Raw genomic sequence first — 247,721 nt, forward strand, 5'->3', positions numbered from 1 at the left:
ATACAACACCCAAGAGCGCCAAGGCTAGGAAAAATTGCATATTGTGAACAGGAGAGCAATTCGTGCATTAACTTTAGTTTCCTCATGCTATGAGATATTTAAACAAATAGCAAGCTTCGAGTATCTGAGTAATCCTGCAGTATTGGTAAATACTTAAGAAAATCTTTTCACTGATGCAGAAAAACCCGGAGTTTTTTAAAAATTAAATATGCATTTTTCTTTACGTATACGTTGTGGCTCATTAATTCCTCTCCTTACTTGCAGACCATAACAGGGATGACATTTTGATTATCAGATGCTGCCTTGTGACAAGAAATTGCAAATTCTCCCCCAAATGCATTACTCTGTGGTGCAGAAAGGCTGAGAGAGCTGAGACTGAAGAGGAATTGCAGAAATTACTCACCTTGAACATTTCAGTGCGACACTGGAATGCTCATGATGAAGGGATATATTGAATATTCCTGGGGGAAAAAAGTTTAGAATGGGGTTATTCTTCATAACTTACATCATCTCACATATTTCTTTTGCTTATTCTGCACAAGCCATGATTTCACCATTGCTACCTGGGTATAAGGAACATAGAGATATTTTTCCCAGACTAATTAATTGAATTTTAATTTTTATACTGAAATTTTCTGAGTTACTCATGGGGTTTTCCTGATGGGATTTAGTCATGTAGTTCCTGTTAAATTACAAGGTAAGTCCCCAAAGTCACTGGATGAATTTCAGAACCCCAGACTTGACTCTCTAACGTCAATAATGACTTCACTCAATTGCACACATCAGTTCCCCATACAGAGTGTATTTTTCTTACCTGGAAAAGGCAAATCAGATTTACTTTCCTCTATGGGCTGAATTGTAGGTGGTGGATTTGCCTCACAAGATATGACACGGCACATTGGAAAAGTGTGAACGTTGAAAGCAGTAAACAGAAGAAACTGAACAGGCTGCTGGGTTTTGGTCTTGGACATGCGTTCCCCATTCCTAAAGCCATACTGGTGCAGAAATCAAGAAGCAATTGTATGCTGTTAAAGTGAAAACATGTTTATAGCGTCTGTTTGTAGGATTTTATATGAGAAGACTTGGCCAATATGAGTAGCAACTTTTTTCAGTAGGTGAATCCAGTCACCCCAGTGGGTTCCCTTTAGTGCTGTATGAGAAGGTTAATGCAGCTTACAGAAACTCCAAATGCTTTATTAGACCCTTGCTTTGGGGAGAGGTGGGATTTTGTTTATAGTTAGCCATTGCTATAACAGACTAGGATATGCTTCCAACATTGTAACATATTTTTCTTGGATAAACTAAAGTGGCTTTTCTCAGGAAAAAATAGGCAGCAGAGCTTTCATTGACTAAAAATGCACATAATCCATTGAAGTACATTCCTATATAATTTTTTCTTTTTTTAAACTGTGGGTAAAGTCAGACAAAAGCACAATTAATATAAGTAAAGCTGTATTTATCTCCATGTAGAGGTGGAGGTATTTTCAGTGCTCACGATCTGTTTCAATGACAGTTGTTAAATTCAGACCACCATTCAGGTTGTATTCATATATTCATGCAGATCAAGACAATTTGGAGTAAATGCCATTTCCAGGCTGTTTGTTGCTTCTGTTAGAGAGTTCAACACCAGCTCAGTGATACCCCTTACTACCTTTTCTTACATGAATAGTCCCAACTGGTCTCACTGGATTGGTTGCAAGTGGCATGGGACAAAACCCCCAAGTATTTCTGGCATTGCACACCTGGCCCCATCTCTACAAAGGTCAACAGGACTTCGACACATCTCTGATACATACACGGGCAAAACTCAAACCAGGTTAATTTGTATTGTATTTGTACATTTTATTGATGTTGATACGACTAAAGGTGAATTAAAATTTGAAGAGGGATTTCCATGAATGGAATGTGCTTAATTGGTTCACAAGGAGGGGAGGAGAAACGCAACTAGAAAACCTAGAGAAGAAAATGAAAAAAAAAAAAAAATAATAAAGAAGAAAAGAAAATGAGAAAAAAATACCAAAAATCCAGTATAATGACGTCAAATGAAAACTGACTATATTAAACACCAAAATGCTAAACTCCTCACTTTGTTCATATAAAAAGTAGAGCTGAATGGGGAAAAATAATAAAAAGGTAAACCAGCATTTTTCTTTTTACATGGTTTTGCTACTCACTGTGAGAACTCGCTATCAGTCTATCTATATTTATTGATTTCATTCAAAGAGCAAAAATCTCACAGATTATGGGCAATATTATTGCATTAATACAGTCTTTTTGGGTTGGGTGTCTTAATTTATTACAATACAAAGCAATTCATTCTGCTTTATTAATGAAAGTAATTTATAGAAGCAGTGCCTAAACCTGGTCTCAGAAATTGGAGAGAATATTCTCTTTGGCTTCAACGCAGGAGGAAAAAAAGCCTTTGCAATGTTGTGCATCTGAGGAGCATAGATATTTCTGGAAAACCTTTTATTTCTCTATACAATGGGGTAAATTGAGAACACAAAGGATATGTTCAAGTTTAAATGAAAAACCAGTAGGGAAATATCAAATCAGTTGTCTAACTAGTGGATAGTATTTCTTCTAAACAATCAGTAAGCAGAATAAATGGAATAAGAACCGAATAACATAAAGTCTGCACAGAAGAGAACAGTATAACAGCATCATACAGTATTGAAGATATACTTTGCAAAGCAGCTCTGTGGGGAAATAAATGTAGGCTGAATTAAGCCAATGAAAGGTTGACTGAATACAAAGTACTGATTCTTTTATGCTGTTATGGACTAAGGAAAGTGTGTTCCAAACCCTCCTCTCTGTCTGTTTACATACATGCATTGCATCTTGAGTGCATTATACCAGAGGTGTCAGCTCTCCTGGAGTGGAATGGGACAAGCCTCACTTGGGGAAAACCTCTGTCACGGTGTTTTGTACCAGGAAATGCGACCATCCTGTGATTTGTCGGTGGCTCACATCTTTGAGTGAAAATCCTAACAAACACACCAAATTCAAGGGAGGGAAACACGGGATGTCTAAGCCTGGACTAAGAGCCCAGGATGTGTGCGTTGCACTGAGCATAGGCTAGTCTCTTCTGAACCTACCTGCTGTTGCAACAACTGATGGGAAAACTGATGGTTCTTCTATCTTTGTTCCTTTGTTGTAGTTTGGTAAATCTGTTAGTCTTGACTCTTTTCACCGTTGGCATGAATTCCAGAGGAAATACTTTTTTTTAATGCCGGACTGTTCCCTACAGCTGTCCATCGTGGTTGGTCTATCTGGGCTGTGAAATGGCTTCAACATCTCAGGAGAAACATTTCAGACTTCAAGGGCTTGACTAGAATGGAACTGGAGGGAATGAGCACCATGGTGGCAAACTTAACCAAACAACTAAAGAAGGTCTTTCCTTTGACCAACGCTACTTATCCAATAACAAACCAAACCAGTTTCACTACATTACTTGCTTGTTGCCTGAATTTTGATGCGGGGGAAAAAAGTTGCTTTCCAACATTGTGGAATTACAATAACTTGATATATTCCCCTCACCAGAATGTCATATATTCTCTCATCCTGCAATTAATCTTGTAAAAGAGCAAACAATGACATAGAATTAATCAACCACTGTGACAAAAAGATTGTGATGGAAAGATGAACCCAGCTAAAATTAATTTTTTGAGCGACAGCTTGAAGCTTAAACAAGTGGAAAACATGGTGCAAATTGTACCTAGCTTCAAGAAAGGGATTTTAATGAGAAGTGCAACTGCAGAGTAATACTAATCAGTTATAAAAACATGATCCACCTTGGACCACTGAGTGAATATCCTCCCCGTTCCTACTTTTTCCCTTCTTTTGTACAACACACCGGAGGGAAGGAAAGACTGTACTGCATCGATCACGCAGAGCAAGCCGCAGGGGTGAAGTGATGGTGCATTTGAGGGAGCCGTTGGGCGGATTTGTGCTCATGTGCAAACGACTGAGGCAATGTCCTTTGGCAAAGGCTGCGTGATTGCCCAAAATAAAAAGAGACTGAACTTTCCATGTGCGCTCTCTTCCTTACTGGACGTAAGATAAATAGAAAGTGTCCTGTGAGCTACCTTTACCTCTGCTGCACGCTGACAGCTGTCAGGTAAGGAGAGAAACCTTGGGAAGGATCGTGCGGGCATCATTCTGCAGCTGCAGACAGGACAGGCGTCAGGGAAATCACAGGAATGTCAGCTGGTGTTCAGACCCTTAAGCCTTACTTTCTGGCTGTAATACAGCAGATCTTATATTTAGGGATGTTCAGCTTCACATGTTTTGTTTCTCTGGGTTTTTTGTTGTTGTTGTTGTTGTGAGTTTTTTTTTTAGAGCTGAGAAATCTTCTGCGTTCCTTATTTCCTTAAAGCTTCAGAGAAAATCAGGTAACCTTTCCCCAAAAATGCATGATTTCCTGTATTGCCAGGGTTAGTCTGATTAGTCCTCCCACACCTTACTGGCTGAAGGGAAATTAACTCTCCCTTGTTGTAGCTGAATTTTGTCTTGAATAACAAAAGGGGTGAGTAGATCCCAGCTGTTTCTCATGTTCTGCTCAACTATTGTTTAGCTGTCCTTGCCTCTGCTCGTACTTACAGAGTAACTGAAATACTGTTGATTTCATGTAATGAAACAGTATCCTTTTTTTTTTTTTTTTTTTTTTTTTTTTTCCCCAAGTGTTTTAAAAATATTACTGTAGGGTTTTTTTCCTTCCAAAGTTTAAGAGCTTGACTGACATGTTCAAGGATGCAGTTTTGTTCAAGGTAACTTCCTAACTTTTCCTTCTTTGAGGTTCAAGAGGCTGCTTCACTTGAAGTTCCTTTGTTGCTTCAGTTTTTTACAAGTGCAAAGCTAGTAAATATGGAGTTGGAGTGATGTAGTGATTCTCTTGCTTTTCCAACCTGTTTCAGGATTTGCAAAATCTCACTTTTAAACAACAAAACTTCCTAGCAGCAAGCTGTCTTCTTTATCTAAGTTTTGTGTTTGTTAGATTTATTCCTTGAAAGAATACTTGAAAAAAGTACAATGAAACAGAATAGTTTTAAAACTCTGTAGGAATAATGAAGTACTCTGCTGTGATAAAATAAGATTGATTGGCTCAGAGAAGGCTTGCTGTATGTCTCACTGTCTCAGATGGAAGGGGCATCTTCAGCTGGATAATGATTAGGCATTTTTCTGTGATTCCATAGAACAGAAAAAAATGTACTAAAAATGGACCTCTATATGGAGGTGAAGATAAACGCCTGAGATGTGCATGAGATACATATTAGCAGTGAATATATTGAATCTTAGCCTCCTGTTTTTCCTTCCTGTTCCAAGTCCTAAGGACTCTAAAACTGGAGATAATTTAGTGGATAACAAAACAAAATGTGACATATGGAGTGAGAGGGCTGGCTCCCATGCAACACCATACCGAAGCTAGTGAGCTTTTACTGACTTCAAAAGAGGTCCCTCTTGGGTACTGTTAGCGGAACAGGGTTTGTAATCAGCTCTGTGCATCTGCAGCGTACTCCCTTCACTTCTCGACATATTCTTGCTTCCACTGCATCTTTGAGACCTTTTTTGAGTGATGTTTCATACTTATAATTAAGTGACAAAATCTATCCCTTACCCACGTAAGGTGAGATGAGCCATTACAAAATAATATCTAAACAAATGTGTCATCATCATTGGGCTATATTCAGCTTCTGATTCTTAAATCCAGGAATTTGGGAGAAAATGAGATACAGCTAATCAATGTCCTCCTCCCTTCCCTCCCAAATGTGAGTTTCCCTATTTTAATAAATGTCACTGTAATCATATGGAAAAAATGTTTGTCAAAACAACACATATACTATGGCTGTGCAGCATGTAATGATATATAATTTTCTTTCTCTCTCTGGGAGTTGTTATTGTTTCCCTTCAAGACTCCTTTATTCCAGGCTAGTTGATTCCAATTACTTCAGATGCTCACTGAAAGTCATGTTTGCTACACCTACAGTCATTCAGCCTTTCCATTTTAATTTTAAAGAATTGTGAGAGATGAAACGATAAGTTGCAATCAACTGACTTGTACTCCTGGTTAAAGCTGGGTAAAATGGAATGGTTACTTCTTGTGTCTGCCAAGGAATATTCCAGCTGACACACCTGAACATGTGGTTATTCTTTTTCTACACTGGCATATTCCTGCCTTGTCTCTGTCACAGAAATCTTGTATCTTTTGCTGTTCTCTGTTCATGTACTGAAACTCTGAGAAGAGCATGATCTCAGCCTAACATACCTCAGTGTGTTTATGTTTTGCAAGAATTAACATCCTTTTTTCCTCATTTTCACTCTTATTTTGGTTTTATGTATATTTTGTTAACATTCTTACTTTATTTGTACTGCTTAGACTATGACAGCATAAGAAAAGCATTTTGGTAAAACACGGCAGCCCTCTTATTTTAATTGAGTGTAACTGCAGAAAAATACACTCAATTGGATGCAACTCTCTATAAACAAGGCTACCTCTAGACTATCTGGCCATAAATAATCTGGTCTGTGAGCTGCAGTAGATCATCCTTCCCCCCCATGTCTCTCCCAGGTGGAACATCTGCAGCTAAGCCCACCACACTGTGCACCAAGGTTGAACAGGAACAAAGCTGGGAGAAAACTGAACTTTTCAGGCTCTGTAATACATTGTGAATCATATGTCAGGAGAGCCGCAGAAAGGAGTAAGGCCAGTGAGACCAAAATGGAGAGATTTATGAAGTTAAAACCATAGTGAGGATGGGTTATAAAGCTTTCAGTTAAAAAAAACCCCAAAACAACCAAAATCCAACAAACCACCACCACCCCACCACCACCCCCCCCCCCCAAAAAAAAACCAAAAAAACCCAAAACAAACCAACCACAAACCACCAAAAAAACCCCAAAACAAAACCAAACAGCAGAAATAATTTATGTAACTTCTGGAATGGAGAATAAATATTAGGGTAACTAAAATTTGAGTTCAATTTCTACATTCAAGCTTCTCTCTGGTTTGTAAAATCACTTTACAGCACAAAAGAGCAACAGTTGTGATTATAATTTTTCTGTGACTGTAGGTTCCACCTGCTGTATTGATTTATCTGTCTCTTCCTTCTACTGGGTTCTGCTCCCATGATTTTATCTTTTTTTAATAAAAAGATGTCATCGATTAAAAATTCTTATCTTTGCTGATTATTTCTGCAAACACCTCTCAGAATTATATTCCAGGTTTACTTTGGGGCTGTTTCAGGTTTACTTTGAAGCTGTAGTTTTTCAGACCTTTCTAGAACTCATCAATAGCCAGATGGAAGGATGTATGTGGTGCCTGGGCTCACAGCTCAGGGCAGCCATTGTAGACCTGTCCTGTTCTTCTGAAAACTCTGAGTGTTACCCCGTGTCTCAGGAATGACTGCCATCACTCAGACAATCCTCACAGTGCTGGCTCTGCTAGCACCCTTGCCAGCAAGCAGCTGTAGGAAAGGATGATCAGTACAAGATGACCAACCGACTTTGGAGAAAAATGTTAAATCGAAGTTGACTGTCCATAATCCACAAAACCTCAGGACAACGTGCAGCTGTAGAAGCCCTGTCACTCCAGCAGTGTCGGTATTTTGGAAGGAAGGAGAGAGAAAGGACTGGAAGACCCCAGAGGAGTCTGAGAAACATCTGCTGCTCCTGTCCCTTGTGGCACTGGCATATGGACCCTCATGAGTACTGGATTTTCTGGTCTGCTTTTCAACACGTATTTTAGACCTCTGGGGGTCTCCGTGCTCCGATATGCTGCAGACACCCAGCTGTGCATGTCTTCTGTAACAGATGTGCTCTCCAGATGTCCCTGGGACTTAAATAGAAGTGTATGTGGAATGACAGCCAGCTACGCTCAGCTCCAGAGGAAGAGGGTGATAAAAAGGCGGCAATGCTCCAGGACCTTGCCCTGGTGTTGGCTTCAACTCATTGTTCTCCTCCTGTCATTGAAGCAGACTGGAAGGTTCTGTGCTGACAAAGGAGAGGCTTTTCCCCACAGTGTCCATGAGAGCATAAGCACGTCCTGTTCTGCTCACCACCAAGCTATGCTAGTCCAAGTACTGTAGACTTTGAATCTAACAGCCAGTTATAGTCTGACAGGACAGTGGTTGAGTACAACATGATTCTTCAGTCGTTTCTGGTTTCCCCTCAGAATTAATTTTTGAGGTAGATTTTCTGGAGGTTAATTATATATGGAACCAAAAGAAAAATCCAAGGTAGTTTTACTTCCTAAAATGAAGAAATTCCGTGACAAGCCTTCTGTTGAAATCTGTTGTGAAGCCAGGCAAACATGCATTTATTAGTAAAAAGCAAACACAGCTTGTGTGCAGTCAGTGAAGGGTCAACAAACCAGTTAAGCAGCTCCCCAGGCAGAATCTTGTAGATCCTTTATTTTGTGTGTAACTGTGAGTATGCAGCTGCTGCACTGCACCCAAATTCTTCCTGAAGCGACTTTTAAAGAATCCCTTGTCCAGCCTATTAGTATTAATGCCTCCTGGCCAAGTGTCTTCGGTGTATTTTTTCACCTATTTTCTGTCTCCTTTGCTCAGTACTTCTCCACCCACCCTAATCTGGTAGAGTATGGTCATGTCTTTTGCACATAGAATATAAATGTTTTGAGGATGAGAGCAGTGGAGTAGAGGAACCAGAACTGATCATTAATGGCATTCCTAGTTGTTGTCTTTCAAATGCCTTACCTCTGTTTAATTAAGAGTTTTATCTCGCTGCCCTTTTTCGCATCTGTATTATTGCTGAGATTGATATGACTACTGATATCAGTAAGGACTAAAAAAAATCATCCTTAATATTTTTTAGGAGTTCATTTTAGTGTTGCTGGAGGTCTGTACTGTGTAGCTGTAGAATCGTGCTGTGTTGCTGGCTGAATATTTAAAGTGTTTGGTGGGGTTTGGAGATTTTGGGTAACACTTATTGCCTCTTCATTGGACAATATGTTCATAGTTGGTGGACGATGCTGCAGAATAATTAAAAAAAAAACAACAAACAAACAAAGCCAACTGGCATATGTTCTTCCTGTCAAGGCAGGGAACTTAATCATGCATCATTTTTCTACATCTGTCTTGAGATCGTAGGTGCTGGTGCTTTTGAGTCGTTAGATATTTTGCTCTGTGTGGACTTCAGTAATTAGCTGAGTATGAAAGTATCCTTTGGCAAAAAGAATATGAAGTTAATACATCACTTACATTTTGGCAACACCTCATTTTGAGAACTTAACTGATTTTTATGTGTGTTCTGGCCTTCATATTAGGGGTGAGGAGCGGAAAATTTCTCATGTGTCTAGAAATTTTTCTTGGTCTTAGACCAACAAAATTCCTATATATGTATCCTGAATGAATAAGGCAGTGTTCAAGAAATAATAAATGGTAATCTCAAGCATATCTTAATTTTTGTTGTCCTTTTTTGTGTTCCTCTAACTTCTTTTTTCATAAGAACAAGTAAACTTGATTGTATTAGAATAATAGAAAAAAGATAAGAAAAAAACCCACCACACAATCCACACAGCTTGCACTCCTAGAATTCAGAATGTCAGCACTACAAACAAACTGAGGATAGATGAAGCAAGGAGCTGGGTGATTTTTTTTATTTTTTTTTTTTTAGGATGTAATTTCATGTGAGATGACCTACTTTCCTGCTGTGTCTAAATGCATCAATAGTTAAAACAAAAATACAAATGAAGAAAATATGATTCTATCCCAGAAATCATTTAGTGGAGTCACTTTGACTTCTGTTTGCTGCTTTATTTTTCATTGTTGCAAGTCCCCATGAGCCAATCTGGCCACTCCTTCTGCTGGACCGTTTTTCATGTCAGTCATCCGCTAACAGTAGCGGACTCCCATTTTAAACAGTGGGTCTTTTGTTATCAGAAATCAACTTTATCTTCACAACAGTTATCTTTTAAATTGCCATCATGGAAAGGATGGAGGGAAGAAGGTTTATTTTCCAATTTTTTCTCCAAGAGCTTGCCTTTTATGCACAAAGCCTCTGGAAGGAGAGGCATCGTTAACGCAGCATCAAAGAATCCAAAGAAAGAATAACCTTTTCTCAAAGCAGGGGTGGCTATTTAATGAACAATTCGCTTAATTTTTAGCCACCTTCTCCTTTCAGATGAAAAGCAATAGAAATACATGTCAAAGAAACCAATCATGGCAAAATCTCTGTCCAATAGGCAGAGTCTAATAGAAAGAGATGATAGTACAAAGGACTGGAAAAAGCAGCTCTTTCTTTTTCTCTCTTTTGTTGCGAGCACAAAGACAAGTGCATGGCAATCAGATGATTTTAATGAACAATCCAGTTGTTTGGCCTGGATGGTATAATTCCAGATGCAATCTATAGAAGCTGTTTGAATATGAACTGGTTCCTTTCTAAATTCTCACTCATCTGGCAGGAGCATACTGCTAGCTGTCAAGGCAGCCCTATTGCGGTGGATCTGTCTTCTCTAGAGGGTGCAGGCAAACATGTGTGAGAGAGCAGTTGCAAGAAAAAAAAAAAAAAAAAAAGGTTTTGAATGCTTTTTCATCCACACACTTTGTAGGGGTTCAGTTTTATAACAGTGTGCAGGTTTTGAGCGAGAAGTTCCATCTGCACTGAATATAACATCTGTGGTGATTATAAAAATCCCTAGGCTTTGGGAGCTAAAAATTCTACTGTGTGCAATCAAAATCATACACGAATATGAAGGCATAATGTGATCTTTTTTGTTTCACTTATTAGTTTGTTTGGGGAATGTCTGTGTGGCAGGCGCGATGTAGAAGTGGGAGACAGAAGACCACTGGTAGGAGTAATCGAGCATGATGATACAAAGAGATTAAACTGATAAGTACACAGAAAATCTTCAGTATTCAGTGAAACTATCTGCTAGAAAGATGGTTGGAGATGTCATGTGGAAAGCTGTTTTTATCAAACACATTAAAAGATCTCTTAAAATTGCAGGCAAGTTTTGAGCAAGTCAGGATTGGTGGACAGCGTTTGATGCTAATCGTTGTCCTCTTTCCCCTCACTTCTCATTACCACCATCTTTTTGATGATGCAATTGAAAAATCAGGCCTCAAGATTATTGATTTTTTCCCCAAGAGTAGCTGCCTTTCTCTCCTTTCCATCTCTTCAAAATCCAAACAAGCATATGCAAAACCTGAACATTATATTTATGTAATCTATTCATTATTTTCTCAAAGGCAAAGTATGAAAAATAACTCTCTGTATGTAGAGAAGTTGAGAGGACTTCAGTGTGTGAAGAACATCTATATTGTTGACAGTAATTATAATGTTCCTTTTTTCTCCCTAATGCTTCTATTACTTGTATTATTACTTCTTTTCTTATTAAATGAATTATGTCCCTGGAGCTTGTGAAGAGATTCAGATCTACTAACTTGACCTGGGAAGGTGAAGCAAAAATCTTGTTCATCACTTAAAACAGCTCACAGTGAAGTATGGAAATAATAACTAGTTGGAAAATCAAAGTGATTTCTATGGTTAGTATATTGTGTGTACCTTTGACTGCAACCACTAAGGGCCTATCTTGGACTCTAATGAGAAATTTGTGGTTGTATTCCTAAATCGAAAAGATTAAATGTAGGCAATAGAGGTTGTCTGGATGATTGTGCTTAATTCTCATCTACTGAAAACGCCCGATTTTCCGCACTCGGTTTCAGTAATTTCTTACTGAAGGAGCCTTTCTCTGCTGGACCTTCACATGAAGAGCACTCTAAACTTTTTAAGGTGTTGGGCTTCTCACTCTCACAGCTGACTCTATTGGCTTTGGAAAAAGCTGGCGTCTTTGCGTGTTCGTGTACTCTGTGACTATGATGTGCTGGCTTAGTTCTACAGCCTGGACCTGGTGGTGACAAGAACATCCTATGAGGTTACAGAAATGGGAAATCCTAGGAGGTTCTAGGAAGGGACTCCTAGGATATTGTTGTTAAAGGAAGTTCAGCTTTTTATTACTATTATTTTTGGGGGGAATACCTGTTTGCCTGTCTCTTTTCAATCAGGGTTCTTGTTTGACTCTTTTCTTCACTGTGAATCTTAAACATAGCATAATCCATCAAACGTGGATTTCAGTTCTCTGCCTCTAAAGATACACCCTCAAATTTCCAGCTGGTGAACTCTAGGGATCGACGTGGGACATTTTTTTGATATAGTAATCAGAAGTAATTAAAAAACAAGAGCAAAGAATAAAGCCACAACAAAACCTAGAATTAAAATACGTATTTTATCCATTTTATCTAGCCTTCTTATCAACATGACAATGCTTTGTCTAATTTGAAATTTTAATTGTGTACTATAGGTAAAGGATCAAAAGAAACTGTATGTGCATGACAGCATAGCTTTGCAGATGATGCACGACCTGCATTTCCCAGATGTGTGTAGTGCCGGGCTGACAAAGCAGCTCACGAATTCAAGATGAGCTCCTTGTATAAGAGCAATCCTTGTCCCTCAGCTCTAAACTAGACCACGTTCTCCCACCCTCCATCTCTTTTATTCTCACCCTAAGCAAATGCATTTTGTTTTTTGATTATAGAATCCAGACATATTTAATATTTTTTTTTCCAATTTATTTTATATTTTTCATATCCTGTTTCTGTAGTCCTCAGTTAAGAAAACCCTGCATTAAAGATTTTTGGTCCCTTTCCTAATGAGAGCAACAAAAGTCTATTCACTTGGCCTACTATGAACTTGCCTGGCTTTTAGGAAGGGGAAGAACTCCTAAAATCCAAAGCCATACTGATCAGTTGAGCTGAAAAAGACAACATCTGCTGACAAATGTTATAGTCTAAGCATATGAGTGCTGGATATGATGGATGCTGACAGATAGATTAGAGTAAACAAGGTAATCGGAAGATATTTGTCAGCATGATAGCGGCTGATCTTCGTATGCCAATAGGCATGACTCCTATCAAGACTTCTTAAAAGCCTTATGAGAGGAAAAAAGGGGGGGGGTGGGGGGGGTGGTGAGGATAAACAATGAGGTGATCTAGCAGATTTGGGGGGAGTTAGGTAAGGAAGAAGGATAATTAGCAAGCCGGTGATGTGTCTTTTAAAATTTGACACACAGATGATGGAGGGAGCGGTTGTGGATATTTTAGAGCTGTGTTAACTGCTCGGTGTTGGATGGGTCAGCTGGTCTGTGAAGGACCGTCAAAAAGGTAGACAATCAGCTCATGCTATCAGAGTTCGAAGCGATGAAGACAATATAACGTGAAAATATAGATGTCACAGCCACCAGTTTGTACAAGGAGAACAGTCTGTGCAGCAGAATTCGGAATAAACAAAAAAAAATTTGTAATTAAGACATGAAAATTTGAAAAAAACCTTTTAGCCTCAGGAAAGCTAGTAAAAGCTTTATTTTTTGGAAAACCTTTATTTTTGGAGATAAGATGCATAAAAATCTTTGACCTAGAAGGAGAATTGAAGGTATTACCTGGGAAGTAGGGCTGGATGGAGCTGTTGTCCACAGTGATAGGAAAAATGGAAGATTTGGGAAGATCATGGAAACTTCTGGTTTAAGCTATACCGGAGTTGAAACAGTGGATAAATAACATCAGGGGAAGAATCCATAAAGGACACATTGAGGTTTTATGAAAACAGCAATTAACTAGTTTAATTTCCCCATTCTTGGGTATTGGATCAACTTTTTTGCCTCCCACCGTGCTAGTTTGAATGCAGAGTCTGCTGCCTTGTTTCATGATCAGGAAAATATATTTCTAGTCACTGTTTTAGGAACATAACCTAAAAGCTATTTTAAACTTCTGTTATTTTTAATTTGCAGAAGCTGACTTTGGTTTGTGTACATAAAACGCAAATGTGGATAGCTCCTATTTTCTTGTTCTTTCATTCTCCCATTCTCCTCTCTTTTTCAATTCCATTGTCCTCTCTCTCCCTACTTTTACTTATGCAGAAGATTTTGCAAAGCTATTCAAACTATCTAGGACATATAACGCTATCGCCTACAAGCCATTCCAATGATATGTCTCTCTTTTAATGTAAAATAATGTGTGTGTGTTTGTCCCAAAAAAACCCCACCAGGCTGTGCAGAAAGGATCTCATGGTGTGAGAGAAGTGATGAGAAATGGATAGTAATCTTTTCACAGCTTTTTTTTTTTTTTTTTTTTTTTTTTTTTCTTTCACAGCGAACTCTGCCTCCAGCTTAGAAAGAGTTTTTGTGTCTACCTGAGCACACAGTGAGGTCTGCAAGGGGAGATCTGAAGTGCTTCTTGCTGAAGACTCATGCCATGCATTTCAGAAAGTTCAGTAGCTGAAAGCTTTGGTGTCCTTGGAAGGACCAGCTCAGTTAGCTAATGTGAAGATTATGTGTAAAGTTTGACTTTATTGCTATCTTTGCCAGGGTTGGATTGTGACTTGGAGAGCGTCTCTTTGTCCTCGTAGCCAAGCACCAAAAATACTTCAAGTAATATGTTGTACTAATACAATAATTATTCCTTAAAGAGAGAGAGATGTGTGTGATATCTTCAACATTCAGAAACACATTTAAGGGTGGGGGCTACATACTGCTGTGGCATTCTTACAATTGTCATATAGAGATGTTCTTCTAACATAAATGTTTATAAAATAATTTGGATGAGTCAGTCTTATGTTTATCTCACAGGGACTTGGACTTTTATTTTTTGGATCTGGACGCTGTCATTCAGCAATATAATTTTATAGTGTGGGTTTCTATTTCTATTTCAAGCCAGTTTTAATTTCCTTCTTGGCTATATTTAAAGGGAATCTATTACTACAGTCCATTTCCCCAGAGTAACTTGATGGATATAGCTTTTGTAACATTGCATAAATTAGAAATATTTTCTCTTTATTACTTAGTGTAGCTGTTCCATTTATTAACTTAGGTTGGAGAGAAAAAAAAAATTGGATCTGATTCTTTCACTTGCAAGTAATTTACTGTGAGTTGTTTTGCTTTATTGGATTCAGAGTTAGCTTCCAATATGGCAAGGGAAAGAATTAACGATTTAAGGAGAAACGGGTATTTTGGCATTGCATAAATATATTTATGTTTTTGCTTGGCTCTTAATTTCAGCTTTAGCTCTTGCTGTTGTATGACAACTAGAACAGTCTTGACAGAATTTCTCCTGTATTAGAGGTCTTGGAAGGGGTAAAGGAATGATGGTGTATTTTTAAATCGTAAAGGTTCCCTAAAAAGGGTAATCAGGCTAGTCTTTACTAATAAAAATACAAGCAGTACCTGCATCCAGATCTCTGAGGTCATCTGAGACACTTTGAGAGAATTTAAGACATCCCTTGTGCCTTTGCTAACTGATTCCCAGTTCTATAGCTGGGACATAGACCTGTGCTTTACATTTAGTCAGCTAACTTTGCTCAGGGGCCAAGTCCTTCTCAAAATAAGAGCAATAATACTGATATTGTTTACCTAATAATAAGATTTTTAAATATCTGGATGTCTACGTGGTCTTGTTTCTCCCTCCCTGCCTGGAGTCCCAGCAGTGGGCTGGCAGAGGTGAACAGCAGCAGCTCTTGTCTTTCATCCTTCTACCAGGATTTCCATCAGACCTTGGCTCTTCCACGCACAACTGCTCCCCCTGAGCACTTTGCAGGATGTTTTTCTGAGCCAAATACTGAGGACAGATACTTGAAACAGGATCCTCTGGATTACCAAGGTCTGGAGTCACAAATTTTCCACAGGCTTAGCCAAGCGCATTGCTTTGGCCAAAGTCCTTGGGCTCCTGTTCCCAAAGAGGTTCCCCTCTTGCCACGTTACGAGGACATGGGCAGGTGTGTGGTGCCAGCTCTACAGGGCACCATCACTGCCCCCAGCCCAAAGAGGAGCGGGGCTCCAGGCTCCTCTGCTCTCTAGTGCTGCAGCTTCCTTGGACAGCAGATCGTGTTTATGGGAGACACAAACCCTGCTGCCACCTGCTTCTTCAACTTTCTTGCAGTGATGGACCTTGAGCTGAAGTCAAGAGGGGTTTGTTGCTGACTCGACTAGAGCTTGGACCTACTCTCTTCTGATGGAGTCAAGGTATAGCTGACTGGACCATGTTAGCAAGTTTAAGTCTTTTTCTTTTTGGAAAAACTGGTGCAAGAGTGGTTAACTTCCAGTTTGGGAGCAGTGAGTTGCAAAGTCAAGCAGCATGTTTAGTAAATGACTTAAGACAGTGCCATTTTCTGTGCAAGCCCTATAATCCAGCCTGGTATCAGAGAGGAACCTCTGAACAAGGTCACTGTCTCCTTTCATATACAGGTTGAATAGTAATTAAGCCAGAAATATTAAAAAAAAAAAAAAAAAAGGAAAACAAAGTCTTCTCTCAGGTTGAGTGATTGGGAGTGGAGCCCCAGAAGGGTGTTTCTGTTGCTGGCTGTGTCAGTGTGTCTCTGGGATGTTGGGAGGAGTGAGGAAACGTCTGTGCCTGGGGAGGCTGAAGTGAGATTGCAGGAACAGCTTCATTAAACTCTTTTGTGTGTCTGTCTTTAAATATAGTTTTTCTGTATGCAATTTCCTATATTGGTTTATAATAAGGAACAGTTTTCATGTCTGCCTCACTACAAACTCCTCCATCTATCAGTGACTCATCTGGCAGTGCAGCACAAAGAATCAGCCTGGATTAAATATGCTTTCGTATATGGAGCTAACAGAGATTTGCCAATGTGTGAAACTTTACCATCACAAGAGGGTTGGGTTTTTTTTTCTCTTTTCTTTGGCTGCCACTGGCTTACATTATCATTCCTAATCTTTTAAGACTCAGAAAAAAAAACTAAAGAAGAAAATTAAAGCTTTTTTTCTTAGTGTAAGAGAAATGAAGAAAATGTCACTGTTTTTTTCAATTACTGTCGCATAACCTGTTCCGACGTGAGTGCTGGCTTTTCCTGCTCTCTGTAAACAACACGAACTGCACTCATAGTTAGTTTGATTCATTTCCATAGCCCCATTTGTGGCTGTTATCTGTCTCACAAGGAAAAGCCATCAATTCTGACACTGTTTAATTTACTTTTATTGGACTATAATAGTAGAAATGGATGTGTTATGTGTGGATTTGTTTGTGCAGAAAATCAATCTTTTCTACACTTTTAATAAATAGGAATGGTTGTCCAATACTTCTCATTTTATTGTTGCCTCTCTCAGGCTCAGTCAGGCTTCCTTTCAAATTAGTTGAATTTTGCTATCTATCTCAAGGCGACACGTAAGAATGAAAGCCCCTTGATTTTTTTTTTTTTTTTTTTCTTAAGGACAACTATGTGAGTATCAGCTATGTACCTAGCACAGAAACCACAATCCTATAGATAATTTCTTATACAAATAAAATCCTATTGTGTATATCTGATGGCCATGAAAATCAAACCCCTGCTGCTAGAACATTTCACAGTTCATTTTTCAACTTAAAATAATACACTTGGGGTGTATGAATTCTTGCTCCTTAAGTATTATTAAATTGTCTCCTTAAAACGTCTTTCCACTGATGGCCAGGTTAAGATACACATAAATAATAGCGACCGATCAGTAAATAATATTATTAAAGTAGAAAGTACCTGATCGCTCTGCAAACAAACCTTTTAAACTTCCTGCTAAGTGACAGTAATTATAGAGCATGTCTTGCAGAATCTCACCCATTGCATACAGGGTACTAAAAAGTGTCCTGTTGTATCAGATGTGGACATTTCTATTTGCAAGGGGCTGGCTGGCCCTCGGATCTATTCTAATGAAAGCCTGACCAGAAAATCTAAGTTGCGAAGTGCTCAGTGCAATTAAAAGGAAAAAAAAATAATGTGTTCAGAGGCCATAAACGTTTGTCCTTTTTATTCTGTAGCTCCTCTGTAAAGGATAACCAAGGATACACAGTGACTTTCTCGAAACTTTGTTTTAGCGCAGGGAACACCTCTGGTTTTTGATTGTAACTTATTTCAGTTATTGCTGCAGCGTGAGGATCCTGCAGTCCATGGCAGTGTACCTCTGGCAGGCATTAAACGCCACTCTTACAGACTCTGAATCTACAGGCTGCTTTTCTTGGTGTATTTATTTCCATGACTAGATCGACACATGCCAGACACTGTGGTTGGGGCATTCTCCTGCTGTCACTGAACAGAGAAACGAATATGCCTTATGCTTTGCAGAAAACGCGTGGGAGGCAAGAATAGCATAAATGACACATCAGGTCTATTAAAGCAGAGGCTGACGTCGGTGGCAAACTGTAGTTCAATCCTGTCAGGGAGAAGCTATGTAAATTACTATGTCAGACGTTGGTCCCTCTTGCTATGCTGAGAAGTCCTGTGGATCATTAATTTTGGGCTAAGATTGATTCAGCAGGAATCAGGCTGCTTGATCTCTAATATCCTCAGAGAGCCCCCCCAGTGATCAGGAAAGCACCATAACGAATGTGTAGGTTTGTGACATGGTGTCATCTTCTCTCCGCAATCCAACCAGAGCCTGATGGATCTCAGCTCACAGAGGAGGGGTCAACGGGGAAGCTGTGAGAAAACCTTCCTAAATCCTACACTTCTTACGGAGAAGCACTGATTTTGTGATGACTTCCCTTGGAAAGTTTCTCGAAGCAAGGACATGCGGCTAAAAATTGCCTTCAATAGTCCACTTAAAGTGTGAGAGATTCAGACGCTTGGGGTTGTATTTGTGACCTCATGGACTGCTGGCCCTCATCCCTTCCCTCAGCAGCCCACCCAAATGCCAATGCACCCTGGCATGGGTCTAACAGGAGATTCACCTCCCCTTTCACGCTCCTCAGAAGCTCACCAGGACTGTGTTTGGAGCTGCGGTATGTACAGAGCAAGGAGCCAGGGACAATGAATGGGAAATGACCCCATCATTTGTGCAAAACCCAGGGAGATTCCTGGACTCCTTTCTATCATGTTACTCACTAAAAATTTCCCTTACACAAGAAAAGTTTTAATAAGGTAACTTTTGAAGTCTGTGAGAGAAATAACACTAGAAAAAGTATGGTATTCAAGCCTTCCTAAAGCTTTAGATATGTTACCTGATATTAACTCAGTAAAACATCACTGTACCAAAAAAAAAACCAACAACCCAAAGCAACAAAAACCCCTTAGTTTAGAAATAGCTAAGGCCTTTTTTTTTTTTTTTTTCTTTTTTTTTTTTTTTTTTTAAATGGCATAAAACTGCAGCAGAGCGTTCTTTTGAATGTTCCCATTGCCCTGGTGGTGCTCAACATGATGGGGAAATTGTTTGAAAGGAAATGAAATGCTAATTATACCTAAAAATGGCAGCGTCTGTTCCATCTGCATAACCTAACTTGTATGGCTGTCAATAAAATGTCAAACCTCCAAATAGACAAGTCTAGTATTTATGAAAATAAACTTGCCTTAAAAATTGTAAAGAGGGAAAAACTCTTTTAGTTCTGAGCAGTAATTTTATCTTGGAGCAGCGGATCCATTTGCTGGGAACCAGGAGAGCTGTCGGGCAGGCAGTGCTTAAATAAGATTGGGAAGGGAAAAACTTTGTTAGTCAGTAAGGAGCGTGTGTTGCGCTGAAAATGGTTACAGACTTGTCTAACTTCATCTTATATAATGGGTGTTGTCAATTATAGGTAATCCTCGGTAATTAATTATTGATCTCATTTGCTGCTTATATATGGCAGCAGCAGGAAAAAACCTGTCCCCATGAAGCTGGTCCTGCTCAGTTTATCATTTTAAAAGGCACAATCCGTTTGACTAGCACTCCTTTTGTGTTGGTAGGTTCGATGCAACTCCCTGTGAGTCAGCTGAACCTCTTCAGCTGTAAATGTAGGTCACCTGGCTGCCATGGACTATGTTCCTTATCCATAAAAGCACAAATCCCCACATGCAACTTCACAACGTGCAGCATTCGTCTGTCTTGTAAGAAAGCTCATTTTGCTGGAGCAGAGAGCGGTCTAGCTGCTCCTGTGGTATTACCAGTCCTTTTTATATCTGTCCCGGACCACCTGTGTTACCAGCCCTGCTGTGACACAGCTACTGTTAATGTTCTGTGGGGTGTGACACGGCCGTGACATCGCCAGGGCTAGTGCCCGTCATTAGTCATCACTGTGACGTGGCTGTTATCTTTTGCCATCCAAAAGAGGAGAAACAATTAAATAACACCCCCCCCCCCCCCCCAAACACTAACTCCTAAAAAATAAAAAAGCCCAAACATACAAAAAGAAGAAAAACTCATCAACTGGTAGTGCTGGGGAGGGAAATTAAGTGACTATGGTGACAGTTTAAACAACAGCAGCTCAGCAAAGGTTAAAAGAGAATTAAAAGCAGCAGGTCCTACCCACCGCCCTGTTTTAAAGATGTGTGTGCAACTCGCTGTTGAGATTTGCAGGTTTGAAGACTGAATTCTGGAAGGAAAATGCTTGCCGAGTTGACTGAAGGTAATATTTTACACCTTTGGAAATAAAGACACATTCAATGCCGAACCTTCATCCACGAGTGGTTGGTAATGCATGAGGAAATGGTTTTTTACTGGGAGGGTAACTGAGCATGGGCACAGGTTGCCCAGAGAGGTTGTGGAGTCTCCATCCTCGGAGATATTGAAGCGCCGTCTGGGACACGGTCCTGGGCAACTGGCTTAAGGTGGCCCTGCTTGAGTAGGGCATTGGACCGCCAATTGACCTCCAGAGGTCCCTGCCAACCTCAACCAGTCTTTTATTCTGTGAATTCCAACTGTGTGACCTAAAATGAACATAGCAATCCTCATAAAAATTGATTTCATTAATTGCATTGTTGATGTGACTAGTCTCTCTTGGGTTTATGTCTTGCCTCACTTTTTGTTGAGCCAAGAAATTCCTTTGCTTTTTTATCTAGGCTGGTGCTGAACTATTTATGTAAGATTTCTGCCCTGAGCTGCCCCAGGGTTTTCAAACCTGAAGCCAGCTCATTTCTGTCCTCACTGTAACCCTGCCCGACTCGCACATTTGTGACTGCCTCCAGAGCAGACCATGGGATAGCACGTCCTAGAAAAAATCCTCTTGTCGCTGTAATCACAGTTTAAGATTAATCAGAATTTCATATTCTTTCCAATCTCCTCATGTTTTGAAAAGGGATATTATAAAATGGACCTTTGGTTTTGCTGTTGAGTTTTTTGCCTTTTGGTTCCAAGCACCATTAAGAAGCCTCCTGCAGTTTTGCCTCATCTCCCTGTGTAGATACTGTTGTGGGTTTATAGGAACCATTGTGTCCCTCTATGATTGACACACTTTTGAAATGATTAGGAAACTGCTGACTATATTTTTTCCTTTAAAACACTTTGGTTTTTTCCCTTCAGAAATCCATTGACTCGCATGCAACACTCTAAATCCCTCTTTTAATAGGCATGCTGCTTTTTCTTTTATCAGATAGCTACTTCACCTTCTTCAGAATACCCATGCTTCAATATGAAAAAGCAAAATTCATTTGGAGCGTTCGCTTGCTCCTGTGTATAGACTCCTTGCGTAGCTTCTCCCAACCTCTTTGCTCTTTTCCAGTCATTTTGCATGGACAGACGTTCACCAGCAGCACTTGAGTTCAAAACAAAATAAGCTCTAGGAGGGAACAGTTTTCTTTTTCTTAGGCAACACATAATTATCCACTCCTCATTTCATGTGAAATTTGTTTTCCCATTAGGCTTACAAGGGGCTGCAGCTGTATCTTTCCCTTCAGTCTCCCCAAAATACTCCAGTGTTGGATTTGCTTTCTGGTCATTTAAGCAAAGCAATTTAAAGCAAAAAATCACCAAGCTGCCATATCTGGAAACTGCATTTCTATATTTATCTACCTACACAGGGACGGTTAGTCTACCAGCATAAACTCTCTTTTTTTACTTACTACAGTTGAAGAGCTGGTTCCATACCCAACACAGCAGGTACTGAAGTACATTGATTTTGGCCTCGGGAAGTAACAAGGTTGTAGTAGTGATGTTTCAGATTCCTCTTGCTACATAACAAGATGAAGTATGCAGACAAGCTGCTAGGGAGGGTGTGTGTTTGCTCAGGATTTCTGCTTAAAGACAGGAACTGGCTTTGCAAGTACCTTTACACTAACAGACTCAAATTTAATGCAACAAGGATTTTGCCCGTGCTGCAAAAACATTTCCCTTCGAATCCTGTTTATTTTTGATTTTGACATACTGAAACAATCTTATAATCTCCGCATTTTTATAAGGAAAGATTATTCTTTGTTATTTCTTTCTGCAACCTAAACAGAATGGTTTGAAAGACTGAACAAAAGCATGAAATCTTCCTTGTTTCATTCAGTATTCAAATTGAGGAGAGGTGAAAGATTCTCGCCCTTCTCATAGTTAAAGCAGCAGGCTGGAGAAGCAGTTAGCATGTTCATGGTTTAGGTAAAAATATTCCCTCTTCCTGAAATGGAACCATTTTGAAAAGGTGGTGTATTTCTTTAATGTGAGCCTCAGCAGTACCCTCAGTGCTCCCTTCTAAAGCTTTCCACAGAAGCCTGTTAGGAGAGGGAGTGTTAGACTCTAACGATGGTTAGCCCATTCTAAACTAAGCATGAAAAAAAGACATTTAAAAAATTGCACTGGTCAGAAATGTGAATCAAAATACATAAATCTGTCTCCAGTTACCAACTCAGCACCTTTATTTATGAAAAATAAAGATGGACTGGAAAGTTTCAGGAGGAAAAAACCCATCATTCACACTATCTTGGGGTGCCATGGATAATCATCCTCAAGGGAAGCCCTGCAGACTCATTGGTCTTTCTATCTACTGGGTTTAGGTTTATTTTAGACCTTTGGTCATATCTTGGTGTCGCTGAGCCACAGATACTGCTAGACAGTGGTATGTACTGCAATATATGGACAAACCTACACGTTACCCCTTGAGTATTCTCTTAAAATTCTGTACTGGGGGAGGAAATAATGTTAGATTTCCATCAGAACTTCAAAAAAGAATGATTTCTCTCCTCTCCCATTATCACCTTGATAAATCTCTTTAAGATGCATCTTCTTGCCCTTCCAAGTTTCTCAGACGAACAGTACAAGACAAATGGCTTTCATGAATCCTCTCTTATTGACAGGACTGTCTGTGTTTTGAGGAGATAAGGTCTTTTTATCTGGCTTTCAAAATGGTGTGGGCTGAATGCATACAGCAAAAATGTATGGAATATTCTTTTTCTACTGCTTTAAGATGCACATATACAAACAAATAAAACTAATCAGAGAAAAATTATATACTTTAATGCTATAGTTGAGAGTCTTGACCACAGACTTTGTCTTAATACCGTAAAACCTCTCCTAAAGACTGGGATGGGATGAGTCCCAGTTTCCTCATCCAAATTACACCCCTGACAAAATCAGCCTTTTTACAGTGCTGTTGCTGACATGGTTGACATTGTTTTCCAAAAGATGATTCAGTCCAGGTCCGTGAGGATGTCTCCAAGAGCAAGGCAAACAGGTCCATTTTGTTTCCTCCAGAAAACACTGGCTCCTGTTTGCACACTGGCTGTGCCATGGTGTGCTAAAGTGAAAGCTGTGTTATACCATCAGGTTTAATCTGTGTCACCCACATAATGCTCAGGTGTTTTGTGTTTATGAGATGATACAAAAAAAATTAATCTGGCTTCTTTTGAAACTTTACTGATTCTCAGGGACTTTGTCACAAAGCTTCTACTTATTTCAGAGAAAGCACAAACAAGCCTTGTAGAGATCAGGAGAATCTGACCTGCCTGTTTGCTGAAATGATCATTGGAAAGAGGATTTCCATTTAATGATCTTTATTCCAGTCACCACCATGAAACAATAATTATAGATAAAACATCAGCAACCCTGTGTTATTCATTAAGCAAAGCAAACCCACAGTCCATTGCTAACCTCAAGTGCTGAATCCACGGTAATTAGATTTCGGTAATTTTTTCAGTAAATACTTTTGCACAGCAGAGATCTATCCAGGCAGTTGCTTTGCAAAATACTGATTTGCCACTGGTGGGGATAAAGGGAGAGTTAGAATTAGGTTTCCTGCGGTTAGGTTTCCTGAGGTTAGAGTTAGGTTTTCCTGCTCACACACTTAGTTGGGTCTCATTTTTCTAGAACTGAGACAGCAATTTTTCTGGCTCAGCTTGAAAGAGGAACTTAAAAGTGATGGGTGATTGACTGTTGGCTTTAACAAGAAGGATTGAAAGCAGTTTGGGGTTTAAAGTTCAGTATCAGGACACAGAAAGAGTTAGGGTGAGGTTGTGATTATTATATTTCAGGGAAAGGCTTCTAAACTGATCTAAAGTTTTGGAACAAAAGCCAAGGCAAAAAGGAGCTGTCAGGCTTGATTTGGGGTGAGGAGACAATAGGATGGGTAGATTGAATTATCTTGTGCTTTTTTTGAAAGAAATTTGGAAATGATCTAAACCTTCTAAATATTGGGTCCTGAAGTTATGGAAGATGAGAGGCATGTCTACCTGTGGTGAATAAATTTGTTTCTGATATTAGACAGTTCTTAACTCTCCAAAGTCAGGAACATTTTGCTGGATGGCTGCATGCAGGACCATCATCTTGTGGCGAGTGTTCAGGCTGAGAATCGTCTGTCAGGGGTCTAGATAATTTATAAGTAGTAGCTTGAGTTTCTAGAAGTGGGATTTGTCCTTTCAGACTCAAATGTCTATAACTATATCTGAAATCATTGTCTACATTAATTTCTTGTCAGGAAGATTATAGGTATGCTGAGAACAGATTTGAGCCATCTAAGCAAAACACATCTCCCCTGTTGACAGCAAAGAGAGACTCTATGTCCAGCTCAGATTGTCATTACATCCTCTGCTCTGTAAAACCCTGAAGTTAGGTAAGATGAATCCCGCCCCTACAAGGCATGGAAAGGAGGCAGAGACTTGTTCCGGCAGCAAGCTTCTCATGCAGAAAGAAGTGGTGGAAAAGCAAAGGTCAGGCTGAGCTGTGAGGGATCAATGGAAGCTCCTCTCACAGGGTAGAAAAGACAGAAGGAAGGATAACCTGCTGCAGGTGAATGATTGCTGGGTAATTCCTGGAGGATCTCAATTAATGGAGTTGCAGCTTAATTAAGCCTCATCATTCATTGCTTGTCTTGATTGCTTGTCTTGAACAGTAAATAGAGGAGGGAGGCAAACAGTACAAACTCTACCAGGTAAGTGGCCATTTCACATCTATGAGCACGAACTGTGAAGTAAGGTGATCAACAGAGGGGTCAGGCTGGGGAGGAAAGCAGGATTCTTACCATGGCTGTTGTCCCCAAGGAAGAGGAATGGGCTGGTCAGGAGAGCATTTGTTTGTAAGCACAAAGGAAAGACCCCAAACCTGCTTAAAATGTGATCTGAAGGTTTTTGTAAGGAATGCACCGCATAAGGATGCTCCCAGACTAGCATACGGCGGCAGGCTTGGGTAGAGCACTGTGAGTACGGAGTACGAGCATCACTATAAATTTCACTCATTGGGCTCGTTGCTGTAATTTGGGGAGAAATTAAAACCTGCAGTCTAATGAGAAGGCTCATATATAGTGAAAATACAGTAGGTTAGAGGAGCATGAACCAAACTGGCTAAAAGCAAAGACAAATTTTAAGAACTGCCATTTCAAAAGTTTGCCCTGGAAAACCAATGCATACATTGGCAGACAATCATCTCTCTGACCTATGTCTGAGTAAAAGCAATCTTCTGTCATATATTCTGCTCTTACCACACATGCATCCATCTGCTAACCCACTTGTGTAGTTCTGGCACTGTTTGAAGAATAAATAGGACATCTGATCTCTGAGTCCAAGCTGAACAGCGTAAGAAAGGAAAATAAGTAGGGACACAGAGAACCTGCTTTTCACCACTGTTTCAATGGTCACATTTTTTTTTTTTCCCCCAAATAAATGTCTAGTTAAAAAAGAAGAAAATGTTCTGTCTATGTCCTTTAGATGGTACCATCCCTTTCCAAAGGTCAGGGAAGGCGACATGTAGCAGAGATACTGAGTAAGCACAGATGTGTTCTGGGAGGAATTACTGTTCTGGGCTCAGTGTGTAATATTTTATATTGCCTTATACTTGGCATGAAATACACTTTAGCAATGATGTTTGAAAAAATATTTTAATGTGATAGCCAATCCTTCTTTTGCCAAAATATTTGCATATTTTTTACTTATCAACAATGGAGACAAAGTTACTCAAAGCTCAGTCACCTCATGCAAGATTCTTAAATGTCACACTTGATTATTGCATAGATTAAAAAATCAGAGTATAAGCATGAAATATTTCTCATATCAGTTAGGTTCACAAAAGATAAGACGTGAAATCCAGAACGTGAAAGGCCAGGGAGATTTCCAAGTCTTTCAGCATTGTTTGAAAGGTATGTAATGCTTTTAGAATTTTCTTGTGATAATATAGCATGAATGGTCTGTCTCTATTGTTCATAAATCTGATTTTCTTGCATCCTTCCTTGCAAAATAAGAGCATGCCAAGTATAACTTTAAGTGAATTACAACCGTACTTGACATGGGAGAATGAAAGACCTATTTTCCTCGACTCTCAAAGGTGACAGCGTTGACATTTTGTTTTTATCATGAAACAAAGCATGAAGTTTCAAGGATGCTCAAATGCGGCTGTCTTTAAAATAAAGTGCATTTCAAAGGCTCTGAGGGGGTCATTCAAAAAGCTCATTTTCCAGAATAGTAAACAGCAAGAAATATGTCCTCTAGGCACATGAAGAAAACAGAGTACATCGGGGGTACTTTAATGCAATGGAATAGAAACTTATTTGAAGTCAATTGGCATGCACACTGATTTACTGCAGTGCATGCCCTGGCCTAGCAGTATTACTTGGATTACATTGGTCCCCTGTTGAACTGATGTTGAAGAAATTTGCACAGTATTTAACCCCTTAATCCCCAGGTTGCTAAATAGTTGCTAAGAAGCTCTTTTGTTTTTGATTTGCTTGGGTACCAAGCAAGAACCTCAGTCATAATACCAACGTGTAGCTGATCATGAATTTTTAGAATTGTATATTCCTGCATAGAGGTGTACAACATAGTTTCTGAACTGTCATGTTATGGTAGAGTTAAAGAACTCCCTGTGCTGAATCTGACGCTTCCCATCTCTGACAGCATCCTGTGACATACTGGGATATGTTCTTCAAGTTCATTCTGCACATCGCCTGTGCTGAATCCATGATGAAACCATGAATGAGGAGAGAGAGGTAGAGACGGTAATATCCATACCGCAGGGCATGGCATTGCTGGGCGCAGTCCTGCTTTGCAATGGAGAGGGGAAATGATGCTCTGATTAAGGTTGCAACTTCTTAATCCAAATATCAAAACTCATTGTGAGCTTAAAACTCCTATCTCTGAGCTCACTTCATTTAGCCAGGACTGCATTGGGAGTGATAAGAGAGGTCTTATAAAATTTAAGTATTAGTGTGCAGTACAAAAGGTGATGTGAAGGATGAAGAACTCTGTTCCTTGCTTGAGTTTCTCTTATACAAGACTGAGGAAGCAAAGCCAGTAGCCAAACTAGAAATAGGTGCTCAAGAAAGGCAAGTTTCAACCAGAGAGCTGATGTGAATTTATAATCTAGTATTTCACTTACAGCGTATAAAAGAATTTAACATTGGAAGCCAGGTATCATGTATCTAATACTGATAACTATTTAAATTAATCTCCAGATTAATGTTTATGTAATACCTTCGTTGTTTGGATGTTTTTCAGACAGATATGAGGTTACCCCAGACAAATAAACTTGTCCTTGGAAGAAAAATAATCTTTGCTGAATTAGGAAATACACCCAGAAAGATATCTATCGATGTCAAATGTCTCTCAGGCTGATTTTTTTAATCACTGAAAGTAAGGACTTTGTTGGGCACATCTGACGTTCATAGTCTAGCTGTCACAACATGAATATTCTTTAATAAAGTATTTCAGCAGGCCTAGCAATTGTCTGTTTTCTGCAAACAGTTTCTGACCATTGACAAAAGAAGATGCCTGAACGTTTACCCTTTAAAGGATAACCGTTGCACGAAACAAATCCTCAGCCTTTGAGTCATTCCAAATGCATTTCAACATACCTGATTCTTTCCTCGCACTGCCACATTTTACTGAAGTGTTTCAGATGTTTTGAATTCGGTTTTCCACAAAACACTGAGATCCTCAGCCTCCCTCTCACCACCACCTCGATACACTCACGGATGAAGGTTTTCAGAAGGAAACACCGTTCACTGCAATAACAACACAGATTAATCTGAATTTTCTCGAGTTTTGGAATATATTTGATTCACTCAGTTTGTCCTGGGATCTGTGACACATTCTGCCCTCAATACCACATATAGACTAAAAATTCCTTTTTTAGCACAAATGGACTACAAATTCCTTCTTTTTTTTTTTTTTTTTTTTTTTTGTTAGCAAGCTGGTAGTGTGGGGGACAAAGCAAACTGCCCTCTTTGTAGTGAGGATACCTGCAGGACTTGGAGCCCTCCCCCAAATTTCCCTTTTGTATTAACCAAGAGCAGGAGATTTCCCAGCTTTCCTGGGGTTCAACCACAGGCAGGTTCCACTTCAGCATGTAAGTTTACTACTATTATGTTCATTTTATACAAGTATCAAATTGGGGGACACTTTAAAATACTGTTGAGAGCTGGGGTTTTTGAGATTCTAGTACACCAGTCACATTTCATAGCACAACAATAGCTTCTTTTTAGCAAAATCTATATTAATGTTAAGTCACACACACAAAAAAAGATTATTTTTGTTTGTTTGTTTTGAGCTACAAAAGCTGAGAAGGAGGCCAGTGAGAAACTCTAACTGCTGGGGGAGGCTGATGAAGGTACTGCAGGCTGGTGATGTTTTTCTTGTCTCCTCTTCTCACACCATTCATGTGTGAACTTGACAAAGCCAGTGTGGAAGGACTTTGGCAGAGTCTCATCAGAAGGGCTGTGTTCTTTCATATTTTCTTTCTTCATTGTTTCTTCTGTGCTGAAAATGCAGAATAAGACTAGGGATCCACAAATCTAAGCTGTATGCTGAACATAATACAATGTTATATGCAATAGCCTTTCTTTTGTGGATTTTATTTTAAGGAAAGAATAATTATTAGAGATTAAAGCGTTTGGGATGGAAGATCAAAGACAGAAGGAACGAATTAAATAAATACAGTGCCTGGAACCTGTTGACTTCATTCAACATGCTGTGGACAAGGAATTTATTAGTGGTTTTGTGAAGTGAGCTGGCATCTTTGCTAATTTTTTCTTTTGTTCAATCAATGAGCAGATACATTATGTCAAACACTTCAGAAAATGCATGGGATTACTCCAGGCTAAATTTGGTGCACTTAAATCTTTCTGTCATCAGCTTTCAGTGGTGGATCTGCTTACCCGAGATCTGAATCTCTTTACCTCCTTCTGTTGATTCTAGAGGCTGTTGAGGGAGACTTTAGTCTGTATGAAATTGTTAGTTATTGCAGGAGGGGTTTCTTTCCTATAAAGAGATTGATCTTCCATCGGCACTGTCACTGTCTTAAAGCCAAAAAATTCCATTGAGCAGCCTTGCTCTCACATACTGCTGATCACACTGTGACGTTTCCAAGAGTAACTGCTCTTGACTGGTTACTGACAGTCCTGGAGAAGTTTTTAACAACTTTCTTGTTTCTGAAATATCTTAAATGGCTATTTCTGATTTTTTTTTTTTTTTTTTTTTAGATTAAAAGCTTTCTAAGTACTGCCAGAAAGTTCACCTTCAGCGAGCTTGCTTTAGCTGATAACTCTGAGAGCACTGGCATCACATCAGCATCCATAAGCGGATGTGCTGTAGACAGGCTTGGTCTGGTGATAACACTGTTTACAATAATGCTCCAGAGAGGAAGAAAGGCCAAAACAAGTCAGATTCAGAAAAATTTTTCAGATGTTGTCTTTCAGGCCCAGGACATAGCAGTCTGTTTGTCCTAAAGCATCCTTCTAACTACAAAGTTCACAGCATTTGTGCTAAAACGTACCGCCATAGCTGTCACTGATAGAGTCTGAACCCTCTGTGTTTGTAAGTACTGAAGTGAAAAATTAATGGAACCCCTGATTTCAAGGGCTAAGTCTTTCATTTTGCAGATTGGGGTATTACCTAAGGTTCTTCTGAATTATGGCAGGATTGAATGAAGCAGATCATCTGTCCTACATTGTGTACAGTTTCCGCACAAGCACAAAGGCTTAGGTGGAAAAAATCTTTTTCTAGACCAACACAGTTAATCTTGGTTCTGTATCTTGGCCTCTTCTAATGCTTGAAGAAATTAAAAAACTATCCCAAAGTGCTGTCTGATTTCCCCTGTGACAGGGAGAAATTGTCAAGTGTAGGTGTCTGGGCTCTTGGGACCTTGCTGCTGCACAAGACACTCATCAAAACCACACTGGCCATAAGGAGGACTTGTGTCCTCTTGCTCTTTGCCCTTGGTGATTGTGCCCATGGTAGTTTAGGGCTACTTACTCTACAGCACTAAGCTACTCTAAATTATCCCGGATGAAAAGTGAGTGAGGAGAAAAATGGCTTCGATATCATGCCTGTTTAACCTCTGATTGTTTCGATACCTACAGGATAAGCAGTTGCACAACTGAGGGCTTGGACTGTCACTGGTAGAGTTTGTGTTCACCCCCTAAGAGGCATCCAAAGTATTTGAAAGGGCTAGGAAGAGTGGCTATTTCTGGGGGCTGAAAAGTCAAAGAACATTTTTGTGCTCAAAATTCGAACCAGAACTGAAAACTTAGTGTTGACAAAACATTTTTCATGGAGTGGCCATTTCTTTAAAAAGTGTTCAAGCGTTTGTTTTAAAAACATATGATGGCATTGGTATTTTGCATTTTTCCACTTTAAAATGATGTCATATTTACAGATTACACCCCAGAATCATATAGTGAAAGTAGGTATAAGGTATCTCACTATCATAGAAGCAAAAATGTCTCTTTTGACCTATACTTAAAAGCATGTAAAAAAAATCAGTTATGAATTTGTAATTCTCTATTTTTGTTTCGCAAGAAAAAATTTCTGAAAAGAGAATTTCCCATTATGTTCTGATTCTTACATGGAATATCTAGTTTTATTTTATGTCTTTTTCCTCCTCTCGAATGTTCACTCTATAGAGATTTTTTTACTCCAGACAACAAAAAGCATAGTACTTTTCAGGCCTTTTATTTCAGCTGTTTATGGTGTGCATTGATTCTCATGGAAATGAAATAGAAGTAAGTCTTATGTGGTTTTTCTGTATGTACAATGTTTTAGGGAATAGCCTTATCAATGATCTTCTCCATAGGAATACTTGTAAAATAAAAATATGGGGAAAAAAAATCGCATGATTGCTGTGAATTCTCTCTATAGTAATCACACAATTGTATGCAGTTTTGTACTTTGTGAAGGTCTTTTCCCATAGGTAGTTCTTCATTTCACAGAGTAGAGGAAGATTTGGCAGTAACAGATGTAAAAGTTCTTGCCTATGCAATTAGAATAAAATCCTTTTTCCTTGAAATCATGCCAATTTACAACACTGTGAACAGAGGAACAAAAAAATGAACAGAATGCTAAAAAAAAAAAAAAAAAAAGAGAACATCTGAGAGGGAAATAAACTAATGAAACACATAATTAACTGTACCTGGACACAAAATAAATATTCATTTTTTATATTGGAGACAGATATTATCCTGTTGCCCCTCAGTTTCTGTATCTTTCTTCCTCAGGAATAACACCAGATTTGTTCTGTTAAATGATACTTCTGGAGGGAGTAATGTTTAATTGAGATACAAGTAATTCAGGACACATCAGTAGGAATGGACATCTCTGTGAGAGCAAGACATATGTTCTGACTTTTAAATGCAATTAGAGTGGGTTCTAGAAAGAGAAGGTATCATGGGAAAAAATGGCCATGGGGTTTGTAACCAAATGTATTTGGGAAGCGTGCAGGAAGTGTTGCATAAAATTTGATTCGAAAAGACAACAGAGGGAAGGGATTCAGAAGGGAAATGGGAAGAGCTCAAGGCTAAATTAATATATGCCTAAGTGTAAGAGCGGCCATCTGGCAACTCATCCCTAACCTGTACTCTCAGGAGAAAGGAAGCAATGGTTTAGATGCAGAAAAGATGAGCAAATATTCTCAACCATCTACAAAAATAATAAAGAAAATTAGAAAGGCTCTAGAAAGCTTTGGTAAAGTTTGGGAAGAAGCAATGAAGCTGGAGGAGAACAGAAAGGCTATTGTAAAGGGTAAGGGTGTTTGTAAGCATGCGGCCTTTCACAGAAATCTTTGACAAAACTGCAGGACCACCTCTCCAGCTGTTACTGTGTGAAAAGAAAATAAGGAAAAGGTGTACAGTGCTGTTTCCAGACCCTGATGTGATCCTGAACCGCAGAATCACCAGGAATTCAGAGTGTAAAGAGCTGGTGCCAACACCGAGGACATCTCTTCCTCGTATCTGCGGTAGTCGCACGAGTGTGTGTGTGTGACTTTGGACATGAGCTCAGAGTGGCACCGGGAATGAGGGCGGGTTCTGAAAGTTAAGCATCCATTGTTGTGCTGAATGACAATCTAAGCAAATACAGAGAAATCTTTTTTTTTTTTTTTTTTTGAAGGGGGGGGGCTAAAATAATGTCTGAGGCTTGCAAAGGTTCAGGATTGTACTGTTTGGTGGGAAACAGCAGCAAACACTTAAATATGTGCACATGTACTTCTATAAGCAGCAAAGAATATACCGCTGGTAATGTCTCACACAGGGAATGAAGGACAGTCACACTGCTCTTAAAATGAACATCAGAAAATACGAGTGCAACGCTTTCTGCAGCCATACCTACCAAGAGATGTATAGAAATATCACTGTCTATGATATGAATGACCTTGACAAAACCTAGTCATAACTTTTAGAAGGAAATAAGTCTGTAATATAAGAAGGGCACAGATTATATTTATTAAAAAAAAAGAAATAGAATTTCTATCTTTCCAGTTTAAATTTCCCTAGCTTTTAACTTGTAAATAAATTCTTTCCCCATATTTATAACTTTATAATGGGAATGAGGTTCTATAAGAAATTAAACACATTTATTTGTATTCCAGAGTTTCTACTGATTCAAATGTTAACTGTCAGATTTATTAACAGAATACTTCTTCTTTTTTTGACATGTAAGGATCATTTATTTTTAATGGGAAAAAATTGCACCAGATCTGATTATCATATAAATTGTTCTTGAAATAAAATGGGTTAAAAGAAGTAGGCACTTGTCAAACCAATCCCATTGCTGGTAGTTTCTTTAATTAACCCATCACTTTGGTTCCTCTGATGCTTCTCTTAACTGAGGGATATCACTTACTTCTGTTAAAATTTATCTTTGTTGGGGGTAGATAGCTGCTAGTCTTAGTAAAGTTACCCTGAAGTAGTTAGGTCAGTAAAGAAAGTAGTTAAAAGAGCAAAAAGTGTCACTGAAGTGAATAAAAGCATCTTAAAGATAATGGTTCCCAGCTAGACAGAAAGTGAGTAATCAAAATGTATTCTGCCTCTTTTCTAATATGAGGACACTTTGGCATTTACTTTTTTTTTTTTTTTTTTTCATATGGAAGGATGTTAGCTGAGATTGTACACCCAACAGGGTTACTATTCATAGATACCCTTGTAAGCTGCCAGTCATCACAACCAATAGCTCCAGAGAATGGAAAATTCATGAGATGGTAAAAGTAATATAAAGATGTAAAGCAATATTTTGCCTTTCCTCTCTGGGTCAAAGCTGGTTCAGGTGGGTCCCATTCCAGAAATAATTAGAAATATATGCGATATGTGTTGCATTATCTTCTTGAATTTTTAAAGCTAGGCCTATGTGTGAATATCTAGCTATAAATAGTAGGATGTTGGTTCTACGTGGGCTTGGTAGGAAACGATCTCATGCTTTTAGTTGCCCACATCTTTCAGAAGTTATAAGCACTCGTTGGTTTCAGCCCTTCCTCCTTCCCCATCTTTCTTGCGTTGGCTTTGCCAAAAGCACAGCAGAACTCTGCTGCTTTTCCCCTGATCCTTGGGTTGTCATTTCAGGTCTGGGCAACAGGAGCGGGGAGCAGTGCAAAAAGGGGAAAAAAGATGGAACCCTACCAAGCCCGCATGGACTGTTAATGCTTTTGCTTTATTGTTTATATTTTAGCTGAGACAGTGAGTTTGAAAAGTTGGTGCTTGACACACGTGTGTGTTTGAAGGATCAAGTCTAGGTTATCAGTGACTAAATGAAACAGTAGCCTCTGGACAAGATGGTTTTGTCATAAAAAAAATGTTTATCAACTGAAGCAAAAACTTTTCTGACAAATCATTGCTGAACTTCCACTTGTGCTCTGGTTTGTTCTGGCTGTGACAGCAGTTAATTGGTTTGAACAGTGGAAATAATTAAGAGACAACAGAGAGGACTCTGCTGAGTAACTGGAGAATTAACTACTCTGAAAATGAATCAGAAGTTTAATGCCATGATTTCTGAGTCGTCTTGCTTCACTTCATTTAAGCTTTTCACCCCAAAAAAATATCTTTCTTTAGTCTTTTTTGGTGTCCTACGGACAACTGTCGGAAACATCAGACCTGTGCAAACAAAAGTAGAACTTTACATTCATTCAGTTTTCTCATGCAATTTTCTTTCTGCAGTATGTCTGGGAATACAATAATATTTGAGGATAAAGAATACTGAGCTCAATAAGAACTCAAAAGCTTTCAAAACTACAAACCTTGAGAGGAACTGGAAGTCTCCATATTTAATTCGTTCAGTGTCATGCCATAACTATACAATTCCATGACTACTAAAATTTCCTAATTGTTTCCATATTTTTGTTCCTGCAGTGAAATATGTGCTTGCTTGGTTTTGGTAGGATGCAACATTTCTTATGTGGTTTGTTTAGTTTTAAAGAAAAGGGTGAGATGAAGCAAATATATATATATTTATATTTATTTCAAACATATACTTGATTCTTTCATACAAGAGTTGTTCTTGCCTCCAGTGGGGTAAAGATATTTCTGGTACAGCGTACAACAATGTAAATAGTTGGTGATGTGCAAGGACAAAAAAAAAAAAAAAAATCAACCAAGTTTTCTGTAATTCTTTAGTCGATAAGACTTTAGTCAGAGGAGTTTTGTGTAATATTAGAAATAGATTTCTCAGCACACTCTTTTCATGTGAAACTGTTGCAATAGCAAAATGCAAAGCTAATCAAGATGAAAGGCAACTTGTAGAAGTTCAGAACCTTGTAATAAATGCCTTTTAAGAGATCCAGATGTAAGATTTCTTGGTTCTGTAGCTGTGGGTTTCCATTGATTCTGAGATGTGCCTTACCAGAAATCTACAACCGTAGTTTGAATATTTTTAATGTGCATTGATAATAACAGACTACAGACTTTCTCAGTCACTTTCTTCCCTCCCACTTTTTTGCTTCACATGTGTTAATCTGACATAATTAATTGCAGTTGGGAGTGCTGTCAGTATTTTATCAGCTGCAGATTTATGGAGTGGGTAAGCTGTTGATTATTAAGCTTATTAAAAAGGTCCTCCTGATAACTCTGAGTGTTAAACTTTGCTAGGGCATGAGAATCTTTTTTTAGAAAAAAAAAAAAAAAAAAAAAGTCCATGAAAATGTAAGTGGTGAATTTTTTCCAGTGGAGTTAGAACTAAGAAGGATCAGGAGATATAACCTGCAGCAGTACAGACACATGGAGCAGTAATGCAGTACATTGATTCCATATATGGGGTTTTAGGTTTTGTGTTTTGTTTTTTTTTTGCATTGTGGTTTGCTTTTGTTTGTTTGTTTGTGGTTTTGGATTTTTTGTTGTTGTTGTTTTTTTTTGTTTGTTTGTTTGTTTTTTCCCCCCAGGATATATATGGGAGAAAGATTACTTGCATTTAGTCAAAACAATCACATATTCAACCCTAAAATGAACATTTTTTCAGATAAGCTGACAATACTGTCTATGAATAAAATAAATGAAAAAAATGCTGGTCTTCTCTAGTCTTCAATTCTTATCTACCCAATTAAAAAAAAAAAAAAAAAAAAGAGCTTTTGCAAGTATTCCCAAGCCTTAGAAAGGAAATGTAAATAAATATTTTTAGTGCATGAACCTGTAAACATATTTGATTCTTAATTAGTTTGTTATGGTGACAGGTAAGTATTGAACAGCAGAAAGGAAAACTCTGAAGGGAGAAGGGCCAGACAAATACCAAGATACCTGAAGAGCTATTTTTTTTGGTTGAGAGAAAAAGTTGTCTAAAAGCAAAAGACAGGGGTTACTCTTACCCCTAAGCAGAGCTTTGTGTCTGTGCAGGATTACATCATTTCAAGTTTATTCAAACAGCATAAGTGAGTATATAGCTGTGGAACCTCTTTTTTTTTTTTTTTCTTTTTTTTTTTTCTTCTTAATTTCATAGGATGTCTTTCCCTCAGAATGTTCTTCTCCCTCAAGCCTGGTAACATCCACGTCCTTCTCATAAGTTTTACCCATCTGGACCCTCCTGATTTTTTTATTGAACTCCAAGAAGCCAAAGATGAAGGCAAGAACAAAACAGTCAGAGGGCAGGAGATATCGGCACAGGAAGGGAGTGTCAAAACAGAGTGCGGTGAATCAGTCAGAGGTTAATACACTCTCCCCCTTATTTGAGCCATAAAACCTCTTAGTAGGAAAAGACTCACCCTCCTCACCACTGTGACTACAGCTCAGGCTGGTGAAGGTAACAGCTGCCTGGGGATGTGGGATGGAAGCTCTGCACCAGCTGTCATAAGGGTTTCTGAAAGGCATGGTCTGGGATGCTCTTACACTGCTGCTACAGAAGCCTCACCAAGCTCTCAAGGGGTCCCTGCTAAAACGGTCAGTGCCTGTGCCCAGCATTTCCCTCAGGTGTTTCCATTCAATTAACGTCTTAAACCGAGTTGATTATACAGATTTGAGACTGAAATTTGGTGAAAAATCTCTTAATCAGTGCCCTCACTTCACCCAGTGCTGTGAGGGGGTGGGAGAGGGAGAACTTGGGGGCAAATCAGCATCCTGCCATCCTCTCGCCGGTGCTGCTCCAAGAGCCCTGCGCTGCCTCCCACCGCCATCTCTCCAAGCAGAGGGTTTCCTCCAGGCTTAAACTCCCGGAGACACGCCAGGTGAGGCGGGCTGGCGTTCTTTGTAATTGTAAAGGGGTGCGTGATGAGGTGGGGATCCCCGCGTCCAGGTAAGGAGGAGCGAGTGGGCAGGGGAGTTGCACGGGTAGGGAAGGACAGGGAAGGTCATGGGCTTGGAGACCCCTGTATGGTTGGAGCTGTGTGGCTGTATCCTGGGGGGTCCCGGGAAGAACAGCTGCTCTTACCGCTCGGGAAAGAGCACAGAAGGGTGCCCCGGCGCTCCCGGGTGCAGTCTGAAGTTGCTGTCCTGGCGGATCTCCTCTGCCAAGCAAGAGAGGGGATTGATTGCATCGACCCATTATTTTGCATGTTGCTTTCTTTTCCCCCCGCTCTACCCCGCCACACATACATACACATCCCACCTCGGCCACCCCCTACGAGACAAAATCTCCCAGGGAAGACAGAAAACGATCTCAACCTGGGGACGACTAACGGAGAGAAGCGGCACTGACCACTCCCAGCGGAGGGGCGGCACAGCCGGATGAGGCGTGTGAGGGGGAGAGCCCCCGACGGAGCCCCCCGCCCCGCTGGGCAGCCTGCAGGCAGCCCTGCCCTCTCCGGGAAGGCTCTCTCGCCACGCCTGCTCTGGGGCAGCCCTTGGGAGGGGGCAGGGGGACTCGCCCAGCTCCGGCCGAGAAGGGGGCGCGCCGAAAAAAAAAAAACAACAACAAAACCCAAACCAAAAAACCACACAAAACCCCTCAAATCCACACCTACAGGAGGAACAACGGCGTGGGAAGAGGGGGAGGGAAGACGGGGAGGACAACGCAACTCACATGCCAACCTCGCAGCCGGCTCTGCCTCCAGGAAGCGAATCCCCGGCGCTCCCGGGGAGCTCTGCCCCGGCGGCGCCGCGGGGATAAGGATGAGACGCCGCCTCGACCGCGCCGGCGGCTGCAGCAGCGCGGACAGCGCCCGCCCCGTCCGGCCGCGCTGAGCGACGCTCCGGCACCGCGGACAGCGACGCTCCAGCACCGCGGACAGCGACGCTCCAGCACCGCGGACAGCGGGCGCGCCATGGGCGGCCGCACCCGCGCAGCGCCGCGCAGCGCCCCGCGCCTCTAGAGTGAAGCGGACCCGGCCCCGACGCGCACATGTAAGCTGCTGCCCCTGCGGGGAGCGGCGGGCAGGCGCGGGGCGCTGCCTCTTCCAGAGCCGACTCGCCTTTCCGCCCCGCTGCCCGGTGCCGGGGCTCTGATGTCCGTCCCTAGTTGCGCACCGGGAAGTTTTGTTGGGGTTAGATGCGTCTCGGCACGACTCGGTCTCCTACAAGCCTGAGTACGGGCTGGCGTGAGCGAGGTGGGTGGCTGCGTGGGAAATTGGTTTGGCTTTCTGCCCTTGGAATCTGTGCAAACGTGCTCGGGCTCAGCGCACCTCGAAGGGCTTGTTGTTTGTTACCGGCCACATGGTTCGGAGCCACGCTGTTGTCTTCTCTTGTAGCTGGGTGAATTTTTGAAGGGTTTGTTTTTCTCGGCCAAGGCAAGGTGAGGAACAATGAGAGGTGTAAATACGTGACGCTGTATCATGCCTGTTGCAGCTTGCTGGGTCTAATGGTTATCAGGAGTCTTTCTGTGCACGCTTTTTCTTGTCTTGAGATAACTGTGAACTGAACAATGAAAAGGGTGCAGCAACAGGGGAAAAATTAAATACAGCTAGAACCGAGATTGCTAGTTCTTTTCAGAGCTTTTTCAATAGAACTGTCTGTTGAATATCAGCATTACACTGCCCCCTGCTTGCACAGTTAGTAATATTTTTCATTGCTCTCGTCAGTAGTAAAAATTTATGAATGAACAGGTATTCCTCTGTTGTGTTCTCGGTATGGTCAGAGCCTGAGTTTTGAAGTGCTTCAGCAGTGGGGATTAATTATTCCTAGTTTCCAAAGCCAGATCAAAGCAAAAAATAATAATAATAAAAAGGTAGGACTCATTCTTGTCATGACTGTTCATTTGGTGGCCAGATATGTTAATGACAATGGGAGAGAATGTAAAAATAGTCTTCATTTTGGTAGGTCTGTGTCACGTGTGTTCTGTGATACCTTTGTAATCATCAGTCATCTTCACAACTGTATTAAGAGGGAGGGAGGGAGGGAGGGAGGGAGGGAGGGAGGGAGGGAGGGAGGGAGGGAGGAAGGAAGGAAGGAAGGAAGGAAGGAAGGAAGGAAGGAAGGAAGGAAGGAAGGAAGGAAGGAAGGAAGGAAACCTCAGTATGTATATTCTAACACGAGAAGAAACTGAATACAAGAAGCAAGGTGCTTATTTTATGGTCTCTAGCACTGTAAAAGTCTTGTTTTGGTGCATAATGTTGCTTTGGAATGGGAAAGAAAATACTAATGCTTAGTTTATAAGAAGGGGGAGGGTGAGACAACTGAGAAGCAGTGGATGGATTTTTCTGAAAGATAGCTGATAGAAAGCCAAATTCTGTTTCTTTTTTTTTTTTTTTTCAAACCACAAGGCAGAGTTTGCTCTTTCCTAACAGACATCAGGAAGGACATGAAAATGCAGATGCTGGTAAAGATTTGGTGGTCTGTCCTCAATGTTCCTGGGTTATTGGCCTCAGACCTTATGCTTCATGACAAGAAGACAATGGGAGCATTAGTGTGGATCATTCATCAGCATCCCTTAATGTCATGAGAGGCCTGCTCTGTCCTCCTGAATGCATCCTGTGCTGCCATTTCTTAAAGGGGTTTGAAAAAAAGTGTGGTTTTGCTGACTGCACCTGGACTTCCACAGGGAGAGAAGCTTCTTTTCAAAGTCTAACCTTGAAATATCATTTTCTTTTATCTATATGAGCAGTGGGAATGGTGGGGAGGGGATATTTCTTCATGCAACTGCTCTGTAGGGCTACTCTGCAAGTGAATGAATAGCCTGAATTGAGATTTAAAAGTCTATTAATTGTCCCTAGGTATGTACCTAACTTTTCATGTAGGAGAATCACCATGTTGCTAACAGTATTGAATTAGTGTTTTGGACATCCCAAAATTAAAGGAAATAGCACTTAAGCATTTCAAAGCTTAGAAGACTTTAGAATAAGCTGCTGTTAACCAAAAGCAACCACCCCAAATGATACTGAGTCTGTATACATAGTAAGTCAGTAATATGTGAAAAAGGATGCTTAAAACTTTTGCCTTAAGGGTAAATCTTGATTTAAGGCAAGATTTAGAAAGCTATTTAAGATCTCGGAGAAAAAGAGTATCAGAGAGCTCTGGTAATGTATGTCTGCACAGCATCTGGAACACCAGAGTAACCTATTGCACAGAGGATAATAAATGTGTGCAGTTCTGTTTGGTCTGTGCTCCTAATTTGAAGTCTGGAGTCTGCTTCAAAATATGTTGTGCTTTTTTTTTTTTTTACTAAAATATGCAACATCCTACCGTTTTTGCTCTGAGCAATTTGACTTACTCTTTTAAATGAATTCATTTCTGTACCAATTGGTGTCTGCTTGTAGAATTTAATTTCCTTAATTTTTGTTCATGTTTATAGCATGTCTTGGATGATCAGGTTTTCTAGGTAGAAGCAAGGGTTAATAGGGAAAATGGTCCATTTGATGTATAAGAGCTGTGTCAAATCCAAAGAGGCCTCAGGGAGTCTGCAGCCTTCATGTGCCCTGATCCTTTTTAGAAATATTGATGTAAGTAGAAAGAAAAATAATAAGTAAAGTGTCAATCTGACAGTTTCTGAGGCTCTGCAGGAACCAAGGGTAATGCTTTCAAAATGGCCTTCAGAAACTGAAATTTCCTTTTCAACAAGACAGAGTCAATGTCTCATCAAAGTCTACTCTGATGGTGGCTTTACCCAACATGGGGCATAGTAACGGTTACATATCCTGAGTTTCTTCTGTAGTTTCTGGTCAAAGGGGGCCATTGAAAGGGCACAGGGAGGCTCCTGCCAGCCTCTCTCCACTAAGTGAAAGCAAACCCAAAGTGTAGTCAGAGTTCCTGAAGCTGCCTTTTCAAATGCCCTTCTCAGTTTTTAGGCTTTAAGACAAGTAACGGTTGACATCACCTGAGAATTCCAGAATTGTCACAGTACCTAATACTCATTGATTTCAACGCCTATTCAGACTTCAGATGTTTTTAAACTCAAGCAGGTACTATTCGGCCTGTCCTACTTGCTTCTGAAGTTCTGGTTCAAAGCCTTGTCTAAAAACTCCAATTTAGCCTCTTAAAGTATTTAGCCTTTGAATATTTTCTCCGAGCCTTAGCTCTAGGTGGTAGCCCTGCCCCTCCGCAGGTCTTTGTGTGGGACTAGTGAGGCAGCAGAAGGTCCTGCGTGGTGTAGTCCGGAGCTCTGGGGAAAGGAGGATCAAGGAGAAAGGATATTTGTTGGGGTAAGCTGAATAAGAAGCAGCCCAGCTTTCTTCCTATATCCACCTTGTTCTCCACATCTGGCACTCAGACCAGTTAAGAGGGTGGGGTTGCAAAAAGGGAGAGCTCCAGCTTCAGCAGTGGTTTCAGTGACACCACACTAAGAACAAATTTAATGTTACACCGTGTTCCCTTTTCAGACGTTGAATGTCTCAGCACCCAGTACTGCCAGTGCAAGTTGCAAGGACCTACTCTTAGCCACTTTAATTAGAAAGTGAGATGGTCCCAGAGGAAGATTTGTTAAGAGTTAAATCACCTTTCAGAAATTGCTGTTCCTCTCCACTCACCACAGGAGTTCAGACATCTCACGGCTCCCTCAGCTCCGTAAAGCTGGATGCGCTTTGCTGCAAACAGTACTTAGGCCCTGAAATTTTTGGTTTTCTTTTCCGAGACCGTTTTCTTTCCAACCACACTGCACACATTGGCACTCTTTCCTAGAAAAATACAATATTTAATTGCAGTGCCTGATGAGTTTGATCATTAGCCGTCTCAATAAAATATGCAAATCCAGAGTAATTTCAATGCAAAGCACCTTTAAACGAAAATGGTAAAATAAATGCAATCAAGTTACGGTTACTTTTTTTAAGAGGGCACATTACACAAGCTCAGTAAATATGATTAGTTCTAAACCTGCCTGCACAGAGGTGAAAAGCAGGATGGAAAAAGGCGCTGAGCACAGTCATGCCATTACAGTTCCCAAGATGATCAGCTACTGCATATATTACTCTTTGCACTACCACTTCTCTATCATGATTCAGTGCTCAGGTCAAACATAATTATAACTTTCTTTTCAGAACAGGAGTTGATAGCTGAGCATTTCTTGTCAAATTATTCAAAGTTAAAAGTGTAATTTTTTATTCATTTCTTGTTCTCGATAAAGATGATAAAGTGAGATAGCTGAGATATTGATCTTCTAAGCTCATGAGTAAGACTGGGGGTCATAATTCATCTGAGGTGAAGCCTTCTGAATTATGGTGCTCTTTCCCTTACCTGTGGGGAGTGGAGATGAGCCCTGTGCCGTAAGGACATCCCTGCAGAACGTTTATTGCAAGATAACTGTTGTACAGTAATTATCTTTTTGGAGAGCACGTTTGCTTTCCTGTTTCCTCTTTTTCTGATGCAATTTCTGTTGTTAGAAACAGTATGAAACCAGTGCTCTCTCTGAATTGAAGAAAGTGAAATGAAGGTCGGGTTTTTTGGCATGTTATTACATATGCAACAAACCGGTGTGAATTAGCTCTAGGCCAAACGCTAACCTCCTTTCTCAGGCAAAAATGTTAGAATTGGGCAAATGGTAATTTTTTTATATAGTTTTATGTTCGCTTTAGGTGTGATTATAAGGTTATCCGTCCCAGCTATCTGGATTCTCCTTTAGAGGTAATAACGTACCAGGAGAAAACCATTTTTTCTAAGAAAAAAAGAACAAAGTCTCAAGAATTATACTTGGACATCAGGCAAAATATCTAATACCTTTCTCACTGCTGGAAATGATCCATATTTCTTCATTGCTTCCAGTACTGACCATTAAATATAACGACAAATACAAGGTTGCCAAATATCTTACCACACATGGTTTCTGAACATCAGAAAAGCCCAGTGGAATTCCTTCAGATTGAAACAGCTATTGCAATTAACTGCCCTAAAATATTTAGGCATGTGCCATCCTGCAGCACTCACGGGTCATCACTGAGCAGCTACAGGAGCTGGATTGGTTTCCACTTGATCCCAGCAACAGTTGCTTAAGTCATTACTATCTCATCCTTCCAAGTCGCTTAACATTTTAAGAGATTTAATGTAACATCCAGGAAGTCCCAAGACTGCAAATGTGTAAAGTGCTTTCTGATACTCTAAGTCCCCATTTAACAAAGTCACAGTTCAGAAGTGTTTCTCTGTATGTATTAGTCCTTACTTGAACTCAGTAAGACTTCAGTGCAGGTTTAAAACTGAAATCCTGCCCTGAATAGCCAAGGACATGAGCTCCAGTTTAGATAAGCACTTCTGCATGTGGTTAAATGCTTCATTTTAAGCACATGTTAGTCTTCTTGGCATCACTGGGACTGCTCCTGAGATGAAAGCTAACCGCTGGGGACATTGTGCCTGTGCGTGCGCATACTAGTTTGCAAAATTTGGATTCCACTGAAATCAACAGAACTTGTACTGTTGACTTCAAACGGGCCCCAGTTTTACCCCAGGCATTTTGCTGCTTTAGAGACCTCTGTCTCCCTGTCAGTGTTAGATTCGTTAGATAGGTTTGTTGGGTTTTTTTGTTGGTTTTTGTTTTGTTTTGTTTTGTTTTTATGTTATTGTTTTCTCTTCTAGAAAACTTCATGCAATCTTGGGAATTAATTTACTTCACGATGTCTCCTTCATTATTCGTACAGCCCTCATCTCTGTATACTTCTTCAACCACACTGGAAAGGATTACTTTTAAGATTCATATAATACTTTAGCTCTCAGTGGAGCAAAGGATGATATGTTCCATTTCTTCCGGCTTTTATTAAGTTGTTATACTGATGCATCAAAGCTTAGGGGGAGAGTTTCTTAATTATGAACCTCTCTTTCAACCGTATATGGTCACAAAATTGTTTTCTTAGGATGTGTTTAAATTTTAATGTAGCTGCTAAAAATTTGCTGTACAATTTGTTTGAAACTTTTCAGTCCTAACTTTCTGTTCTGGATCAGTAAAAGAGCGATGAATTAAAATGATAGATGCATATGTGTATGTTAGTTCCATAAGAACAGCTACCTGGAGAATTTCTGTGTCCTGGCACTTTAAGTATTTTGTGTTTCTGATACCCTTTATTCCCCTGAGTTTTTGCTTGATTCCATTATTATTTTCTTACAAAATATTGACGGTGATGTATCTACTCCACTTTGTCTCCGGGCACCTTTTCCTCTCACCATTCACGACAGTACTTTCAAACTCCAGTCGTATTTTTTCAGAGCAATACATGAACTTTTCATAGACTGAAGGTCAAAACTGACTTGGGGAACAGATGGAACATGGAAGGATGAACCTTTGCCACCCACTGAGCATTAACACCTGCTTATTTGTTACATCTGCCCACTGCAGATAAAGAGGCTCTTGAAAATTTTACCCAAGTGGTTTAGGACTTGCTATTGGACTGAGTGCAAATGCCTTTTGTCAAAGAGGTGGGTTTTTTACCTTTTCACTCAGGCTGCACATTCTGTGGGCTTAGGATGGCAATTAACTTCCCATGCTTAGATTCTAAAAGAGAGACTATCATCTTGTTGAGATGCTACTGCAATAAATTTTTAAAAGAAGAGAGACAGTGAGATGGCACTTAACGCAAAGTGTCGATGTTTTAAAAACACTGATAGGTTTAGGATTTCAGTTCATTTCATACAACAGTATGTTTACTCCCCCTTGAGCGCAGCTGCACACAGCATAGTTTTCTTTGGGGGTTCCAGAGAAGGTAGAATAAGAATAGTTTGTCTTCATCCCACCAACTCCAAGTGAAGGCATTTCAGCCAGTTAATTGGTGGGGAAACTAATGACCCTTTCTGATCTGCCCCCAGTTTGTGATCAGATACCTGCGTTCCTGTCTTTCTGCAGTAGTTCTCTGAAAGATGCTTACTGGGGAGTGATGCGATGTTAAATCAGGAGTTACTCCTGTGTTTTTCAAGACTGGCCCCTGGATTTGGGTACTGGTATTTAAAGTAGCTGCCAACTGTATTTCAGTGAGAAAATTAGATATTCATTAAACTGCTTTAGATCAGGAAACAGAAAAAAGGTATTATGCAGCGTGAAAAAAAGCGGTGAATGAATAGGTGGTTTGCTTGTACCAGGTGAATCATAGCAGAATATGCAATATATTTCTTTTTTTTTTTTACTGTGTGTTTAAAATTAGAAGTGTGTTTTTTAACTTTATGGAACATAGTTTATTGGCCTGATTCAAGGTCTATTGACAGGGGGAGTCCTGCTAACTTTCTTTAGGGCTCATGCTCTCAGGGATAAAACCCAAGAAGAGTAATTCAGAGAAATATTATGTGTGCATGTCATTCCTAAACGCTGTGCAATGAAGTTCTAAGTAATGTGTTCATATTTTTTTTTTTTTCTATTTCTCAAATTCAGAATGTTCTCTCTATCCTTGTTGAAATCGAAGGGTGTACGAGTCAGAAGAGAACCTGTGTGTTGTTCAGAGACTAATCTTTATTCCACATGTATCCTAAAAGATTTTTAACTGGCCCAGAACACAAAAAGCTAGCAAGACCTGATCATAATGAGACGTTTCCAACCTTATTTCAGGTTATGTGAAATTATCCCCTCCGAGAATTTAACCAACCTTCTTTTCCGGTTTTCTGCAGGCTGAGAAACAGCAATTACAAAACCATGCATCGAAGGCACACAACCCTTCGGGAGAAGGGCCGGAGGCAGGCCATCCGGGGCCCAGCCTACATGTTCAACGAGAAAGGCACCAGCCTGACTGCAGAAGAGGAACGCTTTCTCGATTCTGCAGAATATGGCAACATTCCTGTTGTGCGAAAAATGCTGGAGGAATCCAAAACCTTGAACTTTAATTGTGTTGATTATATGGGACAAAACGCCCTTCAGTTAGCTGTAGGGAACGAGCATCTGGAAGTGACAGAGCTCCTTCTCAAAAAGGAGAATCTCGCTCGAGTTGGAGATGCACTTTTATTAGCCATCAGTAAAGGATACGTGCGCATTGTAGAAGCAATATTGAACCATCCAGCCTTTGCACAAGGACAGCGTCTCACACTCAGCCCTCTTGAGCAGGAACTGAGAGATGATGATTTTTACGCTTATGATGAAGATGGAACTCGGTTTTCCCATGACATTACCCCGATCATACTTGCTGCCCACTGCCAGGAGTATGAAATTGTTCACATCTTACTTCTAAAAGGCGCGCGGATTGAAAGGCCACATGACTATTTCTGCAAGTGCAATGAATGTATTGAGAAGCAGAGGAAAGATTCCTTTAGTCACTCTCGATCGAGAATGAATGCCTACAAAGGATTAGCCAGTGCTGCTTATTTGTCTCTTTCCAGTGAAGACCCTGTCCTTACTGCTTTAGAGCTAAGCAATGAATTGGCCAGGCTAGCCAACATTGAAACTGAATTTAAGGTAATACACCCACATGCCTCTTTCCTTGGGCTGAATGTGTTCAGGGTACTGCACATTTTACATGTTTGATCAAGTCTTGGTTTATATTTGAGGGGGTGGGGGAGGAAACAGAAGCTACAGAAACTGCCAGATGTGATAACTACACATACATTCAGATCAGTGCTATTGCCAGTTAATAAATATTTGGAACTGATTATTGCATATCATAGTAAAGACATCCTTACCTGGAGTTTTTATGTCGCACACTGTGATTGCTTAGAATCTCTAGTTTGCAGGAGGAATAAAAAATAGATTATCACAAAAATGTAGACTCATTTTTTGTAAGAAAGGTAAGTCTTTTTAACTGAACAATCTATTTTAGAGGCAGATCTCTAGAGATTGGTTTAATGGCTTAGGAATCCAGTACATCTAGTTCTGTTACAAGGATAAAAGGTATAAATTAAGCATTTCTGGTTCTCTCTAAAATAATTTAAATTGCATTGCATCTTAATGGTTTGGTACTGCATCCGTATATGATGAATTTCATGAAAAAGAAGGAGAGAAATGATCAAGAGATTGTTAAGAAGTTTATCATTATGCCAAACATAACAGTGGAACTTGCAGAACTCTCTTACAAGTTATTCAAGATTTCCATTATCATAATGAGTTTGTAAATGTCCAATGTCATTTGCATTATTTCTCTAAGTCATTTACATGACATAAATAGCATTGTCTCCCTTTCTAAAATAAATTAGTCATGAAAAAACTCATTTTCAGTGGCTCAGTCATCACCATAAGACTGTTTTCTGACATGACTATTGTGTAGCTACAATCATGATCAGCAACACTTGGGGTAATAAAATCTATGTTGTGAGTAAACTGGGGTAGGATGCCTGCTAGGAATCCATTATTTTTAATTTAGAAAACTATTCAAGTGTTCAAGCATCCATTTCAGGATTTGTATCTATATGCTCTCCAATTTAAAAGTGAGAAGAAAGCGCGTTCTCAGGCTGCTGCCTTTGGAACTCTGCAGTAAGTCTCTAACAGGAAAAAAATACCCAAACCACTGAGCTCTTTTGGCAATAAAATTAGGGCAAAATCTTGCCAACTCTTTTTACCCATGTGAATCAGAATTGCAAGGACACAATAATTTGAAAGGGAGTTTTTACCTCCATGGCATTCATTCCTAATGAAACAACCTCACTGGGTTCAGCGAACCTGGCTGCCTGAGTGAGGGTTACTCCAGCGTGAAAGTGCTGTGGGCTCACACCCACAGTTAACAACATTAATATCTCATTAATATTCTAGCTGCTTTTCAGTAGAAAAAAATATATATTGTGTGGAGCATGAGCAGCCTCAGTATTGCATGCTTGTCAGTTCTGATAAGTGTCTTGCTGCAGAAAAGTAAATCTATTTCTACCAGAATCCCTCCTTTTGTTCATAGAGCTGCCAACATGGTCTAGACTGGCACTGGCAGGTACATGAATCCTCCAGGAGCGAACAAGAAATCAAATGTTAAATAGTCTCGTGGTGGTTAGATCTCCCCAGTGTTGGCAAACGGATGCGAGTAAATCGATATCGGAAAAAAAAACATTAGAAACCCTTTGCCAAATCACCATATTTCCAGAGAGCCTTTCCAATTCCACTGCCTTATTGGAAGGTTCTGTGCAAATCACATCTACGTCAGTTAGTGAAGTACCTCAGAAGTACCTGTACCGCTAGTTTACTTCGAAGTGTCACATTCCTTTAGTGTATGAATTCTTCTAGAAATAAGAAACTACTAGAGATAAGAAACTAAGATTATAATGTATTATCTCTGTAGAAAAAAATCAGATATATGTATTTATGCAAAAATATTTATTCTTATTGGCATAATCAGTGTGATGTGGAATAGGGCATTAATAAAACAGTAGGGTTTTTTTCACAGAACATGATATTTTGAGAATTCATTTCTAGACAAGAACACGGTTGCTGAAAATGTATTTAAGAAGCCCACAAATGATGAAAAATTTTTAAATCAGCCAAGATCCAGAGGACTTTTTTTTGTACCTAAAATAATACTTTCCTTCATTTTTAAATTTTTATTGCTAAAGTTCTGTAATTACAATTGGTGCTCAACAGATTTATAAAATTATCACTTGGGATTATTTCAGAATAGATAGTTATTTGCAATCTTAACAATGCAGTTTTCAGGAGGTAGAAAAAGTCCTTGAAATGGAAGGACATGAGTAAGGTTTTAATAATGTAAGTGAACAAATAGTAATTAAGTTACCTCTGAAGAAACTCCTGGCATAAGGTAATTAAAATATAAATGCAGTGCTTCTCACCTGCTGCTTGCTGCCCTGAATCTCTTATGTAACAGCAGCAGTCAGCACATGAAGGCTGAGGAGCCAGTACGTGCGCTATGTTTTTAGAGAACATTAATTTTTTTTTAGGTGAATTGCCTCTTTGTACAGATACAAAAGGTGAAACAAAACAGCCACGTGAACCACTTCAAAGGACAAAAGTTGCATTAGCTGTGGTTGGCCACAGTTTGAGAGAGACTCCAGTGAAGTTTGCTAGGTGAAAAGAATTTTATCCATTCTTTTTTACAGTGGCAGAAGCCGAATAAGTTGTTCTCACCCTAAATTGTTAAGACTCAGTCATACGCTGCAGTTCTTATGAAATGTCTTTGCATAAGCATTGCACATCACAGAGCAGTACGGTACTGTCGTTAAGTTGAAAATGGGACTCTGGACATATGCTGGATCACACTGCTGGCCTTCAGCAGCCTTTCTGTTGACCAATCAATAGGTGTTTAATAGAAAGAGTAGATGTTCTGGCTATCAGTCTGGAGTGGATATACTGCCCTACTGAACTCCTTTCTTGCTGTGTTGGTTTTGGCTCAAAAGCAAGGTAAGACAGTCAGCTACTGTGTGGCTTCCTTCATGCTGAAGAGAATAATAACCTTGGAGACTTGGAGCTGGAAGAAAGAGGGAAGTTGTTAGAGCAATCAATGACAACGATTTTACTGAAGCAGATATTCTATTGGGGTAAATCACTGCTTTTTCACTGGAGCTTAGATGAGGCCGTAGAAGATGAGGATCTGTCTCAGTATTTAGAAAAAATGTACAGTTTGGATCAATGTTGTCATGCCGTTATTTCAAACAAATGTCAGTTTTGCAACGCTTATTGAAGAACAGTCAAAAAAAAAAGTAGAATAATATTACATCCACATAGAAGTAATTTTGTTTTTTTCCCTTAAATGCTGTAGTGTCAAAATCTTGCAAAAAGTTTTCTTATTAATGGAAGAAAGCCAACTGCTTTGAGAGATGTAGTTCATAAGTCTAGAAATAAGTAATTCCTCTTCCCCAAGATAAGATGAAAAATATTGAATTGATTGTTTCTACCGAAAATACTAGCAATACGATTGCATTAAATGTCCTGGCAATTAGCCTAGAAATGCGGGGGGTAAGAAACCCCTCAGGGGTGGAGTCTTTCAGTTTCAGAAAAGAAAGATGTAAATGTCAGCGTCACTGTATATGTTTGCAGGTGTGTATCCAGTGATACTCTTCCATAGCGGAGGCAGCCCAAGTTGGAAAAAAAACAACCTTAATTCAGTGCTTTGTCATTTTTGTATATCCCATTTGAAAGGTCAGAATGAAGACCAGTGCATGACTTTCTCATTCTGTCCAGTCTTCATTTTGTGTTTAAAAAAGACAAAAAAAAATCAACATCCACTGGAGCAAGGGCAATACAGAGTGGGGGCCTGATTTAATCTGCTGGATTAGGCCCTTGGTTTGTATTGCCCTTGGAAAGAGAGAGGAAGACAGGGGAGCCTTCCTCCCTGGGCGGACTAGAGGGCTCCTAGTGACCATGCTTCTGCAGACTGTAGGCACAGTTGGGTGGGAAACTGAGGGGTTTAATTAAATCAAAAATCCAAAGTAAAAATTAAAACAGAAATATAGGATAATGTGCTTTGTAGTTTTCCATGACGGGTGGAAAACAGCCATTAGGCCAGTGATTAAAATATGAAGCTGTTTTGAGGGCGAAAGTATGTAATGCCAGCCTAACATCTAGGATCCATTCTGGTTCACAGAGGGAGGAAGGCTCCCCTCTTTCCCTCCCTTTTACTCAAACTGAAAAAAAAAAAAACCTGTGCACACTCCCATTTATTTCAAAATTGGCAGACCCTGGGCCTGAGTCATAAAGCAAATAATCCTTCTCTCATCTACCAGTGTTTTCTGTTTGTTTTGCTCATGTAAGTAAGCTTGATGCCCCTTTCAGTATGAATAGCCGAGACAGGATTTGTCCATGTGAGCAAGTCATCACCCACGAGCCAGGCTGGTGAGAATTGCTCTCCTCTTTGGTCCAGAGAAATCGATCTTCCCCGCGTCACCTTGGTGTGAAGCCATATGCAGATATCTTCACAGTTACCAGCTGTCCACAGCTGGGTGACTCATTTCTAAGACTGGAATATTAAAAGCAGAGTCAACAGAATAATATTTATATGTCCATTGAACCCCTTGGGATATTGTATTTCTAGCAAACACTCTTCAGGAAATGCCCTTGCAACTGTCCTTAACAGCAGTATTAGGCTTAATATTACTGTCCACATCCTGGAAAAAATGGGTAAAACATGGAATAATAGCTCTGTTTACTTTTTTTTAAAGCTGTGAACGTGCGCTCCTGTTTCTGGTGAGATCCCACTCTGCACCCAGGTCTGTTCTACAGCCTTGCACACTCTCAAATTAGACTACATGCTTGTGTACGTCAGGAAAAGTCTTTGTGATGAAGACAATCCACCGATTCATTCCCTTTAGCAACCCAGACAAATTAAATTATAGAATGGCAAAGGAGCTTATGAAAAGATCTCACCAACCAGAAGTGGTAAATAACATCTCTGCTCCTGTTGATTAAAATGTTACTGAAGGTATGATCAAAACGACCATCTGGAAGACATATGGTCTTTGTTTACCTCTCCTACCACCATCATCGGTTCATTACCTGTCCTACCAACATCATCAGTTCATTTACTACAGCATAACACATTTTGTTTCTAAATTATATGTCTCTTGCTGTAACTTTTCTTTTAACTGTTGCCATTTCTCTAAAAAAAAAAAAAAAACAACCCAAACTCGGGATGCAAAAGCAGACCCTAGCTGTGAGCCTGCTCTTGCCTGCAGGTGAGCATCACGCCCGGGCTCAGCTGGCTGCTGTGCTCTTTGTGGGGAGCGAGGGCTTGTGTGGCAGCAAGTCAAGTGTGTAGGTGCCCACAGAGATGTGCCTGCTAGGAACTGCTTGTTGTTTCGTTGGGGCTGCGGTAATGTAAAACAGCTGAGGCTCAGATTTCTAAATTCTCGTGATGTTAAAAGAATGGCAAAACAGCCACGGAGACTTGTCTCTGTTAGGGATGATCTGGCGTTCCTGCAGCGCAGCTCTTGCTCCAGTAAGTCAACCCACCTTTTTCCTACCTCGGTAGAAATTGTTAACTTCGCAGGATGTGCTTGGCCTAAGCGTCTTAAGAGAAATGACCTTGGAAATTTTCTCAGTGTTTCTGGCTTTATCTTTACAAATGAGAAATTAGCACCAGATCCTGCACTTTGAGGATGACACTACTGGAAAGCAAGGCACTGACATACCCGATTATATCTTGCTGAGTAGCTGCAGCTTTTTAGGGTTTGTGGCTCTCACATTGAAGAGGACCTCCTAACCTTTTAATTTCTCAGGCCATCTGCAAATCATGGGCATTGCTGAGGATAAATATATCAGAGGTGGTAAACAGCTTCCTTTCCCCATATTGATTGCTCAACTCAGTGAAATTTGACTCAATGGAAGAAGTCAGAATCTTCAAATACAAAGTAGAGGGGGTTATCTTAAAATTTGTAAGAAAATAAGATGGTAATAAATCATAAGAAAATAAGATGGTAATAAATATTAAAAAGAAATAAGGTATAAAAATTATGTGAAGGCCTAAGGAAACTTGGAAAGAAGAGCCGACTACAAAAGTCAAATTCTGTGGCCCTGATGGGGAAACATTTTAGCATGAAAAATATCTGCTGCATGGAGTTACAAAAATCATTATCAGACTATTGCTTTTTGAGATGAGTGACTAAAAAGAAAGGGCAGAAAACATTGGGAAGCAAAATAGTAGGAAGGGGAAATATTTTGTGAGAAGGGAGGATAGCAGTGGAGTGGGAAAAATCTTGAAAACCATCAGGCTGTAACCAGTAAGACTGCACTGAGAAACTGTTTCCTCCCCAAACTGAACAAACTCTTGGGCTTGCTTACTCTCAGGACTGACTGATTGGAGATAGTTGCTGAAATTCTTCTCCCATTAAAAAAAGCAATTGTCATGGGAGCCTTCCTAATTATCCTTATGAACACTCTTGTAAATCAATCGCTTCATTTTTCCGCTCTGACCCATTCTTCCTTGAGTGATCCTTTTATCCCTTCGTAATCTCTCGCCTCAACTACTCTCTAGCTGACATCTTGCTTCTGATATGTTTGGGAAGACCTTTTGTGACTCATATTTATTATTTCAGCAAGATGTTCTTGGAGGCTTTAGTGGTTTTATTTGGCCTTTCTTTAGACTTTCATTTAATTTTCCAGAATTTCTGTTCTTTTTTTTTTTTTTTTTTTTTTCCTTCCAGGCAAGACTTGCATTTTATAAAGAGATGTCTTTTTACTTGTGTAACTTCTTTTTTTCCCTGCTGTTTCACTTTGCTGGGTGTTCGGAAGAAAAGACAGAAGGGAACTTAAGAAATCTGGCCTGGTAGGGAGAATATATTCTCTTCCTTTTACTACTGTTTTATTTTTCTCCTGCACAAGTATCATCAGTCTTATCTAGTTCCTGGTTTGAAAATTAAGCATCACCATTACAAACACTTCCGAGCACATGAACGGTTGCCATTCCCAAGTGCTTGTCTCTCACACCAGGGCGTGTACACAGCTGTGAAGCAATGGCTATTTCTCCTCCTGGGAGTTTTCTGACAACAGCTCCAAAGAGCAGCCTCCCTCTTCCCATTACACCCCTTCCCTCTGCTCCCTCTTCTGACTCTCACTGCTGAATTTCCAATGGAGAGAGCAGGCCCTAGGTTATTTGGCTTTATCCCACGTTAAGACCTGATGACACTGGACTTTGCGACTGGGCCGGAACATCCCTTTCAGATTATTTTTGTTTCAGTTTATGTGCGAACTAGCTTGTTCTCTGCTTCTCCTTGTGGCTCTATGCTCCTTCACTACCCTCAGCTTCTCTAAGGGAGATCCCTGCTGTCTTTGAAACCCTCTTGATATTCAGAGTCAAAAGGGTGACACTTTTTGATTTATTTTTTTTACCTAAATATTCATAATATCTGAGAAAGAACAAAAATGTATACATTGCTAAATGCATTTACACTTCTAGTGTGCAGTCAAAGGTGTTGTGCACTTCTGTAGAAATGATGAAAACTGAGATTTCTCAAGAAATGCCAGTAACCTATAACCTTTTCTTCAAGTTTTTTGGCTATGAACTTTTCCAGGTCAGTCTTTAACGAGAAAATTATTTTTTTCTTAGAGGTGGGGTCAGGGTTGTGGTTTGGTGGTTTTTACCCTTCAAAAAGAACTGTTCGTTCTTTCTTTTCCTTTCTTACCTAAAAGTCAGTTTTCTCTACTGCCTTGCAAACCTGTGTGTTTAGAATCTATGATTCCTTTTTTCAATTTTCACTTGTGCAAAGCAAATTCATAAGCAGTTACAAGCAATTACCCACCTCATAATGCAGGAAAGAATCAAGTCCCAGTAAAGCAGGAAAACAAATTTCCTATTATTAAAATTTTAACTTATTGTTGGAACAAATTAGGTATTAAAATAAGAGAGGAAATTAAAAATGATCATGGAAACAGCCTGGGAGAGGGAGAATATATTTAAGCCTTGTAGTGAAATTTGTGTTTGGATCACTGAGTGGGACTCTCTCTGTACATGAGGAACCCATTCTCTCTGCTGTTCTGTTTCAGAGACAAATCCACTAATAATAGATGCTACGTTGAGTTTGTCCTGAGAGATAAATTAATTAATTGCGAATATATTTTGCATGGATGAATAGCAGAGACTGTGGAAAATGGATGTAGAAAACCCTACTGACCTTAAAAAACCACCAAATTTCTGTCTCTTGTATTGTTCTCTTTAAATATTTATAAATTAAGAAATATCCTCTATATTTTGAGAGCTGTTATTGTAAGTGCTCTTTCTATGCCTGTTCTGTGATTAAATAATTTTCTGCCTGGCACATTGCCCAAGCAAAATGGTTTTAAAATGTTGCATGAGAAGAAAATCTCCAAAGCTTTTCAGAGTGGTTTAGAACCGATGCCAAAGCTGTGATGCCTGGAGCTGTCTTGAAAAAAAAAAAAACAAACCCAAAAAACATTTGTATCTGCGAATGTGAAGGTATGTTAGCATCTGTCTGTCTATTCACAGCAGAGCAGAGTAGTAGATGTTATGATTCATAGTGAAGGGTATAACTCAGCCATCTACAACCCACACCTGCACCTGGAAAAAATAAGACCATTATTCATGAAAGTTGTAACTCTAGCGACAGTGCTAGCCGCTGAGCGGTCACATGAAATTGGATCCTGGTCATTGCCTACAAGGTCATTTAACCTACTTTATGGATGATTGAGTGACACTGTTGTTAAAATCTCCCAGGTAACTTTGGTCAAAAAAAAAAAAAAGAAGAAAACCTATTTAAAAGTTGACAAAATACTTTCTGCAGGAAAATGTTCTCTTTATTTTCCCCAAGGAACAAGACCATGTCTCTGTTTTCAAAGAGTGCAGGGGGAAAAAAGATCCTTTCAATACATCAAATCAGAGACAATGAGTCAGTGTAAGGATATTTAACATTTTAATTAATGTCTCAAGAGTTTTGGTCCCCTCAGAAAGTTGTTTGGAGGAAAATTTTGGCATTTGGAGATGATGAGACAGAAGCAACCCTGGAAATATTTGAATCTCCCAGAGAGTAAGTACAGCTGGGATACTTTTGTTTCCTGTGATGTTACTGCGAGTGAGACTTTTAGCAGTGCCAATTTGCACACCATCAGTGCAATGTTTATTACCCTTTACAGCTCCTTGGGAAGTAATTTCTAATCCTACTCAGTTAAGGATGAGCAGCATTGCAACTGCAGGACTTACAGCTTATTGTTTCCAGTTTGATCGCACATAACAGCCCTAATACTAGAGTGGGGTTTCAGTTTAGGTGAGCAAAAAACATGGTCGTAAAAATATAAAATAAAATGGAATCCCCTTATAATCATTAATGGGAGACAACAGATGGATTCACAGGCTGGGGTGGAAGGGGAGAGAAATGGAAACAATTCACATAGCGCAGCAGCACAGCAGCTGCCTCGCCACTATCAAGCTTTTCAGAAGCATTTTCTTGTAGATAAGTTTTAAGCCAAACAATGTGACGTTTTACCAGGTAGAGCATTAAGTGCAAAATCTGGAACCGGTTGGAATTGAGCATATTTCAGTTGCTTTAAGGTTATTTTGCTCCTGGGATTTCAGTGTTCCCTTACAACCAAGCAGTCCATCCTCCATCGTGAGTGCATTTCTGTCAAGTTGAAAAATCCCTATCAGTGGACCTGAAGGGCAGGAGCTGATAAGAGTGGTGGGCAGAGTTAACTCCCTTACACATAAATAACCCTGGCAGGAATCTGGAGCAAAAAAGGGGAAAACCCTGCAACATTAATGTGTTTATTCCTCCCCTGCCAGAAATGTCTGACATTAAATTCCTGAATCTGAAGCACGGGGGCTGTCAGTGTTCTTTCTCTCTGCATAAATGAATTTTCTTCTTCTTCCTGCTGTAGTGATTATATTGAGTCCAGTTTTTCCACGTAGCTCTTGAACCCTGGGTATGATGAGGAATTTAGAAATTAATTTTTGTTATGTAAGGTGACTTTTATAAAGCATTCTGAACTGCCAAGGCTTAGTAGCAACCAATTTTACTGAGCCATGATTTTCAGTAAATATATTTGTGTGTTTGCCATCTTGCGTAACTTGGAGCATATTGAATATATTCAAAAGAAATGGTCTTAGAGTTGAGAGATCTCCTTTTCATCCTTCTTGAACCTGAACTTTTGATAGCGAATACAGGGTTAGAGTGATTTCCCTCCGATACAGTCAGTCTCTGAATATTTTGTCGTCAAGGTGAAGCATAATAAAGCTTGTAACATGTTAATCAGGAATGTAAAGTGTTTTGACTAAATAGAGAGGAAAAAACCAACAGACATTTTGAGATAATTTGGTGCGTGTGGAGGGGATTTGTATGAAGGCAAGGTTAAATACAGAGTTCTATTAAGTTAAAGTTACGGTGATATAAAAGCAAGTGAAATAAGGTTAAATTAATACAGTGCCCATGCATGCTGTGGAGTCATGTACACCACATATAGCTGAGTAAAGGACAATAGGTAGCTGATGTGAAGATTTAAGTGGCATTTAACTGGCTTTCGGGAGGTTTTGTAGCACATGTGATGCTGTGATACTTGTTCCTCACTCTCTTTCTGCTTCTCAGAGACAAGGAGTTAAGAAAATTGTTTGGTGGTAAAGATGACTTTGATTTTAGGAATGAAGATGATTTGCTGCATTGTGAGTCTTTTGTATGCAAGCACTACTCTTGGACAGCTTTTTGAGAACAGATGCTTAGGATGACTCTAACAAATATAATGACTGTCACAAACCCAGCCGACAGGCAACAAATAGTTTTGTAACACTTTCAAAATTTAATTAAACATAAAAAAATTCAGCTTACCATGATGTTATCAATTTCACATTTTGTATTTTATAACAGCTTTAACATGGGAGAAAAGCCCCAGTTGTTGGCAAAATCATGGTTTATTTGACCATCATATCATCTTCAGTTTTGTTGAAGCCATGGTTTCATCCTCACCTTTCGAAAGTACAGTGAAACTGGAGGACTAACCGGCGGGTCTGATCCGAGGGGGACCACTGCTCATGGATTCCTCTCTTTATACAAATGAGGAATAACGGATCTCATCTTGGATTAAGAGACCCATCACAGCAAACTAATCAAGCAGCGGCTGTATGGGGAGGTAGGGTTTATGCTCTACCACCACCTTTCCCAACGACCTGCGCTATCCCACAGAAATTTATCTTTGTTTCTCCAATTCCTAAGCAATAAAGGGGAGACAAACTCCTCCATGCCATGGTGCCAGGGGACTTTCTGGCCGTGCAGGCAGATGGAGGCTGCAGGGGCAGAGCTGAACAGCCCGGGGCTGCGCTCAGCCACGGCCCTTGCTGCCGCTCCGGAGAGGAGCGGCTCGTGATTCTCTGCCAGGTTTGCTGCCAGCTGCTAGTAGCACTGTGATAAATAGGGGGAATGATTTGGCCACTTGCCTGTGTTTAGTTAACAGTGACAGAGTGTTTTCCTTTCTTACCCGCTGAGTGTGCAAGACAAAATGAATCCTGGTATTCAGAACTGGTGCACCTACACGATGGGAGCCCAGAGTGGGCTCCTGCCACCTGCAGCCAGATGGTCTGAGAGGAAAGACATGTTGGCCCTTTCCATCCCAGTCACAGGATCCTCTCTGGAGAATACAAAGCTTGTGTGACTTTGAGCTTGCCCTTCCTAGCACACTCACCACGCACCTTGGAGAGTTTTTTTCAGAGCACTTACTGATAAAAAATCGCAGAGTAATAAAATTACCCTTCCTCTTCCCCTCGGCAATAAATGGTACCATGAGAAGGTAAACTCTAGGGCGCCAAAGATGAAAACCTTTTTCAGAAAGATGAAATCAAATTATTGGTGAGGAAAACAGACAGAAAGTGATGCTCTCCCTATTGCAATATCACTCCCATACGATATTGGTACGCTTTGTGTTTAATTAGTAACGCCAAATGCCCAAGCATTCAGCTAATACCAGTACTGGGTTTTAGGGAATAGTTAGAGGCTGAGCAGTTTATTATGAGCAAGATGACTGGTTTCCAAAGACTGCTGCTCATTATTCATGTTGGGCAAGGATATCTACTGGAACTACAAATGAGCATAATTAAGACTATTGCTCTGAATAGAATAATAATACTAGATCAGCAGATGGGAGAATGGAGTCAGGTACGTTTATCCAAGGCACCGTAGGGAATTAATATCGCATTAATGAGTTTAAATGAAGTAACACATTCTGAGGATCTCAAGTCCAACATTAAAGAGGATGCAGATGAAAGTGATTTACTTTATCCCTCATTGTGTTGTTAATTGTTGTTATTGTAGATAATTATAATGAACTCATCCTCACTGCATCTAGGCAGAATATCCACTGGATTGTGGGTAAACAGGAATGGTATACAAACAATTTTACATTGCCACAAAACGGTGCTAGGTACTTTAGTGTCTGTGGGGTTTTGGCATTTACGTGATCAAAAGTGGCAAATTCCTGGAATATAATCTGTTGTAGGGAACTTGACACCACTGCAGTGGGGAAATTGCTCATTGCCAAGGGTGTTATTTCATTGTCACTATCCAAGCCCCAGGATTTGGATGGAAAAATGTAGTTATACACTTCTTATATTCATATTTCTGCTTAAGAAAGTGCTGCAACATCACTTCTAAGTCTGCTCTTCTTAGAGAGAGGACGATGTCCATATGGCCAAGAGTGCTCTGTGCCAGGACTCTGCAGCTGGGATCATATTTTTCCGAAGTGCGCAGTTGCTGCTTAGGTGCTGTGGGGACCAGAATTACATCCACTCTGATGCTAGCGACTAGTTTTCCAAGGAGCTGTTGCTGCTGGACATTGGGAACTGTGGTAGCTGGCTGTCTGAGATCCGGAAGGCATATGGTTATTTTAGTTATCGATATAAGTTGCATATGGCTCTCAGTTAAGCCAGCATTCAACTGCAGGCTGGATCTGGAAGGAGTTTTTCTCCTGATATGCAGGTGTAGTTTGTAGCCAAAATTTCCAGGAGAGATGGGACTCATAGCAACTTTGAGCATATAAATGTGTTCCTTAAGCAAGCTCAGAGTGCCAAATTTAGCTCAGCTTAGAGGATAAACATAGCTGTGTTAAGCAAACAATCGCTTTAAATTTAAATCCATTATTTTCTCCCTTTTTTTCCCATCTGGTTTTCAGGAAATGTAAGGGTTTCAAGCAGCTGAGCTGAAAAGAGCCACACAATTGAAGGAGAGTGGCTAATGCATTTAGCACAAGGAAACTATCCAGTCTCATATTGTATAGGAAATGTGGATCTTCCCCAGTGGAGCTTGTAACAGATGGGTCAGGAATGTAATAAACATGGGAAAATGCCAGAGAGAAAAAGTATGGATGACATGTGAAATGAGGAGCTGGGCCCAGAGGTAACTTCTGTGCTTTGATACGTGGATCACATCAGAGCTGCAGATTAGCTGCCCATCATCTCGTAAGTGCTCTGTTGAAAACAGAATAGGTGGCAAGAAGAAGCAGTGAACCCCAACACTGCATTGGACTCTTGCCCTTGTGAAATGCATCTGGGGCTACAAAAGGAATTTTTTTCTGCATGACAATAAAAGTAAAGTGGAGTTAAATGTTATCGCAAGAGGCGTTTGCATTTTTGAAAGGAAGAAAAGCTGTTTGTCAATGCTCTGTACCCACACAAGGAGCAAGCAAATATTTGAAAATAATAGAGAGGGATTTGGGGTCTTGCACCGCATCATCATGAGCTTGATTTTACTGCTGAAGTTAGCAGATCCTAAATTCTTCTTCACCAGGAGAACTAGCAGAGTATTCTTTTGAAATGGGTAGTTAGTGTTTAGAAAAGAGGAGCTGTTGACAGAACACAGGGAGACAGACCCTCTCCTTCACTGGAAGTGTGCATTTTGCATGCCAAAGCATTTAGTTAATACCTCTGTCCCCTTTATCTGACATCCAGGGACTTGATATTTTATCTTCCAAAAACAGGTGTTTCAGCATAAAAATTCAAATGAGCTTGGGAAAATCTGCAAGAAGGTAAAAAACCCCACCTTTTAATTAGCTGAGGAATGAAAAGCATGTGGCTTATTTGTGACATGGGTTTGAAAACCAGCTGAGATGATATGAAAGAGAAGCACATCAAACATCAAATGCCATCTTACCTTGAAAAGCTGCTATGCTAACCCTGAGATTTTAAATACTCTAATTTTTAAAAAATTAGTCAACCGACATAATTTCTGTTCTAAGTATATTTAAATATCTTCAGAGACTTGGAATAGGGTGTTAGTTCTCCACTGAATAGCACTGATGTTTCTGCACACATGCGCGCTACAGAGATACTCAGTAATGGTACTTGTCAGGAAGAAGGTGACATTGTGGGAGATGGAGGTGTTCTTGTAGCAACTTCTTAAACACATATTAAAAAAAAAAAAAAAAGACTGTACTCTATGTACTGTATTCAGGGTGAGAACTTTAAGTCAAGTGATCCACTCATTTTGGTGCAGAGAGAGTTCACACGTACAGGAAACTTATAAGTTTCAAATAGGAAAAAGTACAATATAAGCAATAAAAGTTGAGAGTGGACAGATCCTGAAATTTCTTATGCTAAGGACTCTAAAACTTTGGCTAAAGAGTCAGGAACTGTGTTCAATCTCGGTCCTTAGCTTTCTTCTAAGATTATGTGAATGGATTCCTGGTTTTGCTTCCTCAAGTAATCCATCCATTAATTTTAGATTAAAAAACCCCAACAAATACATTTTAAAGAATTGTTTCAAAGGGATATCAAAGTGAAGTATTTTGCGTTTTCCAATGTTTTTTTTATTGATGGAAAGTGCTTGCAAAATTTATTCATTGGTTTTGGTCCCACAGAAGCTGTGTTTATCACAAAGCCAAACAAATTCCCAGAAACAATTATCAGTAGAGTTGGTAGATACATAACAGCTAGAGCGCAAGAGTAGAAACAAAATAGGGAGGTGCAAACCTATCCCTTCTGTTGGTTTTGTCAGTTCCCACTTTAAAGCTCTTGGAAGGTTATTGTTGAAGGTTACACATATGCCTGGACCGTTAAGGATGCTGCAAAAGCACAGTAACAGATTCTAAGAGAATTTCTAACTCCACCACAGAAACCATGAACACCATTTTGGCTAGCTTCTTCAAGGATCTGATACATCTCTCAGACAATAGGTATAAGGTGAAATCCAAAGGTAGTGGCTTGATTGGTTTCTTACTGCCCTGTCCCCTTGTTGAAGGGATATGCTGTCTCCGAGATCAGCTTCTGCAGTGCGTATGAACAGATGAATTGCAGCTAGAAAACCTAACCCATTGAGGAGAAAATAGAGCCACCAAAACAAATTTCTTATGGTAAATCAGTCAATGCAACTGCCATTTAAATCCTTGTAGTGATGCAAGGGATGTTATTTTCATGCCTCGTTGGAAGCCACACAATTTTTTGTCCTCAGTCAAAGCAGACTGTTGTTTTCTGGGTTTCTTTGGCTAAAAGTAATGCCAACACAGAGAGCACTGTCTGTTTTGTCCTTGGGCTCTTCTATTGGACACATCTATTCGTGTCTCCTGACGCTCCCACACGGCATTTAAAATCACCCTTTGCCTGGCGGCGCTGCCCCTCTGCTGCACCGTGCTGCAGCCTGGCACTCTTCAGAGAGCAAACAGTTGCCGTGTTTCTCTTGGCTTCATTCAGAAAAGTCCAAATTGCTTGGAAAGCAACAGAGATACACTTTTGAAATGTCAAACTCTTGTATTTGAACAGATTGCTTATTATATTATGCTCACTGGGGGTGAAGAAGTCAAGGTCTGGATCATTGGAAAAAATGAACGAGGGGCATCTGTTGCTACTTCCAGACATACTTAACAACGTGCACCTAAGTAGTGAAATCTTTTAAATGAGCACTTGGCTTTATTTTCAGAGACACGCCCGCTGAATATGACACAGTACACCCCAAGCTCCAAAAAATCATTGATGTGATGTTCTGCCACTTAAGAAGCGAGAACATAAAACAACTTGATGTTGTACTTTCTGGAAAATTAACTGTACAGCCTTTGTGTAGTCTGCGCATGTAGGCGTTTAGTCTGGAAACAATAGAAATGCACTCGGCTGTGTCAGCAGTTATGTGCATAGTCAACGGGGCTCTTTGGAAGGGACGCTCAGCGTACTTCAGAGCATAACGTGGTTACATGAGCAGAATCAGTGCAGGGCCCTTTCTTAGCGTCTCCTCTCAGCGCCTTCTCTCCCACAGGCCTTCTTTCATTCCTAAACATATGGCCAGTCACAGGCAGTGTAAATACCCAGAAGGAAATTTGTCCAACAGCTTCTAAGCTGGCTTGTACATATTTCATGCGATATCTAATTGGTAAATATTAATAAGCATTTTGAATATTTGACATGATGGTTTATTTTAAAAATTTGTTTCAAATCTAGCATGTAATATTACTGGCTTTCTCTCCCCCACCTTTCTCTCATCTTTGTTTTCCTTCTAGAAGTGTTTTTACTTGAGGGAGTTTTCTGTTCATGTTTACAGAATTCTTTTTCTTTTCTGATGTTTCTTCTCAAAATGTTAATCTAAGCAATGCAATATTTCTTTCCATGATATACGCGTATGTATGTATGATGTGTATTAAACACAAAGAGCCAAGAGCTTTAAGGAAACATAGAGAGGCTCTGTGCAATGTGCCTACAGCTCTCAATTACACAGCAAATTTAATGTTATGCAGAAAAGCCAGATTTACTGCCGAGTACACAGCTCCTGCGTGGCTCACAGACAGGGCTTGGGTTCAGCGAGTATGTGCCCTGCAGTTAATCTGTGAACACACTGGGAGTATGCGGAGGCTTTCTAGTGCCGCGATCCCCCAGTCACAGGTGGTGGGCGTTCATGTCCGTTAGGTCTGGAAGTCTTGGATTTGTGTGGGAACCCTCAAATTGTCTTTAACCAAGTAGTAAGTGATAGGACAAGAGGGAATGGCCTCAAATTGCACCAGGGAAGGTTTAGACTGGCTCTGAGGAAGGATTTCTTTGCAGAACAGGTTGTTGGGCGTTGGAATGGGCTGCTCAGGGCAGGGGGGGAGTCCCCATCCCTGGAGGGGTTTAAGAGTGGGGTTGACCCAGCGCTGAGGGATCTGGTGGAGTTGGGAGCGGTCAATGCTGGGTTAATGGTTGGACTGGATGATCTTCAAGGTCTTTTCCAACCGAGATGATTCTGTGAAAGTCCAGTGGAGAAGGTTTATAAGACAGACACTATACAATGGACAGATCCCTTGAGAATTGATGGCTTTAATATATAGCTATCATCCTGCATTTGCTCCCCTTTTCCTCATTTTATTTGGAGGGGTGGAGGGGGGGTGGTGGTAAGTGTATTTATAAGCATTAGGTTGCACTTTTTTTCTAGAAAAAAGTCTGTGGATTAAATTGTTATGAGCCAGATACGCGGTTATGTATTCAAAGGGAAACTCATCTATGATCAGAAGTCTCAGCCTGAAGTTTTATTATAGGCTAGCAGAACAATTAGTTGTATACAGGATATCAGTGAAGACTGTGCAACTTGGAATTATGTCTGCTTAGAATATCTATTAATGGGTTGTGGTTCCTGTCCTGCTCTTTATGGATATTATTTGGAAGCAATTATTAGAGTGAATTTAATTAAATGTCCTAAATGGTGACATATGGAGCGATTTTCATGAATGGTGCAGTGGTACAGGTTGTTCTGTATTTGTGTGCTGTGTACTGCCCTGTGGGTCTCCATTTCCAGTAACAACTGTGCAGTGACTAACCTACAATGATTACCACCAAAAACACCCCTGCAGGTTGTCGGATAAACTCATCCCGCTTCAAAATTCCCGAAGCCTGAAAGAAGATTGCTTCAGTGCTTCCCTGAAACAAAGCTTGCAAGAGTTTCATCAGCATCAGCAGGACTTAAACATAAACCCAAGTGTGTTCCTGAATCTGGGACTGGGAAGGTAGTTTGTAATTGCGTATAAAATTGTTGGATCCTCTGAGTTTCTGAACCACTGGCCTCGCTCCAGTTTCTGGTGAAAGCTCATCTGCACTGAGGGGTTCAGCAAATCGCAGACCCACTCACTATATGTTGCAGCATCGAGGCCGGACACCTCTATGTGCTGTCCAAGATGCACCTGCAGTGCTGGCGGCTCAGAGGTGGGCTCCCAGGGATGAGGTTCCTTTTCAATCCTTGTCTGTGATTGCTTTTCAAATATCACTTTTTTTTTTTTTTTTTTTCATTAACTAGCCAAGATAGGTTGCTGGTCTTATTTTTTCTCATTTCACTTAACTTTTTACTCAGACTGCATCCCGCTGACCTCAAACAGCTCTTTTCTGAAGAAATCTGGGTGGTTTTGAACAGATGTGGAGACATGACAGAGTTCATTTAGAACATAATCAACAGATAATAATAGGGTACTCAGAGACATTGCAGTGAATGACAAGTACCATCAGCCTTTTCAAAACAGCTAAATTAGACATTTTTAACTCCACATGCACAACAGTGTTAGAAGAAGCAGGAAATGACTAATTTGGAATCCTTTTATTATGTTCTAGTTTTTAAAAAATTATATTGTAACGTTCTCAAGCATTATCCTGATCCTTCTCTGCTCTCGCTGTCTCCATAGGAAATAAAATACTGTTCCATTTGAAGGAGACTGGCTGTCTCGTGCACTTAGTTGTATCCTTCATCTTCCTCCCTGAAGCTTCACAGCGTTCATCTTGTCAGGATGAGGCCCCGGTTTCCCTCATGTGTTATTTGCAGTTTTCCTTGCTGTAAAGATCCATCTGTTTTATGAAACTCATAATCCTCAGACCTCTATAGTGTGGTAGCTAATAGGAGTAGGAAGGTTTGGGTTATTGTCTTCGCCGATGTGTGTTTTCACAACTCTGCCGAGAGGACTGAGCTGGATTTTGTGTCTCCAGCTGTAAGTTTGTTGTTGCGGTGGGAGGGAGGACACCCACTTGCAGCTCACCTCCTGGCCAGGCTTGCAATCACGACGGATCCCCCCCCCCCCCGAAACGTGTTTAGACTGGGAGGGCCATGAAGTGCCAGGTTTGGGGGTCAACCCTGGCTGGCAGAGGCAGTGGTGAAATGGGGACTGGCCCTTTGCGCCCCAAGGCACAGCGGCTGCCTGTCGCTGTCTCCTGGCAGAGTCACCGGGAGTCCTCAGGGCTCTGATCTCCAAAAAACCTTGGTGCAACAAAAACTAACTGGAAATGCATCCTGGTTCCATCTTCCCCTCTTCCTCCTGACTCTTCCACCCTTCACTAACCCTTGCCCTGGAGCTGCAGCCTTCTGTCCCACCGCTGTCACAGCACCCCTTTGTGCAGGGCGTGCAGGATCTCGGATGCTTCCAAAGGGCTGAAATAAGGGCAGTTTAACCAGCACTGGCACGCGCACCAACACAACTTGCACACAGCTTGGAAACCTCCTTGGCTTCCTCGAGCTTTTCACTGTGCGTCACGACGCGCAATTCAGTATTTTATATGCGGGTAGGTAATTTCTGCTTGCATCATCCAAGCGACGCTACTCAAGGCAGCGTCGGGAGAAGCTTGGCTGTCAGTCTCCAGTTAATCTCAGTTTCTAGTAAAGATACAGCCAGTAACCTGGGCTTGCAAAGGGAAAAGCACTGACACGAGGAGAGTAGCTGAGTGGTTCTGTTCTCACCCTCAGACTGAACAGGATTTTCTGTGCTGACCGTGAGCATTAAAGAAGCCAGAACAAAGGTGACAAGTGCTTTTGTAAAAGGGATCATCAGAAGACACAGCAGGTTCAGTGATCATTGAGGTTTGTCTTAACACGTGAGCAAAGTCACTTGAGAGCAGTAAACTGCTCTCCTGCCTGGCTGTAGATTAGCTGAAAGGGAATTTTTTTTAATATATTTTTTAAAATTTTTTTAAAATTATATTTTAAATTTTTATTTTTTTTATTTTTAAAATTTTTAAATTTAAAAAATTTTCAAATTTTGAATTTTTATATTTTAATTTTATTTTTTATTTAATTTAATTTTTAAAAATATTTTTCAATTTAAAAAACCAAAATATTTTATTATTTTTGTATTTTATTATTTTTCTTTATATAGCCTGTATCTTGGGTAGGTTGCGTTGCTGTTTGTGTCTTCTTAAAAATTAGAGAAAATAATTTTGAACAGAAAAAAATCATTCATAATCTCTGCAAATGTACAGAACCAGTAAAAACATTAGGCTTGGGGATGTGAATAAAGCTGGGTCTTGATAGAGTTTGCCAGCTGGGAGCCTGCCATTTACAGTTGCTTTAGAAGCACTTTCCTACCTGCTAACTAAACTGCGTTCCTTAAAGAAAGCAGAAAAGGAAAAATAATCTGAGCTAATACAGACTAGTTGTTCACATGATGTGGAATGGTGATGAGAATTACCTAAAATGTGCTGGCTAAGAGATTAGCTTGTGAACTTTGCAAACAGTACGTAGAGAATGGTATTAAAGCTTTGCAGAGTTCTTACCCTTGGTGTTTGTGTTGTTTGGGTTTTTTTGTGGTTGTTTTTTTTTTTTTTTTTTTAAATTATGTGTCTTCATTACCTGTGGCAGCTAGATATTTCGTTCCCAGCCTACATCTATTTTCAGATCTATCTATATTTGCTGTCCTTCACAATTCCTGTAGTTACTTCCAGACTGATTATTTTTGTTTGGGCATCTATTCTCTCGATGAACAGACAAGCACAAGCTTTTTATTTATTGAAATTCATCTTTGTACGGTGAAGATTAAAGCACAGAATTGATTAGAGAAGCACAGAATTGATTAGAGAGGAGAGCTTTGAACCCGTAAAGTACAATCTGTCTTTCATTTACATTTCAGGCCTTACTTCACCCCATATTTGATAACATTCACTCTACAAACCCTGTAAATACTGAGATAATAGATTTAGATGCAAATGTAGAATCATTTTCTGCCTGAACCTTGAGGAAATCTTAAATCTTAATGCACCAAATTAGCACATCTATGGACGTCTTGATGCCCCAGTTTCTGCAATGGGGCATGCACCTGCCCTACCAGAGATAAAGAGCTGCTTGTTGTTATGTCCCCTTTTAATGAAGATTTGAAGTTCTCGCTGCTCTCCATTTATGAACATCCCAATTAGAACATGTGGTCTGATTACGGCACTCAAGGAGGAAAAGGGAAGTCCAATTTCAACCTTTTTGACAGATAAAAGGATGTAAATGTGTAAGTTCCACCTTGCAGAATGTCTCACGCAGGCTGTTCCCCATCTCTCCTCCTCAGCCTCTTCTCCTAAACACCCATCAGAAATGGCATCTTCCCATTTCTGCAAGAATGCTTTAATTCCAGCCCTGAAGGACTTTCTGGTTCCCTAAGACTATTGAATTTTTCTGTGCCGAGTGAAACAGCTCCTCAGAGCCTTCAGCATACAGGGCAGGATAGTAAGAAAAGCTGAGATGGACACACACACACACAGACACACATTAGAAGAAACCTCAAACCTATTACAAAGTCATTAAACCAACTTTTTTTTTTTAAAAAAAATAATCATTATCAAGAGCATCTCAGTTCTGAAGGGGAAAAATTGTCCAAGGAAATTCAGCCATCCCTAACATCCTATTTTAGACTGTGCTGTTCTATCTAGTTAATGAATGTTTGCATCGTGCTTTGAGATCTTTGCCTAAGAAGGACAGCTCATATGGTGCTATGTGTAATGGTTAGAATTAATAATTTAGAAAACATAGGAATACAAAGCCAGGTTACTCTTACCATTTCATCAAAGACAGGTTTAACTATGTTCTTTTTTTGGCTGCTGGCTTAATTAGATAAGCTGCTGAATTTAATTAACTCATCAAACCCAATTTGAAAAGATCTCTCAAGTCAGTAAGAGCTTGTCTTATGCTTATTATTTCTGTTTGTTGCATTGAGTCTTTAATATCACCATTTTATCAGGATATTAATGATAGCCTTAATTGCGTTCTAATTTACTCAGATGATGGCATTTTCTTCATCTTTTAAGTGTCAGTGTGTGAAAATCAATCACAATTTAATTTAAGGCATTGAAATTGCTCTTCTAGCCCTCTAACGAGTCAGCTACGTACTATCTCTTTCCCCATAAGTGTAATTTGGGTTTGCAAGGTGAAATTATTTCATAGGAAATCATGTTGAGTTTCTGAAGTCCCATTTCCTGAAGAAGTGTTATGACAAAAATGATCCTCTAGATGATCTTCCGAGACTGTTTAACTAAATTGTTAGGTAATAAATTTGAAAGTAGTATTACAGCTGTATTAATTTATTTGAACACATGTGTATATGATGCTCCAGCTTGTTGTACCAGGCTGAAACTCCTTGAAAGTTACTTAAAGAAAGAATTACTACCAAATAATCTAAATTGTAAAATTTGCTGTAAATTCTAACCCATTAGCAGGACTTTTGTTCCGCCATCTTTTCACATTCGTAGAAGATATGCCACACAGAGAAGAGAGATCAAGCGATTGCTTAAAATCAAAATTTCCCTATAAATTCTTTAATTGTTGTTCTGTAAAGCATGCTGTATTGTAATGTAAACTCTGCTGCTGATAGAAGCATTTCTAATTAAGTCTGGAGGAGTTCATGTATATTTGTGAAAAGCCAGAGACGCTACATCTGGGGTGAAATCAAGTGCTTTCTTACTATTCCAAACAGTAGTTTTGCAGAAGTAACCTTGCTCACAATTTCTCTCTCTTGCTTTTGTTGTTTGTTCATTTGAGGCATGCTTTCAAGTGCACAATTAAATAACTAGTTTTTCCCTGTTTTCCATCAGAACGACTACAGGAAGCTCTCTATGCAATGCAAGGACTTTGTCGTGGGGGTGCTGGACCTGTGCAGAGACACCGAAGAAGTAGAGGCTATTCTGAACGGAGATGTGAACATACATTTGTGCCCTGAGCACCACCGGCCGAGTCTGAGCAGGATTAAACTTGCTATTAAATACGAGGTCAAAAAGGTAAGTTATTTCTTTGGGTCTCTGGTGAACGCGTCTTCATGTCTAAATCACGCTTCCTTGATGTCACCTGAAAAATAATAAATGAAAGATAGATTTCAGTGGGACCATGACTGTCCCTAAAAATGTCTTCGTTTATGGTTTATGTTTTCTCAGCTATTGTAATATGGAGAAGGTTATTTGCAAAGGGCATATTACAGCAGCTATGGCATTTATTTAAAGTGATAGAGATGGACGTATAGACTGCCCGAGGGCCTGATCGTGGCGCACAGTGCTTCTTGGGCAGGTCATGACTATGAATCTCTGAAGACTTCATCAGACTTTACCATACCAAACTGAGGCACTTCCTCCCTTGTCTGAGATTTACATGAAGGTAAGGGATGAACCCAGCAGATGCTGTGGCATCTTTGGCCACAGATTATTAAATTAGAGAATTTAGTCCAGCTCCTCCCCATTCCCAAACCATCTGTGTTTGCTTCAAACTAGATCTTTCTGCTTCGACGGAGGTAACAGCTGGATGCTGCAGCCTGAATGAGGTCAGCAGACCAAGCCTCTTGTCTCACCTGTCTGCTCTCTAATGCTCCCTGACCACCTCTGATGCACATCTCATGTTGGTTAACCTCCTAAACCACTTGCAACCATCAAAAACATTACCTTTTCTGTAATGTCACATAAGAACGTATACAAAAAGTAACAAATTTATCATAATCAAGACCCTTTACTGCAGTGTGGTGGAAAGTGGAATTCAAATTTAAAAAAAAAAAAAAAGTTTTGCAATTTTTATTCAGAATTAAGTCAAAACCTCAAAAAAGAATTTTTAATTAACTTGGAATTTGGGTTGGTTTTTTTTTTTTAAAAAAAGCATGTAAAAGTAGATAAACATTGCTAAACAGTGATAGATTCCCAGCTTCCACTCTCCTAAAGCTCCAGATCCATATTCTAAGAGTTCAGATTTCCCCAAATCTGCAAAACAGAGGGAAGATATATATCTTAGGGAGAAAACGTGAAGACTGAGTGACTTTTAGAAGAACTTTAAACAAACATTCAGCTTCACGGAAGTATGTTGCATGAATGGAAAATTTGATTCTGGCAAATCCTAGGCCTGGGTGGTCCCAATTAATTGCTCCTACAATATGCATTGATGGAAACTGGGCTCCTGCTACAGGACTTGAAGAGCGTTCCAAATTTTCAGGCTAACATCTGCTCTCTCTTTCCCCTCCCAAACCCACCACCTGCTTCAGTTTGCCTCTTAACTGTGCTACTGTGCTGGCTAGAGAAGGTCTTTTCCTGTCATGAAAGCCATTAATTAAGCGGAATCTTACAACTCTTATTTGAAATGAATTGCTTTCATGCAGGAGCACATAATATGGAGCCAAATATTTCCTCCTAGGATGTTGTGTCTCTGCATTGTTCTATCACCAAATCTGAGCATAACAGCTCACTCTTAGATGCCTTTGAACAAGCTGGGTCAGGTTTAGTTACTGAAGCTGTTGTTTTGATAATAGGAGGCCAAACTTGGTGCTCCTTCAGAAAATGAACTAATCTAAAAGACACTGAAAGCACCTCATCAAGGTCATCCCCAGTGACCCATGGTCTGAGAACTGTCATGAAGTTGGTCAAAACCTTTACGGTGTAGGAAGTCTTCTGTGCTATTTTGCTTGTTTAGTCTTCTAAATATTTGTATCATCCTTTAGCTACTAAGACCATTAGCTGGAGCTAAATTGCTGTTAGTTATTGTGGTGCTTTGAGCACATTCATCCTAGTTTAGCCAAAGGAAAATTTCCTCCTTTTCTTACATTGTATATATGTGTGCCTTTTCATAATGCATGAACACTGACCTAAAGCATCTGCGGTGGGTCATATACAGTTGATCATCTTCTGTATAAATATCTGCCTACGCCCAGGAAAGCTGAGCATCTTTTCTGGATCACAGTAACTTGTTGCTCACTGATAATAACTGTTAAACTAATTACAGAACATAAACATGAACATTTGTCAACCTCATGTTGACTCTCAGGTTAGCACTTCTCAGAATATTTTTTTCAGTAGGCAGTGTATGTCTATGTGTAAGATGAGCATTTAACTGCTAACTCGAAAGTGAGATAGTTCCATTTGTGGGAGGCAGAGACACATTCAGATAAATGGCTTTCGTTATTGGCAGTGACTTATGATAATAGGCCGATATTTATCACACTTGCTGAACAAAGAGATTATGTTGTGGTAAGAGAGTAATGATTTCTTTAAGAGGCAATACATTTCAGGTACAAGTTTTTTATCCATCTGAGAAATATTTAGGCTTTTGTATACAAAACCTGTGCTTTGAAATCCATTTTCATTTTAAGAAAATCCTGTGATAGAGAGGGGTGAGATGGAGGGTGAATTATTATACATATTTAATAAACCAATTCTGGGACAGATTCTGTAAATCTGAAGTCCCTTTTTCAAAGCTAATGCAATGACTCATAGGTGTGAGATTGCATGTGGCCCTGCAAGTGTGAAAGGCAGATGGAGGCAGGCGCACCCAGCGACTTCCCACCCACAGCCCTTGGTGCTGCCTGGCCAGGCCAAGTCCGGGTGCTGAGACGTGGGTGCCTGTAACTCACCCAGACACAGTCCCAGGGACATGGAGACTGTTCCAGTTTTTTAACTGCACTCTGGGACTGGAATGACACAGAAATAGTTGTGTTTGCCATTTTTTTTTCGTCCTGGAAGTTTAGTTGGCATGGTAGGCATACTGAGGGGGCTACAACTGTGCCTGCCACCTCTGCTCCCTGCCTCTTACATTAATATCAGCATTCAGATGGTCAGTTTTACATTCTTCAGCTCAACAAGCTCTAGGTAAGCCAGAGAAATAAAGATGTTCTTACTTAAAGAGCTCCTAAAATATTTTATATTTGTTCTGTCCCATGAACAGCATGAAGAAACTTAGACAAGATGACTTCAGAAAAGGCTGAGAAAATAAAATAAATGAGGTGTTAGTTGTTATGGTTTTTTTAAAGAAAATAATTTAGTATCCAAACTAAATGTTTGCATCCACATCTGAAATTATAAGACATATTTGATGTTTTAAAAATCGATTTCTTCCATTAGCTTCTTAATTCACGTGTCCACATTAGTACTCTAAGTGCCTACAGTAGGCTTTCTTTGATGAAAATTTGCAGAGAATAATTGATATTGAAAATTATTCTTTAATACCCATTATTTTACTTTTACAGGTGCTGATGCAGTCTGCATTTTATCACACTTATATTTCCAGAGTCTGGGAAAGATGTCAAGGGCTCCCACCCTCAGGCAGGAGAGCAATTGTATCTGTAGAGCTTCATCAGGCTGTTGCACAAACTTATAAAGTCTTCCTTGTCCTTTCAAATTCCTTTGTTACTTCATCACCCTCATACAGTGCAGTCACCACAGCCAGAATCGTAATTTTTTTTTTTAACAGTTGCAGCTGGTCTACCAGCTTGTGGCACCTCCTGCCCAGCTCACAGCCCTCACGGAGTTGTCATCCCCTCTCAGAATGTCCACAGAAGCCAGAAGGAGGCAGAGAGAGCAGAATTCTGAAACTGAGAGTCATCTCATGGCGTTTCATGGATTTAAATTGACTTTGCCGTCTTTTGTCTTTTTTTCCCTTTGTGCCCATCTGAAAATTTTAGGGATGCAATTGATGCTACATATACAGTGTAAATTTTAAGTCCTACTTTTGGTTCCAACACGCTGTCTTCCTGATCTTGAATTCAGCAACTGTGTTCCCCAATAGGTTGCACTTGGCTGGAAGCCGAGGCTTCACCTCCCTTGTGTGTAGAGCGCACATCACGCCTGCACAGCAGGGACCTCAGCCATCAGCCTTGTGGTAGCTTTTAGCCCAAAACGCTGTGCTTCTGTGCTTCTCTTTTTGAAGGGCAAAACCCTGCTTAAAAACCCTCAAGTCTGGGGTCAACCTGTCCTTGAGCTCAATGTTCACAGACCTGTTCACGGATCACGTTCTGTTGGTGCAGGAAAACCTTGTATGCACATCAGAGTTAAAAAGGAGACTGAAACCTTCTTACATCCTTTATTCAGTAAACCTGCAGCTGGAACCTACAACAGGTTTTTGTCCACGCCCTAAATAGTTTTTCTCTGCACTTTTTCCTTTGTGCTTCCCATTAGAGTTCCCTGTTACTTCGCCCCTTTGCTACTCAAAAAACCCCCATTCTCTGTTCAACCAAAAGGACACAATTTTTTTATCATTATCTTTTTTTCCTAATTTACAAAAATCTGAGATGAATCTTGGAAAATTGTTCAAGACAGCATCAAAAGTTCCAGTCTTCACTTGTCTGTCTCTTTTTCTTTTCCCCCCCCCCCCCCCCCCCCCCCCTTTTTTTTTTCTGCAAAGCATGCTACTAGCACATTCGAGATGCTGGCAAGAAAACAAGTTTAAGGCTCTAATATAATTGAAGGGTTTATATAGAAGCTTATTGAAGAATTAAGAAACTCTGCTTGAACATGTTTCAGAGCAAGGAGAAGGCTAAAATTACAGCAGTTTGTGAAGTGGTCTTTAAAAACGCTGTATTACTCTAATTCTCCACCCTTCCTGAAAGAACTAAATAATCACTCTGTACTGCAGGATTCTTGGAAAACTGCACTCAAATGTCCTCCCTTCACGTTTTCCAGGGCAATTTCTCCCTTCAAATTAACTGACTTAATGATTCATGATTTCTTGAAAATTATTAAATGGGAACAGTTTGTCAAGAGCAAACCAAACAATTTGCAAACATTTGAGCATTTGCTGAGTCCCGGATTCTTTCCAAGAAATGGACTTTTAGCCCATGTTATAGGATTGCTGCACATTCACTATTATCTCCCCTAGTATTATTATCTATGCTTCACACTTGCATACTCCAGTCAAGAAGGGATTTCTTTCCTCTCCAGCTATGCAGGGCCTCCAGCAAAGGGAGGAGAAAGGCTGAGTGAGTGCAGGAGGAGCAACAGAGCTCCCTGCTGATGCTGTAGCAAGGCTGATCAGGTGGTTTCTCTGGATATTGTAGAAGAGGGCTGGGGAACCGGCACAGCGTGAGATCAAACACCGTGGCAGAGTCCAGCAGCTACTCATGGAAATGACAAAATTAAAAGCAGCATTAAGGTGAAACAGGAATTATTTAGGCTGGGTGTTTCTGGTGGATTATAGCCCAAAGTGGCTTGAGTTGCTAAATTAGAGTTGTGGTCCCAAGGAAAGAAAATAAAACTGAGCTTCTTGAGCTGAGGATGCTCTCAGCTGTTTTTCATGTAGGCTTACAGCATCTAAGTGAGGGGTTTACTTCATGTTCTTGACTAAAAAATGCAGAATAATGTTTTTTCTCGAAACAATTAAACAATTTTGTTTTCAACCAGATACTCAAAATATACGGGTAGCACGGGTTTTCCCTGCGTGCAAACTCATTTCTAACTAAACCAGGATGTGATTTCTACCCGTGGAAGGCATAGTTAGTTACAGAGGCTGGGACAACTCTGTCTTGGACTCTTCTCTTGGACAGCCAACAGTGTGAAAATGAAGTTTCTGATGTACCAGAACAAAAGCATTTTATTGGTGTATATCTGTGCTTTACAGAGCCCTTCATATTTTCTGTTCTCATTTTTGTCTGTTCCGTTATGCTCCTTTCTTGTCATGCTTTAATGTTGACAGGGGGCTTATATGTCAACATTTACCTTTAGGTCTAAAGCCGTTGCTTCTCTGTAGGAGGTGTCATTCGTTCTCCTTCTTTCCCAATGTCAGAATTATTGTTGCCGTATTGTTTTAATAGCAAATGTTGAGTGCCCACCTCTGCTTTCTCAACAGCCCAGTTCATAGCCATCACAAAGCCAGAGCACCTTTCTCTTTCACGAGTTTTAACTTAATTAACAGTAAGACACACAAATTGGGTTTAAAAAAAAAAAAAAAAAGAGGAAGAATTAAACAGAACACCAGATGGCTGTATAAATCCTATTTAATAGAGAGCTGGAACAGGAACTTTTCTCATAACTGTATTATTAATAATTAACATATGGAGGATGCTCCGAACAGAATACTCATGGCTGCATTAGATTATAATTTTTCACTGCATTGGTCACGCGACTCGGATACTCAAGGGCATGAGAAGTCCCAGCTCTTGTCAACTGCTGCGGCAACCTGTACTCCCCATTCATTTACTCAGAGGATCCGGTTTTACCCTGCACAATATCTTGTGCACGAAATGCCTTCCAGAGTCCTTCTCACCACTGAATGGGGCCCCACCTGCAGCATTTCCCCCCACATGGGAGCTAGAAAAGGTTAGTCCCTGAATGAGCAAAAGAACCAGCCCTGCTCCTTCTGTGGAGACAATTCTGACCCTCAAAATGTGCAGTAGCAGCCACTGCCCCAAACATGGGCTGGGGCAGAGCTGAGCTAGAACATCCTTAGGAAGGTTAACTGGAAAATCTTGGTGTTTGCAAGCGAAGCAAAAGGACATAAACTGAGGAACAGAGAAGTCCAGAGACAAGAAGAAGTTCTGAAACTCCTCCCTTTGGGGATCAAGGAGAATATCTGTGCCACATGCACGTGGTGGGTAGCTGTGGCTCCGCAACCTCTGTGTGCTTTCACATTGCAGTTACCCTGCAAATTCCTGCAGTGCCCTGCCCTGGGGAGGGACCGCTGCAGGGGAGAGGCGGAGGGGGCACACCAGGACACGCCACCCACCGCCTCGCACACAGCCTGTGTGTTACCCTTAACACAAATGCATCTTGGGAACCGGAGGAAATGTTTCAGCTCCACAGCTTTCAGAGCTGCGTAGGGCACAGAAAATCTCTCTTACGGCTGTCTGTCCTTTAGAACAAAATTAGGTTTAGGAACCTCCCACGGACAAACATTGATCTTTCTGTACCCCAGTGGCTGTTACATGCACAGATATGGCTTGAAGCAGGGCAGGATTATGCTTCATCATCTAAATGGGAAGCGTCAGTGAGGAGACCTCAAGAAAAAAGGTTCTCAGGAAGTTGCCTTTTTGCTTTTGTTTCTGTAATCTCTGGTTAATTTTTTCCCCAGTCTTTAGTTTCAGGAATATTTAACTGAGGTCTTGTGGAGTCATTGATGGTTTGGACTGTGGTGGTGAGAAGGAAAGTGTCTCTTGTTTGCAACTGGAGAAACAATTGATAATGTACCCATGTAATTTATTATCTACGTGTACATTAGAAACACTGTGGTCACTCTAGACTCTTAAGCTTATCCATGTAACTTTTTTTTTTTTTAAGTTTTCATTGCATATTACAGATGTTTTGTCAGAGATTGGGAAGAGAAGGATTTACTTCCCTTCCTCACAGAAAGTGTTTCTATGTCTCCGAGTATTTCATTAACAAGGTTCCTTCCTCCCACTAAAATCTGTGATTCTGATTATTTCCTTTTTCCCAGATGTTTTAATTTCTTTTCTTTTCCAAGATGAATCTCATTTTGTTATTTCCTGCCCATACATCTATCCTCTCAAGGCTCGAATGAATCATTTCTCCATCCTGAGGAGTGTTTGCAATATTGCCGATTTACTGTAATATGCAGACTTAATTATTTTCATTTGTAAAGTGCCACAGGGTCTTAGATGTCCGTAAAGACATTGAGAAGAGAGGACAGGAACACATCAAACCCATTGCATGGATGTCCAGCGCAGATGAAAGGACTTAGAATTACCTTTATTAATAATAAAACTCTCTTAGAAAAGAGCAACTAATGCGGTCTGCTATAAACCTTAGTTGCCTGCAGTTTTGGCTTTATCTCTCAATAGGCAGTAGACGTGCTAATGTGCATTTTGGATGGAAAGTCAGATGAGGACAAGTACAAACCCTCAAAAAAATAGTAAGGTTCAGCATTTTAAGTTCCTGAGGGTATTTTCCTAAGTGGTGTTTAAATTCAGAGGTCTTCATGGGTACTGACCCAGGGTGTGGCTCTCCTACATGAGATTCTTGTCACATACCTGTAGATGTCTACATCTTTCTGGGACTCTCTACCTCACGGTGAGAGGAGTCTGATCCTATCAGTGAGTCTTTCTCTCCATCAGCTCTGCTGGGAGTGAAGCCATCTGCCCTGGAGGCATCTGCGTTTGAGCACCAGCCCAGCCTTTCCTCACCACATAGCCAAGGGAAAATAGTTCACTGACTCTCATGGGGGAGGAAGAGGCTATGGCATTTTAAATTTCTCCTGTACCAGCTGTGGTTGGTGTTTTTTTTTTTTTAGATGCCATCTTGGAGCTTGTTGTTTGGTAGCTTTTTATTGTGGCATGTTTTCAGATGAATAATTAAAAAATAAGGATTTCTGAGTGGTCTTGATTCTGCATAGATATAAAAATCCTGAAATGTTAAAGGCTAGGAATTTCAATTCATTTTCTTGTTTTCAGATAAATAATTCAGTGATAAGATTTATTCGTACATGTAAAAACAGGAGGAACCAGACATTAGCAATAAATCTCTTCAGAAAACATGGAGCCTACTAGATTATGAAACAGAGTTTTTCTCAAGAGCCAACCCCCTTATTCTCTACCTTATAGAATAACATTTAGCACAAAAAAGAACCTTTATCCTTATCTCGGAGAAGAAAAATTATAAAGAAACTTTAGGCAGAACAAGGTTTAAACTGAAACAATTAAAGGATTTGTGTAAACTCTACATTTTCTTGTTATACACCTCAAATATATGAGAAAAATTTATATTGCATGAATTGAAATGTAACAGAACGATAGAAAAATCTCCTTCTGCTCCCTCCACTGCTAAGAGGATTATTAATTTTGTGTTTTCATTCAGCACTGAAGAGCATTTCTGTCAGTGGATGAATTGCACTTGAAATGATCCTGGCAGTTTTATTTACCCCATTATTTTTGTTTTCTATTAGACTAATTTCTTTTTATTGGGTTTTATTTTGTGCGTGTTTAACAATCTGGTGCCTGGTCAAGTCCTGTTTCCATCCATGCTGCTCATTCTAGCGGGACCACGCCATCTCCTTTGCAGAGCTGCACCACACGGGTGCTTTTGGGCAGTTACACAAACACTGGGATGCTGGGATGACCTTCACTGCCTTGGTTCTGTCTTCTTGTCACCTTTGCAAAGTGAGATCTCGATCCTGTTAATGTACTCACTGATTTAGCAGAGAGCAGAAGATCCGTCCCAAACAACACGCTTTTATAGAGCAGACTGAGACACCGGAAAGAGATGTGCCTGTAAACGGCAGCTATGCTGACATTTTCAGTGTTTAAAATCAGAATTTTGGATTAAATAACTCAGGTCAACCCGCAAGTGGATCCAGATATTGGATTTCCATAAAACTGGGGGGTATGTGAGTATCCTGGGAGTTGATGCAGCCAGGTATTTCCCTACTGCCAAATGGCTCTAATGAGAAAGATACTTTGCTTCAGAAAGGTTCAAGTGAAAGGTTTTATGAAAGGTGTCATTCATTACTAAAACCATAATAAATACTTCTATTTTTATGCCTTAAAAGTAACTCAGAGGCTGAGGTTGCAGAATTTGGTTGGTTTTTTTGTTTTTGTTTTTTTTTTTGGTTTGGGTTTTTTTTGTGTGTGTGTGGTGTTTTGTTTTCTTTTTTCTGATAATTCCAGCTCATCTGGGCTCTGTCTACAAACATAAACCTTTCCCCTTTGCTACCAGGTTTATAAATGTTGAAGTTTGACTACAGATATCAAGTTTGAATGTTCACCAAGACTGTCATGAAGCTCATCCACGGGATGAGCAAGAGCCTCATGAATATTTGTGTGATGCTATTAGACAGTCAAATGAACCCCAGGGACAGAGGGAAAGCTGCAGAAATCCTCAGGAGAGGGACGTTTCCTTGCTTCATGTTCTCTGTGTGTGTCTGCAGCAGCTGCAGTATCTCAGAGGTCCTTTTCTCATGTAGTGTTTATTTTTATGCAACGGTCAGATCCCATTGAAATGAGTCTTGATCAGCTGAACTTCCTTTCATCCGAGTTCAACAGGGCTCCATAAAATTATTTTTTGCATCTGGATGAAGGAATTTGTCCCTGCTGATTTGCTCTCCCTTGTAAGGTTACTGTGGTGCAAAGTGTTTTAAAAACTGGGCCTGTGGCCATGGATAGAATTTAACTATAATTAGAGCAGGTCTCTTCTGTGAAAAATCTCAGTCTCGCAGCATGGGTACTTGGATTGGAACTTTACTTCTTGTTTTTAATTCATAAATAATAGAGCAAGTAGTTTTCTATTTCTTTCTTAAACTTTCTACAGTTTTACTTGCACCTCTTATCAGGCACAACAGCAAACAGTGAGCCAAGTTCCAGCCGTGTTTACCCTCTGACAACCTCATTTGTCATAGTTTAATAGCACAAGCACTTGCTAAAGGCAGATTTTTTATTTTTTTTTTCCGCCCTGCAGATCATGAAATAAATATATCCCAGCTGCTTCTGTTAAGGTATCTCAGAATAGTTTCTTCAAAACAAAGGGCTCATTGTTCACTTAGAGGTTCACAGAGCAGAGTACAAGGTGAAGATAAGAAAAGGCATATGCATATGTTGGCCTTTTCCTGTACTCTGTATTTCCTAGCAAGCTTCAGTAATTTCCACTCAGCTTTGTCATCTCCTGTTCTGCATCAGGTGAAACGACTCTGCAAGTAGGTGGGTCTTTTAGAAGATAAAAAAACCTCTTCCAACACATTTTTCTTTTTTTTTTTTTTTCCCAAGTTTTCTTTTTTTCAAAAATAGTATGTTTCAGTTCAAGAAAAGTATTTTATTCGGTATAAATCCAGACTCTTTAGGCTTTGAGTCTTAAAAATGCTTAAAATATCAAAGGAATCTTCAAAAGTGAAAAGTGGTTTAAAAGCAAGGAACTTATGTTTTGTTTTAATATTTTCATTGCCCTTTTTTTATTTTTTTTCTGTCTGTCACGTGCATATAGGCATATGTTTACTCTTCAATTCATCTGATCCTCTTTGGTGAAATGGCAGTATATTTTTTACCTTTCGGGGGAAGAGCAGTAATATCCAGCTTCGACCTTTCCCTGAGTTTCTTCCACCCCTGCCAATGTTTGCTGATACTCCCACAGCATCTTCAGCAACCCACTGAAAAAAGGATGATTTCATATCCCCTCTGAGGCAGGTTTTGTTGGGAGAAACACGACATTGCCTACACAGAAGCAGAGCTGGGCAGGCCCAGTTTTCCCTCCTTTCCCTGTCTCTGGTTTTGCTCAGGCACAGCACCGGTGCCAAGCAAATGCCAACGCACCTTCCAGTCCAGGGCTGGCCCTGGTCCTGCTGGGAACACCAACACAGCAAGCTCAGCTCAGGCTCTGTTTGTCTGTGACGTGTATCGTGAAGTCTCCTTACTAATACTTACGTACTTTCATCTTTTCAGAGCATGGAATGTGTGTAGTTCAGACCCCCCCTGGTTTTTCCAGCGTGTGGATCCCTGCAGGAGCACTGCTCCTGTGCTGCCTGGTGACATCCCTGGCAAAATGGGGGAAACCACGTATACAATCCACCTGATGCTCCCCTCATCTTCCCTCGTAATTCCGAGGCACTGGGTGATGATTGACTCATCTGAGTCATCAAAACGGTTTTGGTATCTTTGCCAGGATCTCTGGCATTTGAAGCATTACACACCCAACCAGGGGTTCCTGTGAGCAGGTGCTGCAGCCTAAAATGTGTTCATCAGTGGAGGCTTGCAGAAGCGATGAGCTACACCTAGAGACAAATCTTTAATAATGAACCCAGAAAGGTTGTTCGAAGGGCATGAACACAGCTTATATGATGGAAAGAAAAATGGCTTGTCCCTGCCCCTGACAGTGTCTCTTGACATTACCAATGTTCTCCTGAAAATCTATTTATGTAGCAAATTTTCTAGCTCTCACTCACTGATTAAACACTCCGCTGCTCACCTGAACTGCAGCTTTTGTTTGCTGAGACTCGCTAGAATTTGTTATAAGGCTTACAGTGAAGGGATGAGCTGGAGAGGACACGACAGGAGTATCTCTGTGAAAGCAGGACACTGAAGTCACTGGTTTGCGTTGTTAGTTCTGACATGCAGGATTTTAAAGCGTTTTCACTGGTTCACTGATGAGTTTTTCGTTCCTACCTCAGCCCCTGGCTGTTTAGTGTCGGGTACATCAGCAAAGCAAGATGATCCTCTATGAGTGGTTAATTCTTTTGCCTCAGTGGTAGATTCCTGCACTCATAAGGGAAATAGAATTATTTCAGTAATAAAAGAGATACTGGAGTTTTTCTGCACGATTAATTCCAATCATCTGAGGCTGACCTCTTCCTTTTACCTGTCTTGCCATAAGTTTCCTTATTTCCCGCTGACAGCATTTTTCTGTCCAAGATAGGTATCTTCTTTTGGTTTGGTTTAGTTTTGTTTTTCTTTTCTGTTTGATGTGTGAGCATTGTCTGACACTCTGAAGAATTTCCTGGGTTTTTGTCATCTGACTGTAGCTTATCTGTTATGTGTCACAGGATGAGAGATGCTCTTCAGTAAGGACCATGGGGTGTTTTGGAGAGGGAGTTTAAACAGTGCCCAAGCCCTGGCAGATTAGGTAACAGCAGTGCTAATACTGAACAACAGCAGTGACTGGGGTCCTCATCACAGACTCTTTCTTTGTCCAATATAATATAAAATAAAAAAATCAAGGTCTCTATGACAGTGTTTTCTATGAGAAGTAACTTCCTATACAGTTACAGAGATATAAAGGTACTTTATTGTCTGAGTGCAACTCATGCATTTTTGAACAAGTATGCTGAGAAAAAAAATCTCACTCTGTCATGAGAGCTGTAAAGTGCTTTCCCACCACGCATACACATGATAAGCTATGAGAAAGAGCTGTCACTCATCAAATTAGACAGCAATTTGGAAAAGTTATCTTTCAATGTAGTATCCACAGTGGTCTCTCAAACATTCTCTTTATTTCTATGTGTAAAACTGTTCCTTTGGGCCTTCCAATTCCCACCGAAGGCTTTGAGAGATCTTTTCCATATTCTAGACAAATATTCATCTCACTCCTTTAATCCCCTGTAGCACAGAACAGTGGCTTTTGGAGATGTCAATACCTTCTTGTGTCTTTCAGTGTCTCTCAAAAATGCCACTTTGGCAGCTTCATTATTTGAGCTGGCTCTTCAGATTGATGTGTGATTTTTATTTCTTTTAGCCCTTTTTTTTTTTTTTTTAACTTAAAAAATGTGTAACTGATAGGCTGGAGGGAAGTAAAATTTTCTTCCTAAATCACAGAGGTGTTCATGATATATAAGGAAAAACCACTACCATTCACTGCAGGCCCTGTGCCATGGGACCAGAAAAGCTCCCACTGCAGTTTCTAAATGCAGAAGCACTGGAAAACATTTTGCTTGAGCTCCCAGATCCTGATGCATTACCTTTATCAGCTTGGAGGGGACTGACTGCCCATGAGATAAAGCACTTAATGCTTTTCCAAGTCTCTCTCTGGACCCACACAATCCCTCCCGTTGCCAGTGTTTCCATTTCAGTCAGCAATAGCTTGCCCTTCTGCACAGCCCAGGCCACACCAATCTTGTTGCACCACTTTCTGCCTTTGTCTTCTCTGGGATGCAGCACAGCAGCAGTCACAGTTTGCCCCTAAAAGCCTCCGAGCCTCTTTTTCCAGTGCTGAAGAAAGGGAAATAGCATTTAATGGGAACTTTGAAAAAGCACTGTAGCACTTAGGCCTCTGAAATTCAATATACTGTATCACCATCTTTCATTACACTTTGAAGCATTCTGCTTTGGAGCTTTTGTCTCAAACTCTGTTCTTTTCTGTGCCTCTGACACTAAGCAAAGCATTAGTGTAATCTTTAACTTGGTGTCAGTGCCCATTCTCAGAGAAGAGAAAGTTAAATGCCTCTGTAATGTCTCTGATGAGATCTAAGATCAATTCCTGAAATTTTGACAGAGAGAGGATTGGCATTGTCCAAGGATCACTGTGTATTTCATTAATATCTAATGGAGCAAACATAATGAAAAACTTTACTGCTTGCTGTAAGCAAATAACAGATCAAAACTCATTCACTCTCTTATCTTTCTTATCCTGATCTTATTTTTCTCTCATTTTTGTAATAATCAGAGTAAGATGAACACCATCAAGGCTCTATGGCACGCTGCCAATCTTTATTGCACTGTACAAAATAAATTGTTCCAATGAACTGGGTTTTATGGCAATTCCTTCTCAATTTTCCTATATTTTTATTTTCATTGTAGCTGTTCCCAGACAGAGTGAAAAAACGAACAGATTAAAATGTCTGATGAATTCTCTGAAATGCCAACCAGCAAAAGTCTTTGACTGTCTCATTGCCAAGGACAACTGAATTTCTTTGTCTGAATCAATTCTCGTAATGCGATGAACAATTACAAGAGCAGGAGGAAGCCTGGCTGTTGCTTTGGCCCTTCATCTCACAAGTCTGCACATCTACCAGTGTAATTTTCCTTTTCATGAGTTGCTGCAATTGTTGTAGAATTCATCATATCTGGAAATAAAATTTACAAAGGGAATCAATTCTCTGTCTAGCATCCTTCCATTTCATCTTTCTGTCCATTTGCCAGAAAGATAATAAGCCCTAGCAGCATTAGCACAGACATAAACACTGGGCATCAGGAAATGCCTCCTTGCAATGCTGCTGTCATCACCTTAACCTTAAATGCTCCGAAGGGCTAGGACTGATGATTTCTAGATTAACTTTTTTGAAAGCTTTATCTTTTTGAAAGCAGCTTAAAAGAAAGCATATTAAAATGTTAATATTTCCAGTAAAAAATTCTAAAAGACAAAAGAGCTTAAAGGTACCTATCAAATTTCTTCACTCTGATTGATTTAGTCAGTGGAAGGGGTAAAGTCTTATTTTCTGATTTTTTTAAATTTTTTTTTCTTTTTGAGAAATGCAGGCTCCAAAGCCTAATTCATCTGAAGAAGCACATTTTAAATAGCTGCTAATGTGCTGTTAAAGAAGAAAACGCTTCCACCGCAATCCTAATTACTGTGCAACTCTATTTCATTCTGTGCTAGCAATGAACTGATCATTTAAACTCACAGTTCTGTTACTATGCAAACATCTAGAAAAGAGTACATTAAATTCCCAGTTTGATCATCGTTTCATAGATAGGGAAAATGAACCCACAGCTAGAATTTTCTCTACTTTTGAATCCCAAGGAAACTTTAGACTGTGGCTGACATCCCCCCAGCTGGTTGTGGTTTAAAGGGCTGGAGCAGGGAAATGGGGCAGCTGCCAGATACGAGCCATGACCACCCTGCCAGGCAGGGGCAACTGTGGCCACAAAGCCCCTAGTAGCCACTGCTTCCCTCCTCTCTTTCTCTCTCTACTTCCATCTTCCCTCTCACCTCCAGAAGGTTCTGCTTTTTGAAATAGTGGAGGGTTTCATATTTCCCTCCTAAGACCATTTATTCAGCCACAAAACTCATAAATGAAACACTCGGTTCTGCTAATGCAATCAGCTACATTAGCAACGTATTTATTTTTCATCTTTCCTTTCTGCTATTTTGCCTTTTAATTATCTTCTTTGTGATTAAAGATAGTCACATTCTAAATTCAATCACCTTGAAGAACAATATGAAATAAAGAAGTTTAATATTTTATTATAAAACTCTTCTGTGGGATCCAGTGATGCTGTAATTTTACCATTAAGAAATTGCCCTTTTCAGTTGTCTGCTGCTCGCCTTTTCTTTTTCCTCTGAACAATAAACCGAAGAAGAGTCTCAGTTACAGGATACAAAACATGTACTTTCTGTACCAGAGCACCACAGCTTCGCCTTCTGCTTTTAAATTTGTCTTTTTGACCGATCAGTAAAGAATGAGCTGTCATTTTTTGAAAGGTACTCTGAGAGAAAGTATTTAAAGTAGCAAAATACCAGCCAGACCTCTTATAATTTGCAGGAGAAGGGGAACCATGGAGAATGGTTCACTTTGGGTCCATATGCAGTGAATAGAACAATATAATATTACTGCTGTCTTGAGCTACTATTTCAATGGCCTATGTCTTTAGCAAGTTATCAGAAGTTTTTTTCAGCTTGACATCAAAGTGCCCCTCAGTTCCTTTTCTGAATCCCAATGTAGAATGTCTTACCTCAAGAGGTAACCTGCCCACAGAGGCACTTTGTTAGTGCTGGCCACTGATGGATGTTGGACTTCGGCCTAGATGAGCTGTTGTCTAACAAAACTTTTATCTAGAGAAGACAAGTGGAACTGAAACACATTCTGCAAGTACTTGGGGATTTGGGGTGACTCGTTTGCAGTTTTCTCTTCGTGACACCATGAGCTATGTGGGACAACAAAGACGTGCCCTGTCTTGTTCCACTGGCAGGTTCAGCAGATTATTCACCAAAATCTGAGCCTCTTCAGACAATGCTACTGATCCTTGCATTTCTGTTTCTCTTACAGTTTGTTGCTCACCCTAACTGCCAGCAGCAATTGCTCACCATGTGGTATGAAAACCTCTCAGGCTTACGGCAGCAATCTATAGCCGTGAAGTTCTTGGCTGTCTTTGGGGTCTCCATTGGCCTGCCCTTCCTCGCCATAGCCTACTGGATCGCTCCCTGCAGCAAGGTACAAACTCATTAAGGTGCATGGTTTTTATGGGCGTTTCCATCCAGGGCTGGGAATGAAGTCACATATTTTTCTGTAACGTCGTTGGGAAGTGATTCATGTAATCCTCTAAGATTGCCCCAGAGGAGAGCAAGCATGAGGTGTTGCTTGATATACACAAATGGAGCTATTAGGCATGGTTTGAGGTTTATCTTTTTGAAGAGGATGAGACAGGGGGTGACAAGAAAAGGATAGGAACAAGAAATGGATAGGAGATAATAACATGAGAGTGAGGTGAAGAAAGATGAGAAAAAAAGATACTTCCCAAAATGGGAAATAACTAAAGATGATCCTTGTTGCCCTTTGTTAACCCTGATGTTTAAACTCTTGTTCCCTTTATGTACTTTTTGTTGCAAGTTCCTCCCTTCTTCAGGGCTCCTTTCCTCCCTTTCCTTCTTTCTGATCTTGTACTTTTAGTTAGTGGAACATTATTACATCACATGGGCCTGAAATTCTGGCAAGCCCCAGGGGACTTCTTAGTGCTGCAGAGAAGACTAGACTTAATCATACAATCATTATGGTTTTGAGGGAAAAGATGATGAAACTTGGAAAGCTGCCATGTACCTAAATATGGCTGTGCTATGTCTCACAGCATCGGATGGAGCAGGAGAGTTTTGCTGAGACCTAGAGGTCAAAGGACCAGAACCAACCATTAGTTTAAGTAAAAGTTTCATTTGTCTGCAGTACGAAATCCATAGTGAGGTTTCTATCCTAAAAGAGCCTCCTCAAAAAAGTAGAGATAAATAGGTGTGTGGCAGAGTGATAAAATATCTTTTTCACTACTCTTGCCACAGAAGAAAGGGGTGGCGGGGGGGAAGATAATTTCCATTCAGCAATAGCCAACAACACCATCTATCACAAGGTAGAGGGCTTCAGCAGGAGTCTTATCAAAGGTACTTAAATTTGATCAAAATGACCCCTGGCACTGGTAACGTATTCAGTCTTGAAAGCATCTTCTCCCATTTCCTTTAAAAGCCAGCGAGGAATCCTTTCTAAACCAAAAAAATTATTGATCCATGGATGAGTATTAAGGAAAAACTATAATTTGAAAAGTTTTATTTTAGTGCAATCAGACAAACCTTTTGAAACGGTCTTCCAGAACATCTGAGGTAATAAAACATGTTTAAGGCTTGGTGTCCTCCAAAATATCTCCAAGAAAAGTGCTTTCTCTGACAGTAATTGAGAATACAACTTCATTTTCTCGAGGTTTGTATCAACACAAAACCCCACAGCTTTTATGAATAGTGGACAGGACTCTGGAGTTTCACACAGAGAAGTGGATGTGAAAGCTGGGCTGTGTTGTGGGTGGTTTTTGTTAGGTCATAGAGAGAATTCATGTGTGGTATTACCAGGTTGACTCTGTTATGTCAGGCCTCAGTCTGGCAGGGATTTACGAAGCTGTTTAATTTCCTTCACCTCTGTTGAATGTGCTGGGAGTTGGCACACCCGCCAACAGCAACACTGGGGGTGTATTCTCAGAATTACAGAGGTTGCATTGGAATATAGCAATAGGTGGGGAGAACAATTAGACTAGAAATAAGTGGAGAATTTAAATGAAAAGCATAAAAACTAAGGGGGAAAAACTGAGGCAAAAAATTCAAAATAAACCAGTTTTACAGCAGAAATAAATGATTGAGAAAGTTATTTGGTTTTAATTTCTTATTAATTTTTTTTTTTTTTAAATGGAAAGGGAGGACTTAACATTTCATTAACTGTGATTTCATTACACTAAACTTTTCGTGCATTCTCATTTTTCAATGTCCTTTTCATTTCACCCCACTTCAGGCTGTCAAAAACCATACATAACCTTCTATCATAAAGTCAAATTGAAAGTATTTTCAGGCAGGAATTGCCTTTTAATGCATGGGTTTGCATTGATCAGAACAATATAGTCTTGATTTTTGATTGGGGTCTGTGATAAAAATAACAGAATCATGAATGCATTTTTCCCCCATGAATCAGTACCTCACCCAAAATTGTCATTATTAGGTTTAAGGGATGAGGATTGATGCATGAGCCTTGTATCCTCTCACAGTGTTGCTGCAGACAACTTTACACAGGCAGCATATCCGCTGAAAGGATGGTGATGGCAACAGGAGATTAGTGTTGTGATGCTCTGAGCAGTCCAGTTCTGCCCTGGTCAATTTTGAAAGTGGTTTGTTTTTTTTTTTCTGGTTTCAAGCCATGGAAACGATCTTGATGTTTCACAACTGGGTAATTTTTCCATAGTAACAATCAACTAAGATATTTAACATGGATCAAATCAGGCCTGTCTTAAAAGACACATGGATGCCCAGGCATGTGTCAGGCACTTATTTCTGAAGTAAGACAGTGGGAAAAATGAAGGAAATATCTGTAATGTGAAATACTATTTATAGGAGCTGTCTTGACCAATACTACTGTGAATCACATTCTTAAGGTGGTTGAATTCTGCAGTTTCACATAGGATTATAGAGTAATTCGTATCTCAAAATAATTCCTTCACTGTCGTATCTTAGCAAGGAATATGTTTCCAAGCCTTTATTCCCTAACAGAAAATATTCTTTAATAAAACTCTGCAGGGTTAGAATATACCATGCCAAATAACAACCTCAAAAATGTGGTAGGTAGTATTAACTGAAGTTTCCAACTGAACTCTTAAATCCTCTTTTGCATTCGGTTGCACAGAGCTGTCTTTACTAAAAACAATTTCAGTGTCAGTGATTCATTCACCTCTGGGTACGCAAACTCTTGACAAGACCCACAGCGCGTAAGCCCATCCTATCCTGAAATATTTGTCTTGACTCATCCATCTCATGTAGGCCATGACTCTGACATGAACTGTTGTTTTATATGCTGGCGTTCAAAACTTGTTTCACTGGTGATGAGAAGATAAGAGAGAGAATGGAAAAAACCTGCACAGTCTGCTCCCCAGAAATACAATGACAAGAGCAAGTGGGATTGTTTGGACTGTCTGCAGAACTTCAAGTGTTTTCATTTTTTCTCTGGTTGGTTGAAGCACACATTCAAATATCACAGCCCTAACAGAGATTATTCACGCACAGCCCTCATTGCCTGCGTTGGTCTCTGGCTTTCACGTGGCCTTGCTGGGGATATACGGACCGTAGCTCCTGCTGCGACAGGCTCAGCATTGTTCAAGCACTGAAATGTTAATGGTTCACTCCACCGAAAAATGTACCTACTGTACCTTTTACTCTGGGTATTTTCCTCCCAAGTTAGGCTACATAAAATTTCCACAGCAATATTCTTCATGCTTCTGCTCTGAGCACAGTACTGAAAATAGTAATGGCTTTTTTCTTTATGTTGCTTCTCTGTCTGTTTGTTCCTGTCTCTTGGAGTAGAGATTAGTTTGCCTTCGGAAAACTTTGCATCACATTTTATATATTCTTCATTTTGACATGTCTGCATGCTTCGTTATTTTCCTATAACACAACTATAGGATACTAAGTCATGAGATGAGCTATTCTCTCAAGAATGAACCTTTGTATTCATGCCCTGTCAGCGTCTCTGTCTCAACAGTGACAGCCAGGCACATCCCTGCAATCCGATTTGATGAAAGATGATATTTTGATTTTTAAAAAGTAATTGAGAAACTGATACACCCAAGTAGTTACACACCTTGAGTTTAATTGTACCGCGTTGCTTGAAAAATATATCTTATTGCCTGGAGGAATTGACACTTCATTGATTTTTTTACAGAATATTCTAGTCAACACTTTCACCTCCTCTAGCTCTTGGCTAAAAATCAGATTTCTGAGGAGATACGAAAAGCATCAGCTCAATAAAAAAAATTGTAAGCTTTCCACAATAATAAAGGGGATAAAATGCTGATGTAACATTGACTAAATACACACTTTTGTTGAATCAGTAGAGAACTAAGTGAAATTACTCACAGAATTCATTTGTTTCTGTAATACATGGGATTATTTCTCTGATAACTGAGGCTGTTTTACTTTAATCTCAGGTATCTCTTTTTTTTTTTATTTATTGTAAGTTTCTATAGACAGCAGAAAAAGACTAATTATTTGGAGTGAATTCATGGTCCAATAGTGGTGGTTTTTTTTCCTCTTTTAGTGAATTCAGGGTAGAAATGAGTCTTGTACAGATTGCAAATCACATTATTAAAACTTTGTTGGTAAGGCCCCATATGCCCTTAGTCATTGTTCCATTTCACTCTTGCAATTTGAGCTCTCTCAGACAGGTCATATGAGGAAAACATCTGAGATTATTACCGTACGGGACATCGTTCAAGCATAATCCATCACCTCACCAGGTCTGTACCGAAAATACAAGTAAAAAAGTGTAAATCTACCCAACACCAGCCATAAAAAGCTGTTGAGAATCAACACTACACTAAGGTTTACAGCAGAGGAGTGAAGCAGCATCACAAGTGCTGGGATTGGTTTTAACACACTTCATTTACTCCTACATCTGCCATAATATTCCCAGACAAGATCAAAAAAATTTTGGGTTTGATTCAGTGCAATGTCTACCCACTTAAACACATCCTTATTGACCTCATAAAAAAGCAAGTATATTAATAAGGGTGTGGGGATAGAGCAGACTTCCTCATTTTCTTCATTGGAAAATCTTTGTGGTATTTAGAAACATGGAAATTTTCCAATAGAATTTACTATTCTGTCAACTTCGTAAAAGATTCACTTGACATTTTAAAAGTGCAGAGAAAAAGAAATAAGACCCACAATCATAAGGCTTCCTTTAAATTTCTGCTAGACATTTGCCCTGCTTTTTACAATATTTCCTGCTCTGCAATGACCAGAGACCTGGGCTCCTTTCAACAGAGAAGATAAGTAAAAAACCAAGGAATTTCCTTTTTCGGTCCTTTTTCATATTTCCTATGAAGTTTTATGATCAAGACAGTAGATATTAAGAAAATTTTGAGGATACCTTGTCATCAAGGGAAACGAATCCATAAGTAATATCCTGAAAAAAAAAAAAAAAAAATCATTTTCTTTGAGGGAGTTTTGGAAAGGGCACATACAGGATGGCACTTCCATTGCTGTCTGTTGTGTCCAACACCATAGGCATTGGTCCTTGTGCTCCTAAAAATGCTTCTACTCTGACATCCTTCTGCAGTAATATTTTCTTAGATCTCAGAAACCGTAAAATGAAAAGAGTGCTATTTAAATTAATGAACAAAGAAAGCCTTTCAAGAAGAATGGAACAAATATTAGCTATAATGAAGAGGTCTGTTGCTCTGATTCTTGGCCTTAATGTCTTGAAATAAATCCTTGTGTTCTGGGGAATGAATCTCCAGCTTTTGTAGTAATTATGAAAGGAGACTATCATGCCAAAGCATATTAAAAGCATTACTAAAGAAGCTTTAAACAGAAGGCTATTTCCTACAGATTGTTAATGAACCAAGAATTCAGCATTAATAACAGACTCTAATATACAAAAATGTAAGGATGAGAAGTGGGCCCATCAGTAGGATTTATATTGGCACACATGACTACATTCATATGACACTCATACACACAAACGTGTCTCATATAAATGTCCTGTCTCTTCATTTTCCCCTAACCATATGGCCAGAACAATTAGATTTTTTATGTGGGTACAAAGGAGTAACATAAGATACTGCCATGCATAGAAAATTATCCAAAGGGCATAATTTGAACTGCAATGCATCATGTCTAGTAATAGCAAACAACAACTTGAACAAATCTAAATCCCATTTAGTTCATGATCTAGAATTTATTTCTGAATCCTTTTCACCTTGGGCAAATGGTTCAACCTTTTATAGGGAAAAAAAAACCTTCTAGGAGGTGGATAAAGGAAAAAAAAATATGTCTTGTGTATGTTTCATTGCAGTTGGGCCGGACCCTCCGAAGTCCTTTCATGAAGTTTGTGGCACATGCAGTTTCTTTCACAATCTTCCTTGGACTGTTAGTAGTGAATGCTTCAGATCGGTTTGAAGGAGTAAAAAATCTCCCCAATGAGACCATCACGGATCATCCAAAACAAATATTTAGAGTGAAAACAACTCAGTTCTCATGGACAGAATTGCTGATCATGAAGTGGGTATTGGGTAAGCAAAACCAAAATGTCTACGAGTCCCCCATGGAAATTCAACATGACTAGGAATAGACAGTGACAAGACAAAGGAAAAAAGAAACAAACAAAAAAATCCCACAGCAACCACCCGCCAAAAAAACACCCCAAACTCACCATGAGGTTAATTAGAGGCTGATGGCAGTATTTTGATTAAAACAGAATCAAAGACGACTTTGGCCTTGGTCACTGGTTTTGAAAATATTGAATGATGCTTAGCAAATTCTCACTTCCCTGAGTTTCCACTTTCCATGGTGAATGCTATACACGCTGTTTGCCTCTGTTGGGTTAATCACTGCAACTTAAAGAGGGTAATACAGTCATAGGAACTTAGAGATTCGCTATAGGACATTTCTCTGTCTAAAGTGAACAGAAAGAAGTGTGTGCACCGGGGCATAGGTGACCACCAGCCTATTTTATTACCCTGCCATGAGATCCTATTATAATTCACTGAACCTCAGTTTCTTTATCTGCAAAATGGGTATATCGTTATTTACTTTTTTTTTGTAATGCACTCTGAGATCTAGTGATGAAAACTGCTAGGCATATAAGAGCTGGATTTTACAAAACTCATAGAATGAAATTGTTACTGGTGAGACGACAGCACAGCTCAAGTCTTTTAGAAAACATTAAGTCACTGAACAATATTAAAGTAGGGATTCATGTGGATGAACCCTTCACGTGTCCAAGTTAATCTTCCAGGGAGTTTTAGGCAAATTCAGATGCATTACTTCTCCTACAGGCATAATTTATTCCTGGCAGGTCAGCTGCCTTGAGTCACTAATCTAAACAAGCTCAGAAGGATTTATTGGGAAATTGAGCTTATCGACTCTGTAGAATCTTTGTCTGCCTCTTCTGTATCTATTTTTTCTCACTACCATGATTTTGATTCTTCTCTTGCAGCAAATAATTCCACTGTTCCATAAGTACTGATGGCATTAAACCCCCCTTGAAAAATAGGATAGGGCTGCTCTATCTGATGACTTCCTGGCCACCATTTCTTTGTTCCCTGTCCCTGCAATAATCAGAATCCCATACAGGATATTAGGCTAGAAAATACTGAATAGATGCCAGACTGGATAGAGTAAGTCTGTAAGATACATTTTTAAAATTATATTAAAGCAGTTGGACAAGATGATTAGATTTTAGACTAGGTATTCTTTTCTTATAGGCAGTAGGTATCTGTCTGCCTGGTGGGTTCCTGAGAGATGAAGAAGAAAACATTTCATTTAAAGCAAAGGTTTTCACTTTTCTGGGAGAAGAAAGGTGATTCATTGTACAGACTTCTGAATATAATGAGATTTTCTAATGACTGCCTACATCAGCACTGACAATCTTCTCTGGCCATTTTACCTGTCTGCCTACATAAAGCTTCAAATAATGTTTCAGCAACACTAAGGTGAAAGTTTGGTGCACGCGGCGTGCAGACAGCTGGCACGGGGGCTTGGGCATTTGTTGAGCCCCATACGTGACCCTGAACTTTAAGATCTTTAAAACAGTGAGGGTGGCAGACTGCCCAGTTTTTTGACACAAAAATCTTATAGGTATTGTATATGTAAGTAGAAATATAATTAAACAGAAATAAATGCTGTAGATAAATATCACAGGTAGAGATGCCAAGACATGCTTTTCCAAAGAAGCAAGTGTAAGTTGACAGTAGGTATATGTTAAAGTATAATAAATCTAACTCTTCTATACTAAATGTACACAGCTATATTTAATCCTACTTGGCAACACCTGCAGTTGCTGTTTTCAGATTCAACAGTCTAGGTGTGCTACCTGTATTTTGATACATAGTATAATCAAAAAAACGTAATTTTATTTATTCTCGGCTTGTAAATCCCTTCCTTCTGTTTCTGTCCTTTCTTTTTCCCTTCATACTGCAGCAATGATGAATGCTGATGACACACTACTTGTTCCAACCACAGCAGACCATTTTGGAGAAATTAGTTTACAGGTCCCTGATCTTCGTTCTTTTTTCGGGAGAAAATTGGCTGTCTGAGTTATCTGGCTATCAACCATAAAATTATGACGCATGTCCAGAATAGCATTATTTGAGGATAATGCGATAGATTAGCATAGCATGGTGTGGTCACGAGCGAGCGCAACCTGTGAGAGCAGTCCCTGCAGTTAATCTTCCTGGAGATAAGAAATGCGATCCATGTGTATATGTTTTAGGAGAATTTCAGACCAGAATTATGTCAAAGGATAGTATTGCCATCTCCTTCTCCCAAATATTTGTAATGCAGGCGAGTAATGGAATAAACCTAGCAGAGGCAATGACTTTGAGCCAGGGAAGTACTTCATCCTGCTCCAAAAAATCCACATCGGAGGCTTTACTTTCCACGAGTGTGCACCTCTGAAATGGCTGTAGAGCATCACTGGCTCAGCCAGGTGATGTTAGCAGCCCATTACACATTCCCACAAACGGCCAGATAGCATTGGAGGTGGGAAAACATCTTTTTGGTCTCGCTCCTCTTTGTTATGAATGAGCATCCAAGGGCTGCAGATTATAAACCTGTTAGTGTGGAGAAATACCAAAATGCTCTGAGAGGAGGATTTGCCCCTTCGCACATGGGGCACAGCAATTCTGGCTCATGTATCTGTGGTTGGCTGCATGCCTTGGCCACCTCTCCCCCCTTGGCCAAGTCTTCCCAAGAGATGGGATTTTCCTCATGAGTTATGTAGACAAAAATGTGCACTGGAAGCAGGAAGGTTTAATTTAGAGAGACAAAATCCCCACTGCAAAAGCAGCCAAGGTAGCAGTTAAGCTCTGGGTAGACACAATCTGAGCACAACTCTCTCTCTTAATCCAACAGCCTTTGGCTGATCCAGGAATGCTCAAAGACAACTCTGCAACATCAGCTGCTCGTGATGTATGTACCAGGCCAATGTTGATAAAACATCTGACAAACTGTTCCTTTTTGAGCACAGGTGGTGAACAGTGCTTCTTGCACACTTCCATTTTTTGTTCCAGATGGGCTGTGCCTGTAGCTTGACTCCCCTCCCCCTGCTGAAACCAGAAATGCCCATCAAGGTGACATTTCTGATTATCCCTGCTGTGGGAGAACAGGCACGAGAGACATGCAGGAGCTGGAGAGCAGGAGCTGCTCATATCCCACCTCTCTGTGCATCCAACTCGGGGAAACAACCTCTCCCAGAGCCATTTGGGGCCTCAGAAATACCACAGAGAAACGTAATCACACCCTGGCAAATCTACTTTGTGTAGTTGCCTTCCCTTATTTCTTACATCCTCTCTCATGTCCCATCCCCTGAATTTTAGCTGCTTTTTTTTTTTTTTTCTTCTCAGTATTTTTACTTAAGGAGAAGCTGTGAATTGCTCTCTCACAGTGTATCTACAATTACCCAGCAGTACTGACCAAATAATTGCTGTAACTTTTCTACTTGTCCTGAATAGACGTTTTTCCATATGTATGGATGAAAAATGATTGCCACACAGTTGGCAAAAAGAGTGATGTAAATTATAGGCCAATACTTTCACTGAGTGATTCTAATTTTAGTCAGCCTACTCAATTTTAGACATTCCTTACTTCATTAGTCTGTGAATTAGGTATATTAGCTGACCAAGATTAGAAATAAATTTGGATGGAAGAGTTAATATTTAAACCAGAAAAGACATTTCTGAAGGACATCAATGAACAAGTGTTTTGGTGGGCAATGTTACCACACGTGTTGATATTCCCTGAAGTGCTTTGGTACCTTTATATAACATGCATGCGTAGTGCGTAGGGCTAATGTCTCCTATCACTCACTTCTGGGATACCTTTTTTTTTTTAAAGCTAGAAATGTTTCTTTAATATTTCATCTTTGCTCCAGGACAGTTCTTGAGAAACCAATTGTTCCACCTTCTCCCTTAGGCTATTTATTATTAAATCTTACTCATGGTGAATGATGTCTTGAGATGAAGTTCCTGCTTTTACTCAGCCAAGCACCTGTGAACTCGAGGAGAAGAGCTGGGAGGCCCCTCTCCTGCTCTCCCCCTGGCTCTGCTTAGCACTCAGCAGACCTCAGGCTCTCTCCCAAGACAGATCAATACGGGGCATAACCTGTGCCAGGTTCATACCCTATATCGGTACATCATACCAGGCACAACCTATATCGGTACATCCCCAAGAACGTGCCTGGAGACTCCTGGAGATTACAGGCTAGCTGTGCCTTGGCTGATGATGGTATCTATAGTTTAGCTTTCCTTTTTCTCTCAAATCCTTCCCCGTGCCCAAGGACTGACAGTAGCAGTTCATTCCTTCACCCTCTGGCTAGATTCACACTGATTTGTTTTCTTCCCTGTTACGCAGCCTTCGACTGCGTCTCTTGGCACACCATGTGCTTCCAGGAGTCTCTGAAGTAGCCAAGCAAATGCATTTACATGCCACGCCACGAGAGCTTCCAGCAAAGAGGATGAAGAAGGGTTCACAAAAAGGACAAGGTTGCAGGAGGCCACACGGAAATTGGCAGGCACTGCTCCTGCTTGATTAAACGTGAATTTTGCTGCTGCTATGGAAACAGGATTGGGTAGAGTGCAGGAAATATTTATCAGCGGGTTAAATATTCCAATATTTTAGTGATTCAGAAGCAAGATTTTCATCCTGGAGCCCTGCTGTAACTGAAGTTGGGCAGGTTAATGAATCTGACCTGAGCTCTTGGCTCCGGTTTGCCTCCTGAATTCACCTGTCCTCCCCAGCACTCCCCAGTAGAACACACATGTCAAAATGTTTGAATTTTCTGGGTTTGGCATTTAGATTTATCTAAGTATGTTGTCAGAAAGATCCTAAATTCAGGCTGAACTCAGTGTTTTCAGAGTGGTAAATCAGATTTTAATGTATGGAAATTAAATATTATTTATTATATACAACTTTATGAAAAGTATTGCAAGGGCAGAACTTATTTTTCTCTAATCATACTGGATCAAATTTTCTCTCTCAAAGACCTGTTTCCATTCTGAAAACAGACCCACCCACTATTTTAGAGAAGGAGAAACACATCAGCAGAGCAAGCAATACCATCTTCAGTAGCACAGTTTAGCAAGGAGGTTTGGGGGACAAAAGAGGACATGTACATTTTCTTTTCCAAATCGATCAGCAGTAGGATTTTCTAATGTCTTCAGTGTTTCTGAACTGGGCTTTCTCTAACATCACCAGAAAGCTACTTTACCATTAACTCGTATAGGGAAATTTTGAAATTTTTACCTCATGTACACAAAAGTTTGTAATAATTTTTAAGAAAAGATGACATGAACCACTCTCAAGAAATTCAGTTTAATTGAAGAGTTATTTGCTTGAGTCTTAAAAGCCACTCTTAGCCAGGAAGCGGGTCTGTCTGAATACAAAAAGCACCTTCTGTGTTTGCCAGTTAAACGTGCTCTGTCCTTTCCGCAGGCATGATATGGTCAGAGTGCAAGGAGATCTGGGAAGAGGGTCCACGCGAATACGTGGTGCATCTCTGGAACCTGCTGGACTTTGGGATGCTGTCCATCTTCGTGGCATCGTTCACCGCCAGGTTCATGGCTTTTCTCAAAGCGACTGAAGCACAACAGTACGTAGATCAGTACGTTCAAGATGATGACCTCAATAATGTCACCCTTCCCCCTGAAGTTGCTTACTTTACTTATGGTAAGACGCTTTTTGCTATCTAATGCTTCCTGTTCTTTTAGGCTAATGTATGGCAGTGCTGAAAGCAGCTTTCTTTTTTGTGATATTTCTGTAGATATTTTTCTAATTAAACCAAATTATTCTTCTCAGATCTGCCCATTTCAGCCATCTTCCTAAACAGTCAGAAAGGAACTGAGATTTGAGCCTCATTCAGTCTCTTATCTTGTGCTAAGGCTACGTTCAGGTCAATCACATCCTGATAACATAGCCTGAGCAACAAATAATCAGGAACTGGGATTGAGCAGAATATAATTGAAATTATGGATGGATGAACCTGCTTGGTTTTCCAAATGTACGAAGGCAGAGATGTGTGAACAAACACAGGATCCGGAGCTGCATTTCTGACTGTTGGTGCACTCTGCACCTCTGTTACATCCTGTTACCTGCATCATGAAAACACAAACACCAGTTATCCCCTAAGCTTCTGCTACTCCAAGAGAGTAACTTTATCTTTGGAGAGCCTATATCATGTGTAAGTGCTAGCATTTGGAAATACAAGCAGTAGCATAGCCTTGACAACGGGTTTTTTTGATGGCTGAAATGGTTTTTCTCTGATATTCACAAATGAATAGAGCTTTGCAGCCCAGCGTGATGACTGGATTCATTGCATGCCTTTGCAAGATTTAGAGATAACCCTGAGCAAAATCCACGGGAATTTTTGCTCACTGAGGGGCTGCAGAAGCTAGAGACCTGGGTACAAAGCAGCACCATTTGCTCCCTAGGCTTGTAAGGTAGTTATTGCAGTGATGTGCTTGGGCTGGAGGGGAAGATCTGGGGCAGGAGACCTCATCTACTGTAGATGTGCACCATGCAGCACCAGAGACACGTACCCTGACCCCAGCCCAGGGTGCACGGCCATGGGCTCGCTGGTGGGTCTATGAGCTGGTCACACTGGTCCAGCCTCTTGCTCAGTGTGTCCCCTCTGAAGGTAAACCTCCCTTTCCCTGCCCAGGCAAGCAAGAGGCCTCTGAGGTGATGGTGTGGTTTTCCTCTCTGCTTTGCCGCTGACCCATTTAAAGTGAGTCCATGATACAAAGGTGCAAAGGGTCTGGAACAGAATGTCACAATCAGATCCTGATAATTCCTCCATCTGCTGCTTTTCCTTCAGTTCAAATTACTGGAAATAATGCCTACATTTGCTGCTGTATCCTTAAAGATGTCACATGTTCCAGCTCTGAGTCACAATCTTTTTATCAAGAAGCTCAGTTGATGCAAGGACACTTATATTAATACACTTATATTAATACAAATGTCCAATTTTCAGTAGATTAAATAAATGATGCATATCTGGTATCAACAAGAAGCTTTTAAAAGTAAAAATATTGGAGTGACTAGATTGCCAGAATTGGTTTTAATTTAAAGATAACATGAAGATGATACACTTGATGGTTATATCTGCTTTATCTGAACAAATCCTAACTTTCTTATCTAATGGTAAGGATAGAGAGCTCAGACTCCCTCATACTTCCTTTCCAAATACTGACACAGTGCCATGTATCCAAATTTATAGCCAAACTCTGCTGCACTGTAGTTTTGGTTCTCCATCTCAAGGGCTTCAGTTGGAAAAGGCAGAATGTAGTTAATGTTCGACTAGGAAATTGAAAATATCCTATTTGTTTAAAGCCAGGCTATTCATTTGTCGTGTGGCTTTGGTAAATCCCAGTGACTTGCTCATTTCTCATTTTTACCATGTGAAAAATACAACTAATTCTTCTCACCCATATGTCTACAGCACGCTGAGGACTTCATTAACCAATTGTTCCAAACTTTTTTTTTTTTTTTTTTTTTTTAATTTTAACTCCTGGCCAAAACAAAGATTCAGTCTTGAAAAGGGGTCATTTATCATCATAACTTCCATCTAACACTTTTTGTTACTAATACCTAGTGTACATGTATTGTTTTAGCCAGGAACAAGTGGCTTCCCTCGGATCCTCAGATCATTTCAGAAGGACTGTATGCAATAGCTGTGGTACTCAGCTTCTCCCGCATTGCTTACATTCTTCCAGCCAACGAAAGCTTCGGCCCCCTGCAGATCTCTCTGGGGAGGACTGTGAAGGATATCTTCAAGTTCATGGTCATCTTCATCATGGTGTTCCTGGCCTTCATGATTGGAATGTTCAACCTTTACTCTTACTACCTTGGTGCAAAATACAACCCTGCGTTTACAACGTGAGTATCTATGGAAAAGCAACTGCTCTTGCCGGGGTCAATCCATTCTGGTCCGTTGCTGCCTCAAGCCTTGCTCAGATAGTTTCTACTCCTGGTGTATGGGGAACTCACATCCAGATTTTTGCCTTGGAAATTTGTACCACAGCCTCAGCCCTAGTAGCCAGCTCAAGGCCTGAACGTAGTGAGACATGTAGTTCAGAAACAGTTATTTCTGGAATTCAGCATAACAGATCAGGAAAATGTTTTGGGACACATTCAATTTATTAAGTCCAGAGAAGCAGTAGAGAAGAGGTTAGACCTAAGATTATTGGTTTTAAAACTGCAAGCCAAAATGCGTGTAAAATAAGAGAAGATTTTGCTTATGTGAGGTCTGTTTTAGGATACGACCTGGGCGCAGCTGTGATTACTAGGTGCCCATCTGCAGAGCCAGTTGCTAGCTGCGAGGCTCAAAATAGCAAACCAAACCAGCATGCCTAGGCCCTGTTTCTTAAATCCTGGCCTGGTACATTTTAGCAGAGGCCACGTGAAAGCTGAACAGAGCATCATGCCAGGTCACTGGCTGCGCAGGACGAGGGGTCTGCCTGGGTCACGCTCACCTGCCAGCGCTCGCTGGGTGTCCCCACAGCCCTGCAGAGGTGCCTCTGCCACAAGCCCCATCTCCACCTTGTCAGGGATGTCAAGGAGAGAAAAAGGTTGGTAAATGCTTCTGGAATGAGGTTCAGACTGAAGTTGCTTTTGAAAAGGGAGAGCCTACAACTCTTTGTAGGTAGCACAAAATGCAACCGTGATCCTCTGGAGCCCTAGGAACCCAAGCCCTGATGCTGGCGGGGACAGCTGAGGTCTTGAAGGAGCTTTCAGAGGAGGGGACATCCTGGTGCCCTGCTGTGTCCGAGGGACATGTCCCATGCATCCACAGGAAAGCCTCCTCCCTTGCCCTGTGATGTGGCATTGGCATAGTACTGTGACAGTTAGCTTTGTGTCTCACAGAACCACCATGACTTGCCTTAGGGATACGTTGGGGACTTTCCTTCCCACACACCCATCTGTGAGGGAAGAGGAAAGCTCAGCATAATGTTTTCCCCTCTCTGTGATCCAACTTCCAGTCAACCGTGGCGTTTGCCAGATGCAGAGCAGATAGCAGCTGACATTTGATGTGTCATTTCTCCAACACGTCACACAGTGAACTGGGGTCTTAGCTCCTAGTTCCTCTAGGATAAAAGACCTTTTCAGCATAATTTCTGTCCTGCACAGGAATCGGTTTTACCATGCCACCCTCTTGTGCGACATGTATCTTGTAACATAATATTTACTTTCTCTAATTGAACCAAACATGCCTTCTAGACCTCTCCTGTAACCTCAGGATATATTTTAATGGAAGGATTTACGAAGCCAGATGCAATTACACTTATCTGTGCTCCTCAGTAGTGAGGTAGAAGAAAATTGAGTGTGTGGGATGTGACTTTCTTCTTATTTGAAGAGAAGCAGATGCCCTTGAAGCACAAGAATTAATGAGAAGTTGGGTCGATACCATCCTCGATCGCCCGGTGGCACAGCAACCCTCAGTTATGGTATCCCCTAGGCATGTCACTAGAGCCCACCACTGACAAATTCCAGGCTCTAATGCAATGCTGTCTGGTAACCCCTTCATTACCACTCCATACCTAAGTGGATCTTCCAGTAGTTACTATCTTTTGAAGGAAAAAATGATCAAACATTGACTAAAATGCGACTGCTCGCTGGAGCAAAGGTTACATGAATGCCCAAAGGATGTCTGAGGTGGGGAGAGTCTTGTCCAAAGGCAGTGCTCTTCCTCTTTAACTTTAGCCTGGTGACTACTTATCCTGGAGGGACTTCATGTTGTTAGGAAGCAAATTTTCCATGAGCATAAATTTTCAAGTATTTGGAAGAAATTTAAAATAGACTTACTTTCTTCTGATTATTTAAACACACAGGAGTGTCAAATGATGATCAGTAAAAATGAGCCCTTTCATCATGTGAAACAAAGAGAATAGATTAAGATTCATGCTGAAAATCCTCCTCAGACATCTTATTCAACAAGCTAGAAACCCTGAGGTATACAGTCTCAAACAATTTTAATAAGCTAATGGCATATCATATTGGCAGATGGGCAGCTGCCAATTCTAGCAACATTTCCTTCTCTATTTTTTGTGAGCTGCCTGTGGGTCTTGCTGAATGTGGCGGGCTCCTGCTGCCATTAACTTATTCATGAATGGAAGGAAAATTTCAATATTAGATCTGAGTAAGTAACTCTTGTGAAAATTCACTGGGGCAAATAAAGAGAATGCTTATTTTGGTTCCCTCATAACCATTCTGTGACCTCAGTGACCTCACTGAATGTGTTTCCTGGTGGGCATGTTTGTGACTTCTAGTGAGGGTGGGTGAAATTTTACAGAAAGCAAGTTTTATACTCAGAAATATGACTATTCAACTACGAGACCTAATTCTTAGGGTTCGCCTGGCTAGTCGTGATAGAAAAGGCCCATTGGATTTGTGCAGTCATTGACCGTGGCCGGTTTCAAAGTGGCCAGCTGACCTGACAGCTCACTGGGTAGCCTCAGTGAGAAACCTTAGACAAACTGCTACTCACTGAAATAACTTCAAATTACACATTTAAGAAAAACCACAGCTTCCCAGGACAGTACCTCTGCAGAAAAAGGAGTGTACATTTGTCTAGATAACACTCAGAGGGAATTGCTTGCTTAGTTCTAATGATGATAATCAATGAATGTTTGGTGTAATTTAGCTTTCACCTTCCCTTGCTACTGCACTTTTGAAATCATGTGCTCTGTTTTGCCTGTTTTGCTACCTATAAAGCCAGTGCATAGCACCCCAGTGGCCTCTGAACTGAGCTATCATGCAAAGTTTCTGTCAGTTCTTCCATTTTAATGCTCTGGATGCAAAGAAAATAAAGATACAGTGGACTTCACAAAGTTAAATGTAAATATTGATTAACTAACCTTGGTGTAGTTTTGACATTTTTTTGAAGTAGTTCAGTGCTGATAAGTAGACCATTTTCACGACAGTTGCAACCAACCCCAGCTATGTTTATGTGTATTGTATGCTGTGTACAGAACACAGCTCTTGCAACAGCCTGTAATTAAGAACATGCTATGCAAACAAAATTGAAATGGAGGCAAGACTGTGTTCATCTTGCTTTTGCATCACAAATCAGGCTGAAGGCTACAACGTGAGGTTTTCTGTCTCCCTCTCCCCAAAGGGAAATGTGACTCACTGTTCAGTGCCAATGTTACTTCAAGGCTTGAAGGCTTTTTTCTTCTCGTTTTGCTTTGTCAAAATGTGATATTTTTGTAGATTATATTGACTGCATTGCTTTTTCGTCAGTGTTAAATCTCAACCAATCAATTTAAGGAAATAAGGCTGAAAGGATGCCTTAAGCTTTCTTAAAGCAGAGGACACAAGATTGACATGAAATCATAGCCTTGCCATGATCTTTTTTGGTGAACAGAACACTGCTGTTTATAAAAGCGAGGAAAATCTGCATCTAGATGATTGCCTATGGTCTGTTTTCTTCCTGGATGCAAAATCCTTGTTTAACTTTTACATGACAATGTGCATAGAAACAAACAAACAAAAAAATCCTCTCTGCTCTCTCCTCACTGCAACAGTCAGCTCCACCACAGCAGGGAGAGAGTGCAGGTACCCGTCTCCACAAGAAGCCTCAGTCAATCTGCCACTGCCAGATCCTCCTGCTGCCAGGAGCTGTCAGTCTGGGCAGGACTCCTGACTTCCTCCATTCCTTCATTTGTCTGCCTTTGAGAAGGATAAACCACCCGCTGACCTTGCAGGAAGGGGGTAAATTGCATAGCTGGCAACAGTGAGACACATCCGCATCTTGGAATCTTTGAGAGTTTGGCTTCAAACATCCTCATCTCGTGTTTTAGTGAGATGTTCTCAAAAAAAAACCAAAAAAACCCCCCAAAAAACCCCAACCAACCCAACTGAATATTCCCTGTGACCTGTGCCAGTCTCATGCAGTTTGGCACCAATCTGAGTAGTAATAAGGTAAGAGCCATCCTGCTTTTTCGGAGGGCAGGGATGGACTAATCCAAGGTTTCCTTAGAAATGTTTCCTCTACAAGAGGGAGACATGCGTCTGCCGGGGGGGGGGTTGCTAAGCACCGTTTCGGGGTGCTACAGGCCAGGTCCACCTCTCACACCACCTCCCCATGCTCCCCACCATGGGCACTGGTCCCTCCCCTGGCCCTGGGAATAAGGGCTATGGACATTTGCAGTGGAGCCTGGCCCTGGCCCATCTCCCCTGCAGTGCTCAGGGCAGTCAGGGCCACTCGCAGAACCTTAATCAACTTTTGAAGGAGAATCTGACACCACTCCAGAACTAAGGTTAATGCTTGAGCTGTGGAAAAGGAGCGGAGTTGACACACTGTATTAAAATCTGCTGGCAGGGTGGAAAACGACGGGAACCTTTCCAAATTAAAAAAGAAAGGTTAATAGCAGGGTGCAGCTGGGATCAAGGCTGGAGGTTACGGGTTTTATTAGTTTGATAAGTGACTTAGGTGGTGGGTTTCAAAGTCAGAGATTTCTGGCGTTAAATACATTCTTTAACTGGAAAGTGCAACATTTATAGAACAAGCGCTGGTCACATTGCTACCATAAAAGTGAAGGGTATTGGACACATTAATGCCAGCTACTCTTTTCTGCAGATGAGAGCAGGAGACAAGAGCAAAACGTTACAGGAGAGGAAATGTCCAGCAAGTGGGAAAGCAATGGCACCCTCGTAGCTCATCCCACAAGCGTTTATCTCTGTGTGGTGTCCCAGCCTCATGCAAAGCAGCAAGGGAGAGTGAACGTGGGATCGGTGACTCTGGCTGACAGAGAGACTCGACAGAAAGCCACGTGTTAAATTAAATCCTGTTTTATTTCGACCAGATAAATAAAACACCACTCGGGTTTACTCCCCACAAGTGAATGCAGTTAGACTGGCTGAGAATCAAACCTAAACGTTTACAGCAGTTTTACTCCTAGATGTAAATGGAACATGGAATACAGTCAGTTATGACGGGAGATAAATATCAGTTTGCTGTGGCAGCAAGTTAATTGCCCTGTGCTCTGCACTAACCTTTCAAGGGGTTAAAATTAATTTCTCTTGCTTTTATGCATGGTGTAATTGCTACTGGAGTCAATGTAAAGCTTATTTTTCCCTTAGGATACGTTGTAGTTTGTGTCTACAATCTGCTTTTATGAAGGGATTTAGCAGGATTAGGCTGCCATCCTAGTAAAAAAAAATATTTAATCAAAATAATTTGTCAGAGGTATTGTTTTCTTAGAAGGCGTTTACCTCCTGGCAGGCGGGGGGTGGGGGGTGGTTAACTGTTACCATGCTAAGGATTGTTTGGTGAAGGCAAAATTGTTTCTAAATTAAAAATTAAACAAAATGCTTCCAAAATGTACCAGGGTCCCTCCTTCTCCTTCCTTCCTTCCTATTCAGCTGTGGCTGCTCCCCTTCTGCCTGTTGCAGCTTTGGCTCCTTTGCATCAAACTCTCCTTCTGACTTGTCAGTCCAGCCACATCCTTTCCAGCCCCACTTCTCTTTGTTGTTGGTTTATTCCCCTCTTTTTTTTTTTTCCCCGTCTTGCAACGTTTTTATTTTCCTCTGGTTCCTTTTTACCTTCAAGCAAGTGTAATAATCAAATCAAAATGCTTCTCTACAACATCTACCACTCCGTAATTTCAGATTTTTTGCTACAAATTCTTGGGCACCTGACTTGTTTGCAGTCCCAAAGCAGGATGGGGAGAAAATCAGACTATGGGATGATTACATTTGTACTGCGCGCTCATTATATTAATGCCACTAATCAGAACTTTTCAGTCACTCCTCTTCAGTAAAAGGTAATGCTTCTCTTCTGCCCTGGAAATGACACATAAGGAGGTCAAACCAGGTTCCTTTCTCACATAATCTCTGCTTGTCTTCTCTGGATGAGAAAAGAGTGAGTGGATAGAATTACAAAGCCCTACACAAAAAGTTTCAAACTGTCCATGGAGAAGACGTCCTTAATAGGGACACAAAATCCACGTGACAAATAATGCACCTGAGAAGAACAGATGGAACAAATAAAGTGACACTGTAACATTACAGAATTAATCAGAAATCGTATTTCTTCATCAAATCAGGAAATATGATTTGCCGCATCCCTGGGTGTTGAATAATGGCTTACAATGACTGTGCCAAAGCATCATATTTATATTTGTGGATTGTCACCTTTGTTATTAGCATTTGGCCTGGCTAACCTGATGTTAACTCCATAAAATGATTGTTCGCTTTATTTTTAGGGTAGAAGAAAGTTTTAAAACCTTATTCTGGTCAATATTTGGCTTATCTGAAGTGATATCTGTGGTGCTGAAGTACGATCATAAATTCATTGAGAATATTGGATATGTACTCTATGGAGTATATAACGTGACTATGGTGGTGGTGCTGCTTAATATGCTAATAGCCATGATCAACAACTCCTATCAGGAAATTGAGGTAAGATGGGAAATTAGATTACAAACTCAATGTACTTAATTATCGCTGATAATGAAAATGTTAAAAAAACACGGGAGGTGTTGCTTATTCCATATGCAAGATTAGAGTGCTGTTGAAATACAGATTTTACACTTTGTAAGAGTTAAGGCTGTGTCTGTCCTCCCCAAGTTAGGACTGCATTAATAATTAACACCGAATTGTTTCTAGTCAACTTCCTTTTTTTTTTTTTTTTTTTTTTTTAATGACCATCTGTGAATAAACCAAATTTCCTTTACATGTGTTTAATGAAAGCAGTTTGTGATATTTTTTTACACCCTCTGTCAGTTATGATAATTTATCCATGTGTGTTACCTTAGCTGCATTGTTTGCTTATGAAAGGTTGAGCAATATTTCATCTGGCTTCTTGCCCTGTTCTCTACTGGTTAAACGCCCAAGCCCATCTAGGTCTGAAACTCATGTATGCATATTTTTAAAATCCATATTTTCCAAATACCAGGCATACAACCTCGATACAGATTTTTTTTTTTTTTTTTTTTTTGAAGGAGGAGGAGTGTCTAAGTCTGCAAAACATAACTGCATGGACATTCACAAAAAAGCAACTTTTAAAGGATATTGACACAGCCCTCAAAGAATATGAACGGGTTTCTGCAGAAAGGCATTTGCAGGGTTTATCAACCTTGTTCAATAGTATTGCTATTAGCAGACTGGATTTGCTAAATGCTTTAGACATAAACAACTCCCTGCTAATGTCAATAAAGGCAGAAAAAAAATTTATTTGGATAATAACGCTGACTCACCTCTTCTTTCTGATTTGTTAAATGTCAAGCTTCTGTAGTTGGGTTTGTATTAATTATTTGTTCTAATCTCCCCTCAGAAGCTGACACTGCAAAAGGCCACAGCTGAAAATATTTTCTCACTGTAATGTCTGATTCACCCATGTACTGTATTGCAAATACAACTCTATCTTGTGCATGCTGTAACTAAGTCTAAATGTCAGACAGTCTTTATGTATGTTCTCTGTCCTAGAAGCTTTCCCACATGCAGAAGGCAGAGTCATTTCCCCAAAGGTTTTTAACCACTTAAGATCAAGAGTCTTCTTGAATCCTCTTTTACCTAAACAAGATTTACTTCTGGAGGGGTCTAAGCCTCTTGCTGCATTTTGTAGTTTATTGTGGTAGGTAGAGATGCTCTTGAAAGTTTCTGAAGAAAAGTTTCTAAAACTACCCGAAGAGGTGGCCTATATTAACTTTCTAGTCTGAACTTTCTGATGACCATTTTCCTGGAAAAATCCATTATCGTCCTTCTTGATTGCATGGAATTTTTCAAAAGTTTCTTAAAGACTACCTGTAACTATCAGCAAGCAAAACAAGTGTGAGGGATTTGGCCAACATCCTCCTATTTGAGGCATGGGAAAACCCAGTAAATCTCATACTATTTCCTTTCAACCCTCAGTAGCAGGGAGATTAAAGACAGAGTCATCCTACCGACTGCAGAGAAAGTCCCTTTTGCCAATGTGTTCATCTGACAATAGAAATGTCAGTAATGACAGAGGATGGTCATTACTTAGGAATTAAAATCCATTATGGTCAGCGGGGACATGTTTTACTGTTAGCTGGAGTGGCAAGACTATAGTCTCATGCTTTCCATTGAACATCCCTCTTCAGCTAATTCTGTTTATGCCTCAAGTATTGGTGCTTCCTGACAACTTTGCATTTATGGAAAGAAAAAAATTATTTTCCCAGCCAGAAACCAGAATTACTTCTATCAGTGGATTCTTAACTGCTTAAAAGAAAAGCCTTAAAACTGTTCACAAGTTGTTCCTACTGTAATTCAGCTTAAGGCTTCTGTGAAGTGCAGCCCCAAACAATGACAAGACCAAACGGCAGGAGTGCTGCTCCATTGGTGAAGACATATTGCTGTAACCATGACAATTCATCTCAGTTGTGTTATGCCAGTTTTTTGACTGGGTTTCAGAGGGACAAGGTAATCAAAGGTTATTAATTTCAGCAGCACACAGATGTACATGAGTACAGGGTGTTGGCAAACCCACGCTCCTATTGATGCTGCTGGCCTCCATATAAACCACAATGAGAACAGCTGTCGAGCAGCTGTATCTCATAATTTCTTTTGCCTGAAATATGTTCCTCATACACGGCCCTGACCATCCTCCTATATAAATGCCAAGCAGATCCATAAAGTATGTGCTAACCTTGTCCTTGTACTTGGAAGCGATCCTGGCACACCTTGACAGTTCACAAAGGAGATTCACAGGCACCAAGTGATGGACTTTTTCCCCGGCTTTATCCACTGAGGTGAATAGTAAGAGGATTAAGGTGTATTGATCTAGGGATACAGGATGGTGAATGCAAGCAGGATCTGTGAGGAAATCAGCTAATTATAGAAGAAATCAGGAACCCATCCTCTCCTAGCCTCCTCCCTGTATGGGGGATTCTTGGCAAAAGCAGTGATAACAGACAGCTGGCAGTGAGACAGCATCGCAGTTAATCAGAGACAGGCTTTGCTGTTGTCGTGCACATAACAACTTCTTCTGCTTTCCATGACTCTGTATATGTTCTGACACATTCTTTTATCAGCACAAGCACCAGATTGTTACTGAAAGACAACCCCTTTGATATCCAAGGAAATAGGAATAGTCTAGTATTTGAAGGACTTACACTCTCAGTTTATCCATTGCTTTGTTCCAATTTTCCATATTTTAAGATTACCTACAAAGACGTGTGCAGGGGTCTTGTTTTGGCAAACAGAAATCTGATCTAGTAAAATCCTACCTGTATGATTGTCCTTCTCACAGCTAAATTCCTTCCTATTTACTAATTATGCACTTGTGTGTTGTTTGGTTTTTGGGTTTTTTTTTATTTCTCTTCCCTTCCCAAGGAGGATGCAGATGTGGAGTGGAAGTTTGCACGTGCCAAGCTCTGGCTGTCCTACTTTGACGAAGGAAGGACGTTACCTGCTCCTTTTAATCTAGTGCCAAGCCCTAAATCATTTTATTATCTCATACTGAGAATAAAAATGTGCCTCATAAAACTCTGCAAATCTAAGGCCAAAAACTGTGAAAATGATCTTGAGATGGGGATGTTGAATTCCAAACAACGGGTATGTTGTATCTTCACTTTTCACCTTTTTTGTAGAAAGGATTTGTGGCAGGAACCTTCTGAAGGGGGGTGACATGCGACACAGGTAGATCAGGGACAGCACAGACTCTTACTCAGCCTCATCATTGCATGTTACTTGTATTACATTGCACCTAGAGGGTCGTCCCAGACTTGTGGCCTCATTATACTACCAGGAAAAGAGCAACTTTTATAAAAGTAGGCATTTTTATGAGGGAGTTTCCCAAGGTCAAATAAGCAAGGCCAAATACAAAAGGCAGAAAGAGAGGCACAAATAGGATCCCACCTTGTCTGACTCCTCATCTTCCAGCCTTTTCAAAACATTCACCTTCCTTTAAGTGATTTCCAAATTAATTTTGCTGTCATTACAACATTTATTGCCATCCCGGGTTTGGGAACAAGTTTCCAAGGTGCTTAATACCACCTCCTACATACCTAAAGCTATAATTAACAGCCTCTCTACTTACATCTGCCAAGTGATGTGTAGCGACTAACAGGTAGATTCTGCTTCAGCCAACACCCCTTTGGTCATCTGAAATAGAAATTTGCTTTGGAAATATTGGCTACACAGCGGCAATGCTTTCCTCAGCACCAGTGAGTGTCTGCCTGACACAGCGAGAGATGCAAGAATATGGTTAGCACCCAGACCCTTCCCAACAGCATTAGCTTTGCTCCCCTGTGGGAAAATGACAATTAGAGAAAATATTGCCTGTGGAAAGTATTACCTGCAACGCAGCGCAGATCATCGCTGGGATGAAGCATTCCTAGCGCATAAATTTATAATAAATACAATCCCACTCACAGGGCAAGTCCACCTGCTTTACACTGGAGAAGAAAACACCCTAAATATTCACAGGAACCCAGCCACGGCTGTTCAGCTGCTGGCATCAAATTTGGTGGAAAAGATGCAAGAAGGCAGCTTTGCTTGAAAGTCTCCTGGCCTTTATTTAACTTTCTCAGCTCAAGCTGGGTTTGAAACAAGAGAACAACACAAGAGAACCCATTCCTGGAAGAAAAGAAAAGCCCTCAGAAATGTGTCGTGTCTTATTTTTTACAGTAAGTGCATGTGAGAGGCTAGTGTCGTTCCTTGGCAGGCTGGCCGGCTTTTCTAGGGCACATTGCTATTCCCTCAGCCTGCTCTCAGACCCAGCCAGCCAGGCTGTAAACCCCTAGCTGGGTGGAAATACGCATGAGGAGGAAGAAGTGGGTGACGTTGGGACCCTCCAACTGAGACGTGAGCAGCCAACCCCCAGTTTTAAGCTTGCACAAGGGAAGAGTTGTGATAAGAAAGACCGAGGTGAAGGAAAGGAAGGTTGGAGGAGTCTGAAGAGTTTGACTTTGTGATGTGCAACCTGCTTTTGGGCTTTGTCTGGATCTCTTGGCTCTCCTTGAAGGAGCAAACAGCTGAGCAAGACAACTCATGGTGAACCATCCAGCTGCAGGCACAGGCTGTGGCCTTGGAGGAGATCATGCTCCCATGAGTTTAAGAGGATTGCTCAGGTCTGATGTTCATTCAGTCTCTGCCAGAGCCTAAATCGAAGGGAGAAGTATATCCATGGAGTCTACTCCATGTTACTGGTTAATTTAACTACCCAACACAGTGAGCATTACCAAGGTAGATGAGCATTTGGGGGCATTCTACTCTATAAATTCATTTAACGTTACTATTATTACTGAAAGATCCACTAGAACAGTGAAGTCTGGAAATAAAAGAAATGTTTGTCCTTTATCTCAAATAACGATTAAAAAAGGTAATATTTTTAAAACATTATTTGAATCAGACCACATGAAGCTTGCTTTGTTTTAAATTTAATTTCTGCTTCAAAGCATAAACCAAAGTAATAAAATTTTTTTTAAGCCCTTTCTTCCCCAAGCCACATGAATGACAGTGTCTAGCTTGCCCTTTTTCATGAAACTCATGCAAAATTCATCATTTCCACAGCTTTGACATAAACAGTTAAGAGTATCAGTCATTTCTTGCTTGCCTGTTGATTTTATTCACAGATCATCTTCAAAACAGTCTCTGTAAGACCATGGAACACCTGATGAATGAGAAACAAAAAAAAAAAAATAATGACATGATTACATCAGACTTTTAGTTCAATCATTATCAGCATCCTGATTTAAAAAAAATAATAATAACAAAAAAAAAAAAAATCACTTATTTCTCAGGGTCTCTGGTCCAGTCAGGGCAGAAAACCCCTTAACCAGAGCTTTCCCGGCACATACACTTGCGTATAGGTTCAGAGATCTATAACATGTGTTGGTTCCTCTGGGTCTATCATATGAATTAATTCCTTTGAATAAGTGATTTTTTTTCATTAGCACTTGAGCCAGAATGTTCAGAGGTGGATAAGAGAGTCAAAGAAATCTGTTACAAATATTATGTGCAGTCTTCAGAAAAATCTCCTAGAAAACTTCTAGAGTACAAAATTAATAGTTGTGATGTCCTCTGATAAAAAAATACTGCTCTATCTAAAAAAAAAAAAAAAAAAGCATATTTTCACTGAGCTAAAAAAGTAGCAAATGGTACTGCTGTTTTAAAAGGACCGATGAAAATCAATTCTGTTTCAGAATTTATTTTCATGCCACATCAATTTGTTCTCTTTAAACAAGAGCATTTATTTTTCTTCCTTTCTTAAAATGTGTTCTAAATTAATAATCACCAATCTATTTTAGATTAACATATTTTGTGCCTCTTAATACTTTCTTGTCTAAAACTTGTGTGAGAATACCATTTTTCTCTAGGCAATTTAGAATCCAAATTTTTCAGTAATTTGTGGGGTTTGACCTTTTGTCTGACTTTCAAAAGTTTACTTTTTTAGACCTGAATGTGCTAACTTTTATTCTACTCATACATTGAACCATTTCCTACTGTTTTTATAAAGCTCTGTTTAGTTTGGGGCTGTCTGGATATGAGAAGTTATCATTGATTTAATTGTGTCATGATGTTTTATAATTTCAGAAAGTTCGTTTTCACTCTAGCACTCGAAATACAGAAAATTTTTCTGGGAAGAATGCTTATAACAAGCCCACAAGATATCAGGTAATCACAGCATGAAAGCAAGAGTCAGGGAAGAGATCTGTCAGTGAACAGCTCTTACCTGCCAGGGTCATGTTTGTTTTTTTCCAGTCAATGCCAGGCTGGGGCTCAGCACGGGCACGGAGCTGGGTTGGGGCACTTCAGAGACAAACGCAGCCTGTCACCCATGGAAATACAGATGGTGCTAGTGTTTGCCATGCTAATTAATTCCACTCGAGGGTATTGAATTTAATACAAGAAATATCATTCAAGCTTTAATCCTCCAATTTTGCATTAAGAGCATTTCATTTGTCATGAGACAGAGTCATCTCTCCAGCCTTTCCATTAACATTTGCATGTGCTTTCTCTGGCGGTGGCTCGTCCTACCAAGCTAAACCCGCAATGTGGTATGGTTCAAAAATACCTGTGGCTGCGGTGGTGGCACGGGGTGCCCCAGTCATCGCAGGAACTAACACAACTGTCTGTCTAGGCTGGACTGTTTGTGCCAGCAGGTGTATTATTTCTTGTGCAAACATGTGTAGTAGGGTACCACAATAAGCAAAATGTGCCCCACGGGATTTTTTCCTTGTTTTTTTTAACATAAAGTGAAAAGAAATCTGACAGCACGTGATATGTCTGAAGGAACCAACATTAAAGACAGTTGAGGAAAGCAATAGTTAAGTCGGATAAAATGTGCGATGACAATTCTAGAAGTGGTTTGCCTTGTGTTAGTACAGCATCCAGCACAGTGGGCTCCTAGGCTCTACAGCAGACCAGTAACAAATTTCTGCTGGTGTTAAAAAATGTTCAGGTTTTTGCGTCAGGATAGGAGGAGTATGTGAAAATCTAAGTTAGGAGGGCGATACATTCACTCTGGCATCTGGAGTTATTTGGCTTGATACCATCAAAGGCAGAGATGTTTGTGTCCCGCTCAAAATGGTATTTCAGCATTTCTGACATTTTCCCATCCAGTCAGACCCACAGGTAACGGAAAGATGTGTCAGCCTCTGCTGGACTCATTCTCTGCCTGTAGCTATTATTTCTCAGTGAGACCGCCTAATGTTTGTGGTAAATTAGACCCTTATTTCCGAGGTTGAAAAAGCCAAAGGCGACCGTGAATAATAGATAGAAAACGATAACTACCCGTTATTTTGCCTTAATAATGCTCCTACTAGGTTTGTCTTCAAATGATCTTTGGAAGTTTCAGTTGCTGCAGGAAGAGATTGCCTAGATAACATAAGGAGAGTGTAATAGTCTTGATTATCTAAAGAACAGTTTGATAATCTGGCCAGCAAGCTTTCTTCTACAACTGGGAAATCTTTGAAGCGGTAGCTTCTCGCTGAACTCTTTTCTTTTATTGTATTTATCAAGTGATGTATATGCAGTCTGTGTACTTGGACTACAGACAGACAGTACTCCTGAGGGGTAACAAAAATACACAGAAACTAAACATGCAATAATTTGAAAAGTAGGAAGAACATGTCAACACATAGCTGGCGTGATCTTGGAATAAACTACTCCAAGCAAAATAAAATAATATCTTGATCAAACCCTCTTGAGCTGAGACTTGAAGATGGAGCGTTGCTGAAATGCTGTGCTAAGCTCACAAGTTTTTCCCTCTTTCAGCACTGCAGTCTGTCATGCTATCAACAACATCTTCATCTACAAAACTCAGGAAAGGCTTTGTCAGGAAAAAACAGAGGGAATAGTTTGTACTTTTAAGGGCTCAGAGGTATATTTCTTTGCTGCTTTGACAGACAAAATAGCACACAGGTGAGAAATGAGAAAAATCCTTGGCCCGCTTCACTCTCGAACTCTTCCACTGCCTAAGGGATAACATGTGCATTTGAGACACCAGCTTTGAAATCTGACACCCCAGTGAGTAGCTGTGCCCTCTGATCGCTGATGACTTTGGTTTGGTTTTGACCAGGGACATGAAGGCACAAAGCATTTCCTCCCATTAGCGCTGCCCTGGGACCTCCCACACTCATCAAAAATGACATCTGCAGTGCTCACAAACACAGCAGCAAGAAGAAAACTGTGAATCAAATAGGCTTAAGGTCTGTAACAATGTGAACTTCAAAGGTGCATAGAAGTGAAGTCCAGAATACAACACTATAAATAGTGAAGTGGGAAGACAACACGGCCTCCACATTAAGACAAGGGACTGAGGTCCAGCAGGACTTATCAGACCCGAAACACCTATGGTTGAACCAGAAATTGAGCCCTAAATCTCACGAGTCCAATTTGAGGCCTTGGCCACAAATCTGTCCTTTTCTTCTCATATCCCTTTGTGCTAGAAGGTGTAGAAGGTGTTCAGGTAGCTGATGGCAAATGCAAAGCTTGACCGTTGTGCCTATAAATACATAAAAAATACGGAATTCGGTACAGAGTTATAATTTACAAATGCCTGACCTGTTCCTAGAACCTATTCTCTTAAGACCAACACTCCATAGCTGAGTGTTCCTTAGTATGAAAGATCTCTAAGACCTGAAGAATTTCAGTTACTTTTTAGAGAATGAGGGAATAGCACTTTATAGAAATCAGCCATATTTGCATTGTTTCAGGTTTAGCATTCATTATCAAGAGGCTGTCTGTAAGTTTTGTTCAGCATTTCCCTGCAGTAAGCAGGCCAAGAGGCTGCTTCACCCATTGTAGCTAAAAGGGGCAGTACTGGGGAGAAGGGAAGAAGCAAGGCTTAGAAGCCACAGTGCAATATCAAGGCAAAAATTAATTACTTTCCTAAAGCTATTGGCAGAAATATCTACTAAGTGGCTAAGTAGACTCTTGTTAAAAAGTGGTCACATTTTTCAGATTTAATTCCTGTAGACAAATCTCTGTACAGCATGTATTTGGTAGACTAGGCAGCCTTAAGCTTGTGATTTTTATCACACACAGTGGTTAATACAGGATAGCATTTGAGTGGTGCCCATCAAAAATACAAGCTGTATGGGAAATGGAGCAGGTAGATGTGATGTTATCAGATTCTTCCAGGTAATAAGCGCATTCCCTGTGTGCTGATTCCTTGTTTTAGTTGATCTTTTTTCTCTGTCGTCTGTTCTGAAACAATAACTTCTTTTTGGATCCAGGATTTCCCTACTTTCCCCAAACATTACTTCATTTATGTTTTCTCAGGTGACAACCCTACCTCCCTCTGGATTCTACTACCTTGGCCATCTTCAACACACCGTACGTGCACTGTGCCTCATCTCTGTTGCCTTAATGACTCGCCCGGTTAGCCAGATGCCTCTTTGATACAAGGACAGGTCTTAGACATCCCATATTCCATGACTGCATGACATATACAAGTGACTGGATCCTCCTTTGATGTTCACATGCCTTTTGCACTGCTGTAATTCATATTCGGCTACTAAGAAAAAAATAGAGCAGGTGTACTGAGTTCTTAAATCATGTTTCACACTCCTTGCGGCATTTTTCAGTGATGTTCAAAGCAGAGGCTTGTGACTGCTCTGTGAATAAGTGAGCTCATGCCAGGAGAGGATTTTTCCTTAACAGTGGCCATCCGGCCAGTGAAAGACATTTATGTATCTGTTCTTGGATGCTCAGCGATCTCTGTTTGCAGAGGATGGACCTAAATCATTGTCTCAGATAGAGCAATCCTCTTTATGTTTATCATAGTTGAGACTTTTTTTCCCCACTGATGAGTGTGTTTTCTGTAGCGAAGAACAGGCAATGGTGCAGGCCTTCAGCTGTAACCCAGTGTTTAGCCTAAGACTGCCAAAGTTACTTTCCTTCTAGATGAACGTTACACGCATTTTTGGAACAATATCACATTGCAAGCTCGTATCCATAGCCATCTTCTACTATTTTCATATACGCTGTTCCTTACCAACAATCATCTCCCAGTTTATAAATCTACATGGCTCTATTTTTTCCCTGTGCATGTCCCTTAAAATCTGCCCATTTCCTTAAGAAACTTCCCTCACTTAAGCCAAGTCCTCCACTTCTGTTCAAACTCTCTTTTCTCTGTCCTTCACTAAAATTATTTTCTCTCCTAAAATCCCAATTGCAAGGCAAACAGAGTCTTTCTGTTAACCTCAGGTCAGATGTTTAGTTCATCATCGTGAGAGAGTTTGCTAAAACCATGAATTAACCCCATATTTCTTCCTGTAAAATGTTTTTTTATTGATACATTAAACAGCAACATGCTAAAGGAAGATTCTGGATCCCATTTCTTAGCTTGCTATTGGATCATCTGTGTTTTCTTCCTGTCTGTGGGACATAGTCTACATTCAAGTGCATCCCACAAAACACCCCAAAGTGCCTGGTATGTGGGCTCATTATGCAATGGCTGTCAATCAACTATTGTAGTGCAAAGTTCATAATATAAAGTATAAAATAAATGGGAAGCCAATAAAAAAATTCTCTTTGCATCCTGTGAAGCCAGGTTTTATTCATACTGAAATCAGGTGTTTGAACTGCTCATAATGAGTCTAGAATTAAGGCAATGTGGAGAGCTCGTGTTAAGATAAGTGTTTCTGTTCTCTTTTCAGAAAATAATGAAACGTCTGATTAAGCGGTATGTACTGAAGGCTCAGGTTGACCGAGAAAATGATGAGGTCAATGAAGGCAAGTGGATTTTTATAATTGACACAGAGTAGAGCATGTAATGGTATTGCTATTGGTAGGGCCGGTAAAAGAGTTGAGTTTAGATAACACCCTCTGTAGAGAGAGAGCAGACTCATGCTCACACTAAGGTGAGCAGTGGTGACTCTGAGCAACCTTTATGCTCTTGAAATTCTGGGTACTTAATTTTCCTTAGCAGAACATACATATCATAGGATCTGCCTTTACATAATCCTGTTCTGCCCTACAGTTCTACTTCTTCTTGCTTTACAACACCCACAATCTTGCCAGCACCCAACCTTGTCTTGGGATCTAAGTAAAGCAATTTTTGACAGTACTGCCCATACCCAGACTTTTTTTGAACTGGATAAGGATTTGTATGGCCATGGTGTCATGTAGCATTTATATGCAGATGGAGAAGAACCTCCTTCTAACACCCCTTAACTGCTACACTCCTGCAAATGGCCTGTGTAGGTGGAGATCAATATGTGGAGAGAGAAAAGGCTTGAGGAAAAATATGAACTTTCCATACATATTTGCTATTGCTGTCAGTACCAACTACTGCCCGTACAGGTTATTTCTTGTAAGTCAGATAGTAAGTGTATAAATTCAAGGACTTCATATGGAGCTCCACACACTTTCATTACCAACGACACTGAAATTAATGCTTTCTCGGGTAAAAAACGTAGGGATTAATTATTTGGTTCGATATTGCTAACAAGAATATTTTCTTCCTTTTAGGAGAACTTAAAGAGATTAAACAAGATATTTCCAGTCTCCGCTATGAACTCTTAGAGGAAAAGTCACAAGCTACTGGCGAGCTGGCGAGACTAATACAGCAGCTGAGCGACAAATTTGGGAAGAACTTAAATAAGGACATTTGATGGTGAACATAGAAAAAGGCAACAGGTTTTCTAAACATTATTCAATCTCAACCAGCATCTTAGGAGGGCAAAAACCATGCAAAAGATGGGTAATGCACACTCAGCTTTTGCTCACTTGCAAGTCTTGGTAGGAGCACATTGTGTTACTGCTGTGCTTGGTGAGCTACCAGTTAAAGCTTTTATGATGCATAAGTGACTTACTGGTAAAAATATATGCCCTTTGACATCAGAAATAGATGCACCATAGGGAAGGCACCTCTAGTTAAAGGCAAAAAAGCCAGATCTTCACCCATCTGACTCCAGTGAAGACAATGCAACTGGGCTCGTTTATACCAACTGAGACTGTACTGGTCAGAATTGGGTGAAGCCTGAAGAAAAAATGTGCCAAGTATATTCCTTACAAAAATTTTTTAAATTCCTATCCTTGGGTGTGTATTCTCCTTTTATGTTTACACGGGCATCCATGAAGATAACTTTGCACAGCACTGTGTTTAATGAGTTAATAAGCAAATGAGAAATCATCTGCTGAAATGACTGAGTGAAAGGGTGGCAGGTAGAGGTCACCTACCTTTTAGACTGTATGACAGCGCTGGAAAAAATGAACCAAGCTTGTTGGGTAAAGCATCCATCTGCTAGAACCTGATAAAGGGATTCCCAGCCAAAAACTCCTCTCCGCCTTTCCCAGCTCTATTAGCTAGTCCACTAGTGGATACGGTCGCTTTGTACACACCTAGCCTCTCTTTTGTCCTCAGATGATCCCAGCTTCAACAACGGCGTACTGAAATATTCATAATGATGTGAAAGTCACTTCCCAGGAATGCCCAGAAATAACATATATTGTGCTAATGTGTTCAAAGAACAACATTAATCCGGCAACGGTGATGCAACTGAGCTCAGCTTTTGGATTCCAGAGGTAAAAGAGCAAGCCATAGGGTGAGATAAATCACAGAGAGCACAGCCCAGTAGTTTCAAACCTTAAAATCAGTACAAAAAGGCTTCAATTCCACTGAGAACATTCTGACAAAAAAAAAAAAAAAAAAAAAAAGGAAAAGTCGTTGTCAAAATTACTTATGTGTTTGGCTCTTACAGAGGACCAGGAAGGGATTAAAACTGTTTTAAAGGCTGCAGTGATACAAGTCCTCGGATTGCACTTTTATGACTGGAAAGTGGTGAATCTGCACGACACAAGTACAGACTTGGATTGCTTGGGGTTTTACGTTCGGCTACATGATTTCAACTACTTAAAGCACACCTTACTACTTGGGAACCACTGAACTGTACTGTTTGTTTACAAGAGACACCTGTAAGATGAACATTACATTTAGGTGTCAGCTGAGAAAAACAAGCAGAACCAGAAGGTGACCTGTGATCAGTTCTTAAGTGCCAGATGAGACTACAGATAGCCTAATAGAATAATAGTTATATTTGTACAAAAAAAAAAAAAAAAAAAAAGAAAAAAGTGTACTGTACGTAGGTCTGTTTAGAGAAAAGCAAAATACTGTATTTTTACCTTTAATATGATTATCTTGTATACTGTAATATTTTTACCTAAAAATGGGAAAAGAAATAAAATTACCTCATAATATTTTGTTGTACACTGAGTGAAATATTTGCCTGATCTTTTGACTATCCAATACATGGATATCTTTTTTCTTTTTCTGCGATGTCTTAACAATGAAATCACTCTATGAAGCAATTTCACCATAGGAATTCTGAAGCCTGAAAGAGCCAAAACTTAAAACTAAAATACATTTAAAAGGAATAAAACTAAGAGATCAAAGGTTCTGTGACCAAGTGTAGTCTGCAAAAATGACTCCTTATTTGTTTGTAAACATATATTTATTAAAGTCTTCGTAAAATTAGCTTCTAAGAACAGAAATTCAGCTCGGCTGGCTTCAGACAAGCACAGTGTTGGTACTGAGTGTACAGTCAAAAGAAGTCAAATGAGTAACACTGATGTTTACAGGCTGTAAGACAACTGAAACAGCATTTGCCCCCGATACCCCGTCTGGGTCAGTGGTACTTTGCGGCGCTCCAACACAGGGTAACATTTCCTGTAACTGTTGCTTGCAAATGGGGGAAATGTGTTGCTTTGCAAGACAGTGTGGTGATGAAATACTGAAATGTTCATGTTCAACAAGGAGGATCAAATGCCAGTGTAAGAAGACAGACACTGCAGGTCACAAGATTTGCAAGAATGATAGCTCATTGCTTTGGGCTGTCTTCCACTATTTAAACCAGAAAATGCTGCTGATTTAAAATATTCAGTTTTCCTCATAGGAAGAAGGAATATCTTTCATGGTAATACTGCTCTTTCCCCCTGACCCTTTCCAGCCACCGTGTAAAAATTTTTTCAATTTGAAAAACCAGCTCTGTTGCCACAGCACTGTCTTAAAAATTTCTTTCATTACAGCTCTACACCTGGCTCCTGCTTTACCCTCCCCGTCCAGTGTTTTAGCATCCCCTAGGAATTTAAGCAGAATTATTCTAGGCAGAACATACAGTAACCACCATAATTTTGATTTCTTATGATACCACATGCCAAGTCGCATGAGAGAGTTAAGTGGGAATGCTATGACGTGCTTCCATTTCGTACATTTAAATACAGCTCAACAAAAAGCTTGTCCTAAAGTCCAGCAGTGCCAACAGGAACGTTCTCCTACCGCTGAATATGCAATAGGCAATGCAATAACAAATAACACCGTGCTGTGAATAGCTTTGCTGAATTATCCGGGCCCAGGCAGGGGTGTAGCTGTGCCCCATCAGCTACTGCCTGCTGCCCTTATAGCATCTCTATAAGCAAAGCAGTGCAGTCCTGCCACAGCAAGTCAGCATGCAGCTCTGTGTTCAGGAATTTGCTATGAAAGAGCATAATAATTTCTAGGACTTTGAAAGTAGACTAAAAGATGTATAAAAAAATAACCGTTAAAAAAAAAAAAAAACCAAACCAAAAACCAAAACCTGCTTCCTCCTCTATTGCATTTACATTCCAGGAACTATCAAGGCAGGAGACTTCTTGTATAAATGTTCATGAGAAGCTAAATCCCACTTCATCAGAGCACTTCTCTCATCTGGTCCCAGGAACATACCCAAGGAAGCTGCACACTATGTATTAATGTGCTATCAGTAGAAATGATGCTAAATTCATGGTTTATTCTCCAAGCTCTGCTTATAAGAAATTAAATTTAAGAAGCCTTACTAAAAGATCCAGGAGAGAAGTTGGAGAGTTTGAAGAGGAAAAATCAGAGTAGGTGGGTCCCAGACTGGATTAGACCTGAGAGGTGCAGGTCCCATCTCCCATCACCGGTGGGACCTCATGGCAGGTCAGTCTCACAGCAACCCTGCTGAGTTAGATTGGATCCAGTCTGCAACAGCTCTTTTGGCTTTGAAATACGGGATTTAATATTTCTTGGACAAGTTCATACTAGAAAGGAATGGCACTTTGCCCAAACTCTTTGTAGATACAGAATTATGACTTTTATGGGAAATATGTTAGAGAGGGGCCAGACAAAGATGAAACTAACCTGAAGTCATCCACACAAGTGTGAATATTCTCAAGAGATCGGCCTAATTCCGCAAATCCCGCAGGCCAGTCAAACTAGAATTTAAACAGACACCCTGAAGAAGATCAGAACAAAGCCATTAACTATCCAATCTTCTTTTATTGACTGCTCGAGTCTTCAGACAGTTGTTGCAGACCTTGCAAAGACCAGTCAGCGGCTGCTAACAGAAAGGGAGCAAACAGCAGAAAGCATGAACATGACTCCAAATAGCTGAACTGCCAGGTTTTAAGCTAGGAACCCCTGCTGACCAGAGGTGCAAATCCTGAAACAAAGGAGCTGCCTGAGGACATCTGGCATCATGCCTCTGTTTTCAGCAGCATGGGCTGGGCTTTGCAGCCCGCAGGGTGGAGGTGGCGGTTCATACACAGTTTTGCTCTCACAGCTGGACTAATTCTGCTCGTAACTTCAGAGAACAACTAACGACGACTGTTTCCAGTTCCCACAAAACATGGTTTAAAAGTAAATAAGAAGCAAGAATGGTGTCATGAATAATAGCTTGGAAGACTGCCTGCATTCTGACCAGCGCTCACAGCACATTAAACTGTCAGAGCTAGGCTTTATTTTTAATTAATCTACATGAGGAAAGCATTTCCAGCAGGCCAAAAGAAATTGCCCTAATTAAAAGATGTAAGAGATTAAGGATCACTCAGCAAGGACAAGCTGGGACACAGTCCATCACCGCAAAGGCAGGAGACCCGAGCGGCGTGGACGGGGGTTTCAAACACATCTCCAGGTCTGAGCCGCCACCCTGGGCTGCAGGTGGGGAGGGAGGAGGCAGCACCCATCCTGCAGCCCAGCAGCACCCTGCTGCAGAGCACCTCTGCTGCCTCTCACACCCCGGGCAGGAACCTGGCAAACAGGTCTTTTCGTTCCTAATTTGGCTTGTGTTTGCTTTCCTGACTAACCAACATGTAGGGAGATGAGAGCCAGGGCTTCATAGCCAAGGCTACCCCGAGCAAGATGGCTTTCAGATGGGGAGGATAGATGTTTCCTTTATCCGGATATTATACATACTTTCCTTATGGCCTAGCCTGACCCCTAAAAGCAGCTCTGCTCTTGTTTTGGCCACAAATCCCTCACTGCTGCAGAGTCAGACGCTACAGTCAGCAGGTCCCGTTGCTCCCTTCTTCATTCATTTGGTTCATGCCCATCATCTCACCTTGTCAGTGACTGGGCTGTAAACCCTGCAGGTGGGAGACCTGATGCTGCACAAACTACAGCCTTAAGGAGCTTACATTTTTTAGTAAAAAAGGATAGACAGTGCACAGGAGAAATAGCCCTAGCTTCCAATGAGGGAAGGACGGTGCAGAGAAATTCAGGGATTTGCCTTAATGAGCTGGAAGTCGGGGACCAAAAATGGATCTATGGCTCCAATTCTTATCTGGGGCTATATATACTCATTAGTTTCATTCTCGCTTGCTTTCTGTCCTGCATCTTTGTAGGGCACGTCCTCAGGTATGAGGGATAAAATCTGCCAATGCTGAGTGCGAGCAGCACAAGAGCAACAATAGGAAAAAAGCATCATTGTCTCTGTTATCACGTATCATTTTGGGAAGTGATCCCCTCAATCTCTGGGAGGTTTTAATGGCTCTGTATCAGTAATCAGATAAGTCTTCACTACAGTTGGATTTAAATAAAGCCTAATAGGAAGGGAGATAAAAACTAAAGGGGCAAAATAACTAGACTGGTTCTGGAATTTGTAATGCCTTTAATAGCAAGCAAAAGGGCACTCGTTTAAGGTCATTTGAGACAGATATTTAACACAAACCTGCAGTGTGATAAAGGGGATTTGGAAGGGCTTAAAAGGTTAATGAATAGCTGACGAGCTTGTTAATATATAACTAATGTTTACTATAATACAGACTAATATTTAATTCCCTTACTAATGATTAATTATTCTGCTGCAAGGGTTTAATTAGGGCTTACACAGCAGGAGCAGGGCGGGGGGATCTGGTGCTGAGAAGAATTTCCACACGGCAGTTGCTGGCCCCGACTCCGGGCTCTCCTCCTCCCTGCGTGGGCACAGCTTTTCACGGGAGGCAGGATGCTGACCCGAGATCTTCCTTAGGACGAAGGTCGTTCTCTTGTGCATCCGAACGGGTGGCACACAGACGCCGCAGCAAGTCGCTTTTGAAAACATCCCAAAGGGAAACTTCTCCCCGTAGGCCAGCGGCTGACAGCATCGTGCACTGCAGCCGTGCTCTCCCCTCAGAGAAGATCTCCCAGTCTCCTTATACTGGTACCCAGCATCATTTCTGGTCGCTAGGATTGTGGGACAGGGGTTGTGATAACTTGCTTCAAGGTTTTCGGTTGAAAATGAGAGCTTCTACCAAATTAAAAAGCTGATTTTGAGCAAAAGTGTTTTCTGTATGAAAATGTGCTCTGGGCCAAATTTGCATGATGATCCCCAAGCACAAATAACAGAAGTGCATTCATCCTATAAGAAAAAGTTGTGGGGGCACGTGCATTTAGAAACAACCCTGGCAGATTTTATCAGTCATACCTGCAGCCAGCCAGGACAGACAGACAACCTTCAGCAAGCTACTCTGAAGACCACACTCCTCATCCCAACTCTGCATTTGTAGCCAGGCAGGTGAGCTCACAGATTTTTATTTTTTTTTGGTCATCTTTTCCCCAAAGTCCACGGTGACACCATATCCATGTCGCAGCTCTCAGGGTCATCAAACCTGAAACCTGTTGAAGTAACACTTCAAATAAAGAGAAGTCACCAATTTCATTCAAGGGGCAGTTACTAAGCACATTTAAGACCATGACTTCAGCTCATGGGTTTCTGGAAGTATCTGATTTCCTATAACAAAGCAACGTTATTGAGATTAAAGTACGACAATGAACAAACAATAGATACCTCATCAGAAGCACTATTCACTGCAGAGTAAAAACACAACTTGAAGGAGATTTTTGTACTTACTAAAGACTCTCAAGCATGTGTTGTGTACCTAATAGCACCTAACTCGGTCCCTGCTGCCATCTAGCCATTACACCAGAACACATTTTTCTTGATGCTGCACAGCCACCACCTCTGCTGCGATAGGGATCGGCGTGGGAAATCCAGGGTGGGTGTGTGACAGCGGAGGTAGCCCACCGCAGGCACACGAGCTGAGAGAGGAGTGGGGTCCTGGAGCAAACCACCCGCCACTCTGCTGAAGGGAAGGATGGAAGGGATGGTGTTATGGCCCTGAACCACAAACCTCCAGCAGGTTTTGCTTTTAGAGAAGAACAGGGTGGGAGCAGGATTCTGCAGGTAGGAAATTCTGCAGGGGAATGAGGGCAGGAGATTTGCACCCGTGGCAGCTGAGCTGCAGCGTGGAGACTGCGATGTGCATCACCTGGCCGTGCCTGATCACCCTGTTGCATATATCATAGCTCAGGAACTCTGGGGTTTTGGTGTTGTTGTTGGGTTTTTTCTTTTTAACTTTTAAAAACACATTTGTGGGCTTCATGTTCCACAGCCTTCCTAAGGGGAAAATAAGGAGGAAGGAACGGTGCAACTGGAAGTAGAATGAAATGAGAGGAAAAAGTGTTACAGATGGATGTCAGCAGGCATAAATTAATATAACAGCCCTTCCTCAGCTGGAGTTACAGGCACACAGCATGGACTGCTGTCTCTGAACACCTTTCCCCCACACTGTGCAGACATCTCAGGGGTTTAAACGTGGCATAGATATACCTATAGTCTGCTAAAAGTCAGCCCCGATCCTAAATGCTGGGTATAGCTCAGAGAGCATAAGGTAATAGGGATAATTGTGCCTGGTAAAGTCAATGGATGCCACAGCCTGCAATAACCCCAAACCCTTAAGACCTCCAGGTAGCCTGGTAGTCTGAGAGGAGAGGAACTATTTCCTTCCCATTGTTTCAGGAGGTTTTTTCTGGCTTTTATCTGTAAAAATTCTAACCTCTTGTCCCTGCGGAGAGCTGAAAGGTTTGTTCCCTTTGTTCCCTTTACTTTGGGGTAAAGGCTGTGGGTATCTCATCGAGATTTCAGTGGGCACGTCCATTTACAAGAGGAAAACACAACCTAAAGCATCCCCAAACTCAAACACAAACTCACTCGGGTGACGGTGGAGGGAGGAGGACTCGTGCCCGACGCTGCTGGTTGCGGTGGGAGCCGGCAGGCTGTGCTCCTGAACAAGGAATCCACAGCTCTGCTTCTCTGATGCTCTAAAATAAAACCAAAGCTACAGGATTTAAAAATAAATAAATCCTCTTCCTGCAGGGTTTTTCTTCAGCTCATTATAGCAACCAGCCTACATGCTTCAACAACGCATAAAGCCACAAGAATCTGCCTCTTATTAAACTGTGTTATTACACCAAAGAAATGTTAACCTGCCGCTTTCTTGTTAGAATGAAAGACAGTATTTCTTCAGCTGACTTTAATTCACTCTGATGGGTTTTCTTCTCTGTACTAGCTTACCTTTTTTGTGGTAAATGCCTACCTTGCTCCCAGGGGACCACAACTTTCAGTATCTTGCACTCATTCACACCTGCACAAAATATAAAAGATAAAAAGCTACATAAACAAATTTTTTCCTTCAGCTGAATCTTGTGCTTAGGACTTACTGTAGACAAATCACTACCCGCTGCTTCCCCCCAAAGTGGAGTTTCAGCCATTTATACTTATTTAAAAAATATGATTAGGTTCTCCTCCAATCCATATTTACATAAGCCAAAACCAAACTGCTCTAAACTTGAAAATAAAATCATGTTTCCGCTATCATCTCACATAATAAGCAGAATTTTCTTCATCCATCCTTCAAATTTTAGTACTATTTCTAACAGAATGTGGAAAATTCCTAGATCTGAGGTACCAAGACACTTGTGATGGCAAAGTGAGTGACAGCTCTTTTCAAATTCTAATAGGGAATCCCTCTTGGGATTTATCCTTCTTGGAGATGGAATTTAGCCTTTGGCCTTTACTCTTTCTAGGCACAAAGCCTGTCTTTGATAAAAGATAATGCTTCAGTTGTATCCTCAACTTCCGTAAGTACAGTGGTTTATTTCTTGCTATTCTTCTTGCAGTGGTGAGTCAGAAATCTTTGCAGTTATGACAACTTAAACCAACGAACTTGATGCTCCCAGATGTAATTAAGAGACAGGCAAAAGCAAAAGGGTCAAGAGCACTTCTCCTGTGCTGAAGCCAGCGTAACCTCTTTCCTGACATTTAGGTCTCCAGTGATACCAAGACGATCTGGTAGCAATAAGGGACTCCTCTGGGTGAAAGACAGGAGTGGTACAGAATTACTGGGATGATACATCCACCACATCTTCAATTTTAATTGGCGTTTCACAGTAAAAAAGCTCACTTGGCCCAGATAAGGAAGTTCAACTGCTTCTTGGGAAAAAAAAAAAAAAAAAAAAAAGCAAAGACACATAAAACGCATGCTGTAACTGAATTAGCAAGTATCAGAAAAATCAAAGCTAGTCTATCAACAGCTCTGAGTGTCAGCCCCACTGCTTCACGCACTCCCCACGGCCCTTCTGCTCTCCCGCGCTAGAATTGCCGGGACCTGGAGCCACCCCCACGCCAACGGGCACCACCATCTATCGGTGATGTACGCAGCAGAAACCACAGCCTGCGTCTTGTTCAGGCAGAGGCCTGTGCTTCAGAAACATATTGCTATCACCTAAGTCAATCCTCTAAACCAACCAATTCCAGCAACTCACTTTGAAAATACCACCCACATACTATAAAAATTCAGATTTCAGATGCAGCCCACAGAGATTAATGAGGGTTTGAATTTATGCCTCAAGAGCTTCTAATAGATTTATTTTCCTGCTATACCACTATAATCTTCCTATATATGAAGGCTGCTCACATACTTCCAGCTAGGGAAAGGGCTTGATTTCACAGCCAATAAAAATTGCATTCAGGAAGGAGAAAAAAAAAAGACAAAAAAAAAAAAAGATAAAGTAATTGTTATTACTCAGGCTGTATTTTAGCACAAAATTTAGTTGTGTAAATTGGCGTGTAGTGGACAAGCCGAGTTTCAGGTGGTATTTTTCTCAGTTGAAGCTCCTGCGATGGGCGGGTGGGTGCCGTGCAGGGCACACGGCAGGGCAGCACAGATGGCACTTGCAGCAGCCGCCGTAACACCATGGGGGATGTTCCCTGCGGAGAGCTTTTTGCTGGAGGTTTGAGGAGCAAAGGCAGGAAACAGAAAGCGGTGAAGGTAGCCGGCAAGACCCTTCCAGCATTCCCCAGCTGGACAGACCTTGTGACGATGCCTCGCCGCTCAGGCAGCAAATGCTGCTGAAAGCCATCCCACTGAGTGTGCCCATTAAAAGCAATCAAACACACCTCTCTGCACTTACCAGGCACTTCAGTACAAGTACGAAACAAGTGTGCTAGTTTGGGAAGAGCAGACTGGAAGAACATCTCTGTGAATTTGTATTTTACTCCATTGCACTATGGACCCAGGCAGCCCTAGCAGAGCACCTGGCGTTTGCCTTCCTCTGATAGCAGTGCTTTACAGATTTCATTTTTTTCCAAGTTTGAATTGGACATCCCGGAGGAAAAGAGAGGAAAGAACCCCAGTATTGGCTGAAAAGCCAAATAATCTTGTTCTCACAGACTGTAAGAAAATCTCTGTCCTCTCCATCTCCTTTCAAAATGAAAAGATCTTCACTTAGCACTACCTCCTGTTACATATTTCTGAGTGATTCCAGTACCTATAAAGCTGTAGGAGAGAAACGACATTCTTCTTCTCTACACATTACATGTTAGACACCCTTAAATAGCTCTCAGGACTGTCCCGCAGACCTGGACTAGACGGACAACGTGAACCACTGCTGTCTGACACTTGTGATATTGCTCTGCATGTGCATCTGTTTGAATTGCACTGTGCATAATTCAGCACAATTGTACACATTTTTTGGTTAATGTACCCAAAATAAGCATTACTCAGCTTGATGACTATGTCTTCGCTTACAGCCATCTGGATGGTTTATTTTAGAAAGTGAATTGGAGGAACGGTGCTTTATTCATAATTATTACGAGGGCTCCTCAAGAACATGAGAGCTGCAGGGATCCAGCTCCTGGTTGTGTCTTACCTTTCTCTCAGATTTACCTTAGCAGTCCCCACGTTTTTTGAAGGGGGAAGATAACATTTATCATTAACCACAACACGCTCTTATCATCACACTTTGAACAGCAACACCATAAAGGCCACCTGGCTCCAGAGACGACTCGTCATAAACCCACCGCTCACACACCACCAGCTCACGTCAACCTGCACTGGGCTGTGGCCAGAAAACAGAACTCTGCTTGACATTAATGCCAATTAATGTTCAAATGACTCACTCAGACCTTTTCTGGAAGGGGTGCCTTTCAGTGTACCACTGACAATGGCAGGCTCAGGATGTCACCGACATAGGTTTGGAGGCTGCAGGCCTCCTCCAACGCGAAAAGGGAGAGGCACTGTAAATTTGGGAGAGGGTTTTATGTATCTCAGCCAAGCCTCATGGTATCTAAATGATTTACTGTGCATGTGCCATACTATTTGCTGCGTCCCTTTTGCCCACACATGGAAGAAACACGAGCTAGTGGCTCTGCCACATATACCACACATCATCCTAGAGCCAACGGTTTCTTCCTGTTTTCCTCCAAAGGACAGAGTACCATGCTATTTTCAAGGTAAATACATTTTCCCCTGGGTGCAGAGTTCCCCTTGGGTGAAAAGGTCCCAATCAACCTCTGGAGAGGCAAGAACATGCCCAGCAGCCATGGCAGAATGAGCTGAAATTATCACAAAAACGTCACTGAGAGTTTTCGTTATAAACATGGTTCTGGTCACTGTGAATAAGCATCTATCTTGCTAACCCCAGGGTCTTTACACGCCCAGAGGGTAACCACAGGGTATTTACGTGCCCCGGAGAGTAATCACAGGGTATTTACATGCCCCAGACCCTCCTGCAGTGGCTTTCCCCTCGGAAAAGGCCATCGTGACTGTGGAGCGTTTCCCATCTCTGAACCACCAGAGGTTTCAGGACTGGCTTTGCAGTGGGACACAGGCTCTGCACTGCTTATTTCCCCCGAGCCAAGCCTGCCTGTTTAGAAAACGTTTCCATCTGTAATTACTGCACAATGGGACGAAGAGAGGGTGCTTTGATCACGTATTCATTATATCTCCCCTGCTTTGAAGATAACGCTGCAGAGTGACAGCATCTGTTTTAATCCCCAGGTGGTGTCAATAAATACAGGAACTGGTAGTTTAATACAACACTATCTGTGGTCTCATATTCCTTTAATAGCTAATAATAGAACAAAACTACAAAATATAGTAATGATCCCACAGCTGCAAACTACCCATTAAACCAACACAAGACGTGTAAAGGATGGGTGTTAGCACCCTCAAAGCCAGTGAATCATCTAATGCCCTCCCATCTGCACAAAAGATTGCAGATTTCATTTATTTCTCCAGTACCTGTCGGAGCAGAAGTGAATTTTAAAAGGGTATAAAAAATCATCACTGTCAGGACCAGGATGGAAACTTAAATTGTTAGATTTCACAGGAGAGACTGCAAGACACTTCTGCAGGTCTTTCATAATCCTGCCACGTCAAAAAAGTTATAGGACTGCTTGCAATTTGATCTGTAAAGGAACTGTTGGGAAAAATAAGCAAGGCCACCCATTATATTTCACAAAGAACAAAACAAAACGACAAAAAAAAAACCAAGACAGAGGATAGATTTAGCTTGCTGAAACAGGCAGATATTCCCTCAGCTACACTACAAGCATTAGGAAGACGCATCAGTCTCTTCCCCAGTGTGGATTTTTAATAAAAGAAACAGAAGCAAATACAGAGGGTTGATACCATGAGTCTGCAAAGGCGTCTGTAATCTCAAGCGAGGCAATTTTGCCTATAGCTCTGCTGTGTGGTCTCCAGGGATGTATTCTTAGCTGGCATTAATTGGCATGGAAAATCAATGCAGCCATGTGTATAAGCTGAGGTTGTTGCCTAGGTCTTCCTTTTCCTCCCCCTTTGCTTGCATAGAGGTGTTGTATACTGACAAATTGCTTCTTGGGATGATATGTGCTAACTCCACAGTTGCTCCAGTAAACTCATTTTTCTTTAATCCTCTCTGGTCCAGAGGCTTATGAAGGCAGCTGTGATTCCTGTATCTCTGCCGTTGGCTACACCTGTGATTAATATAATTCCCTGAGTCTTTCAGACTCAGGATTTTAAGAATGTGGTGGGAGAAAACTTGAATTTGTCAGGCCCCAGGAGTCTGAAGTATTTTGAGTGCCACATCATTCCTGTGTGGCATTAGATTATCCTCACTGATACATTATTTTATCCAGACTTTGCATTTCAAAGAACAATCCTTTAGGGGTCCCTTGTATCCATTTTTTGTTAAACACACACTCATGATTTTTTGCTGCTCTTTCCCTTGACACTCCATCGTTTTTTGGCTGTACCCTCCTTCTTATTCTTCTCTTACTTAAACCTGAATAGTTTAGGTCTGGTGTTTTGGGGTTTTTGGTTGTTGGTTTTTTTTTTTTTCAACTCACTCATTTCTTTCTAGTTTTTGCAATTCTCTGGTGCTGGTGTGAGCATCCCAGAGAGGGCAGGACAGAAGTCATGCAGTCCCAGCAGACTGGTCCCCTCTTGCAGGACTTGAGAGGTTGAGTACTGTTCCTTTCTCTTTACTGGACATCTATTAAAGGCTGAAATAACAAATGTGACCCTGAAAGGTGCTGATGTGTAACACACACATTCAAAAAAACCAACAGGAGGAGTGAAGCTGGTAGGAGATGTGGACAGAGGAATGCCAAGTGCAGCTCAGGCAAAGGCCAGACACCATCAGCTCACCCTGTCCCAGCCATGTGCTCCTCAGCAGCGAGCATCACACCTTTCTCTGGAACCCAGAGGAGTTCAGTGAGCACAGGGTTAGAATATTCCTTGCAGAAATCATTTTGCTCTCTGTATTCTGCAGGACTTTATGGGCTATAACTGGCTGTTACCACTGCAGGATAAAAGGGAAGAAGGATAACTTCCAAGAACAAATGGACGTTCAGCAGCAGACATTGGATAAATCTAGAAGGCACGTTGTATGGATCCCAACAAATCTGCATCATAAATCAGAATTGTAGCCCTCCTGTATGTGGTTGAGAGCTAAGCTTACCTCTGTCTTTCCTCACAGTGGCTTCTTCTCCAGTCCAGTGTCAGAGAGATTTGCTTGACAGTAGCAGAAGCAGATAGAAACCTACTGTTCAGATAAACAATATAAACAGAGAAACAATAAAATCATTACATGGATTGCACTTACAAGGGAATGAGAGCAGTAACGGTGGTGTAGCCAGGACGGTGCAACTTCACAAGCAAGAGTTTCTAAGTGTCCTGAGGAAGGGACTTTCTACCCAAAACCTTGCGTTTTCCCAGAATTATCATCTGGGGTCTAGCACAAGTTTCTGCCTTTCCCTACGGATTTGGTGTCAGTCGTAGATGACACTTGATGTCGGCTTAAGTGAGTGTTAGTCCTCAACTCTCGCTGTGTGAAGAGGAGTCCTTGTTGGACACTGCTGCAGGCATGGGGCAGAGGAGGACCGTGTCCAGCCTTGGCTCTCTGACACTGCAAAACAAAGGACAAAATGAACCTGACTTAAAGACACTATCCAAAAAGAAAATGCTCATATCTCTGAGGATTTAAATTATTCTATCAGACATTGCTCCTGGCATGAACTGTTGGCATGGAGACTGATGCAAAATGTAATACAACATAAATAAAATATTAATGACATAGGAGAAGCCAGCAGTGATTTAAAGAGATACGGAACTGCCAACCAAGCTACAGTTTGGAGTTCATCATACAAACAACAGGGAAAACTATGATTAAAGTTATAAAGGGCAATGAGGAATAGTCCCATTCTGCCAAAATCTTCTGGCTGTCAAAAACACTCAGAGGGCAGACAAATGAACTGAAGAACTCCCTAAAAATATTTTTCTTTTTTCCCAAACAGAAATGAAAGGAAGGCCTTGCGTCACAGGCAGCAGGGCCAGGCCAGCAGGCTGTGGGACATGGCTTCGAACCACAGCAGATACATCACAGTACTCACCGAGATCAGAAAAATGCTGCCACAGCTCTTGCCTTACAGTCTTGGGCTGCTTTTGCAAGAAAACCAACACCCAGAGGGGAGGAGAAAGGACAGTGTTGAGATGGGGTGCCCAGAGCCAGAAAGCATTGATGATACGAACATAGACTGAGATATTCAGGTTCAAATCCCTGTTTCAGTAAAAAAATTGTTCCAACAGGTTCAACTGAGTGAGAAACTAGGTTAGCAAAAGCAGTGTTAGGGTGTTCACTGGAGGGAGAAAAAAGCAACGTGAAAAATGTATCCAGGTCTCCCATACCCTGAGCAATCACCTTTCCCAGGAGAAATGTTGCTTTTAGTGGTGCACGCCCAGTTTGAGAAAATTTTTCTTCTGCAAAGCTATTTCCTTGAAAAATTCCCAACAATCCCCAATTCTCGATTCTCACGCTAAATTATATTTGCAGTCACACACTTCCAAAACGTGCAAAGATAATGATCATTTAGTATAACCTGGAGCATGATGGAAAATACAAAGTGAAATCTGATTCTTATACAAGCTTTTCACAAGCTCAGATAATTGCAAAGCTGTTGATAAACTGTCAGAGAGAGTCAGCAGCAGGGCAGAAATGATCAGAACAGTTCCTGAGCTGGTGCAACAAACACGGAGCTCGGAGTCAGACCAGCTTTACTAAAAGAGGTGGCTTCAGTGGGTTTACATTAGTGGACATGGAGGCAGAATTTCATCCCAAAACAGCACATTTCTTATTTATTAATGTCTAAAAGAATGGGACTTAAGTCCTCTCTACTCACAACCCTTTTCTCTTCGCAAGGCTTTGTGATCCACACCCTTGGCTCCAGATCCTCTTACGGGTTGTGTGTAAACAGCATTAAAAAATAAATACATTTTCTGAAGCCTAGTAATTTACCATTTACATAAATCATAAATATTTCTCTTGTGTGAATTGAAAGAGAAAGACTGAGTGGTTGGGGAATAATATAAGTCTATGTGGACTAAATATCTGAGAGTGAGCTGGAGATGAAAGACTCCCAGATACCATGAAAAGTATTAGTCATAATTTAAAAGCCCTGTCTCCAGGAGATAAAATTGTCCCAACTAACTACTATAAATGCTGAATTTCTGATACAGCACTTACATCATTTCTTATTGAATGCTCTATGCATCACAGAGCAACATCACCAAGTGCTACTGGAGGAGGACATGACGTCGGGTGACAATGGGAACCGAAGCTTAATCACTGGCGATTTGTGTACTGTCATTAACTTGCTATTCAAAATGAACCAGACAACTGAGACACACACATCCTCCAGAGCCACAGGGCAACAAATTCAAGGGCCTTTTTTCTGTTTGCAGGTGCAGATTAATCAGCTGCGTATTTGTGTATGTGCAAAATTTGTCACGGTGCCTTTTGCACTAATTTGTGTAAGCGTATCTAAACTATTCTAAGCATAATCTCATTGTAGAAAGCTTACCCGGGCAAATAAACGACAGGGAATGTTATACTGAGACAATATACATGGAAAAAGAATAAGTTCATGTTTCTATCAGTTATTCAGTGAATGAGAGCTCATGTTCGGGCGAGTCCACAGTTTATTACGCGCTATCTAGAAAGCTGCATGAGGTGCTTATTGACTCATGGGGATGTGGGGAAATACAGGAGAATGGTGTGGAAGTGCTCATTAAAGTGTTTAGCACATGCACCTATTGTGCTTGTTTTCCTTCTATTGTCTCTTGGGCAAGCCAGGAGGCCAGGCTGGACTCGGACAGAGGATGTCTGAAGTCAACATCAAAAATATTTTCCTGGGAAGTGGATGCTGTGTTTATAAACAAAAGCACTCTCAGCCAGAGGCCAAGTGTCCTCGTTGCCTGGTTAATGTCACCTCTGCACCTTCCCCTGTCCCTCTGAATTCATCCCCCAAAGGATAAAGCCTCCTGCCTTACCTGCTGTGGACGGGCATCCGCAGAGGGCTTTGCTAGTGGTGATGCTGGATACCTATTCCTCTGTACCTTCTCCATTTAACTCCCCGGTACGGACTCTATATTCTAGACTGAAAATGTCTTTATTCAGAAATAACTACTCCGCAATTCTCACATCGTCACAGAAGACAAAGAAAACCAGGATGTCTTATTCAGAGCACCTGTCACTGTAAAAAAAAACAAAAAACAAAACAAAACAAAAAAAAACCAGGAAACCTGTCCAGTGAAAACAAATACCCACTGGTGGTTTCTTTCTGACAGTGCCCATGACCACTAGCCTGACCATGCTTCTGAGAAAGGGTCCTTATCGCCTGGTGCCCTGCATTCTCTTCTTTTCTACAACATCCCTACAATTTTCCTTCTCCCTGTACCCGCTGCCTGTTCACACTCCTTAGCACAGTTCCCTGCACTGTAAGCTCCTCTCTGTCCTAACTACCCACCTACAGCTGGGATCGTGAGACACTAATCCCACTCAGATCAGTCTTTTTGGTGTTGTTATCATGATACCACGTTGCATTATATTTCCATTACTATAGCTTCCAATGCTACTTTAGTCCCATTAAGTGTTAGTAAAATAATTTGTGAAAGCACTTAAAATCAGGTAAATAATTACAAACATATTTATAATAATTCACCTAGAATGCAGAGCCTCAGGCTGCTCAGGAAAAGCTCATTTCCAGGCAGGCTGGTTTCAACATCAGGTCCTTCTCACTGCAGAAAGTGAGGGTGATCAGAGATGGATACCTGGAAGGAATGATCTCTGCTGCACTCCCAAGCCTGACCCATTTTCTTCCAACCTCGGTGAATGTTGAAGACAGCCAGCACAGAGGGCAGCCCCCCCGCTGCCAACCCAGGGGACTGGTCCAGCCCGTGATGGATTTTTCTGGAGCAGGGCCCCACAGGCGTGTGTTTGCCTGTATTGGGCAGAGCATCATCATTATCCATTGGAGGGACTGTTAATAAAAATCATGTACATGGCAGCATTAAGGCATAATATTAGCACTGGAATAGAAAACCTGCAAATACTCAGTTTTGAAAGCCACAAAAAGGCAAGAGTATGTGAGCAATGCAATGAGCAGTCTCAGCAGCGCTTCCTATTTTTCTCAACTGCTTTGGAACATCATACAGAAGCAAGATCTTTCAGCAGCCCTACCAGAAACTGTTCCCTGAGCGGGCTGCTCAGCAAACCTCAGAGATACACCAGCACCAGAGACCCCCCAGGAGTCAGGGGCCATCCACTTCCCCAACAGCAGCTCCCACTGCTCTCTTCAGGCAGCGCAGTAGCATGCCATTTTTAAACGATGGCTCAAACTACCTTAAAAGCACCCGATTTTGTCAGACTTCTCCACAGGAGACTTGCCTGGAGGAGTTTAAGAAGTTTTTGGCCTCCCCTCCTTCCACCCCACCCTAGGGCTGTTTGCTGTCCCTTGGAGATGCAAAGACTTGCCATCCCGCCCCCCCCTCCCTGCAGGCGCTGCCCATCGGGCATCAGCCACTAATTGCACCAGTGAAGGTCATTAAGATAAACCAGCTGCTTTTGTGCAGAAATAGCAGCCCTTACTCAGTTTTTGTCAGCTTTGGCTATGTCCGTGGTTATCATCAGCTGAGGAGTTGTAGGGAGCAGCAAGTGGAGCTGGTTTCTGCAGCTGTTTCAGTCAGATCACAGCAGACCTCCCTGGCTCTGCCCTTTAGATGTTTCTCTCATTGAACATTCAGAAGCTGAAGGGCTCAGACACATTCTTTGCCCCCTCATTTCATCCCAGCTGACCCAATAACACACAAAGGGAGCTGATTTGCCTTTGGAATGCCAGATTTTGCAACCATGGCAATACGCAAATGTGTTTCCTTTCCCCTCTTCTCAGGGAAACAAACTGAAATAACAAAACCACAAGAAGAAAAGTTTGTGTGCTCAGTGAATCTGGTGGTGAGCAAGCGATACCAGCCGGGAAGGACTCACCCGAAGTGTCCAAAACTGCCCAATACAAATTCTCTGCAAGGGATTGACAGCTTCGAAGATTCATACCTGTTAATCTATTTAGCTGAATCGCTATAAGCTTGGCTCAGCTTTTAAGGCTTGATATAAGCTACCAAACAATCCTGCCTGATTAGTTTTAGTCATTCCAGCACAACTTTTTAGGTCAGAATTGAGTTTTTCTATTGCAGAAAGCAATAGTTCTGCTTTGTAGGAGTAACACTTGCACGCAAGGAAAAGTCAGAACCTAAGATGAACCTCAATGTATTTTCACTTCATGCACGTTCTGAGCTACATGGGTTTGTTCTCTTTAATGAGAAAACACTAGTACTTTATAGACACAAGCTTTAGCACAGCAGAACAAAACTGTCCATCTTTAATCAAACGTGTTCACACAGTCTGTGGTTCACTTGGGATGTTCTTCTCACTACTGATTCCCACCCTAGTCATTTCATACACCATTTCTCCGGGTGATTGCAGCCTATTTTCCAAAGGAAATGTTAAAATCTCCCTGAGACATGCCACAAAATTCCTCCAGGTGAACAGGAAAAAAAACCTTTCACAACCACTTTGTGGCTGCTCTCCAGCAAAAGCCGGGCCTTTCCTTTTTGCTGGGCTGTTTGCACTGTGGACAAAAGCACAGAGCTGCTCTTCTGAAACTCCTCTTGCTTTGCAGCGTTCCTCCCTCCCACATCCAGCTTCTCTTTAGTGCATATTCCCCTGCTAGGGATGCAAGGTGGCAGACGTGTGGATACCCGGGAAGGCAGAGCAGACGCTGCGCTTCATCCCCCAGCCCACCGGAGCGAATGAGCGACTTGGCTTCAATCCCACTCCAACTCGCCTGCAGACTTTGAGCCCGGCACTTTTGACAGCGAAAGGGAAAGACGGCAGCTCTTCACGCACTGCTTTAGTCATCACGGCAGAAATCATTTCCGTCTCTCTGTACCTACCAGGAATAGCTACCGGAACATACTGGCAGCATCCTGTTGTTTCTGACAGAGAACTGCCCCACAAGAACTTTCCCAGGTTACCTCACTCCTTTGCTATCCAAAGCATCCGTCTGGCCTTGCTGGCTGGGAGAAGCTTTCTGGATGTACAGAAGGGCCTTGGGCTTTCCTGGCAGCACCAGGGCACAGTGCTCAGCCACACTTACTTCTGCTCCTCGTACATCTCTGGCTTTCAAACCTCCGTGTCCCACAGGAGCTGTGCGTGCGGGTTTGGAGAGGATGCTCAGCTCTTACACGGGTGAACACAGGAATTGTGCTCTCCCCTCTCCTGCCTCCCCCAGCATCTGTCCCACCGATAGTACCCTGCTCTCCTATGGCAACCCCTTTCTCACCGTGCAGCCCCCAAAACTTGCAAAAGCCCACAAACAAACGCAATTTGATAATGAGGAGCTTAAATGCACTAACACACACTTAAATGCAGAAGCTGCTGTTGCTAATAGAAACAGATGCTCCATTTCTATAGAGGCAGTTTCCTCGGTAACTGATGCCAACACAGGGCTTCATCCTGCACGGTGCTGACTGCTCAATGGGGGCAGAGAACCACGTAGGAGGTGCTGAGCATCTTTCCAAAAATGCCCTATTAAAAATAGACAGTGTCTGTAGCCATTCTGAAAGCGGATTTCGATTTTCCTATAGCGTGAAATAGGAAGAAAACATTCCCTCACCAACAGGACGCTTGAGCAAATGCTCTAATATGAGAATAGTCACTAGTTTGCTGCATACAAGTAATATCACACCTTTATTCTCACATTTGAATATACCGTCGTGACTCTTTGGGACTGTTGGCCCTTAGGTTCAACATCAAAGAGTGGAAATCCCACGGGAGTTAAATTTTAAGCATTTATCAGTGGTATGTGGGCCCCACAGTTCAGGCTCTCCCTGTGTCCATATGCACCTGGGAGTCCCAAGGGATCTCTGAGGACTTTTCTGCAGCAATGGAAAGTTATGGAAACTTATTCAGTTGTGACGTGGATGCATTCACATGGCAGGGTTCCCTGGGCACGAAGGTCCCAGGCGTTACAGGAAGAAGAAGGAGCAGGTGAAAGCTGGGAGGTGTGAAGTATCCTGCTATTGTGGGTCCCAAGCCCAAACCTGCACCTGGTTACAGGATCTCCAACCACCCGAGCGTGCCGAGCCCCAAGTTCTCCCAGCACATCTCCCCCCCACGCAGCCTCGGGCTGGCAGCCACAGCCTGCACCCACCGAGCCCTGGAACACACGGTCAAGCACCCATCCGATGAACTGGAACATCCTGCTCTGCGTTAGCCTACAGCTGTCCGGAGGCAGCTGAGCTTGAGGAAATCAAGGCTCATGCCTTTGCCTTGCCCTCCCAACCAGCAGCAGACACAAAAGTTGCCGGAGACTGAGACACATCCAAGAAAACAAGTGAGACATGGAGCCTTCAAGGAAGAGGCATTGTCTAACTGCTCACGAGTACTATACCTGCTACTTTTCCTTCCATCATGGTTTAAGGAGCACACATCCAATTAAGCTCTTAACAACTCTTATCAACTCCTATTTAGTTTTGAAGGCTGCTATTTCTGTTCACAAGCACTTGGATCCTGAAAAGCTCTCCTAGTTTTCCAGTAATATTAGACCATCAAAAAAAAAAAAAAAAATCTCTGCCTACAGATATTGCACTGCCTGAATATGGTCTAGCCTTGATGAGACTTGGCAGGTTATTGGACAATATAAAATCCAATATTATTATATCAGCACTTAAGTTGGTTTCTACAGGTGTAGCATCAAGCAATAAGAAAAACTGATTTTACCAAGTTGCCTTTTTTTTTTTTTCTTTCTCTCTACAGAGATGGTGTGAAGAACTATTACATTTTCTTCACTCTGCCCTCAGATCTGCCTGACACCTCCCATGAAAAAGCAGACAGTCTTTATCCTGCTAGGAACTAAACAGAGAGCAGAAACTATGGCTAAATGCAGAGTTGGCTCTCCTGCAGCCATGGGAGAAGACACAAGGTCTCTGCAGGACAAGCAGCCACCACGAAAGCTCATCTGCTCAGCAGGGGAAGCTCCCGAGGGCCCTGAGTTTGGAGTCAGAGCATCCCCTGCACACACAGATGTTTTATGGACAGCTGGTTTACTGTTAACTGTATTCACTGTGGGGATACTGGGGAGTTCCTCCCAGTTCCTAGAGGAAAGACCTGTTTACCTGGTAGCTGCCCAGACAGTCCCATCAGGGCAAGAGCAGCTCATGTGTTCAGTATCTACATGATCTTGGCCAGTTTGCTGGCCAGCCAGAAGCCTCCAAGCTTGCACCTCAGCTGGCTACCTCCTGGCAAGAGACCGGGAGGAGATTTTACCTGTAAAGTCTCTGCCCATGGTCCTTCTGGGGTGAGCACTGCTGCGGGATGCAGGCAGACAGTGGGGGCTGTGGGATGCCTGACCACAGCCAGAGCTGGAGGGGATCTCCAGGGGTCATCTCCCGCACCTCCACCCCAGAGAGCAACAGTCACACCAGCATCACTCCTGGCTAATGAACAGTTCTCCAGCCTACCCTTAGAGATCCCAGAGACAATATCTCCAGACCCACTCCCCCAGGTTCCCATCTATGCCATTACCCCCACCAGTCACTCAGCTGTCTTTTGCCACCCTCCCTCCCAATCAATCATGTTTTGTCTGTGTTCTTCAGTTCTGTTCTTCTGCTTTTTCTGTTCTCTCTGTGCCTGTTCTTTCTCTAATTCCTGACATTGATTTGTTTCTCTTCCAACTTTGAGATTCAGCGGAGCTTTTCAACACCTTTTGTTCCTCCCCATCCTTCCCTTCCTCTCCCCCTCCCAGATCCTTTGTGCTGGTCTCAAATACAGACCTGTCTGTGGAAGGCAATAGACTCTGAAAGCCTTTCCAAACTGAATTTTCCTTCTTGGAAAGAATCCCAAACCCAAATAATTAATGTTTTTATTTTAATTAGTGAGAGACCATTGGCCTAGGATTAAAATCACCTTCTGCTGACAGGATGCACTTTAACTGACTGCTGATTTACTCAGTCAATGGGGCTGCTGGGTACCTTCATTAATTCCAGCCAAGAAAGAAAGTCCCACGACAGACTTAGCTCTGCACATAAACAGCACCCGTAATTATGGCAGCACATCTGTAGTCAAGGTTAAGCCCGTCTGCTTCTGCAACCTGTGATTCTCCAGGCTTCTAACCCGGCAATAAGGGGACCTGCTGAACCCAAACTTCTACACTTTGCTCCTCGGTGAGTCTCTGTCATCTGCAGCAACACTCCAGAGAGACAGGAATGCACTTTTAAGCCAAATGATTTAGCTGTTAAGGTAAATTCCCACCACTCGTGTTAGCCTTCCCATTAGGTAACTGCAGTGGATCTGGGAGCTTGACCCCCAGCCCTGTGTGCAGATGCATTGCTGGGACTGATGAAGATCCTTCTCCAATCTCCGGGTGTCATGTCTATGCCAGGGTCAATCTCAGACTTCCTCAACAAAAAAAAACTCAGCTATGACCCAACCTGAAGTTTCTCTGACTCTCTGGGGCAGGACAATTCACTTGTTTAACCTTTGCAAGCATCTTTTCTTAGTACCAGTAATTCCTCAGTTTCCCTATAAAGGTTTTTAGATTGTTTGGAAGAGGATTCTTTTTGGCTAAAGATGGAATCAATCTCTCACACTGAGAATACAGTTAATGCCTGTAAAAGCCAGCACACTGCATGTCCAGGCAGTGGGGAAAAAATACACTAATATAATCTCCCAGTGGTTGTAAGTAGTTGGGGTGTCTCGCTTTTACCATCATCACGTAGTACATCCAACGGTGACCTTCGTCCTGTCATGGTGCCTGCGTCTCTGTGTCTTCTGAGCAGTCAGGAGGCTTCCAGGAGATGTGATGAATGATTATTAATGCAAGTTCCTGGTGTTCACCAGGAGATATCCACCCAGCCCTTCAATGCCTCCATCTCTGAGGGGATGAGGGGAACAGTATTCATTGACTGAATCTGATCCTAGAGGAGACACAGCCCTGGACTTGGGAAAGCAGATAGACTCACTTCACTGCAAGGTACAGTGTGCTGCAGCTGCCAAAGTCCCCCAGGGGAGGTGACACCTGGAGACTTCCAGCCTGGCACAGCCCAGACCCGGGGAGGTGCTGGGGCAAGGGCTGGTAACGGGGCCAAGACGCCCCGGGCGAGGCGGGGTTCATCTGTTCCGTGCAGCCACCTCTGGGATGAATCCAGCAAACAAGCTGGGTTGCTTTATGATTCACTGCTAAACCTGCACCACAGTCCCCCTGGTAGTCATCCTGGCCACGCCACCTCCAAATGATACCCCTCAGAGCAGTTTTCCAGACAGTGTTTGCAATACACCCACCCGGTAAAACAGGTGATGCTGCTTTTGGGGGAACTGCTGCAAGCTCACATCGTGCTCCAGCAAATCTGGTCAAAGCTAGAAAAGTTCCTAACCTACTAATTTGCTGAAGGCAGACTTAAACAAATACCTCTTTTAGTTTTTTTCTTTCTGTTTCCTTTAAATGATAAACTCCTTATCTCCCAATGCGGGGTTAATTTTTCTCTTTGTTTAAGAGAAGCAGCTTGCATCTGAGACATCAGTAAGCCTTTTGCTGGCTGACATCTCTCCATGAACTAATCATACAAGCTCAACTCCTAAAGTCCTACTGCCACACGACAGCAGAAATATTTTATTGTTCTGAAATTACATCTGAGGCTACAGAAGGAGAGCAAGGATCCTTAGTAGAAAAGTTATTTTAAAATAATACATGCAGGTTTGTCACAATGGGCTGTTGTCAAAATCAGTATGATGACATCAAGTGCCAAATTTCTGTTAAAAAATGAACCTTTAAGACAAACCCCAATAATGCCCTATCCATTTGTTGGGGAAACCTAACAGCCAGCTAAGAGCTAAGTGCATCAATAATCTCACATTCAAAAGAAAGAGTCACTGTTTGTCACTCTCAAACATCAACAGAGAAAAGTTTGTAGCCTGCTGCTACACTCCCCCGGAATAAGGAGGAGGGTTTCCCAGGGCTGTGTTTGCAGCTTGCCTTCCTCCCAGCGAGGCACCAGGTAACGGTTTGGAGCCGGGAACCGACAGCTTCTGACAAGTTGCTTGGTAAAGGTCAGCCACTTAGTAATGAAGCCATATAGATCAACAGCACAAAGAGAATACAGATGACAGGCAGTTCTGGGAAACAGCAGTCCCTGCACAGCACATGCCACACTACCTGTCAGCAACGGCCCCCATTTTTAATTTGCCCCATGCCCCCAGTGACCAGAATCGGAATAAATCAGACAGTCAGGATGGGAAGTCATCTGTCCACGTTTCTTCAGCTCCATATCAGACTAGAACCATATCTGAGGCTTTCTAGGAAAAGGTGCAGACAGGAATTCACTTGTTTCATGTGCCCCATCAAAGGGCAAGCCCGCAGCCTGGCGTGCTGCTAACGCCACGCCGACACTGCACGGCTGAGCTGCCACCTCGCCCTGGAAACAGGGACACACAGCCAGGGCTGTCCCCTTCCCTCTCCATGCTGGTGTTTCTGAGGTCTCATTTCAGTCACTTTCTGGCCGTCACTTGTCAGGAAGAAAGCATCTCTTCATTTCTTAAGAGCTCAGAGAAATCCTCTTAGAAGCAAATACTGCAGTGACACATTCCTGAAGATGCCACACACTGTCCCACAGGGATGGTGCCATGTGTCACCTTGCAGCTGTGATGGCTCTGTCCTTACCTCTAACAGACGGGTGGAGATGTTAGCTGGATCAGGCATCACTCCATGAATCATCTTTCTCCCGATAAACATTTATATAAAACATATATCCATATATGCGTGTATATACACACACGTATTACACAAAAATACAGATATATTCTATAAATAAATGGTAGCGTTGCACCTGAGGATGTGTTACTGATTACCTGGAATAACAAAAGAAAGTGGCAATTTATTTTTTCCTAGAGGAGAAGGGTATTTAACAGAATTACAATTTAAACATTATTTATAGGGTAACTTTGTCTCCAAAACCTCTTACAGCGGAAACAAAAGAGGGCTCATCCATCATGAGCCAATGCTGCTGTCCCAGCCTCCTCAGGCACAGTTTCATACCAGACTAGGCGATTTCCCAGGTTTTCACCAAGCACCTGGAGCCGAGCCCATCTCGGCTGCCTTCGGCCATGCTCAGCTGCGTGGTTAACGCACCCTGCCTGCACGAGCAGTCCCGATGAAGTCAGCACAATATTAAGGTAATCTAGAGCTGCCTGATTCAAATAATCAAAGTGAGATCCCCAGGGCTCGTCTCCACTGAGAAATCAGTACAAAACATCCAGGACGTGGATTGTCAGTGCCACAAGCATTTGCATCAAGTCCTCCTGCTCCCCACTAAAATGAACTTCTCCCAGTTCAGCCCAGCCCAGTTCCCAACCTGAGCTGAGCTCAGCGACACAAAGGTAATTTCAGACAGGAGTGAGTGAAGGTGATGAGTAAATTAGTGCAAAAAGCTGCAACTCAGCAGTATTGGCTCTGTCTGCTCTTTCAGACATTCCAGATGGGTCTTTGGACATACTTCCATCTGAAGGTAGGAGAGTCATCTTCCCTCACTTTCTACCCACTATCTTATTTTAAGTGATGAATCACATGTTTTACATTTTCCTCCTTTTCCCTTATGACGCTGAAATTGCAGATCAAGCTTTTCTAGTCCTTCAAAGCTCCAGACTTCTGCAACATCAGCAGCAAATAACCTCAGCAATGATAAAATAATAGCAGCAAAGTGTCATTTGTCATAGAGGAATGACACTTGATTTCTTAAAATATTCCCCACGGTGATAGGCCTTGGTTCTTCCCCAATTAGCAAACTCCCTTCTGATATTCAGAAATAAAGGAATTAATCCACTCTGAAATTTCAGGATTAACTGGAGGCCACATCCAGGATGTCTGTGAACCTCCCGAACCACGGAGGAGGTGAGAAGACTGTGCATGGTGCTGGGTCTTTTTTCGTTAGAGAAAGATGGTTTCATATACTTTTATAACAGAACTTGAGACCCTGCAAATTATTTCCGTGTGAAAAATGACAGGGAAAAAAAATCAAAGCAGCAAACAAAACTGCCCCAGAGCTGATGGCATGTCACCAGTGCAGCGTGCACGATGCCCTTCAGCTGACAGCAGGTTCATTAGCAGCTGAGCATGTTACATTTGCTCCAAGGTGCCTAAAACACACCAGCCTGACAGCTCTCTGGTTGCTTTATTGGGCCTGTTAGAGATAGTAGCAGGGAATCAATCAGCAGTCAGAATATTTAAGTTGTATGTGACTGTGTGGACAAATACCCCAAAGCCACTCTCAGTCCGCTGCATCACCCCGAGGCTGCAGGTGTTTTAAGCAAGGAGTTAGAGAACCATAAGCAAGGACAATTTGGGCAAATTGTGTGAGAACTTGCTCCGTCGTGCAGATGGAGCCATTAAATCTGGTCTGTCCCACAGAGGAGGGATTTGCTGTGGGGCAGCTCGATCCTCACCCAGCTGCCAGGAGCCACGTTACCCCCCTCCAAACCCCACATCGGTAAAGTTCTTCCTTGGTGTGAAAACCTTTCTGGACTTTCAGGGAGAGTTTTCTGACGAATCTTATCAGTAAAGTGTCTCTTACAGGAGCAAATTAATTTCCAACATAAAAGCAGAAAAATATGAAAACTCAAGAGGAAACAGAAGGTAGGAAATCTAGAAAAATAATTGCCCACTTGGCCAGGCTGAAGGCAGCAGATTGCTTTGCAAGTTTATTCAGACCGTATGCAAGTGCCCAAGACTTTTCTCTTGTAACGGGTAAAATAATCAATACCAACCCACTTGTGAAGTTTAGTGAAAATAATGAACTGGTGAATATTTATAGCAAAAGCCACGGCACATTAAGTATTCCAAAGGATTTATGTAAGCGCCACTTTCTTTAATACAGCTTTAGAGGAAACACTTTAAGAAGCTTTATCAGCACAAAACATATTCTGAAATTCATGAAGAATAATAATAGGCACAGCAAAGTCAAAGCCATCTAGGCAGAATGACTTAACCCCGCTGGACACTATTTTTCACTAACTATAATGGTTAATCTGCCAGCTGAGAGAGGAAAACTCTTTTATGGTCAAATGCAATGAAACAAAGGAGGAAGCTGCTCCAGTTGATGAGGACTTTATGGAAATAAATGGAATATGGCAAGTTCTATAGAATAAGGCTCATTCTTCAAAATAAAACCAATTAACACCGACTAAGTTGAGGAAACCGAGTCAGAGCAATTTCCTTGCGACTGAACTAAGCGCTGGGTTTTAGTCTGGTTTCAGCCTCCTGAGTGGGTATTTTCTTTGGACCAGGCCCTATGGAGTTGGCATGATTTTCCCATCAAAGTCCTTTACTCTGAAATATTTGCACTGTTTTCACACCCATTCAGTGGTTGACCCTTGGGCAGAGTCTAAGGCTTGGATTTTCCTCCAGGATGTTGCAACAGGGAATCCCTGCAGGGGCCAGGGCAGCATAGTCCTGTGCTGCTACACATTCCTGAATTTGCTCAATTAAATGAATGAATTAAACATACATTTAGGTATGGAGAAGTGTGTCAGGACTTCGTGCAGCTTAAATTATACCCTGAAATTCGTTGAGCTTCATATCTTACCTTGCCATTCTCACCAAGAGTACCCAAACCCCACTTACCACAGCAGATTAATTTAGAAGCAGCTTCCTCTCTCTTGGGTCTCAAGATAATTTTGTGCTTTACAGAGTTGTCTGGGGTAGTTAAGGGCACCTCAGACTTGGGTTGCATCCTTCTGAAGCTATGAGCCAGCTGGTAGCAATCATTCCTTCAAGGAGAATTCATTTTCCTGTTATCATCAAATAAATCCCTATTAACAACTAGCAAAGGATGCTCCCTGCCAGCCACACGAAACAATTTTTGCTTAAACCCGACTACATGTCTTCAGGCTTCCTCCTACCAAGGGCTGTAAACAGAAATCTCTTATTTCTCCTAAATTCAATTAACCTCTCTGTGTCTAGTTTCTTGCACATTCTCTATTCTTTGCTGAGACCAGAGACATTGGCTGTTTACCCTCTTATTACCATTTAATTGTTCACCCTCTTATTACCAGGAATCTGCAAGTGCACGGTGGATACCCCTGGGCTGGGCTGACCACAGCCTCCTCCAGGCAACTGCTCCTTGCTGATGTCTGCTCCTCCCTGAATCTCAGGCTGCTGTTGTGTTATAAAGACTTTTTTTTTTTTTTTTTTTTAACAGCTCCAGGAAAAGAGATCATTTTGAATCACAAGACTTTGCCTGAATCCTTCTCTTTTCTGGCATTTATCACCTGGTAAATTTTCGGGTTCTTCACTGGAAGAAGCCACCATGTCAAAGCAAAAGTGGTTACCAAGGCTTGACAAGTTTCAAGTTAAAGCCACAAATACTACCAAACCACATCGGATTTGTCCCTGAGTTAGAACGGGTGAAGATTTGTAGCCTGTTAAAATCAAAGATCACATGAAATCTCCAGCATCTCTATACCACTAAAATGAATCATTCCCCCTCAACAAATTGAAACTGCTATACCTCCTAAGGTTCTCTTTGTAACCTACTCAGCCAACAGTCATTTCTACTTTATATATATACAATTTGCTTTTGTTACAGAACTGTGAACTCCAAGAAACATGCTGTCCACCTGTCATTGTCTTCCACAGCCTCCAACACAGAACTGATGATGCAGTTTTTCATAGAAATGCTCCTCACACTCCATCATGAACTCCCTGGGGCAAGGAATTACTTTTTTTCTTCTTTCTGTGTGCTGTGCCTGACACAACAGGGGCCAGATTTATATTAAGAAGAATATAATAGGATCTACAGCATAATGCAGTATAATGAATGATAACAAGCAGAGTGGTAAATTATGTCATTTAGTGCATATTATCCCTGTGGTTCCCTATCATCAGTTTTTTATTGAACAGGCTTATCCTCACAGTTTCTTACTGATCTAAAAGTTTGTCATTATGCCTGTCGGGGTGTCTATTTAATGCTTTCCTGCTGCAGCTCCTCTCTTGTCCCTATTTCTCAGCCTGTCCCAGGGAGTTGGGGACTATGTTCCTGTTTATCCCTTGTATTTTTTTTTTTTTTTTTTTTTTTTTTATTTCCTTTGCTGCTTCACTTCCCAACTTCGTACGCAATGTGGATAGTCAACTGCTTCTGAAAGCCAACACGTGAGAGGCAGATTGGCCCCAAAACCAGAGATGATCCTCGCAACACCCCTTCTGCTTCTTCCACTGTTTAAGAAACTAAAACCAAACCCTTTTCAGAGCACATCACTGCCAAATCCTCCTCAACTCTTGTTAGCACCTGCTCAGGCTCCATTTGCAATACTCCTTCCAGACCAAACACAGAAAACGAGAAGGCAGCTTTGCTCTGACCTGCACCCTCCAGCTAATGCCTTTGACACAGACCTGCTTCCCAGACAGGGCAGCAAAGGGGCTGAGGACTTTCACATCCTGAGATTGGCATCTCAGGCTTTAGCTGCCATCACTTTCAGTCCTCTTCCCATCTGCACCACCTCCTGCTACTTCCCTCTTCAGTCCGCTTCCTTCACAACACGCAGCAGGAGCTAATACAAGGCTGCTTGCTTGTATTTCTATTAATCATCTTCCCCTCGTCCCATCTGCCACCTCTCTTTTACAATCTGGCCCACCCAGCTCCAAAATTTATAGCACTCACAATGCAGAAGAGTTAATCAAATCCAATCTCTCAGCAAAATCTCTAGCATCTGCTGTTCCATATTTGGTTCCCAGCAAGGGCTGCTCAGTCCCAGCCTCATCTCCCTTGTTTGCACCACGATTCCCATTAGACCAAATGAAGAGGGTAATTAATTAATTGGTACCCGAACTTGAGAGTTCGATATGTATCGTTAGAAATAATCAGAATAGCTGTGCCGTACGTGGAATTATGTTTTGACTATGCCTTCTCATTTACTGTTTGCACAGTAGCAGTAGCCAGAAGCCCCAGCTCACCCGAGAATCTCATCACTGCAGGTCAGAAGTAGGCAAGACCTGCAGACAAATAAATGGTGGGAAAGAAGAGCAAAACAGGGAAAGACAGGCAAAACTTCTCCATGGTCTATACCATATGTTCACTTGGATAACACTCATATGAGTGTGGTTTTTCTAACAGAAGCCATTAAAATTTAAAAAAAAAAAAAATCAGGAGCAGTATGTTCACCTCTACCAGGCTTACCTTTTTTTTTTTTTTTTTTTTTTTAAACAGAATTTCTCAACAGTTAGTAGATTTTAAAGAAGAGATTTTAAAAATCAACCAAAATGTTTGCCCCAGATTTTGGCCCCAGATACTGAGGCCAGGGTGTTTGCTGGCACAATAACACCCAGTGCTGGAGGTCAGAGCAGGGCCAGGCAGCTCTGAGCCCTTTTGGGTGCAGATGGTGAAGCCTCAACAGCCCAAACCTGCCCTTTTATACCAGATCCAGTCCCGAGTTTCTTCCCTGCGTCCCCTCTTGGGGAATGCCTGGCCTCTTTGCATTTGCCATTCCTGGATTTCAGCAGATATCAGTGCCCAGCACATCTCTCAAGGAGAGGTATTATCCCTTTTTGTACCAACACCGTTGGTCTCCAACATCAGCTCAGTGAAGCGGTGGGCTTGGGGACGCTAATGGAAAACCCATTATCCACCAGTCCAACCCCACTTCTGCTTTCTTTAGGAGGATGGTACCTTAGGCATTCACTTATTTGACATTCATTATTTTTTCTAGACCTCAGCTTCTTTACCTCTGCCCCTCATTTTTTTTTTTTTTTTTTTTCAGCACAAGTCATTTAGATGCACGCGTAGCCCTGAAACAAAGCAGCCATTTCTTCCTGCACAGCAAAGCCTGGTGCCTTCTGCTGAAGATAATTCATGTGCCTACTGTTCTCAGCAGTGGGGATGTAAAGGGAGAGAGCTGGGATATGTTTAATAAAAATATATCTTATACTGTTTACTGACCAAAGAGCTGTTCGACAGATGTTCCATCCTTAGCTATGTTTAAATTATTCCCTAAGCAAACAACACAAACTGCACGTTTCATCTTACCCAACACAAAAATAAACAAGACATGCAAAATAGATGGTCCTGGTATAAGATCTCATAGAAAGAACATGGATTTCTCTGCTGCTTAAATATTTTCTGCACAATGTTTGCTCAGTAATTTATTCTTCCACTGGCTACAACAAATTAAATGTCAAAATCTGTTTATCTTATGAATTTTCAAGGCTAATAGTAAGTCTCCTATTTGAGCTTAAATAATGTTGCTGGTGAGACACCTCTTGATGGATTGTACAAATAAAGCCAGATACAGAGATTAAAAAAAAAAAAATCTACAACACAAGATCCGTTTGGTTTGTTGTTGGTTTTTTTTTCTCCTCTTTTTCTTAGTTTTTTCTTAGTTTACCAAAGAGGCACGTAAATACTCCGATCAGCTCTATTTTCTCTAAAACTTCTGAGGTGTTTGGGTTCTTTATAGAGTCAAGAAAAACCACTACCTGAAACAGATTACAGAAAGAGCTGCTTTGCAGCTTTCAGGCCCTTCCGACCACATCCCCTCTGCATTCTGCCTCGGACCTGGCTGAGAGGCTGGAGGGGAGGGAGTGAGGCTGGGAGCTGCAGGGGTCCCAGGGCACCAAGCACCCACCACCCCCCCCAAGCCCCTGTGGTGCTGGGTGAGTCGCGTGCAAGGGGCCCTTGTGAAACCAGACTGGCTGGCTGGAAGCAACGAGGCCAGCCCAAACCACAGAGCCCCCCTCCCCTCCAGCTGGGGCCACCCCTCAACAGACTCTGATCATCCTTGGGCAAGCCACAAGGTGCAATTTGTGCATTAGCACAGCCTTGCAGATCATTCCTGTAGGGCAGCGCGGATGCTGCCATAAAGACTCATAAAAAGCTGTTTTCACCTTGAGCTTTGAAATCCAGAGCTGTGTCAGACATCGCAGATCCTAGATTAGGGAGCGGGAGTGAATGTATCCAAGGAAGGATCTGACCCATCACCCACCATGGCCCTCCATCCCCTATCAGGCCAAGCTGGGCTCTCCAGAGCTGCCAGAGTCTGGAAAGGGATCCTAGCCAACAGTCTTTGCATGCACTTAGTGTAAATTTTTCCTACTAATTAAATTATTTGCTCATAAATTGGAAATGGACTAAGCCTGGCAAAGACCTTTCATGTCTCTATAGCCACCTTATGGAAATGCGCAAACAAATTATACCAACTGATTTCTCACGGGACTTTAAAAGGCAGAGGAAGAATCAATTAGAAACATCCTGGCACTGCTGCCAGGAGTTTTCACTGCAAAAAAAACCCCAGAAGTTGGGCTGTTCTCATGTTTTCTTGAAGCTCGAAAACAAAGCAACACGTAATGTAGCTCTCCAAAGCCCAAGAGCCACCATCCACCTGCTGCCAGGAGTTCCTGCTGATTGCCGTGTGCTTGGATCGCACCCAGGACAAAAGCATGAATTTTTGTATTGAGACTTTTATAACAGCGTCAGGGACAAGTTCCTGCCTTGATTTCACTCCTGGCAGACTTAAAATTGTCAGCAGCAAGGAGCTGAGGGGCAGACGGGAGCCTGTTTCGTAGCGTGTCTGTAATGCACATGCTGCACCAGGGCTTTAGCTGGGGAAGTTTCAATATTGACTTTTTGGATCTGTCTCACCACGTCACTTCCCACCAAATCTATTTAAAGAGAAGTTGAACAAAAGAATAAAACATCAGGGAGATAATGGGTCTGATTCATGGTGGTGTTCCTCCAGATTTGGGTAATTCCTCTCAAAACTCCACTTCAGAAATGCAGAAGAACTGAATAGAGACCAGCAGTAGGAGCCAGACTAGTGATGCAGGAATAGTGACGCAGCCCTTGAGGGAAAGGAAGGATGCAGGTGGAAAGGGAAGAAAGGAGATGGCCTCAATTTATCAATGACTAATTCAACGAACAGATTAGCAAAATGAGGAGGGCCCAGGGGTAAATAAAGAATGCTTTGGTTGCTGTTCAGCTCTGCCGTTCCTGCCGGAGGAGCCAAGCTGCAGGCACTGCGGGTCAGGCAGGGCTGCTGGGCTGGCAGCAAGGGGCTCAGGTGGGTACGTGGGATGAGGTGGCTGAAGAGGAGAAGAGATGCCCTCGAGGAATGATCGAAAGTGCAGATATTCGGATAACTGGGATGTTTGCCTGGCTCTTTCTATCTGAAGATAAGCTTTTTATCTGAAGATGAAAATGCAACTTTGAACAGTGAAGAGGCAGGAGGGATGGCACTGACACCTTCCTGAGGAAGAAAAGCACAATAAAAAGCAACTTTCTTTTCATTTCTAGAGACAGAGAATTATCATATTCAAGGATCCCACTGTACCTGTGTGTATTTCCAACGGAGCTGAAGAAATATGGCTTGATTTCTCTCCATAGCCAGGGGGTTACTTGTCCTGATTTTGCAGCAGGGATGAAACAGCTGTGCATGGAGGTTTGGTTGGCTTGGTTTTTTTTTTTCATTTATTCAAGTGTCTTTGATAAATCACATCTCAGCCGTAGCTGGAGAGCTGCACAATGACACCTCCAGGTACAACCTGCTCAAGTGGGCACTCTCCAAACACACCATAGGTCAGGGGTGTTAGAGAGGGTAACAAAGCTGGCAGATCGAGCCTAGCATCTCATGAGCCTTACAGTAAATGTTTCTAAAAAGGGTTAGATGGAGGCTCTGTTCAACACTGCACTTAGTTTACCTGAAGAAGGAGCTGAGAGGGGACAGGAGCAATGGGCAAGATCCTGGAGGGTCCATGTCTGACTCTGGTCAGGGAGAGCTCACATGGATTCTTGTGACAGCAGACAAGTGGGGGGAAATATTTGGCTGTAAAAACACCAAACAAAAAAAAAAAAATCAAGAGTGTGTTACCTGAACTGATTTCTCAGCAGTGTCTTTGATAACAGCTTTGCAGTAAGGAAGCCCTCAGTTTCTTAAGTAGTTGAAGGTAAAGAATTTAGCAAGAATATATGGTAAATAGAAAACAGTAACCTGCTTGGAGTTAAATACATTAGGCACAATCCAAATAGCACTGAAATTAAGGTAGGGAGAGCATGAGAGCTCCCACACGACCTCTGGGAGCTGCAGGCATAAAATGGTTCTGTCATTTAAATAACAGTTTTACTAAAGTTTATTTTTTAGCAGCAGTGCTAAGAGGGAAGAAGCATCTCTTGCAGCTTCTTCTCACTACGAAAATCCCAGGCTCAAGAGAAAGTACCTGTAACTGAAAGAGGACTTACTTCAGTTTTCTTTGCATCCATGTATGTTTGAGTCTCATCCTGGTGAATTACAATAGCTCACTCAGTCCAGGATCTCTTTACAGATTTAGCTCCATTCACAAAGCATGGAAATATTCCATTCAGGCAAAGGATTAGGAAAAGATACACACTCTTGGCATGAAAATTAACAGCACATCTGAACGAATTTATGAGCTCCCAGCCCTCTGCCCTGACACCAGAGGCTGCAGCCAGCAGTCCCAGCTGGAGTAAAGGGCTGGTTCATGTTTTATGAGTGGTGAAGGAGGCACTTGCTCTGCCTGTCATCTGCTGGAAGCCAGGTCAGCTGTAGGGAAGACATGAAGGAACCTGTAAGGGCTGGGATACCGCCGGAGAGGCAGGTACAGCCCTCGGGAAGGAGCTGGGCAGACCTGGGGTCCAACCTGCTCCATTGGAGCTGCCAGTGACTGCCCTGACACCACGCACACTTAACGGTCTAAGAAAACAGTGTGCGCTCGCAGTAATGGTCTATAAAACCTCTCAGCTGCTGCAAGGGGAAAGTTGAATACAAATACTGGTCACTCAACCCACTTTCCTGTTCCTGTGAACTGGTCACATCACAAGGAATTGCTATGAATCTGCTCTCCGCTGATCTACAGCAGCTACATGATTTCAACTGCCAAAGGCTGCTTGGGAGTTCTGAGAGTTTATTGCTGAGGAAACACAATCCTTGAGGTCCTTTCCAACCTGGTATTCTGTGATTGATTCTATGAAACAAGCATATACAGTGCTGGTTCATGAGGACTCACGAGCTGGAAAAGGCTTTCAAAATGTCCTGACTAGAAATACAGGAGTAGAAATACATCGTAAAATGCCTCTCGGAATATTACTGTCAACGAACCCAATAGTACAAATAATTTTATGGTATGTTTGCTTGTGAAAAAGACTCTGAAAGACACGATTCTGACAATATTAGTGTATTTTCTCCTGCAGGATTGTACTGCAAGAGGTATCAATACAGGCCCCAAAGTAGGATCGACCCAAATTATCTTGAATATCAAAATGTACAGTTGTGCATTGCCTGCAAAGGAAATAAGGATAACTTGGTATTGCATAACTATAGCCTCATTATCATCATGACTCACTTATTATTTTTACTGCATAGCTTTTTCCAGTGTCAGACCCACAGTTATCTCTAAATAAGAGGTTTATATTCCCCTTCTCGTAAATCAAATCCAGAACAAAGAAAATTTCAGAAAACACATTTTGCTGACCTTTTGTTGTTGCCTTCATGTTAGTCTGTCCCAGCCAAATCCCTGCGCGTCCTCTTGGACAAACAGTTAAACTCCTTCCACCAAAATTACACGCTGATTTTGCAGACCCCTTGTTTTTCAGTATCCAATAAAGAGTAGAAACAACAGCATAAGGCTTATCTAAACAGTGACCCCAAAACATGAGAAACTTGCAACCTCTGCACAGATAGTCTATGAACTGAAAAAGAGCTCAGTTACTTGGCTAACAGAAATATTTACCCAGCTCTAGGGAAAATACTCAGCCATAGATTTTTATCTGACAGCTTCTCTGGTGACAATTTAATATGGAATTTGGACTCAGAAGGGTAACTGAACTTCAACAAGTTTTCATACAAAGAACACAGAAAATTGCTCTTTCTTCTAGCCAATGGATACTTTAATTGTTTATGGTATAATATTCTCTTAGCATAGAAGAGATTTCACTTATTTTATGCATCTCCAGACATGGGTCCAAACACGGACACGGGTATTGTGTGTACCACTGAGACATTGCAAAGAAAAATTGCTGAGACTTTCACATCTTGGGAGAGGTTTTAACCAGCTCCCAAATGTCACATGGCAGTTAAAATGGAACTATACTCATGTTTTTATTCAAATAACTACTCTAAAATTACAAAAGATAAGTACCACCTTTCAGCATGCATAAACTTGAATACATACTAAAAATAATTCTGCATTAACTCCTGAAGTTACTGCCTTTTGGAAGGTGTAAATTGATAGATTTTGCTATTAGATGCTTTACATAACCATATGTCAAAAAATTCAATAGAATGAAAATTGCATATCCAGAAAGTGAATCTGCAGCATTTTCAGAGGTAGTTTTACAATTTACTTTTTTTTAAAAAAAAAACAAAACACCCACACCCAAGTCTTTTAGCTAAGCCCAAGATCTTTGACACAATTCACTGTTTCACTCTCCGTAGATAGCACCGAAATTTTAGGGGATGGACAAGGCGGTCTGAAACACAGCTTAGGGATTAGGGTATGATTCTCTCACCCTTATTTACAACAGTTTGTACTCAAGAGTGTGACTAACCCTGGTGAAATCAGTGAACTTGACTGCAGAGTAAGGAACAACCCGAAATGAGGAAGACAAGCTGTGTCTGACCCACTGTTGATAAACTCCAGCAGGAGGCTGTGGTTTGAGCTATAACCCAGTGCTCTCTTTTTTTTTTAATTTTTGCATATCACACTTTTTTTAACCCAGTCAACTGGGTGTTGAATGAACTATTTTCTTGAGCATCTCTAGGTCAGGAAGGCCCTGGATGGTACTAGGAAAAAAGTTCTCCATCTACTCCACACCTCTCTCACCCCTTCCAGCTGACCCTGGGAAGCCCAGAGCGGTGGGAACAGGAAGGAACTGGTTATCCTCCCCCCATCACAGTGCCCCAGTCACCTCCTGGCCAAGGATCTCCATGTTACTTCTTGGTGAGAACAGCACAGGACGTCACCATTTTGGCTCTGCTGCCGTGGAAGATGCCGAGGCTCCTGCAGACTCAGAGAGAAGGTATTTATTACACGTCACTTGTTTCTTACAAAAAAAGTTCTCTCAATAGAGCGTGTGGCAACGGGTAGAAGTACACCGCAGCAAGAGGAAAAACGCAGCAACGCTTCAGCAATTATTTGGGGGTTTCTTGAGGAAGGGCAGTCCTCTGAGTTATGAGAAAGAAAATTTTCATCCTTGAATCAGGCATTATTTTCAGGAAGCACAGCTGCTGAGATTCACCAGGAGAAAATTTGAAACTGAATAATAATAAAATATTTATTATTCCAAGTACAGCAGATTACAGCCTTTTATTCCTAGAAGATACAGTGCAGACAGCTTCTTTCTACATGCGGCGATGAGTTCTGTAAATCCAAGTAAAGCAATGCCATAAGCAGGCAAAGCATAATACAAAATGAATTTGTAAGTACTAAGTAAAGAGTTTGAGAATTATTGCAAAGGGTGGCTTTTGATCATTTAAAACAGGAAAGGCTATACCTTACTGTAACAGGATACTCCAGGACTGATCTTTTGGGCTGTATTGTTAAACACATGGTCTATAAATACCTTGAAATTTGCTCTGCCAATTCTGTACACACCATATTTAATTACGAAGACGCGCATTTTAAAAAATAATGTTGTATTATACAATAGTTCTACTTCCCAGCAATATAGTGGTATCCAAATTTCAACCTGATAAATGTGCAATAAGACTTTTTCAATGTAACTCAAATTTCCAATTTCAAGGAGGAAATTACATACTGGACCAGCTCCCAGAGGGAGTTTGTACATTAATTCAGGGTCCTTAAATCACTGAGCATGCAAGCTGGTTTTCCAGGGCGTTACTAGGTTCAACATTAAGTAATTTTGGGGAAAAACAATTCTGTGTAGAAATCACAGGAATGGAGCCTTTCCACCAACTTCAGCCCTTTCTGCTCGTACCAGGGCAGGCGCTGAGACTCCCCATGTAGCCAGGGAGGAGGTTCCCCGCAGCTCTGCTGAGCTGTGCTCTTGAGGAGCCCAGTTTCCTTGCGGATGACAGTGCTGTGATCAGCAACTTTGGTCGCGAGTTGCAAACGCACAACCTGCTGGACACGCTCAAGTCTTTACATGTGAGTGCTGTGACCCTTAACCAAGACAAAAATTTGCGTTGAGTGCTGCAGAACAGATTTTTCAAGGCAGGTCAGGAACCATCAGGTTCTTTAAGAAGGAATTCTGACCAAAACTCTGACAGTGGAAACTGCTACGTGCTGGGTCCTCTGCAGGCTTGTCCCATCCCATTTCCTTTGTTGTGGCATCCAACTCAACATCCATCGATGGCAGGACAGAATGTCCTAATTTTTCTTTACTAAGAGACCTATTCTGGACTTAAGATCTCCCTGCTGTAGGTTTGCTCTGCTCTGATGACTTCACCCCTCCGGAAGCATAAGTGCCTGCCTCATTTGGACATAAAGTACCACAAATTGAGAGTGGGAGGATTTTTGGAAGTCCACAGCTTCCCCTTCTGTTTTCTGACACGCATCAGAAGTTTTCTCCTGACTCCAATGGGAGCAGAGTTAGACCAGCACAGGCTTCCTTTTACAGCCAGTCCCTGCAGTCACACATTTGCAAATCATTCTTAGCTGTGGATATTTATGCTGCAAACATCTCTTATCAATAAACACCTCTCAAAGCCAAGCCTTTGCTATGTAACAAACTTTTCAACAAGCGGATTTTAGGCATTTGTTGAAGAGCCAAAAAAATATGAATGTATAGTTAAGGACCTTTATCTCTGGGAGCAGTCACTTGCCATCATTTTCCTGCTCTCTACTTACATGTTTTAGCAGAGCTGCATGATTTTATGTCTTACATAATATAGACTGGATAGTTACCAAATGTCCCATATGTTGCAGGTCATTCCCATGGCTGTTGATGCTTAATCTCTCTTCTCCTGTTTCTCCATGAGCAGGCATCCTACCAAGTTCTGATGCACATAACATACTGGGTAGAGGAAAAGGATTCCTCTTCAATAATAAAAATAGAAAGGGGAAAAAAAAAAAAAAAAAGGAGGGGGATGTTTTGAAATAGCAGAACAAAACATTTTCATTGCGCTGATAAAAAAAAAAATCAGTCCAAAACAGCATCAAAATCTCTCATGAGATGATAGCAAAATTTATCCAGCTCTGAATTTGAGAGGTGGATGCTGAGGGCAGGCTGGAATCTGGAGCAAAGACAAGAAATTATACGAACAGCAACTGTAGGAGAATAGGGGATATTTACATGAGACACGATAAGCCTGACAGACTGATTCCCAAGGAAACCACTGCAGGACCATTCACTGGTGATTGACAATTCAGATCCAGAGGTGAAGAATTCCTGAGGCTCCAACAGTCTCGTGTTTGGGGGAAGGTAATGAGAACATTTTGTGAGCAAAGTAGGTCATTGCTCAGCAGGAGAGGCACGTTGTCACATTAAACTATGAAGATGCATAGCTTCCAAGAGGGTTTCTTTTTTCCTGCAGTTATTTCGTTTAGCCATGTATAATCCATATTTCAAGGAAAACAAGATGGTCATAATTTATGGGTCACCCCATTGTTCTTGCAATGGCTTTGTGAAAGAGGAAAGTGATTGCACTGTCTCACTACAAAAGATGGTGATTTGAGTAAGATCAACTGTCTGAACAATATTCTGCAAATGAGTGTAAAAAAAATTGTATCAGAGAACAAAGCGTGAGTCACACAGAATCACTCAATAAGAAACAGTAAGTCAACTTTCATAGGATTTGGGTAACGTGGATATCTCCTGAAGTTACACTTAGCCACAGCAGCAGTCACGATGGGAACAAGACACACACACAGCAACAAAAACACCCAGTCGTTTCAAGAGGAGTAAGTGGAAAATTTCATGTGACAAAAAACAAACCAAAACTCAGTCACATCATATTTCTGATAGCTCGCATAAACTCCGCCAAGTAAGCCCAGAAATTATCCGAAGAGGTCTGAGGAACTGTGATGTTTTGCCCGCTATCCCGTCAGGAACAAGAGACTAATGACAGGAATGATTGAGGCTGGATTTTGACACTTGAGAGTACATAGAGTAGGTGTAGAAAAGATTAGAGTTATGCACACAGATGGAAGAAGTAGATCACTGGAGAACAGAAGTGTGACAGTATTAAGACAGATAAAGTAATTTATTTTATAGGAAACGATTATACAGTTGAGAATCATGGGGCTTTTTTTTTTTTTTGTTCTATCAGAGTGAAAAGAAGAGAATATCTGATTTTTCTTCCACAAGATCCACAAGATGTGTCATGTGCTTCTGACTGTGTCAGAGAGAAATAAAACGGTTTAGAGAGTGGGCGAACATTTGGATTTCTACCTGATTGACAATGTGCAAGTCAGGGAATTGGCCCGGCATCAATGAGTTTCTAATTAGTTTTAGCAGTAAATACCGCCAACACTGCAAGAAAATGGTCATGTAACAGGTTCAGAGTCAATACATTGTCCTATATTTAAAGAGTCAGCATTGAAATTAATAATAATTTTATTATTTTCCTGTCCCAAGCTTCCCCCTGTAGAAGCTGGAACAACTTCTAGGTTTAGGAGTAGTTTTTAGCCAGTGTTTCCCAGGGTTCATTTAACCTAGTGAGCAAACATACACACGAAAATCCTGGGATTTACCCAGACCTCAGCGAGAACTTCCTTTCAAAACATGGCAAAATATTGTGTTTGCTCTGAAGGACAGGATTTTATACTGCTTTTCAGCAGTGACACCATGCACAGACTAGAAAATATTTTTGCATTCGGGTACTAACGCTTCTGTGCTTTGCACCAAGTCAAGGCATGCATAAAGCAGGACTGATTTCTAACATCACAACGGTTTGTATTCCAGCACGCTGAGGCCAAATCCTCTCTTACAGCCAACCCAGGAGTTTCACATAAATTAAAAGACCAAATCTGAAATTATATTAGAAAAGGATGGAAGAAAACAATCTTTAAGGAGAAGCAGCTTGAGGTAGCTCAAAATTATTTCAGAATTTAATTGACTTTGAAGTAACTGGCAATGCTATTTAGGCACCAGGTAATTATTTATTTTAAAGTAAGAGCTCTAAGGGATGTTAAAAGTGAAAGGCAGAATACTTGTACAAAATATAAGTTTTTTTTCCTGCTAATCTTCCATAGCATTATCTGTAAAACACATGCAGAGAGTACAAAGGTATCAGAGCCTTTCAGAGTCTTTTGTATATTCTTCCTCCGCACACTAGAGATAGAGACATTAAGAGTTGAACAAATCATCAAAAGAAATGTATGTGCCTAAATTCTCTTTGTTTCAGTAGCCTACATATTTTTCTGAAGATCCAAGTCCAGAGACACCAGATGGTTGTTTTTCTCAGATATTTAGGCACCTACACATGCAAATAGGTGCCCAGCGGTATTTTCAAGCATGTCCAAACACTTCGCTCTCTAAATAACCATTAAAAATATTGATGCAACGTTTTCATCCTACGAGATTTCTCTAAAATATCAGAGGGAAAAATACTTCTACGGAAATTTGTCAGTAATTGAAAGATGTGTAGCTCCAGGCTAGAGAGTGGATACTACGTAGACCTGTGATATTGCAGCCAAGCGCAACACTAGACAGGGCAAAGCAATGACAGCAGCTCCAGGAATAACCTGGCACTGGAAAAGTTAAAAACTCCAGTTAAAGCTTCAGAAAAAGAGTAAAGCCTGATTTCTTTGTATCACAACCATGCAGTTATCACTGGCTGTGCACACAAGGCATCTGTGCTCCCAAGGTTCTACAGCCAAACATCTCCAGCCCTCCCTATTCCCCGGGATTCCCCAAAAATGGGTGGGGGGCACAAAAATACACTTGGGAAGGCTGCTCTTAAGAATTTCAGATGAAATTTATTCTATAAAACATTCAGTAAAGAGTCTCAAAGCACAAAAAAAGAAGACTGAGGCAGCTCGGAGTGGAAAAGACCAGAAGTATAAATGCTAAACAAAAATAACAAGATTTATCCCCCTCTTTCTACGAACGTAGATTTTGTGTATTCCAGTGCCAGCAGAACGCTCTGCTAAACCAAACAGCCTGCTCTGGGTTTTATTAAGGAGGAATGGGGTGTTACTTCGGTTCTTAAGAAGAATGTACGTTAAGAAGAATGTATGACAGGTTTTGTCCTACAGATTTTTTTAGGTTCCTGACACTTCAGCAAATTAACAGCAAAATACAAAGGAAGACTTGTCTTGGGGAACAATTAGAATTTTAAAACGCAACAAAAAGTTACAGGGAAAAATCTCTGAGCTGTAATTCATAGTTTTGTCTCAAAGGGAATTAACAGCATTTTATGACTTTGATCTTCTAAAGAATTAGTTTCTTTACTTCATTAGTCATTTTTCTTAATTTTAAATACGGATGCCACAAGAGAGAAAACCCCAGCAGTTTAAAAGGGACAGTCCCATCTATATTTGTCAAAATTGCCCTACTGACATTCAGTTCAAAAGTTCAGTTCAAGAGATTTTATGGCAGACAATCTGTTGTAATTAATGAGCATTCATAATGAAGGGATGGCTTGATGTAGCCTTTGAGGAGGATCACAACCTTTCTCTTTAAAATCTCACCATAACAATTTCTCATTGCAAGCACAACCTTTCTCTACTCAAAAATTTAGCATTGGGTTAAATGATAGGAAGAGTTAGATAATTCCACTATGAACCAAAGTTAGAAGTCCTTCGGTTTGCTGTTCTCAGAGACCGTACTAACTGTACTGATTGTAAAGCATGAATTTAATAACAATAACATACTCCGTTTCTCACCAGCATAGGTTCAGAACTAATTAAAATACAACGGGAATGTATTTGTCTCTATCTAGGCCAGGAACGTGACTGAGTAACGACATCTTGCATCGTCTCAAAAAGAAACGGCACTCGATAACACCTCTTTCGCCTGCAAAGTTAAAAGTCAGGTAAAACTGTGTTTTACTAACAGGGGGCATTAGCGGCAAATACTTCAAGGGGCTGAGATTTGAGGTATTTCTATTTACATTATGTTTCATGCAGTTTTCCTTTTATAAGCACTGTTGAAGACGTGAAAAAGAGAATATCGTTATCCTAACTGTTTTTCAAGCTTTTCAAATTTATTTCCATGAACTTATGGCAATGAAATTAAAACCAATTTGTTAGCTCCATGAAAGAGCAGATGTTCCAGAAGCAATAAGATTTTAGGTTATTAAAATAACCCTTGTCACACACTGATAGATTTTTCTAAGTGTATTCAAGAAGCGTAAGCTCCAGACTATCTTTGCTGAGGGCACTTTAGAGCTTCCCTGGGCAGGGGACAGAGAGCACCAGGATGCTGCACACTCACCAACCAGCCACCACCCCACGATGGGGCACCTCTCCAAGGCTTCCCAAAGCAAAGGCTGGCCCAACATGGCCAATTTGGCAACTGTGGGCAGCTACCATACCCTGCCTAATAATAATTACAGTCCTAGGCAGCGAGAGCCAAAGACACCGAACCATCAGAGTTGGTGAAGAGGGTGAAGGGGACTTACAAGGTTGAGCTGTGCCAGCAGGAGACCCAAGAAGATGCGTAATGGTTTCCCCTCCAGCAGACGTTGCCAGCCAGCTTGCTGCTCACAGATCTCTTTTCCCATCTCTGCCTGACAGCTGGGCTTTCCTCTTTCTTCTGGCTTAGACAAACACACAAAGAACCTAAAGCAAACCTTGCTTTTCCATAAAAATCTGACCAGCAACCTCCAACAGGAACAAGGAGAGGGTGCTCCTAGGTTTATGGGGAGACTTAGGAATCTGGAATATGAGAAAAAAAATGATTGATTTCATCTGATTGAAGGCTGGGTATGCTCCAGGCAGGGACATTGCACAGTCACTTATATAATTAAATGGAGCCTAAATATAGAGCACTGATGATTATATATCAAGCTCTTCTCTGGGATTCAGACTCCACTATAGAATAAGGAATAAACAGACACAGAAAACTGACTTACAGGTCTACGAGTCTTTTCCCCCCTTTTTGGGCGAATACGTTCGATGAACAATGCAAACCTTTCAGTTCAGCTCTGCTGTAGGAATTGAAATTACAAATTTACCCTTTCCTTGTATGTTTGCAGATGGTTTTGGAGAGCAGAAAAGAGGGAAGAGGTTGTTTTTCTTGATGAAGGATTTAATCAAAAAAATAAAACAAATTCTTTTGTTCTGCCGTCCTACAGGTAACTTATTTCAGTTTGGGAGAGAAGAACCCAGCTGATGGAAACCTTGGCTCTGCTAAGGGTTGACCATCCCCTTCCATGAGCAGGCCACCCATCTCCAGAGATGCTCCATGTGTTTTACAGAAGGTTTCTAGCTTAACACCAGAAAAGACTATCGTTAAAAACAATGAGCAATGTGATTTGTTGAGTCAGACTGTTATGAATGACAAATTAGAAGTTATAAAACTGTTTTTCTTTATCAAGCAGCACACAAACAATTAAACTCCCCAATTCCCTGGCCCGCTGAGGAACACTGTGTTCCATTTTCCTTTAGTTTTTCTGCAGTCATAGACGGAAATATGCCTTAAAGCAGTAGCCAGCCACACTGAGAGTCTAGTACTTCCCAAAACAGTTTATCTAAACCACTGAAGTTTATGCCCAGACTGAGAAGGGTGACGTGCTGCTCACTCTCTAACCTAATCTGCTGTTCCTGTCACCCAGGGGCACCCACGGACCTGCGAGTCAGCCCCGTTTATACGATCAATATTTCTCAGAGGTAATGCTGGAAGCAGGCTGAGCTCACGCGAGACCAATAATAAATAACCAACCTTGAGCAACACATTTGCTTTATTAACTTACATGAGCAAGGGAGCAAACCCTCATGCTGCTTGGAGGCCTTGCTGGGGCAGAGGTGCTGTGGATAAGCAACAGGACAAGGGTTTAACTTCCTAGAGAGTGTCGATACCTATTAAGATCTCGGCTCCATCTCTCCCAGGGTTCATCTCTCTTCTACCCTGTTTTGGATGGGTCTTTAGTTTTTTGGGGGTTTTTTTGTTTTTGTTTTTTTTTTTTTTTAACCACACAGAGCACCTTGTCACCTCCAGTAATTAATCTTCCAGACCCCGGCAGGGTAAGGAAGTATTATGAAGTGCATTTTTCAAATTAGGAAGAAGGTTGCAAAATAGACACCTTGTTGTACAGAACCTGGTCAGAGAGATACCCAGGCCTGGCGCCCATGCGGGCAGGGGTGCCCCTGGTCTGTAAAAGAAGCTTCCCTATCCAGGGGGTCACCTAAGTTTAATAACACACCCTTATTACTTGGTGCCGACTCCCCTCAAAATCTACAATCAATATAGACCTTAAAAACACAAAACAAAAAAAAAATCAATAACCAGAGAAGAAAGAGGAACCCTGTTTACCAAACCTTTCATCTGCTGTCTGATAGACACAGCCACAGCTTCCCACTGACAGACCATGCCCAGACACCTGCAAGAAAGGAACAAATTTCTGACACCAAACAGGTGAGCTGTACGAGCAAGAAACCATGAATAAAGACAAGCTCTGCTAATAAAGGAACACTGTGATAACCTGGGAAGCTTCCTGAGCAATCCTTGTCTCATCCCAAACACCTAATTAAGGCAAAACTAAGGTAGGGAGAAGCAGTGTAATGCCAGGGGAAGAGGATCTCTAGCTGAGAGTTCAACTCTTTCTCAAGAGATGATGGGGACACCCCAACCCCTCCTGATCTGAATTCACTACAATGAAGTTAATATTATAGTTAAACGTGAAGTTTTAAAATATACCAGTGAAAGAGGCAGGAGGAGGGTTATATATAGGGGGGAGGATGGATTTTGTGCAGCAAAGGCTCATTCTATCCCCTTTGAGAAGGGATATGAATAGGAGAGAGATGAAAAGCAGTGTTCCCACAGCCTCCCCAAATCCACTTTGATCCCCAAAGAGTGCATTCAGGAGGGGACAGACATTGCCTTTTATTCATATTACAGGTTGGTAAGTGATTGCTAGCACCAAAAGCAAAATGTATTCGAAACTAAAACTTCACAGTGAGTTTTAACACTTCATCCCTTCTTAACTAGAATTTAACCCCTAATAATTGGGGTTAAACACTGGGAATACAGACACTGCCTACAGCACGTAGCCCTGTTAACGCACAAACATGTTTTTGGAGATAATCTCCTTGAGTAGCAACAGGCAGGACCAGGAACCAGCCTCCGGGGGCACCATCGTGCTGGAGACAGGACTAACAGGGTCACAGAGCTGCCACAGAGCCCAGCACAGCATCCGTGTCCCCTTTCACACCCAGCTCAGCAAACAAACCAGTGCCTCATGACTAGAAATTGGTTTAAGTGTAAGGGAGGTACCAAAGACAACGCTTCTCTACATCTTTTGCTTTTACTTCTAAAACACCCTCCTCTATGGGTTGTTGGGCGTTGGAATGGGCTGCCCAGGGCAGGGGGGGAGTCCCTGGGATCCCTGGAGGGGTTGAAGAGTCGGGCTGAGCCAGCGCTGAGGGATCTGGGGGAGTTGGGAACGGTCAGGGGGAGGGTCATGGTTGGACTGGAGGAGCTTCAAGGGCTTTTCCATCCCAGATGATTCTATGATTCATGTTCTACATGCATGGATGTACTGATGCTGCATCCCCTGGAGCATCACTGGACGCCCACCCACACACTTCTGGCTGCATGAAACTATCAAGTTGTGCTTTCCTTTCTACATACACCAAGCAAGCTATTGCAAAGAGAAAATAAGATTTTTTTTTTTTTTTTTCAGGACATGGGCAATCGACAGATCTACCACACAAGAACATGAAACCTTTCGCTATGGGTGAAGCTCTGAGCACTGAAAAAAACTGCAAAACCTCTCAGAAGCTCTGTCAAACTGCTGCAGTATGTTGGACCAGTGATAGGAGGGCAGGGAGGCTGGGATGCTGCCACCACTCACCGAACAGCCAGAGTTATTTCCCTACATCCACCTAAGCAGCAGCAAAGCTTACCTGAATGGCAGAAAGTGCAGGACTCTTATTTCCCATCCTCTGATGGAACATGCCTTGGTGAATCATGACGCTCCTCACAAAGTGAGGAGAAGAACAACAAAGGATTCGGATGCAGCCCTGATAAAATGCACACAAGCTCCTTTTCCACAGACTTCCTTGGAAACTTTCTAAATGCTTCTGCTTCAGCTGGTGCAAAGATGCCCAAGAAACCTAATGGTAGAAGGTAGTTTTAAATAGCACACACAAGCTCTTTTGAAACATCTCTGCACTTGGGCCAATTTCTTCAGGCATCCAGCCCCATATTTAAGCATCAAACATCCCCAGATCAGTTGTCTAGCACTTAGTTTTATGCCCCTGCATTTGAAAATATGATCTTTAATATCCAATTCCCAGGTACCTGGAAATAAGTATTTTCTTTTGGAGTGATTAAAAAAGGAAATAATCTCTATATATTATTTTTATTTTCTGTCCTCTATATGTCTTTAAGGCTGCTTTCATGTGGCACTGGAAAGTTACAGCCCATGATTTGTTGCATTCTGGTCTGCTAATAGAAACATCTTCCCGACTGCTGCTCACTCCTAAGAGCAGAAGGATCGTAACGCAGATTGTAAATGGTTGCATTACTGAGAAAGATAATGTTTCTTTCCACTTTCATTTCCCTCGGTTGATATTTATTGTGGTAGGGGTTGCGTAAGCATATAAGACAGAGATCATGCATTATTTACCAATCTGGAAACAGGGAAAGGCTCCAGCCTTTCACAGAGCAGCTGAACCCCGAGCGATTCCCACCCGCTCAGATTTGCATCGTGTTTGGTGGTAGCTTGGCTGAAGGATTGTTAAAGCAAATACGATCGTCCTGCCAGCCCAGAGAGCAGCAGCAGAGTGGTGCTGAGGGTCGCAGTCTGTGTCCTCCCTCCTTTCAGCTCTGCACAGTCTATGTCACTATTTATTTCACACTATAGCAAGACTGGACCAAGCTCAGGCCAGAACTGGCACTAAGTCCTCACAACCAGTGATAAATTCCCCGCGGTCAGCTGGGGCTTTGGGAGGCTCCAACACCTCTGAGACAAATTTCTTGCTCTTGAATGTATCTGGAGGGAGACATGCCCTTAGAGGAGGGTGAGACAGGAGCAGGCAGAGAGCCTCTCCAGCCCTGGGACTTGTCCCCAGTGCTGCCATTGGGGCCAGCGATGTTGACCCAGCTTCTGAACGCACAGGAAGTTGCAACACTGAAAAGTTTATTATTGTTAAGCTCCAGCCCATGTCAGAGGCTCTACATTCATTCTTTTGCAGCACTGTTGCCAGTGCGCATTAAAAAACCTAACAAAACAAGTCATTAAATGCTGGAAACCTTGAGAAAAAAAAAAAAAGAAAACAAGAAACAATAACAACAAAACTACTAAAGAAGAAATAAGTTAATGAGGAAAAATTACAAGGAATTGAAGACTTTAAATGCTTTTCTAAATTAAGGAGAGCAAAGGGAAAGGATCAGCTCTTATTTTTGCAATTAAGGTATTATTTATGGCAAATTAGCTTTTTTAAGAATAAGCCTGGGTGCAGTGCTGCAGAAAACACATCTGATTTACTCCCAGGGCTTCTCATCAGTTTCTGAATCAGCTTCAGCCAGCCAAAAAGCAGGAGGGAGTCCTGTGCACTCCCAAGCCTGCACGCACACAGGGTGCTTGTAAAACACCCCAGGGATTCAGCCCAGCACAGGGTGGTTGGACCACGACCATTAGCAACAGTCCTTGACCCAAAGCACTCGCGCTGGAGTTGAACTACTGTATATTCAGGGCAGGAAACCAAGCTTGCAAGAATGAGCTAACATTTTGTAGGAGTAGAAGGGAAAAAACCCCAAATAATGATTCGGGCTCTGTGTCTCTGTGCAACCCTGCAGGAGAACAGGGGTGGGAAGAGAAGGCTCGGAGGGGGCACCCCGTGTTTGCAGGGAAGACACGCAGCCACACAAGGTCGTAGGGAGGCACTGACCTGACAGAGCAAACAGCCCGTTTGTCCCCTCCTAGCACTGGGGTGACTGTCCCACCGATGTGACCATCCCACCGACCTCCAGGGACGGGTCCGATGGCTCAGGGGAAGGGAGGGAGGTCGGGGGTGAGCACACGGCCACCGAGGAGCCACCCGAGCAGAGCCCGTCTCCAACTCTGCCCAGTTTGACTCCAAGACATGGAGCAGAGCACCACGGGGCTGCCAAAACAACACTTTGTGTAGGGAGAAAACACACCCATGACTCAATATTCATGTGCATCCCCTACTGTATTTTTCTCCCCTCCCATATTGTTGGTAACATTTGCAGAGAATCTGTTTATAACAAACTTTTTGCTAAAGTATGCAAAACATTAAAACTGTCCACACTATTTATAGGTCTCAGCCCCCAGATGCTGTCCTGCTTTTCCAACAGACTAATAAAGTCAATAAAGTAAATAAATAAAAAACGATGCAAAGTTTGGTTAAACTCAAAAACAGTTCAGGGAGGAGAGCGCTGCAGATGGGATGATCCTGGGAAGACATCCAGCCTTCCAGACATCCATGTTGTGCTGCTGCTCACAAACTCTTCAGTTTCGAGGAGACATGGTAGGTAAAACAGTTGCAAACTATATTAGTTTTTTTTATGACTGTTGATTTTTCCAACCCCCGTGCTGGCTGCCTGCCTCGGTGTCCTGTTCTTTGAACCCACACAGAGTAAACAGGTGGAACTACTGCAGCTCCGAGGGCAGGAGACACGTCCCCAGGAGGAGCTTTAGGTACAGGCAGGGAGAGACCCTCCAGCCATCCTGGAGAGCAGCATGTGGAAGAGTCAGCTCACTCGGGCTGAAAGAGGAAGGGGAGGGAAGAAAAAAGAAAATACAAAAAAAAATAGAGAGAGAGAGAGAAACAAAAAATCAAAAAGCGTTAAAGGAAGATCTCATGAATTCAAAAGGTCCCTCAAGACTCGGAGGTAAAGATGCAGGCAGCGGCTTTTCTGAGGACAGCTGCAGAAGGATGTGAACAGGGATGTGACAGCCTTTGGCCGCCCAGCAGAGCTGCTGGAGGCACCAGGGGTTTAACTGGGGCACCTGGAGCTTGGCAAGAGATGAAGAACACGCTAACCAGGGCCTCAGAGGGTGTTGCTCTCTGCTAGAGACTTTATTTTATTGAAACCTAACTGACCAGAAGACTTCTCCCCTCTTCATTCCCCCTCTCCCAGCAGAAACATTTATTATGTTAAGTGAAACGTTTAACCACCCGGGACTGTTGGCTGCAATATCTCATCACAAGTAGCTTTAACGTTTGCTTGGATCAGCACCCTGGGACTGGAGACAGTGTTTCACACTTTCCTCTGCCCAGCTGTCAAGTGCTCCTCTCTCTTCCTCGCTCCTCTTGCCCCCAGCTCTGCCCCCTGCCCCTTTTTCAAGTTGCAATGCGTTAAAATAAAAGTATTAACGGCGCTTATCTGATGCATGGGAGCGAGAGATTGCGAGAGGGAGCTGGCAAGCAGCCAGAAGCTAATAGCAGCATAAAAGCAATTTGATGAAAAAAAAAAAAATTAACATGCTAATTGTCAGGCTGGAGAGGGTGCTGGGGATCATATAGAAGGGGGAAAAAAAAAAACCCAAAACAAACCATAAGACATTTTCTGATTACTCTAGATTTTAACAATAAGGGTCTGAGGAAGAAAGAAAGGGTTTGATGCAATTTTCTTCTTTTTGTCCCATTCTCTGCTACACTCCCCCAGTTCCAAACCTCTAGCCAGAGCCTCAGGCACTCACGGGGATTTATCAGAAGATCTTTTCCTTTTTAGCATCGTGTCACTGCCAGATGCACCATGGGCTGCAGAGCGGTCGGCACCACCACGCAGTTCTCCCCTTCCCACGGTAGCCAGTGATGCTGCGGTGGAGCAGCAAGTGATGCTGCGGTGGAGCTTCTGTCAAGGGGAAAAAAAAAAAAAAAAAAAAAGTCATGTTTGACAGGAGCCTGCAACAGTCCCACCTCACAGCTCGGCTGAGCTGAGGTTTCCAAAGAGCTAACCTCCCCCCCTCCCATTCACAGGGAGGCTTTTTTCGGTGTTTTCTTTTTTAAATAAGGAGACATTGATCAATTTTTTTATTATTATTATTTTTTAGTTTTTCTTCAAAGCAATCGAAAGGAGTGCCTGGACAGCTCAAGCAGAAAGCTCAGCCTCTTAACGCTGGCTCCACAGCGTGCCGTTAACTGGGATTAAGAAAGTCAACTAATCCTTCACAGCACCAGGATTTCAACAGCACGGAGCCTCCCGAGGCAGAGAACCGCGACAGCAAATCCAGCAGGATCGCAAGGCAGCAGCCGCCTCTCCCCGCTGATGCCATTTAACCCCGGATTCGCGTGCATCCCCCTTCTGAAAATCAGCTGGAAATCCATGGTGCTTTCCCTTCACGGACTGTGAGTGCTGCCAGCCAAAAGCCTTGGCTCCTCTCCGCCCGGGTGCTGGCACCGGAGCCCCTTCCCATGCGGGTGGAGGGGGGCTCCCAGCAGACCCCCGGAGCCCCCAGCCCGTCCCGGCTGACCAGCAGATGATCCAACGCCTTTCCCCAAAAGAAGTGTGCTGGGGGAACGAGGGCCAGGACACGAGGTACCTGTACCATTTTTGATTCGTATTTGTGGATGAATGCTGTAAATATGAGCCAAGAAGATTTAAAAGAAAGTCACTGAGCCGTGCAAGTGAATTGATTTGCTTTTAGACAAAATGCGGCTGGTTTTCAGCCTTTTACAAGCAGGAACATTATTTCTTTCCTATGCCAAAGACTGACTGAGTTTGCTCTCCTGCTTTACTTCTGTTGCGGAGGGAATTTAAGCAAGAACATGTATAGTGAATTACTAAATTCAACCAGTGCCACCGAAGCTCACCTAATCATTCAGACCAACACGCCCTACCTGAGCGGCACACCAAGAGCTGTCAGCTCCTCTGCTTTTTACATGTCGACAGCCAGGGTGTTAAAAGAAGGGGAAATAAATAAGCCAGACCTGGTGACTTACATCATTCTGTTTTTCTTTCTGCTCTTGACTGTGACACTCATTGTGCTCTTCATAAACTGCCAGCTGAAAAATTCTTTTTTTGCAACTCTTCCTTATGACAGATCGCTCAGAGAAGCGAGGAGCCCGTGGAGGACACAAGCTGTCTGACACTAGAGAAAAAAAAACTATGTGTTACAACAGTAGCAGGCACCAGAAACCCTGTGCAATAAGGCGTTATTGCCATGTGTCAGTGAGTGGATGCGACCCTCTTTAGAGTAACAGGCTGCATCGCAGGGAAAGATTGCTGAAAAATATGCTGTATGCAAATCAGAATAGCTGTAAATAAAAAGCTCTGTTGTGAACTAAAGAGAAAATGCTTTAGCAAATTTATACAGTTTTGTGCAAAAAAAAAAAAAAAAATTGCCCCATGATTCCAGATTAAGCTCTATATGTATGCAAATGTCATCATCCAGCCATTCAGTGTCCATACAAGGATATTTGCATTAACAACGATCTCTGATTTGGGCATCTGGTGGAGCTTGTTACCCACGTTTATGAAACCATAGCATCTAATGTAAAAAAACAGAGTATATTTACCTAACGGCTCCACGCTGAGGATATGAGTTTACTTTCCAGACCCATTTCTCTCAACTGCTGCTGAAACTGCGTGGTAATGCAGTGGGAGTCCTGCCAGGCAGGAGGAGAAAACGAAAAATGTTTAAGACTTTTGATTGTGATTCTGTTAAGGGTGGTTTTTTGATGTTTTACTGCATCGTTGAACAGGTTTTAAGTTACCAGATATGTGAAACACTAAATACCTAAGGAATTTGTTTTCAACTTCAGGCTACAAAGGAAATCATTTGCCATGGCATGAAACCAAAATAATCAGGATGGGGAGAAGGAAGGAGAGAAAATAAATATCATTAATAGTATGTAAACTAATGAAAGGGGAGAGCAGAGCGCTCTTGAGTTCAGTACACAAAGTAGATAACTCCTGAAAGCCATAAAACATAGTTTTACAGGAATAGTTGCTTTAACGCACAACGTTCCCACTCCCTTGCTCTATATATAAATCTAGAACAATTAGAAGCATGCTTTAGCAATATGGCTTAATTCAACGTTGATCACTGGCAAAAAAAAAAATTAAAAAAAAAAATCACCATTTTAAATTATCAGCTATCCGATTTTGTTCGAAAAGCTTCTGCTTATCCTTGTTAGCTGACAGGCTATTTTATAGATGCTGATTTCTAGTAAACTTGCAGTTGCAGCACAATTCCAGACGAAACTGCACAAACCCCAGAACAGTATTTGTATTTCCCACAAACAGTGGGCAAAGGGCTTTTTTTTTTTTTTTTTTTTTTGCTGTTTGTTTGACCCCAGTGTCTCAACATACAACTGAATTGCAGCTATCCAGAAACAGAGTCCTAAACCCTATTTCTGCTCCAGTTTTTGGGAGTGGATCATCTACCAGAAGAATGGGGTTCAGGCGGTGTCAGAAGCTGTGCCCCTAAATCCATTCTTAACACGCAGAGTACAGCAGAGGTGCTGTGTGTATATCTACATAACTTATTTAATCTAAATGAGGAGATTTTACAATGCAATTATACACATACAGGCTTGCACTCAAGCACACAAAACGTGTATAGACAGGAGCCTGTCTTCAAGCTTTTTTTTTTTTTTTTTTTTTTACACAGAAATTGCACAGTTGATAACACTTCCATGTCATTGTCTTGGTTACCATGTTTTATTATGCTCAAGTTAAACTACTATATAACAGGCTTAAATATTTTCTCAATAGGCGACCAATTTTTACCTCCTCCGAACCAATTTTAACTGGTGTAACTCCAAGTAATTAATGTAGAAAGTGAGAATAAATTCAAGTGTGGTTATCATCTGAGCCCTTTTTGAATAAATCAAGTTTTATCAAATCAGGCATTTCTTAATTTATTTTTAAGTAACAACAGCTTGTTTTCAGCTACCAGCCACGAGTTTGGTCTAAGAATTCCTTCTGGCAAAAGCCTCAGAACCTGGTAAAGCACATGTTGCATTGCACCCTACCGTATTTTATTTACATGTTCAAGAATAACCCCAGAATAATCCTATTTTTCTCCACAGCCTGACAGTTGGAGTAATACCCCAGATAAATCCATCATGCATAGAGTGCTAGCTGATTTAATGGGAAAGATTTTATATGTGCTCTGTGTTGCCCTTATCACTACCTGAGTAACTTCTGTTGCAGAAGAAGGTTCTATTAATGACATTTTAACCAATGTATGAAAGACACATATAGAAAACATCTGATATATTCTCTTTTACCAGGCCCAAAATTCAACCTGCATATAAAATTCACTTCCCAACCACAGGCATGCCAGAGAGGGACCGTCGGGCATTTATTCACTTGTAACTGGTTTATTAGGTGCACGACACACGTGGGGTCCCAAATGTATATATACAGCATCCCTTCCCCTCACCTTCTGCCGGTCCCCAGCACAAATACACCATTCACTGGGCCTTTATAGCAAACCCCACTTTCTCAATGTGCCTTTCAAAACAGTCTCTCACCACTCGCAGCCCTGCCTGATGGCTGCTCTTCAAGGCAGGCTGGAGGTTGTTATGCTAAAACACAAAAAGGATGAGTGGAACACCAGAAATCTGGGACACGATGCTGGGAGAAGTGGGGCGGCCCCAGTTCAGAGAAGCTCTTAATTATAGGCTTTGCTTTTGAAAGATGAGCAGCTCCCAAAGCACTCTGGAGAGCATCCATACACTCAAACTACACAGCTATGTGCTCTGCTGAATCAGGACCTGCATGTTAAATAAGGTTTTAACTCTTTTTCCTCTGGGCCAAGGAAACAACTCATTGCTTCCCCCTGGAAGCAGTGAGACCTTTTGCATCTGATGCCACCCTTCCGACAGATCATTATTCTTGTTCTATTTCAGTCTGGGGACTTTAATCCCTCACTCCACAGATGGTTTTGAACCCAGCTGCCTGCACTGTTGGGTGCCCGTGGGGAGTTTGCCACAGCACTGGTAGGGAGTAACCCAGGAGGAGCTGCTGGTGTGATGTTCCTCTACAAGAGCACCCTACAACTGGGAGCTCGTTCATCCCATTGCTCTGCCTAAACAGTGGGTTTATTAACATTTCAGGGACCAGGCAGGACTCATCTTTCTTCTCACACTTCCTACCTGTAGGTGGGCTGTTGGGGGCTTTTCTATGGGCACTTGTCCTCCCGCATTTCCCTTTCCCCCAAGCAAAAACCAGGAACTGAGCATTTTCTACACCTCATGCCACATGGTCATCACAATTGATGCCTGGAAAGGACTCATCTGTAGAACTCACCAGTCTATCCAACTACACAGCAAGGCAAAAGGCAAAGAATTAAATCCCAAAAGCTAAATATTTCACATCTGTTTGGGATGCCTCGGGCTCATTAATACCCGGGTGATGCACAGCAAAGCAGAAAGCAAAGCTGTGCTGCATGATCACGCTCTCCAAACCAGCGTCGAACCACAAGAGTCACAGCAATTTGTAACTGCACTTGCTCTAATGAGGTTTTTTTTTCTAGTAGTATCTTCAAAAGAAATGAAAAGCCCTTATCCCAGGACACCACTTCAAAACAGGAATTGCCAAGACGAAGGCTCCTCTGCAACTCAGCTTCCGTTAAGAAAGAGAAAAGGCTGAGGACTTATGTAAAGCCGATAGCAAGTGCTAACAAGAGCAAGAGTTTAGTTACACACCTGAGTTTTTCCTGTCCTTCCAAACTCAAAGAGTGATTTCAAAGAACGTCTGAAGAGGTTGAGTAGGGTCTGGGCCTTGATTTCCTAGTGACAAGCAGCTGTCCCTGACTCACGGCCAAGTCTGATCCCAGCAAACGTGTTGGGCAAGAGGTTTGGTTCTGCTCTGACCATGGTCCTCGTTCTCCTAAACCAGAGATCCAGGAGCTTTATCCACCTGGTATTCAGAACATTTAAACCACTGGCAGATACATCAGACTGAGAAGATGAAAGGAAGACGCAGCTGGATTGTGTTCACAGTGCATTTGGCTGTAGGAAGTTGCTCCTTCCAAGCCTTTAGTCACAAGACCTTGAAAAAATACAAAAACTACAGGGACAAGCAAAGAAGTTTGATTTAAATCTGTTAATCCATACAGAAAGTCTCCCGGGCAGCAAGTTACACACACAGTCACATCTTTGCAAGTTTTTTTTCTTCCTCTCTTCCACATTTTCTCCCTCCTGACAACATCCAATTCCTCCCTGCAGGGCTGAGCATTTGCCCAGGCAGTGCCCGTAGTACCACCGGTGAATAATCTCCATGGACACAACCTAAGCTTGCAGTTCCAGCTTTACCATACTATATTTACCCCTAATTTCTTACAGGAAACTTAAGGAGAATATAAAGAACTTTCAGAGTGAGACTGTTCACCTGCAATCTCACAGATCTCAGGAAAACTAGTCTGCATTTGGTTCTTACAGAAATGAGCCTCTTTTATCTACTTTGCATTGTCTCCCAAACTCCTCCAATCCAGCTCTAAAGTCGAAGTCACCCACACAGCTCAAAGCTTTCTCAACAGGCTCATGAGTTTGCTGACAACAGTTTCGATATCTAAGAGACTTCAGAAAATGAGATTTTGCAGGACTGACAGGATTACACCACACTTCTTGTTTAGTCCTGGAAATAACCGTGTTTGCAATAGTAGACAAGCAAATTCAAAATGAGAATGGAAAAAAGGCATTTATAAAGAACAAAATAAAACTGGCATAAGAACAAAAGAGATGTTAATTTAAAAAGCTTTTTTTTTTCATCCAAGCATCTTACGGAAAGGAGTCGTCCTGCAAGGACCAAACACAGAATGGCTGGAGACAACCCAACAGCTTCCCCCACCCTGAACCTCACCCCTCAAACACCTTCCCTCACATCTCCATGGGAGTGAAGTAGTTTTACAGGGTTTGTCTGGGGAGGATGGGGGGCTTTGATGACTAAGTAGGCTTATTTCTGACCACCAGCTTGAATTTTACTTTCTTTTACGAGAGTTAAGACTGAAAAAAAAATTAGATTTCACATTAATCTGCCAACATGTATAAAAACTACCCATCGTTTTGCCTTTGAGACTTTTAACCTGCTTTAGTTGTCCTACATCGCCTGCAGTGGGTACAGGCACCTAAAGCATTTCCACAACAACATCACTGATTCTGCAACCACCTCCCCACTCCGGAGCAGCCGAGGTCCTGGGAACTTGGAGCACCCCTTTGGTGGCAGCTTTGTCCCATGCTGAAACCAACTCATACCTCGAAGCAGGAGGCTGGTGGGCTCCGGTGACATAGAGCCACAGAGCTGCCTGTGACCACCCTCTGGATGTGCTGCTGCCTTCCAGTGTTGCTTCTCTTCCTTCCAGTGTTGCTCCAGCAAGTACCATTCAAATAAATACAGAGCTTAATCAATTAAATACAGAACTGACTGACCTGGCATAAACCTACTTGCAGCCATAGCTGGCCTGGCTTGTTTGCAGTTTCCCCAGTCACATACATTTAAAGGAAACGTGGCTAGCACAGCAAAAATTCTGGATAAAAGAGAATTTAACAATGTGCTCTTCTCATATCATTTTTCTATAGATCTGTCTTAATTTCTTGCACCAAAGTGAATACTTTCAGTGTTCTTCTAGAGCAGAGATGCTCCCACAGAACTGCTCGCTGCGGGATTGCCCAACAGCAACCGCTTGTTCTAGATCAGGTGTGACCACCACGCTCAGAAAACAGGACACTGCTGTGATGCTGGCTTCTTGCCATCCCTAGAGGAGCACATAATTACCAATCCAGAATGAATTTAAGGTAGTAGTGAAAAAAAAAAAATGTCTTGCCCGGCAAGGTATTTCCACTGGGATAGACTGCCTGCCTCCAGATTTTTGGAATGAACTTTTAGACTGATGGTTTTTTTTTTTTTTGGTCATTTCAATGTTATCTGTTGTCAGCAACTGCTTTTTTTTTTTTTGCTTTTAACTGGACTCCCAAATGCCCTACAACCAGATTTACCAGCCAGTGAAACTGCAGCCTCAGACTTACCTTTAGAAGCAGAGGAGGATGAAGAGAATCCCAAAGCAGACCTTCCCTTGCATTTCCACTCAACTAGAATTAAAAAAAGTGTTGCTTAAAGAAATATTTGTACAGCACACTTGAACATGTGGCCCTGAAAGGCAGTTACCAAGAATAATGTATTTTAAAATAATTTGATGCAAACTGCCTGGAAGTTGTAAAACACTGAAGCACCTATCACAGGGACTGTACGTGTTTGTGCTCAGGCTGTTTATTAAGGCTGGCTCCCTCTTTTTAATATAACTGTGCCCCAAGAACTCAGTCAGCCAGAGGATTCTTGTTCTGGATCTTGAGGTCTAGTCCTTTGTGCTGGACTTTGGAGACGTCTCAGGATGGTCTGAGAGGAAAATGCTGCTAAATGTAGAAACACAAAGCAAAAAAAAAAGACAGGCTGGGTGTTTTGATCTTCCTGCAACAAATGGCCAGCGCGTACTCAAGGCATGACATGACATATTCCTGTGTTTTGGAAAACCTGGGTGCACAGTCCCCTTCAAGTGGGTCAGGGACAACACCCACAATAGAGTTCTTCCAACTCACAGGAGCTGGAAAGTCATGGAAAAGAACTGGGACATATGGAAGAAGCAGCAAGACATCACCACTCCAAAATTATTGTCCTTTCAGTGGCTTTGGTGATGGTTCTATGCTGTGGGGATTAATATGGGGGTTTTTGTTTTCTCCCCCCTCAAAATTTAGTTTCTACTTTGACTTTTACTGTTCCCACAGCACACTAGGAAGTCTGGGGACAGACGCTAGACAGCTTGCACAAGTCTCCACTCTGCAGCTTGTGTAGGCTTCATTTTTCAGTCTAGGTAAGCCACTTTCCAACACGCAGCTTTCTTCTGCTTGGCTACTGAATCTGCAAGTGGTTGGAGTGAGAATTCACACTACAGACCTACAGGCAACCATCATTGCTGCGCCTGTACGATAAAAATACACAGGACGACATTTCTTTACTTCAAAGTTTATACACAGATGTCCAAAAAGAAAGGAAATTATTTCTGTTCAGTTACCAACCCAAAATGCTGACACTGGCTGACTACAAAAGCCTAACCCTAAGCCAATTCTCTTGCCAGTAATAATTGAGCATTAAGATGAGGCAGTATCTAAAAACATTTAACTGAGTAGCTGACAATTCGCAGGTACTGTGGACTTTTTCACAAATGCCTCAGTGCACACACAGAAGGCAGCTTGCTCTACATCCTAAATCAGATTAACAGTGTTTAAGATTTCAAGGGAAAGTAGAGCCAGTATCACTAAGCGTAGTCCAACGTGGGTTTTTTTTATGCTACCAGTGTCTGGAAAACAAAAGTAATATAGGCCAAAATACTCAATTTATCAAGTTAAATGGAGTCAGCATTACCATGATACCAAGTGTTTAGCTCAGGATAGCTGTATGGAAATGCCCGATTTAGTGCACTGACTTGACACTCCAATCACCAATGTCCTCGGGCCAGAATATCTGTAATAAAAGTAATTTCCCATGTTTTCCTAACTTCTATGAAACAGTTTTTCTAGACGAGTAGGATTTCTTGGGATGATGTCAGAGAAGGCACAGTCCTTGGCTGCAACTGGGCAGGAAGCACGCCAAGACAAGGCAGATTCCTCTTGGCACGGGAGACAGGACACCCAACATTTAATTAAATGCCAGGGAGATATTCGCTTTTTACGTAGCAGGGAAGAGAAGTAGCCTCTGACTCATTTAACACACAATGCAGGTTGGAGTGGGGGTGGAAGAGGTGTTTTGCCCAAAGCTTTTTTTTTTTTCCTGCTGAAAAACTCATAAATGAACAATTCATTTCATAGGTTACTTTGGCTAGCTACTCAGAGATGTAATTATCAACTGTTACTCTACCTCTAAATTCTCCTCCAGAGAGAAAGACTAGCAAGATCAAAAAAAAAATTCTTCAGTTCTATAAAAATAATGATTTAGACCTTCTAATAACCAAGATTTTCTTTGTTTGGTTTTTCCTTACATAGAAAGCTATTAAGACAAGTCTATATAAAGTTTCTGGAAAGCTAACAGCACTTACTTTGAGATGTTACTCACAAATTAGACTGTATCATGTAGGTAATACCATCATCGTGAATCTTCTGGGAACTTTACATGGCAACCACTGTTTTGGAAGGAAAAGCTTCCAAACAGTATCAGGAGATATATTAAAAAGAAATTACTACCCGAGTGACCCAATCCTTCTTAGTATAGTGCACTTGTACATTCAGAGGAAAAAAAAACTATTGAAGAGATGAGAGAACTTGATGGAATATTACTGCAAGGTGGCAGCCTGCTAGCCAAATTAAATCCCAAAGTAGGAAGCATAGACAAGATCAAGCAGTATCAACACTTTAGTTTCAGTTTTATACTAAACAAATAATTTGTCCTTTCTTTAGTTCTCCTGTGGAATTGGGATTCAGTATTTTTGTACTCATCCTGCCAAAAAAAAAAAAAAAAATTGTGCACACCACCAATCACTATTTCAAGCTCTGTTTCTGTAGTATCTTGGTAAACAAGGGAAAAGTTTTCTTCCCCTCAAGTTTAAAAGGCTAGTAGACAGTAAAAGAAGAGCTCACTAAACTCCTAAATGTCCATTTCATTGGAATAGGACTTGAGTTTCAAGAGATATTCAAACAGCCTTCCTTCCAGTGAAGAGGCTAATCGGTCATCAGGTTAAAGCTCTATACATTCAGACACGATGACAGCTTTTAAAAACGTTATGGTCAGCCACAACGGTAAAAAACCAAACCCCAACCACCCCCAACGCAATCAGTGTTGCTGAAGTCTTATATTTAGATACACATTTTTTGTGCTACTGATTTAACTATTTTTATAAATACCAAAAAATTGATACGGTTTTAGCTGGCTGCATTCTACAAGAAAAAAAGCACTCAAATGAAATGATGTAGTCTCTCCTTCAGAGAGCACTGCAGCTTCTGCATTGCCAAAAAGCAATAGAAACGTATTTTTAAAATTACAAGATTACATTTGTATGCAGAGGAATATCGACATGGTAAGGCATCAGCATCAAAAGCTACAAGAACTCATAAATCAACCCTTGTAAACAAATATTTGAGACGTACTGAATTGCAGATAAAGGAAATCAGAAAGTTCTGTGGGGTTTTTTTGTTTTGTTTATTGAAATACGAGCAGCAGTATGCAAAAAATATCTTTAAAAACATAACATAGCAAAACCTAATAATTTTAAAATTAACAAAATAAAAAGATGTTGAGTTAAATGAAAAAACTCATTGCTAGAACTGTGTTTCCTACAATGTAAACAGAAGCATAAAGGTTATGCTTGCAACAAACACAGAAGCAGGTTTATGGAGCAGCACAATAAAGCAACATTATGTTGTAATCTGATGGTTTGGTCTATTGATTTGAATTCAGAATGGGTTACCTTCCTAAACAGAAACTTCACAACTACAAAAAAAAGTTAGTCACATGTTCGTTTTTTGAAGCAAAACATTTACAAAATGGTCTGGTTTGTGTTTTGTTTTTTTTTTTTTTCCCTAAAAACCATCACTAGCAACACACTTTGGGCAACTAAAACGATTTCCTGGGAAAAAAAAATAAAATCAATTCAAGCTAGGGAGAAAGCTTGAAACATTTTAGTGTTCTCCAGACTTACACTGCAAGAGTATCTGCCCAAGAATTGACAACTTTCACACTGTAATACTGGAGGGGGGGGAAATCATAGCTTCAAGCCAAACCCAAAATAATTCCAATATTTTAAAGAATTCTATACCAAATCATAACACGTGGGCTGATTCATCATTCTTTTGACCAACGGGCTGTTCTGTTAGATTTGTCTCTCACCAGTCACTCACACTAGAAAGTTTTATTTTGGTCCTATAGATACTATAACCCAACGTCATCCTTTGTGTACAACTACATCATGCCTAATTGCATTTAAACGAACGTAATACTTACGCAAGGCACTGGATTGACTGCCAGCAAGACTGAAGTCCTCTGAGGAGGAATACCCAAGCTACTATCTTATCTTAGTGACTATAAAAGCAAACCCAGAAAGAACTTCAGTATATGCCTGTTGTAGGCTCTTTGCTGGTATTGCCAAAGCTGTTAGTTAATGCTGTGGTTGGTGCAAAGTAGAAAGATGCCCCAAAAGAGGAAAATTCTTATGCTACAAAAGCCAAAACAGTTTTCACTGATGAATAAACAGTCTAAGCTGGGCTACACTGGGAAGGCTCCATCTTCTACTACCACACTACTGGCTGATTCAATTTCTCCATCCCTCCATCTAGATCAAGAAGTGACTTAAACACAAGTATGCTGCGAGAGAAGCAGCACTCTCTGCTATCACTACACTTAAATCCTCGTTAGGGCCATGCAGTTCTCATCCAATCCCTCTGTGCACTGATAACTGCATTTTTTATCAGCAGCACAGATAAGCGAAACATGATTGCAAACACCATGAACCAGTAGCACACAAAATCTGCAAACTAGAAAGCTCTCAAAGAGTCCTACTTAAAAGGAACAGAAGAGTTGAACATAGACAAATCTTACTGGGTCTGCTCCTGCAAGCCTACCCTGGCAAAATCAGCAGTCAGGATAACCCCAGCACTGCATATATTACAGTTCAAGAATATGTACGCAAGCAGAAAAATGCCAGAGTACTTTAGCACTTAATGACAGCATCACAAGTGGGTTAACTGGATATTATTGCAGAAATTATGGTTCAGTGCATGGGTAGCCCATCTAACCACAATACTAGCACTAAGCACCAGCTCTGGCTCACAAACACCCACTTCAGCACCCGTTCTTGAGTCATTTAGTTGGCCACATCTAAGCATACAAGTGAACAGAGATGAAGCCAGGTGAAAAACATTTTGGATAAAGTAAAATCTTGTACCTACAGCTGAGATCTCTCCTTAATCCAATGTGCCACGACATTTATTATATATAAAGCTAGTCAAGAAAAAAAAATATCCTGTAGTGTCAAAATACATATTCAGCAACTCGACAAAAGTCAGGCCCGGGGAGAAGAAAACAGAAGCCTGATCCTGTGGCCAACTGACTTTGCATCTTATTCGATCAAAAGGACCATCTGTGGGTTGCAGTTCCAAAGAATGAAAGAGAAGACCCCAAAGGTGAGCGGCAAACAATGCAATTCCCCTTCTCCTGAAGATGCACTTGTTTTTAAACACACTGGAGAAACTGCTTTAAAAAAACCCCAAGAAAACAAACCACCAAGTAATACAGAAATTCCTGTACAAGAGAACATTAGGGTTCTGCAGAAGTGTTACAGTTTATTCCTTTAAGGCATTTCATAAACATTTTAATGACACGTAAACAGTTTTATTCCTTTAAGATCATTTGCTACTTAGGTACCATATGATGCATGATTTCCACATTTGAGCAGAAACTGTCATTCAACAGAGAACACAAGGACTTGTGTAAGCAATCAGTGTCTCAGGATTGCAGTAATTAACTGCAACACATCTTTTCAGAAGTATTTGCATTTTAGAGTTTTCAGCCTCTCCCCCAAACACTGAACCCTTTTCTGAAGAAGTGTTCAGGAAAGAGAAAAAGGAGAGTGAGAAGTTAAAACATACAACAGGTCTTTTTCTGCATGCATAGAAATTCTGTATATAATTCACTTCTGATTCTCTTAGAGTATTTCTTTCAGTCTCCTTTTTTATTAAAGGGGAAAAATATGCATATGTTATTTAACTGATTTCTTTTAGTGTTTAGTACAGTGTTTAAATTCTCTACTGAGTAATACAACAGCACAGGCAACAGGATTCCTTACACGTGAGAGAGAAATTTCATCATCATATCAATGCAGTCCTTCAATCCCACAAAGCTGCCACCTACAGTTAAAAGTCTTCTGATTGAACACCTGCCATCAGGGACAGGATCAAGACCACTGTTTCACGTAGACTACAAAGAAGTGATTACTTTTGGTCATTACCAACAGGTCTGTATTAAATTACATGATCTGGAAGTAAAAGCTTCTGCATTCAGTTACTTATTTGCTAAGCCACTCACAGTCTTCAAAGAGACTCAAACTCATACTGAAAGTGAATTAAATACAGTGTAATCACTAATACTGCGTAATGTCTACTGAGAGATTAAAAAGGCCTAACACAGATCAATTCCAGACAGGTAAAATAAACAGCTAGAACACCAAAAAAGAAAACAAAAAACGTATTCCTTCCAAAAAGTAGTAAGCACTGCCATTTACAAATAGTAGTGTTTATGTTAAAATAGAGAAGGGTACCTAGAAAGAAATAGCCTTGGCAACCAAATCCAAACGGCGTGAGTGTAAATCAAAGCAAAACAAGAATTACTACTCCAGAAACGTGCAAAATGTTTACCTTGTATCAATTACTATTTAAAACGGTGGTTAAAAGAGATATTACAAAACTGAAGTGGGAAAAGGCTAAGAACTGCTATTCTGCATTAATATACAGTGTGTTTATGACAGCATTTTCCAATAGACAATACAAGTGTTTTTACACCACTCCAATATTTGTAAAAAGTATATTTCGTGTGTACACTTAAACAAAAAAAAAAAAAATCACATTGTTCAATCTGAGGCAAATTAGCCTTAATAAAGTCTAATTTTGCTTGACAGATGTCAACCTTAAGATGTTTAACAACTATGCTAAAAATACAGCTTGCAAGCTGGAGCTGCACATGTTCAAAGAGTTTCATAAACGTTAAAAAAAATCCCAAACTATGATATGTATTTATTTTCTGAAGTCAGTCTTCATAATTCTTGTCCCTATAGGACAAAAAGAAAAAAATTTTCCAGTTAAGACATATGCCTGTTTAAGTTCTAGGGGAAGGAGGGGAAAAGTGTTCTGAATTTTTCAATAGACTTTTTTTCCCTTAGGGCTCAGCTGTCACTTAAGCATCACAAGAACAAATTGAAATGTAAAACTGATTAGCTATACACAATGGAATTGGTCACAAAGGGATTTAAAAAAAAAAAAGTTAAACCGTAAGATCCATTCTCCATATAGCTCACAGTATCCACACTGGAAGTTTCTCTAGAATTAGAATAAGTTCGCTAAAAATAAGGCTGAAGATAGAATTTCAGCACTATGAAACAGATGAAATGGGATTAAGAGGAGAACCCATTTGTGTAAGTACTTTATCCAGCCACTGGAGGGGCCCATGAAGATGAATTTCTATCCAGCATGGGGTGCTTGTGACATCTTGTCGGTGATATTCAGCTCCCCAACCCTACAAAAAAACCCAACAAAATATTATCAGTGAAGTTGAGGACATGCTTGTCTTTCTAATTAACTGTACTAACGAGAAGCAGGAACTTATCTGAAGATAACTCGCCATCTAGCAAGTCTTATCTAAAGGAAAAAAAAAAAAAAATGAGGTTGGCAAGGAGTGGGAGGGGAGTTGCACCTGGAAGCCTGAGCCAAAATTTTTTCTGCTACAGACTCGGAGTGTTGGCAGCAGCTCCTCTGTGGAGCACGCTGCTGGCTCAGGAACGACTCCTGGCTACGGCCACATCCCTTCTCCGAACCTCTCTCCTGCTTCCTATCCACCACACTCTCAAACTGAGCAGTACTGATCATAATTGACAGAATAAGCAAGTTATCTTTTGGACAAGACACAAAAACAACCTCCTGAAAGGCCCAAATCTGGACTCCATGCTAAATCTGAAATGGACAGCCTCTGGATTAAATAATGTTAAAACACTACTGTGAAAACAACAACACAGTTTGACTGCACAAATTCAAATCGATCTATTTTTACAAAAATAATATTAATCGCCTTGAAGGAGCTGCAATTTTTTCTGCAATCACTTGTGCTCTTGTCTACTACATCCTTTAAGTGGTCTTGTTTACTTTGTTCCTTCAAATTTAGAGCATGAGCTCAAATCTCCTTTAATAAAATTACAGCAACCACAATGATTAAATCCCTGTCCTGAATACTGAAGTAATTAAATACATAGGCATCACTCAATACAGCAATCTATGCTTTTTCCTTTCTTGCATTGATTTCCCTCTCCCCAAATTAACCATTTTCAACATAGTTATCACTGAGAAGAACCACATCAGGTCAAAATAGCTTTGCTACATCATTACAGTGCTAATATAATTACTGCTGAGTACCCAAATCCACAATAAATTTAAGTGCCCTCAAAATAATTCCTTTACCTTTACAAAACTCATTCGAATGGTGCACATTTTGGTGAGCTCATATACTGCTTCAAATCCATGGTTGACAGACTGAGCTAAAAGCTGAGCGAACTCCTGATTGTTAAAAATTTTCAGACTGCATCCACTAGGAATCTTGCATACAGTCGTCGGATGAAAGCCATGGTGGTAGTTGCAGTTCCTGCTCTGTACAAATATGCTGCTATCGCTTAAACACTCAGCATAGACTTCCCCACCAACGTAGTAGAGATGAACTCCTTGAAAACAAAGATAAAAATGTTTCAAGTTATTTTTTCCAAAAATACAATATTTAAAACAACTCCCTCAGAGTTGATAAAGTAAATCAGAGATGAAGAAGTAAATTTTCTGTCTGAGGAGCTTTGCAGAAAAGCTCTTTTGCCCACACTATAACATACTTTCTCATTTCAAATACTTTAGGCTTCATTATACACGAGCCACTAGATGGCCTTCTCTCATCAATTACAGAACAGCATTGAAAACCTACTTCCACACGGCGACGGTTACTTCAAACTATTTATTTTCCTAGAAAACTTACGTGGATTTTAAAACTCCAGTTTTAGAAAACTGGTAGCTTCTGCCTATGGCAATTCCAACAGCAAAAGTGTCCTGGGAGAAGGGGCAGTGCTAGACATGAATGAGAAAGTATATCCACAATCTGCTCTGATTTGCAGCGTTATTTTATCAAGCAAAAGGAGAGGTAAGTCCAATTAGGTGCACAACTTAAATACCCTCAGGCTTTAAAGACCTTAAAAATCAACAAAGCCCCTGGATTAATCTCATCTGCCTGGATTTAGTTATGTATGTAAGTCCTTCCCTCCCTTTACGTTCTGCAGCCTATGTAACACCGACTAAAAATTGATACACAGAAGCTGCTGATCCTTTCAGCATCCAAATACAGGTTGTCACTGCTACTTCAGCTGAGATACTTCCTTCCTTCTCCCAAATCTTCTCCCCTTTCCCACACCCAGCACTGTTATGTGGTTGGGATATAGTTCAGGTTAGATCTTCCTTGGAATACCCTGGGAATCCACTGCAGACCACCCCGTGGTTTGCCAGAGGAGGCTGCACCAAGTCAGCAGATGCAAGTTACTCTTTCAGACAGCAGCAACTGTTGGGAACACTGGCAGATCCACTTGGGACTAAGGCAGGAAAAAGGTTACACAGAGGAACCATTGGCTTCATCAACTATAAGCAGCCATTAGAAAATCTGGTGTGGGCAAATGCATTTTCACAGCACAACCCTATTTATTTAAAGACAGCAACCATCACTTGCTAGCTAACTTCTTCTGGGTAAAGACCTTCTGAGAGATCTCTGAAGGGAGCCGGATAATCTAACAGTCTAAGAAGAACACAGATACTTCAAAATTAATCCAACGCACAAATAGCAAATAGGACTGTGTAGTTTTAAGGAGGCAAAAACCCAAGACCTTCTAAACAAAAGCCATAAATAAATAGTATTTTATCCCAAAACAATTAATTGTTCTCAGAACTGCTACCATAAAGCAAAGTTTTAGTTTAAGAATTAGTATTAATGTTGTAGACATTTTAAAGCTCACTGCAGTCAATACTATTCTACAACACGTTGTTGGATCTTAGTTACATTTCTGACCCCAGGCAGACACGCAGTATTTCTCTGCCAGTACCATCAAAGGGGGTAAGCCAAAACAAAAGAACCTGTCAAACCACCCACGCCCCAGAAATCAATTGTTCCCCTTTATAACATTACATTTTCCTGGACAACAGCATTGCGGAGCCAAGTTTTCAACAGATATTAACATAACTTGTGGTCTCCGGATTATCTGTAAATTTTTGCTATATTTATAGTAGTTTCTAATTAAAACTGTTAAGGGACAGGATGGGTCTTGAAGATACATTACAAGCAACAGTAACTTTGACCAAACAAAACTCAAGACCAGCTGTACCAAATGACCTTAGGTGTTAAAAAGGCCTGTACATACGTGCAATAGAAACAGGGTTCTGTCCTCAGGACTCAGCTACAGAAAAGGAGATATTCAGAAAAGGAGTACTACATTTTAAGATAATCTAAGCACATTCCATCAAAGATGAAAACCATGCATCTGTATGTGCTATCAGCCAAACAGCACGGGAAAACTAGAAGATCTTGCAAAACCTGCTGTCTCCAGGAATCCCTCCCACACACATACACGCCCCATGGATTCACTCAGACAAATGAGGCCTTGCAGTTTTGCATTAGCACTTCAAAGTCCTGCTGCCAACTCATGCAAGATACTTGAACATACTGTAGACAGTAGCGTAATACCTTGCATGAACAGCAAAATAAAAAAAAAAAAAGTCTTTGATATAATGTGAAGTTGTATGAAGAATTTGATTTAAGAAGTAGATATAACATAGAATATCAGAAGTCCTGTGAGATGTTTCTTGGTGCTGAATCACAAAATTCTACATAGATTCTACATATCATCCACCGTAACAAGCAAGCCCCTATAACACTATAGTTTGGTAGGGATGAGGTAATATTTAATCTTTTAAATTAGTGCCAAGGAAAAATGTATGCAATTCCTAGACTAATTAAAATTAAACCATGCCTAAGTAAGTTGTCTTCCAATACTGGATAGGTAGATAATACACCACAGCTTAGTTCTACTATTCCTATCTGAGGATAATCATTGTTGCACTACAGATGTTGAAATAAAACCAAGGACTTAGCTTCTCAATCACGCTTAACACAACTAAGCTTTACCTTTTCCAATATGTCGTCTAGTGTTCTCAATTGTTGAGTTGCGATTAACATTTGAGAGCAAACCTAAGCAGAACCTGTTTTTATTATTGGAGGGATCTGTAAACCCATCTACTAAGACACTTGTAGAAGATGCGTGAAAGGCCTCCCCAACGCGATTATTTAATTCGTAATAGACAATCGAACACCAGTGTTTGGGTTCTTCATAGGCAACAGGCTGAACATCTGAAAATAAGCAAAATGGAAATAAGTTTACATTGTGTTAAAATATTGAATATAAAACTGTAAAGCAGGCCTTCCAAAATATCAACAGATAACTAAAAACTTAGTCAACAGCCATGATGGACAAGAACTGTCCTGATTAAGATCTTGATTTTTACTGTGACACATTTTATCTAGTTCACTGATTTTATAATTATTTTCATATTTTAAGCCTGATATTAAACAAAATAAACTACACAAGAAAATACAAATGACTGTGATAGCAGGTAAAACATGATTCCTCTGCCCACTTTAAAAAAAGTTATAATTGGTATTTTGGGACTTCATTTTCAGAACCTTTGTGCATATACAATTCTAACAGCAGGTAAAGGTAGCAGAAAAGACTAATTCTGAGAAATTAAAAAAAAAAATCAACTTGTTGTAAGCCTTACTGTGCACCAGAGGCTTTAAAAGCAAGAGATGCAAATAAGCAAGGCAAGTTTTATTTCTCAATGAATTCTGTTAAAGGCCCAGTGTGCCTTGGAGGACTGCTTCCACTTATCAACAAGGTTTACTGCACCATTTGAAGTTACACGTTCAATTTGGCCACGAGTTGTAAGTCAAACCATGTTAATTTTACATCACACTATACAGCTTACCTCGGGTAGATATATTTGGCATGATCTGAGGGATCATTGTATTGCTTGTGTCCATAGACTGAGAGTTATCCTGCCCCATTTGATCGTCTGGGGGCATATACGCAGGAGGTGGAGTATCAGCTACAAACATGAGAAAGTAAGAATAAACCAGAATAAACCTCAACAATTTAGAATATTTATTTATTCATTCTACAGTTGTAAACAGACAAAAATACTCTTGAACAAGAGATGTTAAAACATCTGGACACATTTTCAAAGTAATGCAGACAACCCAGCCAGCTGCCTTTACTGTTAACTCCTTCAATAATTGGATTCTTATCTCTGGGACTAATAACAAGACTGGACCCTTCAGAAAAAATAAGAGATGTGCTTTTTTTTCTTTAATAACTGCATTCCGGCAGCTGGGCAAGATGACTATAGTTCCCACTTTTTGCACAAAAACATTAGCTTTTTTGCCTACCCTCTTCTTCGTGCTTAAAAAGAAAGAAGTAATAGAAGAAATAACTTTATTTGCCATAGCCTAACAAAGTTATTTTTTCTGCTGCTTCTGTAGACTGAGTTCATTATAAAACCGTGGATCTCTGCATTCTTCCGTTCAACACAGTAGTCTGTGTACCAACACAGTATTATCCTCTATTTCAGAAATTCCCTCCGGATACCACTAATGCCTCCATCCCAGAGATCACAGTACTTATCCAAGAGGGATACCCCAGTGAATGGACAGTCCCTTTGCAGCACTTGGCAGCCAGAAAGAACAAAGATGAGGCCACTGAGCTACTGGAAAAAGAAATTCTTTAATCTATTAATTTCTTGGCTTTATTGGTGTGGCTTATAACCAGACAGACTCAATAGGGCTTCTTTCCTTTGCCCCGTCAACTGTTGTTTTGTCCTTATTTTCATCCAAATCAGTTAAGCACCTATCAAAAATTTGATGTTTTCCAGTTAAATACCATGTGTGTCTCTATTCAGAGAAAGACATCAATAAATTTCTTGCTCAGCCTCTTACATTTGCTTTCTTTTCGTTGCTAGATACTCTTCTAAAGTACGTATCAGTTATTGTAGGCTGAAGAGGTGCAAAATAACTCACACTATTGTATCCATGAGAAAAACATTTGGAAAAATAAAACTATAACAATTAACTCTGATCAGCAACAAGACTAGGAAGAAAATCCCCTAAAATGCAAATGGAAAAGCAATTTATTGCAAGTATCACAAATTCCTGAGGTAGTAAGTCACAACAGCATGTGACATATCAATTATTTTTATTAAGTTGAGATTTAGGCTGTACTCACCCGGTAGCTGAAACGGACTCGATGGTCCAGAGCTGGCTGGGGAGCTTGGGTAAGTGCTGCTGGCTGGAGAAGGTGGATAGGGACTGTTCGGCGAAATGGAAAACGGAGTGCTGTTGGGCTGCTGGAAAGAATCTGGAAATGTCGCGTTGTGTGGCATATGTGGTTCGTTGTGGCTTAGGTTCCTGAACTGAACTAGTAGACTGTGCTGTGGATTGAATTCACTATGTCTAGGCACTAACACTGGAGGTAGAACTGAAAAAAACAAACCAAAATACCAGATAAAATTTAGGTTAAAAACTGAGATGGAAGGAAATAGATACAAATAATAAACTAGTCTGCTCCTAGTAGAAGTTTCAGCACTAGCTGGGGCGAAAGAAGAGTAGGGGATTCATCTGCCATCCCTTTACCCCTTCCTCTTGCCTTTATTTTTTCACATTATACTTCATGAAGACTCAAACTTTACTCTTGCAAAACACAGAGCACAACCACACTTATATTTCATGCAACTAGAAGCAGTCGTTTTTAAAAACAAACAAAACGAGTCCACATGTGGCACATACCAAAGTATTGGTTTAGAATAACATTAGTAAATCATAAATCAGTAAAAATGGAAAGACAGTCTGTATTACTACAGTCAAAATATATAGTTATATATGGTCCTTTATATGAAGACAAACAAAATCTGTGTTATAATATACAACTATCACTAAGCTGGAGTTTTTAAATTCAAGAGTGTCAGAGTCTGGAATTCAAGTGCTACAGCAGAACACTTGAGCACTACAGCCAATTGCAGGAGGGTTACAATGATATTGTGGAACAACGGAAGCAACTTTTCACTGTACTTTCCAGAGCAACATATTTCATCTCTCGCACTCGTAACCACGATCCTCCTCACCTTCTCCCATGGCACCATGCTTTAACACAGCAGACTTGCTGCCTGGCACAAATTTGATATGTACCTTGCTCTAACTGATCATCACGCTCAGTTCTGTTCAGCTCTGCTGCCTGCCAATGGGAAATCAAGTGGGAAACACTACATCTTACAATTATTTTTTTTTTAATCTCCTCAATTCATATTATGCTGATGAAATACTAAGCCCCTGAAAGAAGGTTACCCACCTCCTTGCAAGGACTGAGGTTTTTAAACAAGTCTCTTAAAGAAACTGAAGTCTTACGACCACTGCTTTCTATTTTATTAGAAACAAGGATTTTGCCACTAACTTTAAGCAGGCTTAAGAGATCTGTGAGAAAAGCGTGGTGTAACAAAGAAAAACAGCTAGTACAGAACGGACAACAGCCCTCCCCAAAACCTCACCAGAAAAAACACACTTTGAACATTCCTCTTCCAAACTCCCTCGCACACCAAATGTAATTTGTTATACAGCACTGAAGGAGGAGGAGGGAGTCAACAGTAAGCAGTAATCCTGGAGATTTGTGTTCAGTTTTTAAGACAGCCACGTTCCAACATACCTGGGCTCTCCACCCTCTTATAGTGGTATGGATTGATGCAGACTTCCTTCTGTTTAGATCCAAAAGGAAATTCGCAAATATCCAACGGCTTCAGCTCGTGATGGCTTTGTAGATCAGGCCAACGCCAAACACGACAGTAAATTACATGGGGAAGGCCTTTCCTGTGAGAAACCTGAAGCCGTCCATCTAAAGAGCGGGGGATAGTAACACACTTGCTGGGCTGTCCTGGACTGCTCAAGGCTTTTTCCAGTTCTTCCATAGCACCCTTTTTCTTTTTCAGCTTTTTAACCAAAGCATCAACAGCTTTTTCTGCCCATTTCTCCTCTTCATCTCCTTGTTTCCAGCCCAACAGACGCTTTACAGCTGGGCTAGTAAAGGAGAACAAACTGGCCATTGACGTCATTTGACACAAATCTTCAAAAAGGTTTGTTGGGTTTTGTCTGTTTGTTTTACTTGTTTTTTCAAATAAATGTCAGTGTATGCCAAAAGCAGTTATTGCCACTGATCAGCTGTATTTTTTCTTGGAGGCTGACAAACAAACATATAGATGTCAGTGATGAAGTCTTCACATCAGAAATAACGATCGATTCCTCCAATTCGGTTCTATTAAAAAGATGAGTTAACAAGTAATTAGTAAAGAAGTAATGAATGTGGCACAACAAAAAGGCAGATATTAAAAGAATCCCTGTTTCAACCCTAGCCACTGCACCTGATTTTGTTTCAAAACAAAATCCCAGAAGTACCAGGACCTCATCTCAAAGCTAAATAAAGTAAAACACGATCAGAGTCCCCGGTTCTTGCACTAATGATTAGTGGGGGAAAAGGACAACCAAGGGACACCACGATTTCTGTTAACAGTATTCCTTAAATCCATGACTTCGCTTCAGAAGACAGGCTTGGGGAATATGCTTTGAAACTGGTATATCCCTGTCACAGTGCTTCGCCGGAAGACTTGAACTCTGTGTGAAGAAACAGGAAAGTGGCACGGTGGAACCAGTAGTTCCACAGCCAGTACTGCACGGCAGTGCTCAGCTTCTCAGATGGATCTTTCTTTCCCAAAAGCAGAAAATATTAAAGCATCTGCTTGTTCTTGAGCACTAATTAGGTACCTCCTGGTTTTGAAGAATATTTAAAAAATGAGGAATAAACTGTAGATAGCTAAAAGAGAACCAAAAACAATTAAAAGAAAACCCCAATCCAGCCCTTCCCCAGCCACTCAAAGGTGGCCAACCTTTTCAGCTGTGGCTATTTTTATGCTGCACTTCCTTCTATCTTTTAAGAATATTTGAAGGACTGGATATTTTTAGCCTTTGACAAAAAAAAAAAAAAAATTGTTTTCTTTTCCCCAGAAAAAGAAGGGGGGAAAAGGCATGGCAGAGTAAGTACTAGAAATGTGACCTTTACTACAAGCTGCCACAGAGAGGACAGCAGCAGAACACGACTGCAAGTCAGCGCTCATGAATGGTGTTTTCTACCACTCACCAGCTCTAATGCAAATCCTCCCCCCACCAATTTAAGGAGTAATGATGACAAGAGGAAATGATGTGCTGTGGCAACGAACTGATAAGAACTTGTAAAATCCCTTGTGAATACTAAATAAGCAAGTATAGACAATGAGCAGCTGGCAAAAAGCAAGAGCAGAGCTAAGAGAAAGGATGTCAATAACAAAAGATGCTTCCTTTCTTGCTACAGAGACTGCCAAACAACATTGTCTCTCAACTTTTGATAAACCATGGTGAATTAGAACACCTAATATATCCCGAGACACCAAATCTGCACATAAGAGAAAAAGGTGTGTGTGCGTGAGGGGGAAAGCAAGATTTAAGTTCCTCTGTGCTGGTTCTCTTAGACTGCTACCTTTAATCAAGGGGATCTTTTTTCCTCCCATCTTTGATTAACTAAAAATCATCTGATAAGGCTTTTCTAAGTGTCTCGGCACATTTACAAGCTCACTCAGACACAGGGACGGGTACTTCCCTATAACAGAACCTTGTATTAAGCATCATGAGCCAAAGATAGAGCAAACATCCCCAGACAAAGCATTTCTAATGTCCCACATGTAATCATCCTAGATTTTCTACTAGGGAGGTGGAAGGTGAGGAAAGCAGGGAACAAACCCAAGGGCATTTGGCTACAATGAAAAGTATAAGTTAAAAAAAACCCTTATAGACACCCTTTATAGGAAAAAAAATCCATTTATTTCACACAGTAGCTTAATCCCATCGGTACTGTTTTGATTATTCAGCTTTGTTTCAATAATATGGAAAAAACTGGGAAAAGCAAAACAAACAGAAAAACTGTTTGAAGGTCTTTCTTCTTAGGCTCTCATAAAAAACAAAATGGAAAAAAAGAAATTGAGAAGTCTCCCACTGCCTCAGTAAGTCCTCAGAAGAGGGTATTTAAAAAAAAAAAAAAAAAAAAAGAAACCCCCCCCACCATCATGTATCACCTTATTTCTTCAGAAATACAGACATGTCTGCACTTTAAGTATAATTTAGTTCCCTGGAACTATTACACATATGAGAACCTTTGCACCCTTCAAAGTAACAGGAAATACATAAAGGGAGATAAACTTGGCCAAGAACACAGACTATATTTATTCTTTTACTGAGGATAAAAGTTTACTGTTTTAAAAAGTAAAAGCTGTTTATAGTCACAATTAACTTACTTCCAAGCCTCGCGTACATTCAATAGCTGTAAGATACCAGCAATTGCTCACACCACTAAAAAAGGAAATGAACCCACCTAGAATGTCAGACCAGAAAGAAGACAATAAAAAAAAGCTCTATTTTTGTTTCTCAGCTATGCTTTCAAAGAACCTTAAGCATCATCAAGGCAGAAGACACCCTAGAAATTTCTAGTTAAATTAAGCTCAAATAAGATTAAGAAACTTCTCTTGACTGTTGCCACCCTGATCTATTCCATTAGAGCTGCCCCATCTATATTAAGCAATCAAATGTACAGATCTACGATTCTATTCTATGATCATGTATAGTTTGGGTTTGTTTGGGGTTTTTTTACTATTCTGAACACAACAGTAACATGCATCAACTAGGAACGAAATTTTACTGGTTGTATATCATTTCAACATCATTTACCCACAAGTATGCTCATGGAATAAACAAGCTAACTAAAAGCAAAGAAAGTTGGAACAGTTCTACTAAAATCAGGCTTTGCAGCAACTAGTACTTGTAGGGCAAGCGTCAGGAGAAATTTGATAAATTACTCTGTCCTATAAACCAGGATTTTAGAAATAATCTGCTTGGAGTAACATAATTAACTCTAAAAGCTGTACATTAGTCTGAAACCTATCAAAAGCAAAACCTAGTAGTACAAGTATTCCAGAAGCACTGTCACAGAATTGATCAACACTGTTTCAACTTTTTCAAAAAAAAGTTTCCACATCCATGCCTGTACTATAACCACTGAAAAACGAGACTGTTGAAGTTGAAAACTCTAACGGCATTTAATGTAAATCCATTCTGGCCACCCATGAGGCTTTCAAGATTCTTCTGCTGAAGCATACTCTTACCTGATCAAGCAATGGCAAAAAAGAAACCCGGCAACAAACTACTAATTGACTACGAGAAGTACAAATGACACTGAATTTATCTCATTATAGGCCTTTCCAAGGTTCATTTTGGAAAGCAAAAATACTGAAGGTTTACAGCTTTTTCTTAACAAGACAGAATTGAACAGCTTCATGAATTATTTGTAGATTGTTTTCTTCTTTGAAGCCATTTAAGGTCACAAAGCAGTAGGTTCAGGTATTTATGTAGAAACTACAACTCATGTAAGGTTTTAAAATTTCTGAATCAGCAGCATAAACCACATTTAGAACATTTACTCGCATTTGATGTAATTTCAGCATCTAATTTTTGAAAGGTTTCTAAGTAATCACAACATCTGCTTCAAACAGCTTCACCAGATCATCTATATTTGCAAACAATTTCTTCCGGGGCTTTAAAAGCGCATGTTATGAGCTGTGATTGCCGTACAACAGTGTGTCACTAAGATGCCAGCACAAAACCAAATGCTTTAAGGAGTCATATTTTCATTCAGTCCTGCACAAATTACTTGTATTGTTGTACCTCTAGACGAAGCTCGTAACAACTTTCATGGGGATAAAAAGCTTTCTTAAATTTCCTTAAGAGGCTGAGGGTCTATTATGCATTACCTGCTTTTATTAAATAACTTTTCAGCTGAGCTACAAGAGAACATCGGCTGAAAACCAAGTTATTACACTTAAAAAACCAGTTACAAACGCTCTTTAGTAATGCATTGCATGGGGTAGCATGAGGGGGCTTTTAACGGCTGAGTATAAAAGGAAGTAATTGCTGTATCAAAATTAGACTTTGGGGCATGCATTATTTATACGTTTAAAGTTCTTGTTAATGACCATAGCAAATGGAAGGAAACTAGTTGTGTGAACAGGTCCATTGTTTGAACCCCTTCTTAATACCTCAAGCCAGCTAGATATAAACAAAGTTAGCTAACAGCAGAACTTCCAAATTACATTTGTGAAAGGGGGAGAAAGGGAATGCCTCTTATCTGCTGTCACAAGTGCTACAACTCAACTACCTTTTAGTTCCTTTTCTGAGAGTTTCTTAGCCTCCTATATTAAATTGGCAAGTTTAGTAGATTAATTCCATTCACTATCATGGAATCTTCTTCATTAATTCGATTCACTATCATGGAATCTTCTTCTGGCCAAAAGGGCCTAAGCAAGACTCACAGCAAAACAGATCAATATAAAATTGCATACAGTGCGTTTATTTTCATGAGATGTGACACGTTCTGCCATCGATTCCAAACTAACTTCCCACGTGGCAGCTCTAAAGTCCCATTAACCAAGCAACCCATCACCCCAAGCAGCATGGCAATGAATGATGCTTTTCACAAGCATAAAACAGGTAACAGCTACACGGTCCTCATCCTCTCCTACTGCCAATACTAAGCCTGTATTGCACATGTACAAGCACTATTCTCTTCCTGCCTAATTTACTTGTTTGCAAATTAAGAAAGCTTCCTGTAGCATACCCAATCTGAAATAAGGAACTTCACTGCTCACGGTTAGAAGCTGCTTTGAGACTCAGTTTCATAACATAAACAAACCACCACTTATAACTAGCTACACAATCGGTAGTTCATTAGAGCTGCTGCAGATCTGCAGTTAAAACTGGGTTTTGCACTCAGCTCTTGTGCTTAGCTTTACTGCCCCTTCAACCTTAGAAATGTTCAAGTATTTTGACTCCACACACACATTAACATATTTATACAGAAACCTCAGAAACTTAATTACAGTCTATTACAGCATATTATGCTATATTCAGTTATCAATATTTTCTTTAAAACTATCTAAAACTACAACTACACACATCACTTTCAGCCAGTTTTATTATGGTCCTTTTCTTATACATTTCCTGACAGGAGTTGCTCAGGATTGTGCTTGGGTTTTAGTATCATTTTCCCAAGTCTACATCTGACCTTGCAGCCCAGCACACAGTGCCATGCAATGGCATGTATTAGAGCCTTTTCTTGAGGACAAACATAGAAGAAATGTTACCTCCACAGTTTTTCCACACACGTCAAGAATAAAGGTTACAGAGTGGTTAAAAAACCTGGCTAAAACTTGAAGGGCCTACATATTCCATACCATTGACAGAGCCTCTCAACAGGAACAATTTTTCTTCAATTATCCTGTGCAACATCTTAGCCATGAAGAATAGCATCCTTGATATAACTCACATTTTTCCTCCTCCTCCCCTTAAGGGTAAGTAAAATATTAAAGGAGACTTTATAACTATATCAAAAAGCAACTTGTGGTATTTTCATCAGAACCAGGCTTGCATATCCAAATGCACATCCAGTTGACCAAAACCTATGATAAATACTTTTATACTAGCACTAGATTTCTTTGCTTGAAACATGCCTTGTAAGGCAGTATGTTCTAACTAATAATACATGTAAACAAGAGCAGAAAAGAATTGTCTGGTATCTTCAAAAATTTTACTAACTGTGACTGCTCTCCAAACAAAAAAATGTATTGACAACTTCAGACATGGCTTTCTCACACAATAGTTGTTCCTTTAATTTCCACATCTGTACATCATCTAACACAGCTTAAAAAACCCAAAACCTGAAGCATTTAACTCTGTCAGCCGAGAAGTATTTAACTACCATGCTCTTAAAAGAAGCCTAACAAAAACTGAGGTCAAGCACAAGCAGCAAGTAATACAACGTACATGGAAGTGGAATCATAAAAGCCATACAGCTCAGACAGCAAAGTGACGCTTCTGTCTTTTCTTAAACTCTTATCAAAAATTACTGTTAAAAAAAATACAAGTGATACTGATTTATACCACAAATGAGATCCAGTCTGAAAGAGTTCACTAACACCAAGCTCTACTGATTTCCAAAGCACCCTCACTTCCAACTGATGCCAAGAAAACCCCAGAAAAAAATGTAACCGAAGAACAGAAAGTTTTGGATTTGTTCTGCAGCATGGCAAAACTTAACTGTGATGTATGGGAGGAGAGAGGGAAGGACAAAATTCAAAAACTTCCCAAACCTAAAAATGTTATTATCTGTTTCTTAAGGCATCCACTTAGAAAACAAAAATCCAACCCTCACATGGCCCTGGTCTCTGCAACCACTCTAATTATTGAGCAATTAGCTTCTGTAGAAGTTCTTAAAAACTACAAATTCCATCCTAGAACCAAAATCTTTCCGCCTTAAGTGTTTTATCAGAACTATGTATTTTCTCACACTTCTACTTCAGTTAACTGGCACTTTCCAACAGAAGTATTACGTTGAAAGATGCCATCATCAACAGTAGTCAGCACATCTGAAAGTCAGCCCTGAAACCACCTCGGTTTTTAGGTTATTTAAGATTTACTCTAACCACAGAAGATAACTACAAGTTCACATCCATTTCTTAATTAAAATTACATATAAAAGCATCACTAAACATGAAAACAAAAGCCTACACCTTCATCAGCAGGTTGGCAAACATGGACAAGCAAGTGGGTGACTGGGATTGACCTCAATACTACACCTGAAGAGAAAAAAAAGGGAAAATAAAGGGTATCTTTAGGGTTTGTGAAAACTATAAGTATGTTAAAAAATTAACAAGCTGGACAAAGCCTTCCAAAAACGCAGATGCCCATATGCAAAGCCTTCAGTAAAGAGTAAGATCCTAAATACTGCCACTACAAATGTGAATCAGCAACAAAAAGCGTAACCTGAAAGAAGGGACAGACCACTTTAATAAAGCTTTAAAAGAGGAGAAAAATAAAGATGTATATATGTGTGTATACACTTCCACTCCAACTGAATTGCATTAAGACTGTGACAAGTTTACAAAAGCTACAGGATTTGGAGGGAACACTGACAATAGTAATTCAGCGAGCTCCCCCCCCCCCCTCGCACAGAATGAATGAATGGCAAAGTATTCTAAATTTGTCAGTTTGTGACATCCACTGACCCAGAATTCAGAGACACTACCTCATAGCTGGTGGATCAGTAGCAGCGATTCTGACAAAGATCCTCTGTCAAGGATGACAGTCCTGGCAGGCCCAACCTTGGTGGTAGGTCAGTAGGGATGCAGACTTGGCAGGCGGCAGTCTGCACCTTGCCAAGCCGCACTGGTCAAGCACGCCGGAGTGCCAGCCAAATTTCTCTACGTGGTCACAGGAACATGGCTAAAAAGGCTTCCAGAAAACAGTGCAGGAACTTCCACTGTGACTAATGATAACTGCTGAACTCTTTAAATTGCTGTTCGACTTGCTTTTGATGAGTTATCAATGTTACCATGCACGATCTAAGGTGTTCTCAGCTCACACAAGAATCTTTTAATTCTGAGCAGGAGTTCCTTACCTATTGTTACTGGAAAAGTCATTTAAAGATCTTTAAAGAAGAAACATGAACCCGTTAAAATTAATTTCAGCAAATTATCATAGTCGTTAGAAGAAACTTGCATTTTAATCAAAAAGACCCCAACTTAACTGGCAGGGAAGGACGATATAGGGACTTGCATAGAATTGCCCCAGCAGTACTTCTGCAGGTATGTAATTCAGCCAAGAACAACAAAAGGGTTCTTAGAGTTTTCCTTAGAGAATTATAAAGAAAATACAGAGGACATTTTTCTGAAATTAAAAGTGTCCTTTGGAATATTAAAGATCCCAACATAATTTGCAAAGACCATTCCAATAAACCAAAAAAGTTGCTTAATAGAGCTCCCCATCTTGAGAGACAGAATTTCCTCCAGGCTCAGGTAACATTCTATCGCCATAAAAACTCTGCACACGAGATCACCCACTCAAGTTGCAAGATTAAGAATCTTGACTTCATAACAAGAACCAGGTAGTACAGTGTGCAGTTATTGTTACTTCAGGTTCCATCAGAGGTTAAAACTCCAAACCTCAAAACAAAAATCACCCACCACAGCTGTATGCAGCATCACAGCACCACAACCTTTTGTTGTCATGAAGAAAAGCAGAGGAAGCCTCTCTTCTTCCTTTTCCTTTCCTCATCCCCATCATGACTGTCCATCTTGGGCTTCCACTAGGAAAGTTTTCTTTAGAAAAAAAAGAAAATTCCTCCCTCAAGTGTATTTTCTCCACATTTGAAAGGAAAAGAAAGGTTTAACAAAGGCAGGCATCCCAATAAGCACATGGTTTGTTGGGTTTGGTTTTGTTTTGCAGAAGTAAGTGCCATTAAGCACTTAGCAGCAATTTCAAGGCCAAGTGAACAAAATTTTAATATCAGAGGTAAGAGTAAACCACTATCAAACGGTAGGGATTAAGACATTAAATCCAACACCACCCTTCACAGACAGGGCACTCTCAAAAGTTACAACACACCAATTATGAAACATCTTCAATTAAGTTATTTGCTGCTTCTATTAACTTCCACTACCATCAGCTGCCAACTTCACAAAGTATTACAGCTTTTGATGAGCATGGACACATGACTGCAATAGTATGTTTGCAGCTCCCCCCCGCCCCCTCTTTTCAATCAAATTCTGTGATTCCTCAGCATACCAGAGGGATATTCTGAATATCAGAATATCATAAGGATATTCTGTGCAGAACTTCCGTAACGGAGATACGCAATGAGCAATGCGCAGTTCGCAGTATTTTAAAGCCCCCCATGGAAAATAAATTATCTAAAATTAAGAAAGGAATGAAAAACAGCACGAGATTTCATCTAAAACCATCACATACTGACAATCTAATTTTCTGTGACAAGATAAAACTTACAGGCTGATGTAAATTTTTACAGTTAATTCTCTGGAGGTTTTGCTAAAGCAGAGCCCAGGTAAAATCTCTAAATCCCTACAGATTCCATCAAAAGATTCAACAATTATTACTGAACCTCTTCAATAACATATTCAACAACCACTGCTGAAACAGTTCCTCCCTACCTCATTTTACTGAGAAATATCTTCATGTAATTAGCTCAAAGTCACATCAGAAACTACACAACTGGAAGAGCGCACAGATCACTTGATTTCCAGTCTTGTGCTTTTAACCGCAAGCCCATATTTCCTCTATTAAGTTTACAACCCGCAGAAAACAAAAATTGCCATTCTAAATCACTTAAGCGGTCCATCTGTTGTCAGGCAGCTGTCAGGACTGGATGCACGCAAGAAAGGCCAAGGTGGACAAGCGTGTGTGTGTGTGTGTGTGTGTGTGTGTGCCCTAACATCGCCTCCGCGGGAAAGAGCCTCTTTACCGACGGGTTTCAAACATGTGGATTTGTGAGCTTCCCCTCCCGGCCGGTCGGGCCTTACTCCGGCTAATAGGGGAGCTCCTCGTCTTGAAGAAAAAAAAAAAAAAAAAAAAAGAAAGAAACAAAAACCACCGAGCCTCTTATTAACATTGCAACAGTTTGCTCTTACAGTTACGTGCACGGACTTATTTTTATCAGCACGAAGCGTGTTTTAACAGCCCAGCAGCGCGATCCCGCGCTCCCCTTTCCCTCCCGGGGCTGCTCCTTCCTCCTCCACACGCCGATCACCGCCCCACCCCGCCCGCCCCCCCCCCCCAAGCCCGGCCCGGGACGCCCCAAATCCTGTCACCGCCGGGCCCGCACGGCCGGGGGAGGCCTCAGCCCCTCTAAGTTTCCCAAAAGGCCCCGTTTCCCCCCCACACACAACGGGAACCCGACCCGCAGCGCCCCGACGCCGCCGAGGAGCCGCCGCTCCCCCCCCAACCCCCAATGCCCCCCCCCCGCACCCCGCCTCATCCCCCTGGGCCGCCCCGACCCACCGGGCACGGAGCGAGGCGGCCTCCCCGCGGCTCGGCTCGGCTGTCCGTTAGGCTGGAGGCACCGGCTGGGCCGCGGCCGCCCGCCCGCTCGCAACAAAACTTTATTGGGAGCCCGCGGAGGGGACGGAGCGGCGCGGCGGCGCCGGCGGGGCCAGCGCCGGGACCCGGATGTGCGCGAGGGGCGGGGCGGGGCGGGGCGGGGAAGGGGCGGGAAAGGGGGAGCGCGCGCGCGGGCGGGAGCCTTGCGCGCCGCCGCGCATGCGCGTTGCCGCCGGGAGGAAGCGGACGCGGCGGGAAGGGCCGGGAGGGCCCTCAGGGAGACGGACGGCCAGAGGCGGGGGAACGCGTCAAAAAAGAGAAGTGTTCGAGGGGTGTTGGCAAAAAAAAAAAAAAAATTCACCCCACGACGGAGGGATGAGAAAAGTTTCCTCAAGCGGAGCGTTTCCCACGCGAGGAGCGGCGCGGCCTGCGCCGGGCCCTGACGGCAGCGCGCGGGCCGAGGCCACGCTGCGGTGCCCGGCGAGCTGCTGGGGCGCAGGTCCGGCCCTCCCGGTGCTGTTTGAGGCCGTCCCGGCGGCCAGTAGTGGCCCAGCGGCTGGCAGTGACCCACCGGCTTCGGTCCCTGCGCTTGGGGTTTGTTCTGCAGCTCTGGTTGGGTTTTAGCCGCGGCGCTGAGGTAGAACTGAGCTCCTTCAGGCGACTGGTTACTAAAACCACAGAGTAAAGCTTCAAGAAAACATGTTAGGAGTGACTCTAGGAAAAGACTGCGCATGAGGGTTTTCATACTGTATATAAGGGCAGTATGGGATAAACTCCTACTTTCTCCGTAATTGTCCCCATCGTGTGAAATGGAAATGACCACTGTTTCGTCAAAACTATTTTTTGAACGGCACAGAAGAAAGTTTCAGAGAAGTACCAGGCCAAAACCACCTCCAACATGCCACAACAATGCCTGACCTTGATTAAGCATGCTGCAGGCATAACTGTTCGTTTCTTGTAATTTTTAACCTAGTAAATTGATTGATACGAGGGTAAATTAAAGAAGAATTGGGTTCCATGCCCTGACTTGCGGTCAGAATGTTTTCATTTTTAAAATTGCCTTCAATACACAACTGACTTCTGGAACTCCACCTCTGTTTCCACTAGATCTGAAGAATTCTTGCTTCCATTGAAATCAATAATAAAAAAAATCAATCGTCCATTCAAAGGTCTCATCATAGGCAAGGACTGGCAAAATCTTGTTTCCCTCACAAAAGCTGAGATACCTTAGAGCAAGGTGAGGAAGGCTGAGCCACGAGCAGGTGGAACTGCTCACCACAAAGTACTGTTGAGGCCCGAACTCTGATGGCATTGAGAAATTTAGCTTTATATGTGCAGCAGGAACATCCACAATTAGGGGAAAGTATTTCACACTTCAGCCCACAAAGTGATTTTAGGAGGAAACTTGTCCTACAGGAAGATTACTTCATGACTCAAAGGCTGCCTTCTGAGGAGGAGGATGATCGGAGCCTGTTTGAGACACACTGCTGAACTAAACTGAATCCTAGTCTACTGAAATTCCTACAGAGGAGTTTCTTCCTCTGGAAAAAAAAAAAAAAAAAAAAGTGTAGGAACAGATATACAAGGCAAAATCATTTGTATGCAAATTTGTATCTCCGTTGAAGGACATGTAACTACACCATCTTGCAGCAGCTAAAAATCTGGCATGCCAACTGCATCTTGCTATCAAACAAATTCCTTCTGGAAAAAAATATTAGAAACAAGCAAATGTAATGAAAAGTGATTTTATATATACATATATATGTATATATGCAAACATATAATTAAGCTAAAAAGAAACCACATGAAGCCCCATGTTTTATTTGTGTAAATTCAGAGTAAAACATCTTAAAAAAGAAAGAAGAAAAAACAATGTAAAGTTTGTAGAAACGGAAAAATATCCCGTGAGCCAAACTGGAAGTTTCAATTTCAAATATATTTGAGCTTTGAAGAACTTTTCTTCTGATTCAAAGCTACGTGGCTCTTGATTATATTTGTTGTAAACAGAAGATTTTAGCACCGGTTCACTCTGATCAGATCTACACAGAGGTCAGTTAATAGCCCCGCGGGATATCTCTACTAAAGTTCATGACAGCGGTGAAGGAGCAAGGCTTTGGTGTAATTTAGTCACAGAACAGAGCTAACCTTTGGGGACTCCTATGTATCTTTGCACCAGCAATTGTTCTGCTTTGGCCGGGCAGTCCAAACTATGGGACAAAAAAAAAAAAAAAACCAACCCTGTTGGTCTTTTTCCAAATCTTTTGTGTAACTTAATTAATAAACCAAGTAACAAACAACAAATTGGCAGCAGGCATTTTAGGTGTTGTTCATGTGCCAGCCGTCGTGTCTCTGTGAAACAAAATGTTCTCTTATTGAGAAGTTACAAAACAGTTGTAGTCTGTCAGATGAAGCTACAACGTGGAGCTCCGGTGTGCTTTCCTCCTGCAGAGGTTTTAGAGTTCCAGTGATGAGGAAAGCTGAAGGTGTGCCTGCAAGTCTATGGGAGAGGATAAGGAAAACTAAGTTTTTCAGAACCAAGTTTTCCAAGACGTTCTCAGTTTAAAACTACAGGCAGGTCAGACGGATTCTGTTGGCAGCACACCACTCCTCAGAAAGCAGTGATTCTGAAGCACAGTATACAGACTGTTTTGGAGTATGGTAATAATGAGTCTGAACTACTGGCTAAAAATTAGTTTTCATCTTTTTTTTTTTGCTGTTTTGTCACAGACTAATGTTTAATGGGCAAACCCCAAATGTCTAAAGCCAGGTTATCTCCTTCTAGTCAATGGGACAGAGCGAAGGACAAAGTAAATAGCATTGGCTATCTAATGATTCAAGTCTGTGGACCCTTGAGGTCACTATAGAATTACCACCACTTTTACCACTGCTACTTCGTACCGGTTTCCATCACTGAACTCTAGTGACCCCTCCAGTGGCTCCACTCTAATAACATATCAACTTCAACAAAAGGCATGTGGCAAGGAGACTCCAGGCATCCTGGACACAGTTTCCAGAAATCATGTGATTCACAAATTCATGAATTTCACAACTCATGGAACCATCAGTCCTCTTCTGGCATTGGCAAACCTAGATTTTCCAACACATAGACATGCAGCTGTGATAATCCAAGGAAAAATGACTAACTAACCTTCTACTTATCTGAATGTTTTAATTATTGTGCGTTCAGATTCTGCAGACACAACTGCACACGCTCACATTTTTGGTCCTGCCTTGTAAAGTCAACTAAAGTACAAGTACCTGTCTCACATTCCTTTGCGCGCAGTCTAATGGCAACAAAGACAGAAAACTGCCTTCTCGTAAACCAAAGCTACTGTGGACGTTTGTGCTGGAGCTACCTCTAACCTTACAGCCTGATCAAAGTACAAAACAACAGAAAAACTACCACCGGTTTTGTATCAGGCCTTGCATGGTTGAGAAGCAACCATGAGGTTCTACAAGTATCTTAAATTACATTATTTTGATTTTTCTTTCCCTATTTTGAATATGATCCCTAGATTTCTTAATGAGATTTTTGTTTGGTTAGAAATGAATAGTTTGAAAAAACAAATAGATCATTTGAATTATAAGGAAATAGTCTTGAAAAAAGTTGTTTTATTATGAAACTTTAGCCTTCCTGTGACTTCTAAAATGACGGCATTGTTCAGTTTAATTCCCTACCAACTTTCTAAATTGCTGGGGGTAAAGGGGAGCATGTTGTTTAAATTAAAAAAAAAATTTAAAAAAAATTAAAAAAAAAAAAAAATATAAACAGTTACTATTACTCTACCCACATTAAACATTTGCAAAGCCACTTTATAACTGTGTTAAAAAATTCCTGTAGTGTGAAAGATGGCTTGGGTATTTAAAATGAATCTAGTTTAGAAACAGAATTGGGGGAAATGGTTAGGATAGCTCAAGAAAGTTCCACTCTCACAGCTGTCCGCTGAGAAGAAATGGGGGAAGGGGGGAAATGCTGAGAAAGGAATTTTTTTTTTAATTTTTTTTTTTTTTTTTTTTTGGCAGTGAAGAAAGGAACATGCCATCCCTGTTTGAAAAGTTTCAGGGTGGGAAAGGCTAAGGAGGGGCTAACATACTATACATACCTTTACATATATTTTTGAGGCAGAAAAACAGCGTTATGTTTGAGCAGAGTTCAGCAAGTGGAAAGGGAGGTGGCATTTGCTCTGGCCATTTGGTCCTCTTAAATAACCCTGCAATCTACAGCACGCTGAGAACAAGTCCAAGAGATGGTCAAGTGGCTGCCTCACAACGCAAAGGCTACACAAATGTTGTGTACGTTGCATCACGTATGTAAGAAAATGAAGAAAAAAATAGTTTAGTGTCTGGAGGAAACACATTTAAAATGTTTATCTATGAGGCCTTTGGTGGTGCAGGCTCCTGTGAAGCTGGCTCACAACCTTTGAATTCTAGGAGAATAAATTATGTACCCTGTTATTGTTACAGCCACACTTCTGGGTGCCTTGCATGACTCAACTCACAGAGCAGTACAGAGAAAGGGAGGGAAGAATTAGTCTTGTTTCCTGAAGCTACAGATATAGGACGTTAACATGAAATTGTAGACCAGGGGAGGGAAAGGCAAACCAAAGGTAAACTTCCCAGCAAGTTTAAAGCTGCAAGCTGTTCTTCCTAGACTGGAAGAATAAATGAGATGAGACATGTAACCGAATACTGGCACATCTGTGGAAATGTTAGAAACAAAGACATTATGTAAAGGTTTTGTAAGTTCAGCTCAACGGTGTCTTTTCGCACTCTACAGAATAAAAATGTGAATATATTGGGGGTGATATATCCAGTTTGACAGATCTGAGAGTCAGCTAAGGGGGAAAAAATTGAACACCCTATTCAAGAAATAAATGTCTGAAAAATATTTTTAAAAAGCCAAATCCTAAGCAGGGAGAAAGGACCCTGCAGGAAGAGTAAGACATATAAGAAGTCATGAATAGAAGAAGCCTTTGCCTGAGAACCATTGCAAAGTCCACATCTTCCACTGACACCTGTGGCCAGAGTCTGGTCAGGGCAGAGAGTACTGCTGAATTGGATCTGCTTCTTGGAACGGGGGGTGGAAACCTTCCCGGAGGAATGAAAAAAATGTCCCAGCTGATTAACACAAAGTAATACACTGCTCTCACAGAGGAAATGATAAAGAAAAGAATTTAAAATGGCACAATTCCTTTGAATGTTCCTCCAGTGTTGCTATTTTTCTAGACCATCCCCCAGCTTGCCCTTACCGTTGCATCAGCTGTACAGAAACGTGTAGTACTCTTATTCTTCTAAATCAGTGGTTTTCAACTATTTCTAGAAGATGACCTCACATTGTAAGAACACTTTGTGGAGTCTGCCCACCTGCTGCTAAGCTCAGAAGAAAGATGGCCCCTGCCTCCTAAAAGCTGTCAGCAACAACCAGACCAAATACCTGTGAACAACAGAGAGGTTGGGCCATAGAAGTGGGGTAGAAAAGGTGGTACAGAAAGAGAACGACTCTAACATCCCCGTTAACCTCCTTCTACGTGCCATAACCACACAGTTACTGTGAGATTTTTTCCTTTATGAAAACGGCTCAAAATTAGCCACGAACAAAAGCATGTCTCCTTTTCTTCCTAAAGATTTACCCACTTCCCTACCACTTGTTTTATGTCCCACACCGTGAGCCAAACGTGGAGCCTCCTGGGTGCATTCTTCGACGTTATCACCTGCACAGACCCAGTTTTTCCTAGAGCTCTTCACTCCCCAGCCCAGGCGCTGCCTTCTGAGCACGGTCCCTCTTGGAAGGGACTGGTGTTTGGGTGGGACGCATTCTCTCTCTGCGACAGCGAGGAGATCTAACATGCAGCCTCACACTCAACATAATCATCTGTTGACACAGTTATGAGCTGGAATTCCATTTCTTGTAGCAAGAGTTGGGACCAACATCCACAATAACTGTGCACTGAAAACTTGTATTTGTGGCTCCATGGCCAAAACCACAGGAAAACTATTTTTAGCACAACAGAGCTCTAAATAGTGGAAGCACTGAAAATTTAGCTCGCATCATGGGCCAAATTCTTCTCCTGGTTACACCCACTCTATGGAGAAGCTTGAGTATAATAAACACTCTGAAACAGATATTTTAAAAAAGAGGAAACTTTTGCTTGTGAGTAATATCAGTATTTTAAACTTTAAAAGAAGAAAGGTACATAGCATCCAGCATTTCCTCTGGAAATTAAAAAAAAAAAAAAAGGAAAAGGGAACAGTCTGAACTAGAAGTGATCTAATATAATAATTGTACCTATCACAATAAAGAGAATTCATCCCACTATATATGTCCAAACAATACCTATTGCTAAAATCTCCATTCATTATGCAGATACTTTTGGCTTAGACCAGTGAAAAGGACACTGAGTTTATCTTGAGAGAAGGCGCAGCAGATGAGTGTAGCCTATGAGTAACAAATCAGGTTTTAATAGCTAGACCTACACTTAATTACTCACAAGCCAACTTTCTAACAGCAGTTTTATCACCTCAGGATTTCACAACACAAAACAATTAGCGATGGCAGTGCAGAGGACTCAAGCTTTCTCAGGTAGGAACCGACAGGACCTGACTTTCTCCTTCTGGCTGTATTTCTGCCAAAGTCCCCGAGTTACAGGATGCTGGGCCTTTACAACTCGTATTTAAATTTCGTGGCACACTTAGGGACACGACTTTTTTTTTCCACCCTCATGACCAAATAGTTGGGTTTAACAATTTCCTCTGCAGTATCAAGATCTGCATAGACAAACATAACAATGTCTATTATAAAATTAAAGTGCTTTTGGGCGTAGTGTCATGCAGGTTTTGGACAGCATGTTACAAGCTATTTGCTTCTCTTCACAAAATTTCCACAGAAATTTTATTTGCCTTCCTTTGCTTTTTGTTGGGAGAACAGGGAAGGGCATAATTTTCTAAAACAAAAATTAAAACTTTTTTGAGAAGCCAGTAAGATGAGAAAATCACAAAATAGTTTTTTTCCTCATAATGATAATAAAAAATATTATTTTTCATTCACTGTTTTATTGTTGATAAGTTTTCTTCCACTGTGTAGACACTGCCCTATGACATGTTTTAAAGGGAAATACAGGAAGGAAAATCAAAAGGCAAACGACACGTTTTCAATTTTGGTTACATTTTTGCAAATCTGAAATAAATTAGGGTTATTGTTACTGTCTAAACACCTTCGTATGTCACACAGTAAAGGAAAAAATAAAAAGGTCCTAAACGCTCCAGCTGCTTAGATGGGCCCCATGTAAGGCACTGTCACTAAAATAGTTCACAACCCTAATTACAATTCACCACATCTTGGGAATGACATTTAGGATTCTCGAGGCGCTTTTAGATAATTTTTAGACTCTGCGTAGAAGTTCAGCTGTCACGAAGTCGGTTTTATTTTGTAACAGATTTTATCCTTTGGAATGTTATGTTTGGATTGAGCTGAAGATACAGAAAAATACATGCAATATCATTTGCTTACCCGACTGAAATATAACTCCTAAAACAAAGCTGAATTTTTTTGTCGTTTACTGTTTGTATTCTAGCCCGTGCTTGCCTATAGCTATTTAGATGGGGGGGGGGGGAAGGGGTAGGAGAAAAAACTCCTTTACTACATTATTCTGACTCCATTAGTGTAGTCAGAGAGAATTCCTGCTCTCTGTCCAGTAATTAAATAAATATTTCACATTGCGGGATTTAATTGGAATCCCCAAAGTTAACAATAGCCTCTGCTATCGGTGTCACTATCTCAGGGGTTCTGTTTTCACAGGAGTATATTTAGATCTCGGCCACATCGCCCACTTGCATTACGAATAGTACAACACGCCCCCCTCCCCCCTTAAAAAAAAAAAAAAGAAAAAAAGAAAAAAAGAAAACAAACAAGAAGCTCAGTAAAATCTGGAAACTTTTATAAAGTGACGCCATCTCCACGAATCTCCTTCTCCTTGCTGCAAAACGTACTTCAAAGCTCAACAAATTAAGTGGCAGGCAGGCTCTTGTGAAAAAAAAAAAAAAAAAAAAAAAAAAAATTAAAAAAAAAAGCAACCGACCAATAACAAATGAACACAGCTTTACCTTCCAGCAATTTACTGCAGCTCCATTTTCTGACCCTTTATTTTTTCACTAGCTCCCTTCCAAGTGATTTCTATTTCTCTCCCTGTGTGTCTCATGCTGGCGGCAGGGCGGCTGGGGAGGAGCCCAGCGCCGAGGGTCCCCAGCCTGCCGGGGACCGGGGACCGGATCGGGTAACACACCCAGCAGCACACCCAGAGCTGGCTGCAGAGAATTCAAATTCCCACTTTAGAAACTTTCTGCAATACTTGTGTGTCAAGTCTATTTTTGCTTCCTTCCTTCATCCTGTAATAATGCTCTTCGGGCCGATGCAACGCAGCCATCTTTTGTGCTGTGTCTTTCGTACAATCCGTAGATCAAAAGCACTTTGCCGGTGTAAATCCTGGCTTTACCGGGGCTGCCTGATCCCTTTCAGTGAATAATTTATCTGGTTTGCAAAATGGGAACGACTACAGTCACGGTGTATTGACTCTTTGCATTAAGTCTCTCTGCACAGAAAGAACGCTCACAGTCCGAATGCATTTAATGGCTGTAAAAGTGTATATACATGTATAATAAATAGAAATATATACACATATAAATATATATATACACATATAAATATATATATACACATTTAAGGCATTCAGATGGTATGTCTGTGTGCGCATGCACACACACACCCCTCAAAATAGACCGGTTTAATTAGGATAATGATGCTTTTCCTGTAAAAAATACGATTATACAGTATGAATGATCTTTGTACCAGGCCTTCTACATTTGCATTTTATCACTCTGTGGGTATATACAAAGATGGCAAAAACAGAGAGTAGTATCTATAAATGAGAGCATAACTCTGCAAAAGGTGGATCGTTCTCTCTGAATCTACTGAACTAAACACAGTAAATGCTGATCAGTCTTGTTGACAACAGGGCTCGTAGAGGTTTCAAAGTCCAGTTAATAGGAACAGTCTGACAGCTGAACACCTTGAAAGAACCACTTAAAACAGAAAATAAAATCCGTGAGATTACATGCTTGCAGAATGAAAGCATTTCTTACTCAAATAACCAGATTATTGTGATTATGTCTGATCAGTAGACACGGGCCTTCATGAAGATGACTAGGGTTGTGTCTAAACAATCAGCTCAGCTCTCTCAAACCCTAGTTCATGAGAAACCTTGTGTCTCCCTCATACTGCAAGCTTAAATTCCCTTGCCAGAGCTCCAATTATCTGTCAAGATTTGAGCCAACAGAAGAAATGAAGGTTCAGACACCCCTGGTAAGGTGGGGAAGAATGAGTGTGGCTTGTCAAAGGAAAGTCAGACTTTGCAGATCGCTACTGGATTTCTTTGAAGGATTCAGCCAGAGTGTGAGGATGATAACATTATTCTTGATGTATTCTACCTGGGTTTCTAAAAGACTATTGGCAATGACCCCCACCTTTCTCGGGGAAGATAATCTGCCAGGGGAGAGGAGGTAATGGTCTCCTAAGAAGGTATAACCACTCAAAAGAAAGGCAGCAAAGAGCAGCAATATCTGGTTACTTTTCACAGCAGAGGGAAGTGGAATTTCACAGGCAAGGCTGCGCACATTGGTGCGGCTCAGCATATTGCTGAGTGAGCCGGAGGAGGCAGTAAGACGATCTGTGGATAACAAAGTTGTCTAGGAAAGTGTAGATGAGGACTCGGTGTGAAGAACTGAAGGAGTTCACCATACTGAGTGGGAAACAAAAGATGAAATTTGCTGTAAATATAAATGGAAAATCTCACACATGGGAGTGAAGTCACATCCAAGATGACGTGCTCTAAGGTATTATGACTCAGGGACAATATTTTATAATAGTTTGATGCAGGTGTTGAATGTGTTTTTGATGACTAAGGAGTGCACTGAATGGCAGGAATTGCTACAAAAGGAATGGCAAACAAAGCAAAGAAGCTCGCTCTGACGCTCTGAATTCCTGGTGCACCTGCATCTCAGGCTCCATGCAGAGGGCCTGTTCTGTGTCTCAAAAAGAAATGCTACATCTGGCTGAGGGACAGACAAAGCCAAAAAGAGTGATCTGAAGCATCAAATGGGTCCCGTGCAGGAAATGTCTAAATAGCCTCTTCCATCTGGAAAAGAAACAGCTGAGAAGGGATATTACAGACATCTGCAGAAAGCCCAAGTGGAACAGAGAAGGCGAAAGAAGACTTTGTCTTCCCGTTCTGGAGGAGGTGAAAGGCAGCTTAGCTGCAGGCTGTTGAGAAAACACAATGTGTAATAAGGGGTTCAAATCTCTGCCTCCTAACATTGTGGGTACCGAAAGTTTACATGAGTTCAAAACCCAAAACTGGTGACGGAGCAAATTCACAAAGGAAAAACCCATTAAAGGGCTAAATATAAAGACACCGACCTCTGGCTCTGGAAGTCCCTTGGTTGCAAATTGCTGTGTGAGTGCCTGTACTTAGATGCTTCCTCTGGGCATCCTCTGTTGCTGGCTGTGGGGCAGGACACTCAGCCAGCCAGACCTTTGATCCCAGCCGGCAGGGTCACACTCGTGTTCTTCACACGCTGTTAGAACTGCTTTTCATCCTGAAGCTCATCTCTCGCTGCAGCCATATTTTATTGTCTAAAATACCACAAATTCTGGTCTGTTTTTTTTCCATATTGTGTGATAGCCCAGTTCTGCCTCTCCGCCATTCTACAAGTATCATTACATATTTACAAATTACACATATAGATGCATCTGTCAATAGGAATAAAACTCTTCAGGTCAAAAACTGTGAAATTGTTTATTGTGCTACTCTGACTTTCTCAGTATGTTCAGGAGCAAAGCTTCCAAAAAGTCAGTAATGAGTTTACACTATGTAACTCAAAAATGCATCAATTATTCTAATCTACATTAAAAAATTATTATTAAGAACTCCACATTAAAGGTAATTTAAATAGAAGCTTCAATTTAATGAAGCTTCAGTATGGCAGAGCACAACTGTGCAGAGCTCCTAGGCCAACGCAGATACTAACTGAACTAACCATAAAACATCTTTTCATCCACATTTTTATATCATTATGTACAACAACAAATGTTATGTTTTAAAATGTGCGTCTGGTCTCCTCTAGCAATACCAGAGATGTGCAAAAATGGGAAACTCAGAATGGGAAACTTCCCTTCATGCCAAACAGGAAAAAAAGATCATTTTTTTACATTTTCTGTGAAGGGAAAATGGTAGCAGGAAGGACAATTATTTGTCATTTGAAAAATTGTGTTTTGATAGGAAAAAAAAAAAAATCCCTTTTAAAACAGCAACGCAAATGAGGAACACCTAATGGAAAAGTCATTTCCAAAACTTGTGTTTTGACAGTGATGAGATGGGATTGCAGCTGAACTTTTCCATCTGTCAGTTCTCCTTGCCTAAACTAGCAGTAAAATGCAACGTATTTCACAGGGTATTTTGACAAATCTATATATGACAATGGGACAGTGCAGAGTTTCTTTGGTCCAGCTCAAAAGGACAGCAAAATATTTAAAGAATATTTAATTATTACACTTTCTGATAAGAGCATTTTCTTTCCTGCTGGAAATACAAAGAAAATGAAGCTCAGCTAGAAAAGGCCATGTGTCCAAAATCAGTCAGATATATCAGTGGAAACTCAGAGCTGAAATTTTTAATTCAACCCCAAATTTTGAATTCCAAAGACTAACCTGATGCAGAGGATCTCGGGTGTAAAAGCACAAGAGCAGCTGTAGTTGCACTGCAGCTCCCCTACCCCTTAAATACTGACATTTTGGGGTTTCGTAGAACAGGGAGGTGTTTCCACTCTAGATTACCAGAGATGTGTTTCTGAGAAAGCCACACAATTCAACTTTGAAATAAGCTCTTTCCTGCCTTTCTTACACATAACTCATCACACCCAGATTTAAATATTTGTGTTCTCGTTTCAAACCTACTCTGCCAATTTATTATATAATCAGCACCTTGATCTTCATTCTGTCGAAAAAATTTCTTAGAAAAGTCTGACTTTGGTGCCAGTTTTTATTAGTGGGATAGTTGGAACTGCTGATAGGAGGCTATAAACCTCAGTTTTAAGAAAATACTGATTAGTGTTTACATTTAACATGAGAATAATCTCCTGTCTCTTCAGTAAAGTATTTATGGCTATGCTTTACTTTAAGCACACGCTTAAATTCAATTAACTTCATTTTAATCATGGGCTTAAGTGCTTTGCTCTCTCAGAATAATAAAACCATTGGCATTTCATTTAGCTGGCTGAGCTTGTTTTTAAGTAAATCTTGCACTCTCAAGCACAAACTGACAAACATGCAAATAAGAGTTACCTTTTTGCCTAAAGACAGAAAATGATAAACCAAGTAGTTTTCCAGTCCATGAGGGGAAACACCTAGGCACGGAATAGATTTTCATTTCCCTGATACTATCATATTAATTGTCTGGTAGTGAAACGCTGCCTTGCAAGAAGAGATTGTGCCATCTTTGATCTTCTTCTGTACATGAGCAAGGAGCGACATAAGCGTAACTTTCCATAGAAATGAAGAACGTTTGTTTGCTTGTTTGCTAGACAAAAGCAAATGTCTTTGGGACATTGCGGGCCATAGCTTCACTTGATATAAATGGGCACGTCTCTTTCATTCCAGGGGAATGACACTAATTTTACACCTCAGAGTACATCTCGGAGACTTTCCACGTCATGTATAAACTTGAATAGAGAGATTCTGTATCATGAGATGAGATCATAATATGCAAGTGTTTCACAGACATAAAACTATGAGGTCTGGGAATGCTTGACAGTAGCTAATAAATACAGTATGGTCTGGTCATTAAGCGGGACCAATTGTTTATAAGAATAAACCAGTTAGTAGGCAGAGCCAAAAAGCAGTTTTCTTTACCATGGTACTCCTAATTAAGAGCTTTTCCCCACCAAAGCAATAAAATTCAAAATTATGGTTTTATGAAGTCTTGCATGGCTCAAAAAGCCCCTTTCAAACGTCATTAACATTTGATCCATTCACCAGAGAAGTGACCATTTTAAAAAGAAGTAAAAGGATAATTGAAAAATTTGAACATAAGCCAGTTTATACCACTAGCTAGAATATTTTTGATGCAGATTGAGAATTGACATAAAATAATGCCAATTTTACCACCATTTGATTTTAAAGGAAATAGATTTTGTTGTCATAGTTACTTCAATTAACTTGAAATAAAAGATTTTCAGAATTTTCTAACACTGTTAGCGTTTATGGAACCAGACCAAAAGCAAACCCAGCAAAATTGGAAATTCTGTTTTTCATACAACTACTTCTATGAATAGTGATATTAATGAAGGCTTGGTATAAAAAAAAATACATTGAATACATGCAGCATGCTTCCATTTTTATCTTGTGAACATTACTGCAATTATTTTCATAGACAGGAAAAAATATTCCTAGCGGAAGAACAACAATGCTGAACGGATATTGGGAGAACTTCAGACAGGAAACCTGGTACCTTCAAAACCAAGAGTTTTGAAAAGTTTTTGAGTGATTCATGACCAGTTTAGAGAACTGAGAAACTGCCACCAGCTGCTCACCTCTGCAAGAGCTGGAAGGTGTCTGTGGGTGCAGCCAGGGCGCTGGGGGTGCCTCATGCACCTTCGAGGAGATCCCCGTCGCTCGCACCATCACACACCCCAGGGAGCTGCTCTGGCCTGGAGATCTGGAAGGAGAGTGGACTTTCCCTTCTGCAGGCCAGAATTGCTGCAGGAAATGAAGATGAACGATAATGAAGTGAGACTATGAGAAGCTTTCAATGAGCACTCCAGGTTTTCTCTCAAATTACAACACACCAGTACTGCTGCCGGTGGCTCCAAAATTTATGGACAACAAAAATGCTGAGTAGGACGGCTTTCCCAGGTCCTACCCTTCACTTGACTGACAAGTACCCTTCTCTAACTTGAAGAAATAGCAGTTTTCATTTGTGGAGGTCTGCCTCTGATTGCTTCCCCTCCCTGCCTTTCGTCCTTTCCACTGACTTTCGCAGGCTTTGTACTGAGAGGAGCGTAATGCCATGTATCAGCCCTAAATATATTATCTACTCCTTCTAAAAGGGAAAAAAAAAAAAACAAAACACCAAACCAAAACGTCTGGGGGCAGAATGCTTTCAGGCTGTTCAAATTCCTGATGTGGAAAAACCTGTGGTTAGTCAAAGATAATCCTGTTATTTCCACCAGTTTTACAACACTATAACCATCACTTCCCGTTGGGTGGTTTATGAAGCTACGTCAATGCAAAGGGAGAACAAAGTTAATCCATCCCAGCTTCTGAGTACAGAAGAGCTTTTGGACCTCCATAAAAGTTCACTTCCTTGTTATAAATGACAATAATTCAGGACAATTCTTCCTAGGTTCTTTGTATTTAAATATCAAATAGGATGCAAGGCCTCAGAAGTGCTTTCAGTCTGCACTGGAAATCAGAGAAAAAAAAAGCATTAAGAGTTAATAGCTTCTTTGGAGCAAATTATGAATTACAGCCGGTTCACCATTAACGTGTACCTGAGTAACCACTCTGAGTTCATAAAGTTCAGTGAATTCAGTAAAATTTAAATGAGATTATTGTATATTAAAGGCCAAGTCATATGGGTGTTTTATGCAGGCAAAAGCCTTGCCGCTCGCTTGCTGAATAGGGCCTGATTAACGACAGCAGAATTCAGCTCTGTGTTAATGCACCATTTACTGCCCCACTTTTGCACACTGCAGTGCTACGTCTGTGCCCGTTTCATGTTCTTAGTTAAATTATAAGCAAAAAAGAATAGACTGAAATGCTTCATTCCAAGTATCTCTCACATAGCCTTGCTCGTAAGCTGAATGGTCCTCTTTGTAACCAGAAGGACCAGAAATGGCCTCCTTTCCCAACTGGAGGTCTTTTTTTTAAATCTGGCTTTTAAAATTCTTTATGGTAGCAGAGAGAAAAAAACACCCCATAGTCTATATTGTTGCTCTGTTTGCAGATTGTCCTCCGTTGCAAGGGGCACAATGCGCTTCCCTGGCCGATGCACGGTTGTGCGAGAATCATCCATTTTTATCACTTTCAGTTATTGTTTCCTTCCCTCGCCACAAATATTTCCCACAGTGCCACCGTTTTCTCTTGGCCTTCTTACTCATCCAAGCTAATAGTTAGGGGCACACTGGGCATTTTGTTATGCTTTTTTTTTTATGTTCTGGTAGGCATGAAAACACCCAGTAGGGATTCCATTATGTTGTAGCACTTGTGTTGAAGGGTGAAATAACTTCACAGCCTGTCAGAGGAGTGATGCATCATGAATAGTTCCTTCTTTATTCTACATATTTTTATTTAAACATTCTTAACCATGTTTTGTAACAAGCTGCTTTCACTGTACTAGACTGTCTGGAGGAGGAGGATCTGTTTTAACTTTCAAATGACCATGAAAGATTGGAGAGAAGCAACAAACAAGAACATCTCTGTATTAAGTTATCAAACTTTCTCCAGGGATCTGAGGCTGGAGAGACAAATATTAGCAAAGAGTTTTTACCTTTGTTCAGTGTTTTGCTGCCTTTGTTTTCAGAAATTTGCATTGTTTTCACCTGGGTATTGATTTAATCTCAAACTTTTACAACTTTGTCTCTTATGTGACTTCTTTGAAGACTGTGTCAGAATTTACATGGGCAGAGCAAAGAGCAAACCAGTATCAAACCCCAAAACGTCTGTGTTCCCCACTGACACCATTTTACTGATAATCTTCAAATTCTTGTCAACAGCTCCTACGATTCCACCACCAGAAAATGTCAGATTTGCCATTTTACTGTGTTACTAGAACTCATCTCATTACATCACATCCAACTAAATAACTGGGCCAAGCCTTTTGTTTATGGACATCACTGATGAGTTTATTTTCATGAAACACCCAAAACCCTTTTACAATATCAAATATGTGAAGGTCGTTTAGCCTCAGCAAGTGGCCCTGCCTGGAAGGAACTGTGACACAGGTCAAGGATGGAGCATCAGCAAGGAAGAAGAGGGAAGAGCATTTTTCTCCTCCCAAAGCTCCTCACAGTACAGTTCAAGCCAGAAGTTACTGACTATTCCTGCCTCTTACTCAGCTCTTTAAAACAAGTATGTCAGCAATGGAAGGATTTTGCATACTCACAAGATGAAGTCACGTCACAAAAACTCTTCTCAGTCTGATGGTGTTGTCCTGACTTATCCCAGCTCCTTTGGGGTTTGTTTTTGGAATCTCTCAGGAGTTGGCCAAAGCCACCAGCTGTGATGGTACATCAAACCAGGATGATGTGTTAGCAGTAGTACAGCCTTCATTATCTTGCCTTATGCTCTAACCTGTGCTCATCACTAATATTTCTTAAATAAGCCATGACATTATATGTTCCCCCAGACAGCCACCTTTAAAAACAGTCTAGACACTAAAGTCTAAATGTTGAGTTGAAAACCTAAGAGCAATTTCTTCACAGTACTTGAATCAGAAGCATCTGTTGTCGCTTTGCCCTAAACCCCACTCATGGCAAGCACGACATGTGCTGCCCAAAGGCAGGCTGAGACTTAGGTCATGACTCAGACTGTGGTTAGTCTTCCTTCCTTAGGGTTTCCTTCCTCCCTGCCTCCAGGACGTGGGTCCTACACCAGCTTTCTGCCTGGAACAAAGGGTGGCCACACCGCGGCATCTCGGGCTAACCCCTTGCAAAGGAAAGGAGTTCACTGCGTACACAGCCCCATCAGTTCCTGCTGGCATCCAGGGAAGGGACAGAGCTGCCCTGCTGAGACCACTCGCTTTGGTGTGACTCCTGGAGCAGTATCAGGCTATGGACCCCGTCTAGGGGTCTGCTTAGCAAATCCAGACGTGGCCAGGTTCGAGCGCTCTGTGCAAGGTCCTTCATTTCACTCAGCACCCACAGCACCAGGATGCTGGTAGGCAGCAGCTGTGAAAAGCAGGGTCATGAAGTACAGAGATCATAGCAGAGTGCTGGCTTGTGCCTTGCCAGAAGTCACAGGCTGTGCCCATCGCATGAGGCACCTCCAGAAATCGGTGGTCTCATGCTCACCTCAACCCTGAAACCAAAGCTCTGCTTCCCAGCCAATGCACCGGATCAGCTGCGGCCTGGCCAGTAAGATGGATACTTAAAGGCAATGACAAGCTTCACATATTGTCTCCTGCCTCTAAAGTAAAAAGCAGAGGGGAAAAAAAAAAAAAACATAAATCGGTCCATTACTCTTCTAAAAAGATGGCAATGAACTGGACTCAAGCAGCCTGCACAGTAATGGGAAACATGAGAACACTCTTTCTAAATCTCTGTAGTTCTGTGCTGATTTACAAGTCCTAAAACCAGAGTTCATTAACAATATTCCCCTTATGACTTGACCTGCAAAATTTTTTTTCACCCTTGGCTAAGAATATATCCTAAGGTATTGACCCAGCAGAAGAAGATTCAAGACTGATTAGAATAGATGACTCTATGGATTCAGTGGCACCAATTAAAGTGCTAGCACCAAAATAATACCAAAAAGTTTTAAAAAAACAGTAAAACATTTCCGATCTGTCCTCAAGCTGAGCTGTCATTGATTTACTATAATGGGAAGAGTTGAAAGGAAGCTTTAGCCTCAAAACCAATAGTGAACAATAACAAGGTTCCTACAACATGATGGCAAATTTACACAAAATAAGAAGAAAATTTTGGGAAGCTCTGCACCATGAATCTAAGCTGCCCTTTTAAGAAATAGCATGGAGTAGTTGGGCTTTGCAAAAGTGATTCAGTAAATTTAGCAGCACAAAGGTAGCTTGGTTTTGCACTGGTTCCATGGTGTTGATAACAAATCCCTCTCCTTTGTTTCAGTTTTCTGAGAATTTCAGTAAAACTTTTTTTCCACTTTTGAAATAAAATCAGCAACTGCTTTACTCATTTATTTATTATGGGAACAACTGTGAACTGCAGGGTAAAGAATGCTGGCTGCATGCAGCTTGTGCTTAAAGGACACAGACCAGACTATGTGCTCCCTCCTGCCTCACAGACATTTTATCAGCTGGAAGAAAATTAGTAACATCCCGGCACTGATTTGCATTCACAAGCTCAATGAAAGAGAGGCAACACAGAAAAAGTAATCACACGGGAATGTACAGAACATTAAAACCAGCAGCAAAAGATAGTGTATAGTCAAAACACAGGTGCTTCATCATCATATTTTCACTCGAGTATCTGTATCCTCACATAACCTGCACAAAAAGCCCTGGAAGAGGTGGTGGTGGGAGGACTCTGGAGGATGAAGGAAACAGGCTGTGGAGGACACAGAGCTGGCGCCGGAGGATCAGAGGCAGCAGGAAGGTTCTGGGTTAAACTTCTTCACACCAGTACAAAGCTGCCAGATCACAGGCTGGGCTCTCTGGTAGGCGACCTGCTTTTATTTTCTCAGAAGAACAGATAGAACCTTTGAGTTTCATGTGTGATAGTTATGGTGGTTTGTGAACAGAGAATAAAGAAAATACACCCTCAGGGTTTTCTTGGCCGTGAATTTAACAGCTAATAATTCAGCATCAGGTTGAGAAGCAAACCCTTGCTGAAGAAGGGGAGAGGAGAGGGCAGGGCCACAGACACCACAGTGCACAGCACTGCCAGCTGCCGTGGAGAGTCGTGTTCTTCATGCTGAATATGCTGGAACTAAATCACGATAAAACAGATACCCTAAGTCTAATAGTGTCTACAAATGTGTTTCTCTGGTTACACGCTCCCTTCGTCAGGGTGAGAAAGGTGCTTGAACAGCCTGAGCTGTTGAAGAACAGATGTCTCGTACACTTTTTTTACCATCTCTGGTCAGAAGAAGGAAGGAGAGAAACCATGTATGATTATGATTATAAACCAGGGGCCTGATCCAGAGTCTATTGAAGTCAACAGAAAGGTTTCCATTGACGTCAGCAAGTGCTGGGATGGGCCCCCAGAGCTTCGCTGCATGCTAACAACATCTTGACTGTTGTCAGCTGGAGCTTCACTGGTTGAATTTCAGGACTGGCTCAGATGCCCAGGTTTCCTCTCCTCTCACCATGGGTAAAAGGACAGCCTGCAAGCACAGGGCTGCAGGTTTTAAGGCTGGTTCTAAACAAGGACCAAGCTTCAGCATATTGTGCAGCAGCCTTGGGCTGTGCTAAATTAATGCCATCTGCTACTGGCCTTCCTCCCCTCGCCTCCTCCCACCTCCTCCCTCAGGGGGCTTCTGACAGTGGAGAATAGCTGGAGTACAGTCACAAGCATCACGCCTCTTCCTGTCCCTAACACACCCTTTACACCCTTTGTTTCTCTCTAAGTGTCATGGGTGGAGTAGGATCCCAGTACGCTGGCTCCACACCAGCTGGCAGCATCTGGCCAGGCTCAGCCCCATTTCTCCTGGACTTGGAGGACCTGAAGCAGGCAGAGCCTCCTCTCTGCAGTCTCCAGGGGTTAATGATGTTTTTTTTTCACCCAGGAGAGGAGTTATTTTCGGTGACGTCACCACCCTCCTGGCTGAAAGCTTATGAACCTCCCAAATTCAGAACGGAATTGCAAATACCGTGTGAAACCTCCTCTCGCCTTCGGTTGAAACCTTTGCCAACAGCCCTTTCAGGAGAAGGCTCCCACCACTAGTCTGAAAGTTCAGAAGGTAGGAGCTGTTTCTCACCATCAGTGTTTGTGAAATGCAATTGAAAGTAAAGATCCTAATTGCATTTGGCATTTCTAATAGTCAGTCTCCCGCTAAACAAATGACATCATTTGTGGCATTGGCAGTAAAAGAGCCCACTGTAAGAGACTGTAAACAAGAGTCCATCCAGCTTCATTCTGCTCGAACAAAAGGAAGGGGAAAGGGGGGGAATCTTGCTAAATGACCACAACGTTCACATTTTTTTTTCAAGTATTAGGCATGTCCCGATACCTCTGCAGAACCGTTTTGAAACAGGATAAAACACCCTCAGAAATTGGAACTTCTGGCAACCACTCAGCAACGTGCAGCCGCGTGGGCTGGGGGCATGGTCACCCCTTGCCTTTCTGGATCTGAATTTTGTGGGTGTTAAAGATCTATGAGGCTGGATTGAACCTCCTCCTGATTATTGAATGCCATATTTGTCATTTCTATGGGATGCATTTCCTAAAACAGGACTTGCATTCACAATTCCTCTTGGAAAAATAGTTGCACATCATTGCTGTCTCTTCCTCGCACCACACTGTATCCTCCTTGACCTTCACCTGCAGGTGTCACAACTCCCACCTGTGTTGAAGGGAGAAGAGATGGCTGTATTTAAGCCTAGAAGGAGCTCATTCTAGAGAAAAGTGGCTCTTCCCCAGTTGGAAGGAACTCTGCACAATTTTGGTGTAGCAGTGTATCCGTCTGGCCTTTCAGGGGAAATACCAAGAAGCAGGAGCTGTGCACCAAATCATGATTAAGGGAACAGACAAAAATCCCTTCCCTCCCTCAAAAAAAATTAAAAAACATATATATATAAATATCTCCATATCTCAGACTGCTGTATTTCAGTCTCAGTTCTAGATTGCCCCTGCACAGCAACCTGTCCCTGCTGGGAGTCAGTGCAGCACCAGCTTGGGGCGACCCGTGCTGCCAACACAGGAGGATTCTTCAGAGTTCTCCTTTCCTTGTAATGATCCCGCTTGACTCTGCTTAGTTTGTGATATTTGAGGGCATCACAGCGTGAAGTGGTATGAACACAGACCATTAATTGTAACAGGATGCGGTTAGAGGCTTTTTGATATCTACATGCCCGTAACTGTAACCTGCATTCAGCTATTTTCAGCCCTTCATGCAAATAGAAGTAACATTTGCATTCAGATTGCCCTTAGTGCATAGATGTGCTGGATGATAAATTACAAGTACAGTAGTAAGGGCAATACCCATCTGTTCCTTGTCAAATATGTTGGGTTTTGTTTTGGTTTTTTTTTTTTAAATCTTGCCAGGTACTGTAGATGGATGTCCTTTGCCAGATTTCTTTTTAGGCAATTGCACTCACCACTCTAAAGCAACTGCTGATTTGGGCTGTGAGTTGAACTATGATCTTAATACTTTCCCTCTGCTCAGTTTTTGAAATCTCCTTCCTAGCTGTGCTTCTGATTGCTTTTGTACCCTAAGGAAAGATCTCATTGGTCTTTTTTTTTTTTTTTTTTTCCTTTGCAAAAGTAAAACACAGGATACCTTCTCGACCCAAGCATATGGAAATATCCCCTTGCCTACAAAGTGAGATGGGTTCATAATGTTCCTTTCTCTTATTAATTTGGCTGCAAGACGCTCTCTGAATCACTCACAGTATCATCATGCAAACGCTTTCACGGTAGTTAGGCTTTATTCATAGGAGCACTCGCCTTGCGGAGTGTGAAAGAGGCCATTTATGCTTAATAATGATAATAACCAGCAGTTGGAGGCTGGGAAAAGAAAGGAAAATAAAACCCTGCAGAACTTTACAGGAAAGGACATTTAGTGTTGCCAGGAGGGTGAGAAGGTCAGACATCTGGTGGTTAGTCTCGCCCTGGATTACAGGCAGGAATGCACGGCCGCAGAGGTGGGGCTCGGCCGGCCGCCGTGGCAAAGGTGCTTGTGGCCGATGGGACTTTGGGGTGCCCCAGGGTGCTCCCTGTTTGCAGGAGACCACTTCTGTTCAGGGGTGCAGAGCACAGAGCAGCCTCATTCTGCACAGCCAAACTCCCAGGGAATGAACAAGGAGGAGAAAAACGTGCCCTGAAAAAAAAAAAAAAATGGGCTGTTAAGCTACCAATGGAATCCTTCTGAAAAAATGTCCTATTCATCTTTGGTAATCATGAAAAAAAAACAACAAACAGGAATCACAGAGACCTGCGTGCCTTCACACGGTGGTCCCAAACTTTCTGGGCATAGAGTGCCAGATATTCATAAAAATAGTGTGTGTTTCGGGAAGCCAGCTGCAAACCACCTTGTCACTTGTAGTTCCTTCTATAAAGGGCCACAGACATTGCTGCTTTATTCCACTCTAGTAAGGCAAAAAATGTTGCAAATGTGCCAAACCTGTGTCAAAACCATGCCATGTCCTTCTGTGGAAACAGTGGGATGGAGAGCTCATACAGCTCTCGCTTGGCCACAGGTCACTGATGTGTGTACAATAAGGGGACCTACATTTCCTAAAGCCTGGAATAATGCTTAAGTTTAACCTTCAAGAGCTCAGCAGTACACAAGAAAAAGACTATCTTATTATCAAACCCTGTAAAATCTTACAATATTTTTCCTTCAGCGCTGCAATTTCAACACCCCAGCATTCATTGTAAGTTATCTCAAACATTCACTGTGTTCAGTTTACATTCATCTCCATCTATTTTTAACAAAAAATAAACTCAAATGCACGTTGGAGCGGTACAATATTTCTCTTGAGTGTCGTAAGACTGCTTGATCACATCTTTTCCTGGCACTTAGTCCATTGGTTTATGAATTATTTTGTTACACTGAGTGCATAGTTGATAGTTTAATGGCTGGAAGTGATTGTTCTCGAAATATGGATGGAGTTGTCATGGCAATACATTGCTAGGAAGATTAAGCCATGCTTAAATTAAGGCATGCACTGAATTCTCAGTTGTTTTAGCTACTCTTTCCTTACTATGTTTGGAGAATGTCCTATCTAATGCAATCCTCCAAGACGACTTACTGGATTCCCCGTCAAGTAGTGACTAACCCACTGCTTTGAGTCACCAATTTGCCATCCCTGGGCTCTGGCCAGTCCCGTGCAGCGTGTGGAGGGGCCGGCGGGGCAGTGATTGGCCTCCAACACTGCCTGTTTTGCAATACCAGGAATTCCTTCCAGCCCCTTTGAAATAAATCCTGAACAGGCTCACACTTCGCTGGAGCATTTGGCTCCAAGATACGCAGGAAGGTTTTTCAAAAGCACAGAAGAGTTCAGACAACAATGAGAGCTAGTTTTGTAGAATTTGATTTTTAAGAGTTTAGAAGGAATTGATAGCGATAAGTGTGGGGCCAGAGGAGATTTTTCAGAAACAAATATTGAAAGTGTCACCCCTGGGGTTGCCTCCCACCCGCCCCATGCAGCTGTTTGTTCAGAGAAATTCACCACGGTGATTCCTACCAAACCCTGACAAAGAAGATTTTAATTGAGTATCTCGGTATTTCTGATAGACTGATAGCATTTCTGGCTTCTGTTGAAAGAGATCAGCTGACACCAGTTAAATCTCTGGTCATCCCTGACCTGTCACAGGGGATTATTTCATGCAGCCTCACTGACAGAGATGGAGATTGGGTGGTTGGGTGGGAAGGGAGGAACATGATTTGCCCAAATGCAGCTCCCTGTAACCAACCCACCTCAGTGTTCTTGGTAGATTTAGTCTGTGCCTCCCCATTTATGCACAGTGAAAAAGAATATATACTAAAACCTTATCTTTGAGAAAATTTGTATGGGAAAGGAGCAGTATTGGCAGTCCCATGCAGGGTCTCAAATCCATGCTGATATTTCAAACATGAGTGAACATGAGTGAAGAGAATCCTTCAGGCATTGAAGCTCAAGGAAAAAAAAAAAAAAAAAAAAAAAAAAGAAAAAAAAAGGCCAGTCCATGAACATGTGGAAATACAATTCTCAGAATTGCCTAAATGAAACAGAAGGCCTGTATTTATTTCTGAACATCCTATTGCTGTGGACAAAGCAAATCCACAGCAATAAGCGTTAGCAAAGAAAATAGTTTGTTGTCAAAGCCACTGACGGGAGTAATAACTACTCATTGCAACTGCAGTCAACACCTCTCTTGTAAATCCAGCAAATGAATATTCACTGCCCTGTACGTGACCTGCAACTTGCAGCAAAGATGACCCCAAGCACATCCCAAGCACATGGGAAAAGGATCAAAACAAAAAGCACGTGATGGTTCTTAACAGAAACTACATTATCCGTGGAAGGGACAAACACACATGGCCTTCAGATCCGTGTAAAACAATACCAGGGCTGCAGCAGGGCTGAAACTGGGAAAAGCAGATGCTGCCCAAAGAGAAGTTTAACATGCACAACACATATCAGGAAATCGGAGCGTTTTCATGCGAGCAGGGAAGAGCTCGTTGCAAGCTCATTTCCAGCTACATTGATGAACCGAATGACAGAGAGACTCAGGAGGCAGAATTCAGACCAGGACCCATAAGTTCACTCGGTCTGGTTGAGTTAGCCCTTGTATTCAGGTTCGTGGGGAGGCAGGAGCCAGCTACAGAAACAAGGCCTGGCTTAAGGTCAAGAGCTACTGAAAAACATAGGAACAGTTCTGCAGCATTTCCTCTGAAGAGACACTATTATCCACAGCAAGGAGCAGAAAATTTCAGCTGGTGCTCATTCATGGGAAATTAAAAGCTCATACAAAGCATGAGGTTCCCTGAGACATGGCAGGAGGGGGGAAATTCTCCCCGAGCCACATGTTTTTGACTTCTTCAAAGGTGCATTCAGTTTAACCCTCAAATCTAGAGCTCTGTCTGCAAATGTAAGAAAACCATTCCTAGCTTTTAATAGGTGCCAAATCCATTGTTTTGGCTGGAGAGTCAAATTAGCTTTGGGCCAGTGGAACAGACTAGACAATTTACTCAAGTCCCTTTCACAGAGCTTGCCATAATATTATAAACCAATTATGACACGCAGAGAGTTTTAAAAGCATCCAAGGACAATGCTGGCCTCTTTGTGCAGTACAAACCTGTGCATGGACATTACCAGTGTTGTTTCTAAGCACTAGTACATCTTAGTTGTTTCCGCTATTTCCAATTTGCAGTAACAGACATGGAAAATTTACACCGTGTTTATGGCTGATTTAGAACTAAGACTCAACTTCTGGCTCAACCACAAAAAAGTGGCAGATAAAGGTCATTAAATAAAATGGACAAATATTGGTGGTGTTCACGTTGGCTGAGTATCTCTGGAGGAATGCTCTCCTTGGATGGTCCTGGAAGAAGCTGTGGAGCTTTGTGTGAGTGCGTGCAGGTGGGCATTCACTGTTTTCCATGCACGTAGCTCAGAAATGGGAGGGAAAGAAACCTCCACCCTCAGCTACAGCTGCCAATATGAAGAGGAAAGGTCTGTTCACCCCATTTCAGGTCCTACGTTCTCTTTCTACACCAGGGTATTTGCCATCAAATCTTGAAGCACTAAGAAGGCAGCAAAGACCAAACCTTTTCTTCCTCTGTCATTACCAACCACGAGAAGGTGATGCCCAGAGACACAGCGAGGAGGTGCAGGCGTGCTGCATCCATAGTCCTCACCACTGCATCACCCCTGGCCTCTGCGGATCTCCTGTGGGATCTTACAGAGGAACTGCAGTGCCATGTGGACAGGGTCAGGTGAATGACAAAGTTCAGGCTAAAAGTGACATCGGAAACAGCTGGGTCTCATGAAAGGGAAGGGGCTGCAGCGCTGGTTTGGCGCAGCCCCGGTGCCATGCAGGGGGCGCAGACACTGCAGGATGCAGCTGCCCCGTGGTTGGGATGTGAACTGAGCCTGTCAGGGTGAAGGAAAAGCAGCTTGCGCCTTTCCCCTTCCTTTCTAGAAAAAAAAAAAAAAACCAAAAACCAACAAACACAAACACCAAAAAAAAAACCCCAAACCAAAAACCAAACCAGAACAATTTACCCCCATAATCCAAAAGATTATTTAAGAACATGAGTTTGACACCTTCTTTAAAAGGATTTTTTTTAAAAAAACTGGGCATTTTCAGAGCGCTATTTTAGGGAGAATTATCCCATAAGCATCACATGAGGCTAAAACTCCCCTCCCTCATCAGGAGCAACAAACATCACTCACACAATTAATGCGGCTCTGGCGCTGGTGTGCAAGCTGCCAGCCAGAGAAACATGCAAAGCAGCCACTTGAAAAACAAAATTCCCCACTTTCTCTTGCATGTGGAATGAGCATGATTTATCTGGGAAGGAATTTGCCCTCAGTGTTGATCTCCTTAAAAGAGACGGTAACTAAAATAGCTACATGCCCCTCGAAAATTAACCAGTTATCGTGTGCTATAACTTTCTGATCTTTTCCCCTCATCCTAAACCCAGACTCTTATCTCGGCATCTGTGTCAGCACTTCGTTAGCCCCTATCCCCCAGCAGATCATGGCGATGTTTCTGCACAGGGCAGAGATTGGTGTCGTTATTGGATAATTTCTAATTCAGAGGAGGAGCTGGGAGCTGGGCTGGCACCGGCTGCTGGGGCAGGAGAGCCGTTCCCAGCTCAGCCAGGCAGAGAGCTTCCCAGGAGTGGGAAAAGAAGAGTGATTTGGTAGGCAGGGAAGAAGCCAACTGACACAAATTGCTCACCCAGCCAAACAACCAGGATCACAAATTTTAGGAAGCAGGATTAGAATCACAATTTGTTGGCACAGGCCTTATTGGCTTAAAATTGTTTGTGAAACCTAAAGTGAATTGGTTAAGGGGGATGGAGGGGACAACCAATCAACCACCAAAAAACCTCCCAAACAAAACAGTCTGTCTTTTGTACGTTCGTGTACAAACTCTCCCACACAGCCTGGGACCAAGTTTTGGATGGAGGCCTCAGCCTGGCTTTCATTTACTGGCCAAAAACAACAGACTGGATTTATGGGGGGGCAAGGCTGGGTGATGCGAGAGAGGTTGTCATCTCCGTGGGTTGTCTAGGCTGGTTTATGTTTCCCTGTCTGCATCCCAGCTGTAGCTGCCTTCGCATCCCCATGCAAGATGAATTCTACTCGCTTTGAAGTTCTCCTCGCCCCTGAGGAGTGCCCAGGGCTGGGCAGGATTTCACCCCTAACACCTATAGCTGTCCATCACCAAGAAGTGATAGCAAATCTGAAACCTGAGGTGGATGGGGCACATCTTGGGCAGGAGAGCTGCTGAAAGCAGCATATTCCTGGCAAAGCTCCAGACAATTAGATGCTGTCCCACATCAAGACGTCACAAGGGTGATCGTACCATCATCATAAGGATGATGAAGTACCACAGGATGTAACAGAGCTTTTATCAAGTCTTTTTACTGAGGTTATTGTTCACAGAAATCTGTTTTAGTCTTTTGCTTAGAAAAAAACAAGAGCTCATTGAAGGGTTTAATGAACCTTTAAAGACATCACTGCAAGGACTGCAAATTAACCTGCCAAAACAGCATTATTGAGCTCCTGGAAATTCACGACAAGGAAATGTGTGTTTAATGTACCTCATTTAACTCCTATTATTCAGAGGAATCAGCAGGTGTATTTCTCTGAAGCACACGAGATGCTAATGGAGACAGCATGCAGTCATTCAGCCTGTGCCTTTCTAGAACTGAAGAAAAACAGTTGGAAAGAGAAATACTCTTTCTCCCGCTCCCCAAAGCCCTCCAGAGGCAAAGAGTTCTTTTCGGTCTCTCTTTAAAGATGCAGCATTTTTATTCTTTTCCACTGCTTCAACCAGCATTTATCCCCCACTTGCTGTGCGCTTCGCCGCAGTTCAGATGCCCCGTTCCAGCAAACTTCCCTTTATGCACCAATGCCTAAATATAGAGGAACTTATTTATGTACTACTCTTGCAGTGTCCAAGTAAATACTAAGTGAGTTCCTGCAGCACAGCTCAAATACCTGCCGTAACAGCTGATTATTGCTGTTGTGGCCTTTTGGAGCAAAGCAGCACTGGGTGGCTCAACGGAACAAATGTCCACAGGAGCAAAACTGGGGCGATGTGGCAGGTGTGACAGGACAGGGCTGTGTTCGAAGCGTGGGGCAGGAAACCTGGCTGAGTCTCCCAACATGCCAGAGGCATCCCTGAGTCCATCTGACTTCATTTTGTGCTCTTCAGACCCAGGCTGTGACTCTGAAAACCCTCACTGCCCCGCTCGCTCACCTGGGGAAGCACTTTGACCCCTCACCTGAAGTATCAGCAAGCACTTAATTTCTGTCCATGCCCCAAACTGTTGCAGTTCCCATGGCCCCAGCACGGCATCCCCCCAGTTTCCCTTCTGCAGACCCAGCTTCTCGCAAGGTGCAGTCTCAGTCAGCCCCACACTCACACAGCAGTCAGTAGTCCAGGCTAATTTCCTATTTTTTTTTAACATGAAGAAACTGAAAGCCGAGTCTTGCACTTCCCCAGGAGAGCACCAGGGCTACCAAACTATTGGCAGTTGTTTGTGAACGCGTTATTTTACCCTGCAGATAAAGGTGCATGGACAAATAATTGAAGATTCACTGCTGCTGGGAGCAGGATGCTATAGCACACTGCCTGGATCCTGGGCTCAGGCAGGGTGGAAGGGTAACAGTGCCGGCCTTTGCTTCCAAAACTGCTCCATCTGATGGCGAATTGATGTAAAACATATCCATAACCCTAGAATCCCAGAATCATTCAGGTTGGAAAAGCCCCTTGGGATCATCGAGTCCAACCCTAAGCCTGACTCTACCCCACATCCCCCCCCAGCTCATCCCAACAGCCCTTGAACACCCCCAGGGATGGGGACTGCCCCCTCCCTGGGCAGCCTGTTCCGCTCTCGGACCACTCTTGCTGGGAAACGTTTTCTCCTCCTGCCCAGCCTGACCCTCCCCTGTGGCAGTTTCCAGCCGTTCCCTCTTGTTCTGTCCCTGATCCCCTGGGAGCAGAGCCCAGCCCCAGCCTCTCTGCAATGTCCTGTCAGGAGCTGCAGAGAGGGATGAGGGCTCCCCTCAGCCTCCTCCTCCTCACACTGAACACTCCCAGCTCCTTCCCTGGCTCCTCACAGGATTGATTCTCCAGCCCTTCCCCAGCCTCGTTGCCCTCCTCTGCCCTCGCTCCAGCACCTCGGTACCCCTCTCGTATTGAGGTGCCCAAACCTGGACACAATACTCAAGCCAAGAAGCTGGCCCTTTGCTCTCCGCTTCCACCTCAAGCACCAGCTCCTCTGGTAGCATCACAGCAGGGTGCGAACGCTCACACCCAGCAGCAATAACACCACAATGCTCTTACCACAGCGGCTCCAGTGCTCGGGAAGGGGATTGAATGAAACTGCCCATCACAGCCACTTCTAGAAGGGGCCCTCCACACCAGACTCCAGTCCAGCATCCCAGGGCAGCAGCCTGGGACCTGCGTGGGACATTTAGAACAGGGTGATCTCCGTCCCCTCCTCCCCAAGCCTGGCAGCGCTCCCAGACATGGTCTGTCCTCCCATCAGAAATGCTCTTGGTGAGTCTGCAGATAACAGCACCATCCCCGGGCTTTGCCAAAGGGACATCCTCTGCTTCTGGGCACGTAACAGCAAGGGAAGGATGACAGGAGAGTAACAAACAGATCTTTATTGCTTGGCTTCGTGCTCCCTACGGAAAGCAGCGCTGGGGAGCCCTCCCAGCTGGCCAGTGCTCACTCTCCCACTTGCTGCTGGTGCCAAGTACGTGGCAGCAAAGGTCAGGATTGCAACCAGAGCCTCACTGTTGGGCTGGGCACATCCTAATAAGACAACAGAGGCAGCTGGAAGAGATAAAAAGGGGGTTATTCTGCTGTTTCCCATAACGTGACTCCAGATTGTGCTAACAAGAGAGAACACCTTCTGTAAGTAGAGCAATTTAAAGCAATAGTGCTATTTCCCTTGTTTCATTAGACTTTCCTGTTTGACACTGAAGAGGACAATCCTTCCTGATGTCCTGTATCTGCATTGCTCAGTATCCCTGTCCCTTTTTTTTCCCCACTTATCCTCATTCCCGTGCAGGTATTTGCAGGAGAGTGCAACCAGCAGCCGATGGGCACGAGCTCCCCAGCCCCTCTGCCCTCCATTTCCCTCAGTGCTATGGGTTTCTGGAAACAATGTTGGATTGCTCCTGCTTACTAAATCGGTCCTGGTTTTTACAGCACCATTTAAACTACTTCCTCAGGAAATTTCACAGGCGCACTGGCAGGCATTGATTTCAAGCAGAAAATATCCCAGCAGGAAACTTAAAAAGGAAAGATGTGCTGTAATTATATCTCTTCTGGGCTTGCAAGACAGAGGAAGACGAGATATAAACTAACACATGCACTGAAGCTATAATGTGCAGTAATGCTGTAATTAATACAATCAAAGCTCTCAGAGCACTTTTCTTGCAATCAGAGTTTTGAAGCCTAAGTGCACAGCTTTCCATTTGGTCGCACACATGATCACAGCAGCGTCCTCGCCAAATGACACAGACCATCTCGTCTCTCCGCAATCCAGTTAAACAAGCACAAGAAGTTAAATACCTGTGACAGCTTCAGGTTCACAAAAAGGGCCTGAGATGCAAGTCCAGGTTGTCAGTCAATTCCTAGAAATAATAAATGCTTCAATAGAAGAAAGGCAACTGGCTCTGAGAAAGTCTGAAACTACTTCACACTGTCACAATAGATATTAATTGTATGCAGCTTCTTGGAAACTACCTTTTCTTAGCCAGTTTAGGATCTGCACATACATTCTGCCCTTAACCTAAATGAAAACCAATCTGTAATGTCTTTTTGCTTCAAAGCATACGTGATTTACAAAGCATAGATGGGTTTTAGAGTGATAATTATTTTAAAGTGAAATTCCCAGGTGGAGAAACGAGCGTTGGAGTAGGGGGACTAGATTCACAACTTTTTTTTTGTTTCCATGAAATTAATTTCAGGATGTGTGCACCAGAGAGACCAGGTTAAGTCCCATGCTAAGCCTGCAATCGAACCCAGGTTTCCCATACTCCAGACAGCATCCTACCTGTTGGAATTGTGCCTTCTCTCTGTAGCCCTCCTAAAGGCTGAGGTCCTCTGGCTGCAGAGGAGACATAACATGGATCGAAAGTCTCTTTTGCTCTTAGCTTGCTACCTGTCCCTCCTTTGAAAGGAGAACCCTACTAATAAAAAGGGATATCCCACTCCTCTAGTGTCCCAAAGCCAACCCAGCACGTCGGGCAGCAACGTGGCAAGTCCAGAGTCAGACAGTATCATGTAAAGATTTAGTGAGGGATTAACCCTTTTCGCCAAGGTCAGTCGGAATGATATTGCAACCACAGATCACGTCAAATCGGCTGCAAGTCCGCTCCAGGAGCCGCTGAGCAAAGAACTGTTTTCACTTTTAACGTCCTTGAACTTGCATTCCAGAAGAGAGTCGCCCTGCAGAGCACTCCCGGCCCTGACACAGCCAGACCCTCTCCAAAGTGGAAAAAACAGTATTTTTCACCCAAGGGATGAATGCAATGAAGATTTGGGCTTTGCTAAATTTTGACCATGCCATTGAGGGGAAAAAAAAAAAAAAAAAAAAAAAAAAAAAGAAATCACCACACAATTCTCACACCTGAAAATTTGTCAGGCAGAAACTTGATTTATTTTTCTGAACCTGATTTTGCAGTAGCATTATATAAGGAGTAGTTTTTCATCTCCCACTTCTGTAATTTAAAGCCAATTTTGATTTTGCCACATACGCTCCAGCACAAATGTCACACTTGTTTATAACAGGGGTAAACACACTTATTATTTTACATCTCTCCTCAGAGTAGATATACCTGTTGTGGTTTGCAGCAAAAAAAAAAATTAAACCCTCGTTATTGACACAAGCAGGAAATTCAGGCATAACTTTATAACCACGTTTTATAGATCTGATCTGCGGGTGAGGCGTTCCTGGAGACTCTCCTTTCTCGCCCTGCCGCTGTCTTGTAACTTGTTCCACTTTCCTCACCTCAGAGCTAAAGAAGAAATGAAGCTTTTATTTCAAGGCTCAGTTTTGCGTTATTACCAGCACAGCTATTTATAATCCCTGGAACAATAGCTGACCTTGGCCCAGCGCGAGCTCTTGGATACCCTGTGCCTGCATTGTCCCGCAGCATTCCCACCCCGCTGCCTGCGGCTGCCTTCCCTCCCCAAGGCTGCCAAACCCTTGGACGCAGGGTGGGGACATCACAGAAATCATAAACAAAGCAAGGCAAGCCACGACACTCAAGGCTCGACCAACAACGTGTCCAAAGCCGGGGAGAGGTGATTTCTCCTTCCCCCAGCAAGCACAGAGAAAAACTTCCCCGCTGACCTCTGTAATGAGATAGTTTGCTGGGCTATCAGCAATCACTTCTTCAAAGTATAAAGCAAATTCTTCTCCCCGGCAGTTTTGTTCCTGGAAAATAAGCTGGGTGTCCTAGTTTTCCTCCTGGGTTATTTTTGCAGTCAGGAAACTGCAATTAGAGAGGAGCAGGGCACGCACGGCCGCCGTGACCCTGCAGCCTCGCGGAGCCCCGGTCCTTGGGCAGCGCTGCTGGGGGGCAGCGAGGTGAGCCCACTGTGCTGCATGGGAGGGACATGCTGCCAGCCCCCACCGCCCTGGGACACGCGAACAAAGCCTGGATCCCCTCATTCGGTGCTTATCTGCCCTTGGCAGAGCTCCTCGCCTTCAAATCCCCCGGCCTGTTCGCAGAAGCAGAGCGGCGTGGTGCGATAAAGCCGCAGCGGCTGGCTGGTGTGCGGCCAACTGGCCCAGTGAGGAAGGGTTAGTGAGGAGGGGCAGCCAGAAAAGAAGGGTGTCAGAAATCAGCCCCAGAGCTGGGGCTTCCCCTGCTCTCCCTGGGGGAAAATGGACAAACCTGTAGGTTTTGAACACTGCCCGCGAGGTGCAGGGAGCTGCAGGTCAGAGCGGCCGGAGGTCTGAGCGCTGCTTCGGGCTTGCTTTGGAGCTGAGATCCCACCAGAGGGACCTCTTGCTCAGGGCTGGGGAAACCAGGCTCCTCCAGCCATCCTGAGCTGGCTCCTGCCCCGGGGCTGGCTCCTGCCCCCGGGCCCAGGCTCAGGTCCAGCCCCGAGGCGAGCCCTAAGGCCGGGCAGGGGCAGCTCTGGGGCTGCTCTGCCCATCTCTTCCTCCCTGAGTCAACACTTGGGTCTCCCTGGGTCAACACCTGGGTTCAGCTCTTTTGGAGAAGAGGCCTGGATTTGCTGGGGAGGGGTTGGGAAGCTAATGCAGGCAGCAGCCCACCTCTCCCAGGCATGGGGGGGAGGGAGGAGCGCAGCCCCACACTCAGTCGTGTCCCCTCGGCGCGTGGCCATCACGGCTACCGGGGAGTTACGCTGTTTGCCAAAGTCAGAATTTCCCGTTGGGTGACAGTGAGGAGCAGCAGCCCTCACTCTGAGCCCAGGCTGGGGTGAATATCTTGGGATACAACTACAGAGCTCCCTGGAGAGCAAAGTCCTGTTCTCATTTGCAAGGAAACGGCACATCCTCCTTGTTCCGGCGGCACGTGAGGAAGGAGCTGCAGGAATGACGCGGTGCTTTTGGCCTCGCTTCTCCAGCAAAACTGCTGAGGAGCCACCACATCCCCACCCCTGGGGCACAGGGACTTCAGCACATCAACAGCTTCTGCTTTTCTCCATCCACCCCAAATCAAACCTTGTTGAACAAGAGAAAGTGCACGTGCACAGTCCTTGTGCCAAACAGCCCCATATCCAGTAACCAAACACTGGGAATCACATTCCTTTTCCACCTGACTTAGACCAGACACTTGAATTTGCAGCTTGAATCCAAGGAGGGAGGGAACCTTTCATCCCTCACACTAACATTTGTGTAGGAATTTAATTTAATTCCTTCTGATTTTGGGATTTCCCAACCAGAGTGAAATCAAGTCAGTACATTTGTGTAAAAGCGTTTGAGAAAATGGGTTCCCCATCTCCCATTCAAAACCATTTCATTGCGGGCGCTCCCCATGCACACCCTGGAGGAGAGGCAGAGCACCCATCTGTGCCCACAGCCGAGGAGCCACGCAGGATTAACCCTTCCGTGGATAGATCTGAGGCTGCACAGACCAAGTGGACACTATCAGAGCAGCTATTTGAGGCTGAACGATTTCCTCCTCCCTCTCCTAATAGGATCCTCAGCTGGCGCAGGGCCCGGGGGCAGGAGGAACCTGCCAAGGAAGAAGTTCTGAGCCCCCGCCGCTCTGCTGGGAGATTTTTCTTCCTCTGTAGCATGTCTCCAAGTATAATTAAGCTTTTACAATTAGATTAGAGGTTAGATTGCCTCCCAAATCCCCAGGAGAGCAGCAAAAACAACAAGGAGAGGATACGGAGCTGCCTACGAGGCAGTTTGTGCCAGCACGCACCTGCGGCAAACCCCAACCAGCCTCACAAACAACACCCAGCGGGTCACGTAACGCCGGGAGGACGGGTGGCCCGGCAGCGCCCGCAGCAGCCACCGCCTCCCATTGACACCGCATTGCTTCTTCCCCTTCGTCTGGGCTAGCGAGAGCAGCCTCAGAGCAGAAACGCTGGGATGTAGTTTAATCGCTGATGCTATTTGGAGAAGAGGTTCAGGGGCAAGTAAACACACACAAACATTTACGAGCAGAAGCCTGCCATTAACCCCGGTTTCCAGATGGCTTCCTTGGAAAGGCACTGGAACCACTGCTCTGTCACAGCATGCACGCTGCTGTTAGGCAACACCAGAATTGAATAACACATTAAAACCCTTTCTCTGGAGCTGGTTAAAGCGCAGAGGTTTCCTTCCAGGCGTTTCCCCAGCACGGTGCCTCGCTCCAGGCTGGAGAACTGACCCACATCACTGATATCTCCAGAATTCAGTTTAAAAAGCTCCCCTGTCTCCCTCACGTCATTGCAGAAACAACGTCAAGCAGCCAACGGAGCATCGCGGGGTGCTGCGTGGGCCAGTGCTCTGCTGGAGGGCAGCGGTGCTGCCTGCACTTTGCCTGCAGTCTGGCAAGAAAACCTCTGCTCAGCTTGGGGATAGTGACCTCCAGGCCAGTGCAACGGGGGTGCTTAGTTATCCAGCATCGTCTGGCTCTGCACCGATTCAGAGTAACTACCCTTATAAAGTATAATGCGTATAACTCGGTGTAACTACCCTTATAAAAGGGGCCTTAAGGGTTTTTTTCCCATTTGCTACCCTCTATGGCAGCATCAAGGAGCATCCTTCGCTCCGCTCCCACCACAACTGGCTGCTCTTTCCCAAAAAACTTTTTTTCCCTGAGAGGGAAGTTAAAAAAAAAAAAAAAAAATCCGGATTTTCCTCAGGTTATCCTCCAATAGCATGGTGGAGGCAGGGGGACCAGGGAGGTTTCCCACTTCTGGGAAAACCTCAGAGATTAGTGCTGCCACTGCAGAGTCACTGCACTGTCGTTGCTCTCCAGCCTCTCCTGAGACAACAGCTTGCTGGGCAGAGAGGGTTAAGCCCTGAGCACAATATTCATTTATAGTTTGATAATAAGAATGTAGGCATAACGAGATTTTTTTTGTTTAAATATTTTTGGGCTTTATGGGCTTTCATATCAAATAAACTAAAAACTTGGGAATTAAACCACATGAAGAGAACTTTCCTGTTCCATAGGCACTGGAAGCAAATGGACTGAGCTCGACTTGGGTTGAGTTTGGGGACTTTTTGAACCACAAAGCTATAGTTATAGCCATGAGAAAACCTCTTATATTTTGGACACTGAGATCCTGCTGATTTAAGGGATTTTGAGGATGTTCAGTGCAGTTTGGCTGTTTCAAAATTTCATTCTGTTGTTAAATCCCTTGTACCCTCTGGATTGCAGCCGTCTCCTGCTCCTGCAGCCATGCCCTGCCGCATCTCCAGTGGTGCCTGGGGAGGGTACGTGGCTCCAGTTTACCTCTTCCCAACTCTTCTCTCCATTTGTGTTTTAACTTTTAGTTCTTCTCTCCTAAGCCTCTGGTTCAGGTGGTTTACTTGTACTTGGGAAAATTATTCCCATCTGTTTTGTAGTAGATGCCATCAGTTGTTTTTTTTTGCCCATACCTGATTGCACCACACTTCAAACATGCTCTGAATGCACCATGAATCAGCTATTGATTTTTTTTTTAAATATATTAATAATTTTGCTGTGGAGCAATTTTCAAGGAGGATAAAAAGGATAGTCCTAAATGGAACCTCAAAAAAGTGGTAGTCACCCACATGCATGACTCCACCTGGTTATTAACAAACTTTCTGCTGACAACTGAAGTGCTTAATAATTGCATGGTAAAATTCCAACCTAAAATTGTCCCACAGCCTTTGCAAACAGCTTGTGCTTCCTTGCACAAGTGGTAAGGCCCAAAGCGAGCAGCTTTCCACGAGTGAGGAACAATGGCTTCAAGCTCAGAATCACGAGTGCTCTGAATTATGTGCAGATTAATTCTTGTATTGATGTTAAGGGGGTTTCCTTTCCTGATATGATCATTTCCTTTAAGTGCTGAAGTTGGAAGGGCGCCGTCCCCGTGCTGTTGTGCAGGGCTGCGCTGCGCTGGCCATGGGGCAGGCGTTTTTGGGTGCCACTCCTGGCTCTCTTGCTCCAAAGGAGCTGCCGTGCCCCCAGATTAGTGCATGGGGAGTCATTCTGCAAACAATAGCCACGAGGTGCCCCGGCCATGCTCTGCTGCCTGGCAGAAGAGGAAAGCTCCTGAGATGCCCTTGGTTTTGCTGCTCACGCAGGAGGGTCGCAGGGCAGCCGCTGCTCCGTGAACATGACAGCCCCTTGCCAAACTCCCTGCCCTTCCATTCAGAAACTCAACTCTTGTGCTGGTTAGTCTTAGTTTTCTCTTTTCATTCAAAGGATGGCTCCTCCCCAACACTGCCTGGTGTCCTCAAAACGCCCCATCCCTTCCTGACCCATCACTTGTTACCTGTTCCAGCCTTTCACCTTCCCTCCCCGGCGCCATCCGGATCCCTCCCCAGCCCCACAGCTCTCGCTCAGCAGCACACATGTGCAGATGCTGTTTTGACGGGTGATTAAGCAACATCTCCCTGCAGCAATCTCCAGGCAGCATCACACCAACATCTGCTTCAAACCCTGTTTTCGCAGTGCCCCAGACATGGGTTCAGCACAAAGTGGCGTTTCATCATTAGCAGAAGCAACGATGCTTTAAGAATTATGCGCCTGCCTCATCGTGCTGCTGCTGATAAATGCTCTGCAGTCTTGGAAGAAACAATTCAACAAGAAACAAAGAGCTACACAGGGAAAAATATTCCCTATGGCTAAGTTAAATTCCCACTGAAATCCCCATGTTTCTGCTGGCTCCAGTGGGAGTTGGACCAGTTGCTATCCAGGAAACAACCTATAAGCGGAGGATATTTCTGTGTCAGTCATCTATATAGCCAAATTTAGCTCTTCTCCAGTGAATCTTTTGTCAGTGCTGTTTATGTGAAGAGCTCCATCCTTCTGTCACCTCAACACTTCAGTAGCCAGGCACTTGGTATTGTGCGCAGGGTGGTGACCACAGGCTGCAGAGCTTGAAGCATCACCTCCCAACTTTCTGCTTGAACGTGAATTCATTTGTTCCTTCACGTCAGCATTTGCTTATGAGCATCACCTACCACAAGAAAAATCTGTTCCCACCATTTTGAAATAGCAAATCGCCACAAAAAAGAAAGAGGGCTTCAGAAGACCATGTTAGTTTGTAAAGGCATTTTTTTTAGGTGGCATTAAAATAAATTCCTGCTCGGACTCACTTCCCAGGCAGCGCACCCAGGAGGAATGCTGCTCCCCTGGGACCTCCAGCAATACTCTGTGCAGTAGCTGTCAGCTAGCTCTTTCCATCCTTCCTCACTGAGAACTTTGTCTAACCAACGACTAAAGAGCGTGGAGTCTGGAAATCATACTGGGAAACGGCTTTCAAAGCCACGACGCAGCACTCAGCCGTTACCTGACAGCTGAATGATCAGCAACGGAGAAGGAGCTACACCGCCACCTTTGTAGATCCAGACACCAGAAAGTCATTAACTTGTAAATTCTATAGCTGGAGATCTTCAAAATATTTAAAAGAAATAAGCAGCCTTATCTGTTAGAAGGGTTTAAGCAAATTGCAACCAAGACAGCACTTCAAGAACACCCAGAAAAACAAGTGGACATGGGAACTAAGTCTTCCAGATCCAAACCCACCCTTGTCTGCTTCACTAAATTACCACTCAAGTCAATTTAAGGGGATTGAGGGGCACCTGAGGTGTTTTAAGAGGAGATTGCTGAAGACACTGGCCAAGAGAAGAAATGCAGTGGTGAGAGAGAAGCCCTAAAGCAGCAATGACGCTTCTCCCACAACACGGGTTTGAGACAGAGGAACAAACAAAAGCTGTAATTACTAGAAGGAAACATTTTCAGAGCCAACAATTATCCAATTAAAATAAAGGCAGATATATACAGGACAGGCCTGCAGACAAGCAGCAAGTCTATGTCCCCAAACAGACCCTCTATAAACAACACTTTCTGCCAGAAACTGGGATTTCTGGCAAGACACAGCTAGTCCCCACTTTGAGGGAGCGTTCTGGGCAGATAGTTTCTATTTGTTATTGTCATTCAGTGCCCTGAAAATACCGTCATCTCATTTGCCTGCTTGTGAACTGCCCACATCCCCCTCAAGTGCATCACATCAAAGCCAGAGCTTTTACCAGCCACATCCCTCCCCAGGGCTCCAAAAGGACCCAGGACCTCAAAGGCACGCAGATCCAATATAAAATGGGATTCTATCAGGTGATGACCAGTGATACCTCTAGACAGTGTAACACAATCACATTCAGAAGATGAAAGAAAAAAAAAAAAGTCATCTGCTTAGTGGATGTTTTTCCTTCAGAAGACAGGAGAGATGGGCTGGGTTGGCTGCCTCCCGTGCTTGAAGCACACAGACTGTCCATTTGGACCTGTCCTAACTTCATTAACTTCATTCCACTCCCACATTACTTGGCGTGATTGACCAAGTGTAATCCCAGAAGGTGTTTAACTCTCACATTTCATAAGCTACAGCCAGAGGGTCAATGTCAGAGATGGTCATAAAGTCATTTCTTCACATGATGGAAACTAGGTGTGCGATGGCTCCCTGTCACCTCCGGGATCATCTTCCCTACACATCTCATTTCTTGGGATTAGAAATTCAATTGTCCTCACTTTGAAAGATGAGAAAGCAGATTTTATGGTCTCTGCAGTTAGGAGGAAAACATTTTAAAATACAAACATTAATGTAATATTACTTCTGAAAGTGTGGTTGAGCAACAGCTGCTTTTTTCCCCTAAGTGTAATTTTCAACTTTTCAAAATTCCATTTAATTAAATTCATTTATAGCAAGAAAATTAGAATCTAGATAACTAGGGAAATATCCTCTCATTTACGATTCTTCCGCTTTTTTAATTGCTTGGCTCAAAAACAAGCAGAGCTTTTCTTATCAGTCTTCCATTCTTATTGTTAATTTTCTTCCTATAAACTAAACTCCAGACGTCTTCTCTGTAAAACCATGCCAGAACTTACAGTGGCACCAAACTAAAGCAATAATTCCTGCAGAAACTAAGCAGATTTCATTACTGTCAGCATGGTTTTCACATCAGAGGAAAAGGTTGGACAATTCAAATGTCACATAAAAAGTGGGATCATTTTACTAGGAGAGAGGGCTGGAGAATCTCAGTCCCTTTGGTATTTTAGCAGCTATAATTTCTCCTACGAGGCAGAGGACTAAACTGCAGAAGTCTAGAGTCAAAATACTGAAACAAAAAGCTTTCTCTTAATTTCAGCAGAATTTGGACCAGCACAGATATGCAGAAATAAGCATGTTTTGCATCTCCTTCAGCTCTCATAGAAGGTTTTGGCATCACTTTAGCTGAGGCAGACTATTCCTGCATAAGACAGGTCTGCAAGAAGGTTTTCCAAGCTGAGGAAGAAGCTAGTGGACCTTCAAAAGAGAAATCCATCCTAGAGGCCAACATCTGAATTCCTCGCTAACTCTCTAGTTGCCTCATGCACCCCCCAGGAATTCATCCAAGACCTCTGGGGCATCGGGTATTTCTCTTTGAATCCTCTCAGCACCCCAGTCAATTTTTTTTTTTTTTTTAAAGTTAATTTTTAAGGAAGCCTCCTTTGTGTCTCTCTCCTCACTTTCTCCTCCTATAAATTCATTTGAATGCTGGGGGACAACAAGAATGGGCCCTGCCAACCGACAGTTTCTCACTTTGTGTGGAAGGTTAGAGCAAAGGAATAGTAGATGTCAAGAGTCCTTCTTTCTTTAACCTTGAAATACATTGTGATTTGGAGAAACTGCAGGAAAACCCCAAGAGGATATAGGAGAAATCCACAGAGGGGGACACAGAAATAAGTCTTTTACCCTCACGCAAGAATAGAAGCATTTTCAATCTGCAATCCTAATGTGAACAGGCAGACTCAAGAAGACCCCTTAAAGCTACAAGCCCATTGTTAGAAAGGTGAAAGGATTTCTTGCCTCATGTAAGGGCCAGCGGAAAGGGCCACAGGCTCTGAAAAGGCCTTGAGAAGCTTCATACCTTTGGGCTGTTTTCCTGCAAGAACAGCCAGAGAGTGATGCCCACATCTGTCCTCAGTGGAGCTGGGTTTTTTCCCCACAGTTTATGTACGTGGTGCTGATGAACTGGTGGCAGAAGAAGCACTTAAGAGATTTTTTTTTTTTTCCATTTACCAGCCCACACCCATGTTCTTCCACTTTTCAACGGAGTAACAGGATGTCTACCAAGTCCTGGCACTGTTATATAAATTAAAATCATCTTAATTACATGGCAACAGACACATATTTATGTTGATGTTTAACATCTGATGAAGAAATAATTGAAGCTTGAGATGAAAAGTTGATTTTTGAAGGAATTTATGACTAGTCATCAATGCTGACTCCGGAGGAGGTTCAGTCCCAGAGAGACTAAGGCTCCAGTGTGCCTTAACATCACTACCAGTGATTGCTAGAAATGTTAAATCAGGAGCCAACTGGTGCGTGCGTGGCCCATGCCTGGCTCTTGGTCTGCATTAGTGTTCCAGATTGCACAACTGATGGTGGAATAACAAAACCACATGGAGAGCCACATCCATTGAAAACCACGGGACCCAGCCAAAGGCCTGGGCTTCTTGGTTTTGATAGAAACAGGATATTTTCCTAAGTAAAATCTGAGACAAATGCTTTCTACAAGACCTTAGGGTCACGCTTAGAATTTAACATGTTGACTACAGCTAAGGAAAAAAAGAGCCACATAGTAGAAGAGTAGTCAAAAAATCCTAATGATGGTACTACACTGGGTTTGCTTTTGACCATGAATTACTGCTCCTTATCACAGCAAAATGTAGTTCTCCATTTATTTTTTATTTTTTTAATTCAGAATTAGCTGGAAAAATGTCAAGTTAATATGCAGACCATCAACCACATCTTTTTTTAACTAACACCACATCCAAAAGCTTTTATCTGACATCACTCCAATGACCTCACTGTTTCACCATCCATTTCTGTTCAGCATCCAGATGCGTTAGACTCCAACCCCTCCAGCTTCCAACAGCCAGCAAGAATTAGAGGGGTGTCTAGGACTCTTTCCAAGAGATTGGGGAGAGCTGCCCCAGTATGGAGATCCATGGGGAGCAAAGGGAACAGGAGTGGGAAGAAAGGCAGTGCTGACAGACCCGTGCTTGCAAGGCACAGTGCTCCATTCAAACCTTCCCCAAAGTGCATGAGAAAGGGAAACTCCAACCATGGCCTGCCCTTGGAGCCAGCCCTACAGCCAGGGGAGACGCTCTGGATGTCACATCACACACCAACACCTCTGCAGAAGGGATGAGGTGACCCAGCACTGACAGGACTCAGGTTGAGGCTCACTGAAAATCAGTCCTGATTCTGCAGAGCAAAACGAAGGCTCTTCTACTCAGCATGAAACGTTGGATTTTGAGGAAACGGATCAAGACGCAGTAGCACATTAAAACAACTTTGCAGATGGTGAGTAGGCTGCAAAGGAAAACCCAAGACACACAATATTATAGACAAAACGAAAGCCTGAAAAAGCAATAAATTTAAGGAAATGATTTCTGAAATCCCTAGACTGTCTGCTTACAGTCTGACCATATTAAAATGACTGTGCTCTTGCCACAACTAAAATACGTGACGTGCCTGAAGAAACCTTATGTAAACAGGCAAATAAACTTGCTTACATTTTATTTAGCAAAACTGCCATTTGTTGTGGCACTGTGCTGTGAACATTGGCACAGAAAGCCGTTTTCATTTTCAAAATGGAACAGAAAAGAGGAACAGGTAGTGGGAGAGACCGCCCTAGGAAAACCACACTAAACCATACAAAATACCCTGACAAGCAATGCTCTGCAACACCTACTTTCCCTGCTCTGCTTCTACAGGAGAAGCTTGGATGTCTGGGAAGAACGGCCGGTGCAAAGCAATAGGCATTTCCAAAGGAGAATTCTTTATCTGGGGTTAAAATTCTCAGTTTTGTATGAAGCACCTTCATGATCTCTCTTTCCAAGCGCTTCAAAAGGATGTTATTTTTCCATTAGCTGCTTAACATTTGCAGGAGATAATCGCTTTGGAGAAACCAGTAGCATGCCAGAACTTTATCCAAAAGGCTAAAGTCTGGACATGAATGCAAGAAGGGAATAGTTTTCAGTATTAAAAAGATATAAAGATATTTTTCCATTAATATTTGGATGTCAAGTGACTAATTTCAGCATGTAGAAGCTACTGCTGGGAAGGGATGTTTGTGTGTTGGTGAGCAGAGGTTGTCTAGCCCATGCAACCTCCCTGGAACTGACTGGCTGCTGGAGACAGGACAAGTGGAGCTTGACTAAAAATAATATGGCCTCAGCCCAGCCTCTGCTAATGAGTCATTTTGATCTGGGAATATTTCTTCAGTACAGCTGCCTTCAGATCTGATCACTGACATGCACGGTTGAAGTCTTCAGAGACGTAGGAGACACTGTTCCCAACACCCCCTTCAAGAACAGGGAGTTCAAGTGCTCCAAGCATCAGGCTCTGCGTATGCAGCCTTCTTACTCAAGTGGTATGAATGCTAGAAATGGCCAAATCTTCTCTACAAGATTTTTCTCCTCAAAAATATTTGCATCCACAGATGTTTCCCACACTAAAGTTGGAAGAAAAAAGTTATTACTTGGAATATTCAGCGTCTGCGAAGCTCAGGATTTCGCCATCTATCTGCAGTCAGAGGAGAGATGTTTAAACAGTGGTAGCTGAGCTGCACTCCAAACTCTTCCCTGACAGCACCTGGCTGTGTTGGACAAGCAACACTCAGAGAGCTGACTGCATCGGAGCTGCACCTCAACTGGAGATGTTCAACACCATCCTCTGAGAAAGGTGACCTCCTACAAACTGGGAAGCCACCTTCAGCATGAAATCTCTGCTTGCTGGGTCTGCTTATAACCTGATTGATTGAACAGTTCTGGATGTCTCTAGACACCTTCAAAGTTTCCGCTGGTACCAAGCTGCTCTCTGGAGAAGGAGTTCTACTCAGAGAGACCAACGGAAGAGCACATAGAGGTGGTATGCTGGATGTTTTCCAGAACTGATATGCAACACAAGTTGCATATAATCGCAAGTGAAACGGGGAAGCATTGGAACAGAGAAGAGAAAATATGAAAAATATGAAGGGAGGGACAACAAGGTGTGCCAAGAGATAAAAAAAAAAAATAAAAGTAGGCATTTCTGTAGTGAACGCAAGAGGAAAGGAATGGATCTTATAAAGTGTGGAATGAGGGAAGAGATGCATTGGTGAATGTTTCTCTGAAGGCAAAGCTGCTCTGACAGACTAGCAGGGAGGGTGCTCTTCTGAACATTGTTTGCCAAGTTAGCTCAATGTGATGTTTTAACACTCTTATAGCCTGATTAGACAAGATCGAGGATGAGGAGAGAGGACAGATGGAGGGAACACAGAAGGGATGACATTTGTAAGTCACAGGTGAGGAAACCAAAGCTGAACACCACACGTTCAGCAGCAACAGGAGGGAGAAAGCTGTAAAGATGCTCCATGGGCTCCCAAAATTTGAATATTTGGGCTGAAAGCTACTGGTGCCTATATTGTGTGTACAGGGAGTGGCAGAATGACTTGAGGCAAGCCACAGGATCCCAGAGTAACCACCCAGGGACAGCAAGTCTGTCTGTAGGATCTCCAAGAAGAGAGGAATCCTACAGACACCTTTACTAGAGCCAGTTCTTTGCACCAGTGACAGAAGAGAGGCTGAGGACCTGCTTCCAAGCAGCAAGAGACACCTGGAGACCAATTTTAAGACAGTTTTGTGGCTATAGAATAGTTCACAGCCGCCCTGTGGCAGACCAAGCACTGCTCTACCAAGTGTGACTTAAATAGTTTTACTTTTGTTCCCATGATTTAATGAATGGAGGAGGAAAAACCCTACATACGTCCTGCATTTCATCCAAACCTCCCATTTGATTCTGGTATTCCTTCTTTCCCTTCTCCCCTTGGCCTCCCAGGGCCAATAACATTTCCATGCCACAAGCTGGAAACAATTAATGCAGAGACAACAGAAAAACATCCTTTGCAGGTTAGTTCACATAAGTAATTGCATTAGTGTTCTCAGCAAAAATGTGTTGAAGCCAAAAGGCTCCTGGCTTCAGTGACTGCAGGTGGTTCCAATTACAGTCGTCCTCTTACAAGTAGAAACACAGGCTTGCTGCAAGTGACAGCAATTCTGCCTCTACAGTAATTGTGTGACACAATTGTGACATATTTGACTGCCAGATGTGGCTATCTATTGTCCAGAAACAGATTACTAGAACCAGCAGGATGTGGATGGAGTTTATAATACACATAATTATACTACTACCTTACAGTGGTGGTACGTTTTTCTACATAAGGCTCATAAAATGCAAGGCATCTGTATGTGCAAGATGTAGAGTGATGGAGAAAAAATTCTCATTAAAATCCAGCAGATGAAGCACAGAACAAATTCCAGAGTCTTGCCAGTATTAAGCTAGCAGCAATTACAGGCACCGGAGACCAATCTTTACAGAGTCTGCACCCCGTCGGCACATAGCTGCAAAAGGACAGGTAATCGGTCACAAGTAGACCTCGTGCCGTGGTTTGAAAGCCCACACTAGTGTGAACAGGCACCTGGATGGAGCTGCTGCCGCTTCTATAGGTGTAACAGCAGTATTACAGTACTGTATTATATATTTAAGTATGTATATTAGGCACCTTAAAATGCATATCCGTTTAAACAGTTTAATTAAATGGAGAAGCGGATTTGCATGGCTGACAGCACCAGCCAGAGCACTTGCAGCTGAACTTCAGCATCGTCCCAAGCATGACGTTGAGGTCTTCAAAGTCAAGATGGAGTAGGGAGGGACCAACCCAGCAGCTGTCTCACACCCACTCTAGGCAGGCAGGGCCAGGGCCATCGCTGAAAGGGCTGTGAGAGGTGCTGTTCACCCTCTCACATTTGCATATCCTTGCTTGAATTCTGGCCCTGGTTAAAAAATAACAAGGGGAACAGAAGGTAAAGACATCTTTCCACAAAGGAGTGGGCTGGAAGTTGTAACTCAAGGGTACATCTATGAATAGATCCCTGGTGGGTGGAGCCCTCTTGGAACAGCAGCACTAATACATGTCTTTGCTTTTGGACCAATGTGTGGCACATACAAGTCACCAAAGGCGTTACTGTCAGGGCTACGTCAGCCCAGCAATGTATAGAAGTCACAATGCATACAATTAACAAGCCCAGAATTACAAGGACACAGGCTGATGGCCACTATACTCTTTATCTGCGAGCCCACCGTCCTGTGCCACAGCCTGAGCCGCAGGTTGTCACACAACGGATGCGAGTAGGTTCAACTGCATCCAGGTGCAGCAGAGCCTCGTTCCTTCTGACAGGTCCAGGTTTAAGTATCTAATGGGAACTTTGATTAATCAACAGGGTAAAGTCTTTCTAGGGGCCGTCCCACTCTTAGCAGGACATCCTCGCTCAGCTAAGCCCCCAGCATAAAGCAGAAAAGCCACCCTTTGCAGAGCAGTCACAAAACCAGGAGTTAGTGTTTCTTCCTCCTTTCCATCCCTCTCTAATCAGCTGCCATCCCTGGTGAGCATCTGGTACAGTCCCAGAAATCGGGGAAGAAAATTCTGAGGTAAGAATCATCGCTTTGGGGATAAAGTATGAGAAGCAGGGTGTAAACAGGCATGGTACGTTGTAATCCATGGGGGGATTTAATCAAGCTTAATTTCCTCATCCACTGTTGCACCTAGGAAGAGTCTGTGGAACTGTAAGAGATGTTGTATGTTTAAACCTGAAAAGTTAATTCCATGCATTGTGGAGCCAAGCACAGATGTGAACCCATTAGCCTCCAGCTGTTGTAAATCTCCAGCAAGCTCTGTGTGCTCAAGGGATGCCTCATGGCTGGCCCATTGAGCATTGCATGGCTGGTCAGGGGAGATCCTCTCTTCTAGTGTTCAGAAGCCAGCTTGGGCTTTGGAAGGAGCCAGCCAGCTCAGATATTCCCCAACATTTAG

At 41.8% G+C, this 247,721-nt stretch overlaps 3 protein-coding genes across 8 annotated transcripts; 2 read left to right on the forward strand and 1 right to left on the reverse strand.

The window, feature by feature from the left end:
• The first annotated feature begins 4,080 nt into the window (after positions 1-4,080).
• On the forward strand, positions 4,081-119,021 carry TRPC7 (transient receptor potential cation channel subfamily C member 7). 6 transcript variants are annotated; one of them, XM_074915688.1, is made up of 12 exons: positions 4,081-4,120; positions 45,753-46,530; positions 69,197-69,379; positions 85,752-85,916; positions 91,791-92,007; positions 97,427-97,660; positions 99,604-99,868; positions 106,198-106,393; positions 109,289-109,510; positions 112,493-112,573; positions 117,064-117,139; positions 117,878-119,021. In XM_074915688.1, exons 2-12 carry the CDS (start codon positions 45,778-45,780, stop codon positions 118,018-118,020), a joined length of 2,535 nt encoding a protein of 844 aa, XP_074771789.1. In that variant the 5' UTR covers positions 4,081-4,120; positions 45,753-45,777; the 3' UTR covers positions 118,021-119,021. The 6 variants fall into 6 exon arrangements, 5 of the variants coding, with proteins under 5 accessions (XP_074771789.1, XP_074771790.1, XP_074771788.1 ...); XM_074915689.1 differs by lacking the exon at positions 4,081-4,120 and adding an exon at positions 36,693-36,758; XR_012634399.1 differs by lacking the exon at positions 4,081-4,120 and adding an exon at positions 37,573-38,156 and having other exon boundaries at positions 112,513-112,573; positions 117,878-117,908.
• A 51,144-nt stretch (positions 119,022-170,165) lies between these two features.
• Positions 170,166-170,942, forward strand: SMIM32 (small integral membrane protein 32). The gene is made up of 2 exons (XM_074916151.1): positions 170,166-170,224; positions 170,397-170,942. The coding sequence occupies exons 1-2, from the start codon at positions 170,166-170,168 to the stop codon at positions 170,773-170,775; spliced, it is 438 nt and encodes a 145-aa protein (XP_074772252.1). The 3' UTR covers positions 170,776-170,942.
• An 8,870-nt stretch (positions 170,943-179,812) lies between these two features.
• SMAD5 (SMAD family member 5) lies at positions 179,813-201,629 on the reverse strand. The gene is made up of 7 exons (XM_074915826.1): positions 201,476-201,629; positions 191,202-191,804; positions 189,732-189,983; positions 188,440-188,559; positions 187,583-187,804; positions 184,840-185,096; positions 179,813-183,904 (listed from the first exon to the last, which is right to left on the reverse strand). The coding sequence occupies exons 2-7, from the start codon at positions 191,602-191,604 to the stop codon at positions 183,761-183,763; spliced, it is 1,398 nt and encodes a 465-aa protein (XP_074771927.1). The 5' UTR covers positions 191,605-191,804; positions 201,476-201,629; the 3' UTR covers positions 179,813-183,760.
• Between the last annotated feature and the right edge of the window lie 46,092 nt (positions 201,630-247,721).

Source organism: Athene noctua, chromosome 12 (assembly GCF_965140245.1).
Source record: "Athene noctua chromosome 12, bAthNoc1.hap1.1, whole genome shotgun sequence".
Taxonomy (NCBI): Eukaryota; Metazoa; Chordata; class Aves; order Strigiformes; family Strigidae; genus Athene; species Athene noctua.

Bases quoted from the DNA above. Each gene is read 5' to 3' on its own strand.
- SMIM32 (XM_074916151.1), top strand. From the start codon at position 170,166: ATGATCCAACGCCTTTCCCCAAAAGAAGTGTGCTGGGGGAACGAGGGC. The intron at 170,225-170,396 runs GTACCTGTACCA...CCTATGCCAAAG, and splicing joins AACGAGGGCCAGGACACGAG to ACTGACTGAGTTTGCTCTCC.
- SMAD5 (XM_074915826.1), bottom strand. From the start codon at position 191,604: ATGACGTCAATGGCCAGTTTGTTCTCCTTTACTAGCCCAGCTGTAAAG. The intron at 188,560-189,731 runs GTGAGTACAGCC...TCATGTTTGTAG, and splicing joins GAGTCCGTTTCAGCTACCGG to CTGATACTCCACCTCCTGCG. The intron at 183,905-184,839 runs GTAAAGGAATTA...GTTTTTTTGTAG, and splicing joins TTCGAATGAGTTTTGTAAAG to GGTTGGGGAGCTGAATATCA.
- TRPC7 (XM_074915687.1), top strand. The intron at 46,531-69,196 runs GTAATACACCCA...GTTTTCCATCAG, and splicing joins ACATTGAAACTGAATTTAAG to AACGACTACAGGAAGCTCTC. The intron at 109,511-112,492 runs GTATGTTGTATC...TTATAATTTCAG, and splicing joins TGTTGAATTCCAAACAACGG to AAAGTTCGTTTTCACTCTAG.